At 52.3% G+C, this 243,793-nt stretch overlaps 12 protein-coding genes, 2 long non-coding RNA genes and 2 other non-coding genes across 29 annotated transcripts; 9 read left to right on the top strand and 7 right to left on the bottom strand.

Moving 5' to 3' along the window:
* The first annotated feature begins 424 nt into the window (after positions 1-424).
* Positions 425-2,770, top strand: NDUFA4L2 (NDUFA4 mitochondrial complex associated like 2). The gene is made up of 4 exons (XM_070370446.1): positions 425-566; positions 936-1,024; positions 1,844-1,904; positions 2,028-2,770. The coding sequence occupies exons 1-4, from the start codon at positions 510-512 to the stop codon at positions 2,082-2,084; spliced, it is 264 nt and encodes an 87-aa protein (XP_070226547.1). The 5' UTR covers positions 425-509; the 3' UTR covers positions 2,085-2,770.
* Positions 2,771-2,948: 178 nt separating this feature from the next.
* Positions 2,949-10,865, bottom strand: SHMT2 (serine hydroxymethyltransferase 2). Of its 6 annotated transcripts, XM_070370442.1 has the most exons (13): positions 10,677-10,865; positions 9,969-10,066; positions 6,740-6,937; positions 5,996-6,075; positions 5,617-5,817; positions 5,248-5,329; positions 5,040-5,162; positions 4,763-4,902; positions 4,269-4,434; positions 3,971-4,070; positions 3,721-3,876; positions 3,531-3,638; positions 2,949-3,407 (listed from the first exon to the last, which is right to left on the bottom strand). In XM_070370442.1, exons 3-13 carry the CDS (start codon positions 6,905-6,907, stop codon positions 3,280-3,282), a joined length of 1,452 nt encoding a protein of 483 aa, XP_070226543.1. In that variant the 5' UTR covers positions 6,908-6,937; positions 9,969-10,066; positions 10,677-10,865; the 3' UTR covers positions 2,949-3,279. The 6 variants fall into 6 exon arrangements, with proteins under 6 accessions (XP_070226543.1, XP_005901762.1, XP_070226540.1 ...); XM_005901700.3 differs by lacking the exons at positions 9,969-10,066; positions 10,677-10,865 and adding an exon at positions 7,934-8,090; XM_070370439.1 differs by lacking the exons at positions 9,969-10,066; positions 10,677-10,865 and adding an exon at positions 7,895-8,042.
* Positions 10,866-10,889: 24 nt separating this feature from the next.
* Positions 10,890-20,393, bottom strand: NXPH4 (neurexophilin 4). Its single transcript, XM_070370445.1, has 2 exons — positions 20,223-20,393; positions 10,890-12,406 (listed from the first exon to the last, which is right to left on the bottom strand). The coding sequence occupies exons 1-2, from the start codon at positions 20,277-20,279 to the stop codon at positions 11,576-11,578; spliced, it is 888 nt and encodes a 295-aa protein (XP_070226546.1). The 5' UTR covers positions 20,280-20,393; the 3' UTR covers positions 10,890-11,575.
* Positions 20,394-24,240: 3,847 nt separating this feature from the next.
* LRP1 (LDL receptor related protein 1) lies at positions 24,241-105,083 on the bottom strand. The gene is given in 91 exon segments (XM_070370438.1): positions 24,241-25,227; positions 25,393-25,537; positions 25,638-25,728; positions 25,809-25,873; positions 26,014-26,115; positions 26,251-26,380; positions 26,383-26,424; positions 26,815-26,976; positions 27,228-27,401; positions 27,510-27,650; positions 27,791-27,967; positions 28,430-28,546; positions 28,789-28,895; positions 29,376-29,554; positions 30,014-30,282; positions 31,238-31,357; positions 31,436-31,570; positions 31,658-31,798; positions 32,136-32,258; positions 32,410-32,529; positions 33,171-33,303; positions 33,408-33,514; positions 34,211-34,327; positions 34,813-34,938; positions 35,092-35,168; positions 35,170-35,212; positions 35,576-35,695; positions 35,849-35,965; positions 36,087-36,180; positions 36,588-36,736; positions 37,308-37,496; positions 38,045-38,250; positions 38,385-38,572; positions 38,972-39,091; positions 39,229-39,314; positions 39,469-39,652; positions 40,510-40,700; positions 40,800-40,940; positions 41,021-41,143; positions 41,400-41,528; positions 41,708-41,824; positions 42,145-42,267; positions 42,346-42,495; positions 42,828-42,941; positions 43,163-43,282; positions 43,518-43,646; positions 43,829-43,954; positions 44,568-44,760; positions 45,092-45,296; positions 49,140-49,329; positions 50,650-51,027; positions 51,261-51,385; positions 51,478-51,629; positions 51,980-52,106; positions 52,229-52,358; positions 52,553-52,687; positions 52,896-53,027; positions 54,529-54,663; positions 54,968-55,108; positions 55,225-55,374; positions 55,667-55,761; positions 55,854-56,028; positions 56,230-56,457; positions 56,751-56,882; positions 57,043-57,287; positions 57,757-57,921; positions 58,090-58,294; positions 59,916-60,113; positions 60,284-60,529; positions 61,552-61,752; positions 62,134-62,316; positions 65,572-65,739; positions 67,337-67,417; positions 68,204-68,320; positions 68,746-68,871; positions 68,969-69,109; positions 71,646-71,771; positions 72,119-72,320; positions 73,451-73,673; positions 74,528-74,708; positions 75,924-76,160; positions 77,325-77,468; positions 77,923-78,112; positions 79,100-79,322; positions 79,416-79,578; positions 88,613-88,876; positions 88,997-89,125; positions 90,887-91,006; positions 93,045-93,182; positions 95,807-95,929; positions 104,553-105,083. Coding segments are annotated over 91 exon segments (13,629 nt in total). The 5' UTR covers positions 104,620-105,083; the 3' UTR covers positions 24,241-25,086.
* A 5,020-nt stretch (positions 105,084-110,103) lies between these two features.
* TRNAG-CCC (transfer RNA glycine (anticodon CCC)) lies at positions 110,104-110,176 on the top strand. The gene has a single exon. It is a non-coding gene; the product is annotated as a tRNA-Gly (tRNA).
* Positions 110,177-111,191: 1,015 nt separating this feature from the next.
* LOC138987907 (uncharacterized) lies at positions 111,192-120,849 on the bottom strand. The gene is made up of 3 exons (XR_011464188.1): positions 120,715-120,849; positions 118,471-118,568; positions 111,192-116,334 (listed from the first exon to the last, which is right to left on the bottom strand). It is a non-coding gene; the product is annotated as an uncharacterized lncRNA (long non-coding RNA).
* On the top strand, positions 115,549-115,698 carry LOC138988033 (small nucleolar RNA SNORA62/SNORA6 family). Its single transcript, XR_011464377.1, has one exon. It is a non-coding gene; the product is annotated as a small nucleolar RNA SNORA62/SNORA6 family (small nucleolar RNA).
* Positions 120,850-120,859: 10 nt separating the features above from the next.
* STAT6 (signal transducer and activator of transcription 6) lies at positions 120,860-134,940 on the top strand. 2 transcript variants are annotated; one of them, XM_070370432.1, is made up of 22 exons: positions 120,860-121,015; positions 124,197-124,333; positions 124,745-124,883; positions 125,148-125,231; positions 125,632-125,770; positions 125,873-125,925; positions 126,098-126,246; positions 126,823-126,954; positions 127,086-127,274; positions 127,610-127,697; positions 127,823-127,945; positions 128,592-128,684; positions 129,021-129,227; positions 130,416-130,510; positions 130,607-130,743; positions 131,064-131,210; positions 131,433-131,496; positions 131,602-131,712; positions 132,253-132,345; positions 133,130-133,195; positions 133,304-133,432; positions 133,523-134,940. In XM_070370432.1, the coding sequence occupies exons 2-22, from the start codon at positions 124,218-124,220 to the stop codon at positions 133,710-133,712; spliced, it is 2,544 nt and encodes an 847-aa protein (XP_070226533.1). In that variant the 5' UTR covers positions 120,860-121,015; positions 124,197-124,217; the 3' UTR covers positions 133,713-134,940. The 2 variants fall into 2 exon arrangements, with proteins under 2 accessions (XP_070226533.1, XP_070226534.1); XM_070370433.1 differs by lacking the exon at positions 131,602-131,712.
* On the bottom strand, positions 134,880-141,064 carry NAB2 (NGFI-A binding protein 2). Of its 3 annotated transcripts, none has more exons than XM_005901704.3 (7): positions 140,616-141,062; positions 138,289-139,162; positions 137,715-137,848; positions 137,322-137,373; positions 137,096-137,228; positions 136,704-136,895; positions 134,880-135,730 (listed from the first exon to the last, which is right to left on the bottom strand). In XM_005901704.3, the coding sequence occupies exons 1-7, from the start codon at positions 140,696-140,698 to the stop codon at positions 135,621-135,623; spliced, it is 1,578 nt and encodes a 525-aa protein (XP_005901766.1). In that variant the 5' UTR covers positions 140,699-141,062; the 3' UTR covers positions 134,880-135,620. The 3 variants fall into 3 exon arrangements, with proteins under 3 accessions (XP_005901766.1, XP_070226537.1, XP_070226535.1); XM_070370436.1 differs by having other exon boundaries at positions 138,289-139,053; XM_070370434.1 differs by lacking the exon at positions 136,704-136,895 and having other exon boundaries at positions 140,616-141,064.
* Positions 141,065-141,393: 329 nt separating this feature from the next.
* On the top strand, positions 141,394-145,660 carry LOC138987906 (uncharacterized). 3 transcript variants are annotated; one of them, XR_011464187.1, is made up of 3 exons: positions 141,394-141,547; positions 143,178-143,440; positions 145,475-145,660. It is a non-coding gene; the product is annotated as an uncharacterized lncRNA (long non-coding RNA). The 3 variants fall into 3 exon arrangements; XR_011464186.1 differs by lacking the exon at positions 141,394-141,547 and adding an exon at positions 141,603-142,539; XR_011464185.1 differs by lacking the exon at positions 141,394-141,547 and adding an exon at positions 141,607-142,507.
* Positions 145,661-149,259: 3,599 nt separating this feature from the next.
* Positions 149,260-150,219, bottom strand: LOC138987905 (glycine cleavage system H protein, mitochondrial-like). The gene has a single exon (XM_070370437.1). The coding sequence runs from the start codon at positions 149,851-149,853 to the stop codon at positions 149,275-149,277; it is 579 nt and encodes a 192-aa protein (XP_070226538.1). The 5' UTR covers positions 149,854-150,219; the 3' UTR covers positions 149,260-149,274.
* A 920-nt stretch (positions 150,220-151,139) lies between these two features.
* On the top strand, positions 151,140-171,002 carry NEMP1 (nuclear envelope integral membrane protein 1). Its single transcript, XM_005901705.2, has 9 exons — positions 151,140-151,294; positions 159,010-159,134; positions 160,292-160,511; positions 161,847-161,919; positions 163,175-163,268; positions 163,748-163,862; positions 164,566-164,791; positions 165,587-165,760; positions 166,502-171,002. The coding sequence occupies exons 1-9, from the start codon at positions 151,168-151,170 to the stop codon at positions 166,683-166,685; spliced, it is 1,338 nt and encodes a 445-aa protein (XP_005901767.1). The 5' UTR covers positions 151,140-151,167; the 3' UTR covers positions 166,686-171,002.
* Positions 171,003-176,629: 5,627 nt separating this feature from the next.
* Positions 176,630-200,497, top strand: MYO1A (myosin IA). Its single transcript, XM_005901708.2, has 27 exons — positions 176,630-176,743; positions 176,847-176,962; positions 177,218-177,312; positions 177,509-177,613; positions 177,806-177,852; positions 177,988-178,051; positions 178,252-178,350; positions 183,855-183,958; positions 184,076-184,223; positions 184,702-184,820; positions 184,900-184,986; positions 186,746-186,811; positions 186,969-187,073; positions 189,037-189,099; positions 189,298-189,498; positions 189,672-189,898; positions 190,467-190,667; positions 190,930-191,023; positions 191,485-191,634; positions 191,743-191,811; positions 192,464-192,538; positions 197,608-197,742; positions 198,601-198,707; positions 199,094-199,226; positions 199,342-199,494; positions 199,670-199,797; positions 200,082-200,497. Exons 1-27 carry the CDS (start codon positions 176,630-176,632, stop codon positions 200,206-200,208), a joined length of 3,132 nt encoding a protein of 1,043 aa, XP_005901770.2. The 3' UTR covers positions 200,209-200,497.
* Positions 200,498-205,686: 5,189 nt separating this feature from the next.
* TAC3 (tachykinin precursor 3) lies at positions 205,687-212,448 on the top strand. 2 transcript variants are annotated; one of them, XM_014480100.2, is made up of 7 exons: positions 205,687-205,839; positions 206,393-206,511; positions 208,707-208,812; positions 209,004-209,033; positions 209,525-209,578; positions 209,962-210,036; positions 212,185-212,448. In XM_014480100.2, the coding sequence occupies exons 2-6, from the start codon at positions 206,398-206,400 to the stop codon at positions 210,033-210,035; spliced, it is 378 nt and encodes a 125-aa protein (XP_014335586.1). In that variant the 5' UTR covers positions 205,687-205,839; positions 206,393-206,397; the 3' UTR covers position 210,036; positions 212,185-212,448. The 2 variants fall into 2 exon arrangements, with proteins under 2 accessions (XP_014335586.1, XP_005901771.1); XM_005901709.3 differs by having other exon boundaries at positions 208,704-208,812.
* Positions 212,449-224,874: 12,426 nt separating this feature from the next.
* Positions 224,875-232,805, top strand: ZBTB39 (zinc finger and BTB domain containing 39). 3 transcript variants are annotated; one of them, XM_070370429.1, is made up of 2 exons: positions 224,875-225,011; positions 226,525-232,805. In XM_070370429.1, the coding sequence occupies exon 2, from the start codon at positions 226,569-226,571 to the stop codon at positions 228,690-228,692; it is 2,124 nt and encodes a 707-aa protein (XP_070226530.1). In that variant the 5' UTR covers positions 224,875-225,011; positions 226,525-226,568; the 3' UTR covers positions 228,693-232,805. The 3 variants fall into 3 exon arrangements, with proteins under 3 accessions (XP_070226530.1, XP_070226532.1, XP_070226531.1); XM_070370431.1 differs by lacking the exon at positions 224,875-225,011 and adding an exon at positions 225,307-225,445; XM_070370430.1 differs by lacking the exon at positions 224,875-225,011 and adding an exon at positions 225,347-225,481.
* A 2,789-nt stretch (positions 232,806-235,594) lies between these two features.
* Positions 235,595-237,559, bottom strand: GPR182 (G protein-coupled receptor 182). The gene is made up of 2 exons (XM_005901711.2): positions 237,417-237,559; positions 235,595-236,905 (listed from the first exon to the last, which is right to left on the bottom strand). Exon 2 carries the CDS (start codon positions 236,887-236,889, stop codon positions 235,708-235,710), a length of 1,182 nt encoding a protein of 393 aa, XP_005901773.1. The 5' UTR covers positions 236,890-236,905; positions 237,417-237,559; the 3' UTR covers positions 235,595-235,707.
* Between the last annotated feature and the right edge of the window lie 6,234 nt (positions 237,560-243,793).

Raw genomic sequence — 243,793 nt, 5'->3', positions numbered from 1 at the left:
AGGGAGGTGGCCCTGCTAGCTCCTGGGTGGCTCTAGGGGTGTCAGGGAAACATTACAGAGGCCCTCACTTGTCCCTGATCCCCATCCCCCCACCCCCTCCGCCCCACTTGTGAACACCCTGCAGCTGCACTTTACTGGAGGTCTGTCTGCCTGTCCCCTGTTGAGCCCCTTCCTCCCACTTCAGGATTCCCCTCAGTTGGGCTCTCAGTTAGAGTCTGGGAGGCCTCTCCCTTGGACCAGCCCAAAGCATGATAATGTCTCCTGGGCCAAGATCGGATCCCTTGGAGTGGAGAGTGGATGAGCAGAAATCCTCCTGTTCCCCAACAATTCTCTTCCTGGCCGATCCTGGAACTGCAATAAGGAGAGAGATGGGGGTTGGGGTGAATCTGATGAAGTTGCCGGGGCTGGGCCAGGCTGGGCTGGGCTGACCCCTCCCCAGAGAGGGGCGGGACCCCAGGAGGAGCAAGGGCTCAGGGCTGCTGGAGAGGAGCAGACACTGGAGAGGCGCTATGGCGGGAACCAGCCTCGGAGCCCGCTTCTATCGGCAGATCAAGAGACATCCCGGGGTAAGTTTGGTCCCAGGAGCCATGATTCTACCTTCTAACTCTCTAGCTGCCCTGGCAGCCCCGAAATCTACCCGTACCCTGCCTATTGCTAAGTTTCCCCAAAGCTCCTAGTATTTTTCTGCAGTGCCCTCAATCCAATCCCTGCAATAGGTCCCCGGGTCCCTTGAAGTCACCTCAAACAGGTTAGCTACAGGTTGAGGGAGACTATGGCAGGAAATGTGGTGGGAGGCTGTAGGTCCTCTCTTCCCAAAGGGAGAGAGCGCCAGACCTGGGATGGGGTGGCGTGGGGGTTGGCCGAGCAGAAAAGCTTGTAAAAGGAGATTGGGAGGGGGCTGTTCCTGAAAAAAAGTTCTTTCTGTCTTCCCGCAGCTCATCCCGATGATCGGCTTCATTGGCCTGGGCATGGGCAGCGCTGCGCTCTACTTGCTGCGACTCGCCTTGCGCAGCCCCGACGTCTGGTAAAGGCCGGGCTTGGGACGCAGGAAGGGGTCCTGGGTGGGGCAAGATGGGACAGGAATGCACAGGACTCTCAGGAATGATGTGAATGATGGTCCTCGAGGGGACTCCCAGGCAGGCTACATCTCGGGACTGGAGCCTACTCCTGACCTGGGAGGCCCCCCGCCTCCCCTCGGGCCCACCCTCAGTAGCTAGAGATTCTGCGGGCTTTGGGCTGCGGAACTAGCACCGCTCCCGGCCGCGTTACCATGACGACGCCGCTCTGCCGGGCGCCGGCGGCCTTTGGGTACCTCTATCTCGCTGCCCAAGCCGTGGGGGTGTGGCCGGGTGAGCTGCTGGGGTCGCCTTTGCAACCAGGGGAGCGCGGAGACTCCAAGCCGCGCCAGAGGCGGCGGGAATGGAGGGTCTGCCATTAGGCAGGAGCACCCATGGCGTTGTCTGAATTCAAGTCACATCACTGCAACCCCAGTACCTAGGGATTTCGGGATTTCTGCCTGATTCCCACCGCCCAGCTCTGCGGGGCTAGCCTAGGGTGGCACCGAACCGGCGGGAGTCCTTGGGCCAGGTTGTCAAGTCTATCACCTGGCCCCACGCTGACAATGGTGACAGCCTTCTTGCTTCACTTGTCAGCACCTGCTAATGTGCCCCCTCCCCTCTCAGTCTCTGGGAAATGCACACACCCCCATCTCCCGGGAGGATGGAGGGTGCTGGGGTGGGGGGACAGACCTTATGGGTCCCCTTAGGCTCCAGAGTCCTAGCTCCCAGAGAGGAAACCCTAACCAGCACCACCCCCACCCCCACCCCCACCTCCGTCTCCACAGCTGGGACCGAAAGAACAACCCGGAGCCCTGGAACCGCCTCAGCCCCAATGACCAATACAAGGTACCTCCCAGTGGCCTTCGGGTTGCACCGCCATTCTCTCATCTCTTGATCCCAGCTGGGCACCTCCCACCCCAGCAAAGGGACGAGTGGGGCACTCAGTGCAATCCCCCTTTCTCTCCATAGTTCCTTGCAGTTTCCACTGACTACAAGAAACTGAAGAAAGACAGGCCAGACTTCTAAGCCTGGCTGCAGTGCCAGTCGACGTGAACCACCAGCAGCCAGCCTACTCATTTCTTCCACTCTCCACCCTCAACCCCAAGGCGCCACACTAGCCACCCTGTCCAGTTTCTGCTTACACAGCCGGGTTCCCACGAGGAGGGGAGGCAGCCCCACCCCCCTTCCCTTGCTCCCAGCAGCGGAAGCGCCTCTGACCCTCAGCTTCAGTCCCACGAGGGGGAGGAGCAGTTAAAGGGCAGGCAGTAGCCTAACCCAAAAGGCTCATGCCAGCCCCTCTGCCCCGTTACCCTGGCTTCGGAGGGCGGGGTGCATGCTACATGTTGAGCGTGGCCTACGTGAGAGACAAGACCAAGCAGGGGCCTGAGTGCCAAATGACGTGGCGGGCCCCACGTTAGCCCAGGCTACAGGCTTCCTGGCGCCAGCCTGGGGGCGGTGCTACTCTGGCTCCCTGGGCTCGACCGGGCTCGTTGCTGACAGTACAGCCAGCTTGAGGCACCCACACTCAGGAAGGTGTGGCTTGTTCCTCCAGTGCCTGCGCTGCTTCCGCTTCCCTCCCGCTTCCGGTACCACTGGGCACCCCCTCCCGCCTCACACCTGGGCCTCCCCAACCCCTCCCCTACTTCCCTCGGTCCCCAGGGATCAAACAGAAGCAGCCGTGGGCAAAATACAATTTCATTTAACAAATTGAATTTGTTGCGCCTGCTAATCACGTCTGGTGTCGCCTCTGATCAGAGGGAGAGGAGGAGGCAGCCTTGGGGGTCCTTGTGGTGGTGGTGGGAAGGAAATGAAGAATATGCTGAGGGAGAGGAATCACCACTTGGCCCAGGGGGCCCCCGGGGGGCCCCTACCCCAGTATCAAAGCTCAGGGCAGGTTAGTATTTTATTAGATAGAAACAGAAAGGAGGGTGCCTACCCACCCCTTCCTCTGGCTCAGGAGAGGAACTCCCGCCTCCCCAAGAAAGGGCAGGGGTCTATAATACTGAGATAATGGGAGAGGTTAGGGAAGAAAGCTCCAAGCCTCCTCCTTCTTAGTCTTATCCTGAGAAGTGGAACTACACATGGCTCTTGCCCTAAGTGGGGGGCCCTTCCCTCCGCCAGCAGAAAGCTGAAAGAGGAGCAGTTACCACCCCTCCCCAGCTTGTCCAGGAAGGCCAAGAGGGAGACATGTCAGTCTGCGGGCTTCGTTTCTTAGGTGCCTTCAGTGATCATCAAAACCAGGCATGGGGAAGGCCCTGGCGAACTGCTCCACCCGTTGCCTAAGGTCGGCCAGCTGATGACTTGTTTCTGGGTCTTTGAGCAGGAAAGATTTGAAATCCTGGAGTTTGGCTAGACACGGGTGACGAAAAAAAAGTGGTCAGAGCTTAGGGGAAGGCAGTGAGATCAGCTGGAGGAGGGGGGAGATAGTCAGTATGAACTGGCTGGGGGGCGGGGGAGGTCTTGTCCACTCACTGGTCTTGCTCTTCACTTCCAAGCCAATGTTGACACCTTCATCTATAAAGCCTACAACTTTCCGGAAGTCATCTTCAAGGAACCCTCGAGAAGTCAGGGCTGGGGCCCCTGTGAGAGGGGCAGAAGAGGATTAGCACAGCCCCAGTCCACCTGGCAGTCAGCCCCGCCCCTACCAGAAAGCAGGTCTCACCCAGCCTCAGGCCCCCAGGGGTGATGGCACTTCGATCTCCAGGACAGGTGTTCTTGTTGGCCGTGATGGATACAAGTTCCAACACCCGTTCTGCTCGAGCTCCGTCCAGGCCCTTTGGCCGAAGGTCTACCAGCACTAGGTGGTTGTCAGTGCCACCTGAGGCGGGGAGAGTGAGCAGGGAGTGGTGGTAAGTCCTGGGCCTCTGAGGCTACGGGGGCTTGCACCTCCCCCACCCCACCCCCCAGCTCACCAGACACCAGGGAGTAGCCTCGCTCCAGCAGGGCATTAGCCATGGCCTGAGCGTTCTTCAGAATCTGCAGGGAGTACTCCCGGAACATGGGGGTGCAGGCCTGGAGAAGAGGCAGCAGCACTGTTGCCTTAAGCCCGGCCCCTCCTGCCCCACCACCCCCAGCATACTTGGGACCCCATCCCCACGCCCTCCCAGCCTGACACCTCCCTTCCATCAGCTCCAATTTCAGCTAGCAAGGTGCAGGGTCTGAGCCTCCAAGCCCTGCCCCCTCCCACCCCACAAGAGTAGGCTCCCCAACCTGCTTTAGGGCCACAGCCACTGCAGCAATGGCATGGTTGTGGGGGCCCCCCTGCAGGGATGGGAACACAGCAAAGTTGATTCGGTCCTCAAATGTGTAAGGGATCTCTCGGCCAGTTTTGGGGTCCACAGCCTGCACCCCCTTCCGGTAGAAGATGAGTCCTGACCTGTGTGGGAGGTAGGCGGTCAGAATCTAAGCTGACAAGACAGAGCATGGGGGTGGGGAGAGCAGAGGAGACTGGCTGGCCTGGCCCCCACCGGCTCTCAGAGTCCAGCCCAGTAGCGTTCAGTGTGGTGGACTCCAGGGCTTGAGGAGAGCAGACCTCACCTCCACCCCCAAACTCCCTGCCGGGGAACTGCCACCAGGGGCAAGAAAAGGAGAAGTATCCTAGACAGGGCTTCTGGTGGGAACAAACTCACATCCAACCCCAACCATGCCCTGGGGTGGGGCATGAAGACAGGGAGAGGCAAGGAAAGCCCTCAGGGAAGCCTGACCTGGCCCCTCGAAGGGTCTTGTGAGTGGTCGTGGTGACAATATCCGCGTGCTTGAAGGGTGAGGGGATCACCTTGGCAGCCACCAGGCCACTGATGTGGGCCATGTCTGCCAAGAGGTGTGCCTTGACCTCGTCACACACCTAGGTGGGTACAGAGGAGGACAGAGATAGGCCTCAGCCTGGGGAGGGCCCAGATAGGCCTGCCCAAGGCTTGCCCCTCCTCCCAAGTCTCCTCACGACCCCTTGGGGAGGGGCAGAGATTCCAGCCCACCACTAACTTCTCTCATGCGGGCGTAGTCAATGAGACGAGCATAGGCACTGGTACCAGCTATGATGAGTCGTGGTTTGAAGAGCCGAGCAGTGAGTGCCAGCTGGTCATAGTCAATGAGGCCGGTTTGGGGCTAGACAGACAGACAAAAAGCTAAAGTTCTAAGAGAAAGCAGAGCAGCTCCTCAGAGCTCCCTCCTCACACCCCAGAGCACTCACGTTCAGCTTATAAGGCATAGACTCGAAGAAGATAGATGTAGCTGAGATCCGCTTGACATCAGACATGTAGCCGTGGGTGAGACTGGGAGGAGAGGAGAGGAAGGAGGCAGGTTCAGAGTACAGGAACTCTCCAACTCAGCCACTGGCTTCCTGCCCCGCTCCAAAGGCCGGGGTCTCTGGAACACTGCTCCTAGCAAGTTGTACCCCTGTGGCTCTGAGCAACACTTATGGGGTCTTATCTTCCTCAACCACTCCTGGACTGGGAGAGCCCTGTTCCATCTGCATGGAACACAGTAGCTGTTCAATAAATTACTCTTCTCTCATGCCCATACTGCCTACAAGCCCACCCGCCACCCCACCCACACTCACTGGCCCCCATCGGGCAAGTCCAGCCCCATGATTCGGTCGTGAGGCTGCAGAAGGGCTGTGTAGGCAGCCAGATTGGCTGGGGATCCGGAGTAGGGTTGGACATTGACTCCCCACTGAGCAGGATCCAGGTCAAAGGCCTCCAAGGCCCGGCGCTGACACAGCAGCTCTATCTCATCCACTACCTCTGCTCCTCCGTAGTATCTGCAAAGGGAGGGGCGCAGATCAGGGCACAGAGAAAGGGTGCCCCCATCCCCTGGACCAGCAGCAAAGGACGGGGAAGACCATCCTCTAGACACACTGGCAGGGTGCAGGCGGGTCTCCCCCACCGGGAGCACGGTCCCTGAGGCTGTCCTCCAGCCTCATGGTGCCTAGCCCTCACCTCTTGCCAGGATAACCCTCCGAGTACTTGTTGTTCAGACAGGACCCCAGGGCCTCCAGCGCAGCTCGGCTGCAGAAGTTCTGAGGTGGGGGAGGGGCAGTGTCAGAAGGTACCGAGCCCCCTTCCCTGGACCCCACAGCCCCCTCTGGCCAGAGCCCCAGGCTGCAGGGAGGAGCCGGGTTCTATAGAAAGCTCTGTTCATTGAGGATTCCTTGCCAGGTCAGGGACAGGGCCAGAGCATCCTCCTCAGAAACCCAGCTGCTAGGACCTCCCTGGTGGTCCAGGGGCTAGGACTCTGGGCTCTCAATGCAGGGGCCAAGGTTCAATCCCTGGTTGAGGAACTGGATCTCAGTGCCACAGGGAAGATCCTGCATGCTGCAACTAAGACCAGGCACAGCCAAATAAATAAATATTAAAAAAAAAGAAACCCATCTGCTGTGATAGGTGTCTCCAGCAAGGCCTCCTGTCCACGTGAGCCTGTGCTTCCAGGCTTCTGTTTCCTCCTCGGATGGAAGAGGGACCAGACTGAACTACAGAAGCTCCAAGAGGCTCTGGGGGACTTCCTAATGCCCCTGCCCATAACCCAGACTGGCCCTGCCTTTGCTTCAGAGATCAGCAGAAGATTCGGAGATGAGACCCAGCAGGAAGGCCCTGAGTTTGAAAGGGAGATCTGGAGAAATAGCAGGAAGATGATCTGTTACTTCCAGCTGTGGCCTAAGCCCTGGCCCCTCTCCCCAGGCCCACCTCTGAAGCAATGAGCTCCAGGCCTCGACACTGCCTGTCCTTCTCTCTCCGCAGCAGCTCCCACATCTCAGGGTCACTGTCTGATAGACTCTCCTGGCCTGACCAGCCCTTGCTTGCTTCTCCAGTCTGAGTCTGGGCCGCCTCACTGTGCTGGCACCGTACGGCCATCCCAACCAGCTGACCACATCTCCGCAGAGGCTAGGGAAAGAAAAGCTCGGGTCAAAGAAAAAGTGTCCAGGCGAGAAAGAGTTAACAGTGCTTAGTTATGCTTATCAGATCCTCAGGCGCCATACCCAGCAGTCAGTTGTACAGTCAGTCCATTCAGTTCTCCTTTACCCCACTTCCACCTTCAAAAACCAGGTCTAAAGCCAAGGTTGAGATAAACATCCAGCGGGTGGTTCTGATTTGATCCTTTCAGCTAACCTCGGAATCTCCCTCCACCTCTGCCCTTAAAACACTCTGCGAAGCCTCAGGGCAGTTTCTCCTCTAGAAGCCTGTGTCTCTGGAACGCCGCAGGGCAGTCCCACAGAAACACATGTTTTCCTGCAGAGCCTTAACAAAGTGATACCCTAGTCGGGGGTGGGGGGTGAGGGTGGGGCCGTGGTGGCGACCAAGCTGGCAAAGATTAGGGCAAAAAGCTGTAGAGGTGGTTACCAGAGCAATGGAGGTGGGAACACAGACCTTTAGCAGCCTCTGGGGAAGAGGGCCAAAAACCTGTATCTTGTCCTTTGTGCTCCCCACTCTTTCCACCTCCTTCCAGCCCAGAGCCGCTGGACCCCTGATGCAAGCATGGGTGACCAGTTGCATCATTTGCATGGCTCAGATCTGGCAAGAAAGACTCAGCTCGAGGGTCCAGGCCAAGAACCGTGCTGGCTCGCCAGCACAGGGTCCACGGGGCATTCAGTACGGTTCTCTTCCCTAACGCCACGTCAAACGGGCAGTCACAAGGCCCTGGGGCATCTGGTTCCCGGAATGAGAAGGGGCCCTAATCACCCTGCGTGCAGCGGGGGTCTCAGGGATCCCCTAGTTGCACATCCGCACTCCCCTCCGCTCTCCCTTCCCCGAGGACCCTGACCACGTGCGTTTAAAAGCCCAGAGAAGCCCAAGTTTGTGAATCGTTAGAATAGGACTAACTGGGATAGGTTGAGAACTTACTTTCTATGGGTCACCTACTCTCTGGAGCCCCATCCTTACCCGAGTCGCCCAAATAAAAGAGAAGGACAACATCGCAACAAGAGATTCAAAGTCGCACGAGATCCGGGTACCAACTCCGGCGCGGGAAAGCAAGGGGTAGAAAGGCGACCGATGGGAGGGCGCAGGCGCGATAGAGCTACCGGGAAGCCACGGAATTAGGGCGGGACCTACGCATGCGTAAGGTGGGCCCTTTAGGGTCTGTTGGGAATTGTAGTTTTTTCTCTCTTCAGTTTCGTTTTCCAACTGGAGAAGCTCTTGCCTGAAAGATGAGAGATCCACTGCCGCCCTGTCTCCTCATTGTCCTGAAGCTCTTCAGCGTTTGTTTTGTTTTGTTTTTTTTCGTCTGTTCAGACAATAGCAATTTATTGGGTATCTACTGAGTGAATGTGTTGTGCTTAGTTGCTCAGTAGTATCGGACTCTGTGACCCGTTGAACTGCAGCCCACCAGGCTCCTCTGTTCATGGGGATTCTCCAGGCAAGCATACTGGAATGGGTTGCCATGCCCTCCTCCAGGGGATCTTCCCAACCCCGGGATCGAACCCAGGTCTCCCACATTGCAGGTGGATTCTTTACCGTCTGAGCCACCAGGGAATCCCAAGAACAGGGTAGCCTATCCCTTCTCCAGGGGATCTTCCCGACCCAGGATTCGAACTGGGGTCTCCTGCATTGCAGGCAGATTGTTTACCAGCTGAGCTACCAGGGAAACCAGTATTATTAGGCTCACTGGGAAATACAAAGACTCCTGTACAAGCTGTAAAACACCCTGGATTGGAAGGGTGAGAGACCAGAGTTCAAGTTCCCACTCTAACGAATTAGCTGATTTGAGCCTCAGTTTCCCCACTTGCAAATCAATAATAAAATAACATGTGGTGGGATTTAATGAGACTGTATGTAAACATGCTGTTGATGGATCACCCCCTCACCTCATCCTCACAAACCTGCCTCCTCTATGGCCATCTCCTCCTTCTCTGGGACATGTGGGAGCTGACTGAGGTGCCCCCTCCTCACTGCACCTGTTGAATTTTGTTACCAATTCAGTCTGGATGCTCCAGCAGTCAGTGAGCTCTCTTTGTACCCTGGGGCTATAGATTCTTGGAGCTGGAAGGGATTTCCTTATAGCCTGACTTCATCTGGACTTGTCCTTTAGGGGAGGGACTCACTGATCCCTCCAGGAGTAGATTCTCAAACCTGGGTATCAGAATTGGCTGTGTGATATAAATATATGAGTGTTGCGAGTTTCCTCAGAGGTTCTAAGTCTTAAAGAGTGGATCTTAAAGAGTGGGCATTTGCCCACTCACACTGACATACAACAAAACCTCTCCTTAGTGATTCTATAAGCAGTGATTTTGAGAACCACTGCCTTACATAGCAATATTACACATTCATTCAATCATTCATTCATTCAGCAAACACATTAACTCCTTCACCATGCTAGGCATGCCTTAGCCCTAGAGATATCAGAGTAGATCACTGACTACCAGGACATCAAGAGGTGAACAAGTGCAATTACCAGCAGGGGCATCTCATTCTGCTCCCAGGTGTCCAGACATCCTAAGAACAAGGAAAGGAGAAGGAGAGGATGGTGGTGGAGGCAATTTGTGAGTCAGAGGGGGAGGACAATCCATCACAAAGCATGTTCCCTTGCAAAGTCTCTTTCAGTGTCCAGAACTATTTTATTATTGCATCACAAGTGAGGAAACTGAGGCCCAGATGAGCTAATTTGCTAATTCCAATTATTCCCACTTGGTTCTCATTTCAGACCTTAGAAGTCCCCCCTTAGCTCTAATCTCCTTCCCTCCCAACTCTAGCCTCAGGTGCTTTCAGCTTTTTCCAATAATAGGCTTGGTGTTGGGAGTCAGCCCTGTTCCTGTCCCTCTTACAATCTCTGACCCAGAACCACTTCCAACCTCCCTCTTCCTTTCAGTTCGTTCATCCATCCATCCACCCACCCACCATCCATCCATCACGCATTTATTTTCCCCTTACTGACTTTCCACTCCTCGAGTGAGACTCAAGGTGTCTGGGTGAGACTCACCTCTGACTCAGTTTCCCGGTACAGCCAGCGGGCAATCCTCCGGAGAACACTGCTGCCTCCCAGTTTTATCTTGACCCAGGACTCAAAGCAAAGGAAGGCTACAGAGGAGAAGGTGTCGTTCTGTGCCTCAGCTTGTCTGTACCTCCTCCCTAGCCTCGTCGTCAGGGGTCCCCCGAGGGGAAGGGGGCTGCTGAGCTTGAGAACTGCTAATGAAGCCGCAGCCAATTAACGCCCGGGCCAGGGTTGGGGGCGGATAAAATTAGCAGCTGCGTCTGCAGGGGTGGGAGGGTGGACAGCTGGCTGAAGGGGCCCTTGTTTGCGTTTGCAGACGGCTAGTGGGAGTGGCGCTGCCCAGTTCTCCAAACTCGCAGTCGTCCCTTCCCCCACCCTCTCGTCTCAGGCCTCTCTCCCTCCCTCTTCCAACCGTCTGCAAACTCAGCGCCCACGAAATTAGGAAGGAAAAGGAAGATCGATGACTCCAGATGCCGCAAACTCTGTTTCCCCTCCCCCTCCACCTGCCGCCTCCCGCCAGCCCGCGGAGCTTAGCAGGTTGTCAGCGCTCCGCCTACGCGGTCCCTCCATCTCCATCCCATTCAGGGCCTTATACCTCCTCCCCCAGAGAGCCCGCTGGTGGTCCCCTCTCAGGTCTAATCCCCGTCCCATTTTCGGCAGCTTCACCCCGCCCACCTCTGGGAGGAAAATTCCCACCTCCTGCAGGGCTCAACCCCAGGGGTCGTCCTCCTCGTCTGAATCTGGTCTCGTCTGGGATGTCCTCCAAGGTGACAGCTCCGTCAATATTTGCCTCAGTTTCCCCATGAGCCGCCGAGGGAGGAGGCCCTGGCCAGGTCTCTGCCAGACAGAAACGCACACCACCACCCCCTTGCCTAAAGGTCTCACACAGACGCGTATTGGATTTCACTTTATTTTGTTCCCTTTCCCGTCTGTTTTGGCGTAGGAAGAAAAAAAAAAAATCACCGAGAGGAAGCAGCCGGAAGGTGGAGCAAGGCTGGCAGGGACTGGAGGGAGGCGGGCAGAGTGCAGGCGAGTGGATCGCCTAAGCACGGGAGTTTTGCTTCCCCTACCCTAATTATTGGGGTTCGGGGGAAATGGGGACAGGCATACGACAGGCAGAGGGATTGGGAATAGGCCAAGGTGTATAGGCCTTTATGGTCTTTACGTGGGTATAGGGTGGAAGACAAGCGCCTGGGAGTAAGAAAGGGGTGGGATGAGGGTGCCAGGCAAGGCGTTATTAAAGCTGCGGGCAAAGGGAGTATCCATCCCAGCGCCAGGGGCAGGAGTGAAGAGGACTCAATGGGGACGCAGGGGACGCGGGGACCGCCTCCAAGCCCCGCCGATTCTAGGGCTGCCTTCTGGGCCCTCCACTTGAGGCTGTAGCCCATGGGGGGCTACCCCTAGCCTCGTGGGCACTCCCCATAAGGAAAAGGGGATCCACACCGGCTGAGTCTCGGAAGGGCTGCTCCTCTCCACCCCCAGAGTGGAAGGGGGGGGACGCGGCCACAGGAGCTGCTGGGTAGGGGCAGGGGTTCCACTTAAGGGAGTCCGGGATTTCGCGGGAAGCTCAGGGGCCGGGGCGAGGGCGGGGTGGGCTATCCAAAGTAGGGGTGCTCGCTCTGGAAGTTATAGTCTGGGCACACCTTCTGCACCAGTTTGTAGTCAAAGCTGAGGAAGGAGACGAAAATGCAGATGACTTTGAAGGGCTTGGCACACAGCCAGGCGGCCTGGCTCTGCGTGTGCTCGGTGAAGCACACCTGCGACGGGTCGTACAGGCACGGGCGGTGCTTGCGCGCGCGGTTCGTCTTCTCGTACTCCACGTGGCAATTGAAAGCGCGTGACTCTTTGGCCCCAGGCACTCCCAGCGCGCCCCCGAGCGGACCCGCCAGCGCACCGCCGAGCGTGCCCCCGAGCCCCGGCCCCGCCGCCGCTATCCCCAGCGGGGCCCCCAGCCCAGGGAGCACCCCCTCCAGGGCCAGCGTAGACTGCAGCGGGTGGGGGGCGGGCCCCGGCAGCCAGACGCCCCCAAACTCTACACGCTTGGAGGGCGGCACGATACTGACGCTGAGGTTGCCCAGGCTGGACGAGTTGTGGCGGAAGTAGACGCTGAAGGTACCGTTCACATGGTCCACGATCTTACCCGTCACCAGCAGCGAGAACTTGAGAGTGTGCACCCGGAAGTAAAAGTCCCCCCAGCCAAAGATCTTTTTGGCGCGGGCAGCTTTGATGGACGGCTTTCTCTTCGTGCGCTGCGCTGGCGCTCCCGCCGCCCCAGCTCGGGCCAGTGTCCCTGTGTGGTTAGCCGGCCAGGCCCAGCTCCAGGCACGCGCGGTGCCCAGGCCGTCAGAGGACTTTGGCGCGGCCGTGGCGGGGCGCAGCTCCAGGTACTGCGGCCTCCTGGACTCCGGTATCTGGGCACTGACGGCCTGGGGACCAAGAAGGAGGAAAAGAGAAACGCTGGAGTTGTCTGGGGCCACCCGCCAGGGCCACGCCGGTCCCTGTCCGCAGCCGCTGGGAGAACAAATGGAATTAGGCTGCCACAGCAGTGGTTCAAGGAGTCCCCGTTGGAATGGGCCTGCGGCTCTTTCAAGGTGTGTGGTCTCTGCCTCAGTTTCTACATCTGTGAAATGACACTAGAATCCTAGTCTTCTCACAGAACTCTGACGAGGGCTGAGGAAACTAAAAGAGCCAAAGCAGTGTGGGTTTGAAAGGGACTGGAGCTATGAACTCTGGCTTGATTGGGAGTAATGCGCCATGGAGAAGCTGGACTCAGGCAAGGGAGGCCATGACCACTGTCAGTGCCCAGCATCAGGAAAGAGTGAGACCTCCCAGCACACCTTTGCCAAGACTGGAGCCCCCACCCAGGCCTCAGCCTCTACTTCCTTGAGGGGTGGAGCATGGGAGACCAACGGAGCTGAGGAGAACAGTGGAGAGTCTGCATGCAGCTGAGGCTTGGGGACTACTAGTGGGCACCTCTCTCTACCTCCGGCACTCCTGCTCTTGGGGAGGCCGCCTGGTGGTCCTCCCCTGGGTTAGGAGGGGTACCGAGGAGGACTGCCCTGCTTGCCCCGACCCGTCTCTGTGTCTCAGGTGGCAGCCGATCTGGGAGACAGCGGGGCGAGTACAAGATGGATCGAGAGGCGGAGCGGCAGGGCCAGGCCCGGGCCATCAATTATCGGGGCGGGGTGGGGGGGTGGCCCCGAGTGAAGGAGACGTGAGAGAGTGGAGAGGAAGAAATATGGAGATGCTGCTCCAGCGAGGGGAGTGGAAAGGAGAGGAGCTGTGCGTGTCAGAGTGTGTCAGTCAGACCGTGCTAGCTGTGGCCATTCAGTGTGGCCCTTACTGCCTGTGGGTTTGTTTGGGGGGGCGGAGTACCCTGCGTGAGTCTGGGGTGATTGTATTTCTGTTATATTGTATGTATCTGTCTATCTGCCTGGAGTGATGACTGTGTGTGTGTGTGTGTGTGTGTGTGTGTGTGTGCATGCGCATGCTCAAGTCTCAACCTCTGGTGATGGGTGTGTATGTGTCTGCCTGGCGTGGCTGTGTGTGTATGTCTGTGCGTGTCTGTATGCCCTGTGTAGCAGTCCGGAGACGCTGTGTTGTGTGTGTCTGCCTGCTTGTGGTGGTGAATACCTGTTGTACTAGTCCCTGGTGGCTCTGTATAGGTGTCTGGGTTGTAGATGTGCCTAGGTTGGTTGTGTCTGTGCGTGTGGATCTGAGTGAGGCTGTTTCAGGTTGTGGTAGTTGCCTCTCTGTGACTGGTGTAGTCGTATGCCTGGGTTGGCTGTGTATCTGAGGGTGGCTGTGTGTGATTCACTGGGAGTGTCACTTTCCCTCTGTGATCTCCTCTGTCCATGTGTCAAGCTCTTTCTCAAGGCTGGGTCAGTGTATTCACAATGATATAATAAGTGTGGTCTCATTGTGTTCCCCTGGGGGGTGGTGCATACATGTCAGTTGTATATGAATGTTCCTGGGGGGTGGGGGGATCCCCACACTGGCCTACAGGATGAGCTTTGAGTAGGTAAAGAGGCCAGGCAGCATGGGTGTCCCCCTCTGTTTGCATACACCATGTGTCCACAGGGGACAGGAACAGCAGAGTCAAGCTGCTAGGCTAGAATCTCCACCGCCTGGTCCCATTCCCGCAGCTCTGCGATCCTGGGTTATTAATGCCGCCGCCACCCGCTCGTCATACATATTTATCGCCCCCCTCATTCCTCCTCCCGTCCATCTCTCCTCCCAGCTCAGGTGTGGGGGGCGGGGGCGGTAAGAGAGACTGACTCAGACTGACAAGCTTGAGCTGGCAGCTAACACCCAGAGGGTGGGCCTGAGAGGGGATGGGGGGAAGGGGTCCTGGGCCGCAGAGGAGGGGACAAGCGCCTTCCAGCAGGAAGGACCAAGGCTCCAGGAGGTGAGCTTAGAGAGGGCAGGGCTTGAGCCCTGGAGAGGGCATTGGAGGTGGGAGTGTATCAAAGCTTCCAGGGGAAGTCCAAGAATGGTTGGGAGGAGTCATCTGAACTCTGACACCTAAACTCCTCACCCCCCTGGGCCCAACCACTAGCTCTTTCCAGGGGCATCCATGAGCCCCTACACCTGCTGTTATGACCCCAAATACCTCTGAGCTCCCCCCCCAGCACCCCAAAAGCACTAGACATCTTGCACCCAGTCCAGGACCTGTCCACTGCTCCAGTGCAGCCACTCTTCCCAGGCAGGGGCTGGAGAGGGAAGGAGGTTTGGCTGGGTGGTGAGGGGCGCCAGTTGTCCCCCCACCCTGATCCCAGACAAATTGCTGTCTACGCTTCTCTGATCCTGGCAAATCCCTGGGCTTTGGGCACCTGCACCCCCCACCCGCCGCTGGAGACAGCCAAGATAAAAGGGAAGAGTTGGGGGGAGCGGCCGAAGCGACCTTCGGGGGAGAACTCAGTCAGGGAGGGGTGAGAGTCTTCGAGGAAACGAGCCGAGAAATGGGAACATGGAATAAAATAAAATAAAACCCTCCCTCTGGCTTCCTAGCTCTCACGCTCGCTCTCCCTCTCTCGCTCTCGCTCTCTCACTGTTTTTCCATCTCCCTCGCTCTCTCTTAGTCTCTTTTTGTCTCTGTCTCTAATTTTCTTCTGCGATTCTGCTTTTCTGTTTCTGTCTGTCTGTCTGACTGTGGTTCTCTCCCTCTACCCTTCAGGTGGTCTGTCTCTAGCTGTGGGTGGGGGTGGGAGGGAGGGGAAAACGAAGTGATAAGGGAGCCCCTGTTTGCCTAGAATCCACGGTGCTGTCCCTCCCCCTTGAGAGTGGGGGCAGGGTGTTGTCCGAGGAGGGGTCCTGGTCGATTCGGAGCTGGTTTAATTAAGCTAATTGGGCGCAGTGACATTTGCGAAGGGGAGAGGCTAGCCCGGCTGTCGGCTTGAGGGGCGGAGGTGTGGTGGCAGGAGGGAGTCGGGGTAAGGGTGGGGGTGCGCTTCATCAGGCGCCTCTGGGCCCTAGCCGGGTGGGAGCAGAGCCAGGAGTGCTTTGCCCCCAGGCAGCGAGCCCACGCACTGCAGGGGAGTTGAGGATGCCTTTTTCTGCTGAACAAACTCCACTTGGTGGGGGGGAGCGCTCTTTGGGTATGGGACTGCTGGGAATGGGGGGAGGATCAGGCTGTCGGCCCCCCATCCGCATTGCAGGGTGCACCTCCCCCAGGCCTCCAGACTGGTCGGTGGCTTTTCTCCTGCTGTGTGGGTCCGGCGGGCCGCTCAGGATTCTGACTGGGGGAGGGGACAGCACCCAGTAGTTGGGGAAGGAAGAGTGCTCCAGGCCTGGGTCGGGGAAGGAGACGGAAGTGCGTACTGAGGCCTTGCACCTAGAAAGAGGTGGGGGCACCCCGCAGCCAGGGTGGGTAAAATAGGCAGGGTCTGCCTGGGAACCAGAGATGGAGATGGGGGTGAAGACAGAGGTGGGGTGGACAGGACAGGCTGCGATGAGGACTGGGCCAGAGATGGAGGGGGACTGGGACTGAGGCCTGGGCAGGCACAGGTACATGGTGCAGAGATAAAGATGGAACAAGGGTAGGTATGGGAACAGGAAAGAAGAGGAGGTCAGAAATGGTGGACAGGTACTGGGCAGAGACTGGGATGCAGATGGGATAGGGGCCAAGGCAGTGAAGATGGGGGACAGAACAAGGTGGGAACTAGAATGGGGATGGGGGAGACAGGGATGGTGGATGAGGGATGGGCGCTGGGAGGAATGAGAGTGGGACGGGGACTGGGAGATGGGGGGTGGGACCAGATGGGGGTGGGAACAGAAACGGGGGATGGGAAGTGGTTACTGGGCAGAAACAGGGTTGCTGAAGGATGCAGAGACCCAGGAGGTGGGGATGGGGAATATGAATGGGGGCTGGAATGGAAAATGGGAGACAAGGAAGGAGATAAGAGACAGGGATGGGGAGATGGGCTGAGGACAGGTATGGGAGTCAAGCCAGAGAAAAAGGCAGAAGACCGGCAGTATCAGGCCACAGAGGGGTCTCGGCAGGTGAAGATACCTTCTTCCAGACCCTACTATAGCTATAGCGTGAGGGGGCGGGGATGGCTGCTGGGGCGGGCTCTGCCCTTGGGCCGGGCACCCCCTCCCCCTCAGCCCCGCCTGCCCGCCTGCTCCTGGCCTGCAGCGCAAGGCTCACCGTTATCTGAATTTTGATTTTATTTTATTTTATTTTATTTCCCTGCTTCCTAGAGCCGGCGCAGTCCCCCCGGGAACGACCGCCCCCCCGCCCCCCGCCCCGCGCCTCACTTTATTATTGCAATAAATGTGCCTATAAAGGCGCGGGCTCCGGGGCGCGGTGTGGGGGGGGTGGTGGGAGCCGCGGAGCTGGGATGTAATTTCCCGAAGCCGGAGCCGGAGGGGGAGTGGGCGGGGTGGAGGTGGAGGAGGGGTAGGCTAGGGAGAGGGGGAGACTCGCCAATTTCCAGCGCTCAAGGCAAGTGCTCCCCGCTCCCCATCCCTGGCCCGCAGCTCGTTGCCACCCCAAGCCCTGTGGACTCGCCACAGCGCCCAGCCAGCCGGGAGCCCTGGGACCCTTCCCCCACGACAGACCCTGCCCTTTCTCCGTGACCCTGTCCCCCGTCCCCGCCCACGAGGAGTTCTAGGGCTCGGTCCAAAGTTCCGCACCCCCTCCACAATGACTTCATCTCTGACCCCGATGATGCCCCCTCCACTCACCGGTCTCCCTCAACATTTATCCCGCCCCTCCCCAAGGACACTGTCTCTGAACCCAGTGACCCTTCTTTACCTTGTTTCTGTCCCCAAATTACCTCACCTCTTCCGCAGCCACCCAGTCCTGGACCCCCAGCTCCTCCCTCACCCCAAACCTAAGACAGTCTACCTTCTTCTTTCCTTTGGGTGCCCCTCCCATACTCGGGGGCTCTGACCCAAGGGAGCTATCAGCGCCCCCCCTGGCCTATGCTCCTGGCTCAGCTGCGGCCCCTGATCCCCGAGACAGCTCTGGGCCCTGGCCCAGGCTGCACGTGCCTAAGTGGCCCAGCCAGAGATTAGCTGGGGGGTTAGAGGGGGATATGGAGTCAGGAGCGGGTGGCTAGATGCAGGGCTGGGGCCAGCCAGTGCTGAGAGACTCAATTCAGCCTAATCCTTTCCTGAGGCAGGCTAGAGCTGGAAGGTCCCATAGGGCCCCGCCCCTGCCCTCCCCCAGCTAATTAGTAATTAGTGATTAGTGATTAGTGACTATTGATCGCCTGCTGCTTTTCCCAGTAGGCGGCTGCTTTGGCAAGGGGTGGGGAAGACAGAGACAGAGAGGGCGAGAAGTCAGAGACCGTATTGGAAAGATCCTGTAGGAGGCCTGGGCCAGAGCCCCAGGAGCAGTGGAAGCCAGGAGTCACAGGCCCCATAGGAGACCAGGAGCCTGAAGCAAGGAGGGAGGAGGGAGAGGGCACCTGAAGGAGGAGTCTGTGAGCAAGATGGGAGAAGGCAAGGTGCTTAACATGGGACAATTAGGGTTTCCCTGCAAACTATCCCCCACCAGCCTCTCAGTGTCAGCCCAGTGCCAGCCCAGTAGCCCTGAGACAGCCCTGAGTGCACGCACACACACACAAGCCACATTCGGATAGGATACATGAACACATCTTGAGGCTCACAATCCCATTATTGTTGTTTTTGAACCTAAGTCTTGTCAGACTCTTTGTGACCCCAAGGACTATAGCCTGCCAGGCTCCTCTGTCCATGCGATTTCCCAGGCAAGAGTACTAGAGTGGGTTGCCATTTCCTTCTCATCCCCACACTCAAATGCACTCAAAATGACAAGAACACAGACACACGCAAGCCTCGGAGACTCACAGACAACACAGGCACCCCAACACACAGATATGCACCAGAGACACACCTTGATACTCCGAGGTGTGCATACACATGTGCACACACCATACAGCACACATGAGCACACACACAGAGGTAGTCAGACACACACTGTCCTACACACATCCCCCTTCATAGTTATACACATGCAAACACAGTCTGTATGTACATGCAAACACAGATTCTTACGTGCATACAAGCCGCACTAAATGGCAGACACCCTCTCCTCCATGGACTCCAGAGCAGCAGCTCTCACACACTCAGATCTCCATTGCTTACATCCTCATGCTCACTCTCCCTCAAGTCTTCACCAGATGTTTCATTCCCCTTCAGGGGGCAAAGGAAATTAAACCAGATCTGTCCACAGGGGAGTTTATTTGATGGGGAGATTGGAGAGGAGAGTGAGGAGGAACCAGAAAGGAGGGGCAGGGGAGGACCATCCAGCCCCACTACTTCTCCCCCAGGGGCCTTTACATCCCAGTGGGTTGTGGGGCAGAGACCCCCTCCCAGAGTGCTCTACGAGGGCAGAGCTAGGCAGCAGGTCCCCAAGAAGCTCCTGCCAGTGGAAGCAGTATTTGTGGAGGGGGCTCCTCCACCCACCTTCCAGCCCCTCAAGGTCACCAGGCTGGTTTGAATCAGGGAGCTCCGTCACCAGCTTCACTAAGGGCCCCCGCCCTGCTGGAGCTGCTGAAGGCGATCTGAATGAGCAGGTGGGAGGCTAAGTGTGTGTGTGTGTGTGTGGGTCTACACCCCTTCCAGACTCTGTAGGGTCTAAGGGCTGGGATGCAGGGAATAGGGCTTTGGGGAGCTACCTGTCTGCCCCCAGAGTGGGTAGATCACACTTAGAGTAGGAAACGGGAAAGTCAGAGGCAGGGGGGCTGGTGTAAGAAGATAGGTGTCCAGGGCCTAGGCCCCCATTGTGGGATGCACAGCGGGGCACAGATGGCTGCACTGTGAAGCAGGGACTCACGCTCACCCCTTCAGAGCCAACACCACACTCCACACCAGCATACACACACCCTGGACGCCAGCGCTGGACACGCAAGCCTGGCTGCCCGGGACACAGGCGCACACACGGGCGCACACGCTGACCCACACACTCCACACCAGCACACATGAGCACCCGGTCTATTCGAATTGAAGCCTCCAAGTCTGGAGGGACGCAGATCAAGTCTGGGCCCCTTTAGCCTGTCTTCGCCCTGGAGCTTCAGGGAAACAGGCCAGCCTCAGGGAGATGGAGAGAGGAGAGGACGGGAGGAGAGCCAGACAGCCCACCCCCTACCCGCCGGGCGAGCGAGAGGGGTGTGTCTGTGAGGTTGTTCAGGGGAGACAGTGTCTCCGCGGGAAATGCGATGGGAGATGGTAGCCAAGTTCGGCGGTATCTGTGTGGGTCCGTGTGTGCGCGCGTGTGTTCGGGCCGAGTCTGCTCAGAGCACAGTGCCCACCTGGCATTGTGACAAGAGCAGAGGAGAGAAATGAGAAGGCGGGGGTGGAGGGGTGGAAGGACAGACAGCGAGGAAGGCGAGTGAGGTTGGCGCGGAAAGACGGCAAGGCTGACACCCTGCTGGCTTGTCTGTCTGTCTCGCACTCCCGCTCCGTCTGGCACACTCGTGGGTCTGGCTTCGTCCCCTCCCCCGCCTCGCCTGGAGCGGGATCCGAGTTGGGCCTCCACCCGGGCACCCCCCCATCCCACCCCACCCCACCCGGGACCCTCAGCCAACTTGCGCTGGGAGAGCGCCTATCCTGAACCGGGAGTCTGTCTGTCCGCGTACCCCCCTTCTCCCACCCCGAGCCGGGCAAAGTTGGGACGCTCTGCGCTGTAGACGAGGCAGGCGCACGGAGCCCCTCGCACTCTGGAACCTTGGCGTCCGGGACCCCGCGCTCGCGCTACCTCCCAGCTACCCTTACCTTCCTCAGGAGCCACGGGCCAAAGAGCAAGAGAAGCCATTCCGGGAGCAACCGCATCTTCCCGGGCGGCCGGGCGGGGCGGGCGCCGGGCCTGGGGACTAGGGGCCCCGGCGGGCGTGCCGCGGGGTGGCTGCCGGAGCGGCGGGAGCGGGCGGCGCGGCCCGCGGACTGAGCGGCGAGAGGCGCGGAGCGCGGCGCTGGGGGCGGGGCGCGGGCGGGGGAGAAAGTTGGGTCGGACTCGGGCGGGCGGGCGGGGGGGCGGGGCTCCGCGGCGCTCCAATCCCGGCCGCGCCCCGCGCGCCCCCTCCCGCCCGGCCGGGGGCACCGAAGGTGACTTTCACCCCGACACGCCCCAGACACGCCCCCGGCCCAGGTGCGGAGCGGAGCGGGCTGCGGGGCTCGGGGGCCGCGGACCCGAGAGGCTGGGTGGGTGCATCGCTGAGGAACAGGGCCGAGGGTGGGGCTCCCGGCTCCGGGACCTTGTTCCCGAGGCGGGGCACGGAGAGTGGGGAGCCTGGCGAGGCTCAACAGCCCAGCAAGACCGGGGTCCCTCGGAACTCCCGGCCTCTTCTGTGCTCCGGGCCCTGAAGGGTCCCCGGGCAGGAGCAGGGCAGGGGCCGAGGTGAGGGCGGGCGGGGCCCCGGGCGACTGCCGCCGCGCGGCGCTGACGGGGATGGATGGGCGCCCCGCGGCTCATTCGGCCCGGAGATGAGTATCATTGATCACGGACGGAAACCCCATCACGTCTGTCAATAGGGCTGACAAACGGCGCCCGCCGCCCCCACCCCCGCCTTCAAGGCCCCTCTGCGGTCTCAGGACCCCTCCGCTAGACGCGCCGTTCACCTTTGCCCCTCGCCCCCTCTGCTGACCCCCCACGCGTCCCAGAGCGTCCCTGCGTGGGGGTTGGGCAGGAGCCGCACCAACGGCCCGGCTTCTTGGTGCGATCTCCATCCATCACTTTCCGCCCAGGGTCCCTTCTTTCACCATCAGTCGCTCTAGATCCTTCTCCCCTTTCTCCTCTAGCCCTGTCCTTGTCTCTGTCCCCAGTCTGGTCCTGTCTCTGTCCCAATCCTCTTGGCTGTTTCTTCATCAGCTCCCTCCTCCCCCTAGTCTCTCTCTCTCTCCTGCCCAGGGAGTCTTCAGCTGTCAGCTGTTGCTATGCACTGAGGCTGTGGCTGAGGTTGTGGTATGACCGACACCTCGACAGCGACAGAGATAGGGACAAGCAAAGAGACAGACAGATGCATACCGGGAGATCCCAACACATGGCCTGAGGCATGCACGCAGGAGCCTCGCAGGGTCAGGCCACACAATAAAGGTGAACATACAGGCACAGTGAAACACATTCACACAGAGAACAGTGCACACATACACAGACAGGTGCAAGCCTAGTGGCACTGATCCACGTAGATGGACACAGTCGGTTTACACAGAGTGTGCATACACAGAGACCCGAGAGATAAATGCAACTTTCATCAAGAGACATGCATACCCAGCCAGGTACTCAGAGCCGACCCTACCTTCCTTGCCTTGGCAGAAAGGTGGACATTCACAGACAATGATGGACACACACAGGTGTACGCTGGCACTGGCAGTCCAAAAGACAAGCCGGGGCACACATAAACAGATAGACAGACACATGGATGTGACAAGACACAAAACAAGGATCGGGAATGCTGAGAAGATGAAGTGGACACAGACACTCCGGGAGAGACAGACAGGAGCCTGGACCAGGAACCTGGGTGTAGGTGGGGCAGACAGGGAGGCAGGGAGAGGCAGGAACAGCCAGGCCGCGGGCCACAAGGCTCCATCCAGAACCTGAGCCCGAGTGCCAAACTCAGGGGCTGCCGAGGTGGTGGGGGCAGGGGGCACACTCAGGCCCAAGGTACACAGGACAGAAGCCCCTCCTGTTTTTCTGGAGTCCTGACCCACCCCACCTCGCCTCCTTTTGCTAGTCTCAGGCCACAGCTTCCTCTACCCAGCTTCTTCACTCTCATACATACACACACACACACACACACACACCACTCCCTGTCTCCATCTCTGTGTCTCTGTCTCTCATTCTGTCTGTATCAGCCTCTGGTTTTGCCCCTGTCTCTTCTCCATTTCTGTCTTAGGTCTCTCTGACATCCTTGCCAGGTGGGGAATTTTTGAGCACTGCCTTCAGGTAGACCCTTCTCCTGGCCGTCCTGGTGGGCAGAGGAAGGATGCTGACTGGAGGGGTGTGTGTTCCAAGCCGCAGCTGGGGGCCCTTCTCGCTCTGCCCAGGATCTTGAGGCGACAGGCAGAGAATCAGTGGCTCCCCGGGGGCGCCAGATGCACGGCTGGCAGAGGGAGGGAGTGAGGGGGTGGGGCTGCTGGTGGTGGGGAGCAGACAGGCGCTGGGGGAGGGGGAGGAGCCGGCTGGGGGAGAGTAGAGGGGTGTGTGGCAGAATAGCCCCAGGGAAGGAAGTGAGAGGCTGGACTGGGGTCCGAGGGCAGGTGCATAATTAATGTGCTAGGGAGGGGGCTGTGCTGGCCTTTCGAATGAGCTGCGCTGCAGGAGTGTGTACGCCACCTGGTGGACAGATGATGACACAAGCCTCCCTCTAGGCAATCAACAAGGACGCCCCTTTTCCCCAGGAAGATCGCTCTGCTCTGGGGCCCTAGGGAGCCAGGGAGCCAGTGGAGGATGGCAGAACTGGCTTGGAAGCTGAGGCTGGAGCTGAGACCTCAAGGCTAAAAGGGAAGGGGAGGGCTCTTGTTTCTGGAGGTGGATGGATCCATAGCTTCCTCAAGAGAGGAGGAATAGACTGAGAAAGTTGAGCCAGGGAGAGAGGAGGAATGAAAAGCAATGCTCCTCTTTTGGGAGTTGGGTAAGGATTCTTTGGGCTTCCCTGGTGGCTCAGAGGGTAAAGAATCTGCCTGCAATGAGGAAGATCCCCTGGAGAAGGGAATGGCCTCCTGCTCCAGTATTCTTGCCTGGAGAATTCCATGGACAGAGGAGTCTGGCGGGCTATAGTCCATGGGGTTGCAAAGAGTTGGACACGACTGAGCGACTAACACACACACACTAGGTTTCTTTAGATGCTTAAAGCTGCCTTCTTTGAGCATATTTGCTACTGTAGGGAAAGGGCTGTAACCCTTTCTCAATCTAGGACCATGTAAAGCAGTGTGACCTTCTGCACAGGAATTGTAGACCTGGGATTCCCAGGTGGCGCTAGTGGTAAAGAACTTGCCTGCCAATGCAGGAGACATGAGATGATGGTTTGATCCCTGGGTCAGAAAGATGCCCTGGAGGAGGGCATGGCAATCCATTCCAGTATTCTTGTCTGGAGAATCCCATGGACAGAGGAACCAGTCCATAGGGTTGCAAAGAGTTGGACACGACTGAAACGACTTGGCACACTTGGGACCCCCTTTGTAGCAGTCATCAACAACCTGGGATGTGAACTGGGTTTGTTGGTGGTCCGTGAGACCTGGAAAACTGGTCTTCCCAGCTTTAACTACAAATGCCTTCCTTTTCCTGAACCCAGGGTTCTTACTCTTGACATCTGAGTAATTAGTCTTTATGAGGTGTGAGATGTTAATGCTTCAAGAGCAAACAGCCGAATGGGAATGGGACCATCCTGAAGGACTAGAAAGTCGTTTACAATCCCAGTGTGTTCATCTCTTATTGTGGGATTTCTCACTGTGGAAGAGCATTTTAAGGATGGGTGACAGTGCTGTCGTTTAAAGTGACAGTGCAGAGAAAATACAGATCCTGGAGGTAAGTGTCCAACGGCCAGAGAGATCACATGTTTCAGAGAGGTGAAGTCACTGGCTCACGTTGACACAGCCAGGAGAAGCAGGTCTTTCTGGTAAAGTTCTATGCTTCCTTGCCGCAGCCCAGCCAACGGGGATGGAGGCCAGAAGGGCACTGAAGACCAGATGCTCCAGCCTTCCTCCAGTACAGAGCATGGCTCCCTCTGGTGGCTGGAGCATGCAAGCACAGGTCAGCTCTCAGAGTCTCACATTCAGGTATACGGACACAAACGCCTTTTTTTTTTTACAATTTTATTTATAACAATATCTGTGTTATTTAGTTGTAAAGGAATTCAGCAAAAATTATTAAAACGTTCATGTCCCCAAAACGGGGCTGCCCGCTTGCCCTTCCTTGGTGTGCCCCACTTCCTCCTCATCCCCAGGGGAGAGGAGCCTGGGGGGGTGTTGTTTACCAAAGAAAGTCTCCAGCCCTGGGAGCCACAGTGGGGGCACTGGAGAAGGGGAGGGCCTGTCTGGGAGGGATGCTGAGCGCGGCCTCTCAGAGGTGCCCCTGGAGTGGGGGCTGGGGCATGGGATGGCCTCCCCCCAAGAAGAACTAAAAAACTCCATCCTTCCCTTCCTACCTCAGCCAGAGCCAAATCTTCCAGACAAGGGCAGCAAAGGACTCACCCTCCTCAGGATCCCAGAATCAGCCCTCAGGGGACCGGCAGGGTGGTGGGGTGGTGAGAGGGGAGAGCCTTGACAAAGTGTCTTGTACAGGGAGGGGGACACAGCACCACCAGCTCTCCCAGTGGGGGTGCGTTTTTGGTGGGAAGGTGGGAGGCAGGGCTCCCTTATACCTGTAATTTGCAGGAGCCCCCTTCCTGTTCCCCCCCTCCCGGAAGGCAGCATGGGGGGGGGGCGTTGCTGAGGAGCAGGCAGGAAGGAGAACGGAAAGAGATAATACTGTGCTCGCTTGCTCGCTTGCTCACTCACATATAAAAAGTAATTCCTTCATTTTTTACATTTATACATCCCAGCAGGGCTGGGGAGGGGTTGGCTGGGCAAGAGGGGGACTCCTTGAAGGACTTCTCTGGCTGGGGGCAGGAGGCTCTCTGGGGAAGTCCGATGGTGTAGGACCCTATGCCAAGGGGTCCCCTATCTCGTCCTCGGGGCCCCGGCCCAGGAGTTCTCGCTTCTCATCCGTGCTGGCCAGGGAGTGGCGGCTGCCGTGACCGCCCATGTACAGTGTGGCATACACGGGGTTGGTGAAGTTGGTGGGCTGCAAGGCAACAGAGGGTTCAGATGGGGCTCAGGCACTGGGCTCTGCGGCTTAGGTACCTTCCGCCTACCTCCATTCCATCATCCAGCCCAACACGTTTGGTTGCCCCACCCACAGCCCTCTGTCCCTGTCCTGGAAGCCCCCTCCCTTGCCCTCCCAGCCCACCTTGTCAGGGTCCAGGGCGAAGTCCGCATCCAGTAGACCCCCTACGTCATCAGGCTCCCCGCCTTCATACATCTTATAGGTGGGATTCCCGATCTCCACATTCATGGCCCCGTTGGTCATCCGCTGGTGCTGGAAGCCCTTAGCCCTGGGGGGAAGGTGGGAGCATGAGGGCAGGGATTCTAGGAGTGGGTGAGACTAGGGCAGTAACATCGTGGCCCTAATTCTCCAGACTCCCCACAACTCACCCTCGAACTCGCCGTTTGTACCAGAATACCACTCCGGCTACCAGAAGCATCAGCAGCAGCAACAGCAGAGGGATTAGGATGGAGGCTACATCTAGAGGGGAAGAGGAGGGGAGCTGAGTCCAAAAGGCCTCGGAGGCACAAAGCCCTCCATCCCAGGTCCCTGCCACCTACGTCCAGGCTGCTGCTGGCCGACCACTTGTTCTTCACATCGGGGTCCTGCCATGTGGGGTGGGCACCTGCAGATGGGAGGGGCAGAGCTGAGTGGGCATGCCATCCATGGGGAAACTGGGAGGGACCACAGGCTCCTGCTGGTCTGGCTCAGACTTGGGGGAGGGAAGGCTGATCTAGGCCTTGGTGAGGCACAGGCCCAACTCACTGGCACTCAGGCATCATTTTGCTGTTCATGGTGCAGGAACCGCCATTGCTGCAGTGGCCAATGCAGGTCAGACAGCTGGGGGCCACCCGGCCATCGGAGCAACTGCAGGGAGGAGTGCAGAGGCTGGGCGGGGCTGGTGGAGGGTGTCCAAGACCCTGGGAAGGGGCGGGCGGGGGGGCTGGGAGGGTGGGTTAGGTGGGTGGAGGGTGGGACAGACTGGGAGTGGGCCCCACTCACTTGCAGGTGACATCCCCACTCTGCTTATTGACCACACAGGCCCCATCGAGACAGCGGCTACACTTGTTCACCTCACACCTGGGCCCCTCGAAGTAGGCGGTGCAGCGGCACTGGCGGGAGCCGTCAGCGCCATCTGGCACGTGCCGAAGTTCTCACAGTAGCCAGAGCACTGTCCTGTGGTTCAGGGGATGGGAGAGGAGGTGCCTCAAGCCCCACTGTCATGAGGGTCCTCCAGAGATGGTGGGGGGCAGCTGGCCTTTGGGGTGACTTCCACCTCCTCCTGAGCCCCCTACTGTCTCCATGTCACAGGCTCCAGGGTTACAAAGATGTCCCGGAGCATCCCAACAGGGTACTGCTTTTGCTTGAATAATCCTGATGCCAGAGGGTTCACTACCTTGGGGCAGCAGGGGTGTGCTGACCTCTCCCTGGGGAGAAGCCCTGGTACCTCGAGCCTGGCTGAGCTGCGAATGGGCTCCTTCCCTAGAACTAGCCCCTGTGACCCGCACAACCCCCCCCCCCCCGCCTCCATCATCCTGGCCCGGAGCCCAGGGATGGCTCACTCACGGTACTGGCAGCGGTCCCCCAGGAAGCCAGGCAGGCATCGGCACTGGGGCTGGTTGCCCTGGTTGACCGTGCAGGTGCTGTTGTTGGCACAGTAGCCTGCACACACCTGCTGGGTGCATTTGGGGCCCGTGAAGCCTGTGGGGCACCGGCACGTGGGCATGCCTGGCGGGAGACGATGTGTGAGCAGGACTGTGGCCCACTGAGCTGCCCGGCCCTACTGCAGGGGAACAGGGCTGGGAGGGCCTGGCAGGAGGAAGGCAGTAGAGGGGAGGCAGGCAGAACAGGATAGCAACGCTGGGGTTGGGGGCAGCAGGCGGGAGGGCAGCAGAGGTGAAGTAAAGCAGGGCAGAGGCGGCTTGGGGGCAGCAGGGCCCAGGGGCCACGAGTCCTGGCAGAAGAACCAAAGGCCATACCAGAGGGAGAGGCAGCGCAGGTGCCCCCGTTGCGACAGTGCTCCCAGCACTGGTCCAGCTCACACTTGTCGCCTGTGTAACGGGGCTGGCACCGACACTTAGGCTGCCTCCGTGCGTTGAGGAAGCAGCTGCCACCGTTGAAACATTGTAGGTTACAGGTTCCAGGCCGAGGAGCTGCAGGAAGGGTCGTCAAGGGCAGAGCTGGCATAGGGGGGATTCAGGGGCTGTAGGGAGGAGGGCTCTGGGGCAGGGATGAGGGGCCAGGGAGGGGCGTGAGCATACCGTCCGGTGGGGGCGTCGGTGAGGGCACAGCCACACAGGTGCCATTGTCCAGTCGCTTCCCGTTGGGACAGGTGCAGACAGGCCCGCTGGGACTCAGCAGGCAGAGCCACTCACACTTCTTGCGGTCACAGGGGTTGGTCACTGCAGGGGTGGGCAGCGTGGGAGAAGGCTGAGTCCTGGGACCCAGAACCCCCCCTGCCCACCAAAACCTGAGGCTGCAGCCTGGAGACAGCACCCCTGGGCCTCCCCTGCCCCGGCCCGGGCTCTCCCTCTCTGCCCACCTTCAGGCTGCTTGTGCTGGTGGTACAGGACCACATCGGAGGCATGGCTCAGGCCCCCAGTCAGGTTGATCAAGGGGCTGTGCCCGAACTTATGGATCTTGAAGACACGATTATTGATGTAGGTGACGCCATAGATGTAATCCTCAAAGACATCAATGCTGAAGGGGTGACTCAGTCCTGGGGAGAAGTCAGAGGGAACTCAGGCCTTAGTCACACTCTCTAGTCACTGGGTCCCAAGGCTCTCGGGGACCTCAAGCTGAACACGTCCTGTTCACACCGCCCCTCAACCTGTTCCTCCTGCTGACAACAGGTCCCATCAGCCCCTGACTTGTGGGGTCAGGAGTGACTTCTGCTCCCTCTCCCCACGTGTGCTAAGTTCCCATTATCACCCATGTTGCCTCCACGCAGCTCAACATCCATTGGTAGAATGAATGAATGTAAAGCAAGCCCAGAGGGTCAGGGTGGACTCAGGCCTACAGGACTGGTGCTGGGGGTGTCTGGTTGGGAGGGACCCCAAAGGCACTGCAGGGATGCTGAGGGCCAGGTGAGGAGGATGGCAGGTGCTTGGTGAGGCCTTGGGCCCAGAGGGGAGGGCAGAGGCCTGAGGGCAGGGCTGCAAGACTGCTGGTGGAGGCTGACCTCGTTTGCTGTCAGCAGCCACGATGGGGTCTGTGCCGTTGAGCCGGATGCTACCGATGACTGAGAGCTTGGCATCCGCCCAGTAAAGCCGTTCATTGTGATAATCCACGGCCAGGCCTGGGAGCAGAGAGCACTGTGAGGGCCGGCCTTCCCACCCCAGGCTCGGGGAGCAAGCAGGACGGTGTCCATATTTGGGACGCCTCCACCCTGTCCCCATGGTCACTCGCAGTCACCTTTTCTGGGAAAAGCCTCCACAACCCCTCTGTCCCATCCCAGTTCAAGCCCCCTTCCCTCCCCTTTGTGTGGCCCTGAGCTCAGCAAGCCCACCTCTCCCCCATCCCCGCCCCTGTAGCATGGACCTGTGGGCCATTGGATGTTGTCCTGAACCAGCGTCTCCCGAAGGGTTCCATCCATTGCTGCTGTTTCAATCTTGGGGTGGTTCCCCCAGTCTGACCAGTACATGGTGCTGGGGAAGGACAAGAAGTGAGTGTGGGCAGGACGTGGGTTCCCAGAGGAGGTCACTGAAGGGGAACACAGAGACTGCCGGGTACACAGAGAGGAGGGTGTTCTGTCCCTCCTCCATAGACAGTCAAGGGGAGTCAACCTCCTGACCAGGTTAAAGATCTCTAAAACTGCTATGTGCTGCTCGGGTCCCAGTTCAGTAGGCAGAGCTGCCCCCTGGAGCGGAGGAGAAGCCCAGAACCTGGCTGCCCATGACAGCCAGCCAAGCAGAAGCCAGGCCCCAGCCGGGCAAGCCAGTGTGACCCCGGGTGACATCAGGGACGGCCAGGGCTGGACGCAGCCTGGAAGACCCAGGGGCCTGCAGAGGACACTGACCTCAGGCTGGTCTGGGAGGAAACACCCATGCTGGGGGCTGGGCACCCACCTCCATCCCAGGGGCTTCCTAGCCTCAGCCCAGATGCCTCCCCACAGCACCCCCACGCACCCTCTCAGTGGGTCCACCACAATGGCATGGGGCTCATCGATCATGCCGGAGATAAGCGTCTTGCGGTTCTCGCCCTTCATCTGCGCAACCTCGATCACATCCCGGCCTGAGTCGGTCCAGTACACATTCCCAGCCACCCAGTCAATGGCGATGCCCCTTGGCATCTTGAGCCCTGAAATCTGGATGAGGGGGTGTCACAGGTTCAGAGGTTACTGCCTTTGGCCTTCCTGGCCATTATCCATTCCCCCACTCCCTGTCCCTGCTGTTACCATTACCCTGCGTTACTGAGGAACAAAGTGAGGCCCAAAGAGGTTCAAGAGCTTGGCAACATGGACCCGGTGTGCCGGCTGTGATGTTCAGGAACTGAACATGGCTCTGACGCTGAAAGCCAAGTACTTGCCCAGGTGCCCTGCAGCCTCGGGCTGCCACGTGGCGGCGCCACCTACTGACGATGGTGCTGCTCTGCCTGCCTGCTGTTCATGCCTCATGATGCCTTCTGAAGGTCACCCTGCATGCCAGCCTTAGCCTTTGCCCCTTCCACTGTCCTCTGCAAACTCTGCTCTGAACCGTCTGCTGTTTGCAGACTTCCCACCCAGTCCGTGCCTCCATGTAGGTCCCACCCCAGACTGGGTACTCACATTGAGGTGGGTGACGCCCCGGTCAATCTGTCGCCGATGGCGATTGGAAGTGGTGGGAGGTGCAGCAGGGGGCAGGCTGCGGTAGGAGATGGTGCCTGTGTGCCAGTTGGTCCAGTAGACGCGGCCAGCCTTGACGTGGACATCCATGGCATCGATGCGGACGCTCTCGTCACCCTGGAAGGCCTGCTCATAAGCCGAATGGGGGTGGCTGGGGAACAGGCTGCGGATCTCATTGTCATCAGCGATATAGAGGACCTGATACTCAGAGCCTGGAGGGACAAGAGCCCAGATGTTGGTTGGCAGGGGTGAAAGCGCAGGCTGGGGGGTGTCGGGCCTGGTGCTAGAAAGAGCTGGGTAAGCTGTGCTCCCTCCCCAGTCCCACCCCTTTCACATTAACAATGTCCCTCTCCTAGTCAAGCCATCTGACGTGGCCCAAAGCGTCTGCTCATCCCCCCCCAGTGCCAGGCTTGAGGGCTCCAGCCTGAGTCCTTGAACTTCCTCCTCTCCTGAGGTGATCTAGGGAGACCTGCTACTCCAGAAAGCTGTCCCCCCTCCTCCAGCCTCAGGGACCTCTGCCTCCTCACGGCCTCTGCAGGCATCACCACACTCTCTGCTCCATAATGTCTGATATCTGCTCATAGGTGCACACACATGTGGGCGTGCACGAGCACCGCCATGGAGGCATGTAGGTGTGCATGAGCATATGAGTGCACTCGAACATGTTTGGGGTTGTGTGTGCCCGGGTGTGTGTACATGGATATGGGGCGTCTTTGTATAGAGGCATGAGGAAAGTGCAGGTATGCATCAAAGTATATGTTCTCACCAAAAAAAAAAACAAAAAAACAAAAACACGTAAATATGTGAAATGAAGGATGTGTTAATTAACTCAACGGGGGGAATTCTTTCGCAAGGTGTATGTACATCAGATCATCACCTGGCACACATTAAATATCTGACAGTTTTGTCACTGATACCTCAGTAAAGCTGATACAAACATAATGGGAACATGCAGGTGGGGTACTCTTGACTATGTGAGTGGTGATGCTCTCGCCCCAGGACCTCTGGCCTCTGCACGGCTGCCAGCCGTGTTCAGGAAGCTGTCCCGTGGGTCTGGAATCGCAGGCTTGGGCAAGGTTGCCCAAAGGCAGACACCGCATCCCAGGTTCATTTGCTGTCCGGGTGCTGTAAGCCCCGCCCCTCTCTCCGCCCTCTCCCAGCGCCTACCTTCCGCCTTGCAGGTGTTGTGCGTCTTCATGAAGTTGCGGGCGCAGCTGCACAGGTGGCCGCCCTTGGTGTTGTTGCAGAGCTGTGAGCAGGTGCCGAAGCGCAGGCACTCGTTGATGTCTGGGGGTTACACGCCCGGGTCAGGGAGAGTCTCATGGCGGGGCGCTTCTGCCCGCCTCTTGGACTCCCCCTTCCTACCCTGGCATCCGGGTTGGCCTGGCACCGTGTGGAAGCCAGTGCGGCAGGCACAGTAGGCGGCTTTCTCGGTGCGCACACAGCGGGCCTCATCCCCGCAGATGCTGGCGTTGGTGGCGCAGCTGGTCAGCTTGGGGTCTGCGGAGACAGTGAGTCTAGGCCTGGACTTAGGTTCTGTGTCCCTCCCGGCCCCCGCCCAAGCCGGCACGCGGGTCTCACCCTCACCCATGCTGCAGTCCTCCTCGTCAGAGCCGTCCCCGCAGTCATCGAACATGTTGCAGCGCAGGGAGGAGGAGAGGCAGCGCTGGTTCCGGCACAGAAACTCCTTCTTGTCTTTGCAGTGGGAGGTCTGGGCCGTGGGCGGCTCTAGGGGAGGGCGGGGCTTCAGGTCCTGATTTTTACCACCCTGTCCCTTCTTCCCACAGGAACCCCTGCTCAGTCACAGGTAGAGGGGCCCCAAGCCTGGCTCTCAAGCCTTAGGGGAAGTTGGTTAAACTGTTCAGATTCGCAGTCTCCGCTTCAGTGCCTTCCCCAGGGGTTTCTCTCCTGCCAAGACAAGGCCCCCAGGCTCCCGGCAGTGGATCCTCCCCTTTCCCTGAATCGACTCACCAGACACAGCTCCCACTTGGGCCACCCCCACCGCTTGTGCAGCATCCCCACTCCAGGCACCCCCCAGAACCCCCCTCACTGGCCCCCTGCTCACCACAGTCTTCCTCATCCGTCCCATCCCCGCAGTTGTCCGTGCCGTCGCACTGGCGCCCGATCCATAGGCAGACGCGGTCGTTCTTGCAACGGAAGGGCCGGTTTGGAGGACACACGAACCTGGCTGCAATGGCGAGAGGGACAGAGTTAGAATCAGCCTTGGGGGTACCCCCACCCTGGCTGAGGGCCTCCAGGGAGCGGGAGAGCCCCGCCCCGTCTGGAGCCCCGCCCCACCCCGCCCTCTTGGAAGCCCCGCAGCCACCCTGGAGCCTCACCGCACTCCTCTGGGTTCTCGTCTGAGTTGTCCCCGCAGTCGTCCTCGCCGTCGCATTTCCATGCCAGCGGCTTGCACAGGGTGTTGTTGCACTGGAATTCGTCAAGGGGGCAGGTCCGCACTGGGCGCCGGAGGGAGCAAAGAGAAAAGAATGAGCTCTGAGCCCCCAGTTACTGAGGGCCGGGTATCGTGGCCAGACCCCTCCTTCCATGGCTGAGACCTAGAGGGTACTCCAGGAAAGCACTGGAACCCCCACTGGACAGAACCTGGGTTTCCTCATTTTCTACCACTGGCCAGGTAGCTGGGCAGAACTGCCTCCTCTGGTATTTCGGGGAGAAGAAGTCATTTTGGGAAAGTGTCCAGAGAGCCCTGTTTCAGTGGTGGAGCAGGGCCCAGGGCCCACTGTCAGGCAGCAGCAGGTACAGAGGAGGATCCCTCGCCTGGGAGTCAGGGGGCCTGGGCTCCAGTCTCTGGCCTCAGCCCACCAGCCCAGAGCCAGGATGCCCTCACTGCTCCAAGCTCCGACCTCCCGCCACTCAGGCTCCCCACGTCCCCCTCTGGACTGCCGAGCCCAGGCCAGCAGCAGGTGCTGCCTCACTGCTCTAGGAAAGCACAGGTGAGCAGGGACTTGGCCTCTCAGGACAGCCGACTAAGCCAAGTTGGAACTCATGGGGCAGGGCCTGGATGGACATGGCCCTCAGGTTTCTGCTGGATTTCAACTGGCTCCTTGATTAAGTGTTACTGTGGGGTGGGAGGGCTCACCGCCAGTGCCACAGGCCTCCTCGTCACTGCCGTCCATGCAGTCTGCATCTGCATCACAGCGCCAGCGCAGCGGAATGCAGTGACCACTCTTGCACTGGAACTGGTCCATGTCACAGCGGGGAGTGCAGTCTTTCTGTGGGCACAGGAGGAGGTGTCCTGATCAGACCTGGGCACCCCTGCGGGCCTGCCCAGACTCTTCTAAATCCGACCCTCCCTCCATCTGGTCTCCCTGCCCACCTCGTCTGAGCCATCTGCACAGTCATGATCCCCATCGCATTTCCAGCGCCCAGCGATGCAGCGGCCATTGGCACAAGAGAACTCACTCTCAGAGCAGGGCCGGGGGGCTGGGGAGGGACAGGAAGAGACAGGCCCCAGGAGGGTGGGCATAGGGACTCAGCCTCGAGAGCATCTCCAGCCCTTGCAGAGCACTGTCACTTGTCCCTGCACCCCTGAAGGTCATAGTGGACTGGCATGATGACAAAGATGCTCAACCCATCCCGGGCAAGCCAACTGGCTGCCCTCCTGGGACCAGCCGGGCCCAGAGCACACTCACACTTAGCCCTCTGGGACAGATACACGACAGAGGGCATGGGGTCCCTGGCCCTGCCCTCAGGACAGACTGTGTGTGGGGAGGGGTGGAGAGGGAAAGACCACTAAGACAAGCACCAGGGTTCAGGGAGAGGCCAGTAAAGGATGACGGGCTGGCACAGCACGGGGACAGGTGGGCTCTGGGGCAGTGGCAGGGATGTGGCAGGGCACGGGCACATCAGAAACACCTACCTCTGCAACCCCGGGAGGACAGTGTGAAAATGGAGAGAAACATGAGATGAGGTGAAATGGCACAAACTCAAGTACACAACATGAAGTGGGGGCGCGAGTGAGGCAGGAGGGGGCCTGACCCTCAGCCCCGGGAGGCGGCCACCTGCCCTAGTGCAGCCTGGTGGCGACGGGTGGGGGAAGGTGCTGAGCAGGGAGGTGCCGGAGGTCTCCCGGGGAAGGGCACCTGTGGGCTGGGGGGCGGGGATGGGGCGGGGACATACTGCAGCTCTCCTCGTCAGAGTTGTCCCCACAGTCGTTGTCGTAATCGCACTGCCAGCGGCCTGGCACGCAGCGGTTGTTCTTGCAGCGGAACTGGTAGGGCTCACAGGTGCGCTCGTCTAGAAGAGGCAAGATTGAGGAGGCAGTCAGGGACAGGGTAGGGGGCAGACCTCAGGGTCTCGAGAGGTGCAGTCAGGATGGCCAGTGGACGTTCCAGCCTGACATAGGTCAGTAGTGGCAGCTTAGGCCGTGTTCTGAGATGTCGGGGGAATGGGAGCTTCTGGGGCAGAGGGGACATGAGTTGGGGGAGCTGCTTCAGGGACGGGATCCACAGATCCCAGATGGTGGGCAGATGTGTGCCGATGAGGTGCCAGTGGGAGTTGTTCAGTCACCAAGTCATGTCTGACTCTGCGACCCCATTGACTGCCGCATGCCAGGCTTCCCTGTCCTTTACCATCTCCCAGGTTTGCCCAAGCTCATGTCCAATGCCAGTGGGGGTGGGGAGTTAGGAGATGGTGGGCACAGGCTGTGAGGGGCTCAGGCAGCGGGCAGCCCCTGCCCTCCCCAGCAGGCGCCTCTCCCGAGCAGGCTCGGGGAAGCTCACCACACTCCTCTTTGGGCTCGTCCGAGCCGTCCCCGCAGTCGTCCTCTCCGTCACACTTCCAGCGCGCCGGGATACATCGGCCTGAGTCCTTGCAGCGGAACTCGTCCACCCCGCAGGTCATCTGGGCTGCAAGGGGGTGGCCGGGGTGAGGAGGAAGGCTCCTTTCAGGAAGGTGCTGTGAGGTGAGGTCTGGGTGGGAGTGGCTGCTGAGGGGGTCACATGCCCGGGTGGCGGGAGCTGCAGGCCCTTTGGAGGGAGGGTGGGCTCCGGGAGACTCACTGCAGTTGGCGGGCTCGTCACTGCCGTCTACACAGTCATTGTCCCGGTCGCACACCCAGACCCGGGGGATGCATCGCCGTGATGGAACACTGGAACTGGTTGGGGGCACAGGTCACCTCGGCTGTGGGGTTGGGGAGAGAGTGAGGGCTGGCCCGCTTTGCCTCTCCCCACAGTTCTCTTCCACAGCTTCTCTCTCCCCCAAGCCCTGGCCTTGTCCTGGTCCTGCCAGCAATTTCTTGCAGGAACAGACAGTTTATTTCTAATCTTGGTGATTTTGTCTTGGGATCTGCACATCTCTATGATGTGCACAATGATTTTATGAGCAAACCGAGTCACACCCCATATAATTCATGTTGCTCATCTAATAGCATAACCTGAGAACGGCAGGGTCCCTAGAAGCAGCGGGGGCTGGACTTCAAGGTGAGCCATGTTTCCATGCGGGTTCTCCAACACCCCCGCCCCTGCCGGCGCCCGGGGCACTCACGGCAGTCCCTCTCGTCCTCGCCATCTCCGCAGTTGTCCTGTCCGTTGCAGCGGAAGATGCCGGGGATACAGCGGTTGGTGTTGGTGCACTTGAACTGACTGGGCAAGCAGACGTGGATGTCTGTGGGGGTGGGGGGAGGGGAGGGTAACTGATGGTGGGTGGAGGACTCAGGCAGGGCGGGGACCCGTCTCCCGCAGGGAGAGGCAGCGGGCCGAGCTCCCTTGCCCTGGGAGCTCAGACACCCAACCCCAGGTCCTAGGGAGGGCCCTTTACCGCAGTTGGCCTCATCACTGTTGTCCTGGCAGTCGTTGTCCCCGTCACAGATGAAGGCGGGGTTCGTGCAGATGCCCGTTGAGCATTGGAACTGTCCTGGGCGGCACTTGAACTCGGCTGCCAGGAAGGGATGCTCAGCATCAGGACGGTGGGGGTGGGGTGGGTGCAGACCCCTGGGGCCTCGAGAGTCAGGGAACCTTTACGTAGGACCCTCTCGCCACCCTGCCCGGGCACTCACGACAGTCCGGGGGCTCGTCCGAGTGGTCCCCGCAGTCGTCCTCCGTGTCACACTTCCACCAGAAGGGGATGCACTTGTCGTTCTTGCACACAAACTGGAGGGCAGGTGGGGGCGAGAGGGGTTGGTGGGGGTCTGGGGAACTCAGGAGATTTTCTTTTGAGGGGCTGGTGTGTTTCCCAGAAGCAGCAGGGTCAGGTATCTCGGGGGGAAGGTGAGCTGGATGGGAGGCTGGGATTCGGGGACTGCAGGGAGGCCAGGCCGGAGGGTATCTGTGTGGAGCTTGGGGCTGGGGGGACTGGTGAGGAGGGGGTCAGGGTTAGGGTGTGCGGGTGTCTGTGTGAGGTGACGGGTGTAAAAGTATTGCTGTGGGGAGACAAGAGGTAGGCAAGAAATGTGGGGGTGTTAGCGTGGGAAAACCAGATGCGTGAGGACATTCGAGCGGGCGGTGGGGTCCGAAGAGGAGTGGGGTACTGGTGAGTGGGGTCTGGGGACGAGCCTCACCTGGCTGGCCGTGCAGTTGGACACACAGTTGCGCCCGTCGCCGCCCAGGTAGAAGTTGGTCGGACAGGCACACTTGTGGCCGCCTCCGGGGGACAGCAGGCAGAGGTTGCTGCAGCCGCCGTTGTTGACCTTGCAGGGGTGGTTGGGCACTGCCGGGGGAAACGGGGTTAAAGGGCGGCAAATGGACCCAAGTTATGGGCCACTGCTCCCCCGGCTGCCAGCCTCTGGCGGGGTGAGGGCAGCGCTCGCTGGGAACATGTTTTCTGGTCTTTCAAAGGCTGCCCAGCCCATCTGTCCTGGGCAGAGGTGGGGTAGGTCCAAACCCTGCTCTTTCAGAAGGGAGCTGAAGCCAGGAGGACTCTCTTGAGGTTTCAGGGTCAGGCTGGGCCTTCCTCAGCTCCGGCCTGTCTGCCTTCGGGGCCTGGCCTTGGGGGTTTCCCCCCAGACTTGCTCTGCTGGATGGCCTCGGGGCCTTGCTGCTATAAGATCCAGGGCTGGACCCAGCTGGGCTGTAACTCCTGAGAGCCAGACCATAGCCTGTCCACTCCCCTCCAGATCTCCGGGCGTCTACAGGCATTGTTCAGTCAGTGCTGGGGAAGGATTGGGGCAGCAACCCCTGCTGAGACAGTGGGGCCCCATCTCACCCCAGGGCCCCATCTCACTCCAGGGCCCCTCATTCCTGGCTCGCCGGTGGCCAGCTCTCAGGCCCCAGCCACTTACCGTCGGGCTGGCGCAGGGCGTGGAAGACGTGCAGGTCCATGGGCCGGTGCAGTGTGCTGATCAGGAGCGTCTTGTTGGTGCCCGTGGTCTTGTGGGCTCGGTTGATGGATTTTGTCTCCCAGTCGGTCCAGTAGACATAGTCCTCAAACAGGGTCAGCGCGAAGATGTGCGGGATGTCCTGGCTTAGCACTGCAGGGGGCCGCAGGGTGTGGGGGTCAGGCCTGGGCCGCTGGTCAGCAACTGGGCAGCATGAGGCGCCTTCCCTACTGGGCCCTCTTAACCCCATAGCAGCCCTGTGAGGTGGGCATAGCCCTGCTGCAGCCCTGGTTGCATAGCAAGCGAGTGGCAGAGCTGAAACTCAACTCCAGGCCCGTCTGATGGCAGGGTCCTGCCCCTGTATTCTCCATCGTTCCCTGTCAGGAAGTGGGGGCATGCTGCATACCCCAGCCCCAGTCCCCTGCACCTTCCTCAGGGCCCATCATCTGGAACTGTGCCTGGGAAGGTGCCTGTCTCTTGCCGTCCTCAGGGAGCCGGTGGTGGCCTCGTGCCTAGGTGGGTTCTGGGGACGTACCCTGTGGTGCTCTGAACCCCCAGACCCTTGATGGGTGGTGTCCTCAGGCCATGCCCTGAGTGGCTTTTAAGCCCACTCTTGCCCCAGAGGCCTGATCCCCTGAAGTTTCAGAACCCCCGTCCCCAGCAGGTTGGCTATGCCGGGGCAGCTTCACTGGCACACTGACCGACGTGACGGTTGGAGCCGTCCAGGCTGGCAAACTCAATGTAATCCTCACGGGCGTCGGCCCAGTAGATGCGCTCGGTGACGTAGTCCAGCGTCAGGCCGTTGGGCCACGTGATCTTGGTGTCCACGATGACACTGCGGCTGGACCCGTCCATACCGATGCGTCCAATCAGTGAGTGGTCTCCCCAGTCTGTCCAGTAGAGGTACCTGGCGGGCCGGTGGGCAGTGAGGCAGGAGAGATCCCGTGACTGGTCCCACCAGGAGCCTGCAGGGAGGCTGGACCTGGGTGCCCGACTATACCAGCTGCTCTCAGACCTCCCCGACCCTCCTTGCCCACATACCCATTCTGCACGTCCACCACCAGCGCCCGGGGCTCACGGAGGCCGGAGCTGACCAACACTGTGCGATAGGCCCCGTTGAGCTTGGACACTTCGATGGTGTCCCGGCCTTTGTCACACCAGTACAGGTTGCCACCGACCCAATCCACAGCCAGCCCATCGGGGTTGCTGAGGCCCGTCCGGTGCAGCACCTGTGGGCAGGGGTGGGGAGGAAGGGCCCTCCCTGGGTGACATGGGCCAGGACTCTCAGCCTCTCTGGGAGGACAGTGGATGGAAAAGGCCCAGCCCTGGACATGGTGTCAGCCTGGGCTCCAGGAGATGGGTCTCTAGATGACAGAGACCACATCCCAACCCCACAGAGCCTGGGAGCACAGGTGTAAGGGAGGTCAGACTAAGGAGAACTCACTGCTAATTAAGGGAAGGGAGAGAGAGGAGTCTCCTAGACCCCGCTGCTCGCTAGGCTCAGAGGGGAGAGAAGCGAGGACAAGTGGAGTCGTGTAGTGACTCAGTGAAGAGGAGTGGAGATGGCCTTGAAACAGAGAGGGTCCTCTGGGCAGGGACGGCGGCTGGCTCCTGGCCCCCAGCCTCACCTGCACGTTACTCCCATTCAGGTGCATCCTGCGGATCATGCTGCCCTGGGTTGTCACGTCTGTCCAGTAGATCATCTGCTCTCGGTAGTCGAAGTCCAAGGCAACGGCGTTGTTGAGGCCCTGCATTTGGGGGTGAGCAGAGGGGTGACCCAAGAGTCAGGATATGGAAGGCTGGTGAGGTGGGCAGGGAGGATGGCCACGGGTCTGAGTGCAGAGCGTGGGGCTGGACGGCGGGGTGAGGAGGGCGGGTCTGGCACCTGCTTGAGCAGCGTGTAGTTGGAGCCGTCCAGGTTGAGCTTGCGCAGGTAGTATCGGTTGGCGAAGATCAGAAACGGCTCCTCGTCTAGAGACAGAGGATGCCGGCTCAGCTGCTGGCCGGGGTGCATTCTGGCACCCCCCTGCCAGTCCCCAGCCTGCCTTCAGCTCTGCCATCCCATCCTCCCACCACTCTCCCAGGTGGCCTGGGCCAGCTGCACACCCCCAAACCCCCATCTCACCGGTCACGGCCTTGCAGCTGTGGGGGTCGCCGCCACGGGGTGCGTAGCCCTCTACGCACAAACACTTGTAGCTGCCGTGGGTGTTGATGCAGCGCTGGCTGCAGGGGAATGTGGTGCTGCACTCGTCCATGTCGGCGCACGTCCGGCCGTCATCCTTCAGGCGGAAGCCGGGGCGGCAGCGGCACTGCGGGCACGGGGGGCCTGGGGTGGGCATGGGCAGGGGGCTGGGCTGCCCCAGGGACTGCAGACCTGTCACCCCGAGACTGAGGGGCCCCTCTGGCTCCCTTCACCCCGGGTGGCTGGCTGGCACAGGAAAGTTGAGGAGGCAGACCGCATGGAGGCCTGCCCGTCGGAGGAGGCACTGAGCTGGCCCACGCCAGCCATCCGGCTCTCGCCCCTACCTGGCCACTGGTGTGAGTCCCCAGTGACCGCCATGTCTCTGCATCCCCAGCTCAATGCTCAGGCCCGTCTTATGTGATCCGCTGGCGTCATTTGACAGCTGGGCACCTCTTATTCCAACACTTTCTTCCCTTGGCTGTCCTCCTGCCCTGGCAGCTGGCCCTGCTCAGGCTCCCCTGCTGCTCCCCTCCCCACTCGCCTCACTGCCCTCAGTGTGGCTATGCACAGGGCTCAGGCCTCAGACCGCCCTCTTTCCATCTCCACTCGCCCCTGTGAAGGTCTTCTCCAGACGGCTGACTTAAATGCCGTCTCTATGGTGACAGCTCCCAGACTCCCTCTCCTGTCTGGCCTCTCCCTTGAACCGTGGACCTGTGCATCTGGGGCCTGCTTGACATCCACACGCCCCTCCTCCTCTCACGCCCCGACCTCATCTGCCAGCAAAGCCTGCCAGTGCTATCTTCCACACTGACCAGAACCCAACTAGGAGAGATTTCTGCTGTGCTCAACGCTGTATCCCCAGGGCCTAGAATGCTGCCTGGCAGGACAGGGGCTGAAATTGCCTTTGTCGGATGAACATATGAACGAGGGGCAGAGAAAGGAATCCCAGCCAGGCTTGGGTGCAGAGGCTCCCACCCAGCATACCTTGAAGCCAATCTTGAGGTCCTCGCAGTCCTGGCTGCAGCCACTGAGCTTGTGGCTGAGACACTCGTTGACGTGGCAGCCCCGCTCGTCCGAGCCGTCGCCGCAGTCGTCCTGGCCGTTGCAAAGCAGTGCCTCAGCCACGCACCGCCCGCTGCTGCACAGGAACTGCGAGGAGGCGTTGCACTTGTGCTCTGGCGGGGTGAGGTGGAAGGGGGCGAGTCAGCTGGGTCCCGGCCGCCTGGGGCTGGGGCCGGGCCGAGGGCAGGGAGGGAGCCACGTGGGAGGCCCACCTGGGCTGGTGCAGTGCGGGTTCTTGGGGGCCTCGTCGCTCTGGTCATGGCAGTCGTTTTCACCGTCGCACTCCCACTGGCGGGAGCTCAGGCAGCGCCCATTGGCGCAGCGGAACTCATTGGGGCCGCAGGTTGGGTACTCTGCGGTTGGAGGGGGCAGGTGAGGCTGGCGGCCTGTGCACTGAGAGCAGGGCCCCCTCCCGCCGCGGCCCCGGGCTCACCACACTCCGGGGACTCATCGGAGCCGTCAGCGCAGTCACGGTCGTGGTCGCACATGAAGTGCTTGGGGATGCACTGGCGGTTCTGACACATGAACTCGCGGTCATCACAGGTGCTGTTGTACACTGTGGACAGAGGCAGACACAGCCCCTCAGCGCCCGCCCATCTGCTGCTGAGTGTCACCCCCCGACATGCCTGTGGTGTGAGCAGCAGGGTGGGCAGAGCACTGGACAGGGCATCTGGGCACCTGGACTGAGGACAGAGCTCTGCCACTGCTGCCTGAGTGACCCCTTCCTCTCCATGACCTCGGTTTCCCCTTCTGCAAAGTGGGCCCATGGCCATGCACCGTCCGCCCCACTCCTTGGGGCCCCCGCCACTCACAGCAGCCTGCCGCAACGCTCTCGTCAGCGCCGTCAGCACAGTCCTTGTCCCCGTCACAGAGCCAGCGCTCGGGGACGCACACGTGGGTGCCAGGGCAGGAGAAGGAGCCGGGGCCGCATGTTTTGCCTTCTGTGGAGGGAACAGGGAGACACTGAGAGATGCAGGGGCAGGCAGAGCCAGGCCGGGCAGTTGGAGAGACATCTCCGCGGCTGTGCTGTCACTCGGTGGGGTTTGTTGGGAGTGGGGGTGGTCTGTTCCTTCCAGGGCCACCTCTCCAACCTGACCCCAGCCCCCTGCCCCCGCCTCACCGCAGTGAGCCGCCTCGTCCGAGCCATCCCCGCAGTCATCGCTGCCGTCGCACAGCCACTGCTTGGAGATGCAGCGATGGTTCTGGCACTCAAACTGGGCCTCGGAGCAGAACTTGTCTGGGGCAGTTGGACAGAGGTCACAGTTAGATCGGAAAGGGATGGGGGGCTGCAGATAGATGCCACAGGATGGATGGGGGAGACACTCATGGCACCCGGTAGGGGGACTCAGTAGGAATGGAGAGACGGTCCCCTCTCAGAGCCTGAGGCTCTGGGTGGGAGGCAAGGGGTGAGGCCCTGGGTGCGCCTCTCAAAGGAGGGCATTCCCTGTGAAGGCGTCAAGAGGGCGGGGTCCGCACAGAATCTTAGCGGGACGTGAAGCCCTATCCCCCGTGGGTCCTCTGGGTGCTAGGCTCGGGAGTGGGTCTGTGGTCACTCACTGCAGTGGGTCTCGTCCTCGCCGTGTTCACAGTCATCCTCCTTGTCACACGTCCAGCTCATGGGGATGCAGCGGCCGCTGGGGCAGGCGAAGTAGTTCAGGGGGCACCTGGGGCGCTTCACACCTGGGGGCCGAGGCAGGCGTGAGGGCATGGCCCCCTTAGGGGGCCGCTGCCCACCGCATACCTGCCCACTGGCCGGACCTGGGCAGTCGCGCTCGTCGCTGTAGTCCCCGCAGTCGTTGGCGCCGTCGCATACCCAGCTGGGCGCGTAGCAGAGGGAGGTCCGCTCGCAGGGCTGGAAGCGCACGCCCTTCACCCCCAGGCGGAAGTAGCTGCTGCAGTCAGTGGCGCCTGGCAGGGGCGGGGAGGAGGGGTGGCACCAGGTTCCCCCCACAACACCCTCCCCGCAGAGCTGCTGGCCCGTACGGCGCCTGGAGGGGTGGCACCAGGCTCCCCCAACAACACCCTCCCGCAGAGCTGCTGGCCCGCACGCATGTTTTAGAAAGTCGAGCCCTGTCTTTCGGTGGATGTGCCCTGGCCATGCTTTCCACTCCCTGCCCCTCCCTGAGTCCCAGGGGAGCCCAGGGCTGGGGTGGGCTGGGAGAGGGCTGAGCTGCCCTGGGGGCCCAGAGGGAAGGCAGAGAGGAGCCGGGGCCAGAGAGCAGGGAGGGGGCATCGCTCACTGCAGTTCATCTCGTCCGAGGCGTCCTCGCAGTCCACAAACTGGTTGCAGCGGCTGGAGTTCCCGATGCAGGTGCCGTCCCGGCAGCGGAACTCGCCCACACCACAGGCCGTCTCTACAACAGTGCCCGCCCGGTGCCATCAGCCAGGGGCCTCCCCATGGGGGACAGGCCGGCCCAGGACAGACCTCCCAGCCCAGAGTGCCTGCCCGGGGCCACCATACCGTGACCTGAACCAGAATCCTTGGGACCTGGGGACCAAAGCTCAGTGAGGGCCGGGGCGGGGCAGGGTCCGTGGGGGTGGGGAGGGTCTGAGGCCTGGCCCAGGTCCCACTCACTGTTGCAGGGAATCTCGTCGGAGCCATCCCCGCAGTCATCTGCCCCGTTGCACCACAGCATGTTGGACACACAGCGCCCGTTGTTGCACTGGCGGAAGGTCTTCTTGCAGCGGCGGGTGTCTGCAGGTGGGAGCAGGCTGCGGTGAGCAGTGGCTGGGGGCTGCCTCTGATGAGACCCTGCTTCGGGCCTGGCGTGGGTCTCACAGTGGTTCTCCCCTTCATGAGCTCCCCACTTTTTCTCGGGGATGCGGGGAGGGCGGGGGCTTTGCTCCTCTCACTCCCACCCCTCAGCCCGTGGGACTGAGGCTGGTGACTCAGGAGGTGAGGGCCTGGGGGTCCAGGTGGGGGCCCTTACTGCAGTAGGACGGCTTCTCGTCAGACTTGTCCTTGCAGTGGGAGACGCCGTCGCATGTCAGGCCAAAATTGATGCACTCGCCGTTGGCACACTCAAACTCGTCTTGTGCACGGCACGAGGAATTCACCGCTGGGGAGAGAGGCAAGGAGCTTCCTGAGCCGGGGCCTGAGCGCCTGTACCCCCCTCCCCCAAGGAACTGAGGCTTCGGGGGGCTGGGTTGTTGGTGGGGGCTGGGCTGTTGGCGCGTCTGGGGTGAGATGGTTCCCGTCTGTGCCCAGGGCCCCCACACAGTGCCCTGGTCCCTCTCTCACCCTGGCAGGTGAAGTCGTCCTGGAGGATACGGCCCCCACGGCAGGAGCAGTTGACGTGGCCTTGGTGCGTGAGCAGACACAGGTCCTGGCAGCCCCCGTTGTTGATGCGGCAGGGAGAGAGCTCGCCTGAGGTAGGGGTGGAGGAGAGGGGCCAAGCGTGTCCTCACCTGTGCATACACGGAGCACCCCCACCCCAACCAGCCAGCTCTGCTGAGCTTCCCAGCGCCGGCTGTGACACAGTGGCTCACAGCTGGCCTGGGGGCTGCTATGGGAAGGCTGGGTAGGAGCATTCGGGGTAGGCCTGAGCTTGACGATGTGTGTGCTCTTAGGTGGGGTGACTGGCATTCTGAGCTGTACACTGGGGAGACTGAAATCTAAGGAGCCCTGAGATCATGTATGTGGAGGGGCCCCAGGGCATGTGTGAAGAGTGTGTGAGAGGCTGAGAAGACTGCAGATCTGTGTGGGGGACCCTCGGTGTCAAGCCAGTGTGGGACCACATCTGTGCCCATGCACGCAGACGGTGGAGCAAGCAGTGCCTGGGATGGGCGCGGGGTCAGGTTCCAGCGGGTCTGTGTGGTGGTTCTGTGTGGGAGGAATGACTGCACCATGTGCTGGGTGCGTCCAGAGATGTGGATGGGTCCAGTTGCGTACGTGTGTGTGTGTGTGTGTGTGTGTGTGTGTGCGCGCATGCTGGCACAGTGGGCAGGTGGGCAAGGCTGGTGGCAGCGGCCCCACTCACAGCTGTTGGTGTCATTGGCCACGGCGATGATGCCCATGGGCTGCTGGGGGATGTCCACGCGCAGCAGCTTCATGTCGCTGCCCACGTACTTGTTGGCTCGCTGCACGGCCCGCCGCACCCAGTCGGTCCAGAAGATGTGTTCCCCGTACACGGCCAACCCGAAGGGGTGGACCGGCTCCGACTTCAGGATGACCTGCAGAGACACCCTCAGCTTTGTTAGAGGTATGGCTCTCGCCCCTGCCTCCACCCCCTGCAGATGCTCCGGGGACCAGTGGCCTGGCTCCCTAGACACGGTCACACAAGGGGAGGATCTGCAGAGGACTGCGAACACCTCCCTCGTTCAGCTGCCGAGGAAGCCAAATGGCGAGGTCAGGACGCCTCACTGTCCTCCCAGCTCTTCCCGGTCCACCAGGCGGCCTCCCTTTCTCCTGCTCTGAGCCTGGGCAGTGTCCTCCCTGGCTGCTGGGCAGTCTCCCGGTGTCGGCCCCCTCCTGCTGCCCATCCCGCCCGCCCTGGAGACTCACGTAGCGATGGGAGCCGTCATACTCGCACCGCTCAATCTTGTCCAGGGTGGCGTCAGAGAAGTAGAGCTTCTCAGCCCGGTGGTCAATGGCCAGGCCGTTGGGAGTGCGGATGTCCTTCTCGATGAGAGTCAGGACGTTGGCCCCTGACAGGGCTGCTCTCATGATGCTGGGGTGCTGCTCGTTCCAGTTGGTCCAGAACATCAGGCTGAGGGGAGAGAGGCCACGGAGATCAGGACCCAAAGCCAAGGAGCCGGCTGTGGTGAGCCCAGGCGAGGGCGTGCAGACAAGCCAGACCCAGAGGTCCGCCAGCATGTGAGGTAGGCCCCAGCACCACAGGCAGCCTCAGGCCACCAAAGCCAACATAGCCCCGGTGCCCAGGAAAGGCTACATAGACAGGATTAGTGTGCGTGTGCACACATGTACAAGTGCTTCTGTGTTCACACCTGCCTTTACTGAGACAGTGGGCTCTGGGATTCCGATCCTGGCTGCTAGGGACCTTAGCAAGCTACTTAACCCCTCTGTAGCTCATTTTTCCGCTCTATGAAATAGGACTAGTACTATTAATACTATCTATTTGCTCCGTGGAGTGATTTGAGGATTAAATGACAGTCGTGTGTGCTATGTGAGGATTTTCTATTATATTTTTCTTCGTTTTTCTCTTCTCCTGGTATCCTGAAGACCCTTGGGTATCCAGTGTGTCCCAGGTCCTGGGGAAAACGTGGGTTTTACCACCAAGTTCCTGAGATTCACCTTCTCCATAACTTAAGGAGAGTCCCAGCTCTGCTGCTTACTAGCTCTGAGCTTGAACATGCCTCTTGGTCTCTCCTTTTTTCTTTTTCTCTTGGCCCCTCTGAGCCTCGGTTTCCTCTCAGTATAGGAGGTGATGGGAATGGCCGGCCATGCTGTGCTTGTCTGGGGGGGGGTGGTAAGGTCCTAGAGATGGGTGTGGAAGACCTCAGGGCTGGCCAGGTCCTCTGACCACCTGCAGTGGATGGGGATTCTTAGGTCTTTGTTCCAGATTCACATGCAGTTAGGAAGGAGGGAGACTGAGGAACCGGACTGTCCAGTGCTCCCCAGGCCACCCTCACCCACCCTGGAGTTTGAGAAGCACTGAGCTACACCAGGGCTTCCCAGGAGGCTCTAGTGGTAAAGAACCTGCCTGCCAATGCAGCAGACATAAGAGACCGGGTTCGATCCCTGGGTCAGGAAGATTCCCTGGAGGAGGGCATGGCAACCCACTCCAGTATGCTTGCCTGGAGAATCCTATGGACAGAGGAGCCTATGTCTCCCCAAGCTACAGTCCACGGGGTCGCAAAGAGTCGGACATGACTGAAGCGACTTAGCGTGAGCTACATCAAAGCCATCTGAATTGCAAGGAAATCAAACCAGTCAATCCTAAAGGAAATCAGTCCTGAATATTCATTGGCAGGACTGATGTTGAAGTTGAAACTCCAAAATTTTGGTCACCTGATGCAAAGAGCTGACTCATTGGAAAAGACCCTAATGCTGGGAAAGACTGAAGGCAGGAGGAGAAGGGGGCGACAGAGGATGAGATGGTTGGATGGCATCACCGACTCAGTGGACATGAGCTTGAACAAACTCCAGGAGATAATGAAGGACAGGGAAGCCTGGCGTGCTGCAGTCCATGGTGGGGGCGGGGGGGTGTCGCAAAGAGTGGGACACGACTGAGCGACTGAACAACACCAAAGCTAGATCCCTTCAGTTCCCACAGGACCTGCTCTCTGCTTTCCTCCACCCCAGGCCTGTGTCCCTCATCCCTGGTCTGTTCTGGCTGCAGAGCTGTCCTCAGCAGCCAGACTTGTCTCTTCAAACCTCTCCAGGTCTCACTCTTTTTAACAAGCCCCCGCCCCCCAGTCTCTCCACCCTGCCACTATGCTCAGGTAAAAGGCTTTTTGTTAGGGAGGCTGACTGCTCCTGAGCCCACGAGGATGAGGCTCTGGTTTGAAAGGCCTCCTCTCAGGGGAAGGGCCAGGGTTCTGGTTCTTGGAATCAGGATGGGAGCGGATAGAGGCGTCTCCCGCTGGCCTCCCCCAGAGGAAACGGGTGTCCCAGGGCAGTTGCTAGAGTCACCTTCTTTCCCACCAGGGACACCTACACCCTCAAGTACAGTCTGGCTCACTTCATGCTGGGAAGTGCTACCCTCTTGTCACGACAAACTGCTGCGAGTGGCAGATTGAGCCGTGCTCCCAGGACTGCAGTCACCTGACTGGGAGAGGCCCCACCCCCTCCATCTGGGTCCACACTGGCCCCCTCATGCTCCTCCAACGCACTCGCTCCTTTTGGCCAAGGGAGGGCCTCTCCCACACAGTTCAGTCCTTTCTCCCGTGTTCTGCCTGGCTTCAGTTCACCCTGCTATCTTGCAGACCTGGCTCACGCACTGCCTTCTTGAGGACACGTTCCCCGATTTCCAGCCTGGCTCAGGTCCTCGTCACCCACTCGTGGAGCTCCCTGCAGCGTCATTAGGACAGACATCAAATACGCCAGCAGCGCACGGCCGACCCAACCCTGCTCCCTGCCGGATCCTCAGCACATCACTGGTTCTCAAAAACCATTTGCTGGGATTTCTCTGACAGTCCAGTGGCTAAGACTCTGTGTTCCCCAGGCAGGGGGCCTGGGTTCAATCCCTGGTCAGGGAACTAGATCCCATATGCTGCAACTAAAAAAAAAAAGATCCTGAGTTCTGCAACAAAAATTGAAGATCCTGTGTGCTGCAACTAAGACCTGGCGGAGCCAAATAAAAATTAAAACAGACAAAAAAGCCGTTTGTTGAGTGGAGGGCTTCATCTCCTGGGCTCACAGAAAAGGAACTTAGTGGGCTCTGCATCGAAGATGGGAGGCAGGTGGGGGCCCAAGCATGGCCCTTCCATGGAGGCTCCAGGCCCAGGACAGATGAGCCCTGGAACCAGCCGCAGGCAGGTGAAGTTGCCAAGGGTCACGGCAGGCAAGATGGGGTCTCTGTCATAAGCCGTGTACACGCCGGACAGGACCGAGGTGGAAAGGGCCCTCGAGCTGGTCAGCAGGCCAGGCAGGGGCCAGGCTAGGGCCGGGCGTGAGTTACATCAGGGTAAGGAATCTAGGTTCAGTGCACTCACAGTTTCTAAGTAGCTGCTTTGGGGTTTTGTTTGTCCCTTAGTTTCCTAGTAAAGCTTTGGGAAAACATTCCAAGAGCTGCAGAATTCAGGAGCAAAATGGTTTGCTCACATGTGTGCCAAGAGTGCCAAGGTGATGGTGGGGCGGGGCTGCCCCTGCAGGGGGTGGAATGGGTGAGGCTGGGGGTGTGCACCACCCAGGGGGCTTCCTCCCAAATTCTCCATCTGCAACCTTAGCTCAGCCTCCAGTGCTTCCTCAGGCCTATCCCCTCTGCCCCCTTGCATGCCCCCCAACTCCCGGGCCACAGAGCCTCAAATGGGCTGGGCGTGAGTCAGGCTCCTCCCCTGCCTGGAGCCCTCCCTCCTCCTACTCTTGCTCAAAGCTCTGCCCTACCCAGGCCGCCCTTCTCTGGCTTTTCCACTTGCAGGCCCTATGCCAACCCACTGCCCCTGTGGTGCCTCTCCGTCATCACACCCGGCCCTGTGCCGCCATCCATTTCCCACCAGTGAGTTCTCTCCCCAGTTAGGTGGCTGGAACGGGCCCAGTTCAAGGCTTCCACACAACAGATGTTTAGTGAACAAACTTTGCTTGAAACTTGGAGACCAAGAAATACAGAGGACCTGCTGTGTGCCTTGAGCATGGCCCTCTGATGAATGAATCAAGAGATTCAGTTAATCATCAAGCCAGAGAGCCTGCCACAGGCCTCTCACCCTCTCCTTGATGAGGCGTCTGAGATGGTACTGTCCTTATATTACAGATGAGGAAACCGAAGCTCAGAGAGGTCTCGCGGGTGGTCCAAGGTCTCACAGCAAGACAGTGGCTAAGCTCAGGTTAGAGCCAGACCCTCCCTCTCCTGCATCCCCTGCCCCAGTCTGTCTGGGGGCAGTTTCTGCCCCCCTGTGCCCACCTGTCCCCACATCCTGGGCCCCCAACTCACTTCTGGCACTCGTCCAGCACAAAGGCCCTGGGGTGATCGTCCCCAGACATGGTGATGACCGTCTCACGCTCAAAGGCCCCTGGGCGGGTCTGGTCCACTGTGTGGCGGGTGATGGTGGACGTGGTGTAGCTTGTCCAGTAGAGTGTGTCCCAGCCCCGGTGATAGGCCAGGCCTTCCACAGAGCCCACGTCTGCGGGGAGACAGGAACAGCAATGGATCAGGACAGGGCCAGAGAGCAGAGCACAGGGGAACCCACTTGCCTGCACCCGGGGGAAGTGCGGGAGCTGGGGAGTGTGTGTGGGGGGCGGCCCTCAGTGCCCCCAGGCCCTCCTGCACTCCTCTATTTCCCACCCAAACGATCCGCGGTCCATCCCCCTATCCCTTCTTCCGGTGTCTCCCACCGCTGGCTAGATTTGGCTTTATGCTGCGGTTACACCTCCTGGAGCCAGGGTTCTGCCAAGTTGGGTGCAAACTGGATTTCAGTAAATCAGCTCCCACGTGGGCTGTACTGGGGAGCCTCCAACTTCTAGACCCTGAACTGGATTGACTGGTAGACACCTGAAGCTCAGGTTAAAGAACCGAGAGCGTGATGAGAGACACGGTAAAACTTAGTATAAGAGAGACAAACTCAGGGGTTTCAGCGGCTTCAAGATGTCTGGTGATGTGGCTGCCAGAAGGCTGCATTAATAGAACTACTGTAGCCTGAACAATGGCCCGAAGAAGATGACAGCTCTGCCAGGCTCTCCAGATAAGCTACGATTACAGAGTATCGAGTTCAGCTTTGGACACTACATTTTCAGACAGACGTGGGGACGGGACTCTGGGAGGCAGAAAACGGCAAGGAGGTTGAAAGGACAGGTCTGTTTTCATCACCACTGTATACCTAGCACCTAGTAACGTGCTTGGCAGGTCTTTACAGACAGGAGTGACAAACGTATGAACAAGTGAATGAGGCAAAGGACTTGTGGCATCCAGCCCAGAGCAAACTAGTGGAACAGAACAGAACTTCCCAAGAAGCATAAAGGCTGTCCGGGAATGAAGCTCTAGGCCCTCCCCCTTCAGGGAGCGCACACGACGTGGCCTGAGACCCAGTTAAGGTCTCCCACCTGATGCCTCAGGCCATCCTGTCTCTTTGCCAGATGAGAAATCTGAGGCTGTGAGAGCACAGAAAACTTGCCCAAGTGACTCAAATCCTGTGTCTGGGGTTGAACCCACCTGTTCTCTGTAGCCTGTTCTATGAGTAACCAGATATACAGAGGCGAGCTTTGGCTTATTCTGTCTACCTCGCGGACAGAAGGAGGACCGGAGGGGACCAACTCTGACTCCAACGGGAGAGACTTTCAGTAACACGAAGTGGGATTCACTGGCTGTTTGTCAGGGATGCCAAGGCAGGTGGGACTCAGATCCGGGGCAGGGGTGGGTTGGCTGGTGTCCACGGCATCCCTGCCCTGAGTCTGGGCCAACCCTCCCCACCCCCCAATTCCTGGGAAGAAAGGAAGTCTGGGCTCACTCTCCACAATGGTGGTCCTGCCCGAGCCGTCGTCATTGATCTGCTGGATGTTCCCAAAGTGGATGTCACTGAAAAAGATGCGGTTGGGGGTGCCCGGGGAGGTGCCCGCTCGGTAGTCGAAGGCCAGGGCGATGACGTTCTTCATGTGTTCGGGGTCCTCGAAGGGCTGCACTGGCGCGTTGAGGTTGCGCTCATCAGACAGGTGCACACTCTTGAGGATGGTGCGCTCCGAGTAAAGCAGGTAGCCCGCGTACTCACGACACGACGCCCCGTCCTCAGCCAGCATCCCGTGGGCACAGGCACAGGCCCGCTGCCCATTGCCCCGGTACAGGCACAGCTGCTGGCACCCACCGTTGTCCACCGCACACACATTGGTTCCTGGGGGGGGGGCAGCCACGGGGAAGACAGAAGTCACGGCAGGCAGGGTCAGTTGGCTACCCCTGTCCTCTAGGCTAAGGTGGAAACTCTGGTTGGCGCCCTGCTCTGCCTCCATGTCCCCACTTCAGACAACTCTCCAGGCCCTGGCACTCAAGCCCTTCAGCCTCTCCTCACCACCCCTGGTGTCTCTCTCATCATGCTCTCATCTGCCCAGCCCAGAGCCCCAGCCTCGCCTTTCTGCCGGTCCCGGTTGAAGACTTTTATGTCTTTGAGCTGGACACCGATGCCCGTTCGCAGGGGCACGGAGTCGGTGGCATTGTCCTTGCTCCCGCGCTTGATGGAGCCGTTGGCGTGAGTCCTGCGGGGAGGTGAGGGGCCACAAGCAGGTTGTCAGCTGAGGCTGAGGGGGAGGGGACGATGGCCCAGGGGAAGGCCAGGACAGAGGCCCACCTGTCACTCCAGTAGATGAACTCCTCAAACACGGACACCGAGAACATGTCCATGTTGTTGCTGGACAGCACTACCTCGCGGTCCTCGCCTGTCTCCAGGTCGATCCGCTCGATTTTGTCTGTCCGGGCGTCGCACCAGTATAGCTTCCCATCCTGCAGGCCAGAGGCGCCCACCTCACTGCCAGCCCCACGTCCCAGGCAGCACGGGGCAGCCACTCACTCCCGCCTCACTGTCTCTTCCCTCCTTGCTCTACATCCTCCCGCTCTCTGACCTGCGGCTCTGCTGGCCTCCCTCTAGCGCCCACTTCTGAGTGACCTCCCTGACCATCTCCCGGGTGGTGGAACCCTACTCTGCATGGGGCCTGGGCCAGAGGACCCCATGGCTCCTTGGTCCATTTCTTCCCACCAATGGGCATGTCACATGAGATTCAGTGGGGAGCTGCCCCTCCCCGCAGAGCGCGGGTTCCGCCTATTTGGCCCCAGGGCTGAGCCTGCACCCAAACCTGATAGTCCACGGAGATGCCGTTGGGCCAGCTGATGCTGACGTTAACCAACACCACCCGCTCACTGCCATCCAGCCGAGACCGCTCGATCCGCGGGTACTGGCCCCACTCAGTCCAGAACAAGTACCTGGGGGGAAGGTGGAAGAGGGGGTCAGTCCCCAGAGCACGGAGGAGAACGGGCCTGTGGCCAGAGGGCCTGACCAGACCAGAGCCAGGAGTGGGGACTGGTCAGCCCACCCCGCTTCTCACCCCTTCTCCGGGTGGACTGTGATCGCCCGGGGCTTGTCCAGACCCTGGGAGATGACCACGTAGCGGAAAGAGCCATTGAGCCGGGCAACCTCGATGACATCAAAACCCTGGTCCGTCCAGTAGATGTTGCCTGAGGAGGGAGGAAGGCAGGGTGCTCGGGGGGCGTGTGGGGACTCGTGTACCTCGTCCCCTCCAGCCTTCTGAGACCCCCACTTCTCCCCTTCTGTTCCTGCCTACCCCTTCTCCTCACACCCCCTCCTCCTGAGACCCCACTCCCCCAGTCCTCTGCCTCACCTGCAGTCCACCAGCCCTCCCAGAGCTCACCTGCGATCCAGTCCACTGCGATGCCCTCCACGCGGCCAATGCCGTTGGTCACCACATCCTCACGCCACGTCTGGTCCCGCTTAGCCCGGCTGATGGTGCTCAGGCCCATGTCCACCCAGTAAATGGTGTCATTCTCTGGGGGCAGAGGAGCCAACATGGGGATGCTCACCGAGGCAGGGGACAAGGTGGAGGGGTCAAAATGACTGAGAGTTGGGGAGACCAGTGGCTTGGGACGGTGTAGCAGGGCAGGGCAGCTGTGGTCAGGCAACCTCTCCCTGGACCCCGGAACACTTCACCGCGAAGGGAAGGCCATGTCCCACCCCTTCCTGCCACCATGGCTCACCAGCATGGAAGTCAATGCCAACAGCCAGTGAGGTCCCCGACACTGGGACCAGGGCGTCCGACTTGTCGTTGGGATCCAGCGGGATTCCCCGGATCCCCTCGTGCACAGAGTACAGGAGAAAGGAGCCCACACCTGAAACACAGCACAGTGGGCATGGGCCTCGCTGACACCCCTTAAGTTTGGCTCTGTCACCCACAAACCCTTTTGATACCTCCTCCCACCCATCACACCTCCCCTCTCACCACACACCCTAGCTTGGAGCCTGGGTGGGGACCGGGCCAGTCAAGTCACCTGGCCAGCTCCAGGCAACCACCTGTGAGATCCCATAGTGCCCACTAGAGGGCAGCAGAGACCAGGCTTTCGCTTCACACAACCGGTTCTGCCTCACTCGGTTCACACAACACTTTAACAGCCCTAAAGGTGTTAGGGAGGATCTGGAGAGGTTTAGATGAGTCAATAGGACTGAGTGACTCCCAAATCTAGACTTCCGCCCTTGTTTCCTCTTTGTTCTCGTCCGTCTGGTCTGTGTCACATCATTGAGTCTCTGGCACCCAGCTCCTGAGCCAGCCTCCTTCCCAGTTCCCCATTTCTTACAAAGCGCCACTATCCATGCACCCTAGAATTTCCCCCTGCCTTTATCCCCTTGCAAAGCACATCCTCAGCTGAATCCCCCTAGTGGGCCCTGGTTGCTCAGGATCCTTGAAAAAAAGGACTCATGGTTGAGTGTGGGGAGACCCCAAACACTTAAGAGTCTCCCCACAGAAAATTCTCAGAGCAGATGAGCATACGCAAGGCTCTGAGAAGTTCTGCAGCAAAAAAAAAAAAAAAAAAAAAATTCCACTTAAACTTAGTTCAACCCAGTGTTTCTTTCTGTAACATCGACCACATCAAAGAGGGAGGTTCCTAGGAGTGCACTTTGGGAAATGCTGTCCTGGGGCGGGCTTGTAAATCAGTCAGCAAGTTCTTGTGAAATAGCTCTCAGTTTCATCCCTTCTCTTCAACCCAGCTGCTGAGCCCCAGCCCAGGCTAACAGCCTCCTGACTGGTCTAACTGCCTTGGTCTCTCCCTCCCCCACTCAGCCGGCTCTCTGCCGCCAGGTTAATCTGCCCCAAACACCACTTTCCAGGTGCTCCTGGCTGAGAACCTGCAGAACCCCGCCTGCCCCATAGCCTCACCCATGAACCCCACACCCTGCCCGCCACTCAGGCTGGCACGTCAGGGCCTTGCACCCACCCTCCTACTGCTCTGGACCCCTCGCCTGGCATGTTGTCCCTTCTCCTTCAAACCACACTTAAATCCTCTGTGCCCAGCACACTTCTTGCATGAAGTGACCCTGGCGTCCCCTCTGACGTCTATTTCTCCAGAATCCTACTCAAGTCAGAGCCGCTTCATGTCTCCCCTCCCCCACCTCTGGTTAAGCCTGCTGAGCACAGGGACAGGGACTTCTGTCCCCCACCTCCCCCATAGCAACCAGCACAGTGGACGCTGACTAAGCATCTAACCCAGAAGGCACTTAATACACAATGGACTCATCCTGTGTCCAAGCTGAGAAGAGGAAGGTGGGCTGTAGAAGAAGATGAGTCGGGCTGGGGACCAAGGTCGAGGGGAGGGGTGCAGAGGCCCGGGCACTGACCCTCGCAGGCCTGCTGGCCGCTCCGGAGGCTGTAGCCGGCTGTGCACATGCAGGAGCGGGTCGTCTCGGACGTGGGCAGGCAGAGCTGCGAGCAGTCGCCGTTGTTGACGCTGCAGGGATTGGTGCCCTCGTGGTCTGGGGGCAAGTGGGAGGCACAGAGAAAGGGTTACTGGCTCTCCTCAGGACCTCGGCGTCAGGCTTGAGCATGCCTTGGGACAGGATGGTCACCCCTTGACCCCATACCTTGTGGGGGTCACCACCCCTACTCAGAGCTCAGGTCTCCAGTCCCGCAGGGCCCCTGGCCCTTGTGAAAGAGGGGCCCCATGGGTGGTGAGCAGAGCCTAACCCGTTTTCATTCCCCTTGCTTGCTCAGGGCTCCTCCTGGTGCAGCCCTGGCCTCTGACCCCAGCCCACTGGCCCTGCCCTCGCGCTGCCTCACCCAGCTGGATGCTCTCATCGTAGACCTTCATGTGCATCACCAGGGTGGTGCTGTTCCGCAAGACCACGGACCCCGAGCCGTCAGCCTTGTTGCATGTGCCCATCTTCTCCGACACCTGATCTGCCCACCACAGCTTGTCCCCTGGGGAGGCAGGAAGGGATGAGACCCTCGGGGAAGGCCCCACCCCAGGCCAGCCCTGTCTCCCTGGCCCTGCCTGCTCTGCTCCTGCCCCTGGCTCCCAGGCCAGTGGCCCTCACCCATGATGGCCAGGGCAGTGGCCTTGCCCAGCTGGTTCCGCATGGCATCGATGACCTCTAGCTCGCTCCCATCCAGGTTGCAGCGGTTGATGGTGTGGTTCTTGGAGCTGATCCAGTAGAGTTTGCTCTCAGGGAAGTCGATCGCCAGGCCTGGAAGAAGAAGGGTGTCATGGCCAGAGAGCCCGGCGCCCACCAGGGCTGGGGGCCAGGAGCCTGAGTGAGTGGCTGGGGTCCTTCTCACCTCTGGGGATGGGCACAGAGTTTGTGTGTGGTTTAGGGGGAGGGTGCTGAGAACAAGCACTAAGCTGGGAGCTCAGGGAGACGGAGGAGTGATAGGGAGGAATCCCTGAGAGCAGAGGGGCAATGGGGGGGGACCCTGAGAGCATCTCTGGCTGGAGGAATTGGGGAAGAAGGGCTGCAGAGCAGCAGGACGGGCTCATACCCACAGGGCCCCTCTGGCCACTGAAGAGCAGGGTGCGGTTGCTGCCGTCCATGTTGGCCATGCTGATGTTGTCACCGTCCGTCCAGTAGAGCTTCCTAGGGGCGCCAGGAAAGGGGGACAGTCAGAGTCCTCTTCTTCCCCCGCCCCACACCCCGTGTCCCTCAACCTGGGGCCCCGCAGGACATACCCACGCAGAGGGTGGACGACCAGCCCGTGGGGCTGCTCCAGGCCCTGCACTACCGCATTCTTGAAGGAGCCGTCCAGCCGGGCCACGTTGATCTGCTTCTTGTTGGTGTCGTAGCTTGTCCAGAACAGGTTTCGGGACACCCAGTCGACAGCCAGCCCGTGGGCATTTGGCAAGTCTGGGGACACAGTGGGGAGCTGTGGTTGGGAGTTTGCGGGACACAGGTCAGGGGGCTCGAGGGGAGGGGGCCAGCCTGGTTTCTGGGGGAACAAGGATCATGACCTGGGGATGGAAACACTCAGAGGAAAGGATTCGAAGAAGAGTCAACAGGACCCAGGGGAGCGGGGGGTGGGGGCCAGGGGGTGGGGGCCAGACAGACCTGCAGAGACCACTGTCTCCACGCCGGTGCCGTTGATGAAGGCCCGCTTGATGGCCTGGGTCCGCACATCGGACCAGTAAACGCGCTGCTCGCGGGCATCGTAGTCCAGCACCGTGACGTTGTCGATGTCGGGCACCGTGAAGGAGATGATGTAGTTGTAGTAGGGGGCGTCCAGATCCACACCCCGGATCTCCATCTGACGTGCATACAGCAGGAACTTCTTAAACTCTGCGGGCACAGGGCAGGTCACTGAGGGCAGCCCCCTGCCTCCACGCCTTCCACCCACCCAGACTATCACGGTTCCTTCTATCTGCTGCTGGCCCTTGGCAATCAGGGAGACCCTGCTGGGCACAACCTTCCGGTCGGGGCGCCAGTCTTTTCTGACAGTGCTGTCTCCGGAGCCTCTCCCATCAGGCCCCTCCCAGCTGAGACCGCCTACCTTTGCTCAGAACCTGCAGCTGGGGTAGCCCGACCCTCCTCCGTCAGCCTCGGTGTCCCCCTGGCTCGGGGGGGGGGCCTACCGTAGCAGGTGGTGTTGTCCTTGTGGAGCTTCATAAGGTGTGGGCAGGCACAAGAAACAGTCCGGTTGTAATCAATCAGACACAGGTGGGAGCAGGGGCCCCGGCCCCCGTTGGCCTCACAGGGGTTGGGAGCTGGCGGGGAGGGGAAATCAAGACCATCCAGTAACCCTACCGGCCCTGCTCCCCTGGCCCACACCCGCTTCCTGTCCCCGTGTCGCTGCCACCACCCCAGCACAGACCCCTCCGGTCTGCGAGGCTTCTGCGGAGGTTGCTGTCCTGTCCGGGCCCTTACCCATGGGCTGCCGGGAGGGGTGGTACACCTGCAGGTCAAAGGGCTGAGTGTTGGTCCTCTGGACCACGGTGACATTGTGGCCCGTCCACTTGTTGGCCTTGGCCAGTGTGTTTGTCCGCCAGTCCGTCCAGTACACCTCGCCTCCATACAGCGTCACTGCAAACGGGTGCGACAGGAACTCGTGTCCCCGAAGCACCTCCATGTGACCGGAGCCGTCGTAACGGGCAGAGTAAATGGCGTCTGACCTGAGAGCGTGGTTCAGGGCAGAGTGAGGAGCCAGTGGGAACCTGAGACCTCGGGGTACGCAGCCCGGGGTTCCCACCTTCTCAGCCCTGACCCCAGTTCCCCTGCCCCTTCACTCTCCCCAGCACACAGGGCTGGGGTGACGTTTAGAAAAAGATGCCCCCTTCAGGCACATCAACTAAAAAAAGTCCCGCCCCTCAAGCAGAGCTTACAGATGTATGAGCAAGCATGGTGTTGTGCCCAGCCCTGTGTGTGGGACAGCCCTGCCTCTGCCCTCCTCCATCTGCGCCTCTTTCCCGGCCCAGCCTCTGCCCCTACTCAGTACTCTTCCTGGGCCCTTGTCTGGCTCCAGCTCCACTTCAGTCCTGGCCTTCTCACCATGCTCAAGGCTACTGGGTCCTGGGACCCTCGGCCCCGCCCTGTCCCCAGGGGGTGGGGAGGACGGGGCTCCAGGGAGGTGCAGGTGCTGACCTGGCGTCGATCCACAGGATGCGCTTCTCCAGGTAGTCCACGGTGAGCCCATTGGGCCAGCCCCCAGAGCCTGTCTCCCGGTGGATGGTGCGGCGCCCGGCCCCACTCATGGAGGCTGCCTCGATGCGGGGCAGGCTGGCATCCCAGTCCGTCCAAAACAAGATCCTAGGGGAGTGGGGAGGGGGTCAGGAGGGCCAAGGTAGAGGCCTGGGGGAGGGGTTGCAGGAGGATCCTTGGTGAAGGGCGGAGGAGGCAAGGAGCACTGGGAGATGGGTGTGTCTGGCCCCTTCAGGGGAGTCACGGGACCAGAACAGGTCTGGGCAGGGCCCTCACCCATCCCGGGGATCCAGTGCAATCGCCCTGGGGTGCTCGATGTCACCAGCCAGCAGCGTGGTTCGTAGGGTCCCATCCAGCTTGGCCACCTCAATCTGGTCCAGGTTACTTTCCACCCAGTAGATGTTGCCCGCAATCCAGTCTACAGCCAGGCCCTCGGGTGTGGCCAGGCCATACTGAATCACCACCTCGAAACTGGTCAGGGCTGAAGAAGAGAGGTCACAGGAGGTTAGACTCACCTGGGGTGGGGGGTGAGCTCATGATACATGCTAGGAATCCTGGATGGCCCACCCCAACCTTGACACCTCTGTGAACACCTCTGGTGTGCCCTGAGTTCAACAGAGCTTCCCAGAACCCCTACTCTCCTCACCCAGGCCCCCTGCCCCAGGAGGTCAAGCAGAAGCCTGGCTTCTAGAACCCTGGAGAAGGGGAAGTGGCGACTATCTTCTGCCTGTGACTCTCTGAAGGGCCAACTCCTGGGAGGAGGTCAGAGCAGAGGGTGGGGGCTTTAGGGAACAGACCTAGACTCAATATGAAGCAGAGAGAATTTTCTAGAACTCACTCCACAGATGGTCCTGGAGGTCTTTCTATGGTTTTATATATATATATATACACAGACACACACACATATACTGTGCTGAATGCTAACTCTTTTCGACCCTATGGACTGTAGCCCACCAGGCTCATCTGTCCATGGGATTCTCCAGGCAAGAATACTGGAGTGGGTTTCCATGCCCTCTTCCAGGGATCTTCCCAACCCAGGGATTGAACCTGGGTCTCCTGCACTGCAGCCAGAATCTTTACTGTCTGAGCCACCAGGGAAGCCCTATATACATATATAGTAATTTAGAAACTGTTACATAATGTGAACATTTTCACAGTCTACTTAACCATCTCCTAGTTGATGGACATTTGAGATGGTTCCAGGTTTTCTCTATGGACTTCTCTGGTGGCTCAGACAGTAAAGAACTTGCCTGCAATGCAAGAGATCTGGGTTCAGTCCCTAGGTTGGGAAGATCCCCCGGAGAAGGGCATGGAAACCCACTCCAGTATTCTTGCCTGGAGAATTCCATGGAGAGAGGAGCCTGGCAGGCTACAGTCTATAGGGTCACACAGAGTCGGACACAACTGAGCAACTAACACTTCACATTTTTCTCTATGACAATACCAACTCTTCTAGTAAAATGCACTTCTTTCAAGCCTCTGCTCAGATGTCAGCTTCTCAGGGGGCTTTCCATGACCATCCAGTTTAAATGCCACCCCCGTTCTCCCGCGCCACCCTGCCCCTTCTCCTTATCCACAGTACTACCCCCTCTGTCACAGTCTGTGCCGCACTCATTCCCTGTGTTTATCTCTGATGTTCCCACTGGTGTGTAGGCTCCATGAGGGCAGACATTCTGTCTTGTTTGGCTCCCTGCTGTTTCCCCTGGGCCTGGAGTGCGTGGCAGGGGCTCAGGAATGAGCGTTATTAAAGAAGCAAGTCTGTGATGGGTCAGGCCGCTTCGGGACAGAAGGCAGGGTTCAGGTACCCCACCCCTAAATGGCTTTTTTCTTGCAAGCCTGCAATTCTGGCCATTCCAAAGAAAGGCTGATCATTTTGTTAATTATCAGGCTGGCAGCTCTGCTGACGGTAATTACCGGGCGTCAGGCACTGAGACCCACAGCAAAATCTAACCCAATTAACAAGAGTGTGGGGGATAGGGGAACTCAGGGCCTCTGCTCCAGGCAGCCTGCATCTGGTCCCCTGGATCTGAGAGCCCAAGGGCCGGGTCTGGGGTGCACTGGGGCCCCACGTCGGTGTCGGTCTAGGGGCAGGAGGGGGTCACCTCCGTTGTCCAGCAGTTTCCCGCGGTAGATCTTGTCCTCCACCACGTCGGTCCAGTAGAGGGCGCTCTGGCTGAGGTGGAAGTCCAGGGCGATGGTGTTGCGCAGGCCGGGAACCAGCACGCTGTAGTCCCCTTTGTGGAGGTCAATGCGCCGGATCTCGTGGCGGTTGGAGAAGATGATGAACGGCTTGAAGGGGTCTAGGGAGGGGTGTGATGGGGTCACTTCTTGCCTCCGAGCCACTCCGTGGGCCCTGGCACTGGGCCCAGATGGAAACCTCAGCCTCCTCCTGCAGTTCAGCTGCCGCACTCCCGCCCACCCCGCCACCCCCCGGCCCAGTTCCTCCGCCTCGGTCCCGACCGCCTCTCACCCAGGCTGCGGCAGCTCTCGCCGTCGGGCTCCAGCACCCAGCCCTCATAGCAGGAGCACTTCACGCTGAACTTGTTCTGGTCGCATTTCTGGCTGCACTTGAGATGCTTGGCGCAGTAGCTCTGGATCTGGCAGGTGTGGTTGTCAGGCCCCAGCTCCATGCCCAGAGGGCATGAGCACACGATGCCTTCACCAGGTGCCACGGAGCAGTTGTGGCTGCAGCCACCGTTGTTCAAAGAGCATTGGTCTGGGGTGGGGGGCGGGGAGCAGGGGACAGGATCAGGGTCAGGATCCAGAAGGAGGCAGGTCCTTTCCATTCCTCTGTCCCCTTGCTTCCCAGGCACCCTTGGGACCAGGGTTCGGATCCCTGCACCCACTGCGTGGGTGGTCATCTCCTCTCTCCAGGAGCACCCCTCTATCATGGTCTTGTCTTTCTGATATCTATTTCCCAGCCTCTTCTTGAGCCATGGTGGGGGCCCCAGCCTTTTGACTCTCTCTGGGGTGGGGGGTGTGGGAGACTTTCCTCTATCTCTTCTGATGTGGGTGTGATTTGGGGGTGGGGTGCGGTAGGGAATGTCCTGCTCCGGGTCCTCGGACACACCCCAGGACGTGTCTGCCCTGACTGATGACCCGTCAGTGGTTCTCAGGGCTGGTCCTTATCTCCCGCTTCTCTCCTCTGAGGAACCCGATGCTGGGCCAGCCGGGCTCAGAGGAGATAAGGGGCTCTGCTCCTCATCCTGGAGTCACACTAGGCGGCCCTCCCTGACCCTCGTCCTTTTGATCTTGAATGCACAGCCTCCTCCCCCAACCTTCTCACTCACTCAGCAGGACGGGGTGCCTGCCCTTCTGACCACATCAAGCCTCAACCCTGGTGCCTTCATCCTGAAAGCTGGCTGAGGGAGGGGGGCTGGGCCTGCAGGGAGGGGCTGCACTACACTGTCTCCACTGTACTTCATGGGCTGTGTGACTTTGGGCCAGCTCTTCAACCTCTCTGAGCCTCAGTTTTCTCATGGATAAGATGGGGGAATTGTATGTGTCTCACAGGGCTGCTTTATGGGTTAAATGCTGTAACAGTGGGAACACTGAGCACAGCCTCTTGGAAATGGGTTTCTTAGTAATGGCTCTGAGGACTGCTCACCCAGCAGCCAGATCTGCCGTTTCTAGCCTGAGACCCCCTCCCCACAGAGCTTGTCCTGTTGCACGGCCCCGGCCTGGCCCAGCCTCATCTAGCTTCCTTGCCCATTTGTCTTTCCTGGGCCCAGGACTCACCACAGAGCTCTCCCTCATCTGAGCCATCTCCACAGTCGTCGTTGCCATCACACAGCTTGTCGGGCGGCAGGCAGACCGAGGTGTTGTTGGCACAGGGGTGCGAGGGCGGCCTGCAGGCCAGGGACTCACAGTTCTCCTCGTCCGAGTTATCCTCACAGTCGCTGTCGCCATCACACACCCATGCTTTGCTGATGCACCGAGCTGCGGAAGGGGTACAGCATCAGGGGCCAGGCCTGGCCAGTAGGGCTCTCTGTGCCCTCTTCCCCGACCCGGTGGGCTTCTCTAATCAGGCCATAACTATAATACTTTGGGGTCCACTAGGAACCTTGAGGCTTTTTCTGTCAAATTCACATGGACAACAAAGAAGGCAGGAATCTGCAGGAGGTGCTGACATTCAGGACTGGAGAGGGTTTTGGTTCCCAGGGCCCTAACTGCAGGCTCTGGCCCCTTCATACCTCCCCCATGCATCTGGCACAAGCTTTTTTCTGTACAGCCATTTGCCTCACAGTGTCCCCCTTGCCCTTGCCCTGCTCTCAGTATCGTCTCCTGTCTGTGCAGTTTCTCTTCAGTCCTTCTTTTTACCAGAGTCTTTGCAGCCAAACTTGACGTTGGGATCACAGACGTGGGTCACTCCCTCACAGCTCTTCTCGTCACTGGAGTCCATGCAGTCAGTGTCCCCGTCGCAGCGCCACCGCAGGGGGATGCACAGGCCATCCAGCCGGCACTGGAACTCATCATTGTGGCAGCCGCCAGGAGGCCTTGTGGCTGCAGGGGGACAGGTGGAGAGCTCCGGATCAGCCATCCCATCTCTACCTTTCCAAACCCCTCCTGCCATACCTGGCCCGGGGCTATGAGCTGAGGCCGGCTGGAGAGATCTCTGAGTCCCACTGACTCTCCCTGCAAGTGCTAACTCCGAGTCAGGGTCGTGACTCCTTCCAGGGCTTAGAAATCCTCTTGTTTCACCTCCTTATTTCACACATGTGAGCTCGGCTGGATAAGCAATTTGCTAGGTCAAAGCTCAAATGCCCCCCACCTTAGCCTAGCCTCTGCTGCACTCGTTCACTTCACAAACACTTACTGAGCACCTATTGTGTGCTAGCCACTGTCCCAGGAGCCAGCATGAATAAGACAGTGGCCTCACCCCCGTGGAGCTGAAGTTCTAGCAGGGAAGACAAGCAGTGAAGACGCGACACAGAAATCCAGAATGGAACTACAGGTGGTGATCAAGGAAGGCTATGCAGACTAAGCCGGGTCAACGCTAGGGAGCATGGGATGCTACTTGAGATAAAGAGTCAGGAAGGGCCTCTATGGAGGAGATGTTTGAGCAAAGACCTGAATGACGGGAGCCGTGAGATTAACCGTGCATCCCAGGAAGGGGAACAGCTAGCAAAAGCCTCTGAAACAGGACCACGCGGGTGTACTCAGAAAATGCCCAGGGTGTATTTAAAGCCATGCGGCTGGAGCAGGTGATGGAGGAGATGAGTGGCAGGAATGCAGGTCAGAGAGGTTGGGGGAACCCTGCCGGCCATGAAGCAGGGCTCAGCACGGATTCGAAGTGTGCAGGGGGCCAGGGCAGGCTCGAGGGCAGGGCTGGGGAGTGATCTGATGTGTAGGATGTGATCTGGCGGCTGTGCTGTGACTCAGGATGCCGGGGAAGGAGCGGAAGCAGTAATGGGAGGCACGAGTGACTGTGCACAGCCTCGCCTCGCACTCACGCTCCGCCATGTACACGGTCCACGTGCGCATCTCCTCCCTGGACTTCAGCACCAGCCTCCCAGCTCATCTTCCTCCCTCAGGGTCTCTCCCCCGGAGCCTCTTCCCAACCTAATGTCCTTCCAGGATTGTCCTCTGAAAGCATTTCCTACATCTCAACGCCTTCCAGCTCTGAGACCCTTCGCAGGTCACCAGTGCCTGACCTGCGGCTGTAATCTGCACCCTCTGGGTGCTGCCTCGTTGCCTGCTGTCCCCTTCAGTCTGAGGCCCCCGCCCCACAGCCCGATGACCCTGGAAGGAGTGCTCAGTTTCGCCTTCTAAGTTGTACTGCTGGCTTCTCCAGGCTGTTCCCACCACCCCCATCTGAAGACCCTCCCTCTTGTCCATAGCCTAAGCCCTCACTGGGGCCCAGTTCAAACCCCACCTCCTCTGAAACGGTCCTCGACCATTCCAGCTCATAGACAGTTAATAATTGTGACACGACACCCCTGCTCCCATGGGCCAGGCCCGCACGTATCTCCCCTCACTTCACAGAGGAGGACACAAAGGAAGACGCCAAGTCTCGGGGGAAGCAACCCATCCAAGTCTGCCCAGCTGGTGAGGGGCAAAGAGCTTCCCCACCTTGCCACACCTCGGGCCTCCAGGGGTTCTCAGAGTCCCAAGGCACTGTGACCTGTCCCACTCAGCGGCCCTTCTCAGACACCCCTTGAGACACAGTCACTGCTTCCCGGGCCTCCGGTGACCCTCCCCATCCTGCCTCTCAGTGCTGGACGCACAGTACTGTTCCCACTGTGTGCACCTTAACTCTACCAGGCAGAGGTTGCAGGGTGCTAGCGAAGGGGCCAGATGAAGCCTGGAGAGAGACTTTGGTCTGCCATATTTTTAAAACTTTTCAAACAAATTGCCAGTTGTTACAGCTTGACTTGTGTTCCCTAAAAAGACGCTGAAATCTTAACTCATAGCACCTGTGAATAGGACCTTATTTGGAAATAGGTCTTTTTTTTTTTGCAGATGATCAACTTAAGATTAGGATGATCCACTGTGACTGCATACTTATATAAAGAGGAAATATGACATAGAGACCAACACGCACTCATTGGATTTTGCCATGTCAAGATGAAGGCAGAGACTGGGATGAAGCTTGTACGAGCCAAGGAACACCAAAGATTGCCAGCAAACACCAGAAGCTAGGAGACAGGCCTGGAATAGATTCTCTCTCCTGACCCTAGGAAGGAACCAACTCTGTTGACATTTTGGTCTTGGACTTCCAGCCTCCAGACTGTGAGACATTCGATTTCTGTTGTTTAAGTCACTTAGTTTGTGGTGCTTGGTTATAGCAGCCTTAGGAAACTAGCATACCAGTGTGTTAAAATGGGTAATTTCAGGTTTCCCTGGTGGCACAGTGGATAAGAATCCGCCTGCCAATTCAGAGGACATCGGTTTGAACCCTGGTCTAGGAAGATCTCCCAGGCCGCGGAGCAACTAAACCTGTGTGCCACAACCACTGAGCCTGTGTTCCACAAGAGAAGCCACTGCAGTGAGAAGCCTGTGCACCACAGCTGGAGAGTAGCCCCTGCTCTCTGCAAAGAGAGAAAGTCTGAGCACAGCAACGAAGACCCAGTGCAGCCATAAATATATATATTTCTTTAAATGGGTAGATTTCACGCAAAATCTGCCCTCCTGAAGCCAGGGCAATCTGGGGGCTGCATTATTCCATGGCAACAATGGGCCAGGGCTGAAAAACCAACATCCCTTGAGAAAGTCTGTGCCTTCCATTAACCCCAGTCCTTCAATTAACCCCATAGGTCCTGGAGGCCTGGGCACTGGGGACCCCACAGAGCCGACTCCTCTCTCCTTTGGTGCCCACTGTGCTCGTCCTCCCCTAGCCCTGTGGGCATCCCTATCTCACGCTACCAGTGACTGAACACAGGCTGTGTGCTTTCCGTGCATGATTTCACGGAACCTCCACGTCAACACAATAATGCCCTGTGCTATTATTATCCCCACTTTGCAGATGAAACTCACAGGGGCCCACAGAGATTAAGTAACTTGCTCAAGGCCACCCAGATAGTAAGTTGCAGAGCTGGAGCTCAAACCCAAGGCCACCTGACTGCAAAGCCTGAGATCTTAACAGTGTGTGACATTGATTTGTCCACAGCTTTCCTCTCCCACATGACTGGAAACTCCTGAAGGATAAGAGCTGCTTCAGGGTTATCTCTGGTTCCCAGATGGCGGTGGCACGCGGTGGGAAGGATGGATGGAGGGTGGACGGTCTGGCCCCCACCCCGCTGGTCCCCAGGCGCCCACCCTGGTTGGTGCAGTTGGCGTGTGTCTCGTCGCTGTAGTCCCCGCAGTCGTTGTCCCCGTCGCAGGTCCAGTGCTCAGGGATGCAGCGCCCGCTGTTGCACTTGAACTGGGTGCTAGAGCAGGAGTGGCTGCAGCCCGCCTCATCGCTGTTGTCCCCACAGTCATTGTCTGGGGAGGGGGGTGGCAAGAAGGGAAGAGGCGAGCAGAGGGTCAGCACATGACTTTCTCTGTGACCCCAGCATGGGGTCCCCGCTCCCTCCTCCCCATTCCCAACCTCGACCCACCCCAACCTCCCCACCAAGAAAATAAAAAACAGAAAAGACACAGAAACTGCATAGACTGCAGCATGCACCATGGCCCACGCGGTGGGGGGCAGGGAGAGGTAGGGCGAGCTCCCGGAGGGCCCTTCCCTCAGTCTGCAAGACTGGGGGTGGGGACAGGATGCATTCCTTTCCCCTTTTGGCAGTGGGTGGGAACAGGGGTCTGCTTGCCTGGGGGAAAGGAAAGGGATTTCTCTGGTTAGGGAAGGACAGAGGTGGGCGGAGTATAGGTGAGGGCTCTGCTGGGGGGATAGGGTTAGAGAGGCCTGGCCCTGAGCCCCTGAGTGTGGGCATCACCGGCCGGAAGTGTGGGTGAGGGGCACTGCCTGCAGCTGGGAAGGCCCCTGAAGGCATGTGAGGGTGACTGAGCCAGTGTCCTGCAGTCTAGGCCTGGTGGGCAGGGCCACCAGACTTCTCTCCACATTTTCAGGACGCTGGAGAAGGTGGGTTTAGCTGTCCCCTTGGGCTGTGCTCCTGCCTCTTTCCCAGCTGCCTTTGCGTCTCGGACACTCTCCTCCTGCCACGTCTTGGTCTCCCTGTCCCCACCTCTCTGTCATCTCCTCTCCTGGGAGAGCTCCTTCTGCCCTCTCTTTCCCCTCCACTGTTTCCTTTCTCCCTCTGTGGTCTCCTCTCTCACTTCTCTCTGCTTTTCCTCCACATCCTAGGAGCTCTGGGGAAGGGAGCTGCATGGGGGTCCTGGGAGGTGGCCCAAGGCCAGCTGGGGCTCTAGGGTGATGGTGCATGTGCTTCTATGCACTGACCGGCAGGCTCAGGACAGGTCTTTTCATCAGAGCCGTCCCCACAATCCTTCTCTGAAACACAGAAACCGCCAAGGCAACCATTGGCACACGAGACACGGCAAAGATGAGGGGCAACGTGGCGCTGACCCAGTACATCCTCACACACGTTAGCTAGGGCTCGAGCCCCACTGCGACACATCACGACAGCACACCAGACAGGACCAGATCCCGGAGACAGCACACACACAACAGTCCACCGGCCCCCGTGGCTGACGTCACCTGGTCCAGGGCTGACCGCCAGGTAGGCTCCCGAGTCTGGAGCCGGAGCCTGGAGGGGGCACCGAGGACCCCAGAAGATGGGGTTTGTAGGGAGAAGGGAGCTGGGCACGGGCCGTCCTTGCTCTGCCCCTCTGGCCATTCCTGCTCATCTCCCCCTGCCCCCTGAGCCTCTGCCAGGGGATGGGCAGCTCTACCCAGAGAGGAACAGCGCTGACAGGCAGTGGGCGGGGTCTCCCCTTGGTCATCTTGGCTCCCTTACAATGTTTCTAGCTCATCCTTATTTCTTCCAGACAACCCGGTGGGGCAAGAGTGACCTGGAGGGGGGCCCTGGCTTGATTCTAAAACCCCTCACCTCCCACCCAGGACCTGGCTACGGGTTCTAGCTTTCCCAGGAATCAGGGCAGGTGAAGGGAGACAAGCTCTTACCATTGTCACATCTCCAGTTGATGTTGATGCATCTGCCATTGTTGCAGGTAAACTGAGTCAGGGGGAAGCAGGTGGGATAGGCTGTCAGAGAGAAAGACTAGCTGAGTAGGGTCCGTAAGATTATACAGCATCACAGCACAAGCAGGTGGGTGCAGGGTCCCCACCATAACCCACAGTCCCCTGCCCAGCTAGGTGGGGGAGGGAAGGCTAAGTAGAGGGGCCTCGGCCTGAAACTGCCCATTCATGCCTACCCCCACTAAGCATCCTTTTTTTCTTTTTTTAACTTTTTATTTTATATTGGAATATAGCCAATTAAAAATGTTGTGATAGTTTCAGGTGGACAGCAAAGGGATTCAGCCAGACATACACATGTATCCATTTCTAAGCATCCTTCCTTCAAGCAACTAGTTTCCAAGCACAAGCCATGTGCTGAGTGCTTTCCATGCATGATCTCACTGATCCCCCACATCAATGCTGGGGTGCAGGTGCCGTCATTAGCCCCATTTTGCAGAGGCTTCCCTAGTAGCTCAGATGGTAAATAATCCACCTGCAATACAGGAGACTCGGGTTGGATCCCTGGGTCAGAAAGATCCCTTGGAGAAGGGAATGGCAACCCACTCCAGTATTCTTGCCTGGAAAATCCCATGGACAGAGGAGCCTGGTGGGCTACAGTCCATGTGGTCGCAAGAGTCAGACACGACTGAATGACTTTTACTTGCAGATGAAACTCACCGGGGTCTATGGAGATTAAGTGACAACGCTACCCAGGTACTAAGCTGCGGGATCTCTCCAGCACCCCTGCCCCAGGGCCCGTTCTGGTGGACCCTCCCTCCCTGTGCCAGCCCGGCTGTCCTCCGTCTCACTCACCACACGAGGCTGACTCATCGGAGCGGTCCCCACAGTCATCGTCCAGGTCACATGTCCAGGAGATGGGGATGCAGCGGCCACTGGCACAGGAGAACTGGTTGGGTGGGCAGGTGCGAGCTGGGGACAGGCGAGGGTGTGAGTGCTCATAGGCCAGTCCTTGCTTTACATTTCATTTTCTTTTCTATTAGTCTCTGCCTCTCTGGAAGTCTTCCCAAGGATCTCAAAGCCATTTCTCTTAGAGACGTCATTCAAAATCACCCATGTGATCTCACAGTGGACACTTGATCCCATCACTTGAGGGGTCGCTGGTGTCCTCCAAGGAGAAGACCCACCCACCTTGCTTGTCATCACCAACCTGGAGCTGTGCTCTGCCTCCTTGCAAGTGGGGCCTCCTAGCCAACCCTGTCCTCCCTCCCCTCTGCCCCGGGTGCCCCCTGCTCCTTTCTCTTCCTGAGGCCCCTCTGTCTCCCCAAGCCTGGCTCCCACCTCTGCCCTGCCCTGGTGACAGAGGGGGGCCACTGTGGTCACCCTGCCTCCCACACCTGAGCAAGTAGCATTGGACTCGTCTTCACTGTTCCCACAGTCGTTGTCCCCGTCACAGAGCCAGCGGTTGGGGATGCAACGGTTGTTCTCACACTTGAACCGGTCCGAGGGGCAGGTGTGCTGATCTGGGGAGGGATGGGTCAGGGGTCAGCCAGAGGGAGGTGACTCAGCTCTCCAGCTGCAGCCCGAGGGTCGCTGTCCCGCCATGCGGCAGGCACTCACGGCAGAGGGCGGGGGCCTCGTCGCTGTTGTCCAGGCAGTCATTGTCCCCGTCGCACTTCCAGCGCTCCTGGATGCAGCGGCTGTTGGAGCAGGCGAACTCGCCAGGCTGGCACTGGGGTGGGGGCACGTAGGATGGGTTCGCTGCGGGCACCACCAGACGTGAGGGGGAAAGTCAGACCCAGGTCACGGACAGGTGCTGAGCCCCTGTCCTCTGCTTGTTTCATGATTTTAAAATAATATACACAGTAATATTTCCCAGGGCATAGTTTTTCATGAACATATGATCTGGATGGAAGCTGCAACTCTTTGTCAAGCCACAAGGTGACGCCTGCTCAGCTGCTTCCAGCTCTGCAATGTGGTCGAAGTATAAGGCTGCTTCCAAGAGAATCTAGAACTCCCCGGCCTTCTGATCCCAGCGAACAGACCACCTTTGCCCCTCCCTGCCATCTCCATGAACTTGGAAGTCATTTCAGGGACCCCCAGACCCTGACCTGGTCCCTGGACTTTTTCCCTCATAAATGTGTCAATTCTACAGGCAGGAGTGAAAACAGCCCTGCCAGCTCCTGTCCCCAACACTCATGCCGCCATCTGCCTTCAGCTGTCAGCAGTAAAGTCACTGTGTCCTCTGTCTGTGTTTTCACAGGGTGGGCTCTGGAAGCCCAGGAACGCCCATGTCAGTTCCTGGCTCTGGATCCCACAGCTCTGCTCACGCCTTTCTGACCCATCTCTTACCCTCTCTAATCCTGTGGGTTCCAGGGACCACTGGGTCTGGAGGCTGCATGTGTCCCCCTTGTTCCTCACCTCTGCTTCCAGACCATTCGCCTTCTCTCCTCTCTCAAAAATCAGTGTTGACTTTCATGTTATAAAACTATGTAAGCTCCTACCACCACGGGCCCCAGCATCCTTAGAGTCCTCAGCTCCTGCTTCGTAGTCACTTTCTCATAATCGCTCCCTTTAATTCTTGGTGATTTCAATGACCATGTGGATACTCTTTCACTGCAGTGGCCTCTCAGCTCTGAAGCTCCTTTCCACCAATGCTCTTGCCCTGAACCAGGCCTCAGTCACTCACTCTTAGCTGTACGCTATGGCCCACTGACCCATTTTCCTTTCTTAGGATTCTACCTAAGGAAACTGTCCTGAATCTGGGAAGACATGAAGGTATAAGAAATAGCAGAGCAGGTGATTAATAACCAGACTCTGGGCCAGACTTTCTGGGTTCAAACCCCTGCTCTCATTTTGGGCCTCAATTTCTTCATCTATAAATTGGGATAATAAAAATACCTTCCCGGGGCTTCCCTGGTTAAGAATCTGCCTTGCAACGCAGGGGATGCGGGTTCGATCCTTGGTCAGGGAATTAGGATTCCACGTGCCACATGCCATTGAGTAACTAAGCCCGTGTGCCTTGAAGCCCATAGCCACAACTAGAGAAAGCCTGAATGCCACAACTACTGAAGCCCATGTGCTCTGGAGTCCACGCATCGCCACTGCTGAGCCTGCACTGCTAGAGTCTGCACTGCAACAAAAGATCTCGCAAGACGCAACTAAGATTCCACGTCCACAACTAAAACCCAACGCAGCCAAATAAAGAAACGTTAAAGAAAATCTTTACAAGAATATTTTAAGGAATAAGTCAGTTACTGCATGGGGAGTGCTTAGAACCATGCCTAGTACATAGTTTGTGTTCAGTAAATGCTGGCAGTGATTATAACAAAAAACTGGAAGCAATATCCAACAGTAGAGAAATGGCTGAGTAAATTATGGGATGTTTACTGAATGAAACACACTTTGGCCATTAGAAAGTCTGCTGATGTACTCATGACACCCTGTCAAGTGACAAGCGCAGGAAACAGCAGGTGCAGCGCGATTCTGTTTAAGTAAAGCAAATGCAGAGAGATTCGGAGAGCGCTCCCCGAACGATAACAGCACAAACTATGGGTGGTGGAATTTGGGGTGATTTGTACTTCTCTGTATATTTCTATAGCGTTTGCTTGTTTTTACAATGAACATGACCCACTTTTATCTAAAAATGGGGCTATTTAAAACAATGCAATAATAACACAGAAAATTTGTGGCATATATGAGCCAAAAGAGGCAGAAAACATTTATATACACTACGATTTACAGCCATGTAAAAACCCACCTAAGGGGAAAAGGATGATGTTCACTTACCACAATGCTAACAGCACAGTGGTGGTTTGCTGGAGAAACTGGGCTTTTTCCCCCCTCTCTAATTTCCAATATTTTGAACTATTGTATTACTTGAATAATAGAGAAATAAATGTAAAAGAAGTTAAGAATGTTTTTCCCTTTCCAGAGCTGTCCTGCTCGCCACTCAAGTTTCCCTTAATCTTCATGCCCTCCCAAAACCCCCAAACCCTGGTCACCGTAAAACCCTCTAGCACCCAGAGCCTTCACTCACTCCATCCTTCAACTTTTTTTTTTTTGGCTGCACCACGCAGCGTCTGGGCTCTTAGTTCCCCAACCAGGGATGGAACCCAGGCCCCCTGTATTGGAATCACAGTCTTAACCACTGGACCGCCAGCAAAGTCTATCCCTCAACTTCTATTGCGTCCCTCAGGGCCCTCTTTGCCTCCTTCATCTCCGATCCCCATCCAGACACTGTGGCCTTCTGCTGGAGTCTGCTCCCCCACCTCCCACCCCAGCTGGGCCCTCATACCCAAACAAGTGACACCGTCTGCGTCCAACACCTGATCCTCAGCGCAGGCACACTGACGGCTCCCAGGGGTGGCCAGGCACAGGCTGCTGCAGCCGCCGTTGTTCACCCGGCATTTGTTGGTGCCCACTGTGAAGGAGGGGCCACGGGTGCAGGAGAGACGAACAGGACGACAGGAGATGGGTTGTGGCAGAGTCAGGAAAGGCCAGAGCAGGGAGACGAAAGGCCAAGGGAGGCGGTGCATTAAAAGGAGAAGACAGAAAGAGGGAATGTGGAGGGGTTGAAGATGAGGAGATGGAGGCATGGGACAGGAGGGGTGATGGGGAACATGGAAGGTCAAATTGGGGTGGGGGCCTCTCTTCTCAAGAGCCTCAAAAGTCAGAGCCTAGGCTCCCTGGGAGTGCCTTCACCCCACCCACAGAAGCCTCGCCCACCATCCAGATCCCACCCCTGTCCCAGTCCTGCTCCAGGGGTACCTTGCTGCTGCTGGGCATCATACATGCGGATCTCAAAGATGGGGGGCCGCTCGCTGCGCAGAAGGGTCACGATGGGGGCTGCGCCTCCTGTGCCCCGCTCCAGGCGGTAGACACTGCCGCTCCGGTACTCAGTCCAGAAGAGGTAGTTGCCGTGGTGACAGAGGCCAAAGGCGTGGTTCAGCTCAGGACCCTCGTACACAATCTAGGAATAGACAGGGGCTTACCCAGCAGCTGAGAGACAAGTGGGGGTGCCTCAGGGAGGCTTAGGGGTTCACTGCTTTGTACACTCATATGTCCATAGCCTGGGTGTGGGCTTGTCTCCCCCATCAGCCCAGAAGCCCCCGAGGATGGGAGCTTTGCACACAGTGAAGTGCCAAAGCCTGAACCCAGCAGACACGGTGAGGGCTGGCCCACACTCCTCTCCTTTGTTGATTCATATTCATTGATACCCCTCCAACATATGCGCATGTGCGCACGCACACGCAAACACAGAGCAGTGGGCTGAGAGCCAGAATCCATCCATTCATTTCTTCACCCGCCACACGTTTGCCAGAATCTGTTAAGGTAGCACTCAGAAACGGAGAAGATATGGTCCCTGCACTGGAGCTGCCACTGTCTCAGGAAAGGCACTCAGGGTCATCAGGGTGGCAAAGGATCTGGAGACAGCATCCCAGCGGAGGTGGCCCCTGAGAGGTGTGCCAGGTGAGGAGGGGCTGGGCAGAGGCTAGAAGGTCTGCATGAGCAACAGCACAGGGGGCAGGCCTTGACATGTACTGGGCTCATGAGTCGTCTAATGATGCTGTCCCAGTGCTGGGATGTGGGAAGCAGGGAGAAAGACAATCATAGAGATGGTCAGGACCACATTGCAGACGGCCTTAAATACTGTGAGAGCTTGGGCCACACGCCTAGACGTGCACGGAACTCACGAATGAAGCACGCACCACCCAAATGAACGAGCATACGAATACACCGTCTCTAGGTGTCTGGCACCTGTACACAGGCACTCAGTGTAGGCACACACCAGCGTGTGCTGTGTGTACATGCACAAGCAGGCTGAGGTGCACAAGATGTGTATGCTCAGGCGGTCAGGCCCGCAGGCCACGTGAACAGTCACAGAGATACTCTGAAGAAGCAATCCTTAAACACCACAAGACACAGGCACACAAGCGCACAGAGGGACACACCCACAAGCTCACAGGCGAACACACATGCAGCACTCAGGCCTGGACTCACACGGATGCCCACACATTCAGACACCCAGCCTCAGTCACACACACACGCAGTCCAGAAATGCACACATGAACACCTACACACAGCTGCACGCCTGCCCACCTTCCGGTCTGTGCCATTGAGCAGGATGGTTTCAATGCGGTCATAGAAGGCATCCACCCAGTAGAGGCGCCCAGCTGGGATGTCCAGGCTCAGCCCATTGGGCCAAAGTACTGTCTTGGAGGTGACGAAGATGTCTCGGTGTGAGCCGTCCATCCAGGCCCTCTCTAGCCGCCCTCGCCGACTGTCCTTGGGGTCCTCCTCCCAGTCAGTCCAGTACATCCACCTGTGGGCAGTTACTGGTCAGCATCACATGGGCCACCCCTGCCATCAGCATCCTCCCCTGTGATCCTAGGCCAGGCAGGCCCTCCCAGAGCCCCTCACAGGGTCCTCTTGCCCTGCTCATCCCTGGCCCACACATTTCATTCATTCATTCATTCACTCCTCCATTCAACAAGTAGGTGCTGAGTGCCTACTGAGTTGGGCACAGCTCTGGCACTGGAGGTGAGCCCAAGGCTGCCAAGACCCCTCTCTCATGGAGCCCATGTCCCACCCAGGACACAGACAAGAAACAAGTCAGCCAGGAGGGTCACACACTGGAAAGCAATAGAGGTCAGGAGGGACTCCAGGAAGGAGGACAGCATGGAGACTGAGAGTGCAGCTGGTGAGGAAGGCCTCTCCCAGGAAGTAGCACTTGAGCTGATGTGAACGCTGAGAAGCAGCCCCATGTGTAAATACTTGGGAGTCCCAGGCTGAGGAACTCCAAGAGCAAAAAGCCCTGAGGGAGGAAGGGCTGGATGCTGGTTTGAGGAACAGACAGCAGGCAGTGGGAACAGAACTTCCAGATGCAGGAAATGAGGTGCAGAGGTCAAAGGAGCTGCAGGCAGACCTTGTAGGAGCTCAGGCTGATGAGGGCTCAGGGAGCCAGGGGAGGGCTCTGCTGGGAGTGACAGGACCAGACTATTCCTATGTATCACTCCCACTGCCCTGTAGGTAAGGACACCTTTTCCTCTTGGTCAAATTTTCGCTGCCCTCCCCCGTCCACTCTCCGTCTTACCCCCCAGTCCTGAGGCCCATGGAACTCAGGCTCTGAGTCCCTGGCTCTCCCTCTCCTCGCCCCAAGGCCCTGGGAGGACTCACCCATTGAGCGGATCCACCACAATGGCCCTGGGGTGTGTCATTTTGCCCTCGATTAAGGTCTTTCGGGTCTGAGCAGCTTTCTCCAGCCTGGCCACGCTGATGGTCTTCTTGGGTCCATCATCCGTCCAATACAAATTGTCCCCCATCCAGTCCACAGCCACGCCTTCCACATTGTGGATGCCTGCAATGGGGCGGGGCGGGGGGTGGGCAGAGGGGGAGTGTCAGAGGAGGCTCAAAACTGCCTCTGGTCCTTAGGATACCTGCACTTTGGAGCCCTTGGCTACTGGGGAGCACAGGGAGCCTCCTGGCCCTAGATGGTGGTGAGGCTGGGCTGGGCTAGGAAGATGGAGGAAGCAGATGGGAGGGTAGAGGAAGGGGATGGGAGGTCATTTGTGCTACAACATCTGTGTTGAGGCAGTCTCTCAAAACTACACATGGCAGCGAGGAAACCTCCGTGGCGTACACGGGCTCACTCGGGAAGGTATGTCGGCCTGAGGTGGGTAGACAGCTGGGACAATAGACATGTGACTCTGGGTACAAGTGGAACACTACATGCCAGGCCTAAAAACCCTGAGCTAACAAAATAAGTTAGGAAGTGATTTCTCACTTAGCTCCATGCTTCATCTCCAGCTTAAATAGCAGTTCCCTGGGAGAGGGAACCCCAATCTTTTCCTGATGAGGAGTTACTTTTGGTTTCCCCAAAGTCTTATGATTGCTGACTGCTGAGGTTCTCTGAGTCGAGGTGGGGCATGGGGAGCAGGACCAGGGGTGGTAACCAGTATCAGTCAGACGGATTGGTCAGGAGGGCAGGTTTGGGAGTTCAGAACACCCGGCAGGCATGGTGCAGCACTAGGGAGCTCAGAGCCTCCACGCAGGTGGGTATTCAGAAGACAATGCACTGTTGACCTGCTGGGGCAGCTTAGAGGGAAAACTGGATTCCATTCACAAAACACGATTTTCTCAGGGCATGTAAGCCTGCAGCTCTCGGCGGCTGTGAAGTCCGGCTACACAGACCCTGTGTGTGCACATGTATGCCTGCTCTGATTCAGAGCCTCAGGCCTCTCGATGGCTGTGCACTGCGTGCAGCTACAGGGCTCAGAGCCAACGGCAGAAAGACCCTGAGTTTTCCCAAGGGCTGGCAAGGACGCTGCCTTACCCATCCATCCTCCTGCCTCTTTTCGGCTCAGCCAAGAAGGGGGTCACCCAGGGGTCAATCTGTCTATCCCCTCATCTCCATGCCAACCAGCCCAGCCAGCCAGTTACCAGGGGACTCTCCACGCTGGGAGGGAGGGCATGGGGAGACAGATGCCCAGGCCCCACATGGCTTCCTGCTTCCTCAGGTGCGTGCCACCTCCCGGGAGTCCCGACCATCCACCTCCCACTCCGGGGCCCTTACCGTCCTTCAGGATGGTCTCCCGCTCCGTGCCATCGATCTTCTGGCGGCCAATGAGGTAGCTGGTGGTGTCGGCAAAGTAGATGAAGCCGGTCTCAGCGTGGAAGTCCAGGGCTCGGGGGTTCATGAGGTTCTCGATGGGGATCATATGCTCGTCGGGAACTTTGGCCCCCATGTCCATGCCCCGGATGATGCCAGGCCGGCCCTTGCCATACACGAGGAACAGCTCGTGTTCTGGCTCTAGGCAGGCACAAGGAGGGGCACAAAGTCAGACAGACACACACACACACACGTGCACACAACCACCACGCAGCCGATGCTCCGCCTGCAGTGAGTGGGTGGGGGCAGCACGGGGATCTGAATTACATGGACAGACACAAAGCCTGTAAGGCCCAGGGAACAACGCCCTGGGGGGTGGTTTCCTGTGGACTCCAGGGGTGGGAAATGGAGCAAAAGTAGCAAGTAGCATGTTTTCAGTAAGTGCCCACTGTTGAGTAATGAAATTAGTGGCCCAAATAGGTTGGAATCTGATCCCTTTTGACCACTTCCTCTGCTGCCATCCCAGTCTAAGCCACATCACTTCTTGCCTACGCCGCAGAAATAGCCTCCCGCTACTTCCCTGCTGCCCATCCTCCCCCCAGCAGTCAGCATGATCATTTTCACAGAAGTGAGTCAAATTTATAAAGCCACCCAGAGCTCCTCATCCCAGTTAGAACACAATCCAACCTGGGTCCTCATCTCCCTCATTCATGTGGGTCCCCCACCCGTCGCCTCCTTGTTGCTCCCCAGCACTCCAAGCTTACACTGGCCTCTGAACCCTGGCACTGCAGATTCCCTCTGCCACAAACGCTCTTCCTCCAGGTACGTGGTTCACTTGATCCACTTCCTCACTTCACAGAGAGTTGGACTCTAATTTCAATTCCACAGAGATGCCTTCCCTGAGGGCCGTCTCAACGGGAGCCTTGGCTGTCATCATGAACGCCATGCTCCGCTCTATTTTCTTCCTAACACCTACCACCACCCGAAGTCATTTTTGTGTTTGCACACCTCCTCTGCCAGACTATAAGCTCCACGAGGCCAGAGACAACATCTATCTTGTTCATTGCTGAACCCTTGCTGCCAGGACAACGCCAGACACAGTGCGTGCTCACTAGATACTTGATGAACAAATGAAGGGCTGAAACAGGCCAGTTGACAGTGTTCTGAGTGGGAGCCTGAATGGGATAGTGGGAGAAGCCCTGCTCTCAGATGGGAGTTCAAGTCCCAGCCTGCCCCTCACTAGCGACAATACCTTGGTTAAGTCCCTCCATCTTTCTGCATCTTAGAGGGAAGGAGCTGGGCTATGGGAGGCAGACTCCTCCTGTCTCATCTCAGCAGGCACCCAAGCCCTTCCCCAGCACTCACTCTTGCACGACTTCCCGTCACTGCCCAGGCTGAAGCCGGAGCGACAGCGGCAGGTCCGCGCCTTGTGGCTGTTGGCCAGCAGGCAGATGTCGGAGCATCCGCCTGGCTTCCCGTACTGGTCGTTCTCGCAGGCATGGCTCCTCACTGGGGCAGGGTGGAGAGCCGGTCAGGATCCGTCGAAGTCCCCGTGCCAGGCCCTGAGAAGGCTTCCTCAAGTCTGATCACACTCCCTCCTACTGCTGTCTTTGTATCTGCTGTCCCCTCCAGGGACTCGGAAGCTGCAGGACTGGGATCCCTCTACCCTCACACCACCCAGTCTTGAGACTTAGGCGGGGACTTTCGTGGTCAGGGGACAGAGCCACACTGCTGCTCACAGCCAGGTGCCTCTACTCGAGACCAGCCAGTGAACCAGGAGGGGTGATGGACATCCTGAGCAGAAATGAGGGCAAGGGGCTCCCGGGGTGGGATTCGGAGGCTGAGGGGCGGACACGGGGAGGCATTCTGGGGTAGATGACTCGGAGAAGCAGTCATGACACAAGAGAATCAGGGGTGCCCACCGGAGGGTCCCGGAAGGGGCTGCGGCGTGCCTGCCACTCACCTCGGGGCTGACGGCGCTGGTGGTAGATGTGGAGGGCACCGCCCTTGTCCACACGGGTGACCACCTGGTAGTCAGTGCTGTTGAAGCGGTTCACGCGGATCACGCTCGTCTTCTGCTGGGCGTTGGCATTGTCCGAGTTGGTGGCATAGAGATAATTCTCAAACACGGTCAGGCCGTACAGGTGCTCAATCTGCGACGGGCAGGCAGGAACCATCAACACAAGAGGAGAAGAGATTCCTACCTCCACCGCTGGAGAACCCGTCAGCTTCGCATCCAGACTCCGTGACTTGCATTCCTAACTCATCCCCCCATTATCCAACTCCTTGCTTTACTCCTGGACTATCTTCTCTGGACTATCCTTTCTTGAGATTTGCTTGTCAAACCCCACTCATCCTTCACAGGGCATCTCTTTGAAGGGCTTCTGGAATCTTCTAACCAGAGACGACACTCCATTTCTGGCTGTAATCTACTGCCTGGTGATCTGTGGATTTACTCTATCTCCTCGGCTCAAACCCCTTGAGGAAGGAACCAGACCCCTCCCTCTCAGAATCAGGCACATATCCACTGATGGAGTGACTTTGCACTGACCGGAAGTTGGATCCTACCCTCTGTCCACAGAAAACATTCTTAGCCCGCCTCTAGCTCCCAGCTTTCGGGAGGGTTGAGATGACAGACTGGCCCCAAGCAAGCCTGATAACAGCCCCCATTACCTGCATAATGTATCTAAGGTGACCTTCTGTCCCGTTTGTCCAAGACTGACCCCGGGGGACTTCAAGAGTCAACACTGGGACAGTCTTGGGCAAATCGGGATGGATGGTCACCCTAATTACCCCAGAACAGAGATGCCATCTTTGGGCTGGAAGGGCTTCTAGACCAGGCTCAAATGCTATTTCCCAGCGGTGTGACCTCAAGCAAATCACTTAACCCCTGTGAACCCTGACATTCTTCAGCTACCAAAGGGGAACTGAATCACCCTGCCAGCTCATTCTTCAGGGGTTGCTGTAGGGATCAAATAAGAAAAGGGAAGTAAAAAAGGTGTTCTCTAAAATGACTGTGGCCATCCAAGTGGAAGTCACGACCTGTCCTCTCCCCCTGTGCTTGTGTCAACCCCTCACATACTGTTCCCCGTCCCGGGAGGCCTAGAGACGGGTTCCCAAAGCTGAGACTTCCTCCTCACCAGGATGCCCTGGATGATGGTCTGCCGGCCCTTGCCCTCGTAGTCCACCACCTCAATGTAATCCAGGTAGGCATCAGCCCAGTAGACAAGGCGGCTGACGAGGTCCAGCGTGATGCCGTGAGGAAACACAATCTTGCTGTCAACCAGCTTGGTGCGGTTCTGCCCGTCCATGTCACAGCGCTCCACTTTGGGGATCTGCCCGTAGTCAGTGAAGAACACCTTCCTGTGGGCAGACAGCGTGTTATACTGGGTCTGAACATTGGGCACCCTCCCTTTTACCAGGGCCTCTGCCTCTGCCCCTGCCTGTCCCGCTCACCCCATGGCAGGGTCCAGTGCAATGCCCTTGGGGTTGTACAGCTCCAGGTCTAGGAGAGTGACACACGTGTCCCCGTTTCGGTTGCAGACAAAGATCCTGTCATCAATGTCATCCACAAAGTAGAAGTTGCCGGTCAGCCAGTCGATGGCCATCTGCTCCACATCTGGAGAGTGGGAATGAAAGGGCTATGGGGGAGGTCCTCCCCTGACATGCCCACCTCCTCTGGGGCGCCCTCCTTCACCACCCAGGCCACGGCTGTCTCTCCTCCCTGAGGTCCTATGGGAGCTACCGGCAGTGGCATATTTTGCCTGGTGCTGTTGGCCATCCTTCACCAACCGCGTCTCTCCAAAGACAAGTCTCTGAGTATACTCCTTCACAGCCCTGCTTCCCAGGCCGAGCTCAGGGTGGCACACATGGGCAGCAGGAAATCAGTGGCTGGCTGGCTGACTGACAGGTTTCCCAACTCTAGCCCCTGCTTGAACGGGCCCATCTTCCTGCACTTCCGAAAGGCAGTGAGGACAGGTCCACGAGGTCACTCCAGAATTTTTAAAATTTGCTTTTTCTTGGATTAAGAGCACTCAGGCTAATAAAACATAACACATCTCTGCTTTTTATCAACTCTGTATGGTGAGTTGGCTTATCTCACGCCAGCCAGGAGCACCAACCGGAAGCTATATGTGTTTCCTGACTTTTCAAAATGGAAAAGCCAGGCATCCATCAGTAAATCCAATCTAAGAGAAGAGAATGTTCAAATACAGGGCCCACGAGATGGAAAAAGGAAGGTCCACGGTGGCAAAAGATTGGGACCAGTGACATGGGTCAGATTTCCTGTTCTCATTTCCATGGCCAACGCTTCTACTTCCCTATTGCTCAATTTCCTCTGTCCTAGGGAGGGTGGAAGGAGTGAGAAATAAGATATAGGGCTGGAGAAGAGAGCACAGAGAAGGAGAACCACCAAAGGACTCTGAAGGTAAACTGAGGCATGACTCATAAACAGGGGGAGCTTCAGAAGGGTGGGAGTGTGGGAGAAGGGTGCAGGCCAGGTGCCCACACTCAGTCTACATCAAAAGGACCTCAGACTTAGGGGTGGGCAGGAAGTCCAGGATGCAGGAAGTCTGGGGATGGGACCCCTGCTGTCCTGGGTGGTGGGGCTCCTCTGGAGGACCCACTGGCTCCCATCCATCCATAGCCCCCTCCAACTACTACTATCAGAGGTGATGCCTCTAGCAAGCTGGGACATCTCCAAGACAGTGACTCCCTGGACCCCTGCCTTGCATTCTACTTCCACCAGTTTCCCCAACAGGCAAAGGAATCTTTGGACCATCTGCCTTTGGCTGAAACTTTTTTTTTACTGGAAACTCCCACTAGCGACAATCAACCCAGTAAGGACTTCAATTCTTGCACAGCTACAGGTATAATGACTAGGCTTTCTGCTAATCCTCCCCCTTCCCCACAGGGATTCAGGGGCTGTTTCTTAACAGAGGATGGAGGTTGGGGGGGCCAAGGGAACAGGAACGTGGCTCCCAAGGAACTTGGCCAGGACCTGACACTGACTCACAGTCACAGGACTTAAGCTGAGGGAGGAAGGGAAAGAGCCAATTTGAGATTCTCATCAAACTAGTTTCCTCTTCAGGTCCCCCTTGTTGCACCCCACCCCAAGACAACTGGAAGGAGAAGTCACAGGCATGAGCTGTTACCCCGTGAGTGCTCAGGTGCCCCTAAACCCAGACACTGTCTCCTCTGCGCCCCAGTACTGTCCCATCCTGACAAAGGCAGAGAGAAGGAGCTCATGGGTCCCAGGCCAGGGCAGGGGTTAGGCGAGCAAATGACCCCACACTGTTATCCCAGAGAAAGCAGATGAAAATGAAGGCTGCTGGGCTGCATCCAGAGGAAACCAAGGTCCCAAGTCGGGGTGAGTGGGGGACCTGCCACAGTCCCAGGCAGCCAGCAATGTGGCTGAAAGGCAAACAGATTAAAAGGCAAACAGGTCTGTGCACCCTTTGCTTGGTGGGCACAGTGGGGGTCTGGGGGCTGTTGGCACGTAGATGGACCTTCTCATTCGAAGCTGTTTCCCCAGCACCAGCTGGTGCAGCTGCGTTCTTCTCTCCAACTTCCTGAGGCTTCCCTGAGTCACTGCCCAGCTTCCAGGCTGGCAATACACTGTCACTGCTCCCCCATGCGCCCTTCCCTCGGCAAGAGGGGAGGAGGAAGAAACCTGAAGGGATCTGATGCCCCTGTTTTGGATGGAGCTCCACATCCTCTCCTCCAGACCCAGGATGTGCTGACCTTCGAGCCTCCCTCCTGGCCTGGGTTCCTTGCCAATTCCGGGAAAGAAGGCAGAAGGGATTGTCCTCGCTCTCTGATATTCACCCTTGGCTGGTCCCCCCTTCCACCTCCCAAAGGCCAGGCAAAGCCCTGCTCAGCAGGCCGGTGAGGACTTGGCAAGAACAGGAATCCCCGGCCTGGCCTAGGCTCCGCTTTGGTATTTTTGCAGCTGGAGACTATTAGTTGCAAGTAAAAATCCTTTGTTATCCAACCCCTCTCCATCACATTATTTTCCTTTCTTCTCAAGTCCAAACTCCTCTGCCCACCACACTACATACACTCACAGGCACACACATACACACGTGCTTGGCCACTCTTCCCACTCTAAGCATAAGGAGATGGGCTCAAATGGGCACCTTCCCTCCGAAGGTGGTGCTGGACTGTTGCCCCCTGTCCCAGGGCACAGAGGGGACAAGTGGAGTCCCCCTGTTCCACAGTATGGAGGGGACAAATGCAGTCCTGGGTTTTGGCCTAGAGGACCTCACATTCTGGTCCCACACACCCAGAGAGCAGCTATCCCCTCGTGGGCCATCCTTCTCAGGACTGATCCACTTCAGAGACCTTCCAGAAGGCCCCTGGCCAAAGACCCCAAATCCTGAAGACAGGAGAATCTCAGGTAAACCCTAGGAGAGGGATGCTGTGTGGTGGTGGGAGGAGTCTGGGGCTGGTCTGAGAGCTGAGGGGCCAGGGATGCCAGAGTAGAGGAGGCAGCCAGTAAGCTGGGAGGGCGATGAGACAGAGGAGAGACCACAGCCTGTCGGTGATGTTGCAAAGGACTTTCACTTCCAGGCCCCAGAATAGACCTGGGGTGTGTGTGTGAATGCTCAGGCCTCCCTGTGCCCCCGCCCCAGTGCTCAGCACTCTGCACTCCCCACAACTCCAGCTTTTCTCAACGTCTCCATCCTTCACATCATTCAAGAAGCATCTCCCTAAACAGTGGCTGCTTTTCCAGAAACAACAGCACCCACCTCAGTCCCATGAAGACCCTAGCTTCAGCCACAGGATTTAAGACACTCTTCCTAAAGTAATCCTGGGGAAGAAAGGGAGCCTCTATGCTTTGGGGGAAATATCCCCCAACACATCCACACGCCCGGAGATTGCAAATAGAGTACAAGGTCCCTGGACAAGGAAGGAAAACCACACTTCCACCTTAACCACATCCCGAGGAACACACGGACTTCTTGGCCTTGTTCCAGGAAACTCTCCCATCACTTTCTGTACCCTGGGCCCAGCCAGCCTCGACACTGACAACCCAGCCCAGGTTTGAATCCTGGTTCTGTCACCTTCCAGCTGTGGAACTATGGTCAAGTTATTTGATGTCTCTGAGTCTCAGTCTGCTGATCTGGAAAATGGGATGATGCCATTAACAGCACTCAGCACAGGGTTTGGCACATGATAAGCGCTCTACTAATGGGAGCTGCTGTTCATACAATCCCCTGATCCTCTCTCTCCTCAAACCCATCCTTCCTGCCTTTTCCATCTGTGCCTTCAGCCAGAGCTATGTGGCCTCCTGACTAAAGGTGGGCAGTTTGGGGCTGACGCCTACTATTCATCAAGACAGTTCAGGCCCCCAGGAGGAAGATCTCTGTGTAGCAGGCCTTCAGAAGCCCCAGGAGTTCCTCTTACCACAGCCTGTTTACCTGATGACAAATATCGTGAGGGCAGGGCACCGTTTTTCATTTTGTGCCCGGTGCCCGACACACACATACTGATTCATTCAACAAATATTTGGTGAGTACTGAGTGCTCATGCTGTTGTCCCAGTGCTGGGACATCAGTTTTCCCTTCCCTGCTTCTTCCAGAATCCTTCTTTTCTGGCCTGAGGATGCCCAAGACAGACAAACTTCCTCCTTGTCAGAGCTACTCTGGTGTCTCACCCAGGGGCTGGGAGAGATGCTCGGGGGTCTGGGGCCCTCGCAGGTAGGGAGGAGACCACTGGGCGGGCCTGGCAGAAGCTTTGCTAAACGGCGTGTCTGCACGCTCCTGTTTCCTGCTGGGTCCTGACTTCAGCTCTTCTTGTTCTACCAGCAGGTCTGGGGATCAGCCAGGTGGGGTCCGCTCTACCCACTGGGCCCCCTCCCTGCCCCGCGTGTACTTCCAGCCCCACTGCCCTCCTCTGTGTGGCCCAGGCCCACACAGGCTCAGTCCTGGGTCCCGGGGTGAGACACTCGGACTCTGCAGCTCTGATTCAAAGTACAGAACCAGGGTCTTCCCACTATTGAGAAATGCTTGCTGGGCTCTAAAACGCATCTCTCTTGCTTAAGTTACTTCCTTTGGCTTGAAAACAGGGAGGGGGTTGTTGGGAGCAGGCTGGGTGGAGAGGCAGCTTCAAGGAGACAGCGGGGGAGGAGAGCCCTGGGCTGGAACTGCACCGTGAGACGCAGGGCCGGCCCCGCCTGGCCAGGAAGAGGAGCAAAGGGCTATTAAATGTGAGGAAACTGGGAAAGGGAACGGGAAGCAAAAGCACCAGGATGTGGGGAGCTTGAGGCCAATGAGTGGGCTGGCGAGAGCCCCTCGGTATTCTGACACCCAGCAGGTGAGAAAGGCCAAAGAAGTGGGTGGCTGGTTTTCCTCTGTGACACGGAAGTGTTCTGTAGGCTGGGGTGGGGGCTGAGAGGGTCGGGGGTAACCCGCTCCATGGGAGGGTGGCTCCCTTGCCAGCCGGGAAGCCAGCTCATCAGACTCAGAGGATCAACTCTCTCTCTCTGCCCCTCCTCTAGACAAATCACTGGCCTATTTCCTGTTGTGATTTTAAACACACACACACACACACACACACACACGCATGCACGCACACATGCGAGGGAGGGAAAAGTGAAGTTGGCCAGCTGGACTTAGGGACCCATTTCGCAACCTCACAGCCTGCAGCCTAGGAGGCCTTTTCTAGGCCTCCCGGCCAACCTCCTCTTTCCCTGTGCAGCAGGGTACCGGGGAGAAACCTGAGGGCCTTCGAGGGCACCTCTGGAGCATACCCCCATACACAGCTCCAGATAAAGTGACTACAGCAAATCTTATTTCCCTCAGGCCTCTGTTGGCAACCTCAGAACCTCCTCTCAACATGCACACACATCCTCCCAGGGCCCCAGTCCTGAGGTCTATGCCTGTTCTTTCTATGGTGGAAACATCCTGAGAGCTCAGGTCAGAGGAGTGAAGCCAAGGTCACGCAGGGCTGCGGTGGGTGGGGCAGTCGGTACACTTGACCTCTAGCCCTGCCCAGGGGCGGCCCTGCAGGGGGATGGACAGGACCTGAGGTTCCTTCAGAGGGTGGTCAGAGGTGAGGTGGGAGGGTGGGCAGGCCAGGACTGCTGACCTCTCAGGGCCGCTGTTTCCAGAACTTCAGTCTTTGGTCTCTCATTTCCAAAATGCTTGAAGTGCTTATGCACAGCTTGCTCTACCATTTATCTACCATTTCTTTACATCCGCTCACTTTTCTTATCTTGCTGCATCCTAAACAATCTATGAAATCAGAGACTTGACTTGCCAGCTGTAGGAGTTTCCTGCTGCTGCTGCTGCTGCTAAGTTGCTTGTCGTGTCCGACTCTGTGCGACCCCATAGATGGCAGCCCACCAGGCTCCCCCGTCCCTGGGATTCTCCAGGCAAGAACACTGGAGTGGGTTGCCATTTCCTTCTCCAATGCATGAAAGTGAAAAGTGAAAGTGAAGTCGCTCAGTCATGTCCGACTCTTAGCGACCCCATGGACTGCAGCCCACCAGGCTCCTCTGTCCATGGGATTTTCCAGGCAAGAGTACTGGAGTGGGGTGCCATTGCCCTCTCCGAGGAGTTTCCTAATAGGTATTAAATAATAACATAACTATTAATATAATAGTAAAAAAACGCATGTCCACATACAACATAAACATGAAGGCGTTCCCACTTGGGGAAAGTGTTAGTCACTCAGTTGTGTCCAACTCCTTGCAACCCTCTGGACTGTAGCCTGCCAGGCTCCTCTGTCCATGGAATTCTCCAGGCCAAAGTACTGGAGTGGGTTGCCACTTCCTTCTCCAGGCCCACTCAGGGAAAGGCAGTCGTAAACCCTGAGTGGGGGCGGGGGGCCCAGGGTCTTCCCTGAAAATCTCCTGGCTGTTCCCATCACATTGTCCAGTCATGGGATCAGAGTCTTCAGAAACTTGACCATCCTGCCACGCACGGCCAAGGGAAGGATGGGCCCTGGGGTTACATTCCAGGAGGGAGGGAAAGAGATGAACACTGAGTCCCCAAGACCCACCTCCCACCCAGGCCAACGAAAGACATAGGCTGGGGAAGGAAGGGCTGGCAGCCCGGCGAATTAAGGTAGGAAAGTGCTCACGTGCACACACACACACCTGTCAGGACGAGTGAGGACATGGTCAGTGGATCTCTTCCCACTTGAGTAGAAATGGATGGAAGGGACTGGGCTCAGACAGGAAACAGCAGGACCTCAATCCTAAGCCTGTCCCATAGAGCCTCGCATGAAGCTGTGCTGACCACTGTAGGGCCCGGGCGGGGCCCTTCAAGGGCTCAGGACTCAGAGCAGGTCTGGTTCACATACATGCCCCAGGACCCATGTGAAACAAGCTCACTTCCTGGCCTCCTTCCTTCTTTCTATTCTATTTCTGTTTCCAGAGTTTTCTCCAGGGCAGTCTCCCCCTTCTTCCCACACCAGCAGGCAGGCTTCTCTCAGGCCCTGGGCTCTGGGCTCCAGCACCTCTCCCTTGTCAGGCTCCTCCCTCCCGCGTGGGGCTCAGCCCAGGGGCCCGATGGAGGTCACGGTCAGCCAAGAATGGCATGATTGCAGGGAGGGCTCCCCCAGAGGGCCAAGAGAAAGCAGGAGAAAGCAGCAGCCTTCTTCTTCCTGCCCCTGGGGGAGCTAATTACAGGCCAGCAGGCCCCCTGCACAGGTGAGTGCCTGGGGCCAGCCACGCTTGCTCTCGCTGGCACCTGGGCAGGCCATCGGCCTCTCCTGGGAAGGGGGATGAGCTGGGGGTGGGGGAGGGTGCTGGGGAGAGACACTCCTGACATTCTCAGCTCAGGGCCCATAATTAGTTTGTGGGATGAGAGCAAAACAGCCATCCTCAGGGTGACAGCCAGACAGTCAGGCGGCATGGGCGGAGGCAGGGCCAAAGGAAGGGACAGAGGCTGGGGCAAGAGGAACCCATTCATTCACCCCGGTAGCATTTCTCCCCAGAACCTTCTGGTCTCTTCCGGGCTCCTGGACTCTGCCCCAGAGGGGCCCAACGAATCTAGCAGACTCTGAAGGCAACACTCTCTGTTTGCCAAGGGAGGGGTACCCGCCTGAGGTTATTTCCTGCTTCTCCTGGGGAGGAAGGCAGGAGAGGGGCCAGGTCAGAGCTAAAGCAGAGAAGGTTTCCATCAGGGCATCCCCACCAGGCCACCTACCCACCTGCCCATCAGCCCATCGTCTGCCCTGAGGCAGGGCCAGGGAGGGAAGGGCTGGAGCTGTTTGCCCAGACAGGTCTGATGGGTGGGGCTGCTGACAGGGAACAGGGAGAGGGCAGCTATCTCATGGGGTCTTGCCCTAATCCTACCCTACCTACCATGGGGTTTCTGAGCTGCCTGCCCCTCAAGAGCTCTGCCAGCCAGGTATTGGCTGAGCCCCCAGCCCAGTACTCCAAGGATGACAGGTCTATCACAGGCAGGCTTTGGTCACCAGCAGCCCAAGGACCCCCCTGGGATGCTGTGGAGGGGCTGCGGCTGAGCTGTGGACCATTCGATGAGGCCGCAGGGGAGGGGGGCCCTCGGAGGAACTCCTGTTCCCACCAGAACTGAGCCTTTGGGTCCTCCTGGGATTTCTGTGCAGATCATCACGTGGGGACCCATGGAAGAAACTTCAAGATCTTCTGGACAGGCCCCAGTTCACCGTCCTAAACCTCCTGCATGGCCTCTAGTGACTTTTGGCTTTCACTTCAATTTATCTGATTTTGCCAGACAAGCTCAAGCCCATTATGCAGACTAGGAAACCAAAACTTGAGACAGAGAGTTTTGGTTTACTCAAGGTCACAGATCAAGCTACCCCCTCTCCGGGGGTCAGATCAACCACAGGCCAGACGTCCCCTCTCAGCCCTGTGGTGCATTTCCTGGAGATGTGATGACGCAGAGGTTTTGTTTGTTCATGTAGCAGCAGCATCTGAGATGAGCAGAAGTGCTCGAGGCAGCGGACCTCTGCCCTGGCCCTGTCCCCAGCCACACCCCATCTTCCACCTCTGAGGCATCACGTACAGCCTCGGGTGGGAGCTCGAAGGGGAACATCCAGGATATCTGATAGCATTCCCAGTGGGGTCATTCCTGCCACAGAGCCTGTCCCCCAGAAACAGCCTCAGGACCCCCACAGCCACGCTGCGGCAGGGAGCCAGTTCTGGCGACCCCCTCAAGGGAAACGACAGATACGGAGATGGACCCAGCCTGGTCCCGGCTCCTCTGCCCTCAGCCACAACTTAGCAAGGCTCCTCTGGCTCCAGGCCCCTTTTTTCCTTTGTTGTGGCTCCCACCATGTGGGAAAACCCCTCTATGGACTAATCGACATTCTTCCCTCTGAAAAGGGACGGTCCCTGGTCTCTGGAGGTTGACCAGACATTGTCCTCTTGGGCACTTCTAGGAGGCCCTTCTCTGCCCTGGGCCAGAAACACTGGAGCCATCAGAGACTCAGCTCAGAGAGAGGAGAAGAAGCATGGACATAGCTCTGCCCCGGCCCCAAACAAGGGTCACAACATTCAACTCGCTGCCTCGGCCTCAGTCAGGGGCTTTTGTCTAGGCTCCTGGACCAGTCAAGGGTCATCCTGTCTATCCACTCCCCCAGCCCAGCTTGTCCCAGACAGGCTTTGCCTCGCCCATCTCCCCCACCCTCGCCGGCTCCCTGTGCTGGAGCAGGTGACTCACGGTGCAGGCTGAGGGAGATGTTGATGGTGTACTCATCCACGAAGCCCTTCAGGCCGGGCATGCGGGCGCACTTGAGCTGTGTCTGGGCAGCGCTGTCGCCAACATGCACCCAGCACACCGTCTCGTTGGCGTAGCTGAAGTCCATGGCTGTGGTCTGCCGTGTGCTGGTGGGTGTGATGGTGGAAACCTGGGCCCCACTCAGGTACGTGGCCAGGATGTTCTGCGAGTTGGCAATCAGCAGCACAGGGGGCCGGTCAACCGGCTCTGGAGACACAGGAGACAAGGGTTAGGGCAGCAAGCGGCCCTGGCAGTGCTCTGGCCTCTCCCCATCAGGGAACGACACCGAGGGCGCCTAGCTGTACGGTCGCAGGTAAGCCCACCTACCATTCTTGGCCTTGCAGGAGCGGTTGTCTGGCTGCAGCAGGTACCCTTCCACACAGCCGCACGTGAAGGAACCATCTGTGTTGGTGCACAGCTGGCTGCAGGTGCCATACACCGAGCACTCGTCGAAGTCTGCCGGGAAAAGGCGAGAGCGTGGTCATTTCCAGCCTGCCGAGGGCAGGGAAGGGAGTGCCCTCAGACAACACCTGGGGTGTGTCCATCCCTACAGCTACTTCGGAGAACAGTTTGACAGAATCTACTGCAACAAGAAATGTGGAAACGTTACCACCTAGCAAGTCCAGACCTGGGATCCACCCTAGAGATGTATCTACACACGTGCTTATCATCCATTCATTCAGAAAAGATTTCTGCAATGTGCCAGGTACAGTCTTAGGCTCGGGGGACACATCAGCAAAAAAATAGATTCAAACTGCTGCCCTTTTAAAACTTAAATTCCGGGACTTCCCTGGTGGTCCAGTGGTTAAGAATCTGCTTTGCAATGCAGGGGACGTGGGTTCAATCCCTGGTCGGGGAACTAAGATCCCCCAAGCCATGGGGCAACTAAGTCCGTGTCCCACAACTGAGACCCAATGCAGCCAAATAAATGAATAAATAAATATTCTTTAAAGAACTTAAATTCTGATAATAAATGAAATGTTATTATAATAATAAATAAAATTAAAAGGTAAATGACATGTTAGAGGAGTTAGTGCGATGGGAAGTAGCTGGTGCTATGAAAAAATACTAAGCAGAGAAAGGGGACAGAGAATGCAGGCAGTGGGGATGCGGTTTTAGGGCTATAAGGAGTCTCACTGAGAAGGCTACATTTGTGCCAAGACCAAAAGGAGGTACATTTAAAACAGAAGAGTTTGCATTGTTCGTAACAGAGAGAAACTGGGAACATCTTACTCATCCAAAGGGAGATGGCCAAGTGAACTGTGGTAATAGTCATACATCACCGTGGTTTTAAAAAGAATGGGGTAGATCTCCACACATTAACACGGAAAAATCTCTAGAACATACTGGGTAAAAAAATTGAAAAACAAATATGTACAGTATGTGCGTGCGTGCTAAGTCGCTTCCGTCATGGCTGACTCTTTGCCACCCCGTGGACAGTAGCCCACCAGGCTCCTCTGTCCATGGGATTCTCCAGGCAAGAAAACTGGAGTGGGTTGCCATGCCCTCCTCTAGGGGATCTTCCTGACCCAGAGATCAAACCCATGTCTCTTAATGTCTCCAGCATTGGCAGGCAGGTTCTTTACTACTAGGCCACCTGGGAAGCCATATACAGTATGATATTTATGTAAACAAGATCCCATGCACATAAACAGTACTTTCAATTAGATTCTCTGTGAATACATGTATACCTGGATAGAAAAAGGCCTGGACAGAGAAGTAGCAAACTGTTAAAAAGAGCTGATTTCCAGAGAGATGGGGGAGGGACCGTAACTAAAGAGGATTTGTTAAAGGGGACTTTGGTTTTGTCTGTAATGCTTTAAACCTTTTTAAACAAGAAAACTCACATATGACCTATATATATATTTATTTATTATTATTATTATTTTTTTTGGCTGCGCTGTATGGCATGGGGGAATCTCAGGTCCCCTATCAGGGATCAAACCGTGCTCCCTGCATTGGAAGTGCATCTTAACCACTAGACCACCAGGGAAGTCCTTGACCTTGACCTATATAATTTTTAAGATGAGTTTTGAAAAGTCTGGCAGAAGCAAATGTTTAGGGCCCACAGCCACGCCCTGAGGCCGTAAGGTGTGTTGTAGACCCGCATCCTGTCTTGCACCTTTCAAGCTTTCTCCTCCCCAACCTAGCCCACTGCCCACCCACCACCCCCCCAGCACATCCTGAACCCCAGTATGTGCACATGTGCACACTTACCTTTGCAGGTCTTGCCGTCTGCCTGTAGCTGAAAGCTGTTGTTGCAGTAGCAGGTGGGCCCGTTGAGTGTGGGGACACAGTGGTGCTGGCAGCCCAGATGGGAACACTGTCCTCGTTGCTCTGTGTGTGGGGGGGTGGCAGGTGACACATACTCAGGCCCCCAGATCTGGCAATCATACCCAGACAGCAACCTTCCCTCAACCCTTCAGTAACCACTTCCCAGGCCTGCAGGGTCAGAGATGAAGTGGTTTAGGAAGTATCAAGTATATTTTGTAAGTGAGGAAACTGGGACTGATGAGGGTATAAGACAGGTCCAAGGTCGCATTGCCAATTGTGGCTTAGAACCCGCATCTTCCTGCTCTGGCTGCCCCGACCCGCTCTGTTCCTAGTTTGCTGGTCAACAACACATGAGGACTCTCAGCCCCTTTACACGCCTCCTGCCTGTAGCACCTAAGGACTGCAATTTTGGCTTTGGGGCTGAAGGGGAAGCGTTGGCAGGGAACCGAGTCTTGCCACGCAGGACCCCAGGTCTGGTCTGGAAGCACGCCTGCAACCCAGCCCTGGTGTCCGAGAGGGCCCAGAGAGAAGGCCCGAGGCCCAGGTAGAGGAGAGGAGGAAGAGAAGCAAACCTGGCTCCCCCGGGATCTTTCTCTAATCTTCCTCCTGCCTCTGACCCACTTCCACAGGGGAGACAGAAGGGAATGAAGCAGGAGGGGGAAGAGGTGGGGGAGCAGCTACCACCCCCCCCAGACCAGCGACCCAATTAATGGCCTTGCGTGGGGCCAGGCGGCCCGGCCACAAAGACCCCTTTGTCCAGTTGCCTCACACCCCTGCTCCCCCCCTCCCACCTAGGAGAGAGCGCTGCCCGAGATGCTAAGACGTTTAGAGGCGCTAAGCCTGCCAGGAGGAGCAGAGATGGGGAGCCAGGCCCTGGTTAGCCTTTCTCCTCCCCACCTCTGTCCCAGAGCCTGAAGGTGCTTCTCCAGTCCAGCCTTGGCCCCCAAAGAGGGGAAGTAGTGTTTGTTTCTGGAAAATCTAGAAAAGAGGTTCTCTTCTGCATATGGGGTGGGAGGATGAGGAGGTCCAGCTTCTGTAGTATCAGAGAAGGAAGTTCAAGCCCTAGGTTTCATATGTTCTTGGTTGTTTGTGATGCTGACCGGGTATGCAAAAGCAGGCAAACTTGAACACGTACTGTCCGATGAGATGGGACGTGCGTGGTAATTGAAGTCAGCCCCCTAGGCCCACATTCTACATCCCATTCCAGGAGCTTCTGACAAAAACATGCAGACGCAACCAAAGGAAAAGGATAAAAATCTTCCACAAACTCCCTGCCCTCAGTGAACAGGATCCAGATGTGTCTCTTCCCACAGGCAGATGTTTTCTGACACGCGTTACAGACACAGGACAGGGTCTCCACCCCCGGGGGCTTGCCTAGGGCCTCACAAAGCCAGCTTCCTGTTCCAGGCCCAGACTTGAGGGCAGTAGAAGTTCCTATTCCCTGAGGTGCAGGCCTGAGCTTCCTCCCCCTCCAATCCCCATCCCCGGGAATCTCTCCCATCCTCAGGAGAGATCCAGATTCCCCCTGGAACAGAAGGGTCTCTAGAGGAAGACCTGCAGAGCTGGTGGACCTGAGATGCAGGTGGGAAGAAGTCTAACCTACTGTCCTAAAGTTCCCTCCTCAGTTGGGGCGGAGGGGGAGAAACCCTTCCCATGAAGCAGCTTCTAAGAGCCTCAAAGACCTGCCCTTTCGGGGGCCCTGGCAGGGGAGGCAGGTAACAAAGCTCCAGACCTCCCCCTGGCCCCCGCTTCAGTGACAATATCTGCTTGTCTCTGCTCATCCTCAGGTTCCCTATAAGAAACCATGCGAAGAAACAACCCCACTGTTTACAAAACTACAAAAGCATGAACATGCTGATCTAGTAGAGAGCTCTCGTTACATAGCTGGGAAACGGGGGACTGAAGAGGGGTAATGACACATGTGAGCACACACAGCCAGAGACATGCCCGGGGCACAGGGCAGCAGGACCAGGCCTCGTCCCCTTTGCAGTCCAAGGACAGTGTGCAGACAGTGCTCAGACGGCAGCCCTCCAGACCCATCAGGTGCCCGGCGGAGAACTCACAGCATCCACCTGGGAGAGCAGAGGTGAAGAGCCCTTACCTCGGCAGTGGGACCCCTCGTCCGAGCCGTCCGCGCAGTCCTGGACCCCGTTGCAGAGGCGGGACATGAGAATACACAGCTCGGTGCCAAGGCAGTTGTGCTCGTTCGGCTGACATCGCTGGGCCTTACTCTGCGGACCTGGGGGCAGACGGAAAGGTCGGTGTGGGCATGCTGGCTACAGAGGCTGTCTGGCCAGCTACCTACTGATGGAGGGACTGGGCCTGGGGTTTCAGGCACCTGCAATTTTTAGATCTCAGGAGGCCTAGGGCCTGTTAGACTCTTCAACCTCGGGCTCATCTATGCTACTCCCAATAGTAGCCACACCTGGGATCCGCCAGGTGGAGGGGATAACTGGGTTTCAGCAAAGAGTCCACTCCCCAGATGCTCCATGCTGTGGACTCCGAGGCTTCCACATCCTACACCAGGAGACAAAGCACCCCTCCTTTCCATAACATCCTGGGTCACAGAGCCTGGGCGGAGAGCTGGACCAAGTCTTCTAGAAATGCACTTTACAATATGAAGCATCATACATGGCTATTCAGCACTTGAAATGTGACCAGTTCCAAATGGAAGTATAAAATGCGCACTGGCAAAAACAAACAAACAAAAGACAATGAGAGTTCCCTGGCGGTCCAGTGGTTAGGACTCCTTCACTGCAGTAGCTCCAGGTTCAATCCCTGGTTGGGGAAATATCATCCCACAAGGTGTGTGGAGGGGCCATAAATAAATAAAATGTACATTGGTTTTTGAAGACTTAATACCACAGCCACAAAAGAGAATGCAAAAGGCCTCAATACTTTTATATGAAAAAATATGCTGAAATGATAATATTTTGTACACACTGAGTAAAATAAAGTTAAAATTAATTTCATCTGATTATTTTGACCTTTTAGGTTTTTTTTTTTTAAGTAGATACTTATTTTCTTAGCCACATCCTGTGGCATGTGGGATCTTAGTTCTGCAACAGGGATTGAACCCATATCCCCTCCATGGGAAGGAGGAGTCTTGACCACCCGACCACCGGGAAAGTCCCCATTTTGACCTTTTTTTGAATGTAGCTACTAGAAAATTTCAAAATTGAATGCATGCCTTGCATTATATTTCTATGCATCACACTATGCTAGACCTCCACCCCAGAGCAGCCTGCCTGATGGAGGACTTTGGGAACTGTCAAAGATTGTGGCCTGCTGGTGATGACTCCACTTCCCTTGTTGCCCAAGAAGATGGGCTGCAGGGAGGGCAGGACAGAGCTCTTCAGGGGATCCTAAGGAGGCCAGGATCTAGGACACTGGCTGAGCCTGTGGGCTGGTAGACAGATCATGGCCCATTGGTTTCCAAGCCCAGACAGGATGTAAGAAGGTGCTTGCATGGGAGCACACCTGTCCGCCTGTGCTGGGGAGGAGTCACATGCACAGGGAGGGGAGGTGTGTACCGTGGAGCAGAGCAGTGTGGAGTGAGAGTGAATCTGTGAATCTCCACGTGTGCCGGTGCTGCCGGCCTCAGTATGTACGTTTCCAGGTCCTCTTGGGAGCAAGCCTGGGTTTGTGTGTGAGTGTCCAGGGCATCTGTCTGCGTGCAGGTTATGTCTCTGCATCCCCATTTCAGAGTGGTGACTCTGCGTGGCTGCGAGAATGTGTTCGTGCCAGCGTCTGCCTCTGTGTGTGTATGTCGGCAGGGTAGGGGGAGTGAGTCAGGCCCCGGGAGCGGCTAAGTGTGAGTGTGATGGGTCTAGGAGTGTGCATGAGTGGGGACAGTGAGCGGATATGTATATCTGCATCTAACTAAAGGATGGATAAAAAGAGCCAGATCTGGCCCCTCTGCATGGCTTTCTTTATCTTCAACACCAAACACTGGGGTCCGAAAAGTGGGACATAAAGGTGGCCTGAGACAAGCAGACACTCCAGGCTGAGCCACCATAGAAACACTTGTAGAATATCCCTGGCTCCCACACCTCCAGAGCAGGGTATCAAGGTGAGGCAGAGAGAACTAGTGGTTCCCTTTTCTGGCCCTAAAATTACCGCTAATAATTATGAGTGAGGGTGTGGAGATGGGGCTGAGACAGGATAAACCCCAAGAGAGAACAGAGAAAGACCTAAGAATGCAGGGTCCCCAGACCCCTGCCCAGACTAGCCCAGCAGGGGAGAGGTTCTGAAGGCAGAGACTTTGCCAGCTGCCCAGGACTCCAGGGTCCCACTAGCAAGTTCTCCACCCCCTACTGGCAGGGTAAAGGCTGGGTGGGGACCTTTCTCCCAGTTTAAACAGCTGCCTCTGATTACACCACTTACTGAGGGTAGGGGGAGGGAGGGCGGGAAATGCTCAGGGGTGGGGCTTCTGGTACAGAGATTGAGCCAGAGCCAGTGGCCTTTGGCCTGGGAACCTGAGGACAGGAAGGGGACCCAGCAAGACCCAGGGGCACCCATCAAGGATCAGGAGGGTCAGAGGTGGGAAGAAGCGGGAGGAGCCAGAAGGGAGGGGAATCTACCAGCAAAGCTGTCAGCCCAGAGAACATGGTCTCAGGCAGGCTGGGGGGTGGGGGTACAGCGGCTAAGGAAGCTCATTTTTGAGCATACCAAACACCTTGCCGGGCTCTTTGAAGAGCAGGGGAGGACAGTTGGACAGTTTTAGCTGTGTCATGTACAAACAATCACAGAGCAAGGTCCACACCAGGCTCGAGCTCAACTGTCTTCATCCTAGACTGCCTGGGCCAAAAGGAAAAGGGATAAATCAGTGATGGGGGGTAGGGATCCAGAAAAGGTACTTACAAATCTCAGGAGCCTCATCAGATCCATCCGGGCAGTCCCTCTCACCATCACACCGCCAGCCTTTTGAGATACAGGTGATCTGGTCTCTACAGGCAAACTGCTTGGGGCTGCAAGTCTTAGGGACTAGGGGCAAGGGAAGAAAACAGGGGTGTGAATAGGGGTGAATGCCCTGAAACCCTGAGGTCTGAAAGCCCTCAAGGGTTCCTCCTCCTTCCTCAGGCAGCAGCAGTCTCCGTCCGGCCCAGGCTCTAACCCAAGGTTCATGTGTGGAGCAGGGGTGGGGGGCAGGGGCTGGGGGCCACTCCTGGAACACTGTGTACCTGAGATGGGGGAGGGGAAGGACGCAGGGAGCACACTGCTGCTGCCTGACTGAGTCCTGCAGGCTGCCCATTGGGTGTGCGCTCTCCCAGCTCTCAGGGCCAAAGCCCTTGTGTTCTCTGATACTCTGGTCAGACAACAGCAGCCTCTGCTCTGCTGACTGAGAGTGATGAGGCATTTAGGTTTTTGACGGGTTTTCTCTTTATCTTCTCCATCCCACTAGAGGTCCAGAGCTGGTCTCTACTAACCTCTCTGCTCCTTCACCCTCTGGGACACTCCTCGTCCTTGGAACACATCACCCCACACATCTCCAACTCCTAACCACCAGGCCCTCCCCAGACGGGACGTGTGTTTGGGGGTGCCCTTGGCACATGGGTGTCTCAGAGATGGTATCAACAGAGGAGTTCTGCCGCCACATCCATTCTCTAAACACACAGCCTCCTTTGCGGATGCCCTCAGAGTTAAGAGGCACCTAAGACTGCTCAGGCTGACAGGGCTGGAGAACGGAGGCAGGGGGATGGCTGGGGTGACCTGCAGGAGCTGGTTTCAGCCCAGCCAACCCAAGAAGTTCCTATATCCAGGACCTGTTCTTTGCCCTAATCCCTCACCCCACCATCTGCTCTCTACACCCACCCCATTCTTTTACCTCATTCTCCAGGGATGAATTAAACATGGTAACACTAACTCTCATTGTTACCTCAGTATGTGCCGGGAAGTGTGATCAACCAGTTCTTTCCATGTATCATCGCATTCAATCCTCTCCACAATATGACAAATTAGGTACGACTAATACCATTTCCCAGATGAGGAAACTGAGCCTCAGAGAATGTGGGGTCACCCAGCAGGCAAATGTCACAATCAGGACTCAGACCAGTTTAGCCAGCTCTAAGCTGTTAAGCAGCCAGTTGACACCAGGCTCCCCATTCCCACTGAGAGGTCTTCAGGCGCTGTTCCTCTCAACCCTGTCACTATGTCCTCCTCGGGAAGGCAAGTCCCCCCTCCTTCACTGCCGCCCCCCAGTCTCCCAGCCCTGCATTGCCTCTTCCTCGATGCGTGTCAATCCCATTTCTCTTTGGCCATCACGCACCAGAGCCCAGCTCTGTGCCAGGCAGTAAACTAGGCACTGGGGTGCCTGGAAGGGGCGGGGTGGCCCCTCAGGAGCCATGGCACCCCGGGAAGACAGCAGGGCAGAGTGAGCTCAGGGGCTGGGACGGAGCAGAAGGAAAGTGTGTCGGGGCTCTGAGCAGGGAGGGATGGACTCTGAGGAGAGCCACACTGGGAAGACGTCCTCCCCCCAACCCCTGCCTCTGGCAGAGGGGACTGCGCTCAGGCCCCCGGCCAGGGTGAGAGCCAAGTTCAGGAAACACATCAAGGATGGCCTGGCTAGGCCCCCTACCCTGGAGCCCCCTCCGCTGCCCCCCACCCTGAGCAGGGAATAAAGGCCCCTTGAGGAGGCGGATAATGCTGAGTTCATTGCCCCACTGGGCCAGCTGTGAGGTCTTCCCGGGGAAACTGCTAGGCAGCCTAGTTAGCATGCCGGAGAACGGTCCTCTTCCCCTGGCTGGCCCAGACGGGCTGGGGCTGCGGGGGGAGCAGTGGTAGAGGGGGCTGGAATGGGATTCAGAGGCAGATGGGCTGTTTGGAGCCCAGACAGGTCCCCATGCCCATCCCTGCCCCCACCTGGATTTAGCAGTCCATGCCCCCACTCCTCCCGGGGGTAGAAGTCACAGCCCAGGCCCGAGGTCACTGGTTGGTCACTCCAGTCTCCCCTCTGTTCCACATCCCGGCCACGATCCCCCCTGCTTTGGCCCTCACTTTGTCCCCTCGCTGTCCCCCACCCCCATTTTTGGCCTGAACTCGACAGAGGAAACAGCAGCTGGCAAACTCCAAAAGCTGGAATGAGAGAGATTCACAAACCAGATGTGCTCTTGCGAGGGAGGGGAGTGGGGGATGGGGAGTGAAAGGAAGAGGAGCCCCCGGGCCCTGGCCCACAGCAGACCCCTCTGGCCCGGGGTGGGGGACTGGGCGCACACCAGGGCAGCACAAGGACCTGAGAGATGTGGGAAGAACTTCCTTTCTGTCCGGGATGGTGGAGAAAAGAGCTGAGTTTGAAGGCTAAGGCCTGTCTTTGATTTCCTTCATGGGGAAAGGGGAGGAAAGGAACAAATAACCTACTTTGGGGCAGTCTACACGGGCCAAGGGAAGCCTCATTCAGAGGTGGAGGGTGTTGCAGTGGGGGTGGGGTCGGAAACCTGTAATCTGCTTAGAGCCCGCAGCCAACCCCACTCCCCTCAGCTGCGCCTTCTGCGTCTGATGCCAGCACCCAGAAAACCCAGCTAGGTGGCCCCAGATGAGGGTACAACATGGCCCTACATTAGGGAGCAAGGCAATGGCACCCCACTCCAGTACTCTTGCCTGGAAAATCCCATGGACAGAGGAGCCTGGTGGGTTGCAGTCCATGGGGTCGCTGGGAGTTGGACACAACTGAGTGACTTCACTTTCACTTTTCACTTTCATGCATTGGAGAAGGAAATGGCAACCCACTCCAGTGTTCTTGCCTGGAGAATCCCAGGGACGGGGGAGCCTGGTGGGCTGCCGTCTATGGGGTTGCACAGAGTCGGACACGACTGAAGCGACTTAGCAGCAGCAGCAGCAGTGGCCTCCCCTGGCTCCCGCCCCTCGGGAGATCTGGGGGTTCCTAAGGATATGAGCTAACACTTTTCAACATAGTCACTCTGTGTCAGCATCTGGGCTGAGACACTTTGTACATATTAACTCATTTAGATCCTCAAACCCTGTGACGTGGCTACGGTTGCAATCCCCATATACAGATGAGGAAACTGAGGCATAGAGCAATTAGTAACTGAACAGGTGGTTTCTTACTGGCCATGACGGCAGAGCAGAAGCATGAAAAAGGGAAATGGCAGGGTCCTCTGGCACTGGGAGTGGGTATGGGAATTACAGGAGGTGGCCCTGGCCTTCAAGCCTCCTCAGAGAGGAGGGGGGACAGTGGAGAAGATGGAAAGGGATAAGAACAGGACAGCAGAGGGAAAAGAAGGAGGAGAGAACTACAGAGAAAGAGCGAGTGAGGTTGCAGAGAGAACGCCAGGACACAGGGGCTGTCTGTTCTCAGCTTTGCCCGGAGATGAATGTGACCGCCATGCTAACTCTGGCCAACACCCCTGCCCCGCCCCCCCAAACCCAGGCACCCAGCCCAGCCACGGCCCCCAGGGCCACCAAGCTGGAGCCAGAACAGGAGGTGTAGGATTGGGTGTGCATCCAGACACAACACGGACCCCACTGCCCTGCTTGAGCCTTGGCTGTCGTCCTGTCCCATTCTGAGACCTTGGGGGCAGGGTGGGGAAGGGTGGCAAGGGTGCCTGAGCAGAGAAGAGAGGGCGACAGGAAAGTAGAGCCCCGAGGGAGACTTCTCTAGAGGAGGGGACCCATCATTTGATCCCTTGGGAGCAGAGATGGAGAGGAAGAGAGGGAGGTGAGATTTCCTAAAGACCCAGGAGACCTGAGGCAGGGTAAGGGTGAAGGAGAACCCTGAGGCCCTTTTCAAGAGCAGACACAGCAGAGGGAGAGACAGGCTGTGTACCGGGGGATGTTTTCTAAAAGGAAACACATGATAAAGCTAAGGGAACAGAGGAGCCAGGGGGTGGCCAGGGAGTGGGGGGCCAGAGCCTGCAGGAATCTAAACTTTCAAACATACAGGGGTGGGGCGGCAGGGGCCTCCTAGGCCCAAACCGAGAGCTTTTCACTGAATTTTATGTATTTTGGGTGTTACCCGGTGGCTCCTTCCCCGCAGCTCAGTGAGGCTCAGACACATTTTTGTCATTCCTGAGTCTGGGCCTCTGCTTTGCGGCCTGGACAGACAGACAGGATGGCTTGGGCTGCCGGGGGGAGGGGGATGGTCTCCCCCTCCATCCTGAGTCAATATTGACTCAGCGGGACATTAGCCTGACCTCCCCACCATCTTTTCCTCCATGCTCCCCCCAACCCACACCCGCAAGTACAATCCAGACCCCTCAAATGCCTCCGGAGGTCAGCATATCTCTCACCAGGCTTCAGAAGCTCTCTTCACCTACCCCCAACCCCCTGCACACACAGCCATAGAAATAAAAGCTCTAAGCTCCTGACCCATTCCCCATACCTCTCTCCAGTTCTCAAGTCATGAGGAAGTTCTGCCAGAAGTCTAACCTCCCTCCGCCTTTCTGAATTATCTGAATTCTCCCTCTTACTCAACCCACGAAGGGTATCAAGTTCCCTTCTTCCAGAAACATTCTCTCCCAAATTAGTGGAGGGGGAAAAAGAGAGAAGAACTTGGAAGAAAGTGGAGGGAGAACTTTCACTGCTGAAATGGAGATTCCCAATTTGGCCTGAGAGGGGAATAACAACTCCAAAATGGCGAGCACGTGGGATTGCCCAAGAGAGATTTCTGCTCCCAGATAGCTTTTGGGGTACCAAGAGGCCTGGTTGGAGGCGGATGGAGACAGGCAGAGACAAAGCATGACACAGAGACTGAGAGAGACTGGACAGAGAACACCACAATGGGAGCAGAGAGGATGAGATAAGAGAGATGAGCTAGGAGAATGAGAGACAGAGGTTCTTGGAGGCCAAGACAGCACATACCAATGACAGACAGAGGAAAAAACCTAGGAAGAGGGTCTCAACCCAGAGGTTGCCAAGATAATGGCACAGTTGTCTTGGGATGAACCTGGAGAAAAACATCCCTGAGATTCAGGGTGGGGAAGCATGTACCTTTACTCAGGCAAGTGGAGTCCCTGCCCTAGCACTGTCTGACCCCAGGCAAACTCAGAATAGGGGCCACTGCCTCCCACAGAATTGGGAGGGTGGGAGAAAGGAAGATGGAAGCGCTTCAACAAGAAGGCCAAGGTCTCAGAGAGACCCCTCATCTCCCCTGGGGTGCAAGAGGGGTAAATGCTGCCCTCCACTGTCCCTCGCCTCTTTCCCAGGGAGGCTTTACACTGGGGCCTGGGGCCACTGCACCGGAAGCAATCCCAGAGTCAACTACTTCCTTCTCCAAACAATGTGGGATCCTGTTAAAAACTGGCCTGAGATCTGGGACTGAATACAGTGGGGTGGGTTGAGATGCTCCAAACACACCCAGCACACGGTTCCACCAGGTCAGGGACCCTTGCATGGTCCCACTGCATTCAGACTGCCCAAGGGCGAGGAGCCCACATCAAGAGCTGGAGGACTTGAATGCTGGAGAGCTCACAGAGGGCTGGGGGCAGGGGCTGAGAGGAGACTACTGAGGTGGGTAATAAGCCTTAAGCTTGGGGTTTTGATATGCAAAGGCTGAGGCTACAGCAGGAGGAAAGAAAGTTAGACTTGGTAAGGAAGGGCTTCCCAAAGAAGTTTTGAAAAGTCGGAGGTGGGAGGGGGATTTGGACAGGATCTGACTCCGGCCAGTGCCCCTCCTGCCCGGCTGACATCCTTAAGAGGCCCAGTGATGGGGAGTGGCTGGGGGAAAAATAATAGAGAAAATGGAGGAAGGCGGGGTGGCTAAGACTGGGAGAAAAAGAAGTCTTGAGAAGCAGCCTCAAACATCAAAATATACCTCCATCCCCAAATCAATGTCCTCACGTCCCTGGTTTGAAAGACAAGCGTGAGGGGAGATAGTCAGGCATCTGGGTCTGACCAGGGGAGAAAGGATTTTGGAACCATCTCTCATAGAGCCAGGAGGCTCAGCTTCATAACTCAGTTCACTGTGCAGCTTGTCTGATAACAGGTAATATACGGGCTCAAGGGGGTATGTGGAGATGGGTAGGAGACAGGGAGGCAGCCAGCCCTCCCCACTACAAAACCTTCCTAATTTCAGCAGAGACCTCAATGACCTCTTTTCTCACTCTCCAATCCATCTGTTTCTCCAGCCTCCCAGGAAGCAAGTAGACCCAGTTCTGTCTACTAGCAAGGAGGGACATCGCTCCCCAAAGAGAAGGGGACCCTGGAGATTGGGTTCAGGCACAACAGAGGAGGTGGGAGTGCTGGAGAGGGACCTAGGGCTGCTCCCCTGAAGGCAAAGCAGCAGGGTCCATGGGAGCCAGCAGCAGGAAGGAAGATTAGACACTGAGGGAGGTAAGCTTGAGCCAGGACATGCCCTTCTCTGGGAAACGAAGGAGAAAGTTCTGGGTCTGTGGGCCCGAGGCCTGAGGGCAAGGGTAGGATATAGGAACCCCTGGGCAGTCCTGGACAGCGTTGGCCCGACAGGTCTGTGTAGTCTCCCTTTCCCACTCCCCAGAGTGGGAAATATTCCCACTCTGGATGAGTCATATTCCCATTCCAAAGGTGAGAACAGTAATGTGAGTTTGGGGAGGGGTCCTCTCCCTAGGGGCTTCTCTGGTGGCTCATCGGTGAATAATTCGCCTGCAATGCAGGAGATGCAGATTGGATCCCTAGGTCGGGAAGAGCCCCTGGAGGAGGAAATGGCCACTCACTCCAGTATCCTTGGTGGGGAAATCCCATGGACACAGGAGCCTGGCGGGCTACAGTCTGTGGGGTCTCAGAGTTGCCCAGGACTTTGGATAGTTTGGCTTGAGCTGGGGTTACAGCTGTGGCCTGGGTGGAAACTTACAAAAGGGTGGGAAACCATTAAGGAAAACATGTCCAGTCTCCCTCCTCCACTCGCCACCCACCAACTTGGTGGGGTAATTACCAGAGGGGTGAAGCTCCCTGGGGCCATTCCTGACTGGGCTGGGGCCCTTGTTTGCTTTCCACAGAGACCCCCTCTTCTTTCTGCCTAACTCCATCCTCCTTCCATCGGGGGGCTCTTGATGAGTCACTCTTTCTCTCTTAAAATGCTTTTCTATCCCTTCCAGATCTCTCTGCCTCAGTTTCCTCTCTCACTTAACAGGGTTAAGAACAAGAGGAAACAACACCCATAACTGAAGAAATCACAGGCAAGGGCTGGTCTGAAGGGTATTCCGGGCACAGCTTCTTTCCTCTTCTCCATGTGGGGTGAGTGGTAGGTGGACAGAGTCCCCAAGATGGCATAATTGAGAGCTCCTGAATATACTGTCCTATATATTTCCTTTCCCCCTAACCCCCCTCCCAACTGAAGAGAGTTGGGGGGAGGGGAAGAGTTAATCCAGTTTCAGAGAAAAACTTTCCCAATCCCAATCTGGCAGAATTGAGAAGATGGAGGAGGGGTGCACGATGGTATTGGGTGCAGATTTTTTTTCCCTGGATGAGAAGATTAAAGTGACGGGAATGGATCAGATTCCACCCCTACTCAAATCAGGGGCCCAGCCCAGCCCAACCCCGTGACCCCAGCCCAAAGCTTGAGCAAGACTTGAACCAGTGACTCACAAGTAAGAGGGAAAATAGCTGACACTAAAAAAAAAACAAGAGGGCACCTCGTTTCTCCAAAAGGACACAATTCTAGCCCAAAGCTAACTGCAATATACAAAGTGTGTGTGTATGAGGGGAGGAGGGGAAGTGGTGGAGAGAAATAAACACATTTACCTAAGGAGCAGGGAATTAGGGGTGGGGGCATGACATAACCCCCATCCAACCTCCACCTCTCCTTCTAGTCCAAACTGTGATCAAGCCAGAAGTCAGGGAGAGAGCAGCCTTCTTCCACCCTCCCACCTCAGCATTCCAGGCCATTCTCCAGTCCCCTTCCCTAATGATGACATCTGACGTTTTTTCATCTCAAAGCTCCCAGGAATTAAGAAGGAAAATTCAAAGTCATATAGCTTCGCCTGCCCCCACCCGCTACACCCCCCAAATACAGCTCTTTCCAGGCTACTGACAGAGGCCCTGAGAGGGGGAAGTGCTCATTTCAGAACCCAGGCTGGCAGCCTGCTAAATCCTGGACTCAGGCCTCCAAGCCTGGTCTCCAAGGGCCCAGATTCCACACCCAAGCAGGGGGCCTTCCCGTGGCCCTCCCTCTCCCGACCCAAAGCCAGTCCCCGTCTAGCCTGCCCTCTGCCCAGCAGGGCACCCGGACCCGGCTCTCCCTTCCAGATTCAGAGGCCACAGCAAAAGGACCCCCGCCCCCTTTTGCAGCCAGTACATAGCAAATCCGGATTCCTTTACAATTTAGATGGGGGTGGGGGGGTAGAGGATGTAGGGGAGGCGGAGGCCCTCCCCGAACAGAGATAGGAGAAGGCCTCTAGATCCCAGGATCAGAAAAAGGGGGGTCCCTCTTCTCCGTTCCCAGGCCTCTGGTCTTTGTTTGGGCTGAGGGGGGTGTCCCAGAAGCATCATTTGCCCAAGGCCCCCATTCTCCAAATTGGACCCCCATCCCCGCCCCCAGCTGGGCCGCTGCAGTGTCAGCTGGACTGGGATAACAAAAGGCACCCCCTCCCGCGACTCCCTTTCCCATCCAAACGCAGGAGTGGGGGCTGGGGAGTGGGTGTCCCCAAGGGTCCAAGGGGGCCCGCGGAATCTCACTCACCGTCGACAGCGGCCGCGACCAGAGCTGAGAGCAGGGGCAGCAACAGTAGCAGCGGCGGGGTCAGCATGGTGTGGGCTGATGCAAGCAGCAGCCCCCTCTCCTCTGGTCCTGTTACTTCTCGCCGTCGCCCCCCCAGTTGGGGGGCCCCCCTTTTTCCTCCTTCCTCCCTTCTCCTCTATTCTTATCCTATCCTTCAGCAAAGCACACCAGGGGCGTGGGTGAGGATGTAGAGTTCGGAGCCCCTTGGGGAGGGCCTGCAGACGGGGCTGCACCCTCTGCCCCCAAATCCAAACCCTTCACCCCCTGCTTTTCTCTTCGTTCCTCTTTTTCCCCCTCCCGGGGCGAAGCTCACAGCCCCATCTCCGAGCCGCCTCCGGCTGCAAAAATGCACAATTGGGAGGAGGCGGGGTGGGGGGCGTGGACCGGGTGGGGGAGCCTTTGGAAGGGGCCTGATGGAGCTCTGGGGGCTCCCCTCGTTTCCGCCTCCTCAGTGCACGGGCCTGGAGCTCGCACCACTGTTCCCGGGACTGAGGTGCCGCGGGCGGGCTGAGTTGGGGGTGGGGGGGGGAGGGAGGGGACCCGGAGAGGAGGGAGGGAGGGAGAAAAGGGGCGGGGAAAGAAAAAGCCGGGGCGGGGGAGGTGGGGGAGAAAGAGCTACGCGGCAATCCTGCGAGTGCGCATGCGCTGATTTGGCGCGCTGCCCTGGGGAGGGGGAGTCAGAGGAGCGACAGGATTTGGAGCTCTGGCGAGCGGTCCGAGAGCGGGGGTTCCTGGGGACCCGCCGGCTGGTTTTGGGCCTGGAGTGCCCATTCCCCTGACTGGGCGCTTCTGCCTGGCGCTCGAGAACTGAAGGGGCGAGAGGGATTGGGCAGGGGGCGAGGAGAGCTGAGCCGCTTGGCTTTGAAACTCGGTGTCTCGCCCTAGGATTTCAGGCTCCGTCTGGGGATCTAAGATCGGGAGGTGTGGACCGAGGCCTAATCTCTTGGGGGAACCCTGACTGTGACTCCCCTGCCTGGGGTTGGGGCGGGCTGGGGGCCGCCAGACCGTGGGGAAGATGCGGGGAGAGGCTGAGCTTTGATTTGGAGACATTGTCAGACCTGGACCGGGATTGGGGCCTGCGGCGGAGGGGGGCGGGGTGGGGGAGGGGCCGAGAAGGCCCGCCCCCACCTCGCTCTGGGGCTTGGCGTAAACAGGGACACCCGCGGGGACACGCCGGAGCTTGTCCGCTTGCCTAGGGCTTGGGGATGGAGCCCACCTTAGCACCCGCCCTGTCCTGCTCGCCTGGCACTGGGCGCGGGAGGGGCAGGCCCTGGTTGGGAGGGCGGTGAGTCACCAGCGGGTGGGGCTGAGGAAGGTCCACCCCGCTTCGTCCCGAGAGGTCGGGGCTCATTTATTTTTTTGTTTGGTGTTTTGTTTTTTTATACCTTCTGACTGGCTTCCCACCAAGTCGGGGTTTTAGATTCCGAGCAATGGGGATTTGGAATAAGATGAGGGCCTCTTGGACCTCTGTTTCCAGGCCTCAAGTTCTTCTAAGGAGGTGTCTGCTGGGTCCCGGACCTTTGTCCTAGGCAGAGTCCACAAGGGACTCCTAGCTCGGAGTCCACGGGGCGCCGGGCGGCTCCCGGAGCCCAACACTGTGCTTCTGGCCACTGCCCCCTTCTGGGCGGTGTTTTACCGCTGTACTTCGGGTGTCTGACTTTCTGGTGTCTGGAAGTCGGAGTTCAGGGAGACAGCCAGCGACGCTGGCTGCCAGAAACTGACGTTAGAGTTGAGGGAGGTTTGCGCCACCCTTCTCCCTTTTAAAATTCTAGTCAAGGAAAGGCCCCACATCCTCACTCCAGTCGGGCCCTGGCAGAAAGCAGAGCAGCATGGAGGGCTTGTCTGTTGAGAGAAGCGACAGCCAGAGAAGAATCCAGAAGCAGCTAGACCTTTCCTCCAAACCAGAGCTTCCTCCAGGCGAGCTTTCTCAGGGCCAAGGCCACCTGCCTTTAGTCTCCCGAGCCAGAAACCTTAGACTTTTTGCCAACCGGTCTTCTGGGCCTTTCTTTACCGATCTTACAAACCTGGGCTCAGGACTTATCTTTTTTTCCTTTGAAATAGAGCTCAGATTTTCCCTCCGTTTCCACTGCCAGAGTTTCTCTGGTCTGGGGTGGGGTCTTATTCATCCTTTCATCCAGACCTCATGGGCTAACACATGTAACATGGGTCACATGCAGGAACCTACTAAAGGTTTTTAATGAACACCTACTAGGTTCCTTCTCCCAGAACCCCTTCCCCATATTGTCATCCAAGTAAAGTCAGATTGAAACAGAGTTCAGGGGACTTCCCTGATGGTCCAGTGGATAAGACACTGAGCTCCCAATCCCTGGTCAGGGATCTAAGAGCCCATACACTGCAGCTACTGAGCCTGCACACCACAACTAGAGAGCCCACATACGCTGCAGTTAGAGAAGCCCAAGCATTGCAACGAAGACCCAGCACCGCCCAAAGGAAAAAAGAAACAGACTTCAGGCAGCTTTGAAAGGAAAAAGCTAGCTGGAGTGACCATACGTAGCCTGAGAAGGTTGTGAGGGGGGCAACCCTGTTTCTTGGCTCTCCCTGATACCTCTCTTATGCAGGTGAATCTTCCTGAAACTGCTTCCTCTGTTTCTTCCTGGCTGGGGAACCTCTATTGGGTCTCCATAGACAACAGAATGATCACATGTAAACTCTTCTTCCAGTCTTGGCCTTCCAGGATCTGGCCTCAGCCAGCACATGGACACTTCTCACTTGCTACCTCCCAATCCCTGCTGTCTCCTGGATACGACTGTGTGTTTATTTTTATTAACTTTATATTGTAAAAATAATAATAATACTTAGTGGTTGCAAAACTTAGAGTATAGGAAGGTACAAGGTGAAAAGTAAACTTGCCACATTTCACACTCCCATTCTTCAGTCCCACCCTCAGAATAACCACTACTAAGAGTTCCTTGGGTCTCCTTCCAAGAGATTTTTTAAAAACAATAAACAGAATTCCCTGGTGGTCCAGTGGTTAGGATTCCGTGCTTTCGCTGCTGGAGACCTTGGTTCAGTTCCTGGTCCGGGAACCAAGATACTGCAAGCCAAAATAAATAAATAATAAACAAATATAAACATCTTTTAAAACTGCAAATCAGCTCATTAAGTATATACTGTTCTGGAACTTGCTTTTCTCAATTACCTCATCTTGATCCCTTTCCCGTTGTATACACACGCCTAATTCGCTCTTTACATGGACTGCTTGGGATCTCCTTCCTTGGATACTCCATAGTCTATGCTATGCTACACTAAGTCACTTCAGTCATGTCCAACTCTGTGTGACCCCATAGACGGCAGCCACCAGGCTCCCCCGTCCCTGGGATTCTCCAGGCAAGAACACTGGAGTGGGTTGCCATTTCCTTCTCCAATGCATGAAAGTGAAAAATGAAAGTGAAGTCACTCAGTCGTGTCCGACTCTTAGCGACCCCATGGACTGCAGCCTACCAGGCTCCTCCATCCATGGGATTTTCCAGGCAAAAGTACTGGAGTGGGGTGCCATTGCCTTCTCCGACTCCATAGTCTACTGGGATTGTTGGGCACTCGGGTTATTTCCAATGTGTGAAGTGCTGAGGTTGTCACTATAAGACGAGAGAATGCATATTTCTACCCGAGCCTTTAATTATACCCTTCTCTCAGCTCCTTCCTACTCTCCTCAGCAAGCCTCTCCTGTTATTCTCACTCTGCCCATCTCTCCTGTACCAAGCGTGCTCTCAAGACAGCCTCAGTACCTAGAACTTGGCACTTAATTTTGTGATTCTGTGTCTACCATCAGACCATAAACTCCCTTTGGGCAGGTATCATGTCCCTTTACTTATTTGTATCCACACAGTGTTAGGACCTCTTGATTGTTAGGTGGGTGAGCTTACAGGAGTGTTAGGGCCAGGGGTGTCTGCACTGGTAAAGGAGACCATCATAATTACCATCAAATGGGATGTGACTGTAAGAACTGACTGTTTTTCTCCTATAGCACCCATTATGCATTCCCTCTCTGCCTCGACTTCTCTTTCTCCCCACTTCTACTCTAAAGAAGCTTTTTCCATCTTCAAATCCTTGGGTTGGAATTATAACCAAATAGGGGAAACCAAGGAGGAATTAATTCTGGGCAATCTATGATCAGGTTTACAAGAATGGTGACAGCAGGCAAAGAAATTGGTGGAGAGAATACCTCGTTTTTCTGGGATCTCCCAGCAGATTAATAAACATGTCCCTTTCCTTCCCTGGTGGCTCAGAGGGTAAAGCATCTGCCTGCAATGCGGGAGACCCGGGTTCGATCCCTGGGTCCGGGAAGATCCCCTGGAGAAGGAAATGGCAACCTACTCCAGTATTCTTGCCTGGAGAATCCCATGGATGGAGGAGCCTGGTAGGCTACAGTCCATGGGGTTGCAAAGAGTTGGACATGACTGAGCAACTTCACTTTCCTTTCCACTTTGCTTTTCCTGAGTGTAACAGGCACTGAGAAGGGGGCATTAAGAGGGTAGCCCTGGAATTGAATGTCAAGCCAGAGGCTGGCACCACCTAGCGGTCAGATAAAGAAGTGTAAACAGGAAAAATGGGAAGGGTTTATTGGAAGACAGGAAGAGAACCAAGATTTATTGAGTACTTTCCATATACCAAGACAATGCAGTAGATTTTATATGGATTACTTCATTTAAGTTTTACAACTACCTTGTGGCATAGGTGTTATTTTCAGTTTGTAGATATGGAAATAGTCTCAGAAAAGGCAGATTTGAGGAATCTGCCTCAAATCACAGTGTGGATTGGAGCCCGGTTTCCTTTCACTTAAAAAACATTTATTAGGTACCTTATATGGGCTTCCCTGGTGGCTCAGAGGTTAAAGCGTCTGCCTGCAATGCAGGAGACCTGGGTTCGATCCCTGGGTCAGGAAGATCCCCTGGAGAAGGAAATGGCAACCCACTCCAGTATTCTTGCCTGGAGAATCCCATGGATGGAGGAGCTTGGTGGGTTACATTCCATGGGGTCGCAAAGAGTCAGACACGACTGAGTGACTTCACTTTCACTTATGTGCCAATTACATTGGTAGGCACTAGAGATGAGATGGAAACACGCAGTCTCAGCCTTCAAGGTGTGTGCAGGTTAATGGGGTTGAGCAACTAGATCACTGACAATTATAATAAAGGACCTTAATGCCTAGGATAAAGGCTCATGGCACAGAGGGCCATGGGAACCAGGGCAGGATACCTATCCCAGATAAGAGGGTCAAAGCAGTGCAGAGTGGATGATACCAGGCTATGTGTTGAAAGAGAGGAAGGAGATGGCAAACAATGACAGAAGGAAAAGGTGTTTTAGGCTGCAGGACAGGCAAAGACATGTAGGCATGAAGAAATTTGAGACACTTAAGGCAAATGTGGTATGGTGGAAGCTTAAGGTACTTGTTGGGGAAGATAATGGATGAAGTATCAGAGAGCCTAATCACAAAAGGTGATGTTAGCCACACTAAGGACTTAGAATTTTTATCTGAAAGTAGAGGGGGGATTCCCTGGTGGTCCAGTGGTTAAGACTCTGCACTCCCAATACAGGGGACCTGGGTTCGATCCCTGGTCGGGGAACTAAATCCCACGTGCCACAAGACTCCATGCAACCAAATAAATAAAAAATAATATTAAATCCCACGTTCCACTAAGACTCCATGCAACCAAATAAATAAAAAATAATATTAAAAATAAAGTAGAGGGGAACCAGGTGAGAAATTGATGAAGCCCTTAATGCACCAGCCGCAGAGCTGAAGAGAAAGAGGATTCCAGGCTAAAGAGGCAGGATCAAGTATATTAATTCGCTTATAATTTTGGCCTAGAGGATAGTAACAGGGAAAGCTGGGTCTAGAAACTGTGGCTCACATTAGAATGTTCTCAAGTTTTCAGATTTTAGCAGCACATTTAAATCAACTGGGGAGCTTTTAAAATCCCAATGCTAACAGAAAAATAAAAACAATTCCCCAACGCCAGAGGACTTTACTACTTGACTTTGAGACTTGTAGGCTATGATAATCGAGACACTATAGTTCTGGGATGAGGTCTGACAAACAGAACCATGGGATAGAATAGAGAGCCAGAAATAGACTAACACACTTAAAGGTCATTTAATCCTTTCTTAAGTTTGGCTTGTGCTGGGTCTTAGTTGTGGCACATGAGGTCTTCGATCTTCGTTGCAGCATGTGCTGCAGTGTGCAAACTCTTAGTTGGCCTCTGGGATCTAGTTTCTCAATCAGAGATCAAACCCAGTTCCCCTGCGTTGGGATCTCGGAGCATTAGCCACTGGACCACTGGACCAGGGAAGTCCCAAAGGTCATTTAATCTTAATGAAGATGTCAAAGCAATCCACTGGGGAAAGGAATATCTTTTCAACAAACTGTGTTGGAACAATAAGTGAATCACAATCCCTACCTCACATCATATGCAGAAATTAATTCAGATTAATCATAGACCTAAGCCATAACAGCTAAAATCATAAAATTTTTAAGTGAAAACACAGAATATCTTCCTGACTTGGAAGTAGGTAAAAATTTATGTTATAGAAAGCCATAACCATAAAAGAAAACAAATTGATGTAGGAAACATCAAAACTGAAAATGTCTGTTTATCAAAAGACATCATTAAAAAAATGAATAAGTAAGCCAGAAAATAAGCAAAATATTGATTTCACAAAGAACTGGTATTCAGGATACATGAAAATTCCTATAACACAGTAATAATAAAAACACCCCACTTTTAAAAATGAACAAAACATTTGAACAGATACATCATAAAAGAACATGTATGAATGCCTAATAAGCACATGAAAAGCACTCAATATCTCTAGTCATCAACAAAATGCAAACTAAAACCACAATGAGATAATTCTCCACATTCACCAAAATGGTTTAACTTTTAAAAACTGACAATACCAAACACTACTGAGAACGTAGAGCAACAGGAATTCTCTTACAGTGTTGGAAATGTACTATAAATTTGGAGTAATATATGGCAGTTTCTTATCTTAAGCATATACCTACCCTGCTGCTGCTGCTACTGCTGCTAAGTCGCTTCAGTCGTGTCCGACTCTGTGCGACCCCAGAGACGGCAGCCCACGAGGCTCCCCTGTCCCTGGGATTCTCCAGGCAAGAACACTGGAGTGGGTTGCCATTTCCTTCTCCAATGCATGAAAGTGAAAGTGAAGTCAAGCAGTCGTGTCCGACTCTTCGAGACCCCATGGACTGCAGCCTACCAGGCTCCTCCATCCATGGGATTTTCCAGGCAAGAGTACTGGAGTGCGGTGCCATTGCCTTCTCTGATACCTACCCTATGACCCAGCAATTATACTCTTATTTATTCAAGAGAAGTGAAAACATATGGTTACATAAAGATTCGAAGAATGTTCGTAGTAATTTTCTTCATGATAGCCAAAAACTGGCTGTGGCTCAGTTGCCTATCATCTTTTTTTTTTTAAAGGACAAAGCATCTGTGGTATATCTCTACCATGAGATATTAGTAATAAAACGGACACATTATGGATACATACAACAACACAATAAATCTCAAGACACAGTGAGTAAAAGAAGCCAGATATGAAAGCACATCCTGCTTTATTCCATTTATATGAATTCTAAAATAGACAAAACAAACCTGTAGTGGAAAAAATCAGAACAGTGGCTCCCCCAGGGGGTGGGTTGAGGATAATGATGTACATCTTGGTAGGGGTGGAGATGTCATACAGAAATGAAGCGGTAGGGCAAGGATTTGAACCCAGGTGGCCTGGCCCCAGAAGACATGGTTTTACCTACCATGTTACACTGCTTTTCTCGGTGTATGCTGCAGCCTCAGGTGTGGGTGAGATTACACAGGAAGGATAGCCTGTGAAGACAGGAGACTGAGAAGGAGCACTGAGACAGGTAGGAGGAAGACTAGGAGAGAGGGGCCGTGAAAACCAGTGGCAGAAGCGCTTATTCAAGAGTGGCTAACAGTGTTGAAAATTGCTGAATGGTCCAGCAAGAGAAGGACAGGGACAGGTCATTATTCTAGGAGGGCATGTGTGACATGGGCCAGGACAGTTTCATTGGACTGGTGGAGGCAGTAGGCAGCTTGCAGCGTTCTGAGGAGGTGTGGAAGGGAAGACAGAGAATGTGAATAACTTTCCCAAGAAGTTTGGCTGCTCCAGGGAAGAGAGAAAGGCAAGACAGTAATTAGAGTGCTAGTTAGAGGGCTAGAATGTCCTTGCAGAGGCTCAATCCTAACCACAGCTGACTCTATCCAGAGACGCCTGCCTTTGCTCACCCACCAGGGCTGCTACTTATGCTTCTGTGGGGTGAAGGTCTGTTGGCCACAGTTAGCCCCTGACAGCCACAGAACTTCATTTGAGAACTGAGATCAGCTGACACCACCATTGCTCATATCCTGTCATCCTTGGCAGGCCTCAGTGGGCGCCTACCCTTCTCCACTCAGCCTAGTCCTTCCTCTTCCCGACCACCCTTGTGCTGCTCCCCAATCCCTTCCTTGTACAAGGTCCTGGGCCACTCTTGGCTCAGATTATCCTTGCCCCTCTGTACTTGTCTGAAATGTGGCTCGTCCCTGAGGACACTTTTTTTTTTTTTTAAGAGATATCATTTATTCTCCCAAGTGAACAAGTCAGGTGACTGTGGGAGCATAGACAGTCAGCCTGCTCTGTGCTCACCATTTATTATAGTCAGTGTGGCTCCACCAAAGTCTCAGGGACGCATTGAGCAGCAACTAACAGAAGACCCAATTAAAGTAGACTGAACAAAGAGTTCTAGAACAGAGCCGGGACTGCTTGATTCATTAAGAGTTTTCTACCTCTTCACACTGCTACTCTGTCCTCAATGGCTGATGGTCTCTTTCCTCAGACATCACATGTAGTCTTGATAATGCTTCTGCTGCTGCTGCTAAGTCACTTCAGTCATGTCCAACTCTGTGCGACCCCGTAGAAGGCAGCCCACCAGGCTCTGCTGTCCCTGGGATTTTCCAGGCAAGAGTACAGGAGTGGGTTGCCATTGCCTTCTCCATTGATAATGAAGAAAAACAAAATCCTTCCCAAGCTCCCCACAAATTAGCCAGGACAATGGAAACACCATGATTGGTAAGACCAATGAGATTCATCCCCTAAATGCATGGGAGGGGAACACCTGTATATAACCCTGACTTTGCCAACAAGGGAGAAAGACTCACTGCTGAGCAGGCATCATCAATGCTTGCCTTGATAGTCATACAAATTCCTCTTCCTTTTAAGGGTCAGCTATTTTACCCTCCATTGACAAGATGTGTGGCATACTGCTTAAGGGCAACAGCGCTTGTGCCAGACTAACTGGATGCAAATCCCAGCTCACTTGCCAGCTCTTTGGCTGCGGGCAGATCACTTAAACTTTCCACACTGCAGCTTCCTGATCTGTAAAACAAGGGCTATTAGCACTATCCAACAGAACTTTCTGTGATGATGGAAGGAAATGTCCCATGTCTGTGCTAATACAGTAGCCACTAGCCATACGTGGCTGCTGAGTGTTTGAAATGTGGCGAGTACATGTGAGGGATTGTTTTTTAATGTTTATTTATTTATGCATGTATGTGTCTGCACTGGGTCTTAGTTGGGAAACATGGGAAGTTTAGCTGCGGCATGTGGCATCTAGTTTCCTGACCAGGGATGGAACCTAGGCCCCCTGCACTGGGAGCATGGAGTCTTAGCTGCTGGACTACGAGGGAAGTCCCAAGAACTGTTTTTTTTTTGTTGTTGTTAATGAAAATTAAATAGTCACATTTGACTAGTGACTTGGCTTCCCTGATAGCTCAGTTGGTAAAGAAACTGCCTACAGTGCAGGAGACCCTGGTTCGATTCCTGGGTTGGGAAGATCCACTAGAGAAGGGATAGGCTACCCACTCCAGTGTTTTTGGGCTTCCCTTGTGGCTCAGCTGGTAAAGAATCCGCCTGCAATGAGGGAGACCTGGGTTCGATCCCTGGGTTAGGGAGATCCCCTGGAGAAGGGAACAGCTACCCACTCCAGTATTCTGGCCTGGAGAATTCCATGGACTGTATAGTCCTTGGGGTCACAAAAAGTGGGACCTGACTGAGTGACTTTCACTTCACCACACTGGGCACATAGCTCTAATTCATAGTACTGTTGTAGGATAAAATGTACCGATGATTTAAAAAGCAGGAATTGAAGTAACACATAAACTCTCATTAAATGTTAGTTATTACTTTTGCCGCCATCCACTGATGTCCTGGTCATTTGCCCACTCTCCTTGAAGAAAGACTATGGCATCTGATACACCGTTTTCCTTGCCACCTCAGGTCTTTAGCAAACCCAGGTGGCTTCAATGTTCATGCAGGTAGTCCAGCGGCACCCTGGTCTCTTCAACTCCAATGACTCACCTCCATTTTGCCATAGCCACTCACACCCATAGCCACAACCTCTACCATACCCTCCCAGGAGAGCTCAGTGGAATCTCACCCCTTTGTCTCTAACCACACTTGCCAACCTTTCAATTTCTTCCTTCCCTTGCCCCCAGGAAGTCTGATCTTTAGGTTGGCTGAGACTTCCAGTTCCTTGACTCTATTCTTTCCTTTCCCACTGGCTCTTGTCTTGACTCCTCTTCCTAACCAGGTTGATTCCACAATGTTTCACTTTTCCTCCTTCTCCATATGGTATCCTTCTTCATCATTATTAACCTTCTGAACAGTTCTCCTGGTTTCAGATTTACTGTTTAAATCCATTCTCCACATTGCAACCAGGGTAGTTTCTCTACTAAATCTCATCATATTGCTCACTTGCCCTAAATCCTCTGCTGTTCCCTATTGCCACCTACTACCCATTTCCAGAAGGTACCATGCTCCCACAGCATCCATGCTTTTGCACATGCTAGACTCCCTTCCTGATTTACCTCTCCTCTTGTTTTTGGTCTGAATAACTTCTTTTTTCCCTTTAAGATTCAGTTTGTCTGCACATCGTTAGAGCTTGGAGTTGAGGCCGCTGGCCAATGAACTCACACGTGTAGGTAGTGTGCTACACGAGGGGCAAGTTTTTTGCTAACACCACAAGGGTCTCTGGCCCAATGAGTGGAGTTGGATAGTAATACTTGCTACAAAAGTATGATTTTAAGGAATGAGAGCTTATTTAAGGAGAGGTGAAAACATTTAAAAATTAGCATTTTTTTTTTCTCTTCTTCAATATCCCTAACTCTTCAGGCAGTACTTGACTTTTCTGTTTTCTCAGTTCATGTATCCTCTCTGAGATCCTAAAAAGGGAGCGCACTCAGTGGGTCTGATGTGGTGGATGCTTGCCCGGGAAGTTCTGCGCATGTGTGGCACCATCTCCCGAGAACACCCATGGGAGGTCATGCCGGATCTCTACTTCTACAGAGATCCTGAAGAGATTGAAAAGGAAGAGCAGGCAGCAGCTCAGAAGGCTGTGACCAAGGAGGAATTTCAGGGTAAATGGGCTGGTCCAGCTCCAGAGTTCACTGCTACTCAGCCTGAGGCGGCAGACTGGTCTCAAGGCGTGCAGGCGCCTTCCATGCCTATTCAGCAGTTCCCCACTGAAGACTGGAGTGCTCCGCCTTCCACTGGAGTGCTCCGCCTCCCACTGAAGACTGGTCTGCGGCTCCCACCGCTCAGGCCTGAATGGGTAGGAACCACCACTGAGTGGTCGTAAGCTGTTCTTCCAAACACTTGTAGAACGTCCACAAACTTCCAACAAGATGGAAATCTGGTTGATGGAAAATAACTGTTTTTAAAAAAAAAAAGATTCAGTTTGGGCATCACCTCCCTGATCTATCCCCTAACCTAATTTAGGTGCCCCTCCCACGTGCTCCCATGGCACCCTGTGCTTCACTGGAGTCCCAGTCCTAATGATGCTGGGCTGTGATATAAGATACCATTGTTAACAAATCTGACTCCCTGTCTTGGCTATGAGAGCCTGAGAACAGACACCCAACAAATTATTACTGAATGCACTGGACATAGATTTTGGGAGGATTGCTTGCTACCAATTCAATTCACTTTTTTAAAGGTGGAGGGATTTGAATGTGTTTGTATGTTGAGGGTTAAGAGCTATAATAAGGAACTGCCTGGTGGTCCAGTGCTTAGGACTTGGCACTTTCACAGCTGAGGGCCAGGTTCAATCCCTGGTTAGGGAACTAAGATCCTGCAAGCTGTGAGGTGTGACCAAAAGAAAATGACCTGCAATAATTAGTGAATGAGAGACTGGAGATTTGGAGGACGGAGGGGACAATGACTGGAACAGTGCCCGGGGAGGCAGTTGAGGTCCTGAGCACAGATGGAGGAACATCCTTCCGGCAGGGGAAGAGATAGGCTCTCCTTCGAGCCTGCAGGGAGGGTGCAGGTGCTGATGAAACGTCTGTTGTCAGGGAGCAGGACACTGGAGGAGTTTGCAACTGACAAGTCTCTGTTTCCTCTAATCTAAATGGTGAGTTGGGATCAAGGTGAATGGAAATTTGGGGGGAAGAGCAAAGGCCTGGGAGACACAGCTGCCTAGGGACCCAAAGCCGCTTCCCACACTTCTGTGAACTTTTCCTCCGATCCCTCAGTCCCCCACCTACAAATTCCAGGCTGCTGTCCAGTGCTCCTGAATGCACCCTGCATTCATCTTGGCTGTGAAATGTACTAAGCCCCTGCCATTAATCCATCACTAAGTTTAATCCTCATATAAGAGAGTATATGTAAAACAGCCCACCCCAGGTACACAGTAAACACGAGGTAAATGGTAGTCTTTGTATTGACTAGCAAGGATTAACTGTTGTTTTTTTCTAGCTGCATAGCAGCATTTACAGGATGATACATGCCCCTCCAGGAGCTTATTTCCTTGTCAGAGAAGGATGTACCCATATGATAATTAAAAAGCAATACAAAGTGATATGTGATAGTTATTGTCTAGTCGCTAAATCATGTCTATCTCTCTCTTTTTTTTTCAATGTCCAACTCTTTTGCCACCCTATGGACTATAGCCCACAAGTCTCCTCTGTCCGTGGGATTTCCCAGGCAAGAATACTGGAGTGGGTTGCCGTTCTCTTCTCCAGGGTATCTTCCTGACCCAGGGATTGAACCTGTGTCTCCTGCATTGGCAGGTGGATTCTTTATCACTGAGCCACCAGTGAAGCCCCGTGTGATGGTTACCAACACCCAAATGGTGCTTTGTTTTTGACCACAACCAGCACTGAAAAGTATATTTTCCATCAAGACCTAGAACTCAAATCAATATATAAAGTGAAACAAATTTCATTAGACACTACTTATCCTTACTTTGTGTCATGCATTCTGGTATTTTCTATTGTATTCTACTTTGTTTTTAAATACTGGTGGTCAAGGCTCACTGTGATGGGTTGAACTCTGCCTCTCAAAAATTTATATATTAGTATGTTGAAATCACATATCCCTCAAAAATTCATATTCATAGGAGGTACCCTCAGTCCCTCAGAATGTGACCTTATTCAGATATAGGGTCTTTACAGAGGAAATCTTTAGGGTGGGCCCTAATCCAATATGACTGATATCTTTAGAAAAAGGGGAAATTTGTGAATTCGCTAGCAGTCCAGTAGTTAGGACTCAGTGCTTTCATTGCCGGGGCCCTGGGTTCAACCTCTGGTCTTGGAACAGGATCCTATGTGGCTTGGCAATAGAGGGGGGAAATTTGGAGACAGACTTGCATGCAGGGAGATTACCACATGAACAGGAAGATGGCTATCCACAGGCCAAGGATAGAGGCCTGGAATGAGTCCTCTCAGTTCTCATAGGGGACCAACCCTGCCAACACACTGATCTTGGGTTTCTAGCCTTCAGTAGTCTGACAGAATGAATTCCTTTGGTTGGTTAACTCCCTGCCTCAGCAAAAAAATACACTCACCTGATTGATTTTGTGACTCACTGTTGGGTTGCAACCTACAGTTCCCGGACTGCAACATTCTTTTTTCTCTGCTTTTCCTCCTGCATTCTTCACAGCCACTGGTGGGATGGCAGGGCCCTGGAGGAGGGTGAGGCAAGCAAGGAACCAACTCTCAGGGTCATGCAAGTGGGGGTGTCGTTACCAGTAGTCTAGCCAACTCCACACTTATATGACCTGAAGGTGAGCACCTCCTCCAACTCAGCATACTCAGCACCTCACCCTGGCTTAGGCCGTGTCAAGTGGGCACAATCCTTGTCTCCGTTTGAGAGGTTGACACACAGTCACAAAGCTTTTAAGTGGAGTTTGACCCACATGAGATATGCCTATAAGTCCTCTGATGACATCACAGTCTCCCCGTCTGTGCAATCAGTTAGAGAAGATGATAATAAATATTGTTTTACTACTTGTATGTGTTTCTCACCTTCCTATCCCCCAAAGCAGTCAAAGTTAAAGACTCGAGTTCATGCCTCCTCTCCTCTTGCCAAAGTTCTGGGGGACATGGCCCTCTGGAGACCCTTAGTTGGCAAGGCCTGAGTTTAGTCACTGTCTCTGGATGTCAGCAGGCAGAGTGGGTGCCCTGGAGTGGACACAGAATGCATGTGTTGTGAGTACCTTTGTGTACACATTGCAATCGATTGTAGCACTGCCAGCTGTATAAACCCAAGGACAGGGTCCCCGCCTGCCATCTCCATCCAGCTCTCCCTCCTCTCCAACTGGCTGCCTTACAGACACAATAAATATATAAGCACATACCTCCAACAGCCTCTGCCTTTGTGGCATTAATATTACTCTCAAATCTGGGGATCCTATGTAAGATAGAGACTCTTCTGTCTTTCTCCTGCCTGGCTAGTTCTGGGACAATAAAATAGTGTCTAACATTTACTGTGTACCAGGCATCATTCGCATGTATTATTGCATTTCACTCTCACAACTTTGTAAGTTAAGGCTATTATTTGCTCCATTTTACAGACAACAAAACTGAAGCACAAATAGTAAACAGCCCAGAGTTGTGCAGCTAGCACTGTTGGCAGGATCTGAACCCATGCAGCCTGCTCCAGGGGCCAAGTTCTTAACTCCTACCCTCTGCCTGGCTGGGCACTCCGACCTGCACGTACTTGCCCATCCACGTGGATGGGAGCAGGAGGAGCCAGGTTCTGGGAATCAGTTGGGACACCAGGGGGCAGCATAAGCCTGGCTTTGGCCCCTGAGCCCAGCCCTGTTTGGGGTAGAAACCGCCTCCCACCTTCCCCCAGCTCCTCAGAGACCATCCTTTCCCCATACTTGTCTCTCAGGTTGGGGGCTTGAAGGTCCCTTGGCCTCCTCCAGCTTTTCCTCCAGCCAAAGCTTCAAAAACCATCCAGTAGTGACAATGATGACTCAGAAGCTGAGCAAGCCTTGTGCGTGTGAGTGTGTGTCCTTTTGTGACTGCATGTGGCTCTGAGTGCTGACATGTCTGTGAGCCTGCCTGTGCGTGTGTGTAAGCATGTGTGTGTGTGGGAGGGAGTGTCCTTCTGGCTGGGGAAGTTGTGTACATGCACGTTTATTTCTGGGTGTGTCTCTCTGTGTTTACCCCAGAAACAGATAGGAACTTTGCCAAGGTTGCACAGCAGATTCATATTCAAACTTGTCCCTTAGGAATCTACAGGCAGCAACTCCAGCTTGCCACTGGCTCCTACCTGGGTCTCCGGAGTAGTACCCCATGAGGAGGTGGCAGAAAGGATTTTCAGTCCCAGGCACCCCTGGAGGCCTACAGGATTGTGAGCTTCGTGCCCCCTCCCCACTCCCTCCCATCAGTGGGTCACGAGACCTCTAGGGCGTTCCCCACCCAGCAGGGAGGGGGACCGAGGAGTCCCAGCTCCCCGCCGCTTTCAGGGTCTTCCACTGGAGGGAGCGCAGGGCCAGAGGGATTTCTTTTTCCAGAGGCACCCCCGACCCCGGGGCGGGGAGGGGGGAGCCCAGTCCCTCTTGAGCCCAAACCCCCGGCCCTTGCAAGAGTTTGAGTATGGGAGCTGTAGTTTGGGGTGGCATGTCTCTGCTTGATATTAGGTGACTTTCTGGAGAAAAGTTGATTGTTTTTGAAGGGGGGCAGAGTAAGTGGGGATCAGCCTTTCCTCCAGCATGGCGCCAGGGGCCCCCAAGCCCCAGTCCTGGCTCCCCCTCCCAGCCCATGCTCCCCTACTCCATACCAGAGGCACACATGCTCACCCCACTTTCTTCCTCTTCCTCCTCCAGCCCACTTTCTCTTCTCTGTGTCGTCAGAGCTCCAGGGAGGGACCTGGGTAGTCGGAGAAGCCGGAAACAGAGGGCTGGGGCAGCCACTGCTTACACTGAAGAGGGAGGCTGGGAGAGGATTGTGTGTGTGTGTGTGTGTGTGTTATTTTTGGTGGTGGTGGTGGAGGAGGGGTGTTAGCAGGGCCAGTCCTGAACCCGCTGGACAGAGCTACAGACCCATGGGGCCTGGCAGAGCCGGCTGAGAGAGGGAGACGACAACAGAGGGGTTGCCAAGGTGAGGGGATGCCTCCAAGGAGGGAGGGTGGGGGGCCTCTGACTACCAATGTGGGGGGAGGAGGGGAGTGCTTTTCAGGATCCTGCCTGGGCAGAATGGATGGTCCCTAAGAAATTGTTTCAGCTGGGGCTGGTGGCTGGTGTTACTGAGTTTCGGCAGTTTCGAAATATCAGAGGAATCTGGAGTGGGTACAGGCCCAGCACTTGCCCTGCTCCTCCCCAACATGGGTCACTTTTTCCACACACCCCATCCCCCGCAATCCAGAGACGTGTTAAGGCAGGGGAAGGAGGGCAAGGAGGTGCCCCTCTGCCCTCTGGGTTGGGGGGAAGTGGCCGCCCCTCCCTATAGAAAACTGATGGCAGGGGGCAGTGGGTCCTCCACAGACCCCTATCCGGGCCCCCCACAAAGGTTCCTCTTCAAGGGTGTGGCCAGGGGGTGAGCGTGTCCCAGAAGTAGAACCTCATGGTGCCCCAGAGGAGGGGGAATTTCCCCCTCAAAACTGCTCCACGCTTGGCCCGGCGGCGTCATGGAGTTAACCCTCCTGGTGCCTAACTGGCTCCGCCTCCCCGCGCCCCTCCCCGCCCCCGCCCCCGCACACACACTGGGCAACTCCGAGCAGCTCTTCTGACTTCTGATCCTGTGGTCCCACGATCAGAGGACTCAGGAATCTCGGGGGTTGAGGTGAAGTTTAGGCCACGAAGCGGGGCTGAGGAAGATCCTGGACTTCCCTTCCCCATGGGGAAGGGAACGCGGGCCCCGCCCCCCCAGGCCGTGGCTCCTCCCTCCCTGTCGGTGTTCAAGGGGGCTTACAGCAGAAGATGCCCCTGGCCTGGCAGGCCGATTGAGGCAGCCTGGTTATTGGGTGGGAGTGGGGGAAAGTCTGGCCCCTCGCTGTCGGAGGATGGAGTAGGGGAGATTTGAAGGCAGGGCCATGCCAGGAAGCTGGTCACTCTTCCTAATCTAGGGGATATGGAGGAAAGGGGAGCTGCCTCTGACTTAGGGATCACCTCGGTCCCCGTAGGGTAGAGATAGAGGTCAAAGGTCTGAGCACCCTGAGAAACAGGAGAGAAAGAGGGAAGAGAGGAATGGAGTCCTCCCTTGAGTTTGAAACACAAACCAAAAGGTGCCCCACCCCAAGGTGGGTGTAGAGAAAGGTCTATGAGAGGACCCTGAGCAGGAGGGGGAGGATTCTGCCTTTGGGAGAAAAGAGGTCAGGGGGATATAGGAACTGGGGAGGAGCACGGATCTCCAGAAAAGGGGCCTCTCTGTTCTCTATTCCTTTGGGAGTCCTGGGAGAGGGGAGAAGCTAACGTGCTGCAGGAGAACTTGGGGCTAACTGGGTTGAGGGAGACCTAGGGAGTTTCCACCCCCATCCTTTCTGTCATCTCTGGGAAGAGGGACGTTTTGAGAAACATGAACTGAGAGACCCCTGGGGAACCACTGGTTTACCCACTCCGCCCTGCAGTCCACCTAGATGGGGAGGCAACCACCCCCTCCCTATTCTCCTACCTCCTTGCCTCTTGCCCCCTTTCCTTCTCTTCCTTGTAGTCCTCTAGCCTCCCTGCCCCTCTTTTTTGCTTTTCTCTGAAGGCTAATTAACCTCACTTTTTCTCCTTCCTGAGTTCTCTCTACTCTTCCTCTTGCTCCATCTCCTCTTCTTCAGTTCTCCTCCCATGCCCCCCTCCTCTTGGGATTATGAGATCTGGATCCAGAAGGGATCCTAAGGGTACAGAGTGGTGGTTTATCCCCACTTGGGTTCAGATCGCTTGCAGAGTTGGAGAACCTCCTTGAGCTCAGTTTCTCTACCTGTAACAGGATGATTTTATATTTTAAAAATTGTTGCAAGATGCTAGTGAGGTAAGGCGCTCAGTGTAATGCCCTGTACATAGTAAGTGCTTAATGAATAATAGCTATTATTACTCTACCATCTTCTTCTTCCTCATCTAGCCAGGCAGTTTTCAGATTGTTTCATGGAACCCTGGAATTTTGAGGGATTTCTCTAGGGATACCTTTGGGGTCCAGAGGTGGAGAGAGGGAAGCAAGAAGTGGTAGAATTCCAGGTCTACCACACTTGATTTCAACAGAGAAATTCCAATTTTACATAACTGGCTAAAACGGTCTACTTCTTTAAAAAATTTGGAAAGTTCATACTTTACCCAAGCCTCATATTTTATAGATGAGAAGATTGAGGTCCACGGAGGGGAGGTTTCTTTTTGTTTATTTGTTTTTAAAATCTTTTGACCATGCCACAGGTCATGTGGGATCTTAGTTCCCTGATCAGGGATTTGTTCCCTTCATTGGCAGCATGGAGTCTTAGCCACTGGATCACCAGAGAAGTTCCGAGGGGAGGTTTCCTGCCAACAGAATCAGAGCTACAACCCACATTCTCTGCCTTCTCTCAGAGAGCTTTCCCTACTGCCCCATTGCCCCTGTCTTTTACCCTCTCCCCTCCCCCAACTGGCTGCAGCTCATCTCTTCCCACTCCATTATCCCCATGCCTACTGTTGAAGAAAATACCTTGTTTCAGGCTTTGGCCAAAGAGGTTCCTGGTTTGATATAGTCTGGCTGAGAGTTGTGGTGCTGATGGTCTCTGAAAGGGCTGTCTATGGGAGGTCCTTGCTGCTGTTGCTGCTGCTGCTGCGTCGCTTTAGTCGTGTCCGACTCTGTGTGACCCCATAGGTGGCAGCCAACCAGGCTTCCCGTCCCTGGGATTCTCCAGGAAAGAACATTGGAGTGGGTTGCCATTTCCTTCTCCAATGCATGTAAATGAAAAGTGAAAGTGAAGTCGCTCAGTCGTGTCCAACTCTAGCGACCCCATGGACTGCAGCCTACCAGGCTCCTCCATCCATGGGGTTTTCTAGGCAAAAGTACTGGAGTGGGGTGCCATTGCCTTCTCCTGGGAGGTCCTTGGCTGCCCGCAAAGGTCAACTTCCAAATAACCTTGTTCTTTTTCTTCAGTGTTAATGTCAGTCGCTCAGTCATGTCCGAGTCTCACAACCCCATGCACTGTAGTCCACCAAGCTCCTCTGTCTGTGGAATTCTTCAGGCAAGAATACTAGGGTGGCTTTGCCATTCCTTTCTCTAGGAGATCTTCCTGACTCAGGAATCAAACCCAGGTCTCCTGCATTGCAGGCAGATTCTTTACTTTCTGAACTACCAGGGAAGCCCTCTTTTTCTTCAGGCACCCTCCAAACCCCAGATCATGTCTCTGTGGGGTCTGGTCTCCAAAATGCCCCCAGAAAAACTGCAGCGGCTCTATGTCGACTTTCCTCAACACCTGCGGCATCTCCTGGGTGACTGGCTGGAGAACCAGCCCTGGTGAGTCCTGGCTTCCCCCCATCAGTCCCCCAGGGCCTCCCCCACCTACCTGCCTTCTCATTAGGTTTTATTCATCCCATTTTGAGACTTGGGACTCATTATTGTACATGCAGTGGTCCAGATTTAGCCGGGAGTCTGTACCGCATCAACCAGACTACGGCGTGTTGACATATGGAGTTCCTCACCCCCTTAGGAACCTGAGCCAAAGAGGAGGGAGGTCAGAGCTGGGCCAAGGGCACCACCCACAACAGCTGGAAAATTGGGGAACAAGGGGCACAGCTGAGGACTACGGAGGGCCTGGATGGAGGATAAGAGGAGGAAGGAGCTGCTGAGCTGTTTGCTGTGGGGTGAAGGGGCAGTACAGTCGAGGAAGCCCTGACCTGAGGTGGCCTCATCCTGATCTTCCTGCAGGGAATTCCTTGTCGGCTCAGACACCTTCTGCTGCAACATGGCCAGCGCCCTACTTTCTGCCACTGTCCAGCGCCTTCAGGCCTCAGCCGGAGAGCAGGGGGAGGGGAACACCATCTTGCAACACATCAGCACTCTGGAGGTGGGGGCAGGAGGGAGGGGACAGGGCCAGGGTGGGGCCTGGAGCTGGGGTGAGCATTGGATGCTGGAAGGGAATTGGTATTCCTCTGGTTAGCTGTTAGCTAGCAGGCAAATTAGATTCTAAAAGCATGCAAATGCATGCAAACTTCTGGAGTCTATGATTGTGCAGCCTTTTAGTTCATGTGTGAATGGGGAGGGGGATTGGTGAGGGAGAATGACATGGGTAAGAGCAAGGCTAACCCCATCTACCACTCTTCATTTCTAGACCATTTATCAGAGGGACCCCCTGAAGCTGGTGGCCACTTGCAGACACATACTTCAAGGTGAAAAAAAAGCTGTTATGGAGCAGGTATTGTGATACCCCACCTCCCACCCCAACTCAACCCCTGGGAACTTTAGCCTGAGCCATGAGAAACTAGAAGGGATTTGAACTTCAGGAAAAGCTCAGTGTTCTAGGTCCAAGATGATCAAAGGAGGTTCCTGGGGTCAGAGTGAGCCCCAAGTTAAGCTCAGAGAAGCTTCCAATGAGGAACTGAGGGTAGTGAGAGGTCTGGGGCAAGTGATACAGAGCTGTTATCTCCAGAAGATTCCAAAATGTCAGGAAGAACTGTCAAGGAAGAGAAAGGAGCGAGACAAGGGAAGTGGTCTATTTTCTGCAGAGCATGGCAGTGGGCACCCCTTTAGGGAGTGGAGGCTGAGGGAAGAGGGATGGACAGAGTGTTTCACCTGTTGCCTGTCCTTCCTTGCAGTTCCACCACCTGCCAATGTCCTTCCACTGGAAGCAGGAGGAACTCAAGTTTAACACAGTCCTACGGAGGCTGCAGCACCGGGCCGGGGAGACCCGCCTTCTCCGGGAGGCCCTGCAGCCTGGAGCTGAGGCTGGCCAAGGTGGGATTCTGGGGAGTGTGTGGGAGTGACCCCCTCTTGGATCTCAACCCTGATTGAACCTCTTAAATATATCTGCACCCCGATTTTTGCCCCTACCCTCAGTGTCTTTGCACAGCTTGATAGAAACGCCTACCAACGGGACTGGGCCAAGTGAGGTGAGTAATGGACTGAGATGTGGAGACTGAGCTCAAAGTGCAGACTTTGAGGGTCTCAGATCTGTGGAGGGATGGTGAGTAGACCTCTGAGAGGTGAGAAAGGGAGGCTTACTCTCCAGAGCTGGGCAAAGAGGAAGCATGTGGCTCCGGCTCAGGCCCCACCTGCCCACAGGCCCTGGTCACGCTGCTGCAGGAGACTGTTGGTGAGCTGGAAGCTGCTCAGGCTCTGGTGCTGAAGAGGATCCAGATATGGAAGCGGCAACAGCAGCTGGCAGGGAATGGTGCACCCTTTGAGGAGAGCCTGGCTCCACTACAAGAGAGGTGGGGAAGGGCTGACAGGGAAGCGGGATGCGCTGGGGGTGGACATCTGCTCTCCCTGCTGGAGGTGTGAGAGAGAGAAACCAGGCCAGAGGGTCTCGGGGTGGGCCAAGACTTGGAGAAGCCAGTTCCAGCAGAGCCACCCATACTGTTGTTCAGGTCATGTCTTGCACACATGCACCAGGCTGACTCGGCATGAGCAGGCATTCCTCCAATCTATACTTTTCTCTTCGAGCTCCATGCCCAGAGGGCTGGGAAGTCCTTTTCGTTTATTGGCAGGGTATCTTTCAATATGCGCAAAAGCATCGTGCTTGCTGGCCTCAGACCTGGGTATCAGACCCCTGGGGAAAGGGCAGCTCGTTTCAACAGAGCTTCCAGGCACTAAGCGGGAACCTTGCCCCAGAGCCAAGGCGCGTCCCACCACCCCTTCAGCCCCAGTGCCTTGCTGTCACACCCACTGCTCATCCCTAACCCTCCACACACACTATCCTGCTTTCTTCCTGGGTTGAGGGGTGAGGGGCGGTCTGGGCCGGGAGCAGGCTGGAAGACTGCGCCCCCTGACCACGGTCCTGGCCCCAGGTGTGAGAGCCTGGTGGACATTTATTCCCAGCTGCAGCAGGAGGTGGGGGCAGCTGGTGGGGAGCTTGATCCCAAGACCCGGGCAGCGCTGATTAGCCGACTGGATGAAGTCCTGCGCACACTCGTCACCAGGTATGAGCCCCCCTGCCTGGTGGAGAGCAGACCCCAAGGAAACAGGAGGGTCAGAGTTGTGGTGGGGGGGGGCAGTGGCGCCCAGAGGGACCCAGCTGTTCACTTCCCTGTGTCTTCCTTACTCCTCCCAGCTCTTTCCTGGTGGAAAAGCAGCCCCCCCAGGTTCTGAAGACTCAGACCAAGTTCCAGGCCGGAGTTCGATTCCTGCTGGGCCTGAGGTTCCTGGGGGCCCCAGCCAAGCCTCCGCTGGTCAGGGCCGACATGGTCACGGAGAAGCAGGCGAGGGAGCTGAGCATGCCCCAGGGGCCCGGAGCTGGAGCGTAAGCTGGGGCTGGAGAGGGCCTGAGTGGGAGATGGAGGCCAGAGGGGCCTGGGAGACCGGCACAGCGAAGGGGGCTGGGTGATGATGGGGAGGCAGGGCCATGGGGTATGGGGGCCCTGTATAACAGTCAAGCGAGAGGAAGGGGAGGGACCCACCAGTGCTGGAATGGGGTGGAAGCGTCCTGATTTGGCTAAGATGGGGGTTTCTCCCTCAAGAACCCAAGTAGGGAGATAGAGATTAGGGACCAATAGTCTAGGCCATTCACCTGTGGACTCAAGCTCCTGCCACTCCTGGGCCAATCGGGATGAGCCCCTCTCTGACTTGCCCTGGCAGAGAAAGCACCGGAGAAATCATCAACAACACCGTGCCCCTGGAGAACAGCATTCCTGGGAACTGCTGCTCTGCGCTGTTCAAGAACCTGGTGAGAGGCCTTTGGGGAGCAGTGGGTGGGCGTCCTCAGGCCAGGCAAGTGTCCTCGAGAGGGTGTGGGGAGCCCAGGAGAAGCAGTTTCTGCCTTCATCCTCCTCGCTCTCACCCCTCCCCCAGCTTCTGAAGAAAATCAAGCGGTGTGAGCGGAAGGGCACCGAGTCTGTCACCGAGGAGAAGTGCGCTGTGCTCTTCTCCACCAGCCTCACGCTTGGCCCTAACAAACTCCCCATCCAGCTCCAGGTGAGCTTGGGTCCCAGGTGCCCTGGCCACACACGGAGGCCTGGATCCTCATTCCTCATGAATGCCCTGTACCCTGTGGGTCTGGGGTTCACGCATGTTGGGGCTCCAGTGGGAGTGGGGAGGACGAGAACTCAAGTGCACACTCCAGGGAATGACGGTGTGTGTTATTGCATATGGCCCTGTGGGACTGTGTCCCAGTTTTTGCAATAAGAACTATTTTCCTTAGCCATGCCAGTGGCTAAGGCATTGAAGCACTTTTCTTAGACCAGGGCACTGTTTTAAGTCATACGCATGCACACACACACAGGGTTTGCACAGTTAACATTATGAGGGAGTTATTCTTACTAGCCTCATTTTACAGATGAGAACACTGAAACACAGAGATTGAGTACTTAGCCTGGGTCACACAGCTCCTGAATGTTGGAGCTGGTATTTGAAACCTGGAGGTCTGACTCCATAGCACTGACTCCTCACCACGTCTCAGCAGGGAGGCCATAATTCAGCTTCAGAAAGCACTCATTCACACACCACGAATTTTTAACTGTGTGGTGGGAGTTCAGGAGCTTCCGGGCATCCTTAGAGCCAGCCCTCTGCAGAGGCCCCTTGTCCCCCAGTACCAAGAGCTCCCTTTCCTCACCCGCTTCAGGCCCTGTCTCTGCCCCTGGTGGTCATCGTCCATGGCAACCAAGACAATAATGCCAAAGCCACCATCCTGTGGGACAATGCCTTCTCTGAGATGGTGAGACAAGACCCGGAGTTGGGGGGAGGAGGGGCTATAACCTGGCGGGTGGGTGCAGGCTGGTGGGGTGGCTGGTATGTCCACATGAGAGTGACCATAACTCCTTCTCATAGACTTTGTTTCTGTCCTTCTGACCTCCTTTCGTGCCAATCTTAACACCGATTCTGTGGTAGCACCTTAGACTACTGTTGGAAAAGCACCATTTTTCTTGGGCAGACTCAGGGGGACAAGGCTGGGGAGGAACAGTCTTGGGGAGAGGGGGAGGATGCAGGCCCTTCTGACGAGGAATGGCTATGTCAGCCTGAGGCTCCCTCACCTTCTCCCCTCCCCTCCCAGGACCGCGTGCCCTTTGTGGTGGCTGAGCGGGTGCCCTGGGAGAAGATGTGTGAAACTCTGAACCTCAAGTTCATGGCTGAAGTGGGGACCAACCGGGGGTTACTCCCAGAGCACTTCCTCTTCCTGGCCCAGAAGATCTTCAATGACAACAGCCTCAGTATGGAGGCCTTCCAGCACCGTTCTGTGTCCTGGTCACAGTTCAACAAGGTCATTCCCTTGCCCTTTGGACCTCCCGCCCCCAAGCACTTCATCCCTGGGGCACTCAGGGCCACCCCAACCTCTGCCCAGGGACCAACCACTAGGATTTTCACAGTGCCCTGCCATGTTCATCAGGAGGGCCTCTGCCCTGGCCCAGGCAGGAAAACCCCTTGGCTCTCTGGCATCCCCCTAGTTTTTGTCTGGGGGCCCTCTGTCTTCCCTTTTGCTAGTGATTTGCATGACTCACCCAGACTGTGTGTAAACACAGCTTTGATTCAAAATGACTTTGACCCATTGGGAAAATAGTTCTTATTGTAAAAACCAGGACAAAATCCCACAGGGACAAATGCAATAACACCAGCGACCATGCGTTGACAGTTTAGGATATGCCAGATTGTACTTGAGCACTATATGTATGCTATCTCACTTAATCATCACAATAGCTCTTTAAGGTAGGTACTATTACACCCATTTTATAGAGGATGAACCGGCTCAGAGATGTTAAGTAGTTTCTCCAAGGCCTCCCAGTAAGTGAGGCCATATTTCTGACTCTTGATTTTAGCTACCACATTTTACTGCCCCCAAAATAAGGTGGCTCAGGACTGGATCTGTTACAAAAACAGGAAAAAATGGAGGTCTGAGTGTCTTGGTTGAAGATCAGCTGAATCAATGCTGTCATGTACTGATCTCTTTTTTAAAAAAGGAAGAAAGAAAAGCCCACACGACCAGAGGATGTGTTAGCAAAGGGAACAGGACACTTACATCCTGCAAGCTGCCTTCTCTGGACACCACTTCCGCCAGGCCTCATTCAGGAGGGGGTGGAGCACAGTGGTTATGAGGGGGCCCAGCCCAGACTTCCTGGACTAAATCCCAGCTCTGCTTTTCACTGGTTGTGTAAGAAGCAAGTTATTTGATCTTTCTAGGCTTTCATTTCTTCATCTGTAAGATGGGATACTCATGGGATCTTCATCCATAGATGTGTAAAGATCGGATACAGTAATTTATGGCAAGAGCTTGGACTAGTGCCTGGCACATGGGAAGCTTGAGTGTGGCCATTGTCGTTGATGGGGTCTCAGGTGCAGAGTGGTCCCTCAGTCTTGTGACTCTGTTGTGTCGGTACTCACAGCCCAGTGGCTGGCCTAGCCAGGCTCCCGCTCTGGCCCTCTTGTGCTCACACCGGCTCCCCTCTCCCCACAGGAGATCCTGCTGGGTCGTGGCTTCACCTTTTGGCAGTGGTTTGATGGTGTCCTGGATCTCACCAAACGCTGTCTCCGGAGCTACTGGTCAGACCGGTGAGTCCCTGCCCCAGGTAACCTGAGGATCTGGGCCTCCAGATCCTGCTCCACACACTACGCCCCCACCCACAACCTCTCCTTCATCCTGGCCAGGTTGATCATTGGCTTCATCAGCAAACAGTACGTCACTAGCCTTCTTCTCAACGAGCCTGATGGAACCTTCCTCCTTCGGTTCAGTGACTCAGAGATTGGGGGCATCACCATTGCCCACGTCATCCGAGGCCAGGATGGTGAGGTCACCCCAGCCAGTCCTCTGCCTCTGTGCCTGTGCCCTCAGGGGTTTCTTCTGAGAAAGGTCCTGGCCTTCTTTGATGCCAACCGTGATCTTCAGGAAGTTCTTCCTTAGGTTCAACTTCTCTTCTTCCTTCTGTGGCCTAAACTTCTACCTTCTCACTTGGAGTTTGGTGGGAATGGGGACTGGTGGGACCCTCACACCAGCTCCTCCTCTCCTTACCTTGGTAGATTGAGAATGAGTCCAACCATCGGGGTAGGTTGGGGAAGGGGAAGTAAGTCTGGACAGAGGGGACTCATGGCCTCATTCCTTATGTAGGCTCCCCACAGATAGAGAATATCCAGCCATTCTCTGCCAAAGACCTGTCCATTCGCTCACTTGGGGACCGAATCCGGGACCTCGCTCAGCTCAAAAACCTCTACCCCAAGAAACCCAAGGATGAGGCTTTCCGGAGCCACTACAAACGTGAGCTGTGAGCCGGGGCTGGCAGCTCTGACTCCTTCTGTGGTCCGCCTCCTCCCTGCTCCTGGTTGCCCCCACCCCACCTGCTGTGTGTCATCCCTGACTTCTTCCTCCATTGTCATTTCCCTGCTTCTGGACCCGCCCATCATCCATGCTCACCTTTTCCAGCTCCCTTCCTCCCTAACCCGGAAGCATTCCATGGCTCTCCTTTCCTCCCCACAATAGCTGAGCAGATGGGTAAGGATGGCAGGGGTTATGTCCCAGCTACAATCAAGATGACTGTGGAAAGGTGAGTGTGCTGGTGTGGATGGAGGGCAGGGTTGATACTTATTTGTAAGCAGGAAGTGTGGCATCAACCCCTGGTCAGTCACACATGCCTCCTCCCCTCCTCCAGGGACCAGCCACTTCCCACCCCAGAGCCCCAAATGCCTACCATGGTGCCCTCTTATGATCTTGGAATGGCCCCTGATTCCTCCATGAACCTGCAGCTCGGCCCAGATATGGTGTAAGAAGCTTGAGAGATAGAACTGGGAGTGATCTGTGCCAGCAGGCATTCAGCATGGGCATGGGGAGAGTTGGCACTGGGGGTTGAAGTAGGGAATTTCCTTTGCTTGAAAGGGATCCCCCAACTTTCTTTTAAAAATAGAATTTTAAAAACCTATTTTATTTTTGGCTCTGCTGGGTCTTCCTTGCTGTGCAGGCTTTTTCTCTAGTTGAGGCGAGTGGGGGCTACTCTTTAGTTGCGGTGCGCAGGTTTCTCATGGCAGTGACTTTTCTTGTTGCAGAGCGTGGGCTCTAGGGCTAATGGGCTTCAGCAGTTGCAGCTTCTGGGCTCTAGAGCATAGGCTCAGTAGTTGTGGTGCACAGGTTTAGTTGTTCCATGGCACGTGGGATCTTCTTGCAACAGGAATCAAACCCATGTCTCCTGCATTGGCAGGTGGATTCTTTACCATTGAGCCCCCAGGGAAGCCCCAGGATTCCTGGGTAGGGGGTTGGGAGTGTCCAGGAGAAGGGCTGGCCTCAGGAGTCTGCTTTCTTTCCCTAGGCCCCAAGTGTACCCACCACGCTCTCACTCCATCCCCTCATATCCAGCCCTCCCCCGGGAAGAATCAGTCAATATGTTGCCAGCCTTCCAGGAGTAAGTGGGGTCACCTCTGGGGAATGGGTTGGGTCACCCCCTGCAGTGGGGATTGGCACTTGTATTTGTGAAGAGAGGCTCTTCAATGAGAAAAGGGTGGCACAAAGCCAATGCCTGTGTCTCTTCTGTCCACTCCATTGAGGTGTTAATAGTTAAGATCCGGGTTCAAATTCCAGCTCCACCACTTGCTGACTTTGGGCAAGTTACTTAACTCTAATGCCTCATCTGTAAAATGGAATAATGATGATAATAATACCTGCTTCACAGGATTATTGTGAAGGTTAATTTGAGTTAGTAATATGTATAAAGCTAAACATAGAACCCAGCTCCTGGTAAGAGCTATGCAAGTATTAGTATTCTCTCTCCTGCCTCCTAAACCTACTGTCCTTTTTCTGTTACCTTGATTTGTATATATTTATCATTCTGGCCTGGAAGTGGAATAGACATTTTTGTTCTCCAGGTAGCACTCAGGTGTTTACTGACTCTCAGTCAAAGCAGGACATCTTCCCCCCATAGGAGTTGAGGTAGAGGTGGGATCGTAGAACCAGCAGAGTTCAGAAATTAGCTAATGTATCCTTCCTCTGTCCCCCGCTTCAGTCCCCAGTGCATATAATAACATTTATACAGAGAAGAGGACCAAATTCACAGGTAGAAATGACTTGCCCAAGGTGATACCATCAGGATGAGGAACTGGAAATAGTTTCCTTACTCAATGGGCTTGACTTTGCAACAGCTGCCCTGGACCAGCTTTCCTTTAACTGTACCCTCCTCTTCCTGCTTCCAGACCTCACCTGCCGATGCCTCCCAACCTGAGCCAGATGAGCCTGCCCTTTGACCAACCTCACCCGCAGTGAGTGACCACCCCCGCCCCCATCCTGAGCTCAAGCTCCTCATTCATTCCCAGCCTCAACCCCACCCTGACCCCCCACCACCTCATTTACTTCTCTGGGGCTGGCAGGGGCCTGCTGCCGTGCCCACCTCAGGATCATGCTGTGTCCAGCCCTGAGCCCTTGCTCTGCTCAGACGTGACCATGGCAGAAGACAGCTGCCTGAACCAGCCGGTGGGAGGGTTCCCTCAAGGCACCTGGTGAGTGTCAGCCTGGGGGTGGAGGCTGGGTGGGGGGTTGAGGTGTGGGTACCATGCCTATCCCACTGCTTCTCCACTTCCTCTCTGCAGGGTCCGTGAAGACATGTTCCCGCCCTTGTTGCCTCCCACTGAACAGGACCTTACCAAGCTTCTCTTGGAGGGACAAGGGGAGTCAGGGGGAGGGTCCTTGGGACCCCAACCCCTCCTGCAGCCCTCCCCCTATGGGCAGTCTGGGATCTCAATGTCCCACCTGGACCTAAGAGCTAACCCCAGTTGGTGATCCCAGCTGGAGACGGAGCCCAGAGAGACCGCTCTCCTGCCCCCACGGGCCTGCTCTGGGCATCTGCCCCTGCTCCTGCCCAACAGCAGAGAGGGAGGGTGTGTCCTCCTCTCCCCACCCACTCCCTGCTCAGGAGGAAAAGACTGCCAGGAGAAGGTACACTGGGTGGAACATACCTACTCCTTCCCTTCCAACACACCCCTGCCCTCTCCCTTCCAGATAGTGGAAGGGAAATTCAGGTTCCAAGTGAGACACGCCCCAACATGACTGCACAGGCAGTGCACACGCATGTGTGTGCGCGTGCACGCACATACACACATACACACACACATACCCACACACAGAGCTCTCCTTGGAAGATGGCACTCAGCAGGAAGAGGGCTGGACAAGAGCACAGGTGCGGGCAAGAGGGGGATTTCTCCGCCTGCCCCAAGCCAGGGCTCACCACTCACTGGTGGAAACACGCACGCACGCACACATCTGTTCCACAGACTGAGGATGGCTGTATGGGCTTAGGCCCCAGCCCTGGAGAGATGGGAAGCAGTTCAGGAGACCCTGGGAGGGAGGTGGGGTGGGGTCTGTACATTTGGTAACAGATGTGGCTTTTGCCCAGATTAAAAAAAAAGTCCCAACCAGCTCCAGATTCTTGTCAGTCAACTGGAGACTTCAGGATACGTGTGTGAGATTGTGCAGAAGTACAAGGGCTGAGTCTGTGTACAGCCAGGTGAAAGCGCATGCACTTGGGACATGTAATATATGGATGTCACACATGTTAGTTGTATGGCTTCATAGAACATTGATCTCTCTGACTTTGCCTGTGTGACAACACAAGTTAGCAAGTATGAGATACTGCACACAAGGCCCCAGCAAGTATGCTGGCCTCTCGGACATATGCTAACCCAAATGTACTCAGTTCTGGGTGTGATTGTGCCCACGTGGGTCTATGTGGCTGCGACATCTGCATATCAGGCTGTAGCTTTGGTGGCTCCCCACCCCCAGTCCTGCCCAGAGGCAGAGTGTGAATTTGGGGTCCAGACTCAGGTGTGTGGTCCCCTTGATGTACTGGGGGCCCTACCTGCTGCTGCTTTTCTATTTCCCCCACCCACTGCCAGCTTCCCTCCACCTTCCCACCCCATGCCAACCTTTCTCCATCTTGGGGGTCAGAGATCCTAAGCCATAAAATAAATTTTATTTCAAAATAACAAAATAAATAATCTACTGTACACGATCTGAAAAGAAAGACGCTCTAACTGCTCAGACAGGTGCTGCGGCCCAGCCCCCAGCTGAGGGAGACCCTGAGTCCACCCAGGCCTCCCGAGGGGGCCGGTGAAGGGGACCCCACACCCCCTAGAGAGGGCAAGAAGGAGAGAACGCTGAGGACTTGGGGGGGGAGATGGGGGTTGGGGGGCAAACTGCAGCACTTGTTAAATTAAAGAAACAAACTAGAAGCACAAAAATGGGGGGGTAGAGGGGGAGGAGCATGTCCAGTGTTCCAAGGCCCCCAGATCTGGGGGAAAATGTTTCTATTTTTAGCTGCTGGACCCTCCCAGAGAAGTCCCCCTTTCCCCCATGTCCAAACTGAGTCCAACTGCTCATGTCACTGGTTCAAACTAGAGAGAATGGGAGTGTGCTGTGTAGGGGAAGGGGGACCCCAAGTGCCCTGGGGGCAGAGTTCTCGCCTCCTTGCTCTAGGCAAGGGGGAGGGGGCGCCATGCTCCCTCCCTGTGTCCTCTGGCCAGGCCCCTGCTCGTTATTGCTTGAAGCCCCATAGTCCTATGCCCATGGGGCAGTGGGGGGAGGGAGGAGAAGGGCAGGGGAAGGATCCAGGGTCGTGATTAGAAGCCAGGGTGAGAGTAGAGGGGTCTATATGAGCCAGAAGCCTGGGGTCTGAGGACGCCAGTCCGCCCCTCACTGCCGGCTGGCCTCAGCCTCCACTTTCACGCTGTTCCTCCGACCTTCCACCAGCGCAGGATGCGGTCCTGGGGCCGGGCATCGGTCCAGAAGCCCCTCCTCGAACTCTGCAGGGAGAAGGGCCAGGTCAGGCGGCTGTTGCACATAGAGGTGGCTGAACACAGAGGCAGGGGCGGAGAAGGCTGCGGGGATGAGCTTGGTTTACTGACTCCGGCCCACTTCCTGTCCGGGGCGGGGCCGGGGTTCCATACCCAAGCGTGTGCGCCCCCGACTCTTTCTGGCTGTGTGTAGCTCTATGTCTCTGTGTGTGTGTGTCTCTCCTTCTCTGTCTCTGCCGCCTCCGTTCTGCTGGAATTTCTGGTTCTGTCGGAGCTGTGGGGGCGGCTTGGCTCTGACCTCTCCCCCTCCCCCCCTTCCCAGGCTCTGCCACCCCCACTCTTCCCTGGCCTCCTCCCAGGCCCCACCCACCTTGCCGGGCCCCCCAAGTTTCTTAGAAGCCAAAACAGGGGGAACGCAGGAAGTCGGCCTCCCAGCTCCTCCTCCAAGAAGAGCCCCCCTCTTTCAGTCCCCACCCCCACTTCCCACCCACGCACAGTTTAAAAATACCAAGTTAGGGTTGGTGGCTTTGTCTGCTGCGTCACTCTCAGCCCAGCCGATGCCCGGCCCTCTCTGCCGGCCTACTTGCCTGCCCCCCTCCCCATCCACACACAAAGCCTCCCCCTTCCCCTTCGGGCTCTTCCAATTCCAAGCTGGCAACCCCACTCCAGCTCCTCGCCTGCTCCACCCTCTTGCATTGGCACAACTTCCAGCCAAGCTTCCATTCTTGGTGGCTCTCCTCTTCCTGCTCCCCTTTGTCCCCCATTCTGTCTCCCTGCTCCCCTAGTTCCCCCCTCACAGATTAGGGTTGGACTCTCACTACTGGGAATAGCCCTGCAGGGTCCCTCCTCTGCAACTAAAGGCCTGGCTGGCTGGAGCCCCACCATCCTGCCCTCCTCCTCCCAGCTGGCCCCAGGACACCAGGATTGCTGTGTAGGGCCTGGGTAGTGGGGTGCCTGGGGACAGCACTGCTGGCTGCCTCACCTGCGAGAGGTGGCTTCGCAGGCACACAGGGGCTGAGGCGGCCCACGCGGTCGTGGGAGACGAGGCGGGCTAGCCGCAGCCCCTCATCCATCAGTGTCTGCTGCAGGATGTGGCGGCTCCACAGCCCGTGGGCTGGCAATGCCAGAGGCAGGTCAGCAGGGGGCGGCGTCAGCCTTGGACATGACCCCACAGCTGCGGGCATGGGCACGGGTCAGGTAACGGGCCACAGCAACAGAACCCCCACCCTCAACCACACAGCCAGGCCCATAGGCCCAGGTCCACTGGCTCCTATCCGGCCAGGCCTCCCAACCCCACTCCAGGCAGTTGCCTCCTGGTGCCCTCCTCCCGTGCCCTCTACCCCCACAGTAAGAAGGGCTGTGATGCACACTCACCCTGCAAGTGCCCATCCAGGCTCTCCCCAGACAGACTGGCGCTGTCCTCCTCCAGGCTGGGGCGGAATGGGGGAGCATAGGATTCAGGGCCGGGAGGAGGCTGCTGGATTTCAGAGTGACTTTGTTCTCCAACCTGTGGATGCCCCAAATAAGGAAATGAGGACTGGGAAGGGAGTGGGCTGGGGATGGCTGCCCTAACCCCCGATGTTTACCCTGGAAAACCCACCTCTTGTTTCAGTTTCTTCAGTGGGGGGCCTCCCAGTTCTTCAGGGTGGAGCCTGCAAAGATTGAGAGGAACAAGGACAGTGAGGCTGGGGAGAGACACGTGGCAGACACAGAATCTAAAATGCATTGTTTCCAGAATCTGGAAAGAGTCTAGCTAAGCAGGTGTATCCAGCTTAGGTGCCATTCCTGCAGGGGGCGAGGGGGTCTGAGATGGATGGGAGGGGGCCAGACCTCAGACAAGTGGAAAAGGGGCTGGACCTCACACATGTGGACTTGGTCAAAGCAAGGCAGGTGGGAAGCAGGATGAAAGGCACCTGAACGGGAAGGCAGGATGTGACCCAGCTCCTAGGCACAAGAATCTGATCGAGGAAGAACCTAGAGAAGGGGGTCTCACCTGGAACCCTTCAAGGAGGACAGGTAGGTGCTCTCTCGGGCCACTTGGCGGGACAGGGAGAAGAGTTCCACCCTCCGCAGTAAGAGGGTGTTGTCCCTCATGCAGAACTGGGCAGCAGCCTCGTTGATGGTCAGCTGTGAAGAGGACCACCAGAGCAGTCAGAATCCTGACTCACCCACTACCTTGCCCAGACCTCCTCCCTCCCCTTCTCCATCAGACAAATGAGACCATCCATGAGATGCTTGGTTGGGTTTCTGACACTACCAGGAGTTTCCTGGGGGAGGAAGACAGAGGGCAGCACCCAGAGCTTCCTATGAATGCCAGGGGCCTCCTCCAATCCTGTGGGGTCCTGGGTGGCATGGAACTGGACAGTTGGGCTTTTGCCTGTGTGTCTGCATCCCCCTCAGTTGAGCAGGGAGGCACAGCAGCAGCTGGGGTTGGTGGAGGAGGGGATCAGGACTTTGGGTCCTGTTTATGGGGCAATGAAACAGACTCGCCAAATGTGAGGATTCTCAGAGGTAAGCAGGTCAAGCTCTAGATGTCCCAGGCAATCCTGGCAGGCTGGGGTCCTCACCTCGTGCAGGCTGAGCTGCTTGCCCTCCCGCCGCTTGGAGTCAAAGCGGCCATAGATGATGCTGTATTTGCGGATCTCCTCTTCCTTCTGGCTGTCATTATCGTCCATCTCAAAGATGTGGCCCACGCTCCGTGCCAGCTTCTTGTTCAGCTTCAGCAGGGATGTCACCTCCCCAGCATCCCCTCTTGGGAAGCTTCGGAAGATCCTCTCCACGCTCTCCACCACCATGCGCACCATCTCTGGCTCCAGTCGATCCGGACCACCCCCAGTCCCAGCTGCTGCCAGCCCCCCAGCCCCAGTCCCCTCAGGGCCGCCTCCCCCTGCCGGTGGGGAAAATGGGGGTGAGCCAGCCTCCTCTTCTCCTCCTGCCCCGACATCGGACTCTGGAGTGCTCCGGCCTGGCCAGATCCGGGGGTCCCCCGCCCCAGGTCCCCCAGGCAATGGTGACAGCTTCTCTCCAAGTTCAAGGGGGCTCTTGGGGCTAAAACTGCGGGCACTGCCCGCCTTTTCCCCCGGGCTGCCATGCCCATTGCTCATGCTCCCTTTCCGGGTCCCCGCCGTCTCAGAGATCTTGAAGAGTGGGATGCTGGAGACAGGCACCGCAGGCACGGGCTGGCTGAAAAGCCCTGGGTTGGTGGCCCACTCTCTCAGTGCCTTCTGCAGGCGTCGGACGTGGAGGGGCTTAGTGGCCATGCCCACGAGCGCCATGATCTCCAGGAACTCCTCCTCCCCCGCCTCGCACAGCTGCTGCACGTCGTCCCCTCCCTGCTGGATGAAGGTCTCGTAGTAGGAAAGAAGGTTGGCGCGCTGCAGGACCCGGTACAGCTGCAGCTCCCCCAGGGTCCGAGGCAGGGCCATGGCTCGGGAACTGGGCCTGGGAAGGAGGCGCACAAGGTGGGGGGGGGCAGTAAGTGCAAGTTCCCTGCTGGGTACCAACCCACCCTCACAATTGTCTTCTCTTTCCTGCCTGCTTCTCTTCCCCTCTTTTGAATGCTCTCTCTGCTGAGACTTGAGCACAGACTAGGCGAACCAGCCACTGCTCAGAAGCAGTGCTATCCCAGACTGGCTAGAAGTACCAGAAGCCAGACTGGTCTTTGTGGGAGTCAAAGGCTCCAAGCTCCCCTATCCTCAGCTTTTACTTTTGTGATCTCGGGCAAGGAGACCATGAGTATGAGGCCAGTCAGTACACCCTTGGATTAGCTGGACCAATGTCTCTTCCAGAACACCATCCTCACCTTCCACCCTACACACCTAGCCGTCTTAACAATACAAAGTTAATGAACATAGGATCCTTGTCCTCCCTACAGGGGAAACTAGGACCACTGCTGGCCAGCTTTATTCCCTGGTGGCATCCTGCTCATGTGGCTGAGCAGGAGAGGTGTGGCCCCTTCCCCTGCACTTTCTCACTGTGAGCCAGGCAGACCATCCATCCTCTGCTCCCTTTTCCCATCCCTGCTCAGCTTTTCCCACGGCTTAGGCATTCTTTGCACCTTCTTGCTCTCTCTCCCCAGGACCTCCCCTACCTTCCAGACTGCCCAGGGCCCCTCAGTTGGTCCCTCTCCCAGCAGTGACCTTCCCATCTGCTCCATAGGTAGAGCCATCCCTTCAGCTCAGGCACGGGGGAAAGGAGGGGTGCCTCAATTGTTCTGCTCTGGGGCCCGGTCCGCCCCCACACACTCCCACAGTGGTAGCGTCTGTGGGCGAAAACCGCCGGGGGGGCCTCCCGCCTACCCTTCTCTCCTTCATTTTTCCACCCACATCTTTAAGTGTTGTGGGGGAGCGATTCAAGGCCTCTTGAGGGAGGGGTTGTACATCGAAACTCCCCTCCTCACTCTGTAAATAAAGCTACAGAAATGAACAGACGCCTAAGGCTTGCCCCGCTTCTGCAAAGCTCCTCTGATGCTCTCTTGGTTCAAAGGCGCCGGCTGATCCCGGATCCCGGAGCCGCGCGCTCGGTACCAATGACGCGCTGAGCCAGCTGAGCGGCCCTCCGCCGGCTCTATTGTCAGCTAGAGCCCCAAGGCTTCCCCTGCCGCCTGGGAGCCCCCACATTCTTTGCAGGGGGCTCACATGCCAGGTCATGCCCCCAAAATAAACGGGCGATGGAGAATTAGGTACTATTCTTTCTCTAGTCTTTCCAGTTGCATCAGATCTCTGTCTGCTCCCTGGGCCCCCTAATTCGAAGACGCACCCCCTTTCCGTCAGTCTCCACCCCCCACCCCCGTCCCGCTTCCCCTCGTCCTCTCCTCGACCTCCGCCCTCCGGACCCCTCTCCCGAGTCCAGCTCCACCCATCTCCACTCCCCGCCGCTTCCTTTGCCCACTAACTTGAGTCTGGGCTGCGGGGTCCGGCGGGCGCTGTCCCCTCCGCCCGGCGGCTGCTCGGCTGTGGGGGAGGCAGCTCTGTGCATGGACGGCTGGAGACCACCCGGGGTGCCCTTCTCAGTGCCCGGCACTCAGCGCCTGGTGCGCGCTGCGCTCTTCCCCGCGCTCGAGGCCGTGTCCGCCGCTGTCCGGGCTCCGTCCCTCCCTCCACGTCTCCTCTCTCCGAGCCTCCGCGCCTCTGTCTGTGCCTCTGCCCCCCCCCCCCTCCCCGGCTGCGCTTGCCGCCTCTCCGCGCCTCCGCCCCCGCAGGACGCACGGGGAGCGAGGCCCGGCGCAGCGCTGGCTGCCGGGCGGGCGGAGGGCGTGGGCCGAGCCGGGGGCGGAGGCCGGGGGCGGGGGGCGGGCGCCCGGGCCTCTCCGCCGGGCCGGGGAGACGCCGCGGCGGAGAGACTGAGAGAGGCGGAGATGTTGGGGGGAGGGGAGGAGTGTGGAGATGGAGGCGGGGCGGGGACTCAGCCCGGGGCGCCGAGTTGGAGACTGAGGTGACCGAGGCCGGGCTGTGGAAGGCGGGCTTGGGGATCCAGCGGGCGGGGCGAGGTCGCTCCGTGCCGCCCACGCCGGATGCACAGCCGGCCTTCTCCGCGCCCACGTACCCACGTGAGCGCCCAGCCGGCGACATTCTTACTCCCACTCCCCCTTCCCCTCCGAGAGGAGAGCGGAGTTTCACAACCACGCACAGGTACACAAAGACACCGAGCAGCGCAAAGGACGGGCACACGCGTCTAAACAGCTCTGCGGACGCCTGCTGCCCACACTCGAACCTCGCGGTGCTGTACTTGTGAACGTTAGGAGTGAGCCGGGAAAAGTTGTTGGAGACTCGGGGTGCGCGTCTCCTTTCGTGCGTCTGACTCCCATAGAGAGTGCGCTTAAGGCAGGTCTGTGAGCTTGGGGCTCCGCAGGAGTCTTTTCCGTCTCCAAACGCTCTTTCCCAGCCCCTAAAGGAGCTGTTTGAAGAGGCAGTTCTCGGAAACCCAGGCGCCCTTCCATCCCGGCCTGGAGTCCACGTCCAAGTTTGGGAAACAGGAATGGGCGGGGCTTGTTAGAAGCTACCACTTAGACGCGCGTCGATTACAGTCGCGACGGGTTTTGTTAGCGCTTAGGTCAGGCAGGCATGGGAGGGGTACCCCGCCTTCCTCTACTCGTCGCACCCTATTTGCTGAGGATGGGGACCTGTTCCTGGGAAACTGTTGTGGTAGCCCTGGCAGAGGGAGGATACCCTTTCTAGGGACATCTGTTAGGGCACTTGGTCCGCAAGAGTCCAGAGTTAGATGGGCACCACGCCGAGTATGTCCAACGTGGCTCCCTACCGAGGAATAGGAGGGAGGAGCTCCTTCGAGGAGCCTACCCCTCTCCGAAACCCACTCCCTACCCCCTTTGTTTCTCCCAGCTCCATCTGGTTCCCATTACACTCCCGCCCACGGCTGGGAGGGCGGACAGGCGGGGGCTCTGAGCGCCCGGCCCTGCGGCTCTATGCCCCGAGGAAATGCAGGAGGGTGGGGGGAGGCGGCGGGAAGCGAGCTGGCTGGCCAGAAGCAAGGTTCCCCCTAGTCCAAAACCTCGGCCCCGCCCACCCTTCTGCACTTCTGAGTGGCCCGGGGCGGCCTGGAGTGGGTGGCGTGGGCCAGGGCTGGTTCTACATTCCGGCCTGGCGAGGGGACCTTTCGGCCGTTAGTGGAGGGCCGGAGAGGAGGGGTGGGGGTGCATCGCATCACCGGGGGGAATTTCGGTAGCCAAGATTCTCTTCTCCATTCCATAAAGCTACAAACACGGGGGTAGGGCGTGATAGGAACGAGCTGAGTCCTCCGTCCGGCAACTGGAGGGCGCGGCGACACGAGGTACCTCCGGGGTCATCCCCGACCCCCCTTAGGTGTGTGGGCGCCCCTCCCCCATTCCCCTCTCCGGTTATTTTAGAGCCTGGGCTGCCAGCGGCTGGCCCCGGGTTTCCACGTGCCTCCTCCCTCCCTCTGCCCACGCTCCCCGTGACGCACATCCTCCGCCCACGCAGCCTCTGCTCAAGGCGCCCCCCTCCCTCCCACCCGGTCCCCCTTGGGCCGGTGCCGAGCCCGGGGATCCGGGGGGAGTCGCGGGCCAGCCGGGGAAGAGGGTGGAATAGGGCGTGAAGCAAGGGGGCGGTAACCGACTGGGCGCTCGGCCTTGGGTCCCGGCCCAGGAAAGGGAACGCGGAAGGGACCTGGTCCTGGGGCCGGTATTAGGCCAGAGAGGGAAGAGGGGAGAAAAACCCCGCACACTGGGCCAGCCCATACCCCTCGGGGTCAGAAGAAATCTGTTTGGGTGCGAACGTGTGTTTGAGAGTGAAACTCCCGAGTGTTTGTATCTTTGTTTCTCAGGGTTGTCGTGAGGTTCAAGTGAGAGTGTATATGAAAACTGTAAATTGTGAAATGCTCAGAAGCAAATTTAAGACGTTATTCCCAGTTTGTACTTCTGTACCCCGAGGTTGTGTATCTATACGTTTCTTTACATCTACTTGTGTGTCTGTGTCTCTAGGTTTGTGAGCCCCTCTGCGTGGATTTAAAAATATGTACATTTTAAAAACCATTGACTTGTCAAGCCCCGCCAGAGGCCCAGACTCCCCCGCAGCCGGAGCTGCTGAGATGTCTGTTCTTCGCTTCCCTCCCACTCCTACCACCTCCAACTCCCCTCCTCCTCCCTTCCGTTGAGAACAAGGAATTTCCAGCCCTTAGCAAATGGAGAGAGAAAGAGACCAAGATTAAGAGAAACTACGGAAAAACAACAAAGACAAGAGACAGGTGAGGGATGATTGACAAAGAGGTGCATCAAATTAAAAAAAAAATTAATTTCTTCTCTTTTTCTCCTTGATATAGGACTTCCCTGGTGGCTCAGACGGTAAAACGTCTGCCTACAATGCAGGAGACCTGGGTTCAATCCCTGGGTCGAGAAGATCTCCTGGAGAAGGAAATGGCAACCCACTCCAGTATTCTTGCCTGGAAAATCCCATGGACGGAGGAGCCTGGCAGGCTACAGTCCATGGGGTCACAAAGAGTCGGACATGACTGAGGGACTTCACTTTCACTTTTCTCCTTGAGCCCCGTTTTCCCCAGGGTGGATCAAGCCCGCTTCTCTACTGGGCTCACCTGCTTACCCCCTCCTTCCAGGGCGGTGTTCTCAGAGGGACACAGAGCTGAGCAGCAGGTCCCATTTAATCAAGGATTAGTTTAATGTTACACTGATCTCTTCCAGGAAGGGAAACTATCCTCTGTCGCAATTTTCCAAGAACAGAGGAAAGGATTAGAAAGTGGGTGGAAGAGGAGTGAGGAAATTGCTAACCAGAAGGATTGTCATTACTAGGCACGAGTAGATTTGCATCTAGCAGATTGCCCTGGTCACCAACAACCGTCCCCCAAGTTTTCACCAGGGCAAATGCAGCACAAATGTCACCTTCCTGGTCCCTGTCCTTCCTGCAACTCCTCTAGGCAGAATTAATTCCTCCCATCCCTCAGTGACCGCCCCCAGCCCCTCAAGGCTCTTTGTACATGTTTCAATTATAGTTAATTGTTTCCACCTCTAGCCTAGGACTTCTGATCTGGTATCTGGTGGGTCCTCTGAAATGAGTGAGTTGGTGATGCTATTTCTAGGCCTGAACAGCTTTGAAAAGGGCAATTGACCCAGAGGGGGCTGAACCTGGGCAGAATTGTTCAAGTGGTGACAATTGTTTTCCATGTCTCCTTCCTTTTTAAAGTTGCCAGTGAGTCTCACAAGTCTGGCTCCTTGGCCTTCTAATGTTTGCTATTTTGGTAAATTAATTCATACCCAGGTGCTAAAGGTAAAGTCTGAAGTCCTTGCTGGTAACAGAAAAATATGTTAGAATTGTAGTTGAAGTGTTGTCCTTCAATTTAGTCATCTCACCAGAGATGCTTCACCCTCAAAGACAAACCTGATTTCTGTGTTTAAGGAGCCACATAGGTAACAGGGGAGGTAGACACATAAACAATTACAATATAGTGCAATAATAGGGCTACAAACAGTGATAGAGGCATGGGGCAGGTGATATCTTCTGCTTGGGGTTGTGAGGGGCTGGTTGAGACAGGCATCCAAAGGAGGTGATGATGCAGCCTAGAATTTTGAAGTATAAATAGATTTCCAGGAAGAAGGGAGAATCAAGTCATAGAAAACAGAGTTTAAATTTACATGGAAGTATGAAACAGAATGATACATTGGAGAAATTAGAGATTGTTCATTATTGCTGGATGGGGGTTGCTGGTGAGATTAAAAAGGAGCCCTGGGAGGTGTACAAGGCCATTTCATTTAGGATATTCTAGACCAGAGCTTCTCAACCTATAGTAAAGGACAAGTTTTTAAAAAATTATTTGTCTATATATTTTGTGCTGGGTCTTCATTGCTGCATACGCTTTTCTCTAGTTGTGAAGAGCAGAGACTACTCTCTAGTTGCGGTACTTGGGCTTCTTATTGCAGTGGCTTCTCTTGTTTCGGAGCACAGGCTCTGGAGCGCAGGTTCAATAGTTGTCGTGCACCAGCTTGCTGCTCCACGGCATGTGGGATCTTCCCAGACCAGGCGTCAAACCCATGGCTCCTGCATTGGCAGGTGGATTCTTGACTACTAAGCCACCGGGTAAGCCCAGGACCAATTTTTAAAGCAATTTACAATCATTGTAGAGTGCACTACTCTATAAAAAACACTAACAATGAATTATTTTTTAAAAATCCCCGTTTTATTAGATTCAATAAATATAAAATTTTGCTGTTAAATTGCTATAGAAGTTTCTAAATGCCTACACTTCATTTCTGAAATTGTTTCATTGCAGAGTGGTAACAAACTTTGGACAAGATGGTTGGATGGCATCACCGACTCAATGGTCATGAATTTGAACAAGCTCCAGGACATGGTGAAGGACAGGGAAGCCTGGCGTGCTGCAGTTCATGGGGGTCACAAAGAGTCGGATATGACTGAGCGACTGAACAACAAAAATAACAACAAACTTTGAGTGGCACTGTTGTAGTTAAAATTTGTTTCTTTTATTTAAGTGATAAGCATATGAGGTGCTCTGTGAGCACGGAGGATGGCCTTGTTTGTGTTTTTATTTATTTGGCTGTGTTGGGTCTTGGTTGCAGCACTCGGGATCTTCATTGCATCATAGGGGATCTTTCATTCTGGGGCATGAACTCTCTAGTTGTGGCTTATGGGCTAAGCTGCTCTGTGGCATGTAGGATCTTAGTTCCTCAACCAGGCATCAAACCTGCGTCCCCGGTATTGCAAGGTGGATTCTTAACCACTAGACCACCAGGAAAGTCCCAAAATTTGTTTCTATACATCTGTATTTAGGTGATATTAGGACCACGGGCCATAAAATATCACAGGAGATGCCATGGAACCATAAAGACTGTAACATGGGAGTGACATGGTCAGATCTGTATTTAGGAGTGGTATGGAGAAAAGGTTTTATGGAAGTTAAAAGTGCAGAGAGGCCAACTTGAAGGAAACAAAAGTGCTCTGAGAGAGATGGCAAGGTGCTAGACTAAATCACTGACGCTGGAGATGGAGAGGAAAGGACAGATTTAAAAGATAGTCATCAGGGCTTCCCTAGTGGCTCAGAGGTAGAGAATCCACCTGCCAATGCAGGAACCATGGGTTCTATCACTGATCCACGTGCTGCAGGGCAACTAACCTTGTGCTGCAACTATTGAGCCTGTGTTGAAGAGCCCAGGAGCCACAACTACTGAAGCCCCCGTGCCTAGAGGCCGTGCTTTACAAGAGAAGCCACTGCAAGAAGCCTACACACAGCAACTAGAGCGTATCTCCTGTTCACTGCAACTGGAGAAAAGTCCATACAGCAGTGAAGACCCAGCATAGTGAAAAGTCAAAAATAAATAGGTAATTATTTTTCAAAAAAAAAACTAAAAAAAGATCATTGGGTAATATGAATAGAACTTGATGACTGGCTAAAGGGTTGGGGGAAGAGAAGAGTTTAGAGTAACTCTCAGGCTTCTAGCTTGGGTGACTGGATAGAATGGAGCATCATCATCAGATAGTCACCATCTGCAGTCTTTTACCTAAGTTAAGAAAGTTATGAAAAAAAGTTATGAAAACCAAAAATTTTCATATCTCTTTTGACTACGAAACCTAATCTGACTTGAACTTACTTTGTGGCGGACCTCCTAGCTTATCAAGGCTGTATATTGTCATCTTGCTTATTTAATTTACATGTGGAGTACATCATGTGAAATGCTGGACTGAATGAAGCACAAGCTGGAATCAAGATTACAGGGAGAAATATCAATAACCTCAGATAAGCAGATGATACCACCCTTATGGCAGAAATCAAAGAGGAACTAAGGAGCCTCTTGAAAGTGAAAGAGGAGAGTGAAATAGCTTATTAATACATAAGGTTATTTATAGTTTCATTTATGCCACTTTCATTTATACCAATGTGAATATTCATCTCTCATTGCAGAAACATTCGTTTATGAGGTACTGTCCCAGACCCCACTGAGATTGCTGTCTTATTTATTGCATATGCACCATATTACATTTTAAAATCCAAAAAAATTCTGAAACACATTTATGATCCAGATTTCCTGCCCCATTTACTCATCAGCGTTGGCCTGAGTTTTTTTGGCTATTTGCATACATCAGATCCACCTGCAGATAATGAATATTCATTGAAGTGTGTGCTATAGACTCTGAAGATGATTCTCAAAGTGTTTTGAGCAGTGTTCATATCATTAAAACAAGGCTAAAAGCTTCTTGAGTACCTGGAAATGACGGAACTCATTTAGATGATAAGGTTTCATGTGTTTATGGACAACCAGTTTTATTACTGTACACTGCATTTACATATTTTAACAGTCAGTGGTGGGAATTCTCTGGAGGTCCAGTGGTTAGCACTCATTGCTTTTACTGCCAGATCTGGGTTCAATCCCTGGTGGGCGATTGAAAAAAAAAAAAAGTAAATGATCCTCTGGAATTAGTTGCCCTGTTCTCTGGCCTTTGTTCAAAACCAAAGAGCAAGTTCTGAATGCTGAGAATTTGGGACCTGGTAGAAAATGAAGTGTGTTTGTGTGTTGAGGGGTGTAGGTGTATAAATTATTTTTTAAAAGTTTTAGACTTACAGAAAAATTGAGAAGATAGTACAGAGTTGTCCTGTACTCCCCATCCAGTTTCTACTGTTATGATCTTAACATTAGTACTGTGTGTTTACCACCATTAATGAACCAGCATTGATAACACTAACTAAAGCCTATCATTCACTCAGATTTCCTTAGTTTTTACCTAATTTTTTTCTATTTTAGGATCCCATCCATGATACCATATTACATTTGGTTTCCATATTTTATTAGGCTCCTCTTGGCTGTTAGTTTCTCAGAGTTGCCCTGTTTGTGATGACTATGAGGAGTACTGATCAGGTATTTTGTAGGTTGCCTCTTTGTTTCTCTGTACCACACATGGCTTGTGGGATCTTATGGGTTCCCCCACCAGGGACTGAACCTACACCTTTGGCAGTGGAAGTGGAGAGTCATAACCACTGGACCACAAGAGAAGTCCCTAGTTTACCTCTTTATCTGAATTTTTAAAGTGGCTTCCCTGGTGGCTCAGATGGTAAAGAATCTGCCTGCAATGCAGGAGACCCAGGTTCCATCTCTGGGTCTGGAAAATCCCCTGGAGAAGGAAATGGCAACCCACTCCAGTATTCTTGCCTGGAGAATTCCATGGACAGAGGAGCCTGGCAGGCTACAGTCCATGGCGTGGCAAAGAGTCTGACCCAACTGAGAGACCTATTAATAAATGTTTATCTCAGTTTTATGAGTTTTGAGGAGGAAAACCACAGAAATACCATTTTCTCCACACACTATCAAGGGTACATAGTAGCAACGAGATGTATTACTGTGGATACTGACCTCTTTAGGTCAGCCAGGGGAGTGTGTGGTGGAAGTGTTTGAGAGGATGACTGTTGCACCAGAGGTGGCCTTGAGTTTTCTTTCTGAGAATGAAATTTCTTCTCTTGCCTGTTTCTTGGCTTCATTTTCACTTTTTTAAAATCCCTGTTTTGAAAGCTTGAACCTTCCCCAGCAGTTACCTCCTTCTCTGAATTTTTTAAAAAATTTTATTATTAAATTTTTTATTCTTCTGCAAGGCTGTTGCTTCACTGTATAAAAATAGCACCAGCAAATGCAGTATATTGCAAAATTAAGATAGTAATATTCTTCATTGGATACTATACAACTAACAAACTTTTCTCCACTGGCAGTTATTTCTAGTGGTAAGATAATTTTGACCCAAATCCAAGGATAGCTGTAAGCAAGTTACAATGTCATATAAGGTTTAAGATAACCATGTTATCCTTGACTTACATAATTTTTGTAATTAGTTTTACCAGAGATAATTTCAGGAATTGGAGCCTAGCCTAAAAATCACAGGATGCTGTGGAAAAGATGCTCAGTGTTTATCTGAAGTCATTAGAAAGTTAAAGGGTATTTTCTTCAGGAAACATTGTTACAAGTAGTTTCTTTTGCTAAAAGTTGCTTTTTAAATATCTACCCACCACTAATTTAAGACAACTATGCTAGATTAATTTGTTTCAAAGTAGTTTATTTAGGGGTTCCATTTTCACTCCTCAATAGATTTTATGTATTTCTCATATGCTGCTTCACTCATTAGTTCATCTAGTTCTGAAGGGTTACTGAATGTCATCTTGATCAGCCAACCATCTTCATAGCAAGACTTGTTGACAAGTCCTGGATTTTCTGCTAGAGCTTTATTAATTTCAGTTACTTCTCCTGATAGAGGAGAATAGAGTTCACTAGCAGCTTTCACACTTTCCAAAGCACCAAACTCCTCTTGTTTGTTCAACTTTGTCCCAACTTCAGGCAGACTACAGTAAACAACATCTCCCAAAGCTTCCTGTGCAAAATTGCTGATTCCCACTGTTCCAACACCATTTTCTGTTGTTACCCATTCGTGTTTTTCTGTGAATTTCCGCACCGACAGCAGAGCAGGGCCGGTGCGCAGCTCCCGGACGGCACCCGCTCGCAGTGCCCAGGGCCGCGACGAGCAGGGCGCGCTGGGTGCCGACCGCCGCCGGCACGCTCCGCACCGCGGGCAGCGCCATGTTCCCACGGGTGCAGAGGGTCTCCGCGCGGCACCTAGAGCCTCTGAATTTTTTATTAACTCCCTGGATTCCATCATCTCTAGTATTCCTACCCACCACTATCAGATCAAAGCTATGGTTTTTCCAATAGTCATATAAGGACGTGAGAGTTGGACCATAAAGAAAGCTGAGCATTGAAGGACTGATGGTTTTGAACTGTGGTGTTGGAAAAGATGATTCAGAGTCCCTTGGACTGCAAGGAGATCCAACCAGTCAGTCCTAAAAGAAATCAGTCCTACATATTCACTGGAAGGACTGATGCTGAAGCTGAAGCTCCAATACTTTGGCCACCTGATGATGGGAAAGATTGAAGGCAGGAGATGGTTGGACGGCATCATCGATTCAATGGACATGAGTTTGAGCCAGCTCCAGGAGTTGGTGATGGGAAGCCTGGGGTGTTGCAGTCCATGAGGTCACAAAGAGTCGGACACGATTGAGCGGCTGAACGGACTACCAGATCCTCTAAAAAATAAAATGCTTCAATTTCGACTAACATTTACTGAACACTTATTACATGCTAGGCCCTTTGCTAGGCTTTCACCGTGTGAGTCATTTAATTGGAAGCACCTGATGCATAGAAAGAACTCATGCTTTGGGGTAAGACCTGGGTTGGAACCACAGCCCAGCCCAAGAAACTGAAATCTTGGGCAGGTTCCTTTTTCTGTCTTAATTTTGGCTTCTTTATAAATGAAGCTATTTATCTTCCAGGATGTTGTGAGGAATAAAAAAGATTCTCTTAATCTTCGCATGGATTTAGCTCCCTGCCACCCCCCCCCACCCCCCCAAAAAAAAATCCTACCCTACGACTACATTTTTAAACGTTAATGTTTATTCCTTATAAAACTGTTAACAGAATTTTTTGTATAGCTTCCGTTTTAAATCATTTAAGACTTTGGAAGACAGTCGTTTTAAGTTTCCCACAACGGAAAGATAATGGTGAACAGCAAAGAAAGAAAACAGAAGGAATCTGAGAGAGTTTCGATGGAAATAACAAGTTTGGTCAAGACTGTCTCGCCCATTCTGATTTTCTATTGGTTAAGCTTACCATCAATCGGTCCAGTTGTAAATAAAGTGGAGACGGAAGCATGTTGTTAAGGGGCGGGATCTTCCTGTCGCCATTGCTACGGTGAGAACATGTTTTCTTATAGGCTGAAAGATACCATTTTCCGCCCTCCCGCATCAGTTGCTAAGAGGCGGGACTATAGGGTGCAAAAAGGACTGTGTGCTCGAAGCACCGCCCATCCGATTGGGTGATAGGGGGTGGGCCTTGTAGCGGATAGGCTGCTGGTCCTGCCTGTTCCGGGTTAGTTGCCGGGGAGAGGCACGTGAGGAGGAGGAGGCTTGAGGAGACCATGGCGGGAGGAATGAAAGTGGCGGTATTGCCGGCAGTTGGTGCCGGGCCCTGGAGTTGGGGGGCCGGGAGTTGTGGGGCAGTGCGGCTGCTTCTGGTCCTCTTCGGCTGCTTTGTCTGCGGCTCAGGTACTGCGAGCAGCAGCTGCCAAGGGGGCGGGTGCCGAGGGTTTATGTTTAGAAAGGTGGAGTGTCCCCAGGGCGTGGGCCGTTATTCTGCTGAGGGGCGCGGGCGTGGTGCGGAGAAAGGAGCTACATCCTAGACGAATTGGGCGCCTGCCTTGAGGGGCCAGAGGCCCTAGGGGCGGCTTGCGGGAACTATCCAGAATCGGGAGGAGCCTGGAGCCCTTTTGGCGGAGACATAGAGGCCTGCACTGGGTGAAAAGCGGTCCTGGGGGCTCCGTCTTGCTTCACTGGCTTCCTCGATTTCTTTCTTAAAAGGAAGGTGACCCGAGGACCGAATGGACAGAGAGCACTGCCATTGGAAAGGGAGCATCCTGTTCATTCAGAAAATTAGCAACACCTGAGCATATGCTGTCAGGACTCAGGGAACAATGGCTGAGCAGATGATTGTAGTTCACTGAAATGTAATGATCTCTTATCAATAACTTGCGGACTTGTAAGATCCTGGCCCCTACCGGCCTTATGGGACCGATGTGGAGCAGTTAAATTCCAGTTTCCGAAAAGAGAGAAACGTTAGTTAATGTCTAGTAATTTTCTTTTGTAAATTTATTCATCCTCAAGCGAACTTTCTTGATGACTGCTGCTGCTTAGTTGGCTTTGGACTGGGATGAAATTATTTTCCTTTTCCGCTTTATTTCAGAAAACCTAGGGTGTGTTTGTAAAAAAAAAAACCTCCTTCGAACCTTATTAATTGCACGACAGAAAGATAAGTTTGGAAGCTTCCACTGGAGGAAGTTGAGACTCTTGGGGTTAAGGGTAACCATATCTTGTAAACACATACGCTTTCTCTCCTCTCCCATCGTTTGCTGCCTCTTTCTTCTTGATTATCCTGAGCTACAGCTTTAAGATTATCTCTCAACCTTAAGGATACACAGAACTAGTTTCAAAGTGCAGCGACCGTCTGAAACATTTTTTTTTTTTTTAAGGGAGAGGGATATAGGTATCCAAGTAGACACTTTTTCCAGAGTCAGGGTCCAGAGTATCATTTGAAGGACTGCATAATGATCGGAATGACCTTTGACCAGATGTTTAACCGTAGAAGTTTGTGTATTGTGGAGATGAAAGTATTTATTCCAAAATGCTCCTCCTTAGTGCTCAGTTAGTAGTCTCAAGCTTTCTTTAATAAGATGAATGGGGACTTTTTGGCTTGGAGAAGGGTAAACTCAGGGAATACTTGTTTTTCGTGGCCTAGTGGATGATGTAGGTGGTAGCTACAAAAGACAGTCATGTAACAGCTTTCTAAAGTGAGAGGTACCTAAAGAGAGAATGGAGTACTTCAAAAGACAAGAGTTCTTTCTCACTGAAGGTTGTTGAATTCGATTATAAAAATCATTTTAATTTATTTTAGATTAGTTGACAAGAACAATTAAGCATAAAGAAGTAGAAAAAACATTCACTTTATTTTGTCAGAGTCAGTCCGTTAAAGCACTCTTTCTTCTGGTCTGTTTCTATGTGCTTTTAATTTAAAAAATTTTGTTTGAATTTACAATACATTAACTGTCAGCAGTCCAGTTCTCTTCCTTGGAGGCCACCAGTTGTTACCAGAGGTAGTTTTCTTATTTGGTTTTGTAGCATAAGCGTTTTCCTTTGTCATTTAAAAGTCTTCATTAAAGTTATTCTACTTTTATGCTATGGACAAATTTTTTTTTTTTTTAAGAATAGATTCTTAAAAATGGCTAAAATATGTTTAAGACCCTTGAAACATCTTGCTAAAATATTTTTCTGAAAATATGTGCCAGTTTATACTACTATCAGCTCTATTTGTTTGTGACCCGTATCCTTGCCAGCACTGGATATTCCAGACTGAAACACCTTTGCTAATTTGGTAGATTGAAAGTGGTATCTTAATTATTTTGAATTTCTTGCATTAATTGTGAAGTAGCATCTTTCAAGTGCTCATTAGTTATTTAATTATCTGTTTAGACATATTTTTTAGAGTGTGTGTCCTTTGCTCTTGGTCTGTTTATTGTGATTACTATTTATTGGGGTTTTTGTGTACTTTTAAAATCAATTGATGAACCTTTTTAACATATTAAGGATATATATTTTATAATTATTTATTACAAAACTTTAATGTTTGTCCCTTTTTATCTTTTTTATTTAGATCTTTTTAAATAGAAGAGTTATATTTTTATGTGGTTGCTAGATTTTATTCTTTTTTAAATTTTTATTTGGTTAAACAGAACCATGTGTGATCTTAGTTTCCCGACCAGGGATTGAACCCAGGCTCTGGCAGTTAAAGTGTGGAGTTCTAACCACTGGACCGCCAGGGAGTCCTAGGCATTTTAGTTCCCCAACTAGGGAGCACACCCACACCTTCTTGTATTGGAAGCATGGAGTCTAACCACTGGACCGCCAGGGAAGTTTCTTGATTTTATTCTTTAGATTTATTTCCATTGCTTTTATACTTAAAGAGCCTTCCAGAATTGAGTTTTTATATGTGTATATTTTGTAGTACAATTTAATTATTTTTCATTTTACTTTTTAACCAATGATTAATGTTAGCATTTGGTGTGAGGTGAGTAACTAGATGAATTTTGTTTTCCAGATAACTGTCAATTGTCCCAGCATCCCATTGAATAATCTATTGCTAAGCCCACTAACTTAATGATGCTAGTTTTTAAAGAGAATTTTAAAATGCCTTTAAGTATGAACTGGATTACCTCTTGACATAAATGATTAGAGGCTATTTAAGAATTAGAGGAGGTGGTTTTTCATGACTTTTTTAGGTCTTTTCTGGTCCTCAAATACTATGAATCATTTTCATTACCTTCTACCAGTAAGATGTTAAAAGATCAGTGCTGTTGATTGAAAAGTTGATGAATATAAGTAAATAAGAAGTTTCTAACTTTTGAGTAGCTAGTTCATGGGTAAATACAAGCAAGCAAGTTGTGATCCACTAAATTCCAAGAAGAATTCGATCTTTGGGCTTAAAAGGCATTTTTAAATTTATTTTTTGACTACCTTGTGGCATTGGAGATCTTAGTTCCCTGACCAGAGATCGAGCCCATGTCCCCTGCTGTGGAAGCTTAGAGTCCTAACCACTGGACTGCCAGGGAATTCCTCCCAAAGTGCTGCCTCTTATAAAAATGTTTTATTTCTTTAGGAAAATGACATTGAATTTATGTATTTAGTTTTATCTTTTTATTTATTTTTGGCTGCACTGGGTCTTTGTTGCTGTGAGGGTATCTTTTCTAGTTATGGCAAATGGGGGCTACTCTCTAGCTGTAGTGTGGGCTTCTCATTGCGTGGCTGCTCTTGTTGCAGAGCATGGGCTCTAGGCACTGGGCTCAGTAGTTATGTCACATGGGCTTAGTTGCTTCTCTTCATGTGGGATCTTCTGGGATCAGGGGTTGAACCCATGTCTTCTGCATTGGCAGGTGGATTCTTTACCATTGAGCCACCAGGGAAGCCCCTGAAGAATTTTAAAATTGTCTTAAAAATACTAATTCCTTTTCCTGGCATTAAGTTTTTCAAATGGCCTATGCTATTGACATATTATTTGTATCTTACTGTTTCCCTGGTGGCTCAGATGGTAAAGAGTTTACCTGCAGTACAGAAGACTCTCCCTGGGTTGGGAAGATCCCATGGAGAAGGAACTGGCAACCAGTATTCTTACCTGGAGAATTCCATGGACAGAGGAGCCTGGTGGGCTACAGTCCATGGAGTCACAAAGAGTCTGACACAACTGACCGACTAACACACACACTTTCTTGAAAATGTGTTTAAAGATGAGTTGTGTTACATTACTTGCTATAGGAGAGGAGTTAATAAAGTTAATAAACTCTTGGGTTTTTAAAAATTTATTTGTAACCACAATAGTTTTAAGTTTCACAAATTTTACTTTCTTACAGTCTCCAGAAGAAAATAAACTTTTGATTCAAATTTATGAGTGGGTGTTCTTTCAGTATATTTGTGGATTTGCTAGTGAAACAAATGTCAGTAGAATTTTGGAAAGGTTTCACTTTGTGAAAAATAGGCTTGGAGGAAATCCAAACTACTATTGAACACTAGTAAGAAGTTTATAGATGGGGTTCAGGATATTCTACCCCAAAATATGGCACCTTGGCATACTGAATATTTGAAGCTGAAGGAGTCTGAGAAAACAACAGAAGCTGAAAAGTCACTCTGACCTTCCCCACTTTGCCATTTTTCCTTGAAATAGGCCATAAAATCCTCATGTGAGAGGTGCCCTCCCTTACCTGAAGGAAAGGAACATCCTTAGCTTTGAAGACAAAGGGATACAAAGAAGAATCCTAATAAGTAGGCCTTGCTCAGTTTCCCCCACTTTACTATAGTTACCTCATACCCAACCCATCTTATTCCTCTTTGATGATGCACTCTTCTTCAAACCTAGCATAAGAGTATGTAGGTCTGTTTCTTCGGGTCTTTATTTCCCTAGAGGCTTTCATGTCACATGTGAAGTGAAAGTCACTCAGTCATGTCCGACTCTTTGCGAACCCATGGACTGTAGAGTCCATGGAACTCTCCAGGCCAGAATACTGGGGTGAGTAGCCTTTCTCTTCTCCAGGGGATCTTCCCAACCCAGGGATTGAACCCAGGTCTCCCGCATTGTAGGCAGATTCTTTACCAGCTACGCCACAAGGGAAGTCACATAAAACATTAAATAAGTATGTATGCTTTTCTCCTGTTAATATGTCTTTGTCAGTTTAATTTTCAGGCCTGGCCAGGCTCTTAAGAGGGTGAAGGAAAACTTTTCCTTCCCCCTACAAAATCAACTGAATTTTAAAATATTGAGATACAATTCGCATACCATAAAATCCACCCTTTCATTGGTTTTTGGTATGCAGTTGACCCTTGAACAACTCAGATTTGAATTGCATGAGTCCACTTACACATGGATTTTTAGTTTCAGTATATACATATTACACTTCCTGGTCTTTGGTTGGTTGAATCCACAGATGCGGAACTGTGGGTACAGAGGGCTGGTTTTTGACTGAGCAGAGAGGCGGCATCCCTACACATCTGTTGGTTAAGGGTCAGCTGTACTCATAATGTGCAGCCATCACCACTAATTCCAGAATATCTTCATTATTCCAAGGGATACCCCTGAGGAGTCATTCCCCATTCCCTTCTCCTCCCAGCCCCTGGCAACTACTAATCTGCTTTGCTTGTTGTGGATATTTACATAAATAGAATCATTTAATATGTGGCCTTTTGTTTGACTGGCTTTCATTCAGCATAATGTTTTAAAGGTTCATGTAGTATATATCAGTACTTTTTTTTGTGGCTGAATAATATTCCATCATATTGATAATAACCACTTTTTGCTTATCCATTGATCAGCTGATGAGATTTAGGGTGTTACCACATTTTGGTTATGGATATAGCTGCAGTGAAGTTTTGTGTACAGGTTTCTGTGTGAACATGTTTTCAGTTCTCGGGTGTATACAAAGGAGCGGAATTGCTGTGTCTAATAACTGTTTTTGTTTTTGAGGAACTGCCAAGCTGTTTTCCAGAAAGACAGCATTTTTTATTCCCACCAGCAATGTGTGAGGGTTACAGTTTCTCCACATCCTTGCCAACTGTGGTTATTGTCCTCTTTTTTTCTTTGGTTTAGCCATCCTACTGAGTGTGAAGCGGCATTTTATTGTGATTTTGACGTGCATTTCCATAGTGATTAATGATGTTGAGCCTTTTTTTCATTATGCTTATTGGCCATTTGTATATTTTCTTTCAAGAAATGTCTATTCAAATCCTTTATGTAATCTAAAAATTTTTTTTTCTTCTCTTTTTGTTGAGTTATAGTAGTTCTTTATATATTCTGGATACTAGACCCTTATCAGATAAATGACTTACAAATATTTTCTCCCACTTTGTGGGTTGTCTTTTCATTTTCTTGATAGTGGCCTTTGAAACAAAGTTTTTAAATTTTTTGAAGCCATTGTCTAATCCAAGGTCACAAAGATTTACACACTTGTTTTTTTTCCTTCTAAGTATTTTGTAGTTTTTGCTCTTAATGTTTAGGTTTAGGACTGAATTTAACAGTTCAGTTCAGTCGCTCAGTCGTGTCCGACTCTTTGCGACCCCATGAATCGCAGCACGCCAGGCCTGTGTGTCCATCACCAACTCCTGGAGTTTACCCAAACTCATGTCCATCGAATCGGTGATATCATCCAGCCATCTCATCCTCTGTCATCCCCTTCTCCTGCTGCCCCCAATCCCTCCCAGCATCAGGGTCTTTTCCGATGAGTCAACTCTCCAATACTTTGAGGTGGCCAAAGTATTGGAGTTTCAGCTTCAGCATCAGTGCTTCCAATGAACACCCAGGACTGATCTCCTTTAGGATGGACTGCTTGGATTTCCTAAAATTAGTCAGCTTCACTCTAAAATTGTGTCATTGCCTTTGTGCTTGTATAACTTTGGTTTTCTAAGTTTTGGTGGAGGTTTTTGTTTTGGGGTGTTTTGTTAGTTTATTTAGATCTTTCCCCCTTTACACTAAGAACCAAAGTGATAACTACATTTCCACTTAGAGTAGCATTTAATGAGTTGATATATACAATATGGTACAAGGAAGATACTGAAATGTTCTGTGGTAAAGAAGGTAGCTTGTGCAGACTGCTGCTGCTGCTGCTGCTGCTGTGTCGCTTTAGTCGTGTCCGACTCTGTGCGACCCCATAGACAGCAGCCCACCAGGCCTCCCATCCCTGGGATTCTCCAGGCAAGAACACTGGTGGGGGTTGCCATTTCCTTCTCCAGTGCATGAAAGTGAAAAGTGAAAGGGAAGTCGCTCAGTCGTGTCCGACTTTAGCGACCCCATGGACTGCAGCCTACCAGGCTCCTCTGTCCATGGGATTTTCTAGGCAAAAGTACTGGAGTGGGGTGCCATTTCCTTCTCCGTGTGCAGACTGAGGTGGGAAGATTCTGAGAGTGGTCACCTGTTAACCTTAACTTAGCTGAGTTTGAATATAAACTCCTGAGGATACCTCTTCTGTTTTGGTAAAATCTAAGGGACTGCATATGTTAATTGGTCGCTTTTAAAACTTGAAACAAAAACAGCTAGGAAAAAGAAACTTTGCAGTCTTTTAGTATCTGTTTAAAGTACTTCAAATACAAAAGATGTTGCTAATTTTGTTCATCCTACTCAGGAAAGGAATAGAGGAAATCACTGGATGGGTTACTTTAGCTATGCCTTTATAAGGAAAACAGGACCTGGTATGAATCTCACTTAAGCAATTTATTAGCTCTGTGGCTTTGGACTAAGTACTTAATTGTTCCTAAATATCAGTTTCCTCATTTATAAAAATGAATATTATGAGAGTGCCTACCTGATAGCATTGTTGGGAGGGTTAAATGAAACACATATTGTCTGTCTTAATACACACATAATAGTGGATTTTATTATTACTCATCCTGGATTAGTGACTATTTATAATATATTTTAAAATTACATTTGACAAAAACAAGACTCTGCCTTACTCCTTCTCCCATCTTAGTTTTCTTCTTTGTGTCAGTCCCTGATATTTTAACCCAGCTTTTAGAAAGTAGTCAGTTTAATTTTTTTAAACTTTAGAAAGTTTAAAAACTTTTAGAAAGTAGTCAGTTTAATTCTATTCATGAAATGAGTTATGGTTATTAGTTTGTTTTGTTATATTTAATTGTTATTTTCTTTAATTGTTATTTTTTTTCTTTGCATAAAGCCGGAATTGATTTAAACGTGGTCACGCTTCGGGAATCCGAAATTCTTTTTATGAATACCAGTCGACAATCCTGTTACAAAAATGTGCTTATCCCAAAGTGGCATGATATATGGACACGGATACAGGTAATGATTTCGAGGCTCTGGGGAGTGGCAGATTTTGTGAATATTTGATTAGTGAGTACTTTGACACTTAATTCACTTTTCACAATTAAAATATATATATATATATATAAATATAAAATTAACAACCTTGATAAGATTGCAGTTATTCTTAATCTCATCAGTGTTCTCATCAGTAAAGCATTTATCCCTACTTTGTGTTCCTCTCTCTGTTCCTTTAAGTGGCCCACAATACTTGACCCTGAAGTAAACTTCCTTCCTTCTTTTCCCCAAGAGACTATTTTCTTCTCTTCCCGGGCTCCTTTTACACACACACACCCCTCTTTCTTTTTAAAGGCCTCATGCCTTCTTTGGGCTGGAAACTGTTGTGTGCTTGTCAGGATGTACACTCTGCCTTGCTGCTCCTATTGTGTTTTGATTCTGCACAAGATGTTGCATAAATGCCCTGAACTGGTTTCCCCTTGATAGAATGACTTTGGTCTCTTTTATTTCATAACACTGTTGAGCCACCTGGCAAGCAAGAGCGTCTGGCTGTACTGATTAAACAAAATGAGTCCTTTGGAAATGTTTCTGCTGCTATAAGCATAGTCACTGATCAGAGCATTTGTTCACATCAAAAAACACAAGGGTGGGCTTTTTCAAAAAATTCTCTTTTTTCATTGTCTGATATAAAGATCATATTCCATCTGGGGCACATTATAACCAACATTTACCCATAGTCCGTAATTTGTGACAAAGGGTTGAACTCAGCCTGTCATTATGGGAAACATTTTTGGTGCTGTTTACGCCTGGCAGTTTTCTTTATATTCTGGACCCTTGCTTTGTATGATCTTTCATAAATAGCTGTATTGGTAACTCTTTCAACTTAGAAGTCTTTTTTTTTTTTTACCCCTATGCTCTAGCCTAATAGATTCAGATCATGTTAACAATAAGACATTCTAACAGTTGCCTCTGAGCCATGTGCAGTGCTATTTGCCTAATTATCTTTTAGCTGCTTTTATCTCCATATTTCTCATAAGCCTGTGAAAAGCCAGTGCCATTAATGATTTAGCTATTTATTCTAAAGGGTTTTTTTTTGTTTTTTTTTTTACAAATTGTATTTGGAAAAAGTTTAAATTCCTACTTCCTTCTTTCTCATCCTGATTTTGCTCATGTTACAGATCCGGGTAAATAGTTCCAAACTGGTACGAGTTACCCAGGTGGAGAATGAAGATAAACTGAAGGAGCTAGAGCAGTTTAGTATCTGGAACTTTTTTTCCTCCTTTTTAAAAGAGAAATTGAATGACACCTATATTAATGTGGGTCTATACAGCACAAAAACCTGCCTCAAAGTTGAGATTTTAGAGGAAGATACCAAGTACAGTGTCATTGTGACTCGGAGTAAGTCTTACCTCTGTTTTTCTGATGGATTCTATGGTGAGAAGAGACTGAGCTTTGGAGGGTATAATTAGTGAGAGAAGTCAGTCCAAGACAGCTCCATTTTGGTTCTGATTATAACCTGAATATACCACTGCTCCAAACATTGCAGACAGACTCCACCCCTCATAAAAGCCTTTAGGCCTAGATTTGAGACTTCACCATGTCTTTCATTCTGAGTACTTCCTTACTTGGATTGTGAAGGCTTGAATTCCTAATACTTCCAGTGGCTCTGAGCTGATATACCTAGAATTCTTCAGAGTTGGATAGATGTATTCCTGTCTTTTGGGCTCTTTAACTGTAGGCCTGTATATTTCAGCCTACATTTAAAGACATGAATGGTTAAATCAAACTGAGAATAAAATAGACCTGAATACCTCACAAGCAAAAGAATATATGTGGAACCATAAATATGAAGATCACTGCAGTTTCAGGCTTATTCAGTATAACTGGGAGTTTTCCCTTCTCTGGATGTGTCTGAGAAAGTTTCACAGAAGAGGCAGATCATTATCCTGTTGAATTCTCTGACTTTTGGTCTTTTCTTGGTAACTGCTCACCCAGGAGAATAATGTTGTGAGCAGTAGAAGTGTTCCTGGGTTTTGCTACGAAATTTGTTGTGCGCTTTTAACTGTCCTAGAGTTCCATAGTTCTTTCGTTGAACAGGATCAGCCTCTTTTTTTGGTGTTCCCTTTGCATTTACTGATCCCTCTTGCTCCTGTCTGTGGACCTCCCCTAGACTCAGCTCTTGAATGGGAAAGCTGTGGGAGTGACTGGTACACCAGTAAGGGACTTGTGCTTGGGCTCCCTGGTCCTGGGCAATCAGATTGAGTGTAGGCTTTTCCAACACAGTGCTCAGATATCGTCAAAAGAAGTAGGTGGTGGTGTTGGTCAAGAAAAGCAGCCCCTTAGAGAACAACAGAGGGCCCTGACCCAGAGTTCTGGGCTAATCCGAGCCTGTGTGACTTAAGGCTTGAAAACCAGGGTGGTGGAGACCCCTTGTGGGCAGTTGCATGAAGTGCTGATGGTACTATGGCTCCAACCAAAGCAGAGCTTAGCTTCCTTTAGCCTTAGCGTAGGTAGCCAAAACAAAATAAACTCTTCAGGGAAGTATAGACAGAGACCTAATTATACTTTCTTTTTGGAAGGGTGCCAGGCTTTGTGTGGAATGCTGTTAAAATGCTGTTTAGGTGGGCTGTTTGCATTTATTAGCTGACCAGTGATGCCAACATTGCCTTTTATTCTGTAATGCTTTAAATTGTTCGGTTCCCTTGTTAAGCATAAATATTTTATTTATTTCAGGATTTGACCCCAAACTCTTCCTCATTTTCCTCCTTGGACTTACGCTATTTTTTTGTGGAGACTTGCTGAGCAGGTAGGTTCTAAGGCTAGAGGGCGGAAGGAGGATGCTCAGACCTACCCGCTTGACTTCTATCATGAAGTCTTAAAGTGCTGCCATTCCCTTTATGGATGGACTAAGTCATTATCTGCTTCAATCATTACAAAATACTTTAATGTGTGTTATTATTTTTATTTTTTCTTGTATTAATAAGATTGGCAATAATGAAATTCCCCTATTAGGTTACCCATAATATGATGGGATTTAGCCAATATATCACCATCCTTCTACCATTAGCCATATTTAGCCCTCATTTTTACAGGGTTGTGTTTTACATTTTACAGGATGAGTTTCATGCTGTTCAGAGGTAAAGAAGCAAGGATCAATCACTTAACTCATTTCCTGCCTGTAGAAACCCACTAGCTAAGATAGGTGAAACAGGCATGTACAAATACAAAGGAAACACATAGTCTCCCTGATAGCTCAGATGGTAAAGAAGCTGCCTGTAATGCAGGAGACTGGGTTCAATTCCTGGGTCGGGAAGATCCCCTGAAGGAGGGCATGGCAACCCACTCCAGTATTCTTACTTGGAGAATTCCATGGACAGAGGAGCCTGGCCGGCTACAGTTCATGGAGTTGTAAAGAGTCGGATATGACTAGTGACTAACCCCCATGCGCACAGATAACAAACATTCAGCAGAGATAGAATCAACATTAACTTTGTATACAAGGAGAATATTTGTGAAGTAGTGAATGAAAGCTTAACCAATTGAAGTTCAGCTGGAGTGAGGTTGTTGGAAGTTGTTCCTTATTTTGGGGATCCTGAGAGAAATTCAAAATGAAGGAGGAATATTTGGTAGAAAGAGCCTAGACTAAGAGTAGGAGCTCTCTGTTCTATGCCCTTTGGGGTAAGCAATTCAGTTCTTGTTATTAGTTTCCACTTGGCAGTCCTCTTATCCCTTTCTTCTCCCCAGAGAAGCTGTGCAGTTCCCAGAAGAAAGATTCTCATTAAAAATTGGGTGGGGAGCAGTTCTGGGGATGGGAGCTGGAGACTAAGCAGAGGTTTATTGTTGGGGTGTATTTGAGGGGCTGACATTGGTACTAATCCTTATAATTTGGCAGCAACTACACTGTACTGGTCTCTTTAGTTTTCTGACCTCAAATGTTGAGCAAATACCTGTTCTCATCTTGTACCTTTTTCCTACCTTTTGGCTGGGATTGTGGTCTGGTTTGAACAGTGTCATGTGTGAAGAATACAAATGTAGTAATGAAATGAATTTTCTCTCTGCAGAAGTCAAATCTTCTACTATTCTACTGGGATGAGTGTGGGAATTGTGGCCTCTTTACTAATCATCATTTTTATAGTATCCAAGTTTATGCCCAAGGTAAGTGGCAGAATCCTCGCATGCAATCAGGATGAGCTTGGGTAGATGAAGGATTGTTTTCTTGGATAATCTTACAGCACTGAAAATTTGCATTGATGGCTGATAAATCAATGTCCTACTTTTTCCTTGTTTCAGAAAGATACTTTCCATGATGAAACTTGGAGCCTGATGGCATACAATCTCTCCCTTTTTATTTGAAATCCTGTGTAGAGTGTGTGTGTGTGGGGTGGTTAAAGTGTTTTTCCTGTTTATTAATTATATACATTATATAGCCAGGCTTTTAAGTTATTTAGCATCTCATTTTCCCAGTGTTCTTTGCACACTGTATAATTTTAAGTGTAAAGTACATATTTTTAAGAGAGATGTTTTGTGCATTTTTAGTAGGTTGAATTTTTTTTTTAAATTGCAGTTCCATTTTGCTTCTTGTATGTAGGGAAAGCCTGTTGTAACTTTTTGCTTTCACTTCTACTCTGTTTTAGAAAAGTCCCATTTACATCATCCTGGTAGGAGGCTGGTCCTTTTCTCTGTACCTCATTCAACTAGTTTTTAAAAATTTACAAGAGATCTGGAGGTGTTACTGGCAGTATCTTTTAAGTAAGTGTTATTGGTTTTGCTTTCCTTTTTATATGTTTATAGGCTGTTTTAGTTAATTTGATCATGAAAAGATATTGCCTGCTTATGGAGTTTAATAGTCTATGCCATTTTATTAACTTGTAAAAATCATAGTTTTTATTTCTAACTCTACAGTTGTCACCTTTTCTTAAATTAAGATGATGCTGCTAGGGAGAAGACTAATTTGTTGGGGTTTATAGGTATATCTCTCTTTATGCATAGACATCTTTCTGAAAAGCTGTAAATTGACTTTTGAATATAATTGTATTTTAAATTCACTTGAGGACCTTAAGAAGTAAAGGACTCTATAGTGAACACTATCTGTAAAACAAGAAAAGAATCCTTTGGTTGTAAAGATAGTAACTCTTAATCTATCCTTTGAGAAGGAATTAATTTGGATTTTCATATATTAGGTTTTTGAAACAGACTATTTTAGAGTTGTTCAACATGTAGCTTTAATTCCCCATTTGAGAATTAAATAAGTTTGAGACAACAGAAATGATAGAAACTTAAAAGAGATGAATATATATGAATAATGAAGGAAGTATGAATAATTGAATAAAGATCTTATCCATTTTCCTGGTTCAGTAGGTGCTATATAGTGAATTTACTGCTGCTCCCCAGACGGGATATTTTTACCAATTGTAGATGAAAAAAGAATGTCTTCTGATAACTCTCCTCATAGGCTATGTGCTCGCAGTTGGATTCATGAGTTTTGCAGTCTGTTACAAGTATGGGCCTTTGGAGAATGAACGAAGTATCAACCTGCTGACCTGGACCTTGCAGCTGCTGGGCCTGTGTTTCATGTATTCCAGTATCCAGATACCACACATTGCCCTTGCCATTGTCGTCATTGCACTGTGTACTAAGAACCTGGACTACCCTATTCACTGGCTGTACATCACCTACAGGTGACTGAAAGGCAATGTAACTTTGTACTGAAGCATGCAATGTGGGATGCAGTTGCAGCAAAAGGAAACAGGTTTTGACCTGGGAGCCTCTTTGTTAATGTCAGTTTATTGTATTATGTTTCACTTGTGTTTCTTTCAAGTCTTTCTTTTTATATTCTCTGTAAACATTTTAAAGAACTTATAAATTCTAATCATTTTATATAAAATAAAAACATCTAGTAAAGTGTCATGTGTTCCTGTTACCACTAGGTGGTGCAAAGTATATTACTTTTATGCCACATGCCTCAGTCACCTGGTTTCGGATTATGTCACACTGCCTTTCAGATTGTTTTGGGAGTCCTAGTCTTAGTTTAAGGTGTAATTCAAGCATGTGGTCACTTTTGCCTGGTGACTATGGAATGGTCATAGGTTCTGAGGTTATCCATGGTTTTTCTTTCTAGTACAGATAGTCAAAGTAATACCTTCAGTTCATGGGGAGATCCAGGTTAATGCACCACAATCTTATGCCATCATTTTCTTGTAGTTTTCCATTTATTGGGGGAGAAATATTTTGTCTATCACTTATAAGTGAATTTATTCACATTAGTGAATAATATTGACTACTCTGACTTGTCAATGGTCTAATGTGTCAGGCGTCCATTATAACTAAGGATATCTGTGGAATAAAGGTGGGAGTGATGACTCTTAATGATTTAGGCTCTCTGCTATATGCTTGACCCACTGAAGGGAGTTAAGAGATAACGATGGACGAAGATTACTGATTAATCATTCATGATGTTATTTTCGTGAGCACAGAAAGATGTGTAAGGCAACAGAAAAGACTGTCCCCCCCCGTCTTCTGACAGAAGAAGAATACCGGCTACAAGGAGAGGTGGAGACCCGAAAGGCTTTAGAGCAGCTTAGAGAATACTGCAACAGTCCAGACTGCTCAGCTTGGAAGACTGTTTCTCGAATTCAGTCTCCAAAGAGGTAAACAAACTCTTGGCCAGAAGTACCAGGCATCTGTCAGGGTAATCATGACGCTAGAGTTTTAATAGAGACTATATTTCTATAATCATTTTGTATTTGTGGCTTTGTTTTCTTGTTCTTCTAGGAGTAGTCAAGGGAAGGTTACGTATATCATATGTTTAGCCGTAGCCATTTTCTGATTCCTCAAGGAACTATTTACTCTAACTTTGATTGTAGCATTGAAATGAGAAGATTCTAGTACAATATTAAGTTTCTCCTCTTACAGTTTTGTGTTGCTCTCTGAATGTTTAATATATTTTTTGAGGTGAGAGGGATCCTTGGAAGCAGTCATACCAATGAATATATGAAACTTCAGTTTGGAATCTTGATGGCATAAAGTTTATAGGGCCATAAACACAAATAAATGTGCAATGCTCCTTAATCTTATCAAGGATTACAGATAACTGAAGGAACTTTAGCACTTCCATAACTAAAAAGGGTAAGCAGACTTCCATAACTTGAAAGTGCTTGTTAAGCAGGATGGTGTTGCAGGGAATATCCGCCTACGACCCTAGTTTTCCTCCTCTTCTCATTTCTTGCTTTGGTCTACTTACCTGCCAGAGGAAGGATAAGGCTGGGAGCTAGGCTCAGTATCATTTGAGCTGAGAGCACATCAAGATTTCAATTTGTTCTTATTTTGAAAGAAAACAGGGTGGAAGGCAGCTTCTAATGAGTAAATGAGTATTATCTTCTCTTTTCCAGGTTTGCTGACTTCGTGGAAGGTTCTTTCCACCTCACACCCAATGAGGTTTCTGTTCATGAGCAGGAGTACGGCTTAGGGAGCATTATTGCCCAGGACGAACTCTCTGAAGAAACATCCTCTGAGGAGGAGGACTCAGATTCTCGGTACCCCCTTGTCGTACAACAGAACAGCTTCCTGACTTAGGTGGATTGACTTCGTACCTCAGTGGTCCAGGTTGCGTGTGTTTGGTGTGCAATTGCTTCTCAAATCTTTGAAGCCGGGTGGGATAACTGCAGAAATTCTTCCACTGAAATTAGAGGCCTGAGTAGACCTCCCTCTGGAAATGGTCTCTGTGGGGTCCCGAGGAAGCAGAGTGGATAACGTAGTGGCTGCTTCCCAGTACATCCTGTTGGTTCAGTTCTCAGCCCGCTTTTATATTTCCGAAGAAACTAGATTGCCACAGCTAGCCCGGGGCATTCCAGTTCCTCTTTGAAGTTGGTTCAATTGTGGCATTTCAGACTCGGAAGTGATAACTGTTACATGTGAATTAATGCTTTCAGACTATGGCAGCATCTTCAGAGACAAATCCACAAATCTGAGCCTCTCTTACTTCTGCTTTCATTTCGTAACTTTAGCATAATCCTTGTTTTAACTGTTCTAAGAGGAAAATGGATTATTATTTGCCTGTCTTGTTTTTTTAAATTAACACATTAAAAAAAAAGTGAAAGTTATGTTCCATTACTAGCAAGTGCTCCAGAGCGACAGGCCTCCCACACATTTATTAATATGGGTTGTCCATTAAAGCCCCAGTAACTCTTGTGCTGAACTTTGAATTAATTCTCACACCGATGATATTCTAAGTCCTGCTTACTTTAGGAACATGCCTGCAGGCCCTTCTGTAGATGAGGTCTGTTGGGGTTTTTATTATATTGCACTGGCCAAAAAGTTCGGGATTTTCTGTAAGCTCCTTACAGAAACAAATTTTTTGGCCAACCCAGTATTTAACTTCCAATTCCAAATAGGCTTTTAGGCATCCCTTCCAATTCCTCTTTGTCCCCTTTGCCCTTTCAAGAAGGGTCTATTCTCTCATCTCTGATTATGTACACTTCAGATTGTTTTATTTCTTATATTTTCTTCTCTTTGATTTATAGCATTATTCCCACTAATTAGGAGAAGTGATCTTATTTAGGGAATTTAAATGCTTTTTACTGGTTCTCTTATTTTTCCTGTCCACTGGTCACACATCTTTGAATTGTTGTGGGATCAAGAAATTATCTCCTTTTCCTTCCCCTTCCTTTGTCTACCCATTCAATTAATACCTATTCTTAATAGTCTTTGCTTGCCACCTGTCCCTCTCCCTGCAGGAAGCCTGGCTCATTTGTGAGCCCTGAAACTATCTGTGAAGGCTCTTGATACAACATATATGTTGTAGCTGTGTGGCTGCCACAATTCGCATTGCCAGGAGACAGACTTCCAGATCATCCTTGTGCTCTGGGTGCTTGCGCAGCCATCAGGATCAGGTGTGCTTTCCTATGAACTCCTTGTACTTATTTGCAATTCCATTTCTGACCAGAGGTTCCTGCTGCCTTTTATTACAGTGGCATTGGTTTCACATTCTTTTGCCACTGGAAAGTACCCTTATAAACCAGCAATGCTATTTATGAGGGAGCAAATTCCCAAGTCTCTTGTCATTCACTTGGTTCTGTCTTTGTGATCTTCACCCTTGCACCTTGGAAAAAGCTGTAAAAAGCCAGGAAGATAGACACTGATGGCAGGAGCATAGTATTGAACTGACTGACTTACCATGTCGTGGAGAAGACAGATGATTTTTGTTAAAAATCTGCAATGAATGACTCCTTCAGACCACCCATTTAACAGATAATTTTGAAAGGCTCTGGGCTCCATTACTGACTTCCAGAATGTCAGCTCTGAGACTCCGCTCCAGGTGGCCAGTTGATTTTTTTCTGACAGTGTTTCCCACAGCTTTAAACTGTCCTAAAGTTACAACTACCTCAGTTGGCAAATAGGCTTATAGAAGAAAGTGGAAAATACAGTATTTGGACAGATGATGTGGGTTAAAATGCTTTATATTAGGAAACCTTTCTATCTTTGTAGTTATGTACATGGTAGCATTATATCCCTCTGCAGAAAACTATTAAGGCTTCTGAATTTTACTTTTTTTTGCCTCATTTATAGAAATTGAAACTTTGCATATTTAAGCATAAGCTGATTTGAAAAAATAATGCAGCTGTACAAGTGGTCTCAGGGTTCCCTTGAGACTTCAGTACTTTCGCCACATGGCCACTTAGGGATATGGTCACTTGCTTCTAGGCTAATACTTCCTGCCACCTGTCTTTATTTCAGTGAGAAAGCACTGTGAAGTAGAGAAAGATTCTCATCTTTTTCTGTTTAGTAAACTCCTTGTGATATACCACTTCCATCTCAAGACGAGTTTTTCTCACTGTGTTTGAATTTGGGGTGAGTGAAATCAAACTCGGTTTATTACTCCCTGTCTGGTAGTTGGAGAACTCAGCTGTAGGCAGTGCCAATGACAACAGGTCCCGTTGTCGTGAGAGCTCCTCTCAGCGAAGGACGGTGCGGCTGGTGTGCCGTGTGCCCTTGCCCTGCCCTCCTGTGCAGCTCTTCCCCAGATGCCTCTGAGCCTCTGTGTGCCCGGAGATTGCTTGATTCGGTCCACCTTTAGGAGCTGCTCTTGTCTCCTGCTTGGCCACTTAGTCTGCTGGCTCAGTCAGTACTGGAGGCCCTCATTTAATTTTCTCTGGCAGTTACATTGCAGCTTCAGCATAGTCTTGTCTCTCAGACCGATCTCATCAGGAAGGATTGAAGGGATAACTGGAGTGAGCTGGACGTCAGAGCCCTCGTCTGCCGCCACGTCAGCGTCTTGCTCCACAAATATCAAGCTGCAAATTGGCCCTTGGAGTCAGGGTCTCATCAGCATCAGAAATCTATGGCCTCTAATGGATCTGATCAAGTTATATAGAGCATGCCTCCCATTAATGGGAGTACAAGTCAACTGGCTTAAAACACTTTCCCTTCACTTTTCCAGTCAGATTGCTTTCATGAGACCAATGGAATCAATGACTGAAAATATGGAAAATTTAGCACTTTTGATATCTTCTAATAAGAAATACTATCAGCCACTTCATGCCCCAAAACTAGTTTATTTCTCCCCCTAAATTCATGACTTTTATATTCTGTTGCAGAATTTTGCGGATGATACACTTTTGAGTACTGATTTTGTGCTGATAAAGTCCATTCTAGGGCCCAGCCTTTTCTTCACTGACTTGTGTTCCCTTCAACCCAGTCCCCACTTTGCATGTATGATAGACAGTTGATGAAGGAAAGCACCCAAATAGGCTAGATAGTTCCCCAGGGCCTGATTTCCGTAAAAGGCTTGGGAATGGATTATGCAATTGCCTTTCATATTTTTGTGATTCCAGAAAAAAAGATGGGCTCAGATGGATGCCTGTGTAAAAATGGTTCCTAGCTATGTACTCATAAGTTTTCTCTGAATTAAGTAGTGAAAGTTGAAGTAGGAGGAAAGGAAATTAAATGTCCTAGTATTCCTTTGGACTCAGGTCTGACATGACATATGAGATAATAACCTATATTGAAATGCCAAGAATTTTATCTGAACCAAGGAGAGGACAGTTTGACAGATTTATTATGCCTTCATGTTACATAGGCACTGAAACAAAGTAATAAACATAAAATAGCCATTGTGCAAGGCAAGTGCACCTAAAACTTTTTGTTTATGTTTTGATGTAAAAGAAATTGATCATTATTTTTTTAGGGAAACCTATGCAATTTTGGTGATCCAGTGGTATCTCTTGATAGCTTATGGATTCAGTTGCTGTTGAGGTAGATTCTAGACAGTTATTAACTTGAAAAGGGAGTTTGGTGCCTTATATGATGGGAGCCAGAACCTGCTGGGAATAAACAAAGCGAATTCACACCAGTGTCAATGCACAGCTTTAGCAGGAAGGAAATGGCACACAGCACCCCCAGATTTGGGGCTTTTGGCTCCCACACCCCCTGCCCATGTGCATCACCATCCTTTTCACACTTGACAATAACTTGAAAATGGTGAAATCACTATCTCTGCATTTTTCTGCAACATGGGCAATGTTCTTGTTAACATAATAGGTAGCTCTTAATGTAAGTATTTGAACTGTTACAGCCTGCAGTTGCCTCAGTTTATCATGTTTCTAGGATTGATGGTGGAATAGGGAGTTCCTGGGTAAGTTTTAGCCTGTGGGTAATGCCTTAGAGTTATTTTAAAAGATTTGTCATTTATATTTAAAATAAGTGTTCATGAATGTTTGAAAGGAACAAAATGATCAGGGATGACTCTTTGCCATGGGTCTCATTTTCACTCTTTTCTGTAAGAAAAATAAGCAATGTCTTATTATATATTTTTTCATTTTTATTGTTCAAGTTTGTAAGTAATCCCAATTTTAATAAAGTTTTATATACTATGTAGTGGTTTCTCTTAATGAACATGTGCTTTTCTTGTTAGGATCTCTTGTCTTCAGGTAATCAGCAATTAGCTCTTCTGGTTCATCTTTCTAGACAGGTGTTTTGCATGTTATTTATTTTCCTTTTTTTTTTTTAAAAAAACCACTTCTTCCCTTGGAATTTCCCAGTGATCTAGTGGCTGAGACTCCATGCTCCCTGTGCAGGGGGCCTGGGTTTGATCCCTAATCAGGGAACTATCAATAGATCTTGGATGCTGCAACTAAAGAATGTGCCTGCCCCAGTGAAGATCGAAGACCCCACATGCCAAAACTGAGACCTGGTGCAGCCAAATAAAAAATATTTAAAAAATAAACCACTGCTTCCCATCTTGGGTCTGTCTTGACTTCCTTGGACTGAATGGTTTCCGGGATGCCAGATCTCTAAGAGGTATTCTTAAAGGAGCAGAGGGTTATACCGCTGTACTGTCTCATAGGAAAATAATATATAGCTTATTCCTGGTCCAGGGAGCTACTTTGTACTCTAATTCTTTTTTTTTTTTTTAATGGTATAAAGGATCATTTTCTCCACTGAGGTGAGGAGAAGACCTATGGATCCAGCTGTGAGATGCCCACCAAGAGCTTCTGTTGGGTGAAAGGGAGCAGGGCTTTCATGTAGTGAGTATTAGGGGACATGGAATAAAAACTTCAACTGTGTCTTGGCCCGGCTTCTGCAGTAGGAAGGAGACTGGTGGCTTCCATTTTCTGTTTTGGCTATTTTCTTTGCTCTGGGAATCCATTCTAGACTTTGCATTAATTCTGTACCTGTCTCTTCTTATTCAGGCCACATGGAAATCTATTGTCTATTTTTTAAAGACTGTGAAATAGAATGGAAACAGGATGTGGGCCGCATGTGAATTTATGTAGATTAATGCACAGTGATGACATCTTTTCATTCTGTAACCCAACTAGGTAAATAAGAGACATTGGATGATCATCAGTGGTTGAAATAATAAAAAAGCGTTAATTGCCAGATTTATAAGATCGTAGGATTAAAAAAGGTGTGTAAAAGTAGTTCCTTTCAAACTTCAACATGCATAGGAATCATCTGGGGAGCTCGTTAAACTGAAGACATGGGATTCAGTAAGTCTGGGTTGAGGCCCAAGATTCTGCATTTCTAATAAGCTCCCAAGTGATTCAGATGCTGCTGGTCAGTGGACCTCACTTTGAGTAGCATTCTGCTTGTTGCCTGGCACGTGGTAAGTATAGCTAACTCTTCAACAACCTGGGAGGGGGGCATTGGTTAGGTTTGCTGACCCTCTGTCCAGTCAAAGCCTATCCTATAATTTTATAGTTGATGGGCCTCTGTACCTGCCATCCCACATCTGCAGACTCAGCCACCCATGGATCACGTAGTAGCAATATGTACTTACGGAAAAAATCTGAGTGGGACCAGGGAGTTCAAACCCATGTTGTTCAAAGGTCAGCTGTACTTGATCAATGTTACTAATTGATACCAGATAATTGATGAGAGTCAAAAGACCCTCTACTACCAAATACCTCTCCACCATATCTTTTTATTGTGTGACATCTTTTTAAAAAGTGAGTGTCCTGCGAGGACCAGTGAGTGTGAATTCAACAACTGTGAAGGCAGATTGCTGTCCGCTCAACTCAGGAATCAGCATCCAAGGGTTTAGAATTGCTGCTGCTTCTAGTTCTTCTTTGCCATCTTTCTGAAGTATAATTTATAAAATGATACAATTCACTAGTTTTAGATTTTGCTGAGTTTGACAAATGAAAACAGTTGTAACCACTACCAAAGTCATGATCCAGAGCATTTCCATCACCCCCAAAACTTCCCTCATGCCCCTTACACAGACTAGAAATTTTACTGGGAGAAGAAGGGGATTTAAGCTCCAGTTGCTTCAGTTTTCCTGAGAAGCAGGAGGTCAGATCCTGCACCCCCTGTGTCTCCTCCCCACCCCAAGAATGCTGACAGATCTTGTAGTCCTAGCTGGGTCGGGTGTGTATTTTGTACCTTGTAAATTTAGACTGACCCACTTGTTTGCCAAGAACTTTCTGGGTTTTAGCACTCAAATACTCATGTCCAGAAAACTCATCTCAGATCCCCGACAAACCAGGGTGGTTGGTCACCCTAGCTGTGACATTCATGCCCTTGTTTCTAAGCCTGAGTTTCTCATTTTAGAGTCAATTCTCTCCTGGGAGCACAAAGTAGGCACTCAATAAACAAGTCCACGGGTGGACAGAAATGAACCTCATTGTAGGCAGCGGCAGATTCCTGGCCTGGAGAATACAAGGCCTGGGTTCTGATCTTGGCTCTGCCAGGTCTGCAGTGGTATGATCCTGGAAAAGTGGTTTCTCACTCTAGGTATGTTTCCTCCACTGCAAAATAGGGGATCCTTAGTCACTTCTGCCTCTGCTGTGATATAGCTCTACCCATCCATGGAATTATGTTCTGATGACACTTCCGCTCAGCTTTCTCTTTCTTTCTTGCCTCTTGCCATTTCCCCCCTTCAAATATATATAGTAGGTCAATAAATTATGTAAGGGGAGATTCATAATGGAATTGCTGATGGGCCAGGCTTACGCAGAGAGCCGTGAGAGCAAGAGAGTGTGGACTTTGAACCAAGCAGCTGTGGCTAGGAGTTGGAGAGTCAAGTTTCTATTTTCAGGTAAGTGTTTGTAATCCTGATTTGCTCTTTGTGCATTATTGGGAGGGAAGATGGTGGGGATAGGGAGCCTACTGTTTAGGAATTTTCCTGGGTGGATGAAGAGGTCCCGTGGCAAAGAGGATTTTATACGCTTTTTGTCTAGTGGAGGCAGTGATTTCCAGCTGAGCTAGTGCCCAGGAAACAGCATCCAGGCTGTTATTCAGTATTCTAACACAGAAGAAGGAGTACAGAGAGAAATACCAGAACTGGCCCAAGCTGGAATCTATGGCCAACTTAGGCTCAGGAAGCTGCCATTCTGTTTCTGATTCTGCCACACGCTGTCTGTGGAACTCAGGGCACGTTGTGTAACCTCTTTGAGCCTCTGTGTTTGTCTCTAATTTTCCTTTTTGGTGGAGTAATTCTGCACTGCCTACTTCACAGGGTGGGTTAATTCAGTGAGATGACACAGCTGGGAGTTCACTGAAACTGAATAAATGCAACGTTGGGTGTTATCCTTAACTTGGAGGCAAATGGAGAGAAACTTGGGGGTTTTGTCTGCTTTTTTGTTGGCTCTTGTCTATTCCTCCAATAGTGTCACCAATACGCCCTGGCTCCCAATAATATAAGAAGGGTAGGTATGAGGGAGGTACTATTTCTTTGGTCAGAAGACACCACAGCCTGACAAAATTCCTGATTTCAAGAGAGCCTTTCCTTGGCAATAAAGTCTGCTCCTTCTGCCCTCATTTCCAAATTTGGGGGGAAATGGAGCCAGAACTCCGCTTCAACCCCTCAGCTCAGGCCAGCCAGATACCCTTTCCTACCTAGAGGGGGCTTTCTCATGTGGCCAAGCATTTCCCTCTGGGGCTGCAGGCCTGTGAAGGGTTAAGCGAGCCACACCCTCAGCAGGAACAGCCTCGGACTTTGTGCTGAGCAGCCATCTCTGCCTTGCCTGGCTTGACTGGCACAGGGAGCCCTGGCTGGAGGAGGCAGGACAGAGGAAGGTCAGAATCGTGGACACGGGCTAGAGGAGGGCAGAATCTTTCCTGTCTTTCCCGACACCATGGACAGCTCCCACTAACAAGGACACCTCTCCACCCTTGGGGCCTGGGACTCCTATGCCCCCTTCCTGTCACACTAGGATTTCATCTACCATTCTCTGATATTGAAGTTACACCCTGGTTCCAGCGTGGGGTGAGTCCTGCCTTAACCTGTTCCTCTTTTCATATCTTAGGATGCCCTATGTGGGAGCTTCTTCGCTGCCCCCCATCCTCCAACCAATCTTATTCTCGTTCCTTTCAAATCTAAATCCAAAGATGCCTTCTTCCCAGCCCTGCTTCTGCTTCTTACCTTGCCTGCCAAGTTATTTAAAATCTTAACTTTTTCTCAAATCTAGAAAATGTGGGGTGATGATAGTATCTGCTTCCTGGAGATATTCTAAGCAGCAAATGAATGAGTATGTGTAAAGTCTTTAGAGCCTGCCTGGCCCATAGTATTTACCACCTGATTGCTGTTGGCTGCGGTAATCAGTATTCTCATAGCTCCCTCAGTTGTGACTTTACAGGAAGTGATAAGTGCTCACTTTTCCTGGAGCTTGGAGAGGCAAAGTGGAGGGAGAAGGCAGCCTCTGTTCCCTTTCTGCTCCACCGTTCTTCTGGCTTTCCTCCCTTCCCCCACTCAGGTTCAGCGATGCAGGAGAGGAGGATATGGCTGTTTCATTCCTGTTAGGGAGTGGCATTGACCATTGTACTAATAGTTCTGTCCTGCACCAGGGCACCCCGCCTGCTCAGTCCCACAAGAAAGACTGAGGAGGATTGGGTTTCCTCCTTAGGGAGCACTACCATATGCCATGGAGAAGGCAATGGCACCCCATTCCAGTACTCTTGCCTGGAAAATCCCATGGATGGAGGAGCCTGGTAGGCTGTAGTCCATGGCATCGCTAAGAGTCGGACACGACGGAGCGACTTCACTTTCACTTTTCACTTTCATGCATTGGAGAAGGAAATGGCAACCCACTCCAGTGTTCTTGCCTGGAGAATCCCAGGGACAGGGGAGCCTAGTGGGCTTCCGTCTATGGGGTCACACAGAGTCGGACACGACTCAAGTGACTTAGCAGCAGCAACCATATGCCTACTGTGTGGGGCCGAGCCCTTCCCCCTCTGCTCTTTCTTGCTCATCCCCACCAGTTACTAAAAAGCTAGATGTGTCTCTCTGGGGCAGAGTCCATGCCAGAAGCTTAAGGTCGTGGATGTAAACATTGGGGATTGAGATCGAAAAACGGGGACAGATGTGGAGGCACATCCAAAGTTCCCGACCACTGCTTGCTTGTTGGGGAAAACAAATCTCATTTTCATTTTCTTTGGGGCACTCCAGCCTTTAATGGAGGAGCTCCTGCCTCTGTCCTAGGGCTCATCACCTTGTCCAGGCCCCGGTTAAAAACTGAATCTCACTGTAACAGTGAGAGGGGAGGGAAAACTTTGGAGCAACTTTGGAAGTGAGTATGGGTGTGCCTGGTGAGGAAATGGGCTGTGAGAGGCAAGGAGTTGGGAGGGAGACGGGTCACAGAGTCAGGGAACCTGGACCTGGGCCAGGGCCTCAGTGCTGGAGGGAGGGAGCCTCCAGTGCCTGGCTGTGGCATGAACTTTGCTTCCCTTTCCTCCCCAGCCATCTCCCCTGCAGCACAAGGATGCTTCCCCAACTGCTACCTACTGGGGGCCTTCTTTACCCTGGTGGTTGGAGGCAGGTGGTCCTGCCTCACTCCCACCAACCCTAATTCAGGGAGCAGAGGATCCCTCCCACCTCTGGCTTCCCTGCAATCTCCACACTTAGCTTGGACTGGTCTGGAGGCCTCTTTCAGCTGGCCAGGGGCTCTCTCCAGGGCCAGTACTAGGGGGAGGGGAAGACTCTCTTAGGTCCTTCTGCCTTCCTCCCCTAAATAGTTACTGGCCGTGAAAGCTGATCGGATACCAGCAAACTGATCCCAGGACCAATAGCTCCTCTGGACATGACCCTTCTGGAAGGTTCCGTGGGGGTGGAGGACCTTGTGCTCCTGGAACCCCTGGAGCAGGAGTCTCTGATCAGGAACCTCCAGCTGCGCTATGAAAAGAAGGAGATTTATGTGAGTGCCCATGGGTGCCCCTGGCTGTGGATGTGTGGCCAGAGAGTTCTCGGGCCTTTCCCAGACCCACCCTGGCTCACTCTGTCATTTCCCACAACTCCAGACCTACATTGGGAACGTGTTGGTCTCAGTGAATCCCTACCAACAACTGCCCATCTATGACCTGGAGTTTGTTGCCAAATACCGGGACTATACCTTCTACGAGCTGAAGCCCCATATGTGAGTAGAGGGACCAAGGGAAGGTGACAGGGCCCAGCTTGTCATGATGAGACATCCTCATTTCCTCTATCCTTTCTCCTGAAGGAGGCTCTCCAGCTGTCCCTTCCTCCCTTGGCCTTTTGGAGGCCCCTTACTAGGCCTGTTGTTTGCCATGGTCTGGTCCAAGTGGGGAGGGCGAATGAGTCTGGGGATCGAGTGAAAGACGGTGTCTTGAACTGACCCCACACTAGTCATCACCCACTTCCTCCCTGCAAGCTATGCACTGGCAAATATGGCATACCAGTCACTGAGGGACCGGGACCGAGACCAGTGTATCCTCATTACCGGCGAGAGTGGAGCTGGGAAGACGGGTGAGGCGCCGGGTGAGGGGGGCGGGGAAGCCATGGGGTTGCTGCTGGAACTGCCCCCTTGTCTCTCTCCAAGACAGAGCCAGTCCTGCCCCCAACCCCTGAAATTCCTTCCTGGGTTTTTCTGAGTGGTGTGAGGTGCTGCAATGAGGGAGATTAAGGGCAGCGGTGGGGATCCACACGGGGGTTTCTCTTGCAGAGGCTAGTAAGCTAGTGATGTCTTACGTGGCTGCTGTCTGTGGGAAAGGGGAGCAGGTGAGCTCTGTGAAGGAGCAACTACTTCAGTCAAACCCGGTGCTGGAGGGTAAGGAGTCCAGTCTCTGTCCTCTCCACCCCACCGCCACCCTACCATCCCCCGTGTTCCCGAGATCACTGTTCGTGTTCAGCCTGAAAAATCTGAGACTGCCCTGATGGCTGGAGGACCTTCCCCCTTCCTGTCCCTGGGGTCCTTCTTCTGCCCTCAGCCACCTAACTCCTTCTCCCCGCATCTCCACAGCTTTTGGCAATGCCAAGACCATTCGCAATAACAACTCCTCTAGATTTGTGAGTGAACATCTCCTTGGCCTTGGATGAGAGGGTGTGGGGTCTTGAGAGGGAGGAACATGGCCCAGATGCCTCCTGGACAGGATGACAAGGAAAGGTAGAAGCCAAGTCTCTCTCTCTCTCTGCTCTCTGAAGGGAAAATACATGGATATTGAGTTTGACTTCAAGGGATCCCCCCTCGGTGGCGTCATCACAAACTGTACGTGTCTCCCGTCCCACTTACCCCCTCTCCCGCATGCCCCATGGTGTCCCTTTCTGCTAATCTACTGCTGTAGGAAGGAGGAAAGTTAGACTAACAGGCTTCCTAACCACTGGGAACACCAGGGATTAGGATGGAATTAGAGGGAAGTTGTAGTACCTCCCAGATCCTCAGAACATTATTTTCTTATTTTCTGTCAGATCTGCTTGAGAAATCCCGTGTGGTGAAGCAACTTGAAGGAGAAAGAAACTTCCACATCTTCTATCAGCTCCTGGCGGGAGCAGACGCACAGCTACTGAGTACGTGCCAGCACCCGACATGCAGCAGAACATCCTCAGCCTGCATTCAAGCCCCAGAACCCCTGGCCCCTCTGGATCCCTAAAGCCATCTTCCCTTGACTCTCAGGGCAGTCCTACCCTGATTCTTACCCACCCACTGTTGGGAACAAATCCCTTGACTTCTGTGTTCTCTTCCTTTTCTGGGGTTTTAGTCTAGGAATAAGCCGTCTTACCTCTTCGCCACTCTTACTTCTCTGAACTGCCTTGATTCCTTTTTCCCCAATTCAGTTCAGTTACTCAGTAGTGCCTGACTCTTTGCCACCCCATGGACTGCAGCACTCCAGGTTTTCCTATCATTCCTTCACCAACTCCCAGAGCTTGCTCAAACTCATGTCCATGAAGTTGGTGATGCCATTCAACCATCCCATTCTCTGTCATCCCCTTTTCCTCCTGCCTTCAATCTTCAGCATCAGGGTCTTTTCTAGAGAATCAGTTCTTTGCAAGAGATGGCCAAAGTATTGGAATTTCAGCTTCAGCATCAGTCCTTCCAAAGAATATGCAGGACTGATTTCCTTTAGGATTGACTGTTTTCATCTCCTTGAAGTCCAAGGTACTCTCAAGAGTGTTCTCCAACATCATAGTTCAAAAGCATCAATTCTTTGGCGCTCGGCTTTCTTTATAGTCCAACTCTCCCATCCATACATAACTACTGGAAAAACCATAGCTTTAACTAGACGGACATTTGTTGGCAAAGTAATGTCTCTGCTTTTTAATATACTGTCTAGGTTGGTCATAGCTTTTCTTCCAAGGAGCAAGCATCTTTTTATTTCATGGCCGCAGTCACCATTCACAGTGATTTTAGAGCCCCCCAAAATAAAGTCTCTCACTATTTCCATTGTTTCCCCATCTATTTGCCTTAAAGTGATGGGACTGGATGCCATGATCTTAGTTTTCTGAATGTTGAGTTTTAGGCCAACTTTTTCACTCTCCTCTTTCACTTTCATCAAGACACTCTTTAGTTCTTCTTCACTTTCTGCCATAAGGATGGTGTCATCTATCTGAGGTTATTGACATTTCTCCCAGAAATCTTGATTCCAGCTTGTGCTTCATCCAGTCTGGCATTGTGCATGATGTACTCTGCATATAGTTAAATAAACAGGGTGACAATATACAGCTTTGATATACTCCTTTCCTGATTTGCAACCAGTCTGTTTTAATTGTTCTAACTGTTAGAACTGTTGCTCCTTGACCTGCATACAGATTTCTCAGGAGTCAGGTAAGGTGGTCTGGTATTCCCATCTCTTGAAGAATTTTCTGCACTTTGTTGTGATCCACACAGTCAAAGGCTTTGGCTTAGAAAATAAAGCAGAAGTAGATGTTTTTCTGGAACTCTCTTGCTTTTCGATGATCCAGCAGATGTTGGCAATTTGATCTCTGGTTCCTCAGCCTTTTCTAAATTCAGCTTGAACATCTGGAAGTTCATGATTCACGTACTGTTGAAGCCTGGCTTGGAGAATTTTGGATGTTACTTTGCTAGCGTGTGAGATGAGTGCAATTGTGTGGTAGTTTGAATATTCTTTGGCATTGCCTTTGTTTGCAATTGGAGTGAAAACTGACCTTTTCCAGTCATGTGGCCACTGCTGAGTTTTCCAAATTTGCTGGCATATTGAGTGAAGCACTTTCACAGCATCGTCTTTTAGGATTTGAAATAGCTGAACTGGAATTCCATCACCTCCACTAGCTTTGTTTGTAGTGATGCTTCCTAAGGCCCTCTTGACTTCACATTCCAGGATGTCTGCCTCTAGGTGAGTGATTACACCATCGTGGTTATCTGGGTCATGAAGATCTTTTTTGTATAGTTCTTCTGTGTATTCTTGCCACCTCTTAATATCTTCTGCTTCTGTTAGGTCCATATCATTTCTGTCCTTTATTGTGCCCATCTTTGCATGAAATGTTCCCTTGGTATCTCTAATTTTCTCAAAGAGATATCTAGTCTTCCCTATTCCATTGTTTTCCTCTACTGCTTTGCACTGATCACTGAGGAAGGCTTTCTGAGCTCTCCTTGCTATTGTTTGGAACTCTGCATTCAAAGGGGTATATCTTTCCTTTTCTCCTTTGCCTTTAGCATCTCTTCTTTTCTCAGCTATTTGTAAGGCCTCCTCAGAAAAGCATTTTGCCTTTTTGCATTTGTTTTTCTTGGGGGCGGTCTTGATCACTGCCTCCTATACAATGTCACGAACCTCCATTCATAGTTCTTCAGGGATTCTGTCTATCAGATCTAATCCTTTGAATCTATTTGTCACTTCCACTGCATAATCATAAGGGATTTTATTTAGGTCATACCTGAATGGTCTAGTGGTTTCCCCTACTTTCTTCAATATAAGTCTGAATTTGGCAATAAGAAGTTCATGATCTGAGCCACAGTCAGCTCCCAGTCTTGTTTTTGCTGACTGTATAGAGCTTCTCCATCTTTGGCTGCAAAGAATATAATCAATCTGATTTCGGTATTGACCATCTGGTGGTGTCCATGTGTAGAGTCTTCTCTTGTGTTGTTGGAAGAGGGTGTTTTCTATGACCAGTGATTTCTCTTGGCAAAACTCTGTTAGCCTTTGCCCTGCTTCATTCTGTACTCCAAGGCCAAATTTGCTTGTTACTCCAGGTGTTTCTTGGCTTCCTAGTTTTGCATTCCAGTCCCCTATAATGAAAAGAACATCTTTTTTGGGTGTTAGTTCTAGAAAGTCTTCATAGAACCATTCAACTTCAGCTTCTTCAGCGTTACTGGGCATAGACTTGGATTACTGTGATATCAATGGTTTGCCTTGGAAATGAACAGAGGTCATTCTGTTGTTTTTGAGATTGAACCCAAGAACTGCATTTCAGACTCTTTTGTTGACTATGAGGGCTACTCCATTTCTTCTAAGAGATTCTTGCCCACAGTAGTAGATATAATGGTCATCTGAGTTAAATTCGCCCATTCCAGTCCATTTTAGTTCACTGATTCATAAAAATGTTAATGTTCACTCTTGCCATCTCCTGTTTGACCACTTCTAATTTACCTTGATTCATGGACCTAACATTTCAGATTTCTATGCAATATTCCTCTTTACAGCATTGGACTTTACTTCTATCACCAGTCACATCAACAACTGGGTGTTGTTTTTGTTTTGGGTCCATCTCTTCATTCTTTCTGGAGTTATTTCTCCACTCTTTTCCAGTAGCATATTGAGCACCTACCGACCTGGGGAGTTCATCTTTCAGTTTCGTATCTTTTTGGCTTTTCATACTATTCATGGGGTTCTCAAAGCAAGAATGCTGAAGTTGTTTGCCATTCCCTTATCCAGTGGACCACATTTTGTCAGAACACTCCACCATGACCCGTCCTGGCTTCTTGGGTTGTGCTAGTGGTAAAGAACCCGCCTGCCAATGCAGGAGATGCAAAAGACAGAGGTTCAGTCCCTGGGTCAGGAAGATTCCCTGGAGAAGGAAATGAAAATCCACTCCAGTGTTCTTGCCTGGGAAATTGCATGGACAGAGGAGCCCAGCAGGCTACAATCCAAGGGGTCTGCAGAGAGTCAGACATGATTTAGCGACTAAATCTCCTCTTTTCCCCCAAGCTGGCTTCAAAAACAGAACACTTATTTCCATCTGCCATGCTTTTCTACCTTTAATTCAAGGGACTTTATCCATAGCTCAACAGGAGATTGGACAGGATGTTACAAGTATTCAAGGACTTCCAATGAGCTCTAGTTGAAGTTGTTTTGGGTCTATATCTGTCTCACTCATGATCTTGTCCTTGGTTTTTTCTTCTGTGGAGGTTCCATTCATTCATTCATCAAACACCTCTTGAACATCTACTATGCTTGAATATCCTGCTAGCTTCTAAGGATACAGAGTTGAGTAAGACATGGACCTTGTCCTTGAAGAAGTCTTCTTCTAGGGGTGGCACATATGTGAGCAGATACATCACAGTGCAGTGTGACTGTTGCCAATATGCTGTGCAGTTGGCTATAGGTGCAGAAGTCATGGAGCACCATGATTTTTCTTAGGGAAGAGACCGTCTCAGCCTGATGCTGGCTGGGCCTTACTGCAGGGTCTGATGGGACTTTAAGCCCTGCCAGTTTCCTCTCTAAATCCCACCTCTGGCTGTGGGCACTGTGGATATCTGATGCCTAAGAACTTATGGCTTTGATTTCTTGTTATTCTGTGCTGGACTTGTGCCTGCCTCCTTTCACCCTCCTGGAGATCTCTATGGTTTAAGAACCCCCACAGGTATCATCTTCCCTCCTGGCTTAATAGTCTTGATTGTATTCAATTTGTATGAATCAGACACTGGAGTCTTGCTCTGGCTGATTCTTGCTCATTGGTTTGAGTCCGGATGGGGCCTCCCTTCCTGGTGTCATCATCCCAGGGCCTTTCTGACTCATTCTCCTTCCAGACACCCCTCTTTATCAGCCTCCTGTTTCAAAATTTTTGTCTCATGGGAAGCTGCCATTAAACTCTACTTTGACAGTCACTCTCTAATTCTCAGATCTTTTGAGTAACAGATAACTGATACTATTCAAGCTCTATGATTAACTCATTCCTTCCCATCTCAGTGAATGGCTTTGTCCATTCCCTTGAATCATTTTTTATAAGAAAGTTTTGTATGCCAGTCAGGCATGCAGAATATGAAGATGAAAAACACAATCCCAACACACAAGCTGTTCATTGGTAAGAGGAACAGGAAAAAAAACCCAAAACCTAATCCACGAGATGTAGTCTAGGGTAGGGATGCACCATGTGGAACACAGGAGAGCCATTTGGCTCAGCCCCAATCTGAGAAAACCTTCCAAAATGGGGTCTGGTTTGGGGAATACAGTGTCTGCCACTTGGTTGGTGTTTTGTGAACAAATAATGAATGCCCCAACCTGGGCAATGGGCAATGTGTGAAGGCTGGGGGTGGGTGGGAGATAGGTGCTCACCCTTCTTTCCTCGCTTTTGTTCTCCCAGAACCACTGAGAACTGAACAGCATGGAAGGATTGCTTTTCTGGTTTTATTGTTTAGAACCCTGAGGGTGGAGAGAAGAGTAGAATGAGGGTTTTCTTTCATAAAAGTTGGGGAAAACCTCAAGAATTATGAACACCACTTCCCTCGTAGCTCAGCTAGTAAAGAATCCGCCTGCAATGCAGGAGACCCTGGTTTGATCCCTGGTGTGGGAAGATCCCCTGGAGAAGGGAAAGGCTACCCACTCCAGTATTCTGGCCTGGAGAATTCCATGGACTGTATAGTCCATGGGATTGTGAAGAGTTGGACATGACTGAGTGACTTTCACTTGCAAACCCTAGATACAACTTAAAAAAGTAGTAGTCTATAATCATAAGAATTAATGATCCCAACACAAAGACTACACAGGAAGAATCTAAAACAAAAATGGCTCCTCTGAATAAATGAATGAACCAACCTAGAGCAAGGTCCATGAGGGTCAAGGTTGGAGGACTCAGAGAGCCCGTGTACTGACCCTTTTCCCTCATGCTGGTCCTTGCAGAGGCCCTGAAGCTTGAGCGGGACACAGGTGGCTATGCCTACCTGAACCCGGACACGTCCAGGGTGGATGGCATGGATGATGATGCCAACTTCAAGGTCCTCCAGGTGGGTACCCAGGATGAGCCATTAGGCCATGCCCTGAGTCCAGGCTCTGGCTTTGGGAAGGGAGGCAGGCATTGGACTGGCATGAAGTTCAGCTTCCGATTCTCCTTTCTTCCCTAGAGTGCGATGACTGTGATTGGCTTCTCTGACGAGGAGATTCGGCAGGTGCTAGAGGTAGCAGCCCTGGTGCTGAAGCTGGGGAACGTGGAACTGATCAACGAGTTCCAGGCCAATGGGGTGCCAGCAAGTGGCATCCGTGATGGGAGAGGTCTGTACCCAATCAGCTCCCTAAATCTCCTACTGCAATTTCTGTTCTCCCACCGTCTTCAGCATAATAGACTTCACTCTGACTAAGTCCCCCTCTGCCCGCTCAGAAGTTCCTCCCCAAACATACTCATTCAGAATATCCTGTGAGACACATTGGAATGAAGTTGGATGTTCCATAGACCTTGGTTCTGGGACTCTCTGAATTCTCAGTGGATTCTTTGCAAAAATGGGGACAATAACACTCATTTCAGGAGATTCTCATATTAAAGGAGATGATACATGCAAAGTGTCAAGATCTCCCTTCTCTCCTCCTCCTCCCCAGATGTTCCTCCAAGGCCATATTCTGGATGGGCTGTAAGGACTTTCCCAGAAAGACTCGGGAACAGCAGGCCCCCAAGCAGTTTCATGTATCAACCCTCCCTCCTCCCCTGGGAGTAAACCCTCTCTCAGGCCATGTTGTATTTCCTCATCACTCCCAGGTGTTCAAGAAATTGGGGAATTGGTGGGTTTGAATTCAGTGGAACTAGAGAGAGCTTTGTGCTCAAGAACCATGGAAACAACCAAAGAAAAGGTGGTCACCACACTGAATGTCGTCCAGGTGAGGGTCTCTCAGGGAGGAGGCTGGGTTCTGAGTCTGTTCTACGGCTGTCACACTAACCAGCAGCCCCACCCTCCAGGCTCAGTATGCCCGGGATGCTCTGGCTAAGAACATCTACAGCCGCCTTTTCAACTGGTTAGTGAATCGAATCAATGAGAGTATCAAGGTGAGAGATTTCCCTCCTTCCTCAATGATCTCCTCTGCCTGCCCTGTGCCTTGGGTTCTGAGATGAACAGAGGAAGAATGGTAGCCTGTTTTCTTTTATCCACTTATTTTTGAATCTGTGTTGTTTTGGAAATACATCTTTTTTTTTTTTTTTTTAATTCAACTATCTGGATTCTCTATCAGCTGCCTGGTCTTTTCAGCTGCACAAAGATTCTGAGCCTCAGTTTCCTGATTTGGGAAACGAGACACTAACATTTACGTGTTTCCCAGGATTTAGTGAGGATCACTAAATTTAGTGCTTCCGTGGTAGCTCAGTCGGTAAAGAATCTGCCTGCAGTGCAGGAGACCTGGGTTTGATCCCCGGGTAGGGAAGATTCCCTGGAGAAAGAAATGGCAACTCACTCCAGTGTTCTTGCCTGGTAAATCCTACGGACAGAGGAGCCTAGCGGGCTACAGCCCACGGGGTCGCAAGAATCAGACACGACTTAGCAACTAAACCATCAGTGATGATCAGATAACTTTGTGTACGTGATTACCATATAATCCAGGAATTCTACTCCTAGGTATATATCCAAGAGAATGGAAAACATGTCCACATAAAAGCTTGTGCATGAATATTCATAGGGGTATTATTCATAATAGCCAAGAAGTGGACACAACCTAAATGCACATTGTTTATCCATCTGATGAATGGATAAACAAAATGTGGTGTATCCATACAGTGGTATATTATTTGGCTATAAAAAGGCATGAGGTACTGATACAAGCTCAACATAGATGAAGTTGGGAAACATGTTGAGTGAAAGAAGCCAGACCCAAAAAGCTACATTTTATGTGATTCCATTTATATAAAATGTCCAGAATAGGCAAATCCATAGGGATGGGGAGTAGGTCCATGGTTACCAGAGGAATAGGGAGTGACTGCCAATGGGTCCATGTACAGCATTTCATTTGGGGGTAATGAAAATACTCTGGAATTTAGCGGTGATGGTTGTACACTTTTTGAATATACTAACAAAAAGCAACCACATCACCAAATTGTGTACATTTAAAGGGTAAATTTTATGGTGTACAAATTAGGCCAAAATAGAGCTATTGTTTAAAAATTACATGTGAAAGTGCCATCAATTTAGAAACTATTACTGGAAGGCAGCAGGGTAAAATAGTATTTGAATCTAGATTTGGGCAAATGCTTAACTCTTTTGGCAGTTTTTTGTTTTTTTGGCTACACTGTGCAGCATGTGGGATTTTAGCCCCGCTGGTTCTCCCCTCCACCCTCCTGCCCCTGCGGGTATTGAACCTGCACGCCTTGCAGTGAAGCATGGAGTCTCAACCCCTGGACCAGGGAAGTCTCTTAGCTCTTTTGAAGTTGATTTTTTTCATCTGTAGAAAGGGAATCAACACACCTTATAGGGATATACAGATTAATGAAACAAGATCTTAGGATTTTTTTTTTTGGTAAAATGCTCTACACATATAAGGGATGGTTATTTTCCTGAGATTTTAATGTTTTTCTACGTTGTGCCATGGGAGCATTTTCCTGAAATCTATTTGCATCTTCCCTTCCCTCCTTTCCTCCCTCTTGGCTGGTTCTTCAGCCTATAGAGGAAGAGGGAGCATGAAATCACCCCAATTCCTCTCCAGCATGGTCAAGTTCACTCAAGTGCTGTCTGCCCCCTGCTTCACTCTCATCCATCCAGAGGGGCCTAGCCACATGTGCAGAGGGCTGGTCCTCAGATGTATCTTTTCCTCCTCTTCAGGTAGGTACTGGGGAGAAGAGGAAGGTCATGGGGGTTCTGGATATCTATGGCTTTGAAATATTAGAGGTGAGAGAGCTCCAGCAACCTTAGCACCCTGCTTCCTGGGGGTGAGGGGTGGCAAGCTCGAAGCGGGGTATGGGAGAGGGGAGGTCAGGCTGAAATGGAGGAAGTGTTTTGTGCTGAGCTGCTCTCTCTCTCTCTCTAACCTGTGTACCCACCTCAGGATAATAGCTTTGAGCAATTTGTGATCAACTACTGCAATGAGAAGCTACAGCAGGTGTTCATAGAGATGACACTGAAAGAGGAGCAAGAAGAATATAAGAGAGAGGTAAACGAAGCCTTCCTGCTTGCCTTTCTCTCAGATGATGTAAGGCATATGCCAGACCTTTTCCTCCTTTGTCACAATTTCCTCTCAATTGTCCCCAGATGGGAACACTAAGGACAGAAAGTTTCCCTTGCACAGCTGAATATGCCAGCACTACCAAGAAGCCCTAACTCTCTGCTCTCCACCCCCAGTTCCCCATCCTTCCACCACAGGCCGGGCGAGGAAGGGGGCAGATTGATGGAAGGGTGTCGGGGGTAGGTGGGAGTGGGAAAGAGTCCTGACAGAAGTGAAGTGACAGCTGTGCTTGGCCCAGGGCGGACTGGGAGCCGCATTTAGAAGGGGCATTTTTCCTAGGCTTGCCACCCTACTCATCCCTTTTGGTGCCCTTCCCTGACATCAGAATCCTTTGTCTCCTCCAGGCTGGACTGATGTCGCTGTCGTCTTTTGTAGCACTCCGATCCCAGACTTCCTCATTATAAGTGCCCTGTGGCTCAAAATTTCCACACTCCTTCCCCTGCTCCCCATTTTTCTATGGCTAAGTGTTAGAAAAGCTCTCTGATGGAGCTAATTCACTCCAAGGTGTGAATGGCTGTGTCTCACTCATCAAAGCCCTCCCAGGGATGTTCCTTGTGAATTCAGGAACCTGCTGTGGCAGCATTTCAGGCAATGTGGTCACGACTCAAAGGTTTTTTTAACTTTTGTATGTTTTGACTTTAAGAACTTATATTATCAAGTAGATAAATCTCATCCATGCTTCCAGATTCAAAAAGCTTAAAAAGGTGTATAAAGAAGTCTTCCTCCCACCCCCTTTTAGTTCTCCCTCCCATCCAGAGGCAACTGAAGTCAGCCTCCTTCTGCAGCAAATCTGTAAATACATTTTCCCACAATATTTATTCAAGCGGCCACAAATACACTCCATTCTGCATCTTGCTTTTACCAGTTAACAAGAGACCTTTCTATATCAGTTCATAAAGATGCTTCTCTACAGCTGCCTAGGATTGTAAGGATATCCTCATTCATTTAACCAGTTGGGAGAGGTATTTGGGGGATGAAGCGGGAGGGCAACTTTAATTAATTCCACTCTGTATTCCCTAAAGACCTGTGAGGGAAGAAGAAGAGAAAGGCTTGTGTTCCCCAACCACACTTGGGAGTGGCCCAAACTGGGGAGGTCTGGCCCTTGGGTGGTCAGGACCTGTCTGTAGGCCTGAGGCCCAGCAAATCTCTAAATGACTGATTCCTGGTCTTTTGGTCCTCTGCTTCTATACCATTCTTGCTTTTTAAGAAACAAATTATACAGCCCCAATGTATCATGTGGGTCAGTGGTTGTGAAAGTGTAGTCCTGAGCCAGGAGCAGCAGTGGCCCCTGGGTACATATGAGAAAGACAAGTTCACAGGTCCTGTCCCAGGCTTGCCAAGTCAGAAACTGGGGCTGAGACCCAGAAGCCTGTGTTTTAACAAGCCCTCTCAGTGACTTGAACACTTGAGTTTCACTGATGCAGGTCTTTGAAGATGTGTCAAATCAGCTTTGTTGTTTGATAATAAGCCTTTGGTTTACTTAAGTGCTTTTGTTCTATGGTTTGTTGCCAGAGTGGTATGGCGATTTGCTCTTCCACATACTCAGGGATCCTTTCCCCCTTCCACAGTAGGGTGATTCCTGTCCCAGTTTTTACCTAACATATTACTCTTCCCTTCCCAACCTACAGCACCCCCGGGGCTCTCTACACTGTCTCACCCCCTCTCACAACTGCTCTGGGTCCTCCCAGACATCTGTCCACCCACCCCACAAATTCTCCATCAACCCTGGAGGGGTGAGGGTATAATAGAAACCACACCAAGGACCCTCTGAACTATAGGGCTTTCTGATGGTCCTTGGTGGGGTGGATGAAAGGGGGCCTGGTTCTGGTGGGGTCTTTGAAGTCTCATCTTGGACCTGCTGCATGTAATTTTTCATGTCTCCCCTTGCCAGGGCATACCGTGGGTGAAGGTGGAATACTTTGATAATGGCATTATCTGTAACCTCATTGAGCATGTAAGTTCTTCTCTTATCTCTGGGACCTCCTGCTCCAGACTGCTTGAACACCCTTCCCCTGTCTCTCTCTCCCCCTCCCACCCTACTTGATAAGGATGGTAAGGAAGGCAAAGGATGAGGGGGCAGAGGGGCGGCAGTGAGGTGTAGACATCTTGAAGGGCAAGGTCTAGGTTGGGCTGTTTTTGTTCCCCTGGCCAGAATCAGCGAGGCATCCTGGCCATGCTGGATGAGGAGTGCCTGCGGCCTGGGGTGGTCAGTGACTCCACCTTCCTAGCAAAGCTGAACCAGCTCTTCTCCAAGCACAGCCACTATGAGAGCAAAGTCACCCAGAATGCCCAGCGCCAGTATGACCACAGCATGGGCCTCAGCTGCTTCCGCATCTGCCACTATGCAGGCAAGGTGATGTGATGGGCCTGGATGGTGAAGATTAGGGTCTGGGCACAGACTGAAGACAATGGGGGAGGCACTGGGGGAAGATGGGAACCAGGAACACTTCACAGTGAGACTGGGAGAGCCAAGTGCATGACAGACAGTATGGCGGATGCTCCAGACCAAGTGCTGTTCCTGTACAGGTGACCTACAATGTGAACAGCTTCATTGACAAGAACAATGACCTACTCTTCCGAGACTTGTCCCAGGCCATGTGGAAGGCCCGGCACCCGCTCCTTCGGTCCTTGTTTCCTGAGGGTGATCCAAAACAGGCATCTCTCAAACGCCCCCCAACTGCTGGGGCCCAGTTCAAGAGTTCTGTGACCACTCTCATGAAGAACCTATATTCCAAGAACCCCAACTACATCAGGTGACATGCTGGGCACATAGGGGAACATGCTGATTTGTGATGACATGAACAGGGTCCATGCATGGTAGAACATGTCCATGCGGGGAGGGGGCTCCCTGGAATAAGGGTGCCAGAAACCCTTTCCTCATAGAAAACAGAGCCCACTGAGCAGCCACATGTCCTGTAAGGGGGAGAGCAGGGTGGTCAGGTAGTGACCATGCTCTAGTGAGTGAAACTGGGAAGGGTAGTGTACCTGCTTTCTCTGGAATTTTTCAGCTAAGGACTGTGGGCTTCCCAGGTGGCACTAGTGGTAAAGTACCCACCTGCCAATGCAGGAGATGAAAGAAATGTGGGTTCGATCCCTAGGTCAGGAAGATCCCTGGAGAAGGGCATGGCAACCCACTCCAGTATTCTTGCCTGGAGAATCCCATGGACAGAGGAGGCTGGTGGGCCACAGTCCATGGGGTTGCAAAGAGTCAGACATGACTGAAGCAACATAGCACAAGCACAAGGGGTGTAGAGACTAGGATGGGCGACACTAGCAAGGGTGAAGCTCCTGAAGCCTGGGCCTTGCCCTACCTCTCATCAGGTGTATAAAGCCCAATGAGCATCAGCAGCGAGGTCACTTCTCTTTTGAGCTGGTAAGTGTCCAGGCTCAGTACCTGGGGCTGCTGGAGAATGTGCGGGTGCGACGGGCAGGCTACGCCTACCGCCAGGCCTACGGGTCCTTCCTGGAAAGGTACCGATTGCTGAGCCGGAGCACTTGGCCACGCTGGAATGGTGGAGACCAGTAAGATTCAGTGGGAGACTGGGGGGCAGGGAGGGGCAGTGCAAGGAACCTGTGGGGAGGAGACCCCTCAGGCGGTACCATGGGCATCACTGGAGTTTGGTGAATGGCTACTGGGGGACATGAATTGAATGATGGCTTTTCAGAGGCTCTGAAGTCTATTGAGCCCTGAGCTCTTCTCCCCTCTTAGAAGAGGTAGAGGAAAACTGGGAGAGGCCCCTCCCCTGGGATGCCCCTGGACAGCTTTCTTCACCTGACTCGGCAGGGAGGGGGTCGAGAAGGTCCTGGGGGAGCTGAGCATGTCCTCAGAGGAGCTGGCCTTTGGGAAGACAAAGATCTTCATCAGAAGCCCCAAGACTGTGAGTTGCAGGGGGCACTTGTGTTTGGTGGGGCTGGACGGTGGAAGAGTTGGAGAGCCCACCTGAGTGAGAGGCTGGGTGAGGGGAGCTTCTAGAACCTGGAAAGGATAGTGTGTGAGGACGTCTTTCTGCAGGGGTTGTATCCCTGGGAACTGACCCCTTGGGGCCCCAGCCCACCTGCCCTGGGCCCCGGAAGTTAGGTGTGCTTGCCTTGCTGGTCTGAGCACCTCTACCTGAAGCAGGGCTCCTCGAGAGTCATTAGTCTGAGTGTCCAAGTCCTAGTGCAGTGCCTGCTCAAGAGTTAGGGCTCATGGATGTGTGGATAATTAAATGAATGGTTGCATAGATGAGGAAACTAAGAGGACAAAGTAATGATTAAATAAAACACTGACAGGGAAGCCATTGGTGCCATGGGTTCCCCCCAGGCCAGCCTCTCTGTGCCCCTCTGCACCCCTCTACAGCTTTTCTACTTGGAAGAGCAGAGGCGCCTTCGACTCCAGCAGTTGGCCACGCTCATACAGAAGACATACCGAGGCTGGCGCTGCCGCACCCACTACCAGCTGATGCGCAAGAGTCAGATCGTCATATCCTCTTGGTTTCGGGGCAACATGGTACCAGTTATCCCTGAAGTTCTATCCCCCTCACTCTGATATGAGAGCAGGAAGTAGAGAGGTGGTTCGGGAGGTGGAGCTTCTCTAACAGGCTTATTGTTTCTACAGCAAAAGAAACACTACAGGAAGATGAAGGCATCAGCGTTGTTGATCCAGGCTTTTGTGAGAGGGTGGAAGGTAATAGGGAGGGGAGAGGAGTTTCATCCCCACACGTGGCTCCTTGTGCCAGCTGCTGCTGGGGTGGGGGGAAGAATGTGTGTGTGCCAAGTCACTGAGTCATGTTCGACTCTTTAAGACCTTATGGACTCTAGCCCACCAGGCTCCTCTGTCCATGGGGATTCTCCGGGTAAGCATACTCAAGTGGGTTGCCATGCCCTTCTCCAGGGGATCTTCCCTACCCAGGGGCTGAAACCACAACATCTCCTGCATTGGCAGGTGGGCACCCCGGGAAGCCCAGGGGTGGCAGGGGAAGAGTAGCAGAGAGCAGGTCCTGCCCGAATCCAGGACACATCTCTGTGTGACCGCACGTCTGTGTCTGGGCGTGTTTCTGGGTCTACTCTGTGTGTGTCCAGGAGCGTGGATGCATCTTGGGGAGATCTGAACACATACCTGGGTGTGTTTCTGACTTAGCTCTGCCTTCTGCTCTGAGTGTCCTCCTGGTTGCCCACTTGTCTGACTTCACTCTCTCCCTCCAGTTAGAGTCTCAGCTCTTTACCTTACTCTGTTCTTTGTGTGATTGAAGAATAGAACCTCTTCTCAGCCTGTCTTCTATCTTCCAGGTAGAACTTACTATCTTTACTTTGGCTCCTTTCTTGTTTGTCCTTGCCAGGCCCGAAAGAATTATCGAAAGTACTTCCGATCAGGGGCTGCCCTCATCTTGTCAAATTTCATCTACAAGAGCATGGTAAGTGGTGGGGGCTGAGGAAGGAAACAGGGCATTGAGGAGGGAGGGACAGGCTGGGGAAGAGGAAGTGTGTGGGGCTCAAGATGAGGTAATCTGAAGCTTTCCCCAAGAGCCTCCTCTGTCTGCTGCTGCTGCTGCTGCTGTTTAGTCGCTAAGTCCTGTCTGACTCTTTGCAACCCCATGGACTATACCCCACTAGGCTCCTCTGTCCATGGGATTTCCCAGGCAAGATTACTGGAGTGGGTTGTTATTTCCTTCTCCAGGGGATCTTCCTGACCCAGGGATAGAACCTGAGTCTCCTGCTTGGCAGGTGGATTCTTTACCACTGAGCCACCTGGGAAGCCCTTCAGCTCTGTCTGTGAGGGGATAGGGCTGTAGGAGGAGGACCCCAGTGCTCAGGACCCAGGAATAGAATCAGAGCATGTTTTGGCGTGAATGGACACTGCAGCAACCTGTGGCAGGAAGGGGTCCCAGCACATCCACTGACTAGTCCATAGTGAACAGGCTGGAGAAGAGACTGGGGCGGGGTGGTTAATGAGAGTTGAAGAGTCTGAGCCTCATGGAAGAGCAGAGAGAAGACACACACAGGGTTAAGTAACCCAACCTCCCGAAATTCACTTTAGGGTTGAGGGGGTGATGGTGGAGGAATGGTATCTTCCTTCTATCTCTTCGGACACTGTAGCAGGTGAAGCTGGAAGTGAACCTCAGGAAAGATCTTGATTCAAGAAGACTCAGGTCAGGGTGAGCAGGAAGAAGTCAGGAGCAGGCCTGGAGGTTCAAACTATGAACAGTTTCCAGTGAGAGGAAAATGGGGACAGAGAGGGGTGATTGCCAGAGACATATCTCCAATAGTGATGGTGCTTCTGAGAAGTGTTGGAGGGAAACCAGACGGGGGGAGCAGGACTTCCAGTGAGACCTTGGGAAATACCAGAGAGAAGAGCAGGCAATTTTGGACAGAGGGCTGGAGTGACTCTGAACGGACCTCGGTTGCTTTGATCATTGTCGGTTGTTAGGACCCTTACTGGCTTTGCTCACAGAGACTTGAGATGCAGTCACTGGTGCTCCTCTCTGTTCCCTTGGCTGAGTTGAGGGATCAGGGCTCTGGGCCTCCTCCTCACCTCCCTGAGTCTTCAGTGTGTCCTCCACCCTCTCTCAGGGAAGCTCCGTCGTCTTCCTCCTGGGCCTCTTCCGTTGCCGGGCTCTCCTCAGGCAGGCTCCAGTGTGTCTGCCTCACCAGAGTACGTGCTTTCCTGCTGCACACCTGAGCCTGTAATCTGATTTTGCTCTTATCACCTGACTGACCTCTCATCTACCTTCACTCTCACCTGTGTATTATCAGGCATCTGCAGAATGTCACCACAGGAGCTGCTGGGTTTAAACCAGCATTTCAATAAATCAAACCCACTATGGAAGTCTGCTCGCAGGGGGCCACTGGGCACTGATTGCCCCAGTGTTTCTGACTAGGCCATTCATTACCTTGCCTATACTTACCTACTTAGCCAATGCTACTAATGTTAATACCTATTTTTTTTGATCACTTAACTATGAGCTAAGCCCTTTACAAGCATTAACTTGAATGATTTCAACAACCCTGTGAGGTAGGTCCTCACCTTTCCCCCATTTTATTCTATTTTTAATTAATTTATTGAACATTTTTTTTTTAAAAAAGCACAAAAACCTTACATACTAAAATTGTACGTATCAAGTATTGGTCCAATCTTATATCAATCTATTTACAATTAAACAGCACCTGAAGATCCCCTGGAGAAGGGAAAGGCTACCCACTCCAGTATTCTGGTCTGGAGAATTCCATGGACTGTATAGTCCATGGGGTCGGAGAGAGTCAGAAATGACCGACCGACTTTCACTTTCAGTTGGTTTTCTCACCTAGGTTAGTTAAATTGGCCCAGAGAATTTTTATTCAAAGTATGCATGCTAAGTCACTTCAGTAGTGCCCTACTCTTTACATCCCTATGGACTGTAGCCCGCCAGGCTCCTCTGTCCATAGGATTCTCCAGGCAAGAATACTGGAGTGGGTTGCCGTGCCCTCCTCCAGGGGATCTTCCTGACCCAGGGATTGAACCTGTATCTCTTATGTTTCCTGAATTGGCAGGTGGGTTCTTACCACTAGTGCCACCTGGGAAGCCCATTCAAAGTATACGTTCCTTTAAAATAAACCCATTTTATTGTTAAAAACTAAGGCCCAGAGAGGGGGCTACCCTCATAGCTCAGTCAGTTAAAAAACTGCTTGCAATGCAGAAGATCTGGGTTCGATCCCTGGGTTGGGGAGATCCCCTGTAGAAGGAAATGGCAACCCACTCCAGTATTCTTGCCTGGAGAATCGCATGGACAGAGAAGCCTGGCAGGTCACAGTCCATGGGGTCGCAAGAGTTCAACATGACTTAGCGACTAAACGAAGAGGCCCTGAGAGGTTGAATAACTTGTAGGCATTTCACAGCTGTGTGTGGTAAGAGCTGGGATATCAACTATTTGATTCTAGTTAACCACCACCTATGCCTTCCTCCCTTTGCACCCCCACCACACACAAAGAGGCCAGGGTGACCCAGGCATCCATGACTCTGGGTAGACCTGGGGGCAAAAGAGACACATAGGGAAAAGTGGAACTTTCTAGATTTAAGAAAATGAAAAGAGAAACCTCAGAAGCTCCCCACCAATTGGTGTATGGAGGATTATAGGAGATGCTTAGGAATGTTTATTGAGTTAAATCAAACCAGGCCAAGGACTAGAGCTTCAGGGTAATTAGACTAAGCCCACTAGATCTTGGTAGTGGAAGATACAAAGAGCTTGGATGGTTCCTGAAGAGTTGTAGAAATATTACTCTGCCTTTTTCTATTTTTGTGTTTTACCCTAATGTCTCAATAGAAAGCTTTCATAAAAATTCCAAAAATTTGGAATTGTTCAAGATCAAGTCATTTTCTATACCTTCAATAATTCTATCCCATAAACAAACAAGGTGTTAGGTATTGCCTGGGATGTAAAGACTTAAGAGTCCTGGTTCTAGCTTGGGGGAGACTAAACAGTCAGATGCCATGGATGAAACTTGATTGGATCCTGGATCAGGAAAAATAAAAGCAAAGTCAAAGAGGATACTTTTAGAGCTTATAAAGGACATGAGAAGAGATTTGCGTATGTATTGCTGTTGGGTGAGTGTATTTAATTAATGTTAATATCCTAAGGTGTGGTAATGGACTTATAATTGTGTAGGAAAATATTCTGGTTCTTGGACAGTATGTGCTTAAGTTTCAGGAGAAAATGTCATGATAACTGTGACCTACTTTAGGATGCTATAGTAGCCAAGATTTGTACATATGTGTGTATTTATATATTTATGTGCATTTGAATATAAGTGTGTGTTAGAGTGCAAAGATAGGGTAAGGTACTAGCAGTAGGTGAATTTAGGTAAGAAGTATATATTATTCAGATGCTCACTGTAATCTTTTTTCAACTTTCATGCAAATTAAAAAATTTTCAAAATAGGAAAATAAATTGTATTACATTTGAAAAATTAAACAAATTAAAATGTAAACTCTTAAGTCAGATTATGTCACTCTTCTCCTAAAACTCTCTAATGGTGTACTGTTTCACTCCACATAAAAGCCAGATTCGCTACCACAGCCTACATGTAAGGCCCTTTATGACCTGTCTTTGGCCAACCAATTTTCTGATCTTCTCTCCTCTCACTCAGCTTAGGCCAGTCACACTGGCTTTCCTTCTGTGTCTGGAATATGCTACCTCTCATTCCTGTCTCAGGTCTGCTTTTGTTGTATCAGAGCGCACAGAATTCTTTAATGTTATGGTCTGTGTTTATTTGCTTGTGGGCTGTCTCCTTCTCCAGTCTCAGTAGGACATAAACTCAGTGAGAAGAGACTCTGTTTACTCTGTTGACTGCCATGTTCCCATACTTAGAACAGTATCAGCACAGATCAGATTCTCAATGATGTTGAATGGTGAAAACACCCAGGACCTGGGATCCTGACTCCCAAAGACTTGCTCTATAGAAGAGGGGGAAGATTGCCATGCAAATAACAGTAGCACAAAACCCAGAAGTATAGACAAAGTACTGCTGCTACTGCTGCTAAGTCGCTTCAGTCATGTCCGACTCTGTGCGACCCCAGAGATGGCAGCCCACCAGGCTCCCCCGTCTCTGGGATTCTCCAGGCAAGAACACTGGAGTGGGTTGCCATTTCCTTCTCCAATGCATGAAAGTGAAAAGTGAAAGTGAAGTCACTCAGTCGTGTCTGACTCTTATCGACCCCATGGACTGCAGCCTACCAGGCTCCTCCTTCCATGGGATTTTCCAGGCAACAGTACTGGAGTGGGGTGCCATTGCCTTCAAAGGGACTTCAAAGGAGAGACACCCTGGTCTGGGGAATGTGGGAGGGCTTTGAGCTCCATCTCCATCCTTATCAAAGGATAAGTAGAATCTGGGTTGGCAGAGTTGAGCTGAGAGCAGCATTAGCTAAGGCAGAGAGTGGTAATACATGGGCTGGGCAGAGGGCAGGGCAAGGAGTCCAGTCTGGTTAGTGTGCCAGGGTAACACAGGGGATCCCATGACATGAGGTTGGACTATGAGTAGAGGACTTTCAACAGTGTCCTAGAGGCAATGCAACCAGCACACTGCCAGGTTGCAGTGTTGGGCTTGACTGAGCAGAGAGGAGGGAAGATTTGGTACCTGTCCAATAGCTAACACAGTGGGGCAGCCACCTGTAAACAGTTAAGAGTCTTGAGAATAGGAAACTGCAGGAGCAAGATATTAAGGCCAGTTTTCATATTGGCTCCTCCTACCTCACTGAAATGGTTAGAAGGTATCTGCTTGGATATAATCCATCTCTCCCTTCCATCTCCCATTCATGCTCTTACTGCCCAGCCTCAAGCCTACATTCATACTGAAAGAGGGGGGGAGTGGACTCACTTCCACCTCCTCAGCTCCACTTGTTGCTTCTCCCTGTGGTGGCCTTCCTCATTGAAGGGGCAGGATCTGGGTGCAAGTTTGCCTGTCAGGAGGTCTTCTCATCATCCCACTCCCAACCCCCTTGCTCCCAACCCAGGTACAGAAATTCCTACTGGGGCTGAAGAACGATCTGCCCTCTCCCAGCATCTTGGACACAAAGTGGCCATCTGCTCCTTACAAGTACTTCAGCACAGCCAACCGCGAGCTCCAGAGGCTCTTCCACCAATGGAAGGCGAGTGGGGCCTGGGCAGCTCTCCTGGGCCCGGGCAGCTCTTCTCTTCATTTGTCTGTTTTCTTTTCTCCTTCCTCTGATTTTCCTCTTCTGCCTCCCTCTTCCACTCCAAAAATTTTTTTTGTTTATGGTGGTAACACACAAAATTTACCACTTTAACCAATAAAAAATTTCTTTTGCTCACACCCCACAGCATGTGGGATCTTAGTTTCCTGACCAGGAATCCAACCAGGGCCTCTTGCATTGGAAGGTGGAGTCAACTACTGGACCACCAGGGAAGTCCCCATTTTAACCATTTTAAAATATACAGTTCAGTGGCATTACGGGCATTCACATTGTTGTGTGACCATCACCACCATCCATCTCCATACTTTTTTTTCATCATCTCAGACTGAAACTCTGTACATATTAAGGAAAAACCCTCTGTTTCTCCATTCCCTCAGTCCCTGGAACCCATCATCTACTCTTTGTCTCTATGAATTTGACTATTCTAGGTACTTCATATACGTGAAATCATACCACATTTGTCCTTTCATCTGGCTTATTTCATTAGCACAGTGTTCTATTCAGGAATACTTTGGCGCTCCTGTCTGGGACTATGCCTTAGGCTGTGCGCTGGGTGCACCGCCCTCCTGGGGCTTGAATGTGATAGTTTCCATTCCCTCCCCCAGCACCCCACAGCTCCCCCCCCAGTGCTCCTCCAGCTCTCTCCAAAGTGTCTGCTCCCTGTCCTTTCAACTCTGTCTCTTTCCAGTCCCTGCCCCTCTCCTTACATGTCTCTCAGTGTTCTCTCCACCTCACACCCCAGCCCTGCTCTCTGCCTCTATGACCTTAGCTCCTTCCCCTCCCCCATCACAGTGCAAGAAATTCCGGGATCAGCTGTCCCCGAAGCAGGTAGAGGTCCTGAGGGAGAAGCTCTGTGCCAGCGAGCTGTTCAAGGGCAAAAAGGCTTCATACCCCCAGAGGTGAGGACCTCCCAGACCCTGTGCAGCTTCATCAAGAACAAAAAGAAGCTTCCCCAGGAAGGATAATGCTGTAGTCCTCAAACTTCAGTATACATCGGAGTCACCTGGTAGGCTGGATAATAGCCAGATGGCTGCGTGCCCTCCTCAGAGTTTCTGATTTAGGAGGTCTATGGCGGGGCCCGAGAATTTGCCTTTCTAACCCGATTCTAGGAGATGCTGATTTTGGTCCTGGATCACATCTAAGAATCACTGAGACAGAGGATACGGTGGAAGATGGGGGATGGAGATGGGAGGACTGCGATGGGAACCCCGTGGGGGAGGTGCAAGGACCTTGGGGTCCGAGGTAAGGACCTTGTCTCCACTGCGTGCTTTCTGTGTGTTCTCAGTGTCCCCATTCCATTTCACGGTGACTACATCGGGCTGCAAAGAAACCCCAAGCTACAGAAGCTGAAGGGTGGGGAAGAAGGGCCTATTTTGATGGCTGAGACTGTGGTGAAGGTCAATCGTGGCAACGCCAAGGTGAAGGCCCACACCTGGACCCCCACCCCCCAGCCTGATCCAGAGCCCTGGCTGGTCGCCAGAAGGGTGAGGACTAATCGCCACCTTCCCTCACCTTTTCCTCTTCTGTCCCTAGACTTCCTCTCGAATCCTCCTCCTGACTAAGGGGCATGTGATCATCACAGACATGAAGAATCCTCAGGCCAAGACTGTCATCCCACTAAACAGTTTGGCTGGGGTGTCGGTCACCAGCTTCAAGGATGGGCTTTTTAGCTTGCATCTGAGCGAGGTATCAGAGCTGGATGGGGGCAGAGCCCAGCCAGGAGAAGGCAGTGGGCACAACAGGGCCCAGCCGGGCTGGAGGCGAGGGGGACCAGACCTCTCACTCCCGGCCTTTGATATCTCCCAGGCTGCTCCTAGGAGAAAAAATGAATCCCTTCCCTGCTGTTTCTCCCCTCCCTAAGATCTCCTCAGTGGGCTCCAAGGGGGAATTCCTGCTCGTCAGTGAGCATGTGATTGAACTGCTGACCAAAATATGCCGGGCTACACTGGATGCCACGCGGATGCAGCTTCCAGTCACCGTGACTGAGGAGTAAGGCCGTGAGCCGGGGGTGAGGGATGGCTTGGGGCAGACGACCAAGCTGCTAGTCACTGTGACCGGGAAAATTTGTCCTGTCAGAAAGTGAAGCGTACTGTGTCAGGTCAGGGCCACCCAAGTTCTCTGTGGCCTCGAGTCTGCTGGCATAGGGGGCTGGGGAGTAGGAGGGGGGAATGTACTTGCCTCAAGCAGGGGAGGGGAAGCCACTGTGAAAATACAGGAGTAGGGGTGAGGGGATGAGGGCGCTAGCTTTGCCTTTCTATCTGTTCCTGCTCCAGGTTCTCAGTGAAGTTCAAGGAGGGCAGCTTGACGGTCAAGGTCATCCAGGGCCCTGGGCGTGGTGGGACTGGCAAGCTGAGCTTCAAGAAGAAGGGGAGTCGTTGCCTGGAGGTGACTGTACAATGAGGAGGTGCAGCAGTTTCTTCCTCCTGGACGGGCACCGGCCCCACCCCCACCTGCCCACCTTTGTGGGGGATCTCGAGTCTGAACCCCCTGATAGGCTGTGGGGTCGGAGATTGAAGAACCCTTGAAGAGGAACTTGCTTCTCCCAAACCTTTCCAGAACTCTCTCCAAAGTTAGCTTCCTCCTACCCTCGGCCTCTTTGCCCACTAATAATATGACAAGAGACTTTGCCAATGTTTGATCATGTGGGTGGGTCCCTATTCCCCCATCCTTTCACCAGCTTGTACTTAGACCCTCTGCCCCCTCCCTTTCCTTTACTGGGGCTCCTTGGAGCCAGATAATGCAGACAATAAGAATGAAAAAGAAGGGAAATTGTCTCTGGGCTCCTTGACCGGCTGAGCTCTGGCAGGGTCTGGAGAGACTGGGGTGGGGGCGGGGCAGTCCGGGATGGGGCTCAGGTCGCAGGTGGCCAATGAGCTGATTCATTAAGTGCGTCCCTGGAGGGAAGAAGTGAGGATCTCTGTCTCATCAGATACTGGGATCCTTTCGAGATTTAGCCTGAAAGGGGGCCCAAGGCTGGGGGGACTCATGTGAGCAGAGGTGAGCTGGGTCCGTGGCTCCGTGCATGGTCCCCTCCATCCCAAGCTCAGCACTGGACTTCATCACACCTGCCCCCGGTACCCCCCTGCTTTTCCATACACCAGAGATGTCAGGCTGCTGCCAACGGTCACCTTGCTAATCACTGTCCCACAGCTGGGGCCTACAGCTGGTGGCACTTGACAGGGGGCTGCTCCCCCACCCAGACTCTCTCATCCCCACGACTGACGTCTTCCCTCTTGTCTTCATTTGTTTTCCATGTGTCATTCACATTATTTCTTTCTTGGTTTCCAACTGTCTCACACCATCTCATTGTCCCTGTTTCTGTGGGCTCTGACTAATGTTAACACGTAATGTTTTGTATCATATTTTAAATATCCCCCCACTTCCACTATATCTGTTTCCTCGTAGAAGCTGTATTGTCTCAGCCTCTACTGCTCTGGTCTCTACCTTTAGGGAACAAGCAGCTCCTTTGTTTGTAGTAAAGTGTAAATCCCCGCTTGTGAGAGCACACATATGGCTGCCTTTGTTTCTGTCTGGGCGGCTCTGCCTCCTTCCACCATCTCTGCCTTCCCTGCCTCTTTCCTGCCTCTGCTGAGCTCACTGTGCCTTGAGGACAGGGTCTCCCTCCACCTCAGCTTCTATCAGCAGGCAGCTCACGCCCCAGGTGATCATACTGGCGGGAGACCTGATTAACTCCTCCTCTTGCCTGCAGACGAATTTAGCTCTCAGGGCACAAACCAGCCCTGAGTCCTGGCACACCCTGCCCTGAGCTGACAGAGGACCCAGGGAGGCAGCTCTTCCCCGTGGGTGAGGGTCTAGAGCTGTCATTGGTAGGGGTACTCTGTCCTGCGCTGGGGCTCTGGCCACCCTTCCACTGCCCCAACAGATCCCCCATCCTTGACTTCTCAGAATCAGGCTAAGAGGGGGTGGTGACCAGAGCCTGACCACCCCAGCTCTCTGCCTCATCTCCTGCTCCCAGGGCCCAAATTGTCGTCACTTTCTCAGTGAAGTGTCTGGTCATTTTCAGAAGCAATTTCAGGAGAATCTGCAGCTGCTGCTCCCTATCCTGCTTTTCCTTTCCCAGGGCTGAAGGCACTGTCACCTCTCCGGGCTAGGGATCAGGGGAGAGTGAGGGGGGAGGGTTCCTGACCTCCTTCCTGTCCTCCCCCATCAGTCATGTGGGTGGATGCTAGGCTAAGGAAGGCATGTGGGGATCCTCTCTTCTTTACTCTCCCATTTCTCCCTCCCTCCTCCTCTTTCCTGTCTCTGCTTCTCTTCTTTTCTGGAATTCAAGAGCATGTGTTTTCATCCCCTGAAGCCTATAGGGGCTGTTTCCCTACCCTTGTCATAGGGCTTGAAGTAGCTCCATCATGATGGGAGAAGCTGAGGTTCTGCCTCCCACTCCCCATCACCAGTCCAACTCACTCAATCTTGGCTGTTTGAGCCTCTGATAGGCACAAGTCATCCCAGCACCCCCTAACCCCAACGAGGAGTCATTCTGCTGTCTCATGGCACAAACCAGCTCTCGCTCAGCCCTCCTGGCTCGGCCCCATCCTGCTGCAGGCTCTGAGGGACTCCTGTTCCTCATGCTGCAGGTTGTCTCCCAGCTGTGTCCTGGCCAGGGGGTTTGGCATCCTTCCATTCCTCACCGGTATCTCTCCACCCAGTGTCACCTGTGGCTCTGGCCCCTCCCACAGCATCCTGCAGCACCCCTCTAGGATGTTGAAGGGGTCCACGTGTTGCCCCGCAAGCTGTACATGTGGTGGACATACACAGGCCATCTCATGCACACAAGCACATTCTCCACCTCAACCCTCGGGATGGGCTGACTAGCTCGTCTCATCTCAGCTCCCCCATTTCCTGGCCTCACCTCCAACCTGAATCAGCAGTAAAGAGAGGGGTGGGCCCCGGAGGGGATCCTTCTAGGGATTCTGCTGCTCTAGGCCAGTGACAGTGTCTGAGACGTGGCTCAAGTCACAAGTGTTCAAAGGAAAAAACAGCTTCTTTGTAGCTGCAGTACCTGCTTTACATGCTATTTGCATATGATCTGTGGGCAAAGTGAAGTCCAGCCTGTCCTTGCCTCCCTCCTTCATCACCTCTCTGACTTAGCACCAGCTCTTTCAAGTCTTTGCTAATCCCAGAGATCAAGGGGTGATCAATTCTCCCTGCCACTCCCTTGCTCCCCTGGATCCTTGGCTCCTGCCATCCTGCGAGATGCCTTATCATCAAAGGACATTATTCATGTTGGACCTTTGCTGAAGCCTTGCTTCCCTGGTACTAGGGCATGGGGGCTGGGATGAATGGGATGGTGGAGGGCAGGAGGCTGACATAGAGATGGGACCCAGGAGACTTTAGTCCTTGGCCCTCATCTAATATGTTCTTCCTCCTGCACCCCTAATTCCCCTCCAGCCTGTATGGCTTGGACCTCCTTTTCCAGATTGGTGAGAGGAGAGGAGGGGAGGAGGTGGGAGATGTCCAGGTCCAATTAAAAATAGCACCTGAACATCTCAAAGGCATGAACCAGTCATATTATTTACATGTAAACAGCCTTCCCCTTCTGCCCTTTATCCCAACCCTGAGTCCGGGGCCATGGTTTCCCCAGAGAGCCAAGTAATTAGCTGGGTAATTACATTAGGCCCCAGTGGCCTCTCACGTAATCCCATGGGGTCTCAAAGAGTTGGACACTGAGCAAATGAGCATGCAGGAACATGACCTAGCTGCTACCCTCACTTGGGGATGAAGCTGGAGTCCCGTGCAGCCAGAATGACTTCTTAGTATGGCCCAAGCCTGAGGGTGGGTGGGCTGGGGAAAGAAACATTTCAGGACTCTAGCAATGCTTGAGAGGCTTTATGGAAGATCCACACTGTGGGCTGCAATGCAAGAAGCTAGACTCAGGCTACCTTTTTTGTTTTATAAATAAATTTTTGTTGAGCACCTATTATATGCCAAACACTATAGAGCTAAGAATCCAATAGCAAACAGATGAAAAGTCCTTGCCCTTGTAAAGATGACATTCTGGTGGGAGGTGAGATAGACAGACTTTACAAGTAAATTTGTAGTATGTTTGATGTAATGTATGAAGAAAAGAAATGAGGGGATATGGAGAATAAAGTGGTAGTAATTTTATTAAAAATTTCCTGGCCAAGCTGAGAGGGATGTGGGACCTTAGTTTCCCAACCAGGAATTGAACCTGTGCTCCTGCATTGGGAGCTCAGTGTCTTAACCACTGGACTGCCAAGGAAGTCCCCAGTGGTAGTAACTTTAAATAGGGTGATTGGGAAAGGTGCTGGTGAGCAGGAACCATTATAATACATATGCAATAGAGCTATGATTCTCTTCCAAATCCCAAGATATAGAAGAGTACCCGGTCCCAATCTCTAGGTCTTTTCGGGAGGTGGACCCCCACCCCTCTGGGGGACCTAACTCTCCCCTTACTGGTCAAAGTATAGATCAGTGCAGTACAATGAAGGGGAGGTTGGGAGTGAGAAACACCTGGATTTGAGGCTGTTCTCCAGGAGCTATATGTCCTGAAGCATGTGTCTGAACTTTTTGAGCCTCAGTTCCCTCATCTGAAAATAGGAATGTTTCCCACTCACACAGTGGAGGTGATGAAAATCAGTTGAATTGCTCTCTGCTGAAAGTGAAAGTGAAGTCGCTCAGCCATGTCCGACTGTAGCCTACCAGTCTTCTCCATCCATGGGATTCTCCAGGCAAGAATACTGGAGTGGGTTACCATTTCCTTCTCCAGGGGATCTTCCCGACCCAGGGATCAAACTTGGGTCTCCCGCATTGGAGGCAGACGCTTTAACTTCTGAGCCACCCTTGCAAATATTCAAATTCTTCCTCCATTATAAATAAACACTGAGAGTGACGACTGCTCTGAAGCCGGCTTTCACTTCATCTCCCCTCATCTCCTATGGCGGCATTCTTTCTCTCTGGGTCTGTCTCAGATCCTGACTCTGACCCTCCCCTGGGGCTCTCTTACCTTGGGGGCCTGAAGTGAGCACAGTGAAGCCTCTCAACTGTGGGGCAATAACTAGAGGCTTGAAAGTTCAGGGGAGAAGATGCCTGAGTTGTTTGGAGACAGAGTGGGGGATAAATGTAACAAAGGAGAAAAAGAAGCAATTAAGAGATCAATGCTGGAGCGGGGGCGAGGGGAACAGCTTAGCCGTGGCGTTCTGTTCCTCCTCTCATAGACGACAGCAGGAAGGATAGAAGTGAGAGCCCTGGAAGGATGCAACAACGTCAGGCTGATTCAGGGGTCAAGAAACGGGGTGGGAGGCCCCAGGGGAGGGGCACTGGCCCTGGGGAGGCGATGGAGGGAGGCAGACGCTGGAGGTTTTGCACTAGCCACTGGGGAGAAGTGCTGACCCTAAGAGGTTTAAGGGCCAGTGCGATGAGTCAGCTCCAGCTGGAAGGAGGACAGAGGGACAACCAAAGACTGGAGAGGTGCCAGACTCACCTCCCAATCATCCGGGATGGGATCCTGCTCATCCTGGTGGTGGGGACGGGGGGTGGCCAGAGAAGAACCTGCCAGAGATTGGTTTGGCCTGGCAGTTGAGGCTGGAAGTTTAAAGGGCAAAGAGCTGGTGTGTGGATATGGAGGAGAAAGAGCCCAGGGACCTCATCTGTTGAGTTGCATAAGCAACATCATCGCTTAGTGCGCCCAGCTCCAGGGCTGCTGGACTGTGAGTTGCTGGATAACCTCAGCTCACTGCTGGGTTTGTGGTGTGTGTGTGTGTGTGTGTGCGTGTGTCTGAAGCCTATATCCCCCTTCACCCGCACCAGCCTCCCGCCCCGCCAGCCACCCTGGGATTGGTGATTCTCAGCCCCTCCCCCGGCTCCCCCAGACCCTCCCAGAGCCTTTATCAGGGAGCTGGGCAGGAGTTCCTGCCACATTCCCCAGTCCCTCCACTCCCTGTTTCTCTCTTCACAGCAGCAGCACCAGCAGCGTTCGTGGGGAGCGGGCAGTGCTTCCGGCCAGCTCCCTGATCCTGCTAGACCATCTGTCCCAGGCTCCAAGCTGCTCCACAGGTAGGCACAAGCCAGAGAATGTTGGATGGATAGGAGCTGGCACCAGAGGACAGGGGTGGAGTCAGGAGGGAATAAAGGTGGCAGCCTTTGATCAGGGAGTGGGCTACTGGGCAGGTGAGCAGAAAGAGGCGATAGGGGTTGATGTAGTGATGCCTGGAGCCTGTGGGTACAGACTGATTCTTCCAATATTTAGAAAGTTTTGGCCTAAGTCTTAGGGTATCTAGGGCTGGAAAATAGCATTCAGGCTCCCTCCTCCAGCTGACAAACGAAATAGACCCTTGCAGGTCCTGTCAGTCTATTATCTTCCCTGGGAGCTGGAGCCCCCAGCATTGTTGCGCCATTGCTCATTGCCAGGTGCACAGACTGGGGGAACATGTGATAGAGGCCGGGAGACTGAGCCCCTCCAGCTCAGAGACTCTCACTGACCAAGGCTGGGGTGGGAGAGTTGGGGGCTGGGGAGGCAGGGTACTAGTGGTGAATGCCTCCTGCATTTGCACCTGTGTTGTGTCCTCCTCCTCCCTGCCTCCCCTGTCCTGTCTCTCTGTCCTCCTAGGCATCATGCGGAGCGCCCTGCTGTTTGCAGTCATCCTGGCCCTCAGCTCAGCTCGGAGTTTGGGTGCGGTCTGTGAGGAGTCACAGGAGCAGGTGGTGCCCGGTGGGGGTCACAGCAAGGTAAGGCTCCCCCTCTGGTTTGCCACCCTGGCAGAATACCAGACACCATCATGGGGGCCACACTCTGCCTGTCCCACCTCTGTAGGGAGGAAGGTGGGATGGGCGGGTGGGGAGTTACTTGGATTATCCACCAGAGGGCTGGACTGCCCTGCCTCTCTGGGGGCCTCATGTTCTCCCAGTATGTCTGTCAGTGTCTCTGTCCCTCTGCATGTCTTTGACACCTTGTATGTAAAAGGTGCCCCACTGATACATTGTTTGTTTGATTGTCTGGTGACCTGGTGAGTGGATGGTGCTGGATAAGGTGGTCTCAGGTTCCTTGAGTCCAGCTCAGGTTCTGTCCCTTTGCAGGGGGGCAGGTCTTCCTCACTCCCTGGATGGCATGAAACAGTCAGAATTTCTCTCCCAAATAGTCGTTTGTATTCTTTGTTACCTGTCAGTTTTATGTATTATGTTGTTTTAAAAATTCACATGAATTCCCTTATCCCCTGCTCTTCCACCCTTAGTAACCTCAGGTGCTCCTAAGATCCCAACCCTTTCTTTCCTCCCGTCCCATGTCCCCCTCTAGCCTCTGCTTAGTCAGGATAGGAAACAAAAAATCACAAAACAAGTTGGGCCCCAGTTTCTGAAGTTCCTCTAAGAAAAAGAATAGGAGTTGTTAGAATAGGGGTACTGGGGGAGAACAAGGAGGAAGTCTTTTCAAGGTTTTGAAAAGACAGCAATTATATTGGTACGAGTGCTTTTAAGATGATTACAGGTGGAACTTATTACAAATTCAGCATGTGAAGTCTAAATGCCTCTCCAGCTTGGATCTGTTTAGCATCTCATTACAGGAGGTGCGCAGAGTATTTGAACAATTTGGGGAAGTGGTTGCGTGGGAAGCTGTGGGCTGGGCAAAGAGACATCATCAGTTTTTGTCCAGCTGGTGAGGTGTCCCAAGGCATGATGGGCTGGCAACCTTGCAGGTGGTAGCTGCTACACGAGCTCCAAAAGACCAGAACCAGTTCAAAAAACACAGAGCAAGTGCCAGACAAAGGCTGGACACTGCGTTCGGAGCCAAAGTTTCAGCTGGAGACCGAATATCTGGGTCTGTTACTCTGAGACAAATGTGCTTTCCGACCTTGCCCTTCTTGTCCAGTAAAAGAGAGGTTGCCTTCCTGCCCCTTCTCCCTACAGGTCCATGAGGATGAGATAAATTGGGATGAGACAGGAGTAGGATGTATGTGTGCCTGGGCAGCCAGGTTGGCATGTGTGAAACCACCAAGATGATTAAGAACCCCTGCTCAGCAGCAGGGCTACAATGGGGTTCAGTTGTGGAGGAGAAGAGGCTTCATTCTGAGCATGCTGCCTTCTGAAATTCTAAATCCGGAGGGGGGTGGTGGGGAGAGAGACAGAAAAACACAGGCAGAAACCAATGGAAAAGAAAAGAGAGGGAGCGGCGGTGGGAAACACAGGGAGAGAAACACCCATGGACTCAGTGGAGAGTGGGGCGATTCCAGGATGGCTGGTGGCCCCGGCTGCCTACACCCACGTGTCCCTAGGACCATGTCCTGTCTGTGGCTCAATCATGGAGCACAGACCAGAGGATACTAGCTCTGTCTGATGAACCTTTCTCAGAAATTCCTGGCTCACTCGATTAGTGGGGCAACCATATCCTTGGTCAGACCGGTTCTGGATGTGCCAGGGTGAAAAGAACCAAAGGCCCTTTTCACTGAGAGGTGGCAGGAGCTGTGAGGGGCCCCAGGAGTCTGTCCCCTTTGAGCTTGGGAGATAGCATGACCAACTGTCCTGGTTTTCCCAGGACTGTCCCAGCTTGAGCACTGAAAGCCCCACACACCTGGGCAAACTGGGGCAGTTGGTCGGCCTACAGGGATACCCAACGTGTTCCCTCTACACGTGCCTCCCAAATCTTGCCATGAATCACCTGGGAGCCTGGTTAAGACTCAGATTTTGTCTCAGTTGGTCTGGTATAGGACCAAGATTAAGTATTTTTAACAAACTCCCAGCGGTTATGCTGCTAGTCCACAATTTGAGAGCCCACTTCTCTTCTAGTGTGAAACCAGAGGAAATCCGGAAAGAAATAGGACGTCAGGTTCAGCTGTGATGAGCTCAGGAAGAGGCCATTTCTTGTGGGAAAAGAGTGAGAGGATTGGGGGTGAGCCTCCTCCTTGGCCCTCTTTGTCTCTCTCCCCCAGAAGGACTCAAATCTCTACCAGCTGCCCCCATCATTGCTCCGGAGACTCTATGATAGCCGCGTGGTCTCCCTGGATGGATTGCTCAAGATGCTGAGCAAGGCCAGCGTAGGTAGGATACAGCCTCAGGGAAAGGGGTTTGGGGGGCAGGATTCTGAAGATTAAATAGGCCTGGGAGACCCTTCAAGAGGGAAGGAGACTGGAGATGGTTTCTTGAATGATTGAGGGTTGTGATCTGAACCCCCTCCAATCGTCTCTTTGCAGATCCCATTCCCCAGTTACATGCTTGTTCTTGCTTCACAGGTCCTAAGGAGTCACCACTTCCCCAGAAACGTGAGTAGCCTCCTCTCCTTCCCGACCTCTGCTGACCACTTGCCCAGAGCTCCACGGGCACAGGGCCCAGTGACTATTTTGGCTGGCCCCGGTTCCACTGGTGCAAACAGCATCCCAGCTGCAACTGCTCAGTCAGCCTCTAGAGAGTGTGAGAGGCCCCTGGGCGCCAGAGGAAGCAGGTGTGGGGGGCCTGGTGAGGTCTTCCTCCATGGGCGTGGTAGTGCAAGTCAAGAGGATCTCTTGGTGGCTGTGAAGATTCTAAATCAGGCACCTGCTGGGTGGGAGAATTTGAGAGTTCTTGAAAGATGGGGGAGAGGGAGGTAGACAGAGAGGGTGGGCTAAGGGGACAGCCTGTTAACTGTGGGGAGGCAAGCTGTGGTGAGATACAGAAACAGAGACCAGAACCCAACCTCAGAAATCTTGACACCTGTCTGGGGAAATATATCAACCCCTCATCGTGATGGTTGACCATGTTGGCCCTTTTTATGCAGGTGACATGCATGACTTCTTTGTGGGTCTCATGGGCAAGAGGAACCTCCAGCCAGGTAGGAGCATGGTGGGAGGGCTGGGGTGCTGGCAAAGGTGTAGCAGGAGTCAACTGCTTCATGTTTGTCAGTGGGGGGAAAGACAGGACTTTCCCTAGCTACAGTGAGGGCTCCTCTACCCCTCTACTCAATCAGCTTGGACCCACAGTCCAGCCCTCCCCAGGAGCAAAGCGGGGAGACCTTTCTAAGAAGGTCCTGCTGCAGTTGGGAAAGGGTCAGAGAGGCTTTGCTTGCCCCTCCCCCATTTCCCAAACAGAGAGTCCCTCTTCTTCCTAACTCTGTCGTCCAAAGCTGTCCTGCATAGCCAGCCCTTTGCTTTTGGGTTAGGGTGAAGGTCATAGTCAGAAAAATCCCTCCTAACTTCACCCTTTACATCCCTCCAGACACTCCTGTTGATATAAACCAAGAAAACATCCCCAGCTTTGGCACCTTCAAGTACCCTCCAAGTGTGGAATGAGGTAAGGATTTACTCAGGGCGAGGAGAGGGGATTGTGGGTATGTGGTGGGGTAGGAGGGGCGTTGCCAGAGGATCATTTCCTCTGATGCTATGGGCATTAATGCTCATAATTAACACCCTAAATACATCCCAACACTTAGAAGTGTGTGCTTGTCTGTGACCACACACACACGTGTGCACACAGAAAAACACACAAACACACACACACATACCCCTCTTTCTCATCTCTTTCCAGCCTCATTGATCCCAGCTTACAATTGAGCCGGAGTGAGTTGGGGGAAATGGCAAGAGGAGGTTTTCCCCTGGGGTTTCTTTGATGGAGAACTTCTGTTGTTTGGACTCTATTCTCTTGTGATTTGTGCAAAAGATGGAGAGATCATTATTGGATAATTATAGGTACCACATTTATTCCCACGTGAAGCATTTTGCTTCCCAGGGAGGCTGAAACCATCCAGATCATCGTGAATCTTGGGTTACCGGGTCCACTATAGAGTTCTTTGCAAGGATGATTCTTGCATTTCTTTCTAGAAATGCAAGAAAAACTCTGAAATCTAATGGGGATTGGCTGGAAACTGTTATCGTAATCGCTCTGTGCAGAGTAATGAATAAGAGCATGGCCTGAGTTTGAATCCTGGATCTGTCACTCACTAGCTGTGTCTCTTGGCCAGGTTACATAATCCTTCTGTGCCTCTGTTTCCTCATCTCAAAAGTGGGGATGATAATATTATCTCACAGGGCTGTTGCTGTGAGTCTAGGTCAAGTGTTCAGAACAGTGCCTGGCACATAGCATTGTACCTTGGCTTCACTGTGACTGTCGCAGTCTGGGAGGTGTAGGGAAGGTTCCAATGTTGCCTCGGTGGGCTCTGGTCTGTCTGTCTGAAGTCGTCTGGGCTGGAACCTAGGCCTGAGTCGGCTGACAGTTCTTCCACTTGGTATGTGAACGTGAGTCCCCCCGGGGGAAGTGTGTTGTCAAAATGCGGAACCATCTGCCTTGACACCAGCTTTCCACACATAGCAATAGCAGCTCACTGATGGCTTTCTTTGCACCAGCTTCCCAAGAATGGTGTTGGGGGAGGCAAAGAGAGGGGTCAGGAAGCCTTTGTCTTCCTAGAGACTCCTGCCCCTCTCCCTGAGGCCCTATTACCCCCTCTCATTGGTTTCAAGGGAGACCCAAGGACCAGGAGCTGGCTCTCAATGAGACTGCCTGTGCATGACTCCCAGGCCCAGAGTCATGACTGTGCCCCCCATTCAGTGTTGGGCGAGGGGGCACAAAAAGCTGTAATAACCGTAACTCGCTGATTACATGGTACTTACTGTATCATTTTGCTCTCTTTAGATTGTTATTTCAGTCTTGCCGACGGCCAGATAATTATACGGGGCAGCTATATCTGGATGACATACTCTCCCCAACGTTATGCATCGGCCATAAAGATAATTACAGTGCAATTTTGCCATAGTATTTTATACAAATGGCAGAAACAAGCACATTATAGAAATCTACTTGTAATGCTTTCTGGTGAATCTAGGCTTTTTTGGAGGGACTGGACTCATAATTGCAGCCCTCATAATCTCACCACAGATGGCGCATTCCGAACCTGTTAGGTACTGGGGAGAATAGACTCAAGGCCTCTGGGGCTGGCATGTAAAGATTAGATGAGATGGATCAACACAGATCATCCTGCTGTCTAATTTCATTCATGTGAAACTGCTGAAAAAGGAAGTGATCCCTGGACCTGTCCTTCCTCTGGGAGGTTTCTGGGAAGAGGAGGAGGGACTGGGTGAGGCCAGGGGAGCATTAGCTCCAAGATGCATTGGACAGGGCTGTGTGTATGCCCGGCTCATAGGGATGCCAGGATGATATGAACTGTGCCACTACGTCTTTCTGTGTGGACCCCTCAGACCACGCACATGGTGTTTATGAATGGGTAGTGCAATGCACATAGCAGCCGGGAAGACGCAAGCAACTGTAGCTAGGAGAGTTTTTCAATCCTCTAGTTCAAAGGCTACATGGAGAGCTGAGGGCTAAGGCTTCCATTCTCTCTACTGCTCCCTTACAGAAGCCCCTCCCTTTCTCCCCCACCTCCCTGGTGGGTGGGTGGTGGGAGTTTTAAGGACAGAGATGTGATCTGATCTTTTTTTTGGTCCTCAGCACTCCACTCCTGGACTCCTGGGCTACATCGTGAAGACACCCACCCCTGGATGCACACGCTTCTATTTCCCTTCCTCCTCCCTACCCCTGTAACACTCTTGTGCTTTGACCCCTTCTTCTCTCTGTCCCACTGGCTGCAGAAACTGCCTTGTGAGCATCCCCAGTCCCTGTAATCATTGACTACAGATTGCCCTGGATTTTCTGTAGCATCCTACAAATATAATGTCTCTCTCTATTCCTCAACAATAAAGGATTTTTACATATTATAACCTACAGGATGTATTTGGTTGGTGGATGGGTTTTTCTCTTTCTTGACTCTTTTGGCTGTATCACACACACACACACACACACATATGATACACACACTTATATCATATATAAATGGAAGTTTCTTTATTTTGTACACATGTCAATTTTCCCAACACTGTCTTACTCGTTGCTTCATATAGTTAGTTTGGGAAGATTTGTTTAGTGATTGAAAGAAGAAATGAATTTGGAAGATGGTTTCTAGCACTCAAAGACTTTCACAGACCAGCTTTAGATAAAGAAAAAAACAAGGATTTCCAGGGTGGTCCAGTAGTTAAGAATCCACTTTGAAATACAGGGGACCCAGGTTCGATTCCTGGTGGGGGAACTAAGATCCTGTGTGCTGAGGAGCAATGAAGCCAACGTGCAGTAACTACTAGCCCGAGTGACACAAGAGAGTCCGTGCATCACAAGGAAATATCCTATATGATGGAAAAAAGATCCCGCATGTTGCAACTGAGACCTGATGCAGCCGAGTAAACAGATAAATATTAAAAAAAGAAAAACCAGATATTCTGTATTTCCAGGATGGGCCTGGGAGACATTAACCCCTGACTCCTACTCTGTAGAGAAGGGAGATGGGGATGATGGCTGTGCAAAGACCCAGCCCCAAAGAAGGATGCATCTGTAGCACTACTATTTCTCCGTCCCCCGATATTGGGCTTGGGTCCTATGACAGGTAGTGGGATGAGATGGTGACCCACAAACAGAGTTTACAGGCTAGCAGGGCTTTGGGTCAGCAAACAGCACTTGATCTTGCTAGGTTGGAACGTAGACAGGAAAGTTACTGTAGGAGCCGAGAAGGAGGAGAGCAAGATCTCTTGAGCTTTAACTGGTCACTTTAGTTATAAAGGGAAAATGTTTATTTCTGACTCTTCTGTAATGCAACTGTTACCAGCCTCTGTAATGGTGGTCTAGTAGTCTGCAGTGTATGTAAGGCACTTAAAGGAGGTATGTGTGGGTGTCTTTTATTAATCTTATGTGCCACCCATTGCAGTCCACTGGTCCCAAATGGGGGTTCTGTACCTTAATTGAAGAGAACAGCCTGAGAAGTCCTCAGGCTCCCTGCCTTAGCTTAGTACAAGGGCCTTGGCCATGACCCTGAACCACCCTCATACAAAGGGTGGTGCAAAGCATTTAAAAATAAAATTGTTAAAAATAAATAAATAAAAATTAAAAGATTGGCATCTGGAGATGTAGGGATGGGAGACGTTCTGTAGGACTGAACCTTTATCCTATGAAACCTGGTACTATTCCCAGGTAGATAGTGTTGGAGCATTGCTTGTTGGTGTGGGAGATCTCAGCTAGGTGCTCAGCTTTCCCAAGGCTGGGAAAAGACAGGGCCATGGAGCCAGAGACTTCTTCCTGCAGGTCCTTCACCCCAGTGAACGTTCTCTCTTTTCAGAACCTGACTGGGGCAATTTTGGGCCCACAGCTCCATGGTGGGGCACTTACCTGGGTATCTCTGGTGTCTGGTTTACCACCAGAAGTCAGAGAATCTGCCTGCAATAAAGGAGACCTGCGTTCGATCCCTGGGGTTAGGAAGATTCCCCTGGAGAAGAGAATTGCAACCCACTCCAGTATTCCTACCTGGAGAATTCCATGGACAGAAGAGCCTGGAGGGCTGCAGTCCATGGAGTTGCAAAGAGTCAGACATGACTGAACGACTAACATTTTCACATTTCAAAGAATACCCTCACCCCAAACCTTGAAGGCTTTTCTCAATGAGTTATCATGTTAGCATTTCAAAATTATCTACCTAGATTGTTTAAAAGTGGGATAAGTTTTGCAGAGTCTGGGGGATTTATTTGGGTCATGAAAGCTTCTGCTCAGACGTGAGAGTCAGGCCTGTGCTTTGCCTGACACCAATGCTTTGCCAAGTAGGAGCATAAATACAGAAAGGTTGCTCTCTAGTGGGACTGACGAAAACTGCAGTATTGGGGATTCCAGGAAAAATGAAGACCAGCTTTAAATTCGATTCCTGGTTTTGTGCTTGGAGAATGTGTGAAGGAATCCTGGCCTTCTTCTTCCTATTGGAAGGAGGTTGATGCCCAAGAGGGCCTTGAATCAATAAGACCTTGGCCTAATTCCTGGCTTTTCTCCATTTAGTTTTGTACATCTGTGTTATTGTGATTATATGGTGATTTACTTCAAAGACTTTTGTATTAAAGGTTCTAGACCCAATTCAATGCATGTGGAGGGGGAAATCTCTCACACCAACAAACAAAGCTCCAACACTGTCTACCTGGAGATAGTATCAGATTTCACAGATTGAAGACTCAGTCCTATGGAACAACGTCAGATGCCAATCGTTTAATTTTTATTTGTTAATTTTAAAAATTTTTGTTTATTTAAAAATTAATTTTAAATTGGAATATAGTTGGGTTACAATGCTGTGTTAGCTTCTGCAGTATAGCAAAGTGAATCAGTTATACATATACATATATCCACTCTTTTTAATATTCTATTCCCATATAGGTCATTCAGTTCAGTTCAGTGTAGTCGCTCAGTCATGTCTGACTCTTTGTGACTCCATGGACTGTAGACTTCCAGGCTCCTCTGTCCAGGGGATTCTCCAGGCAAGAACACTGACTGGAGTGGGTAGCCGTTCCATTCTCCAGCGGATCTTCCAGACCCAGAAATCAAACTCATGTCTCCTGCGTTGCAGGCAGATTCTTTACTGTCAGAGCCACCAGGGCAGCCCATATAGGTCATTATAGAATATAATAGAATTCCCTGTGCTATACAGTAGCTTCTTATTAGTTATCTATTTATATAAAGCAATGTCTACGTGTCACTCCCAATCTCCCAATTTGCCCTTCTCCCCCTTCCCCCTCGGTAACCGTACATTTGTTTCCTACACTGTGACTCAATTTCCGTTTTCTAAATAGGTTCATTCGTACCATTTTTCTAGATTCCACAAACAAGTAATATCATGTGATATTTGTCTTTCTTTTTTACAACTTTGTTTATTTATTTTTGGCTGTGCTGGGTCTTCCTTGCTGCATGAGGGCTTTCTCTAGTTAGGTGAGCAGGGGCTACTCTCCAGTTGTGACGCACACGTTTCTCATTGTGGTGTCTCTTGTTGCAAAGCATGGGCTCTAGGGTGCATGGGCTTCAGTATTCGCTGCTCTCAGGCTCAGTGGCTGTGGCCTGTGGGCTCTAGAGTGTGGGCTCCGTAGTTGTGGTGCATGGGCTTAGTTGCCCTGCAGTATGCAGAATCTTCCCAGACCAGGGATCAAAACCATGTCCCCTGCATTGGCAGGTGAATTCTTAACCACTGGACCACGAGGGAAGTCCACTTTTTCTTTTTTGTGTTTGTATCTATTGTAGTTTGGGGATTTGCTGTTGCCATGAGGTTTTGATTTAGCAGTCCACATATGTACAAGGTTGCTTTAAGTTGTTGGTCTCTTTCCTACCTGGAGAAGTTCCTTTAACATTTGTTGTAATGCTGGTTTGGTGGTGCTGAATTCTCTTAGCTTTTGCTTGTCTGTAAAGCTTTTGATTTCTCCTTCAAGTCTGAATGAGAGCCTTGTTGTGTAGAGTATCCTTTGTTGTAAGTTTTTCTCTTCAATTATCACTTGAAATATATTGTGTCACTCCCTTTTGGCCTGCAGAGTTTCTGCTGAAAAATCAACTGAAAACTTTATGGAGATTCCCTTGTATGTTATTTGTTACTTTTCCCTTGCTGCTTTTACTATTTTTCTGTTTATTTGATTTTTGTCAGTTTGATTACTATTTGTCTTGGCATGTTTCTCCTTGGGTTTATCCTCTATGGGATTCTCTGTACTTCCTAGACTTGAGTGGGTGCTTCCTTTCTCATGGTAGGGAAATTTTGGCTATAATGTTTTCAAATATTTTCTCAGACGCTTTCTCTTCTCCTTCTGGGACCCCTATAATGCTAATGTCAGTATGTTTAATATTGTCCCAGACTGTTCTTTTCTGTTCTTTTCATTCTTCTTTCTGTATTCTGTTTTATGGCAATAATTTCCACCACTCTGTCTCCCAGCTCACTAATTCATTCTTCTGCCTCAGTTCTTCTGCTGTTGATTCCTTCTAGTGTATTTTTCATTTCAGTTATTATAGTATTCATCTCTGTTTTTGCTTTAAATCTTCTAGCTTTTTGTTAAACATTTCTTTTATCTTCTCAATCTGTGCCTCCACTCCCCTCCCCCCCCAAGATGTTGGATCATCTTTGTTATCATTACTCTGAATTCTTTTTCAGGTAGATTGCCTATCTCCTCTTCATTTAGTTGTTCTTGTGGATTTTTCTCTTGTTCCTTCATTTGCAACTTATTTGTCATCTCATTTTGTCTAAGTTTCTGTATTCATGGTCTCTTTTCCGTAGGCTGCAAGATCATAGTTCCTTTTGCTTCTCGTGTTTGCCCACCTTGGTGGGGGTGAGGTTGGTCCAGGGGCTTGTGTAGACTTCCTGGTGGGAGGGATTGACGTCTGCCCTCTCGTGGGTGGAGCCAGGTCTTGTCCCTCTGATAGGCAGGGCCGGAACGGGTGTGTTTTGAGGTGGCTGTGAGCTTGGCTTAGCAGTAAAGAATCTGCCTGCAATGCAGGAGCTTCAGGAGACACAGGTTCAATCCCTGGGTCAGGAAGATCCCCTGGAGAAGGAAATGGCAACCCACTCAAGTATTCTTGACTGGAGAACCCCATGGGCAGAGGAGCCTGGCAGGCTATAGTCCATGGGGTCGCAAGAGTCGGACACGACTGAGTGACTAAACCACGGCCATTCCTCCTCTGGAGTTGTTCACCTGTAGGTGAGCTTAGTGGTGTCACCTTATACCCATTGTGCGAGCTCTCAGTTTACGCTGTTGTTGGCACTGCTGTCAGCCCCACCTTAACTGTGGGTATGCTGGCAATTGACCCTATGTCTCTCAGACATTTTTTTCACCAGACCACCAGCATAGATCCTCTAAAGTCAGATCCCAGGATACCAGTATTCATGGATCTGGACTCTGTGCTATAGGGGAGTTTGAACTCTAGCCTGGCCCAACCCCTCCTTGTACGTGCCCACAAAATCTATAGGTGCTAAAACTAGGTCCATCTTGGCTGCAGGAGCACTCGTGGTCCATTCAGATGTTCTGTAGGTGCTTGAATTTACAAACTCGGCCACATGGGTATCATTTCAGGGTTTGTGCAGCTGCTAGGACAGATTTCAGCCTTTTTCCTTAGTTGCACAGACCCTGGGGTTCAGACCCCACAAAGGCCTACTCTCAAGGCTGCTCTGGAGCATATAAGTCTGCCTGGTGAGGAGCAGGTGTGGAGGTGGTATGGTGGCCCAGGTTGTGGGAGCCCTGGCAGTAACAGGCACACAGGGGAGCAAAAGACCATGGGCACAAGAGAGCTCAACCCAGTGGGGGCCTTTCTTAGTGCCCAGGGAGGCAGGCCCCAGCGTGTGGGGGCAGAGTCTGCAATGGAGGCTCCATCCTCATTCAACAATGGTGCTTTGCTTCTATGGCAGCCACAGTTTCCTCCTCAAGTGTTCTGGTTGCACATTTCCTCACTCCTGTCCCCTCAGGCTATCTCCTTGCAGCTAACATCAGTCTTCTCCTTGGGTTTGCTCTCCAAACCTCATGTTCCAGCCCCCAGTCCTTATGTGTGTTAGCAGACACATGTCTCAGGTTAGGGGGTTCAGGGCTGTGGCAAGGACCATGTGTTTAGGTCTCACTCTGTTCTGCCTGCTGCAGACGAGTTACTGCACTCTCCTCCAATAGCCCCCAAAGCTCCCCTTCTGTCCCAACTGATCTCCCTGCTGGTGAGGGGGCTTCCCTTGATGCAGGAACCTTTCCACTCCTTTAGCCCCTCTCTTGAGGGGCACTGATCCAGTCGTCCTTCCTTTCTTCTTCTTTTTCCTTTCTTCTTTTTTTGGGCTTCCTGGTGGCTCAGATGGTAAAGAATCTGCCTGCAATGCAGGAGACCTCGGTTGGATCCCTGGGTCAGGAAGATTCCCTGGAGAAGGGAATGGCTACCCACTCCAGTGTTCTTGCCTGGAGAATTCCATGGAAAGAGGAGCCTGGTGGGCTACAGTCCATGGGGCCACAAAGAGTTGGACAGGATTGGGCATCTAACACTTTCATTTTATCATCCTACTCCATTATGTAGGGAGTTTTCTTGTCCTTTTGGGCATCCATGGTCCTCTGTTAGTGTTCAGCTAGGGTTCTGTGAGAAATGTTCCATTTGTAGATGTAGCCTTGATGCATTTGTGGGGAGAGATGAACTCCACATCCTCCTACTCCTCCGCCATCTTGACCTCTGCAGATGTCAATCTCAAACCCAAGTTGTTAACTGTCTACAGATTGGAGGGTCCCACAACTCTCTCGTGTTCCACTGATTTGTTACTGTGGTTCATAGAACTCAGGAGACCTGTTTACTCACAGATCACCAGTTTATTATAAAAGAATATAACTTGGGAACACCAGATGGAAGAGATGCATGAGGCAAGGTATGGGGAAAGGGGTGTGGAGCTTCCATGCTCTCTCTGAGCATGCCACGTTTCTCTCTTTGAATCTCTACATTTTCACCAATCCAGAAGCACTCCAAATCTAGTTCTTTCAAGATTTTATGGATGCATCATTACATAAGTCTACATTCCCTGGTGGCTCAGATGGTAAATTGTCTGCCCGAAATGCGGGAGACCCAGGTTCGATCCCTGGGTTGGGAAGATCCCCTGGAGAAGGAAATGGCAACCCCCTCTAGTACTCTTACCTAGAGAATTCCATGGATGGAGGAGCCTGGTGGGCTACAGTCCATGGGGTCGCAAAGAGTTGGACACAACTGAGCAACTTCACTTCATTACATAAGTATGATTGATTAAATCATTGACCAGTGATAATTGATTTAACCTCCAGCTCCTCTTTCCTCCCTGAAGGGCAGAGGCTTGGGACCGAAAGTTCCTTGGTTCTCCTGGCAACTGGCCTCTATCTTTAGGTACAGTCCCAAAGTCACCCAGTAATGTAACTAAAGACATCATTATGGCTCTCATCACTTAGGAACTTCCAATTGTTTTAGGAGCTCTGTGTTAGAAATGGTGTGCTTGGTTGCTCAGCCATGTCTGACTCTTTGTGACCCCATGGACTGTAGCCCTCCAGAATCCTCTGTTCATGGGATTCTCCAAGCAAGAATACTGGAATGGGTTGCCATGCCCTCCTCCAGGGGATCTTCCCAACCCAGGGATCAAACCCAGGTCTCCCACATTGGAGGCGGATTCTTTACCAACTGAGCCACCAGGGAAGCCCATATAATATATATATATATCATATATATTTATGTATATAAATGTATATGTATATGTATCTGCACATTTACTTGTGCAAATACATGGAATTTTAAAACATCAAGAAGAAAGGGAAAAATTGGCACATAAGTGAAAGTGAAGTCCCTCAGTTGTTTAACCAAGGACTGAACCCACGTCTCCCGCATTGCAGGTAGATTCTTTACTGTATGAAACACCAGGGAAGTCCCCAAACACTGAGGTGGGTAGCCCATCCCTTCTCCAGGGTGTCTTTCTGACCCAGGAATCAAACTGGGGTCTCCTGCATTGCAGGCAGATTCTTTACCAACTGAGCTATCAGAGAAGCCCATTAGAAATGGTGGTGAAGATCAAATATATATATTTCTTATTATAAATCATAATATCACAAGTATAAATGATATAAACTTTAATCTACAACTTTAGGGAATTTGTAAACATGTGAAGTACATTTACAGCACTCTAGAGATGGTTAAGGCAGTTGGTCAGAAAGATTGAACAGGCCCAAGACTCAAGTCTTGCAGCCTAATATCTTAGAGTCATGCTAGAGCTTATGAGTCTACTGGTTGTGTTAATAAAAGAAACAGCCCCAAATGGAATCACTTGTACTAAGTCCCATGTCAGTTATCCAAAACTTAATGCCTACCCTAACTGCAATTTTAGCCTCTCCCAGGAATGTGGCCTTTAACCAGGCAATCTGGAATTACCTGGAATTACTTAAAGGAAGGGAGACAAAAGTGGATTGCCTGAGACAATCCACTCTGTTTAAAAGCAAAATTCAACTAAGTTTGGAGATCTGACTTTATTCAATGATCTATGAATCAAGTGGGTTTCCCTGGTGGCTTAGATGGTAAAGAATCTATCTGTAATGCAGGAGACCCGGGTTGGATCCCTGGGTTGGGAAGATCCCCTGGAGAAGCAAATGCCTACCAACTCCAGTATTCTTGCCTGGAGAATTCTATGGACAGAGGAGCCTGCTGCTGCTGCTGCTAAGTCGCTTCAGTCGTGTCCAACTCTGTGTGACCCCATAGATGGCAGCCCATCAGGCTTCCCCATCCCTGGGATTCTCCAGGCAAGAACACTGGATTGGGTTGCCATTTCCTTCTCCAATGCATGAAAGTGAAAAGTGAACGTGAAGTCACTCAGTCAAGTCCGAATCTTTGCGACCCCATGGATTGCAGCCTACCAGGCTCCTCTGCCCACGGGATTTTCCAGGCAAGAGTACTGGAATGGGTTGCCGTTGCCTTCTCCACAGAGGAGCCTAGTGGGCTGCAATCCATGGGGTTGCAAAGAGTTGAACATGACTGAGCTTCTAATTGTATTGTATTTGAATCAAGTGGCATTCCATCTGGCAAATAGAAAGGTGCTCTAAAGAGTTGTTAAAAGAAGTTTTTAAAGGCAGAAAGACGATGGGACAAGGAAGTCACAAATAAAAGAAAGGATTGTTTCCGATAAGACCGCCTTCCTTTGGGGGAAGGTAAGTGTCTATGAGGTGATTACCTCACTTGTGCTGGCTAGGTAATTTCACATCGACCCGTTAAAAGTTACGTTCCAGGGAGAGGCTGAAACAGCAATTAAGATTGTTTTGTTGGCATAGAGCTTAGCACAAGTGACTCCATTTTGTGCCTATTTCTTTTTTTTTTTTTTTTAAGAACTCTTTGATAGAAACTTCCTTTTCCTGGTCTCTTTTGCCTATAAAAGCCTTCTATTTTGTACGGTTCTTTAGAGCTCTTTTCTATGTGCTAAATGGGACGCTGCCTAGGTCTGAATTGTTGAATAAAGCCTATTAGACCTTCAGATTTACTCAGTTGAATAGTTTTTTTAAGAGATTTACTGTCAACAGTAGGACTGAAGGAGATCTCTGATGGCTTCAGAGACAATAAGAAACATGCATGATCCCTGCAAACCCTTTTGCGTTCTCTGTCTCTCGCTGTTTCCAAGGGCCACAAATAAGTTCCTCTCAGTTCTGAGCTCCACTCATTGTCAGCCTCGTAATGTAATTGGCGTTCCAATCCAGGGCAGTTCAGCTTGAGCTAGCAGATGAGTCCAGCCAGAACCCAATCCCCTAGTTTAGACCATAATTCCCCGACTTGAGTGGAAAAACTCAGCAGTTGGTTTGTCCCCAGACTCCACAGTGGGAACTGCTGGCATTTAGTCTGCAATTCCACATTTGTTTGAAATCTTTCCCAGATTGCACGCTGGGAACTGCTGGTAGCAGCTGCGGTTCCTCATTTGTTTGGAATCAGCCTGCAGCCCCCATTGTTTGGCGTCTGCTGGCTCAGTCTTTTTTCCAGTCCCCAGATTGATGGGAATTGTTGGTGGGACACATAAGGACTTTTCTTGGCCAAGCTGCAGTGACATTTCTTGGTTACTGCTGGTGTGTTAAGATGCACAGGCTTGTTTGTCCCTCTTACTGTAGATAAAGGCTATTGTTAATGGGAAGCTTCGAAGCCAACAAGCCACAAAAACTGATGAGCATTTAAAAGCTGTTAGAGTGCTCATCACCTAACAGAGAGACTCCCATTTTAGGAAAATTTGGTCATAGAATGCCAACATCAATAAAATTTCCATGCAAAGAGATGCACTTGTAAAACATCACACAATCTCCAGCCCAGTGGCAATTCTTTTTAGGTATTAGTTTAGCTTCAAAGCTTCCCTGGTGGCTCAGAGGTTAAAGCGTCTGCCTTAGCTTCAAGAGACCCAAAATCTTAGCTAAAAACGTAACAGGATTCTTAAGCTCCAAAGAGTGAAGCACACCACCTTCTGGCATACCTGCCTATTTTATGTCTAAGAATGATGGTTCCAGAAGCAATAAATACCTACAAAAATGGCAAAATCTTACTAAAAACACAAAAAGTATCTAGAACAACACCCAGGCCTCCCATATTATATCCTCCTAGGGGCCCATCGTCAAAATGCTTCCCCAGGGATTGATATTTCAGTTGTAATCAATGGGAATGCTGGAAAAGAGATTGTTCTTTAAGGCCCTATGCAAATTCTTCACCGCATTGCGTCAACTCCCCTGAATTTACATCATCAAATTAGAAAGGACCTACCAGGAGGCTTTCATGATTCAGGATTTGCTTACAAGACCCTCTACTCCTGGTTAGGAGTGAGTATAGATGAGGCTATATGATCAGGAATCTCTCCTCAGCTCTGGAAGCTTTTGCTGAATGTACTGCTAGAGCAATTTAGATTTTCTTTTAGCTGAACAAATAGGTATCTATTATGGCCACCACCACCTATCATACCTAAATTAACACTTCTGGGGAGGTTGAATTCAGCTACCTAAGATTACTGAATAAGCCACTTCAAAAGGTGCTCCCTCTAAAGACCCCTCAAAGGGGTCTTTCTTTGACTGGTTTGATTTTGATTCCTTTGGGTCTTGGGGACCATGGCTCTGAAGTGCACTCCAGACACTGGGAATTGTCCAGCTTGTAATTATCATAGTAGTCCCTCTGGTGTCCTATATTCTCCAAAAAGCTTTAAGTGTGTGTCCTCAGCTGCTAACCACCAAGCCAATGATCCCTCTAAGACTGGAATGCCAAAAAGGGAATCAAAAGTATGATAGACTGAAAAACCTGTGAGCCTGAAGTCATGACCTGTGAATACCATAAAGATTCAGCCAAAAATCCTTCATGACCTGTGATCGTCACAGTAAAAACTATGGGGAGAACTTCAGAGTGATAGCTGGCAATGGTGCTCATGCCTTAAAGTTTTGATCACATCTGTCAGTGAAACTCAGGCAAAGTTTTGGTTTGATGACGTATCTTAGGCAGGAATATCTGGGGAGATTTGGAGGGTAACTGCTGCACTAAAGGGTGGAAGCAGAGAAATGGAGCTCTAGAAAGAGTTGAGGAAGTAGCAAGGAAAAATAATTTCCCACTCTACCCTTCGAGGTTCTTGGCTGAGTAAATAATAAAAGACAGCATAACAGGAAAAAAGAAACAAGTTTAAAAATATGTATACTTCCATATACATGGGAGATACCCAGGAAAACTAAGACTTTCTTGACATTATCTACCCTTCTTTTCCCGGTTCAGAGACAAATGGACATTTCCCTTATAAATGTAAATGGCTCTTACAAAAGGGTAACCTCTGCTCATTTTTCAGAGCTTCTCCGCTGCCTGCTGCTTCTTAAAAATAATCCTTATGCCAAAGAAACATATGTTGGGGTGTCAAGTTCTGCTCCCCTCCAGGAAGGACAGGCTGCCCCAAACAGGCCTGCGCTGCCACGGTGCAGTGGGATACTGTGAAATCCTTCATTTGGTGGCGCAGCTGGAAGGAGGGTCCACAATGAACTTTCAGAGGGTGGTCCACCGGGAGCCCAACCCTCTAGTACTTGTTCTTCATTCAAACAGGCTTTGTTAAGCACCTTTCCTATGAACCAGAAGCCTGTGTGTTGGGGCGGGGGTGGGAGGGAGCAGCGGAGACACAGCCGTGTGCAGAACAACAGCCTCTGCCTTCAGGAAGCTCACTGCCTAGCTGCTGCTGCTGCTGCTAAGTTGCTTCAGTCGTGTCCGACTCTGTGCGATCCCATAGACGGCAGCCCACTAGGCTCCTCTGTCCCTGGGATTCTCCAGGCAAGAACACTGGAGTGGGGTGCCATTGCCTTCTCCGTACTGCCTAGCGGAGGAGACAAATAGTTAAAGTGGCAATCCTACAACTGTTTCTGAAACTACACCAGCAGACGTTTTGAGAGTAAACTTTTGGGACTGTGAGATGTAGAACAGGGGAGGCGATTTAAGCTTAGCCTTGGGATAGCGTTTTTCATTTCTCCAGGTACTAGGGCGAGGAGGGAGTGGTCCAGCACTTACAGGATCAGTGCTTCAAAAAAAGCCAGGCTTGGGTGGTGGTGGCCGTGAGGGCTGGAAACGTCCTGGCAAATGCCCGCGAGGGCCCGGTGGCGGCGGGCCCCAGGGGCTCGCGGGGGTCAGAAGTGGGGCCGGGGGTCCCCGGGTGGCGCAGTGGCTTCGGCCAGCCTGCTTCGCTCCCGGCCCCACCGTGTGGGGGCGCTGCCTCCTCCCTGGCGGCTGGGGGCGCTGCGGCCGAGCGGCGGGGGGCGCTGCCTCCTCCGGGACGGCGGGGGGCGCTGCGGGCCGGGCGGTGGGGGCGGCCCGGGCCGGCGCGGCGAGCGGCGCGGCGGATGGAGAGTCTGGCCGCGGCCGGCGGCGCCGCCTCCTCGTCGGGCCGGGCACGGCGGGCCGGGGCCTTTGTGTGAGGCGGCGGCGGCGATGGTGCTCGGGCCCCGCGGAGCCGGGTAAGCGCGGCCAGGCCGAGGGCTGCCCTGGCCGAGGCCCGACCCTCGTCCCGGCCTTTCTCTCGCTCTCGCTGGGCTCCCTCCCGCCCGCTACCCTCGGCCGGATCCATCCTCCCCCGCCGCGCGCCGACCCCCGCCGGCCCCGCCGCCGATCCCTTCGACCCCCGGCCGGCCCAGCGCCCCGCCGCCACCCCCTTGCCCCCGCCCGAGGTCGCCCTGAGGAATTCCCGGCTGTTTGGGGGAAGGGAGCGAGGTGCTTGATGCCCCCTAGATGGAGTGCCCCAGCCGGATCCAACGCCCTTCCTCCCGAATTCGACCCTCCAGAAGGGAGACCGTGGCGCCGCGCGGTTGTTGGGGTCCCTTCTCAGAAGTTCCGAATCCGTCCCCTCCCACTGCCGCTCGTGCTTCCCGGTGCCCCGACCTGCTGACCGTTGGTGTGTGGCCACCAGGGCCCCGGAGATCCTTCGCTGGTACCCAACAAAGCTCAGAGGCTTCCCGGGCCCCAGAAAAAGTTGGGAGTTAGTCCAGTGTGGTGAGGTGGAGGAAGGGGGCTGTGTTGCATAGGGCGAGTCATGAGGCTGAAGGAGAGGGCAACGAGTTTGGCTTTTTTCTGGCCTGCAGGACTCAAAAAGTGGGGGGAAAATGGTACCGAGCAAGCCTTTAGGAGTTACCTGTGTAAATTGGATAGCTTCTTATCCCAAACCCTATCCCAAGGCATCAGGTAAATCTCTCAGTTCTGGTCAACATAAGCATAGCTCCTGAAAAGGGTGGGGAAAAAAAGACCCAAAGAGTATTTAGGTAATTCTAAATACCATAGTTGTGTTCGTCTTAACTTTACTTCTCTGACGTCACCCACAAGCTACAGAGAGTATGATAGAGCACTATCTGAATGGCCCTGGGCTAGGAGGCAGGTAGCTTAGATAGGGAAAGATGGGAACTCAAGAATAAGCAAGTGGTTTATTTTAGGGCCTGAAAGAACACAGCCGTGAGAGGAAAGGAAAGGATAAAGCATCTTTTCCCCAGTAGCTAATGGAGCTTGATAATTGTGTTCAAGTATGTGTATGGCATTTGGCCTAGTAAGGGAAGAGAATATACTCAGTGAGATTGGAAAGCTTGTATTCAGGAAGAAATTAGGAAATTAATATGAGAAAAGTTTGAACCATTTGCTCTGGTAATGAAATATAAGAAGGTATCAAGAGACTACTTTGGCTTTAAATCACTAGCTTCTGTCCAGTCAGGCTTGTCTTAGAGAACAGTTTATCAGATTTTTTTCAATATTTTTGGATTTTTTTGTGATCACTCTGTCTTGGGGGATGTGCAGGGAGATGTCTTGGGGGATGTGCAGGGAGAAAGGTCACTGTCCCATCACTTCTGCTGTCATTGTCCCCTCCAGCAGAATGGAGCAAGTGTATGTCCATTCACGCTTGCTCTCTACCTGGGGCTATTGTCCCGCAGAGCTCTTCACCTACAAGGATGTGTTTGGCCATCCACCTTATCCTTTTGCTATCCGCAGATTAACTGTGCTGATAAGGAGGCAACTTCACAGGAGCTGCTAAGATGGGCATGAGGATCAAACTGCAAAGCACCAACCACCCCAACAACCTGCTGAAAGAACTCAACAAGTGCCGGCTCTCGGAGACCATGTGCGATGTCACCATCGTGGTGGGGAGCCGTTCCTTCCCGGCCCACAAAGCTGTGCTGGCCTGTGCGGCTGGCTATTTCCAGAACCTCTTCCTCAACACTGGGCTTGATGCTGCCAGGACCTATGTGGTGGACTTTATCACTCCTGCCAACTTCGAGAAGATTCTAAGCTTTGTCTACACGTCAGAACTCTTCACGGACCTGATCAACGTCGGAGTCATCTACGAGGTAGCAGAGCGTCTGGGTATGGACGATCTCCTCCGGGCCTGTCACTCCACCTTTCCTGACCTGGAGAGCACTGCCGTGGCCAAGCCCCTGACCAGCACCAGTGAGAACCACTCTGGTACCCCGAGTTGTAGCTCAGTAGAACCCCCCCATCCCCTTGGAGAACTCCGGGGGAGCGGGGAGCACTTTGGTCCTGATAGAAACTATGCGTTACCTAGTGATGCTGGAGGAAACTATAAAGAGGAGGAGAGAAATGTTACCAGTGACACTAACCATAGCCTGCAGCCGCTGCCACCAAAGACAGAAGACCACGATGCCCCTGCTCCGTTCACATCTGTCCCCAGCGTGGTGACCCAGCCAGTCCTGGGCACTGTCAGCACGGGCATCCAAACCAGCACCAGCTCCTGCCAGCCATACAAAGTCCAGAGCAATGGAGACTTCAGTAAGAACAGCTTCTTCACTCCTGACAGTGCAGTAGACATTACCACTGGGACCAACTCCTGTCTGAGCAACAGCGACCATTCCAAAGACCCAAGCTTTGGGCAGATGGATGAGCTCCAGTTGGAGGACCTGGGGGATGATGACTTGCAGTTTGAAGACCCCACTGAGGAGATTGGCACAGCTGAGGAGGTGATTGAATTGAGTGATGACAGTGAGGATGAGCTAACTTTTGGAGAGAGTGAAAACCGAGAGAATAAGGCCATGCCCTGCCAGGTATGCAAGAAGGTTCTAGAGCCCAACATTCAACTGATCCGACAACATGCTCGGGACCACGTGGACCTGCTGACTGGCAACTGCAAGGTCTGTGAGACCCATTTCCAGGACCGGAACTCCCGGGTCACCCATGTTCTCTCCCACATCGGTATTTTCCTCTTCTCCTGCGACATGTGTGAAACTAAGTTCTTTACCCAGTGGCAACTGACCCTCCACCGACGGGATGGAATATTTGAGAACAACATCATCGTCCACCCCAACGACCCCTTGCCTGGGAAGCTGGGTCTCTTTGCAGGGGCGGTCTCTGCAGAGCTGAAATGTGCTGCCTGTGGGAAGGCATTGGCCAAAGATTTCCATGTGGTCCGGGGCCATATCCTTGACCATCTGAACCTGAAGGGCCAGGCCTGCAGCGTCTGTGACCAGCGCCACCTCAACCTCTGCAGCCTCATGTGGCACACACTTTCCCACCTTGGCATCTCTGTCTTCTCTTGCTCTGTGTGTGCAAACAGCTTTGTGGACTGGCATCTCCTGGAGAAGCACATGGCTGTGCACCAAAGCCTGGAAGATGCCCTCTTCCGCTGTCACTTGTGCAGCCAGAGCTTCAAGTCAGAGGCTGCCTATCGCTACCATGTCAGCCAGCACAAGTGCAACAGTGGCCTTGACACACGGCCTGGTTTTGGACTCCAGAACCCAGCTCTCCAGAAGCGGAAGCTGCCGGCAGAGGAGTTCCTGAGTGAGGAACTGGCGCTGCAGGGCCAACCCGGGAACAGCAAGTATAGCTGCAAGGTGTGCGGCAAAAGGTTTGCCCACACGAGTGAGTTTAACTACCACCGGCGGATCCACACGGGCGAGAAGCCGTACCAGTGTAAGGTGTGCCACAAGTTCTTCCGAGGCCGCTCGACCATCAAGTGCCACCTGAAGACGCACTCGGGGGCTCTCATGTATCGCTGCACGGTCTGTGGCCACTACAGCTCTACCCTTAACCTCATGAGCAAGCACGTCGGTGTGCACAAAGGCAGCCTCCCACCCGACTTCACCATCGAGCAAACCTTCATGTACATTATTCATTCCAAAGAAGCGGAGAAGAACCCGGACAGCTGACTGGGTCCCAGCAGAGCCAAGGGGAACTCCCAGGCGGCAGCCAGGACATTGGTTTTCTAATGGCTGTTGGTCCTGCCCCAGCTGAAGTTACAGTTTTGCCTTGCTAGGAATTCTGTTCTGTCCTGTGTTTAAAGAAGACAAAAGAATACATAGCACACGAACACTAACTGTTTCTGAGAAGCAGCGGCCCTGTCATGTTTACCTCCTTACCTGTTCTTGTCCATGGAGGGCTGTGTCTTTGATTCTTTGGAGGCTGGTTTTGGGATCTCATCAGGCAGTTGGTGTCAGCTAGATTCCCTTCCCCAGCCTCTTGAGTTTTAGTTTACTGATAGGTTTTATGCTGCTAAGAATCCAACCAACAGCCTCACTGAACAGAGGAGGTGGAGAGAGGTTTTCACTGTGGGTATTACTGCCGGATCTCCAACCAGGACAGCCAGCCAGGAGAGATTTTGGGAATGTGGTCATTCAGAAAAGACAAGGCAGCTCACCCTTGGGTGCTGGTCCCATCCCTTAGCAGGGACAAGCTGTCAGGGATGAGGGGCCTGCTTGTTCCAGGGCTCTAATCTGCTGATTGGACAGTAAAATCTCTTGGCAGCTGGATCCAAACCGGGGACAAAGCTTTCTGTTTAGGTCTGAAAGCTTTGGGATGAATCGTTGCCAGCTGCAAGAGGTGTCCTGCAGTGCTGCTGAAAGCAGCAGCCTGGGATGGACAGGAAGGGAGATTTCTCTTTTCCCCTCAATTCCAAAGAAATGTGATATTACGGAGTGGTGGCCCAGGATGTCAGGCCTTCCCTGTGGGCAAAAAAGACAGGGAGCCACTTTGATGTAGTCATCAATCATCTGGCCTCCCTCGACCCTGAGTTTCCTGGTGGAAGGGTGGGGATGTCTCTGAAGCAGCAGCCTTAATTTGCATCCAGTCTCCCACCTAGAAGTGTTTTTGGCCTATAGTGTAGATGTGAAGACCCCATGAGGTGGAGGGGTGGACTGTGAGCCCTTCAGGATTAAAGGGACCTGAGTAGCTGGATGTACATTCTGTCTGTCCCGGTCAGGTAACCTGTTGTTTACTTTGTGCTAACTGGGCCAGAGTTTTGGCAGCTCACCTTTGACCTGCTGGATTTATCCTGATCTGTCATTGTATGGCCACCAGAGGGCGCTGTTGACCAACAGCTGGTTCAAGCCCTCTCCAGGTGACTGGGTAAACCCCAGTCGGGGTTGCTGGTTGACTCTGTTCTTAGTTGCCTTTTGAGGGGATCTTGCCCAAAGAAGGCTTGAGGGAGAGAGCCCTCGGATCTCGCATCTCACAAGGTGGCACCTCCAAAACCCATACTACCTCACCTGCTCAGGCGAGCTCTGGGGGTCCCTGGCCTTGGCCCTGCCCCTGCCCCTCGTGGGACTCAGCAGCACCCCGGGCTGTTTTACAAGCAAGTAGTTTTAATTAACTCACAAAGCCTTTTTGGACATTAATATTTATTTATTTTTGTTTTTGTATACATATTACCCAGCATCTCTGTTGGCTAAGAGACTTCAGGAAAATGAGCTTCTCCCCAGCAAGTAGCCATATTCCAGGGGACAGTCCTGGCCAGATATTTGGGGAACAGGGGCTTGAACTAGGGGAGAACAGATCAAGCCTTTAAATAAGCAAATGCTTTTCTCTCCAGATAAGTGTCTTGCAGAATAAACCCAGGGAGCCCTTTAGGGAATGGATATAAATTCTAGAAAGTTGAGGCTTGTTAAATCCCTGGACCTTTTATCCCCTTTCCATCCTGTGGTTGAGTAGGTTGGGGACTGGGTTGAGGGGATAAGATCACACGAAGGCCCTGTTTGCATATTTTCTCATTCTTCCTGAAGTTGGGAAGTTATAGTAACACATACAAGTAAACCAAAGCCCTGGGGCCCTTTTGGACTTGCCCCCGGATCTCCCCCCAGCCCTAACTTATAATAAAGCCTTGGAGTTTTGTGTGCAAAGCTGTCCAGTGAGGTGACCATTACTTGAAGGGACTTGTCAAGTGGCCAGCTTTCACTATCAGAATCCAATGAGTTAAATGTTCCCTTGGGATATTCTTGTTAGAAAGCAGTGCTGAGACTTTTCATCCCTGACTGCTTCCTTTCTTCCCATTAGTCGTTTAAGAAGCGAAGTGTGTAAAAGACCACAGTCAACTATCTTCTCAGTTTTTCAAGCCTGAGTGCTTTTTCTCCCAGATTGTGGGTGAGGACTGAGTTTTGAATGGCCAGATTTGAGAGTGGGGCTACTCCCGAGAAGCCAGCTGGGTAGCTGAGAATGGATCAGTATGCTGGAGAAACCCTTTTCCTTAACAGAGGGTTATCACTGATGCTGGGTAGTCTGTATACTTAACCTGAAACTGTGAAGTTTTCCCTTTTTGCCAGTAAACCAAAAAGCAAATCCTTGAAACTTTACCCCTAACACTAAATAAAAGACTGCACCCCCTGATCCTCCTGAGGCCAAGTGGTTGACCAGGGTGGCTTGGTTGGCTGCAGTCAGACATGTAGCAGGGTCAGTAGCTCATGAGGCTCATTGACCAAACACTGTCCCCCACGTGTCCCCCATATTCGCACCTCAACCCTTCCTCTGTTTGGAGTCATGTTTGCTTCCTCTGCCACCAGCCACTCTTTTCTGCACTCTTTTACTTGAAACACTATATTGTGGCAAAGGGCACTCTTAAGATATCTGGTGGAAGGTATTAATTTTATTCTGAATTTAAAATATTTTCAATTGTCTGTTCATTGGGTTGTGTTGCCCTCTGCCCTGGAGCCCAGTTTAGCACTGTCTTCTGCTGTATTATTCCAAGGTTCGTTCTGTTTGATCCTTGAATGTCTTTTCTTTTTCATCCCCCACCTTTTTTTCTTGTTCAGTACTCAGGACTGGCTACATAATTTATAGAGCCCTTTGTTTAGAAACTATTAAGAATTTTGTGGCAACTAGAGCATTAAAGCAAACACAAGGCCATTCTCATCTTTTTTCCTAAGGGAAAGGGTGATACTCAATGTTCTTGTGTTAGTCGTTCAGTCGTTCTGACTCTTTGCAACCCCGTGGACTGTTGCCTGCCAGGCTCCTCTGTCCATGAAATTCTCCAGGCAAGGATACTGGGTTGGGTAGCCATTCCCTTCTCAAGGGGATCTTCTCGACCCAGGGATCCAACCCAGGTCTCCTGCATTGCAGGCAGATTCTTTACCATCTGAGCCACCAGGGAAGCCCCTGTTATTCTAATGGCACACTGTAAACAGCTGCTTGTGGCCAGAGGAAGGGATCAGTATCGTGGCACTCCTCTGCCCATCCATGACTCACTGACACTACAGGACCTGCCAGGAAGCTCTGCTGTACCCTGGTGTTTGGTCCTAAAGTTTCAGACTCCATGGAGTCTCTAGTTCATGGCTAGTTGGGAAGAAAGGAGGTGGGGATGGGAGTCAAGAAATAGGTAAAAATTCTTTTTGACATTCTTCTAGTCTATGAGTACCCTTTTGTCTCTAGGAAACCTCTGAGTTTAATGATCTTTTCCCCAGTCAGGTTTTGCTGCTGGTGAATATTCCTCTTCTGACCATCTGCTGTGCCCTATCACCCTCCGACCCCCAGACTATTCAACTTTGGAAGTGAATTTACACTTCTTCATATACGGACATGATTTTGTTGGCATGGAAGTGGGCTGTGTGCAGAAATCTGCCCATCTGGGAATCCTCGTGTGTCCTTTTCCCTAAATCCTGCACTGAACGAATCAGGAAGCAGGGCACACAGCGTTTGTTTCAATGTGCTTACTCATGGTAAACGTCATATCAGAATGAAAATGGAACTTTTACTTTGGATGTTTTCTTTAACACCCTTCCCCTGTCCAGTCCACCCTCCCCTCCCACCTCTATTAGCTACATCTCTTATGAAACTGAGAAGAGTTGTTGACATTTAACTCCTTCCATTAAATTAATAAGTACTGACCTCCTAATATTTAAGTGTTTACTATCTATTGCTGTAAAGTTTTGTATATTTTGTAAACTTCTTTTCTCAAATAGTAGATGTCTAAAATCGTTGTACATCTGATTCTTTTATATTCCATTGTTCAGCACAAAGTGTGGTTTTTATTTAGAATAAAAAAAAGGAAATTTGAAACGGTAGTTCTTTTCCTATTTACTGTGGTCTGCTCATCCCTCACAGTTCAGAGTATCTGGGCCATCACCCTCTCAGTAGCAATATTCTGCTCAGCGGATGCCAGAGTTCTTTCAGGTAGCACATTTCCTTTCCTGTAGCTGGAATTCCCCGGGGTTGACTTGATCTGTTTTTAGTGGAAAATTAACTCAATGACCTAACCTTTTCAGAGGGACCATCTCTAAGGGGAATCTTTTATTGGCCCAGAGAGAGCAGTGGGACTCTACTAATGTCTGGTTGGACCAGAGGGTTGGTCACAAATTGTCTTGCTGGTGCCATTCAACATGACATGGTGTGTCGGAATGGAGAGAGGCAAATTCAGAGAGGGGGCAGAGGTTTGGCCTAATTTCATGAGGTTGGTAACCAACATTCCCCTACAGAGAGGAGACAGACCTGGAGTTAGGATGTGACATGGTCCCCTTGGTCTCAGGGCACACGGATTGGACCTGGCCCCCATCAGTGCTCAGCAAACACAGAGCTGGGGGCCTTGCTGCCATCAGCCCCTTGCTTGCTTCTCAGGCCCTAAGGAAGTACCTGTGCTATCAGAGTGATCACTGGTTGCCAAAGTGGAGTCTGTGAGAAAAGAAGATGTTGGGAAAGTGGCCTCAGGTAGCCTAGAATGTAACAGAGATGTAGATCTGGGTTTCCTCGAGGGAACTTCTGGAGCCTGATTTGGGAGTGGCAGTGATAAGGGCATTGGATCTGGGCTGGGTTTTTATGTGGGCACAGGGGAGGAAAGTCTTTATAATACATTCTCTGCATTGTTAGGTTCCTGGACTCCCCTAGTTGAAAAAGGCTCCAGCTCTGTACTACTGAGCAGCAGTTTGTAGCATGCTGCTGCTAAGTCGCTTCAGTCGTGTCCGACTCTGCGACCCCAGAGACGGCAGCCCACGAGGCTCCCCCGTCCCTGGGATTCTCCAGGCAAGAACACTGGAGTGGGTTGCCATTTCCTTCTCCAGTGCATGAAAGTGAAAAGTGAAAGTGAAGTCGCTCAGTCATGTCTGACTCTTCGTGACCCCATGGACTGCAGCCTACCAGGCTCCTCCGTCCATGGGATTTTCCAGGCAAGAGTACTGGAGTGGGGTGCCATTGCCTTCTCCTTGTAGCATGCTGCTATTGCTAAGTCACTTCAGTCGTGTCCGACTCTGTGTGACCCAATGGACAGCAGCCCATGAGGCTCCCCCGTCCCTGGGATTCTCCAGGCAAGAACACTGCAGTGGGTTGCCATTTCCTTCTCCAATGCATGAAAGTGAAAAGTGAAAGTGAAGTTGCTCAGTCATGTCTGACTCTTAGCAACCCCATGGACTGAAGCCTACCAGGCTTCTCCATCCATGGGATTTTCCAGGCAAGAGTACTGGAGTGGGGTGCCATTGCCTTCTTGTAGCATGAAGACCCTTTAAATAAAAAGACCCTTTTTCAGGTTTGAGTCCAGTGAGCAGAGGGAGTTAAACGGACTTCCCTTGGTGCTCCTGACAAATGGGTTCATACAGTTCTAGAGCACATGTTTAATGCATCTGGTGAATCTGTTTAATGCATCTCAGATTTCCAAGAGCAGAGGGGGAGGCCCTCCAGGTCAGTGAGTAGCTATTCCAAATTAAACATTCCAGACATAACTGAGCACTTGAGCAGGACAGAAGGTCTCAGTGATTGTGTCCACAAGCCCCTCAATTCTCCACAGGCAGGATGCAGAGGCGGAGGGCTCAGGACTGGTGGGCTGGGGCCTGCTCTGAGGCGTTACTTCAGTCAAAGCGCTTCGTGGACAAGGTCCTAGTTTCCCAAACTGGTATATAGAGTCCTTTCCAGAAGACCTCCGTGTTTGCAAGGGGACTTCTGTTCCTGTCTATAGGACAAGTGTGAATAGAAGTTGCTGGACAGGAAAATTAAGAGGAGACTTGGCCAGGAAGAAAGAAGTCTGAGGGTGAAAACTGACTTAGGAGACACCAGGCCTCTGCCCTGTGACAGAACTGGAAGATTTCCACTTCCCACTCTCTGCAGGGGCAGGACTGAGGGACAGACCACCTGTGAGTGCCTGCTGCTACCCATCCTGAAGTCTGTTCCCAGAATGGTTGTCCCTTGATATTTTCCTGGGATCCAGAGAGAAAGGGAGGGACTGGGGGCAGAAGTCTGGAAACGTGCTAGACCCAGAGCTGGGGGCAGAGGGGCTATGAGCAGCATGGACTTCGGGACAGCTCCTCTGCTTGTGGGGGGAGGGGGATCAGGATGGGCAAGGAGGAGAGTGTCAGCAAGCCCTTTCCTGAATGGTGGGGGAGGAGAGTCCTCCCAGCTAAAGGGTGCCTGTCTCGGACCTCGGCCTCACCCGCCCCTGCTGTCCCCACCCGCTCCATTTATCATCGCATTGAGGATGCACTGCTGGGAAACAGCCTGCTGAGGCCTCCTGGCTCCTTGGCCTCTGGCCTCTTGTCCCTGCAGCCTGCATGATGTGCTGGGAGGTCAACAAGCGCAAACACAAAAGGAAAGTTGTGTGCGGTTCCTGTGGAGCTCACTCTTTCCGGCCGGGGTGGTTTTTGCTGAGCATCTCTTTGGCCTCAGCTCCATTCCCAAACCCAGCTTGCAGTGCAGACTTGTTCAGAGATTCAGAGTCGTGTCTGTCTCTATTCTTTATTTCACCTTTTCCCCTGCATCTTCGGCGCAAGGATGGTTTCAAATAGTACAACGCCAAGGATCTGCTCTCTTCCCCTGCCTGCCTCCCTCCCCGCCTCCCTCCCCATCCCCACCTCAATATTTGAAGACATACTCAATATTGGCCATGAGTACTCTAACCCTCTCCCATGCCACCCCACCTCCTCAGATCTCTCACCTACTTCCAGCTTTCTACTTCACTGGTGGAGGACACTGGACTCTTCCTCAGCTGGCTACAAGAGACTGAGGAGCGGAGGTGGGTAGGGTATTTGCTGCCTGGAAGTTCAGGCTTGGGTGCTGGTGGGGGCCAGCTGCAGGGGGCTGGGTACCCTCCTTGGTGATGATGATGGAATGCTGGGTGGAGGAGGAGGAGGAGGTGGAGGCATGTCTGCCCTCCCTGACCTGGACCTTGGGAAGGTAATGGACCACGGCGTTGAGGAGCCGGCCCCGGAAGCTCGGGCTGAGGAAGTTATAAAGGATGGGGTTGACAACACAGTGGAGCATGGAGAAGCAGTCAATGATGTCGTAGAAGAAGTAGAGCAGGTGGGCCAGGTAGCAGTGGAGGGAGATGTGGGTGCCGTGAAGTGTGAGCAGCAGCAGGGTCAGGTGGTAGGGCAGCCAGCAGATGACAAAGACGGCTATGTAGGCACACACCAGCAGGCAGTGGCGCCGGCCCTCGGGCTGTCCTGTCTGCCGGAGCCGGCGGGCTGTCAGCACATTGAAGACGGCAATGAGGGGCAAGGGCAGCAGGAAGCCCAGGACAGTGGTGGACAGGGCCACCACCGTGGCCCATGTGCTGTATGTTTCAAAAGGCGCCATGAAGAGGCACATGGGCTCAAAGCTGTCCACCAGCCGGATGTGGACCACCTCAGGCAGCGGGATGAGGGCCGAGAGGACCCAGACCCCGGCACACACGGCCCTGCGCCCTCGGTGCTGGTGGCGCTGCCAGGAGGTAGAGGCGTTGGTGAGGGTGACGTAGCGGTCCACGCTGAGGCACACCAGGAAGAAGATGCTGCTGTACATGTTGGCATAGTAGAAATAGTGGGTGAAGCGGCAGGAGAAGCTGCCCCAGAGCCAGGTGTAGTCCAGCGTGGCCTCCAGCATCCACACTGGCAGAGACAGGATGATGCCCAGGTCGGCGATGGCCATATTGAGGACGTAGAGACGCAGCAGCCCCGCACGGGCCGAGCCCCGCCAGTTGACGCAGATCACCAGGAGGTTCTCCACCAGCCCGACCACAAAGATGGCCAGGTAGAGCACGAAGAGGGCTACGCGCTTGGTGTTCTCGTTGAGCTCCATGTGGCACTCGGGCAGGGTGTGGTTGAAGAAGTGGAGCAGCTCCGTCCAGTTGTAGATCTCTCCCACGTCTCTGGTGGGCGCCACGCTGGGCCCTGCGGTGGCCGACATGAGGACTGGCAAGTGCCTAATGGGGAGAAGGGAGGGCTGGAGGAGCAAGGGAGCCTCGAAGGCAGCCTTGTGTCCCCAAGGTCACAGGCCACGGGGGCCAGGAGGTTTTGGGGAAAGATCCTGAGTCTGAAGAGGAAGAAAGGGAAGTGTAACATTCGAACTATGAATAAATAGCACACAACTCACTGCCAGCTTTGACCCACGAACAGAAATATTCTGTTAAGGGGTCTCCGTGGTGGGAGAAGCCAGAGTCCAACTGCTTTCTTCCCGGTGACCAGTCCCCCTAGGTGGGTTCCATCTCCGCTTCTCTCCTGGAGCTTCACTGCTTGGCCCTTTTGTGCAGGCCTTCCTTAGGGGCTTCTGCTTTGTCTTGCTATTTAGGCCTTGCGTGTGGGACACACATACACACACACACACACACGCACACACCCCTCCGCTTCATCCCTGGGGACATCTGTGGATCATGCAGGAAAACCAATCACCTCCAGACCCCACGCCCTGCTTCCCTGAGAGAGGGAGACCCTCACCTGAGATTTCCTGTCGAGAGCACCTCTGGTTGGGGAGGGCCGGTGGGTCTGGACCGTTGGGGAGCGGCAGGGAGGCTGAAGGGACTGTGGCTGTGGAGCTGGCTCTGCTGCAGACTTCAGGGCCGCCCTTCTCATCCGGGAAGCAGTATCACTGGCTGAGGCTCTGTGGGAGAGGGTCGGGGTTTTTCCTGCCTTCTCCCAATCCAGTTAGAGGGGAAGTCACAGCAAAAGTTCCAGTGTGGTGGTGACAGGGAGGAGTCAGGCTGCAAACATTAAAATCCAGACTCCTGTGGCTGGGTGAACTTACCTCTTTAAGCCTCAGTGCTCTCCTCTGCAAAATGGGACAACAATCATATCTCTTAATAAGGGTGCTTGTGAGAATTAAACGAGCCATCAAAGTGACATGCTAAAGCTTTATATATGTATATATTTTCCACTGATAAACTGGATTGGAATCCCACTCTCCCCTGTCTTGACTCCTACTGAAATAGAACTGGATGGGGGTAGGAGGGCTAAAATAAATCTGAAAATTATTCAGATATAATCACTCTGGCCCTTCTGCTGAATGGCCACCCTGCCATTCCTCCAGCCTTCATTCTGTGATCTGAGGTGAGATTCTGGAGAGAGAGAGGTAAGACTGAATGGGGAGGGGACTGTGCTGAGCTTCAGGGAGACTCCTGGATGGGGAGGGGGAGGTGAACAGCATTCTCCAGCCCTCAAGCTCCATACTGCTCCAGCCAAGTATGGAGGAGAGAGAGAGAAGACAGACAGACACCAGGCTGCTTCCAAGCCGAGAGGAAGGCTCGGAACCCCGGATGTGTGTTCTTGGTGAGCATCTTGTGTCAGCTGAGCTTTTTCATCTCAGTTAGTCATTTGATCCCCCAGGAAGCCCTGTGGGGAGGGAGGGTGGGCTTCCTTATCCAGAGATGTTGCCTGTCTCACACAAGCCACACAGCAGCATCCAAGTGAGAGCAGAGCCACCTGGAGCTGGGCCCATGCTTTGTGTGGCCAGGGTGTGTTGGCTGGAGGGGATTGGACATACATAAATTAATAGAGGTGAAATCCCTATGACAATATTAATATTTTAAAGTTTACAATTCTGTGGCATTTAGTATTCACATTGTTGTGCAACTATACCTCTATATTATACCTCTATAATTCCAAAATATTTTCGTCACCCCAGCAGAAAATTTTGTCACATCCGTTAAGCCTGCACTCTCAAGTCTGCTCTCTCTTCAGTCCTGGCAACCACTGTTCTGCTTTCTGTCTCTCTGGTTTTATGTATTGTGCCCAGCGGCTCAGTCATTTCCAACTCTTTGTGACCCCATGGTCTGTAGCCCACCGGGCTCCTCTGTCCATGGAATTTTCCAGGCAAGTATACTGGAGTGGGTTGCCATTTCCTCCTGCAGGGGATCTTCCCGACCCAGTGATCAAACCCATATCTCTTGCATCTCCTGCATTGTCAGGTGGATTCTTTACTACTAGCACCACCTGGCAAGCCATTTATGTATTAAAGATAATTAATATCAGTTGAATCATACAATGTGAGACCTTTGTGTCTTTTCTTTTTCACTTAGCATAATATTAAAAGATTTAAAAAATTGAACTATGGGTGATTTCCAGGGTTATGTTAGTTTCTGGTATATAGCAAAGTGATTCAGTTATATATATATTCTTTTTTTTTGGACCATGCTGCACAGAGAATCTTAGTTCCCCAACCAGGGATCCAGCCCATTCCCCCTGCAGTGGAAGCATGGAGTCATAACCAATGGATCACCAGTGGTTATATAGTTTATTATAGGGTATTGAATATAGTTCCTATGCTATACAGTAAGACCTTATTGCTTATCTATTTTACACATGGTAGTTTGTATCTGCTAATCCCAAACTCCTAATTTATCCCCCCCACCACCTTTCCCCTTTGGTAACCATAAGTTTGTTTTCTATGTCCGTGAGTGTTTCTGTTTTGTAAATAAGTTTATTTGTATCATATTTTAGATTCCAATCTAAGTGATGTCATATGGTGTTTGTCTTTCTCTGACTTCACTTATGATAATCTCTAGATTTATCCGTGTTGCTGCAAATGGCATTGTTTCCTTCTTTTTTATGTTTGACTAGTATTCCACATTTTCTTTATCCATTTATCTGTTGATGGACATTTAGGTTGCTTCCATGTCTTGGCTATTGTAAATAGTGCCATTATGAACATTTGAGTGGATGCATCTTTTTTGAAAGAATTTCCTCTGGATATGCCTAGGAGGGAATCATATGGCAATTCTAATTTTAGTTTTTTAGGGAACCTTCATACTGTTTTCTGTAGTGGCTGCACTAATTTACTTTCCCACCAACAGTGTAGAAGGGTTCCTTTTTTCCACATCCTCTCCACAATTCATTATTTGTAGACTTTTAAAAAACAGCCATTCTGACTGCTGTGAGGTGATACCTCATTGTAGATTTGATTTGCGTTTCTCTGATGATTAGCAATGTTGAGCATCTTTTCCTGTTCCTATCAACCATTGTATGCCTTCTTTGGAGAAATGTCTAAGTCTTATGCTCATTTTTTGATTTTTTTGTTATTGAGTTATACGAGCTGTTTGCATATTTTGGAAATTAAGCCCTGTTAGTTGCATCATTGGCAAAAATAATTTCTCCCATTCAGTAGGTTGTCTTTTCATTTTTTTATGGCTTCTTTTTCTGTGCAAAACTTGTAAGTTTGATTAGGTTCCATTTGTTTATTTTTATTTCTATTCTATTTCTATTCTATTTTTATTTCTATATTTATTGGAGACTGACCTAAGAAAACATTGCTATAATTTATGTCAGAAACTGTTTTGCCTATGTTCTCTTCTAAGAATTTTATGATGTCATGTCTTATATTTGTCTTTAAGCCATCTTGAGTTTTGTATGTGCATATGTGTGTGTATGGTGTGAGGGAGTGTTCTAACTTTATCGATTTACATCACTTAGCATAACATTTTTGAGATTCATCTGTGTTGTAGCTTGTATCTATACTTCATTTCCGTTTATGGCTAAGTAATATTCCATTGTGTGGATATAGTGCATTTTGTTTATCCATTCAAAGAGTGTTTTTTTTTTTAAGTCTGCTAATTGACCTTTTTAATTGTGGTAAAATAAGCATAACATCAAATTTACGATTGTGGCTATTTTAAAGTATATAGTTCAGTAGCATTAAGTACATTCACATGCACTTTTTAAAATTCTTTTTTAACTTTTAATTGGAAGATAATTGCTTTACAGTGTTGTGTTGGTTTCTGCTATACGATAATGTGACCACAATGTGACAATGCAATCATCACCACCATAAATATACATATGTCTCCTCCCTCTTGAACCTGCCTCCCACCCCCTACCTCATCCCACCCCTCTAGGTTGGCACAGAGCAGCAGGTTGAGCTCCCTGTGTCATACAGCAACTTCTGCTTGGCTACTATTTTACATACGGTGATGGATATGTTTCAAGGCTACTCTCTCAATCCGTCTCACCCTCTCCTCCCCGCTACCCCTGGCTGTGCCCAGAAGTCCATTCTCTGTGTCTGCATCTCTATTCCTGCCCTGAAAATAGGTTCATCAGTACCATTTTTTTTAGATTTCATACATATACATTAATATACAATATTTATTTTTCTCTTTCTGACTTATTTCACTCTGTATAACAGGCTATAGGTTCATTCACCTCACTAGAACTGACTCAAATTCATTCCTTTTTATGGCTAAGTAATACTTCTTTATCCATTCATTGCTGATGGACATCTCAGTTGCTTCCCTGTCCTGGCTACTGTAAATAATGCTGCAATGAACTCTGGGGTGCATGTATCTTTTTGAATTATGGTTTTCTCAGTATATGTCGAGTAGTAGGAATTATGGCTTTCTCAGTATACGCCCAATAATGGGATTTTAGTGTCTGACTCTTTGTGACCCCATGGACTGCAGCCCACCAGGCTCCTCTGTCCATGGAATTTTCCAGGCAAGAATTTTGGAGTGGGTTGCCATTTCCTCCTCTAGGGGATCTTCCTGACCCAGGGATTGAACTCACATCTCCTGCGTCTCTTGCATTGGCAGGCAGATTCTTTACCACTGTTGGGTCATATAGTAGTTTTATTCCTAGTTTTAAATATAACCTCCATACCATCCTTCATAGTGGCCACATCAGTTTGCATTCCCACCAACAGTGCAAGAGGGTTCCCTTTTCTCCACATCCTCTCCAACATTTATTGTTTGTAGGTTTTTTGATGATGGTTTTCTGACCAGTGTGAGGTGATACCTCATTGTAGTTTTGATTTGCATTTCTCTAATAATGAGTGATGTTGACCATTTTTTCATGTGTTTATTGGCCATCTGTACATTCACATGTACTTAATGCCATTGTCACCACCAGCCATCTCCATGGAAAAGGATATTTTACATATTTCAGTTTTCTTAAAGCTTTCTCTACTCATGACACTTCTGACACCAAATGTGTAGAGTTTCCCCCCAACACCAACCAGTTTTCCAACTCTCCAGACATCAACTACGTATTCTGTAATTCAATTCTGACACCAACCACCTGGAGTTAATGTCAGACTCCACAGTATTCTTGCCTGGAGAATCCCATGGACGGAGGAATCTGGTAGGCTACAGTCATGGGGTCGCAAACAGTCGGACACGACTGAGCAACTTCACTTCACTTCACTACAGGTTTAAGGGCTCACAAGATTGTCTTTACTTCAGTTGCAAGCAATGGGTTCCTCTAGGTACCCACACTTCTATCCAACGTGACTACAAAGTTGGGGGTTCCCACAATCCCCTCCTGCCAGTTTTCATAAGTTGGTAGAATGACTCACAAAACTCAGGAAAACATTTACTTATGTTCACTGTTTTATAGTAAAGGCTATAAATGAAGAGCCAGAAAAAGAGGTACATAGGGTGAGGTCTGTCTCCAAGGAGTTTAAATACACCACCCTCCTGGCACATGGATGTGTTGTTCACCAAACTGGAAGCTCTCTGAACCCCATAGTTTAGGAATTTTTATGGAGGCATCGTCACATAGACATGATTGATTATTAATTTAGCCTCCCAACACCATTCTTCTCTCCAGAGGATAATAGGAGTGAGGCTGAAAGTTCTAAGCTTCTAATCAAGGCTTGGACTTTCTGGTGGGCACCCCCATCCTGAAGCCATTCAGGAGCTGGCCAGGAGTCACCTCATTAGAACAAAGACATTCCTATCACCCAGGAATTTCCAAGGAATCTGGGAAATCTGTGTAAGATGCTCTCATCACTCAGAAAATTACAAAGGTTTTAGGAGCTCTGTGTGAGGAACTGGAGGCAGAGACAAAAATATATATTTCTTTTTTTTTAATTTCAGAGTTTTATTGTATTGCACTAAAGGAACAGCTGGATGGTTATACAATGTTCTCTCTCATTCAGTTTTGAAAATCTAAAGTACTTGTAAATTCTTAAGAATACCTTTATCACCAGATTATAACATTAAGTATAGTAACTAATTTCTTAATAAGTAAAGTCTCACAAATTAAAACACATTTAAAATAGCTTTAAATACATTCTTCACAAGTAAGTCAGCATATATTTTTGTATCATGTTCACTTATGCTTAAGAATTAAAGCAAGTATATTACATTGGTGGAAATATGAGAAAATCTCTCATTCATGCAACATACAGGGACAGTATTTCAAGTCCAAGAGGAAAAAAATCCCACTCATTATTTTTTTAATGCATCCATATATAATCACCTACATGATAGATAAGGAAACCCATGAAGTTTCCCACAGGTCAGATACATATTTTCAGTTCATCAGAACTGATATCTACATGAGCTGATATCTACAGCTAATTTACAATTAAATGGTATTTCAATAAAACCAAAATGAGTCCTATAAGCGCCTATAAACAAAAGCTTCCAATGGACTAAGGACAGTCAATAATTAATGCAATTATTCAAGGGATTATGGCTGTTCCTTAAGGAGTGCAAGTTCCAACCTGTCAACATCAGAGGCATCAGATCAGATCAGTCGCTCAATCGTGTCCGACTCTTTGCGACCCCATGAATCGCAGCACGCCAGGCCTCCCTGTCCATCACCAACTCCCGGAGTTCACTGAGACTCACATCCATTGAGTCAGTGATGCCATCCAGCCATCTCATGCTCTGTCGTCCCCTTCTCCTCCTGCCCCCAATCCCTCCCAGCATCAGAGTCTTTTCCAATGAGTCAACTCTTCGCATGAGGTGGCCAAAGTACTGGAGTTTCAGCTTTAGCATCATTCCTTCCAAAGAAATCCCAGAGGCATCATTTTATATTAATTTATATGTAATTCCATTTAAATTCTTTATCCAAGTATAACATATGAAAACAGTCTTTCCAAA

This window comes from Bos mutus, chromosome 5 (assembly GCF_027580195.1).
Source record: "Bos mutus isolate GX-2022 chromosome 5, NWIPB_WYAK_1.1, whole genome shotgun sequence".
NCBI classification, from domain to species: Eukaryota; Metazoa; Chordata; class Mammalia; order Artiodactyla; family Bovidae; genus Bos; species Bos mutus.
The sequence above is the reverse complement of the archived record's forward strand: the minus strand, read 5'-3'. Positions and strand labels throughout refer to the sequence as shown.

What these genes read in the sequence shown, in the direction of transcription:
- NDUFA4L2 (XM_070370446.1), top strand. Translation starts at nt 510, where the DNA reads ATGGCGGGAACCAGCCTCGGAGCCCGCTTCTATCGGCAGATCAAGAGA. An exon ending in AGATCAAGAGACATCCCGGG is followed by an intron (nt 567 to 935) that starts GTAAGTTTGGTC and finishes GTCTTCCCGCAG; the next exon opens with CTCATCCCGATGATCGGCTT. An exon ending in GCCCCAATGACCAATACAAG is followed by an intron (nt 1,905 to 2,027) that starts GTACCTCCCAGT and finishes TTCTCTCCATAG; the next exon opens with TTCCTTGCAGTTTCCACTGA.
- SHMT2 (XM_005901700.3), bottom strand. Translation starts at nt 7,966, where the DNA reads ATGTTGTCCTTCTCTTTTATTTGGGCGACTCGG. An exon ending in CTTTTATTTGGGCGACTCGG is followed by an intron (nt 6,938 to 7,933) that starts GTAAGGATGGGG and finishes TTCTTTCCCTAG; the next exon opens with CCTCTGCGGAGATGTGGTCA. An exon ending in ACTACGCCCGCATGAGAGAA is followed by an intron (nt 4,903 to 5,039) that starts GTTAGTGGTGGG and finishes GTACCCACCTAG; the next exon opens with GTGTGTGACGAGGTCAAGGC.
- NXPH4 (XM_070370445.1), bottom strand. Translation starts at nt 20,279, where the DNA reads ATGCGGTTGCTCCCGGAATGGCTTCTCTTGCTCTTTGGCCCGTGGCTC. An exon ending in GCCCGTGGCTCCTGAGGAAG is followed by an intron (nt 12,407 to 20,222) that starts GTAAGGGTAGCT and finishes CTTGGTCCCCAG; the next exon opens with GCCGTCAGTGCCCAGATACC.
- STAT6 (XM_070370432.1), top strand. Translation starts at nt 124,218, where the DNA reads ATGTCTCTGTGGGGTCTGGTCTCCAAAATGCCCCCAGAAAAACTGCAG. An exon ending in ACAATGCCTTCTCTGAGATG is followed by an intron (nt 128,685 to 129,020) that starts GTGAGACAAGAC and finishes CTCCCCTCCCAG; the next exon opens with GACCGCGTGCCCTTTGTGGT. An exon ending in TTTGACCAACCTCACCCGCA is followed by an intron (nt 133,196 to 133,303) that starts GTGAGTGACCAC and finishes TGGGGCTGGCAG; the next exon opens with GGGCCTGCTGCCGTGCCCAC.
- NAB2 (XM_005901704.3), bottom strand. Translation starts at nt 140,698, where the DNA reads ATGCACAGAGCTGCCTCCCCCACAGCCGAGCAGCCGCCGGGCGGAGGG. An exon ending in AGCAGCTCAGCCTGCACGAG is followed by an intron (nt 137,849 to 138,288) that starts GTGAGGACCCCA and finishes TCCTCTTCACAG; the next exon opens with CTGACCATCAACGAGGCTGC. An exon ending in TGAAGAAACTGAAACAAGAG is followed by an intron (nt 137,229 to 137,321) that starts GTGGGTTTTCCA and finishes GGGCATCCACAG; the next exon opens with GTTGGAGAACAAAGTCACTC.
- LOC138987905 (XM_070370437.1), bottom strand. Translation starts at nt 149,853, where the DNA reads ATGATGGAATCCAGGGAGTTAATAAAAAATTCAGAGGCTCTAGGTGCC.
- NEMP1 (XM_005901705.2), top strand. Translation starts at nt 151,168, where the DNA reads ATGGCGGGAGGAATGAAAGTGGCGGTATTGCCGGCAGTTGGTGCCGGG. An exon ending in ATATATGGACACGGATACAG is followed by an intron (nt 159,135 to 160,291) that starts GTAATGATTTCG and finishes CTCATGTTACAG; the next exon opens with ATCCGGGTAAATAGTTCCAA. An exon ending in TATCCAAGTTTATGCCCAAG is followed by an intron (nt 163,269 to 163,747) that starts GTAAGTGGCAGA and finishes ACTCTGTTTTAG; the next exon opens with AAAAGTCCCATTTACATCAT.
- MYO1A (XM_005901708.2), top strand. Translation starts at nt 176,630, where the DNA reads ATGACCCTTCTGGAAGGTTCCGTGGGGGTGGAGGACCTTGTGCTCCTG. An exon ending in TCTGCCACTATGCAGGCAAG is followed by an intron (nt 189,499 to 189,671) that starts GTGATGTGATGG and finishes GTTCCTGTACAG; the next exon opens with GTGACCTACAATGTGAACAG. An exon ending in CCAGTCACCGTGACTGAGGA is followed by an intron (nt 199,798 to 200,081) that starts GTAAGGCCGTGA and finishes TTCCTGCTCCAG; the next exon opens with GTTCTCAGTGAAGTTCAAGG.
- TAC3 (XM_005901709.3), top strand. Translation starts at nt 206,398, where the DNA reads ATGCGGAGCGCCCTGCTGTTTGCAGTCATCCTGGCCCTCAGCTCAGCT. An exon ending in GTCACCACTTCCCCAGAAAC is followed by an intron (nt 209,034 to 209,524) that starts GTGAGTAGCCTC and finishes CTTTTTATGCAG; the next exon opens with GTGACATGCATGACTTCTTT. An exon ending in CAAGAGGAACCTCCAGCCAG is followed by an intron (nt 209,579 to 209,961) that starts GTAGGAGCATGG and finishes ACATCCCTCCAG; the next exon opens with ACACTCCTGTTGATATAAAC.
- ZBTB39 (XM_070370429.1), top strand. Translation starts at nt 226,569, where the DNA reads ATGGGCATGAGGATCAAACTGCAAAGCACCAACCACCCCAACAACCTG.
- GPR182 (XM_005901711.2), bottom strand. Translation starts at nt 236,889, where the DNA reads ATGTCGGCCACCGCAGGGCCCAGCGTGGCGCCCACCAGAGACGTGGGA.